Below are 266,253 nucleotides of genomic sequence, written 5' to 3'. Positions count from 1 at the left end.
CATTGGCGTGTGCATGTGTGCGCGCTGGGCCTGTGTCCACCCTGTGGAGGTCCCTGTGGGGTGCGTGCCCACTGAGCTCTGTGGACCACGCAGGAGAGGCCTGGAGGAGGGGAAGGGGCCCAGATGGTCAGTGCATGGCTATGTGGGGCGGTGGCCCTCAGCTTCCCTGGACCTGGTTTCAGAACCGCTCTCTTCTGACCCACAGGCAGCACGCAAATGGGAGACCCTTTGTGTTTAGAAGCAAAATGGGGAACCTCTGAGTTCTGCACGGGAAATTGAACGAGGACAGGCATCTCGTGTAAATCGCTGGACGGGCACCTGCGGCTGCTTTCTCTCTTACTTGCGCTTTGATTTTGCCATCGCAGGACTTGGTTGTTAGGGACGAGGACCCGGTACCAAGGAGATGAGCTGCCTGACGAGTAATGCCCAGTGTGCTGCCCCCACCACAGAGGCCTGGAGCCAAATTAAACACGGACTCGAGTCTGCAAGGAAGCAGTTCCCCGGACCACAGTGGATTCCGTTAGAGCACCGATTGGTATGTTTGCTAATAATGTCTCCCTGGAGGAAATTTTTATTGAAAGAGTTGTAGCTACAGTAACACAGCAATTTTAAGAAATAATACAGAGAAATCCCTGGTACCCTTTACCCAGCTTCCCCAAAGGCACAGTCTGCAAAGCTGTAGTGCCCTCTCCCAAGCTGGGTGCCCACACTGATCCAAACCACCAGCCTTACGCTGTTTTTCCCAGTTGCTTGTGCTCGTTTGCATGGGTGTGTACTTAGTCCCATGTAGTTTTATCCTCCACGCAGGACTGTGTATCCACCACCGTGGTCAAGATCCCTCACTGTGCCCTCTTATGGCTCCGTCTACCTCCCTCCCACCTCCCCCCACCTCCAACCCCCAGTAACCACTGCTTTCCATTTCTAAACTTCAGTCATTTCAAAATGTTATCTAAATGGAATCGCACAGTCCGCAGTCTTTTGGAATTAGCTGTTTCACTCAGCACACTTGCCTGGAGACTCACCCAGGCTGTCTCCAGCATCGGTATTTCATTTCTTGTTGCTGCAGACTAGGAAGTAAGTATCCAGGATGGTTTCTAGCCACTCATGGAGGGTCATTGGGTTTGTCCAGGTTCTGTTATGAATAGAGCTGGTCTGAGCGTTTGTGGACAGGTTTTGATGTGAACATAAACTTTCATTTCTCCGGGACAGATACCCAAGAATGCCACTGCTGGGTCATATGGTAAGTAGTTGCACGTTTGGTTTTTTGCAAGCAACTGCCAAATGGCTTTCCAGAGAGGCTGCGCTGTTTTCCATTCCCACCAGCAACGTGTGAGAGGTCCCGTTTCTCCGCATCCTCGCCCGCATTCGGTGTTACTGCTGTTGTTATTGTGGCCGTTCTGATGGGTGTGGGTGCTGGCTCGCTGTGGCTGTAATTTGCGTTTCCCTAAGGGCTCATGATGTTGGACACCTTTTCATGTGCTTGTTTGCTAATTTGTGGATCTTTTGGTGAAATGTGTCCTGTCTTTGGCCCATTTCCTAATTGGATTCCGTGTTGTTTTACTGTGGAGTGGACAGTTCTTCATAGGTTCCAGATACCAGTCCTCTGCAGGGTGTGTGCTTTGCGACATACCTGGTTTTACTACGGGAAAGATATACCCCTTATGAGCCCAAACTGGAGACCATAAAGATGTAAATACTTTCACGTCAATCCGTCTTTTTTTAAAATTGCAGAACGGGTGTTGTCAGATGATAGAAATACTGTGTTTCCAAAGGCCCTTTAAGCTTCAGGAGGGCCTCGTCCTGTTAGGCAGCCATGACAAGGTACAGGTGTGGCTGTCCACTATATGGGTGGATACAAAGTCTGTGTTTGAGGGGCTCTTTTTTATCTCCCTTTTTTATCTTGAGTCATTTTTCCTTTCTTTTTTTTAAAGTAATTGGGTTTTATCATAAGAAAATACTTTCTCATGGCGAAAATTTCAAACAGAAGAAAAGGGAATAAAACAGAAATACATGTCTCTTCCCAGCACCGTCCTCCTCGCACCGCGTCCTGGCTCCCCGCCAGTGCCCCGCTCTGCTCTCCAGAGGCACCTCCAGTGCCGTTTCCGGTGATCCTTCCAGACCTGTTCTGGTCACGTGAAAACACACGCACGTGCGTGATGGTGTGTTTTGCTCTGAGCGCGCTGGCCCCTCGCCTGCCGCCTGCCGCTGTCTCAGAGCTCTTTCCCTGCCAGCACCCGCAGCCCACCCCAGGCTGCCGCCTGCCTGCCTCCTCGGTGCATTGCTGGGTCGGGCTGCTCACTTTCTTCAGGTCCTCAGGAGTGTACCCTGGCCTTCCTAGGTCACAGATGATTGTCCCAGTTCCCCATGTGTCTTTTCTCCACGTCAGCATTTATAGATGCTCACCACGTGCCTCAGAGGTCCCAGAAGGGGAGGGGACACTGGTGCATTGAAAAGGGAAGCCCTGCCCTCAGGGGGCGTGCCTGCCAGCTCCTCCGGAGGCCTGAGGGTGCCCAGCCAGGTTCTCCACACCTGTGCAGTTGGCTCGCCCACCTGGCCACACTCCCCTGAGTGCGGAATGCCTGCGGGGCTGTGCCCCTCCACGGGCCCCGGAGCTGCTTGGGGTCCCTCGAGCCCGAGCCTGCAGCCCTCGCTTCTAGAGGCCTCACTTCTCCCTGTGCGTTCTCCCAGCCCCGGGGCCGGTCCCTGCTGCCTGCAGACATGGCCCCCTTTTTGCTCTTTGAGCCTCGAAACCTGTGCAGCAACCTTCCTGTGTCAGGTCCCTTTGCTTGAAATACCTAAGACGACTCTGATTTTCCAGACTGGCCGGTGGCCAGGGTTCTGTCTCAGGTGGTGACCTGTGCCACCAGCTGACCAGCCCTGGGAGGGGGCAGGAGCGATGGGGTGGGCACTGGGAGGCTGTACTCCTCCACAGGGTGGTCAGGAGAGGCCTCGCCCAAGGGGGTCACTCTAGCAGATGTCCAGGAGAACATTCCAGAAGGAGAGAGGATCTAGGGCAAAGGTCATGAGACAGGAGTATGTTCGGTGTTCGAGACACAGCAGCAAAGCCAGTGTAGCTGGGAGAGTGAGCAGAAGAGGAGGAGGCTGGGCTGTGGCAGAGACAGTGCCAGTCCCCAGACATCCACCCACTCCTGCCTGTGGCTCCCAGCCCCACTGCAGCCACGAGGACCGTGTGGTCAGCCAGGCCAGAAGGCTGTGAGTAGCAGGAATGTGTGTCACTTCTGAGTGGAAACATATCCAAGGAAGCCTGGATCCCTGTGTCACTGTGTGGAGTGGATGCCGCCTGCCTCTCACTGGACTTGGTGTGAGTGGGAGTAAATCTGTGCTGCGTGACATCTCTGTGATGTCAGGGTTTATTTGTCACCACTGCAGGAAGGAGCTCGTCCTGACAAATACAGGGATGAAAAGGCAGGGAGGAGGGTGGCTAGGTCCCAAAAGGCCATATAGGTCCTGTGAGGCCACCAGCTTTTTGGCTTAAGCTCTGAGTGAGGCGGGAGCAGCTGTCTTCTGTTTGTCATTTGGCCTTGACTTTTTTGTTTTGTTTACTTTTGAACAGAAAATTTTAATCTTATGAGGTCGAATCTGTTATCTTTTCCTTAATCACTTCCTGGGTTTGCATCTTGCAAAGGACTTCCCCACATTAAATTCTCCTACGTATCCTTCGGTACTTTCATGGTGTAATTTTGTTTACATTTAAATCTCTGAGACAGACTTCTGTGTCAAAGAGTAACGTAGTGACTTTTAATTCCTCCTAAATCGTTTTCTTGATCCTTGGCTGCAGGACCAAGCTTGTTTCCAGCTCCTTGAAACACTCAAGGGAAGTCCTTTAGGGGCTGGTTCTGGGTCGAGGGTGGGAAGGGTGTGGAGGGAGGCCGACAGAGGCCGGTCCCCAGGGAGGGCCAGGGCCAGCTGGGCAGCTGCCTGTGGACGATCAGACAGTTGTCAGTGTTGAAAAATCGCGGCACTGAGGCCAGTTGGCTCAGGTGTTCACCCCAACACGGTCCACGCCCGCCGGCCGCGGCGGGGAGCGCCCTCGCGTGGACACAGGGCCTCGGCCGCCCCAGGCCAGCGGCCGGGTGACCAACTGGCCGTCCAACCGGCCGTCCTCCCAGAACAAGTGATTTCTTCTATTGCCTCATTTTAAAACACTTCAGCGAGCCTCCCAGGAAGCTATTTGATTTGGAAAAATCCCACGAGAAAGCTGAAGAGACGGCTGGGGAAAGCTTTGTCCTGCTCTGCCCTGGTGCCCCAGCTCTGCTCTGCTGGGGGTGGGTTGAGGCCCCTGGAGTGGGTGGCCGTTTGCTGGGGGGGTCTGATCCCCAGTACAGATCTGAAAGAGGCACGTGGGTTTTTATTAAAGAACATTAAGACTATTGGCCTCTCTGCCTCTGGAAAGAGTCAGTGAACATTTATCAGGGTAAATGGGCTCCTGCCTGTCCCCGAAGCTATTAGGAAATGAACAAGCGAAGATAAGATGGAAGCTAGAGGGTGGGTCCGGGCCTCAGTCACCCCGCACTCGGGAGAGCCCCAAGTCCCCAGGGTTCACTGTGACGAGCTCCAGGCTCAGCTGCCAGCCCCTCATATCTTCTCTGCTGTTCCCAGAGCAGAAGGAAGCGTCTGAGGGAGTCCCATGGGAATGTCACTGGGTTCCCCGAAAAGCCTCCCGAACAGGGGAGAACTGGACAGTGGGTCCTCTCCTCCTCCCCATTCAAGGCCTACCCGGCCAGGGCCGGCTCCGGCTGCAGTCCGGTCCTGCCATCCGGACAGCCGGCATCAACTTTGGCCCCGCTGACACTCCGGGTGGGGTCATTCTTTGCGGTGGGGGTGGTCCGGTCTATCGTAGGATGTTTAGCATCATCCCTGGCCTCTGCCTTCCAGATACCTGTAGCCACCCCCAGATGCAGCAACTAACAGTGTCTCCAGACATTGTCCTCTGTCCCCTGTGGAGGAGGGGGGCAAAAATCATCCCCTGTTGAGAATCCCTGTTCTAACCGAACACTTTATGACTGGAGGGAAGAAACAGAGGTCCAGAGAGGTTAGGACATTTGCTTAGAGGTAATGGTGAGTCGTGGAGGCGGAGGTGGAGCTCAGCTCCTGGCTCTGGGCCCTCAAACTGGTACCCTGTCCATTGCACTCGCAGCAGCCGATGTGAGAAGCGTGATTTTAATGACGGGTATGGAACTCGAATTCCTCCAGGGCCCAGTTCTGCTCAGCTTCCTGGAGCGCCAGCATGGTCAGCGTCATCAGTAAACACACTCCGAGGACGCCAAGGGCATGACGTGGTGCTCTTGTGAAACACGCAGACTCCAGTCTGCCCAATAAACACCTTCCCAGTCGATCAGACCAGATTTTTTAAGATGTGTTCTGGGAAAAGGCTGTTGAAAGGAACCTGCAGCAATAATCCGTTCGTCATGCCAGACTCCCCTTGTGATTACTTCCTGATTTTTCTGTTTCATAAATGAAATTAGACATGGTGTGGAAATTCCTTAAATCACAAACACATTTGTTTGGGGGCAGCAATAGGAGTGTGTGTGTGTGTGTGTGGTGCGGGGGCTCAGACGGGCCCGAAGGACTGAGTTTGTCCGAGAACAGGGTGTGTGAACCTGCACTTGACTGCAATCCTAGGGTTCGCGGCTCCGGCAGACAGTGTGCACGTTGGAGGGAAGTTACACATGTGAGCAGAGCGTCGCTTCTGATTTCAGCCTGTTCGCCCGCCTCCCTTGGGATGGGCCTCCCTCCGACAGGGCCAGGTTGGGGTTTCTTATCTCTGTCCAAGCGCCTCCCACAGCCCTGAGGTCTGCGTGTGTCCTGTCTCATGACTGCAGGCTGGACACCTGCAGACCAAGGTGCAGGAGCCCCAGGTGTGGGCCAGCTCCCGCAGGGAGCCTGCAGGGGCCTGGGGCCTCTGGGGCTCTGCTCTGCCACAGGCTGCTTGCACTGCACTGGGGAAGCTCCCAGACCCTCTGACTCTCACGAGGGTCGTTCTCTGGATGGAATGAGCTCCTATGCACGCTGTGCCTAGCATCGAGCCTGGCACCTACACAGCAAGTGTTCTAGAAATATTAGCCCCTGGGATGAGGCAGAGAATGGCCATGATTCAAGGTGACTTGAGGCCGTGGCTGTCACACCCAGGGTTCCGTTCCTTCCTGGGATGAGATCACGACTGGTCTGAGACTTCCCGAGCTCTCGGCTGCAGCTTGGCCCTCGGAGCCATCTCGGGCTCCAGCCCAGACCAGTTGGGTGTTGTCACTGGCTGCCTGCACCACTGTCCCTTTTCCTCCAGCGTTCACAGCCAGCAGAGGCCTGTTTGGTCTCAGAGGAAAAACAGATGTCATCAACGTTGTGGGGGTGGGGGAGTCTGGAGGGAAGGAGAGAGGAAGGTTCAGAGCCTTAGGAAGGAACTGTAGGGGACCCCAGGCTGGAGGAGAGTCTGTGCAAGGAAAGATGGCAATTAAACTACAAAGTTCAGATGAAGGAGGAGGAGGCAGAGGCTCTGAGACAGCACACCCCGGGGAGAGCAAGGGCTTCCAGTCCGCCCATGCCAGGCCTTGATTTTCTAGCTGTGAGGCCCTGCAGGAATGAACTTCTATAGAAGCTCATGCTTCTTATCTGCAAAATGGAGAGAACGGTGTCCACTGCCCAGCAATGAGGCAGAAGACCATATTTGGCAATGCCTGGTCTGTCATATGAACCATCCCTGCCCATCAGCTCAGCCTCTCCTCTCCCCTGCCTCCCTTCCCTCCCAGAGCAAGTCTGGCTGGTCCCTGCCCCAGGGCCTTTGCACCTGCCATCTCTCCACCTGCAGTATTCTCCTCCAGGTCTAGGCATGGTGGCCCCTTATCTGCCTGCCCGATCTAAATGGCATCGCCTGCCCAGGCACTCGGCACTCTCCTCTGAAGTGACCCAGTGTCTCTCCCACAGACTCAGGCCCCATGAGAGCAGGGGAACCATGTGCTGTGGCCAGTGCTGTAGCTCCAGAGTCTGACAGGTGGGAGTGGCTGAATGGAGGTTGGATAGAGATAGATTGCCAAGGTCCTTCATACACGAGAAGGCTGCAGGGCAGGGAGCGGGGTCTCCAGGCCCTCCAGGGGTCTCGGAGCTGCAGACCGTGTGGTCAAGACGACCCGGCAGAGTCCGGGTCCTGCCCCTAGCCGCTGGCTCTGGGCCCTGCTGTGTTTCTCAGCCTCTCTGAGACCTGACCTTCTCACCTGCCCCATGAAGACCTGGAGGGAGGATCAGTCTGAAATGGAACCAAAACCAGTGGAAGGCACCTCAGCCCCGCAGGCCGGGAGAGGGGTGGGCATGTGCAAGTCAAGGAATGGCAGCCTGTTTGTTCCATCTGCGAGGTCTTGAGGCTCTTCTCAACTCCAAATGCCACGGTTCCACGATGATTAGAAGCAAAGCACTTGTAAATAGGGTTGAATTTTTAGCTCCCTCTTCTCTGGAATGGGGGACACTCTCCCCTCTTTACAGGCGGGAACTCGGACCGCCCCGGCCCCGCCCCCGCCCCCGGCCTCTGCTCCGCTCTCGGTCCCGCCCCGCCCTGGAGGGAGCCCGGCCTCGTTCCGAGGGGCGGCAGCGCCACCTGCTGGAGCGCAGACGGCGGGCACCAGGCCGACTCCCAGCCTCCCGCGTGGGTACCGGGGCCTTACCTGGCCCTTCCCATTGGTAGACGGTACTGGAAGGAAGGACCGAGGCCAGAAAACTGGGCGACGTGGGGAAGGGCTGACACCCAGCGCCGGGCCTTGGGACCTTCAGTGGACACTCTAAGGGTCAGGGGACCAGGCCTCCCTCCTCCTTCTCAGGGTCCGTCCTCCCTGAGCCTCATTCCACCAGGAGGGTGACGCTGCACTCCCTGCCCAGTTGCTTCTCCATCCTGAAGACTTGGAAACTGAGGCCCACAGAAGTCACAGCCTGTGGGTGGTCGGAGGACCCGAGATTCCGACCCAGGTTGGTTGGCTGGCTGCTCAGTCACCTGTGGCTCTCTCTGCCTGGAATATTCTCTCCCTCTGTCTAACCTGAGGAACTTTACTTAGATACACCTCCTCCAGGAAGCCTTCCCTGACCACTCCACATTAGGTCCGGGTACTCCTGCTCTGTGGTCACCTAGCAGCCAGTGTTCCCCGTCCTAGTTCTCTCCAGGTTTGATCACCATTGTTCACTTGTCCCAGATTCACCTGCCTCCAGTCTCTGAGCTCCTGAAGGTGTCATGTCTGTTGTGTTCATCTGTCCTCTGTAATGAACCGAACCTTTAAGTGCACAAATTTAAGTTAATTACAAGGGGATGGAGAGCTATGAAGAAGCAGCAAGTTCAGAGGACTCACCAGAAGCCCATCTCCTGCTGGGTTAGGCTGGGGGAACCTCTGGGTGTCCCTCCAAGGAAGATGCTGAGCTGGGCTCTGAGCAGCTCACAGGTGGGTACCAGGACCCTGGTCCACCAGCGAGATCCAGGACAGCCGCTGCAGCTGGTCACACTTCAGGCTCGACAGGAGCATCTTATGAGTGCTTCTCACCGGGGTGCTGACTTGTCACCCAGGGTCTCCTACCCTCCTTTGCCCTCCCCACCCTCTTTTCTAGCAGGTGGGTCCACCTGTACTGCTGGCCTGTCCCAGTCACCTGCAGACCTCCGAGGTGGTCAGCACTCTTGCCCCCAGGTGCTGGTCATCCCAGGGGCGGGTGGCACCCCAGCTCCCACACTGCTTCCAAGCCTGGTTCTCCCAGGGTCTCCCTGCTCATGCCAGGGTGACTGTGCCTCAGTGGGCGGTGTTCTCTTTCCCTTGGCGCTCTTCAATATCCAGCTCCCTGAGCCCAGAGCACCCTATCTCCATTTTGGGGGTCTCCCTCATCTGCCAAACTCAGCTCAGTGTCACCTCCTCTGAGAAGCCTTCCTTGGTTCCCCCAGCCTGGATTTGATGCGGTCTGCGCTCTCCTGGAAGTCTGCACTGCCCTCCATAGAAGCCGCTGACCACACTGCATGTGAACTCTTTCCTTTCTTGCTTCTCTTTCATTTGAGTTGTAACCCCCCTGGGTAGTAGTGAGCCCTGCGGTCACCTCAGCAGCATGACAGGACTCGCCTCCACGAGTAGGGGCCCCCGGTCCGTCCCCTGGCTGGTTCTGCCTTGGGGGGGCTGGTGCTTCCTTCTTTTTCATGGAAGCATCCAGCTGTGAATTCCACGTGCAGTGCCGCTGTGGCCGCATCCCACGCATTTTGGTGTGTGGTATCTTTAATTTTGCTCAGTTTTATGTATTTTAAGTTTCTGTAGAGACTTCCTCTCTGACCCGTGGATAACTTGGGAGTGTTTTGTTTAATTTCCAGCTGTTTAGAGGTTTTTCCACTGTCTTGCTCTTACTGACTTTGTTTGATACTGTTAGGGTCAGAGAACATGTTGTGGGTGATTTCACTTTTAAAAAATTTGTTGAGGTTTATTTTATGTCCTGGGATTTGGTCAATCTTGATGAACCTTCCCCGGGCACTGGGAGAAGGGGAGACGTTGACGGCAAAGGGCAATCCCACTGGGCTCTCTGCCCCAGGAAGCGGGAGTCCCGCCTCCTACGTAGAGGAGCCCCGGACGCACCTCCCAACCGCACTGCCAAGGCTCTGGAAACAAGGCTGTCCGTGGAATCCTGGCCGCAAAAGTGCTGAAATGAGAGAACGGGTGACTGTGAATTTTAAACCTGACAATACTGTCCTTCAGGAATGCAGGGCATTCTCTGATAAAGGGAAACGCAAAGGATTTTTTCTAGCTGACGTATCCTTCAAGAGTGGCTAAAGGAAGTCCATAAAACAGAGAGGAAATAATAAGAGGAGGCACCTTAGAGCATCAGGAACATAGAAAGACTAATGGAAAGAGCAGACGCGTGGGGCCAGACAGTGGACAGGCCTCCCTGCGAGGGTTTGAAGTCATATGTGATGGAAACAGCAATGGCAACACTGACCCCCGGCCACTTGATGTCGGCGGCCCCGGGTCCGGCCCCTGGCCGGCTCTGCCTGGCAGGGCGGCGTCTGTGAGGCCCTGCGTCACCCCGGGGGGGGGGGGGGGCGGCGGCGGCGGGCCTGCTCGGCTGCTTCCTGTTTTGAGGTCAGGGCTTGGGAACTGCACACCTGGGTCACCTGCTTCTACGGGGTGGGGTGGGGGGGGGGGGAGCGGGGGGCCATAGATGCCCTGCCGCTCATCCTCCCAGCTCAGCGCAGCCTTGGGGTCCCTGCCCAGCCCGCCTTCTCCTTCCACTCGTCAGGGCCCCCTTGGCGGCCTCCCGCGTCATTCCAGGGTTTATAGCCGTGCTTAGCAGAGAGGGGCAGGAGCAGTCTGGCTTGTACCGTCCTAGCCAGACTGAAGGTCTCTAACTATCTGACTGGGTGATGGAGCGTCTGTTCGTAGGACAGCGATGGATACTTGACCTTGGTCCAGGGCAGACCTTCCTCTGTGGAAAGCAGAGGAGCTGCCTCGCGCTGCAGCCGATGTCTCCTATGGTGTGAGCCTGGTGACCTCGCAGCAGACAGGGGTGGGGGCTGCACATGCCTCTAGAAAGTTCTGTGGGCCTAACCAAACTCAGAGCTTTCTCACAAGCTTTTATTCCAAGGAAATGGCTGTGTCTCAGAACCTGCCATCCTGCGGCTCCTTCACATCTGGACTCAGGGCCGCTGAGTCTGTGTGTCAGCGCGGCCGCTGGGTGGGGGCCCGCAGGGAGGCTGTGGAGGCAGGCGCCTGCCTGGGGGATTAGGCTGGGAAGAAAGGGAGACCCCAGAGGCCAGTCCTCTTCCGTTCCCTTCTATGAACGTAGGAAGTCCCTTTCTGTGCCCAACTCTGTGCTGGGAAACAAGGGGGGACGTGGGGAGTGGGAGGAGGGGCACACGGACCCGGCCCCACCTCTCCGTGCCCATTCACACATCCTTGGCCCACAGCACAGCCCTGGGGGGAGCTCAGCGCACTCAGGAATGCAGTAAAGCCAGAGCACCTCCCATTCCTGCCCTCGGGGGGAACCATTCAGAATGCTGGAAGGTTCCAGACGCCAGGGTTTGGACAGGGCCAATCTCTCTCTCCGTTGGCACCTGACCAGGCGAGGGGGGCTCTTCCTCCATCACAGAGAGGCAGCTGAGGCTGGGCCCAGCCCCTGGTCCCTGCCCCCAGCCTGTCCTGTGCTCCCTCCCCGCTCTTTCCTGCTGGGACCTGCCTTCTGGGTCCCCCGCCCCCGGGGCCTGTCTGTGTCCTCCCCACCTCCCTTTGCCGGGGCCTGTCTGTGACTCCCGGAAGGTGTGACCCAGGTCACCTCGGAGGAGGCCCTGCCCCCACCCAGCCTCTGCCAGCCTCTCCTTCCCCCAACCTGTATTTAGGGCCCTCATGGGCTGCTTCCTCCGACAGGCGCCCACCGGTCCTTGGAAACCTGTAATTTCCCGGGGCTGAGTCACCGCCGGCCGCCCAGAGCCGGGTCAGCGTGCTGCCTGGCACGGGCGCCGAACTGAGCTCCCGGGCCCTGTGCCTGCGGTTAGGAGCCCAGAGGCCCGCTCCCAAGAGGCCTTGCCTGCGACTAAGTCTTTAAATGCTAGGAGTCCAGGCGGAGAATAACCACTCCTTTATCCCCTCACCCCGCCCATGTCGGGAACCGCTGGGCTCCCTGCATCCAAGGGGCTTTCCCCGATGCCCCAGGCTTTGGCTGAAGCCCAGTAGCAGAGAGCAGACAGAGCCTGCACGTGTCAGATGGGGTGCTGGATGTTCCACGCAGGAATTGCCAAGAGATTGCAGAACGGTCCAGCGGAAGGACGGACAGGGCGGCAGGGTGGTGACGAGCACAGTAGTGCCAGGAGGTGTGCCGCCCGGGATGGAGTTTGGGCTGTGCCGCTGAGCAGCTGTGTGACCTTGAGCAGGTGGCTTAACCTCTCTGTGCTTCTGTTTCCTCACCTGTGAAATGGGACTGTGATGAAGTCTCAGGGAATTAGGAAAGCACTCAGACAGGGCGTGCTGGAGCCAAGGCCGCGTGAGCACAGAGGATGCTAGAATCTGACAGTGGGGTTGGCTGGAGGCAAGGTTTTAGGAAGAGAGGCGGGGAGTGGGGAAGGGGGCTGCTCCCTGCGCCCAGTGCAAGAGAGGGAGCCCTGAGGGAACCACTTGCAGGTCAGATCCTCAGCCAGTCCTCAGAACTGTGCCCCAGGATGTGAGAGGTGGTGCATCCTTGGGAGGCTTGGCCCTTGTCTGCTAGCACAGGAGGCCCTGTGTACAGAGAGGCAGAGCTGGGTGGCCGCACTCTGCATTTCTGCTGCTCCCCACGTGGCACCGTGGGGGGGTCAGGTGGGGAGTCTTTGGAGGGCTGGCTGCCAGAGTGCACTGAACCACCAGGCTAGGGGCTGGGAGGGGGCCTGGAGAGGTCCCTGTGGGAGTCCCCAAGACAGAGCCTATGCAGGCAGGAGGCAGCCGCTGATGGTAGCTGAGTGAGCCTCGACTTTGCCCCTTTTCCTTTCTCCCTCCCGCCCCACAGAGGAGTCAGAAGCCAGAGGGAGGGGAGAGGAGGTGTGGATGGCGTGGATGTGTAGATGGGAGGAGGGAGCTCTCCCAGCTTTGACTGGGGTGTGATGTTGGTATTTGCGTTGGCTCAGTCTGGATTGGATTGTTTGAATATGCAACAGCAAGTTTAGATGAGCAAAGATGGGGTGGTCCTTGGTGCTGAAGATGAAGGAAAATCTTCTCGAACTGCCAATATGTACTTTAACTAAACATTTTCATAACAAAGCTGAAAGTTATTCAGTATTTCTATACTCTTTGGAAAGCTCCAACTCCCCACTGAACAGTCTCTGTTACTGTTTTTAGAATTTCAGTCCTACTCTGTAACGCAGGAAATTAGATATTATTTTCATAATCAGTAGTAACCAAATCAACCAACATATTTCCACGTTCACCCTTGTTTCTTGCAGTCTTCTCTTTCCTCCTGGGTTCACTTTTCTTCCTGTTAAAGTTCACCCTTCGGTAAATCTTCCAGGGATGGTTTGTGGGAGGGGAACCCTTTCTTAGACTTTGCACGTCTGAAAATGTCTGTTTTTTATTCTCACACTTGAATGATAGTTTAGCTGGCTATAGAATTCTAGGATGACAGCTGCGTTCCTTTAGCCTTTGAAAATATTGCTCCAGACTACAAGAACTCTGCTGAATTCTATTCATTTCTTTGTGAATAATCTTTTTGTCTCCGATAGCTTTTCAGATTTTTTTCCTTTGTCCTTGGAAGGGCTACAGTTTCACTATTAAGTATCTGAGTATCAATTGATGTTTATTTATCCTCTCCTGCATTTTGTGTTTGGAGATTCATATCTTTTTATTTTGGGAAAGATTTTGGCTGCTATTTTCTAGAACATTCTTTTTGCATCTTTCCTTCTATTCTCTTCTTCTGAAGCAGTTGTTGGACACATTCTGAAGCTTCTTGACCCACCTTCTGTGTTTCTTACCTGTAACTTATTTTTATCTGTTTCGTTTGTTTATTTCAGAGCCACATTCTCGATAATACCTGCCAAGTAATTCTCTCTTCGGTGAGTCCAACCAAGTGTATTTCAGCTGTTGGGGTTTTAATCTCACTAATCACACTTTTCACCTCTGGGATTTCTAGTTGATTCTTTTTCATGACCACCTGTTTTTGTTTCATTGGAGCCAGTTTGGGGTTCACAATTTTAAAATGTTCTTACATTTCTATTTGAAAATCATTTTCAGATTCCTCTGTTATTTCCGCTTCATGTGCAGTGATTTCATATCTCCATGGTTGATCTTAATGTCTTTATTAGCATTAGTTATGCCCATGTTTTGGGGGTCAGGTTTGTAGGTTCATCTTGAGTAGATGTTTCTTTCTCTCAGTCCCCTCCCTCCCCGCCACCCCATCCTCCCCTGTTATCCAGCTGCCTCCGCTTAGCCTCCTGGTGGTCCCACTCCAGAGCAATGAAGTCACTTCCTGTTGGCTCAGAGTGCCCACCTCCTGGAGGTGGGGAGGGTGTATTGCGGACTCAGTTGCTAAGTCCCTGGGTGTCATGGCTTGGAAGCTATGGTTGCTTCCTCCTACTCCTCCAGGTACACAGCTGAGAGTCTTGCCTCGGCCCCTGTGCTGAGCGGGGACTGGAGCCCCGCTCAGATTAGTGTCTATTACATGGAGATGGGTATCTGATTTTTTATTATGGCAACGCCTTTGAAGTTTCCCTTTTTATAGTAGATGTGTCTGTCTTTTATGCCTATATGGGATGACTTGAAAAATGAGTTTAAAGTGCCATCAATTTCTTTTTAAGCTTTAAATATTTCCTTTCATTGCAAGCCCATTAAAAATGGAAAACCAGTGTAAATTTTTCATTTACTGGAATGTAATAGGTTGGAAGGTTAATTTTTTAAAATAAAACCTCATCAAACTGACCCAGATGTGCGCTCAGCTGAACATTTTTATCTCGTAGGGGTGGGCTCTGCCAGCTGCATGCAGGCAACAAATAGTAAATTATTCTTCCCATTTAAAAGTGGGAGGTAGTAATATTTCCGAGCAAGATAAATCATGTCAGTTTCTCTCTGTTGGAAGCCTCTTTGCTAGTTGAACTTGATTGTTTGTTCCTAATAAATGATTTTATTGGATTATAGCATTGACACTAGAAAACTGCACAGATTATAAGGTTATGGCACGAGGATGCACCCGTCCATCCTGAGCGACCCTGCGGCCTGGGTCACTGCCTCCATCTCATGGGCAAGAAGATGAAAGATCAGAGACGTCTAACACTTTTCCCAAGGTTCCCAGCGAGGAAGGGAGGGCACAGCCGGGCCTTGTGGTCCCACATTCAGGAACAGCCCTGAGAGGCTGGGGGTGGGTTGGGTGGAGGGCTGGGATGTGCCAGCTGGGAGCAGAGAATGAGGGGCTGAGCAAGAATCACCGAAGTCAGGTGGGAGCCAGGGAGGGGCTGCAGGCGGGAGCTGCAGGGCTGGAGCCTGGGGCGCTGGGTGCTGGTGCCCGTCTGCCCTAACGGTGATGTGGGAACGGTCATTTTCCCTCCCCTGGCTTTGGGATTTCGCAGTCCAGTTTTGGTTGTTTGTTTTTTTCATTGGAGATTTAAGATGGAGTGGCTAGGTCTTCATTTTGCCAAAAAGATACATGATATATATATATTTTTATTGAAGTATAGCCAGTTACAATGTGTCAGTTTCTGGTATACAGCATAATGTCCCAGTCATGCATATATACACACAGATTCATTTTCATATTCTTTTTCACTAAAGGTTATTACAAGATATTGAATATAGTTCCCTGTGCTATACAGAAGAAATTTGTTTTTTATCTATTTTTATGTAGAGTGATTATCATTTACAAATCTCAAACTCCCAAATTGATCCCTTCCCACCCCCTAAAAAGATACATTTTAAAAGATACACACTATTTCCTGTTACCATTGTTTCATTTCTTAAGGACTTCTTCTCACATAGGACGTTTATATGTGTAGGAGAGGAAAATTTCAGAATAAAGACTAGTCCTTTGAACATCTTAAGTTTTACCAAAAAAAAAAAAAAAAAAGCAAAAAAGACAAAACCAAACTCCAAAACCTCACCCCTTGGCATTGCCCTCACTTACCTCATTTTATCTCTGACGGGTCAGCACCTGTCACAGGCTGGCCCTGGTCCCCAGCCTGGGGTTTGATGTGGGGGATGCTCAAAGCTCCCTTCCAGGACTATACTAGGCTAGGTCTGGGGGCTGAGGCCACAGGGTTTCCTGCTTTAGCAAGTAAAATTCCAGGAGGCCCAGTTAAATTCTAATTTCAGATAAACAATTTTTCTTTTAAGTACAAGTATACCCCAAACACTACATGGGATATACTTATACTACGAAAAGTATATGTTGCTTATCTGAAGCTCAAATCTCCCCAGGCATACTGTGTTTTATCTGGCAACTGCACGAGGGACACTTGAGAACCCAGGAGGAGTCTAAGTGTGCCAGGAGAACCCGAGGGCACAAGTGTGTCTTCCTGACTCCTGCTCTGTGACCCTCAGCCCCCTGCAGCTGTCTGGCAGGCCCTGTGTTTATTTACATTTTTAGCGAAAGCAAATTAAGATTCCCTTACTCTGGAGAACTGCACCACAATTGCTCTGGTGCTAAGTGGAGACGCTTGGCCTTTCTTTCCACCTGGGTCCTTTGTGGGGTGCGTTCCCACGGGCTGCCCTTCACCCCACCATCAGATCTGTAATCTGCGCGTCCGCCTACGGCGCTGAGGGAGGCCGGCTCCTGCCCTCTCACCCACCGTCTGCGTTGGGACGCAGGAGCGCCACAGTGAGACCATAGCTAACTAAGCAGCACGCGTATTATCCCCCAACCCCACGACAGCCCAGGACAGGCGTCCCTATCCCCACGGAGCAGATGGGGAAACTGAGGCACGGAGGTTTAGGCTCGTGCAGAAAGGCACAGTGCTGAGAGCTAGCGGCGCTGGGATTTCAGCCCAGACCCCTGGTTTCCCTCCACCACACCCACGGGCTCAGCCAGGGAGCATTTCAACAGCTCTGCCCCAGAGATGCAGATTTAATGGGCCTGGGACTGGGGTCTGAGTGGGTGGCTGTAATGCTCCCTGAGAGATTCCAAAGGACAGAGATAACTCTGGCTTCTCCCTGCTACAGAGATAAGGTCAGAGGAAGCCGCCCAGTGGGAGGAGAAGTCCACAGAAGTGGAGGAGGAGGAACTCCAGCAGGTTCCAAAGGCTGGATTAGAGTCCCTGGCGAGGGTGTACCGGGTGGGGGGGATGGCAGGAGCAAAGGCAGGGCGGTGGGAGTGTGCCTGCGGTTGAGTGAACCGGAGAGGGCCGAGATGGAGACCAGAGCCAGGACGTGGGGTGCCTGCGCTTTCCTAATGATGCTTCTGGATTCCCAGCGTCCCTCTGAGCCAGAGGCACTGGGGAAATGCCAGTCCCTCCCCTTCCTCATTCCTAGGATCCAGTTTTCCCATCAGAAAGCTCATCCTGGCTCCTCCTCCTGCAGGACTGGAGAGAGACAGAGGAGGAGCCTGGCAAGGCCAGCAGGAGGGGACGAGGGCAAAGGAGAGTAGGCCAAAGCTCAGGGGAGGCTTCCAAGGTGCGTTTCCAGCCCTGGCTGTGGCTGGCGCTGCCTGCCCCCACGCGACTGTGCAGGCATCCTCCCCACAGGGTGTCGCGTGGACCTGCAAGGTGCCTGTGATGACAGAGTCCCGGAGTCCAATGAGTTCGGGAAAGGCTGCATGCTCCAACCCTGGCTGGAGACTTGCAGTGTCTACGAGCATGTTAAAGGCTCTGAGAAGTCCTGCAACCAAGGGAAGCTGCGTAGGTTTGTTGAATGTAAGTGTGGCCACTTAATGACCTCAGAGCCCTCTTTGCTGTGTGACAGTGAACCCATGAACATCGTGCACTGCACCCTGGAGAAAGGCAGGAGCGACAAGAGGGTCTTGGTTGCTCCTGGGAGCTCCCCTGAATGTTCCCAGAAGAAGTGTGGGCAGTGGAGGGGTCATCAGGGTCTGCGCTGCCCAGGCTGGTTTTCCAGAAGGGCCGCCCCTTCCTCAGAGGGCTGAATCTAGGGTGGATCTCTCTAGGGGAGGGTCAGCTGCTGTCTGAGGCCTGATCTGGGACCATGAGGGAGTCCGAGTCCCTGGGTCTGAAGGTTGGCTGTGGCTTTTGTAGTCCTGGAAGATGCTCAGACCTCCACGGGGCTCAGCTAATGACAGACCCAGAACCCTGCTTCGTGGGGACGGAAATCCTAGTGTGTGCGCGCTGGGTAACCTCCGACTCCTTGTCATTTATTCTATGTAATGTGGTCTTACATGGAAACTGCCCATCTGAAATGAATGGGTAAAGGTGCTTTGAAATTCAGCAGGCCAAACCGCCCAAATCTAGAAAAAAAAACTAGCTTTAGGTCCTAGTGACAATGAGCATAATTGTAAAAGATTTCAAGTAAAGAGAAAGAGGCTTTTAAAATACACCAACGTTGACCTCAAAAAAAGGTGTCCATGGGTAAAAATCTTACCCACTGATGTGTTCCTGTCCACACGTGTGTGTACAGTGTGGATGTCTATATTCTTCAGGTTGTGGAAGCAGTATGTGTTCATTATGGAAAACACAGAAAAACACAATAAAGGAAGAATCGCCCACAGCCCCACGACCACAGGCAGCTGGAAGCGCTCCATGTACTGCTTTCCTATATTTTTACGTTTTTCTTTTTATTATCATAAAATTACCTGTCTTTGTTTTTGTTTTCTATGCAAGATCATTATATGCCTGTAGCCCTTGTAGCCTTCTTTTCAAAAAATGATTTATTGAGGTGAAATTCATATAACATAAAATAACGATTAAAACACCCCATTTTGTTAAAGCGAGTAATTCAGTGGCATTCAGCACATGCGCAGCACTGGGCACCCAGACCCCCACCTAGTTCCAAAACAGTTCCTGAAGTCCTTGCTTTGCAGCCCCAGAGTTGTGTGTGCTTCTCCACATAGGCGACTGGGGAAGGTATAGCGCAGTGGTAGAGTGCACGCCTAGCATTTATGAGGTCCGGGGTTCAGTCCCCAGTACTTCCTTAAAAAAAATTAAATAAATAAACCTAATTAGCTCCCCCCCAACCCCAAATAAGAGGACTGCTGGTTATTTAACTCCTAGCCTGTCATCAAATACCAGCTTGTTTCACATTTCCCGGTATTGTCAGTAAGACTGCCACCAGCATCCTTGTAAGACTGCTGCCATCCTTGTGTCCACCTTGTCGGCAAGTCAGTCTACTTCTGAATGGCAGGATCTGAGCAGTCATGTCCCCTCGGGCAGCTTGGTTCCCACCTCTACCCAGCTGAGACCCCGCTTCTGACACCAAACCATACATGCCGCCACCCACCCACCAGCCCCCTTGGATGCTCCGAAGCCTCTCGTCCCCTCCTGTCGCTCCACCCTTCACCTAGGGCCAGGTTTTCAAAATACAGATCTGGTCATGTCAGCCCCTCCCCTCTCTGAACCTTTCCATGACTTCCCGTCTCTTTCAGGATAAAGATCTGAATCCTCCACGTGCCTGCCAGGCCTGGTTTCTCCACCATCCCTCCAGCTTCTCTGGAATCCAGCCTCCTGAGTCGTCTTCTAGTTCCTTATATGGACGAGATTTCCTCCCACCACAGGGCCTTTGCATAGGCTGTTCTCTGCCTGCAGTGTCTTTCCCCTTTGTTTTTCCGGGTTAATCCTTGTTCATCTTCCTGATCTCAGCCCAATTGCCCCTTCTGCAGGGAAGCCCTCTTTGACCCCAGACTAGATGTGAAACTTTTGGTGTGTACCCTCATTGTACCTTCTTCTATGGTTACTTGGTTAGTGTTTGTTTTCCCTACTAAAGTATAAGCTTCAGAGGGCAGGGGCCATATGGGTAACCCAGAAATATATGTTGGCTCAGCCAATGAGAAAGCAGTGTCCTTACTGGGACAAAGCATATGGGCATTTTCAAGCCATTTAAATTTTATTGCCAAAGTGCTTTCTGGAAAGGTGGGGGCAGTGTACACTCCCAGATTGTGCAGGAGAGTGTCAGTGCAGCCACACCTTTACCGTAAATTGCACACACGCAGCGAGGAATCAGTCATCTGACAAGTTCAAGCTTGGGGACGGCTGCAAGTCAGAGAACAGTCAGCAGAGAGATGCTGAGCCAAGCAGAGGAGAGAGCAGAGCCGCCGAGCCCAGCGGCAGGAGCAGAGGTAGCTGTCCCTCTGGTGTGACCGGGCCCCTCTTAGGCCAGAGGACAACAGCAATGCCCCAGTTCACCTGCCAAAGCCAAGCCTGCTCATTCAGGCCTGGAAACCTGGGGCAATCAGCTGGGGAAAGGACTAGAAAGAAATTGACAGAAGAGAGAGAAGGGAAGGTCAGTGGAGGCAGACGGCAGAGGCGGTGGCTGAGACAGGAAGCCCCAGACCTGCTGGCGACTTGAGACAGTGCAGTAAAGGGGACCGCGTGAAGGCTTTTTCGCACATTTCTGGTACCTGGGCTGGGAAGACCCAGAGGCCAGGACAGCTTGCCAGAGTGCACACTGGGGCCTCTCCGTAGCAGGTTGCTTCTGGGATGTTCCCAGTGGACCCTGTCCCTGAGTATCCACAGGCTGCCCCTTCCATCATGGGATCACGAGACTGTGATTCCCATTTTGCCAGCAGACCGTCTTTCTTACTGGCTTTGATGAACAAATTGCTATGTCGGGAGTCCCACGTGGCAAGGAACTCAGTCCTAGTTGGCTTAAAACTGTGGCCTTCAGTCCAAGAGCCTTCATGGAGCTGAGTGCCAACAACCATGTGAGCTTGGCTGTGGATCCTTCCCCAGGTGAGCCTTCAGATGAGACCCAGCCTCGGCCAGTGCTCTGAGGTTGAGAACCCAGTTCAGTCATGCCCAGATTCCTGATCACAGAAACTGTGAGATGATAAACGTGTGTCACTTTAAGCCACTACGTTTGGGATGATTTGTTATGCAGCAGGAGATAATACACCCCCACATGCTCTGGCTTCCTCGGAATATGAGGTCTCAGGGTGGTCAGACCCTCAGTGACTGGCACAAGGCTCTAAGTTCAAGGGTTACAACCAAACAACAATCCCTCCCAGATTCAAAGGAAAGGGACACAGGGAGAAATGCCAAGTTCACATTGTGGAAGAGCAGGAGGGATGGGAGCTGCCCTTGGGACCACAGTAACTCACATCCCTCCCACGCGCAAAATAGGCTCACCCGACCCCAAGACCCCAAAAGAAAGTCTCACCCACGGTGGCGTGGGCTCAGATTCTAGGTGCAGGATCAAGTCCTGTAAATCACATGGGTGCGGATGGGTCCCGGGAGGGGTTCTTCAAGTCCTGTCACCCTGGGGTGGTTCTCCTTGCCTTCTGGCTCTGTCCTCTGAGTCATACTTCCTTTTTCATAAGAAAACTGAGTTTGCAACTGAATAGCCTTCTCAGTCTGCTTCCTTCCTTGAAAGGTCGAGTCCAAAAGCCTCTTTTTCATTTTGTCTGGTTTTCATCCCACTTAGTCCAAGAACCAAATGAATTCCTTTAAAAACTTGGGGGCTGCCTATGTGTTAATTTGAAATCGTTTTACTAGGGAAAATTTCTGCAGGGCTACAGAGAATTCTTCTGTACGATTTTTGCTAGGGAACACACACTGTCTTCACTGCCTGGATCTACCCGGGTTTTAAAGATGCGTGTCCTTGTGTCTGCTCTTCTACTTTGAGGCCCTGAGCAAGGAGGGGGGGGCTCAATGTTTCTCAGCCAGAACTAACTTTATATATATATTATATATATATTCTTTTTCAGATTCTTTTCCGTTATAGGTTATTACAAGATACTGAATTTAGTTCCCTGTGCTCTACGGTAGGTCCTTGTTGTTTATCTATTTTATATACAGTAGTGTCTCTGTGTTAATCTCAAACTCCTAATTCATCCCTCCCTTTCTCCTTTGGTAATCCATAGTTTGTTTTCTATGTCTGCAAGTCTATTTCTGGTTTGTAAATAAGTTCATTTGTACCATTTTCTTTTAGATTCCACATATAAGTGATATCACATGATACTTGCCATTCTCTGTCTGTCTTACTTCACTTAGTATGATAATCTCTAGGGCCATCCATGTTGATGCAAATGGCATTATTTCGTTCTTTTTTATGGCTGAGTAGTATTCCATTGTGTGTGTGTATAGATACATATAATACACAAAATATATAATACAGTATATATATATATATATATATACACACACTCCATCTTTATCCATTCATCTGTCAATGAACATTTAGGTTGCTTCCTTGTCTTCACAACTGTAAATATTACTACTATGAACACAGGGGTGCATGTATCTTTTCAAATTAGGGTTTTCATCTTTTTGGGATATATGCCCAGGAGTGGGATTGCTGGGTCATATGGTAACTCTATTTTTAGTTTTTTAAGGAACCTCCATACTGTCTTCCATAGTGGTTGCGCCAATTTACATTCCCAGCAGCAGTGTAGGAGGGCTCCCTTTTCTACACACTCTCTCCAGCATTTACTATTTGTAGATTTGTGGATGATGGCCATTCTGGCCAGCGTGAGGTGATACCTCGTTGTGGTCCTGATTTGCATTTCTCTAATAATTAGCAATGTTAGCAACTTTTCACATGCCTGTTGGCCATCAGCTTGTGAGACAGATTCTTGAGAGGCAGCTGGGTGTCGGGAACCTCAGGCATCAGTATGTGGGAGGTATCATTATGCCTGGTGGCCAGAATCAAGACAGAGCCTAGCCTTTTGGTTTGGCCAGAGTGGAAATTCGCAGGAGCTGGTACAAGTGGCACTTTGGGTTGTGCATGGGATGTGTGTCCAGAATCCAAGGACAGCTGTTCACAATTCATCTACACTCCCCAGGCCGGTGGCTGCTCCCCTCCCTCAGTCTCCTCCCCAGGCCCCCAGATAAGAAGCTGGAGGTTGGCCCAGGTGGAGTCCATTGTCCACTCCAGTCCAATCAGCTCTAGCCAGGGTTTCGGGGTGGTTAGTGGCAAGGCTGCTCCCTCTGCAGGGCTGTGGCTGGACAGATTTCTTAAGAAGAGGAGCAGGTGGGACAGATAAACCGAGGGAACTACGAGTGCCTCAGTTCTTATTTATACAGGTTTCCCACTCTCTGGTAGGAAATGAAAATGCTTCCTGGACCCCCAAGGAAAGTAAGGGAGAGGGAAAAGGGAAGAGGGTGTTTTGGTGATGTTAATTCTACTTCCTGTCTCCTGGGTGCCATTTGGATTGTGGGGCCAAAGGCAGCATTGCGCTCTTGTTGAGAGTTTGCAGGCTTCCTGAATCGCCTCCCCAACTCTTCATCTGGGGGCCTCGTTGCCCGCGCGCATCTCTCTCCGCAGGTTCTGCTATCCAAGGTGCCTCCGGCTCCACCACGCCCTTCCCTCTGCCTGGAACAGCCCAGCCTGCCTCCTCATCACCTTGGCTGCCTGGCAGATTCCTCCTACTCATTCTTTAAGCCCTTGTTTTGGAATCACCTCAATAAACTCCGACAACACCCTCTAGATAAAATTCATCACTTTTTCCTCTGTACATTTAAAAAATCGTTTTATTAGAGAAAATTTCTTCAGGGTTACAAAAGCGAGAGAATTCTGTGAAATTTTCGCTGGGGAACGCACACTCTCCTCACTGCCCGTATTACCCAGGTGGTGAAGACTGCTGATCTGCGCTGAGGCCCCGAGCCGCGCATAGTAGCCGGCACAGGGCAGGTGCTCAATGTTTCTCAGATGGAACAGAAATTATCATCTGGTCCAACGCACCCATTTTACAGATGCAGTAACCGAAGCCCCCGGTCATCAGGGCATCAATGCCGTCTGCCCTCTTGATTACCAGGAAAGTAGCGGAACGGATACAGTACCTCGCCTGCCCTGCCCTGCTCTGCTCAGCCGTGCCCTGGTCCGCTAAGCCGGCATCCCGGCTCCGACCCCGCGGGCTGTGACGACCGCGCCACCACCGCCCGGCCCCGCAGCCGCTCCCTGCCCCCCTCCTCCCGCTGCCACCTGGCGCGGCCCAGCTCCGCCCGGACTCCGGACTGGAAAGTGGCGGCGACGCCCCGGAAGGAACCATTCGCGCCAAGGGTGGGGGGTGGCGCCTGGCAACGGTCACCACCTTGGCGACCCCCACCCTCGGTCAGCCTGTGTCGGGGCCACATCGTCGGGGCCGCGGGGGCGCGCCCGGGCTGAACGGGGGCGAGCGCAGGACCCGGCTCATGGTTGCCGCTCCCGGGCCGGCGTCGGGATGCGCCGCCCGTGGGGCTCGGCCAGGTGTGGGGCTGCGCGGGGCGGGGCGCGGCGCGCACCTCCACCGGGCGGGGCGGGGCCGGGGCCGGGGCGGGGCCTCTCCTCCTCCCCATCCCCTCCTCCCCGCCCCCATCCCTCCCACTCTCCGCCCGGGATTAGCGACCTGGGAGCCCGCGCCCCGCGGCCTCGCCGCCTCACTTCCCTGGGAACGGCGGCCACGGCGGCACCATGAAGAAGTCGTACTCAGGTGGGCGCCGCGCCCGGAGCGGGGAGGGGTTGGTGTCCCGGGGCCAGCACTTCTCACCTGAGCAGAAGCGCTCGCGGGTGGCCGAGCGGGTCCTCGAAGTGGGGGCGCCGCGGGGCACCAGCTTCCGGGCAGCTTCGATGCGTGGGGAGTTCGCGCCCGCCAGTTGACGCAGCTCCACCCAGATCTGGATCGTGGGGGCCTGGAGGCTCTGGGCTCCCCCGACGGAGATGGCTTTCTCTCCTTTGCTTCAAGTCGCCACCCTGAGGCCTGGGGCCCGCGCGCTGGTCCGAGACCACCGGTGCCCTGGGAGAGTCTGGGTGCTGAGCCCTCTGACCTCTGCACGGTTGGGCCTCGCCTCTGACCGTGGCCGAGGGTCTCCTGCCCCTGTCAGTCGGCCGCTGCTCGCTCGCGTTCTGAAGAGGCCACTGTGTGAGACACTGCCCTGGGCTGGCCGACCCTCCTGCTCGCCCTCTTCCCCTCTTGCACCTTCTCTGGAATTGCTCACTTTACAGGCGCCGCCGGTTGGGGTGTGTTGGGTCCCTCCTGTGTAAATGTGTGCGTGGGAGGGGGCTGGGGGAGGATTTCCTTGGGGTCAGCCTCCAGGGCTGGTGGTCCAGGCCGCAGCATCCTTTCTTTAGGTGACCCTGTTATTCTTGGAATAACTCTGTGGAACACAGGAAGTTTGCCAAATGGGACCAGTCAGCAGCACCCGGGCTTGGCAACTCGCGTTCATCTTTTGGGTGTCAGGTGTGCTGGCATCCTGACTCCACTCGCTGACCTCACACAGGTGGAGGGGGCCTGACCAGCTCTCATCATTTGCTCAGGAGCCTTTATAAGTGTTTTCCCTTCTGGTACACTGAAGTTCCATTTCATGGATGGGTAAACTGGGGCCACAAGTTTCGAAGGGCAGGTTAAGGGTAACCCAGATCTCCGTTCTTTTGTCTTCCTTGTCCTCAGCCATCAAATAATACATGACATCTTTTCTGCTCACTCCTCAAAATTTCTCCTCCTGTTCCTCCACTTAATCTATTTGGACATGAAGTTTTCTGCCAAGGACTCAGGAATTAATTTTTCTTGATAAGAGGACAGAATGATGGTGCTGAGTTGAAGCTGAAGAGGTCCTTAGTGCCATCCCCCTGCCTTGGGGCCATTTTCTGGTCTCCTCTTGCTTTCCACATTCAGAAATCAAAACAAGTAATACGGAATATCTCAAATACAGAATAGTCTCAAAGAGGGTTACTCAGAACTTCCCCTAAAAATAGCCTTCTGGGTAAGTGGCTTAGAATTTCAACTTTCACCCCCTGTTGCAAACAGCATGGCCCTCAGACACCCTGAACACAGCTCTATCCCAGGAGTGCAGGCTCATTGATGTAATGGTGGGGGAGGAGGGGGCTTCAGGTGGCATAGGCTGGGGTTTGGTATTTGGCCTGTCTCCCTCCCCAGCCTGCTCCAAATGCTTGAGATGGTTGTGGGCATCGCTGCTGCTGCCTGGTGCGGCCCTTTCCCCGGGGCTCCAGCCCAGTGCCGCCCAGGGGCACCAGCTGGCTCTTGCCCTTTGCTCTTCGCTCTTCCTTTCCTTCTGGTGGGTCTGGACATTTGGGGTGACCGAGGTCCCCCCAGCTAGCTGACATTTTCGTTGGAGACTTTGAGACCCTCCTACCCAGATGCCAGAGGGCCTCTGAGACAGCTTGCTGTCTGTCTCTTCTCCATTCCTGCCCCTCCCCTGCAAATTAAAAAAAAAGAAGGTTTTTGCAGTAAGTGGAAGTAGGGTTTATGGGTGAGTAGGAACCAGCTCTTGTAAAGGCAGCCTCTGTGGCTCTGGTGTTTACCTGGAGGGGCGGGGCCCTGGAGAATGGGCCTGGAAGGGCTTGGACCTCTTCCAGCCTGTTCTCCTGGCAGTGGTCCAAGGCGAGCCGGGTCACTTTGTTGCAGTTGTGTGGGGTCAGGCTGGGGAGGGACAGCCCAGTGGCAGGGTGGGCCTTTGGCCCCATTCTGAGGTTCTCCAGTTCTCTTGGTGACCCTCCCGCCCCGTTCTGAGTAGGGGCACTTGGCAGAAGTCACACTGGCCTTTAGCATCCATTCCCTGAAATTAAGGACAGCAGCAAAGTGTGAAAAGTCCCCCAGTGTCAAAACTCGAAGGACAATCAGGAGGGCTTTTATTTTTCGCCGAGGTTGAGTGGGATTATTGCTTCTGGATCCACTTATGGGCTCGTAAGTAGATTGAATGATTAGAATGTTCTCAGTGCATCTGGTTTGAGCACTCGTCAGTCTCTGAAAAGGGGGACATTTAAAAAACCTGTGTTGGGGGTGCCGAGTGCCTTGGGTCTGTGTACATTCGTTGAACGCATATTATGTGCTGGGCATGTACAGCCAGGGTCTTGAGGGCACGAAGATGATGAAAGATGGGGTCCTTGCTTTCATGGAAGCTGCTTTCTCACTGGGGAGGCAGGACACAGGTGGGGCCCCGGCTGGTAACAGCACCCCCCCCCCCCCAAATGCTTCTGAATGCCCTGGCGGGAGGCTTTAGCTGGAGATGAGGTTGAACTGGGCCTTGAGGAATGAGCAGCTTTTAGCAGGTGGAGAATTAAAAGGATCCTTCCAGGTGGGGAACAAAGCAAATGCTCACTGGGGCTGCAGGATGCCAGGTGGGTTCTTGGGGGGCAGGCTCTGTCTGACAGCTCCAGTTCTGCTCCTGGCTCCTCCCGGATCCACCTCACCGCTTGCTGGGGCACATCTGCACCGTGTGGTTAATAGCAAGGGCTCCTGGAATGAGATCCTGGGCTGGCACCTCCTCGATGCGGGGCAAAGCGCTTGATCTCGAGCGTCTCATCTGCCTCATTTGTTAAACTGGGACCATACTAATTTGTTGTGAAGATGAAATGAGTTGGTGCAGAACCGCTTGGAAACGCCTGCTCTGTCTCTAGCTTGCCGCTGTCATCTTCCTTATCCTCATCCATGGCCGGCACCCTCCGCATGCCTCTGCTGGTTTGGAGGCCAGGAGCATGGCCCAGGCTTCTCCCTGGCTCCCTGGCATCAGAGCTGGCTGCTGTCTGACCCTCCCAAGTCCTGAATTTGGGGCTGTCCATTTCATACCGGGTCACATGGGGCCTGCCTTTCAGTGGCCCGGGTGCTTAGCTGAGGCCTGAGAGCCATGGAAATAAGGACTCACATCAGTCCGGAGTGGACTTGGGAATTATGCTGAGATGTTTGGTGGCTTTTGGGACATCCCCGGAGGGGTACCTGGCCTATCAAAGGCTGAAAAGCTCTTGCATTGCGACTCATCCAGAGGCCTGTGCAGGGCGGGAGGCTGCATCCAGAAAGCAGGTTGGAGAGATTAGCCCGCCGAGCGGGCCTTCCCCACGCCCAGCGCTCCGGGAGCTGACTTCTGGGAAGGAGAGAGCCAGTCCCAGGGCACTAGCCTCCAGTGAGGGCAGGGCGCTAAGGCCGCTTCCTTCCCCTTCTCGCCCCACCCCTCTGCCCCCTCCTGCTCCTGTCCTCCCTGGCAGCCCCGTCTCTGCCTCCTCACGTCCAAGCCTGCCTGCTCTGGCTCCTGCAGGGGACCTCGGCCGAGAGAAACAGCCACCTTCTGCCATCTGTCTGGGGTCTGTTGGACTTGGGCCCAGGGTCATGGACCCCTGTGGACCCCGAAGCCCCCCAGCTGTGGGAGAACTAGCTGAGCCTGAGTCCTGGGGCTGGCCCCCTCCCAGGCTGCTGCAGTGGGGGGAGGCACAGGCGGGCTCCCCCCAGACTGCAGTCACCTGCCCATCAGCATCTCCCCAGCTGCCCAGAGGGGTTCAGGGAGCTGAGTGCCATACATGCACCTAGCAATGCACCTGAGTTTGAGGCAGCCTGCCTTCTTCCTGGAACTGCCAGGTGACCCGTTCCAGCCAGGACAGGGGAGAAGGGACATGAGCTCACTGCTTAGGGGCAGCAGTCTAGAGTTTATGACCAATTGGGGGGCGGCATGTGCCTGGAGCTCTCAGCTAGGTGTCAGCACAGGACACCTCACCTGAGGACCTAGGGACCCCCCTCAGCAGGAAAAAGGCACACCCCATCCTCCACCCGGCTCCGTGGGCCGTCCTTCTCTGAGACGCCCCGCCCATCCCTGGCCCCACGTGGACGGGACCTGGGGGTGGGACCTTGTTCCTACAGGCACCACTGTTTGTCTGTGAGCAGTGTTGCGTGGGCTCTGCAGTTTGCTTAAGATGTACTTGATAAGAAAGGTTCAGCACACATCAGCGCAGGGCCCAGCCTGGGGCTGATGAGTGCCAGTTCCTGGGCGGATCCAGCTGGTGGCCTTGGGGGAAGTGGGGCTGGAGAGAGAGGCCCAGGCCTAGAGGGGGATGATGAGCTTTTGGATGGGGAGGGAGGTGACATGCTGGGTTCCTATGCCTCTGTTGGAGCTGTTACCTTGGAACCCCTGGCTCTCCATGTTCCCCAGAGATTTATGGGTGATCGGTGGGCATGAATGGCTGAGTGAAGCCCCCTAGGGACCTGCACAGAGCACACAAGATCACAGCCCCCACTGTGCTCCAGGAGAGGCCTTGGCCTGAGAGTCCCAGTGGCAGCTGCCAGAGTTTGCCTGGGCCAAAGCACTGGCCAAAGGGAGTCTGTCCTGGTGGGCATGCAGACACTGCATTCAGACCTGGGGCTGCAGAGCACTGAGCTTTGGTGGGAGAACTGAATGGTCCCGGAGGCCGGTGGGCTGGTGGCCCCTGCCCCCTCCCTGTTGGGCCAGCTGTAACTGGGCCCAGGGACTCTGCCGAGAGGCCTAGAGCCTGTGGCTTTGCTGCAACAGCTGGGCTGAGCTGGGGGGTGCCAGTCTCCTCAATGTCCCTGGCCTGTTTCGAGTCTCCGTGTAGGTTGTCATTCATTCCAGAAGTATCTGCTGGGCACCACTGAGTGCCGGGCTCCGTGTGTCCTTCCCGCACCCTGGCGGCTCTGGGCACCACTCTGCTCCCCACTGTTTCCCTCAGTGTTATCTCCCTGGTCCCGCCCTGGGCCCGGGTCCGCTTGCAGCCCTGTGAAGAGGGGCATTGAGCCCCTGCCGGCCCAGAGGGGCGGGCAGCTCTGGGCGTCCTGCTGTCAGTGGCCTCTGGGAAACTGCAACAACTGAGCTTTGTTCCGGGCCTAATCTGACCTGGTTCTGTGAAGCATGACTGCTGGCAGCCTGTGAGCCTCCAGAACAGGCCAAGGGGCGGTGGCAGGGACAGTAAGATGATCCCAGGTCAAAGGGCGGCCCTTGGGCCCTCTCTGGCAGGAACACAAGTCCCAGTCATCCTCTGAGCGTTGCTGGCTTTGTGTCAGAGGAGAGGGACCCTGAAGGGCTGCTCTGGGCTGCCTGTGTGGGCCCCAGCCTCCCAGGGGCCCCTCGGAGTGCCAGGTGGGGGAGGAGGCCCAGATCACTCCCCCTGGGGAGTAGTGTCCTCCCTGGCCTGGGGTTTCAGAGGTGGGGCCAAGGCAGGGGCCTTCCTTTTCCCATGATGGACGAGGGGGCCTTGCCCTCCTTCTGGCTCCTGGAGAGGCCTGGCTCCTCCTGAGACTCTTAAGGGACATGCAGTGAAACCGAGGCTGTGGCTGGGCCCCCTTGGGCCCCCCAAGGCTGCACCTGGGAACAGGGGGGCTGGCCACAGCTGCTGTGGAAGTCCCTGAGAGCCACGCCTGGGCCCCTTGTCCCGGCCAGGCCAGGCATGTTGGGGCAGCAGCGGCGACTGTCTGCCCAAGCTGGGGATCACTCCCGGTGACTGTGGTTACCAGGCAGGGCTGGGCAGAGGCAAGCTGGCAGGCCGCCTCGGGCTTGTCCTGCGGATCAATCTGACCCGCGTCCTGGGGCTTTCACAACCTTCCCATGGCCTGGGCCTCCTGTTTGCAGCAGGATCGGGTCCCAGCAGGGGAATAATGTGCCTGTAACCCAAGCCACTTGGAAGTGGGTTAAATCCAACCCCTGCCATCTTCCAGCCTAAGGACTAGGTTAATCAACCTGGAGGGAGGTGGGGGGTGGTTTGCAAAACTCACTAATGAATACATGACTTTGACTCAGCAGCCACAGGACCCAACGTGTCGAGGGGGCAGGTGTTGGGTTTTGGTGCAGAGGTGACCCGCTGCAGACACCGTGGGGATGCCAGGCGGTGGGATAACAGCTAAGTGCATGCAGTGTTGGCATCATGGGATTAAAGAGGAGGAGGTAGATTTCTCATCGACACTGCCTCCAGTGTTAGGGGCAAACCCTCAGCTACGGGGAGGGGGAAACCCTGGGAAGGCAGCGCCTTCCGGGTAGAAGCAGATTGGAAGACACTTCAACGGCCAGATCTGAGCTCTATTTTTTAAAGGAAACCTTTCTAAAATACATTGTGTATCTGTTCTTTCTCTCTTGCCTTTTTTTTTTTTTGTGTGTGTGTGTGGTTCTTTTTATTCATTGCTTGTTACGAAACAATGTGAACAGGAAATTAAGGGAACAAATTCTCCAGTTGCAACATTGTGTTTCGTGTATCCCTTCGGTACTTGCTTGACTTTATCAAAGCTACATAGTGTTTCTCCGCAGAGTTGCGTATTCTCTGTAAAATCTTTGTAAACTCTGCTCTTTTCGCTTGAAGTCAGATCTCAGGCATGGATTCCACAATTACGATTTGAATGGCTCTGCAGAATGGCTGTCCCCGGATTTACCCAACCCCCCCCCCCCCCAGAGCTCTGCCAACCTGGGTGCTCTTCCTTGGTGATGTGCCCCGGTGACCCTGACTCCAGGGCGCTGTGCTGAGCCGAGGAGGTGGCAGTAGCCGTGCTTACAGCTGCGGGACCCGGGCTAGTTGGATCCTGGAAATTTTTGCAGGCAATTCATTTAATAAAATGTTGCCCACGATGACTCCCTATTCCAGCATTCTTGGGATTGCTCCCAAAACCCAACAAATGTTCCTAATGCAGCATTTTATTAAGAGGTTTAATGAGCAGCAAATGCCATTTGCCCTGATTATCAGCTTGCTTCTAGCCACTGAGAAGTCTACTTGTGGTCTAGAGGATTTGCCCTGTTGCCTGCAGCCTGTGGTCCCCCTCTCGGACTGGCGTGTGGTGTTGGGGCTCCACCCAGCTTCCTCTCTCTGTCTCTCCTTTGGCCTCTACAGGATGTGCCTGTACCCTAGGAGGCATCTCGTTGCTTCCTTGGCCCAGCTGAATGCCTTGGTCTTGGAGATGGGCCGGCTGCCCCAGGTGACCAGCCACCTCTCCTGGCGATCTTTCGTTCTGCTGTCTGGTTACGTGTGCGGTGGTTTCTTCTGGAACCTCCGGTCTCCTCCACAGGCCAGTCAACAGCGTGGCCCCCCTGGCCAGTCCTCTGTGGCTGCTGTTTTGTTTCCCCCACCTCACCATCTCCCTTGTCAATCCTCCCGGGGCCTCTGCCCATCACCCCTCACCCCACCTCCCTCTCTGTATATCTTCTCAGTAGAAACTTAGGACCATCTACAGGTGGATCTACAGGTCTACTTCTGTGGTGAACTTGGGTACCCATTCAGCAGAAAGTCTCGAAGACTGGCTCAGGCTTTCCCATATTCTGGGGTGCCCCCTCACTGCTCCTCATGTGGTCGTCAGCTGTTTCTGGCTGCTAGCCCCCCTCCACCTTACCCACTGTTTCCCCCTCAGTCCACTGGCCCTACTTTGTCAGCCTGCTCATATCCTCACATGTGCAGTTTGTTCATGGCGTGTGAACCCGGGTTTCACCCGGAAACCGGAACCACTTGAGGATTTAAAACAGAAGGACTCAAATAGTACAGATGGTGGGAAAGCCAAACTGGTACTCCTGAACCTGCACATTGGGATGACTAGCAGTCACCTAACTCTGCATGGAAATGACTGTGAACCATGGAAATGTCACCCAGCCAAATCCAAGCTCAATATATTTCCCGTTTAACGTCTCCTCAGCAGGAGCCCCCTGATACCCGCAGTCCCTCCACTGGTACACATGCAGGGGAAAGGGTGAGCGCCAGAAAACAGACAACAGTCTTAACTGATCGGAGTTAAAGTTTTTTCTGTTTTGCAAATTTTACAAAGACGCTTGACTGTGTGAACAGTCTGAGGCCCTTCTCGGTGCCTCAGAAGGGAGGCACGTGAGCCAATGGCCCTGGTGCTTGAGGTTCCTGAGCTTCACGGAGACCACTGGAGACCAGCCATGGGCAGTCACTGCCGCCCCATCAGAGGACCAGAGGGAGGCAGTGTTGTTGGAGTCCAGGGACCAGGGTCAGCGGGTGGGAGGCTGGATGAGGGTGGGCCTGCCTCCAGCAGACAGAAACTGCTGCTGGAGAAATCTCCCCAGGCCGCGAGAGGGGGACAGGTCTACCCGGGTTCTCCCTGGCTCCCGCCTTCCAGTCTCCTCCTATTGGTTGAATCCAGCCAAAGGCTAAAGACTTGGGGACCAGGAGACCCCAGGCTGCAGCGGTCAGCTCTTCTGCCACTCAAAGACCAGCTGGGAAGGGGCGAGGAATGGAGGGGTTCATTTATGCTTAAAATTATTGTTTATCTGACATTCAGACTTAACTAAAGGTTGTGTATTTTATATGGCAGTGTCTCTTGTGTGAGTGGGACCGAGTCCAGACACCCTTCGAGGGAAGGGCTCTGTGGGTCCCCGGGCAGCGCTGACGTCAGGGGATGGACTTGACCGTCTGGTGAGGCTGGTGAGGCTGCGGCCGTATGTGGGCGGAGCCGAGCCCGGCCCTCCTCTCACGTGAGCTGCTGGCGCTTCCCCGACCTGGGGATATACCAGTGTTGCCTCCCCACTGGCCTTGAGTGTCACCATGGGCACTGAAAGGCCAGCTCACTGTCGGTCACCATTGTACCTCCAGACAGTATCCTGCTGGTGTATGCTTGAAACAGCGCCTGGTGCAGAGAAGACATCCAGTAATATTTTCACGACTGTGAAACTGAGTGTGCCCCAAGATGCAGTGAGAGCTGGAGGTGCGCTCACACCCTGATCTCTGACTCTCACCCAGGCTGTGGCACGGCCCCGAGGCCTGCGGCTGGGCCCACCCCCCTCCCCGACCCTCAGCATCGGGCGCCAGGGCCCCCTTTTGCTTGGTGCTTTGTCACTGGGTGGGCTGTGGGCTGGGAACACCTTTGCCCCTGACAGAAGGAACGGCAGGGCAGAGCAGGATTCAGAGAAGGGACTAGAACGCCTGGCTTGGAGGCCCAGAACTTGGTTGAAAACAGAACTTTTTGCGGTATTTGGTCTTTTGCTGGAGGATGTCTCCGGGGCAAAAGGATACTGCACCCTGCGGATGAATACCTGAGGTTCCCTTGAATCGGTAGCCCCAGCTGCCGGCCCGGGGGAGGAGGAAGGCTGGCCTGCAGGTCTGGTCCATGCACACCTCGGCGGACACGGCCAAGGGCAGGGGCGGGAGAAGAGGGGGGAGGCTTATCGCCTTATCTCAGGTTCCTCTGAAGATAAGGCTGGAACGTGGCTCTTCTGAGCCTCAGAAGAAGCTGTGGGAGACTGTGTGTCCTGGGGGCAGGTGGAGAGTTGGGGGGCTCCTGGCCAAGGTCCCTGTGCCCCTGGCCTTCCTTGAAGGACTCTCAGGAGTTTTAGGAAAACATTGAGAATTGATTCTTTTCTGTAGCTAAGCTCTCTTCATTATTGCAGATGGATGTGAATGCCCGAGTGTTCACAGCGCCCCTTCCTGCAAAGCCCCCTTTTGAGAAGGTGGTGACTTTCTGGCTGGGAGGGGCTGTCCAGCCCTGTTCACTGTTGGCACGAGAGCAGGAGGGTGAGTGAGTGTGTGTGAGTGTGTGTGGGTGGGTGGCTGCGTCACCCTCCCTTGGGGACAGCCTGACTCCTGCTCTCCCCTTCCTTGGGTCAAGATGTCTGGGCTGTCCCAGGGGCACTGAGGACAGCCGTGCTGATCGTGGGCAGGGACAGTGTCTCTGCGACCCCAGTAGGAGAGCGGGATGGAGCCTGGTGTTCCCGCCATTCGTGTGATAATAGCAATCCACTAAGTCTATGGTCTGTGTAGGCCCGTAGTGCCTGGTTACCCATTTCAACCTTGCCTTTTACCAGGTTCCATCATAAAAACTTACTTGGAAGGGAAAAAAAGGAAAGGTCTTCACAGTGACCGTATCCTTCTCTCTTCTATCCAGGGTCCCCAAATTATATGCACAGGGGACCACCCGTGAGATCATATCTGGGCTCCTAGATGCGAGGGGGCCGGCACCGGTCTGCCAGCACCTGTGCCACGGGGGACTGCACCTGGCATATCTGTGGCCAAGGAGCAGGAAGGGCGCCAGGCAGTTTACCTGGAGGCAGACTCTGCCGTCACACTGCGATGGTGGCTCCCTGCCCCGAGATGGTCCCCTGAGCACCCCAGGTCTCCTCCCCCCGCCCAGGTTGGTCCTCTTTCTCTCGGGGACCCAGGGGCCCCATCTCCATGACTGGCCACCTTCTGTCCTGTTTGAAATGCTGCCCTTTCTTTCTCTCTGGGACACCGGCCAGCACTGAGTCCTCACTCACTGCCTTCTCCTGTCTCTGACCTCATCTCACCTGAAGCGTGTTTTATCTCGCGGCTCACCGGCTCACCGTGGGAAGCCTGACTGGTGTTTGCCACTGGCGTGTGATTCGTGAACATTTATGAAGTGGCCTTTGCCCCGGCCTCCGTGAGCACAGACAGTGGTTGTGGGTGTCTGGGGTGGCCAGGGCTGGGAAGGCCCCAGGATTCTGAGCCTCCCAAATCCTGGCTGTTTTTTCTGGATCGTGGAAACTGCCCCGCCTTCCTCTAATGTGCAGCCCATCCTGGAGGCTGGACAGTTTTAGGCTAACCTGAGTTGGGAAAGAGTAAAATATAACTTTTTTTTTTTAAGGTTCTTCTTCTTTTTTTATTATTGAAGTACAGTTGATTTACAATCTTGCGTTAGTTTCTGGTGCACAGCATAGTGATTCAGTTATATGTATACGTATATATATTCTTTTTCAGATTCTTTTCCATTATAGGTTATTACAAGATATTGAATGTAATTCCCTGCACTATACAGTAGGACCTTGTTGTTTATCTGTTTTATATTTGTAGTGTGTCTATGTTAATCCCAAACTACTAGTTTATCCCTCCCTTTCTCCTTTGGTAACCATAGCTTGTTTTCTATGTCTGCAAATCTATTTCTGGTTTGTAAATAGCTTCATTTGTATCATTTTTTAAGATTCCACATATAAGTGATACCATGTAATATTTGTCTTTCTCTGTCTGACTCAGCTCACTTAATATGGTAATCTCCAGGTCCTTTCATGTTGCAGCAAATGGTATTATTTCATTCGTTTTTATGGCAGAGTAGTATTCTATTGTGTGTGTGTGTGTGTGTGTGTGTGTGTGTACTGTGTGTGTGTGTACACATATACACACATACCTCATCTTCTTTATCCAGTCATCTTGAGACATTTAGGCTGCTTCCACATCTTGGCTATTGTAAATAGTGCTGCTATGAACATTGGAAACATTGGTATCTTTTCAAATTAGAGTTCCCTCTGGATATATGCCCGGAACTGGGCCTGCTGGATCATATGGCAACTCCATTTTCAGTTTTTTAAGGATCAAGTAGAACTCTTGGTAGCCTTTCTTGGGGTAGCAGTACCCTGGCTGTCACGTGCAAGGTGCCTTGGTTATAACTTACATTTTGTGTAAATGTGTCAGCACAGGGCAGCCAAGCTCTGTTACTGTGCAATTGTAGGTCCCTGGGCCCAGGCTGGTGCCTGTGTCTGGTGTATAGTAATAATAATAATATTTTATATTAGTCTATAATTAATATACTAATAATGGTAGTATCTATTGAACATTTATTTTGTGCCCGGTGCTGTGCCAAGTGCCTACAGTGTGTGACCTCATTTCATCTTTGTCACCTGTGCGTAATCATCGTCTCTGTCCCCTTTCTGCAGACAGGGGAGCTGAGACGTGGAAAGGGGAGGTCACTTCCTGGGGCCTGGTGAGGTCTGGATTCGAACCCTGTCTGACTCCAGGCCTTCCTGCCTCCCTGGCCTCCGAGAACTCAAACCATTTGGTCTGGGACAACGCCAGACAGCTGAATTTCCAACCATCTCCTCTCTTTCTGAGTATGCTTTATTTTAAAATCACATAAAAATAACTCAATTTGCAACTGGCAGGGCTGAGCCATAAGGTGCCTTGGAGGCTTTTCCGGCTGCTCAGGGGCTCAGGCCTCAGGAATCAGGCCCCGGGGGCTGAGTTTCAGCTGCTCTTGGCCTGGGCTTTGTCCCAGGGCTGCGGTGGAGGTGGCACCCAGCAGGGGTGCCAGGGGGCGCGCGGGACACTTCTCTATTAAGGGAGTGCTCCTTGCATCTTCTCGGTGCCAGGGGCTGCCTGGCACCAGTGGCGGGTTTTGGGAAGTCTGAAAAATAAACAGTGTAAATAAAGCAAAGCTCCACCCGAGGAATCTGAGACAGGCGCTGTCTTCCTCGTGGCTGTGTCTCCACCCCCCGCCTGTGTCTGGTTCTTGGGGATCAGATGCCTGGGGCTGGGGTTTCACCTGAGTGGACCCTCTTCGTTTTTATCTTTGTCCAGAAGCCAGAGGCGGGGGCGCGGGTGGCCGTCCAGCTGGCCTGGGGGGAGGCGCGGCCAGAAGTGACTCGATCCACAGGAATGTGGGGCCCGTGCCTTCTCCATCCCTCACCACACTGTTTCCATATCGGGGACCCACTGGACTTATGGGCTCAGCTGTTCCCACTGGTGCCGCTTTCAGCCCAGACAGCCGAGCTCTACGTAGCTCGTGTGTGGGGGGAGGACAAGGGGTGCGACTTCTCACGCGTCGCAGGCAGCGCAGCTCCGGCTTAGGTGTGTGGCAGCAGGACACAGCCGTCGTGGAGGTGAGGCCGGCTGGGCCGGACCTGGGGCCTGGGACGCGCACGCTCAAGCCTCTGCCCTCTCCCGGCCTGAGGGGCCTGTCAGTGCTGGGAGCCGCGTGCTGGCCCCGCCTGCCCCCCGCAGGCCTGAGGCCGTGGTCTGTCCAGCCTCTCTGTCTGGCAGGGCCGGCCTGCAATCGCCATTCTGGTTGGACTTCTGAGGAAGGACAGAGCTGTCACCACAAAGCAGTGAGCAGACACGTCTGGTGTCCAGTGGGCCCTGAGGGCAGGGCGCTGGGACCTCTGCCCTGGGGGGCCGCGGATCCATGGGGTGCATCGGTGCGCTGGAGCCACTAGGAGAGAGGGAGAGAGTTACTACGAGGAACTGGTTCACGCCGTCACGGAGACCGAGGACGCCCCCCACCTGCCGTCTGCAGGCGGGACACCCCAGGAAGTCTCGGGTGTGTTCAGTCCAAGTCCGCAGGCCTGAGAACCAGGGGAGCCGATGGTCCGTCCTCAGGCAGAAGAAGACCGGTGCTCCCTCCAGTTCATGTGGCCGGGCAGAGAGAAGATCCTCCTTCCTCTGCCTTGCCTTCTGTTCAGGCCCTCAGGGGAGGTGGTCTGCTTTACCCAACCCCCCAATCAAACGCTCATCTCACCTGCAATCACCCTTACAGACACAGCTGGAAATAGTGTTTAGCCAAATATCTGGGCACCCGGGCGTCCAGTTAAATTGACACATATGGTCAGCCATCATCGTGGCTGGGGTGGGGATGGGGGCATTGCAGGAGATTCGACAGCCTCACGGCTTCTGAGCCTCGCTTCCCTCATCTGTGAAATGCAGTTGGTGGCTCCTGCCTCGGGGGGTATCACGTTGAGTGAGGGGGAGAATGGACACAGAGCTCATGGTTGTCTCAGAGCCTTGGCAGTGGGCGTGGTTGTGACTGCACAGCGTCCACCTGGTCCTCCTTGGTCCCCCTTCCCTGCCCCATGTCTTCTTGAAGGCGTGTCGGGCCCCCGTGCTCACCCCACCCAGAACCACTCAAGTGTGTACCTCTTACAGTGTTGTTTACATGGTGGGTGAGTTCACCTAAAATTGGGGCCATGTTGGGGTCCTCCCAGCCCAGAAAGAGGCCAAGGCTTAGTGGCAGGTATCTTGCTCATTTTGGGCAGACCTGGCCCATGTTGTTGACCCATACCTAGTCATCCTGCAAACATGGAGAGTGTATGCGTCCGGGGGAGCTGGACATGAAGACCAGGTCTGCAGGACGCCCTGCTTAGGGCTCTGGAATCTTTAGAAAGAAAGTGACTGCATTCACTCCTGGTCGGTCGTAGTTTAGCAGCGAGTTTGTGGAATGAATGAATGAATGAATAAATGATACAAGAGCCTCTCTGGAGGACGGCAGGGGAGCAGCTGGCACCTCTGACCCCAGCGTTCTGGGTTCTGGGTGCATGTCAGATGGCAGAGGCTGCAGGTGGGTGTCTGGCTCCAGCCTGGGCCCCTGCTGCACTGCAGGCCCTTCTCCAGCTTGTCTCGCTGTCCGTGGGAAGGCCTCCGTCGGGCCAGCGTGGGTGTCCCTGCCACTGTCTGCAGGATGGCCTGGTTGCCCGGGTGGCAGACTCAAGCCCCGTGACCTGGCAGCGACAGGGCGGCCGCCTGCTGGGAGCCTCTGGGGTCTGGTCGGCTTAGCGCCTCAGCAAATCTGTTCGAGTTGGGACTCGCCTGTCCTGTGCCTCCCCAGGGATCGCGTGCCGGGCGGAGGGGTGTGTACAGGGAGGCACGAAGTGGAGGTCTGTTCTTGCTCCCTCCGGGGGTCCGGGGAGAGATCAGTGCGTCCTCCCTCCTCCTCGTCCGGCCCACTTCCCCCGTGTTATAGACCCTGGGGCAGGGAACCTCGCTTCCCGAGACGGGTAGATGCAGTTATGCTGGGACCTAGCCCCATCCCGACCTGTGCCCGTACATCTCCATCCCACAGGCAGTCCTGGCGACCAGGCACACTCGAGTCAAGCCCAGACTTTGGAGTCTGATGGACTTGGCTCCATTCTGGGCTCAATTCCTCACAGCCGAGTGGCCTCGGACAAGCAACTCGACCCCACTGAGACCAGGCTGTCTTATCTGCAAAACAGGGTAGTGAGAGTTAGGTGGGAAAATGCATGTAAAGGGTTTGGCTGGCCAGGGGCCAGCAGCCAGATGGTGGTGGCTGTTACTGCAGGTGGCGGCCGGGTCCCCGTGTTACCTGGGAGGACCAGGGCCTCTGGCCCCACAAGGGATGGGTTCCAGGTTCTGGAGCCCTCGGCAGAAGCCCAGGGGAGGGTATGCCCAGTGCTAACCAGCCCCCAGTGGCCTCAAGTGACCTTTGCCCTCTGCCCCGTCTTTAGGAGTCGCGCGGACCTCCAGTGGCCGTCTGCGGAAGCTTGGTGACCCGACTGGCCCGGGTAAGTGCCTCGTTCCGCCTTGGCCCCCCTCTGTGGGTCTGGGGCAGGAGTCACTGCTCACAGGCTTGGAAGAGACTTGACCACCACAGCCTGGTGTGGGCAGGGCGGAGGGGTGGGGGGCATGCGGGGGCTCCGCCTCTCAATCTCGGGGCCCCAGCCAGGTCTGTGCGGCTTCTCCCCACCGGGCACCTCTGCCTCCCAGATCTGCCCCCAGGGCAGCCATCCAGGAGGCTACCTTGCAGTTTTGTTGGCATGTCCAGCAGCCAGGCCCAGGGTCCGTGCTCCTTCTGTGGCCTCTTGTCAGAGGACATTGGGGCCCAGAGAGGGAGGGACTTGTCCCCCCAAGGAGATGGCAGAGATGTGTCAAGGACCTGTGGGGTGCCAGACCCCAGGCCGGATGGGCGGAGGGACATACTGGTGATGTGGCAGCTGTTCTGGAGGAGGGGATGTCCCCACCGGGGGCCCACACCCCACCTTCAAGGCCAGCCACATCCAGTACAACTCTCTGTGTCGGTGGATGTGCTCTGTACCCGCGCCATCTAGTACGGTAGCACCTGAAGGATACACTGTTAAGTTTATTTTATTTATTCATTCATTTGCATAGAATTATTTAATTTATTTTTAAAATTAATTTCCACTTAATGTGTCCATGTGGCTAGCGGTGCTGAAATTAGGTGGTTCCAGACCACGCTGGCTCTCTGGGACCCCAGAATTCTGCCCCCAGATGTTCCCGAGCCTACTTCCGGGGCCAGCCCAAACCTCTCCCCAAGTTTGTCCTCCAGAGGCGACCCCCAGCCGGTGGGCTGGGCACCCCCAGGGCCATGGGATGGCCGAGGGCGGCTCTTTCTGGGGAGCGGGGTAGGGGTGGGAGTCATGTCAGACGGTGCGTGATGTTCAGGCCGCATGTATGAAGCCCTTGCAGGGCAGGATGGGGCTAGGGGTGGGAAAGGAAGGGTGACGCAGGGCTGGAGGCCTCCAGCCTCCAGGGCGGTGAATGATTCACATCCGTGGTTAAGCAGGAGCCCCACCCCCTGCAGACATGTTAGGCCGCTAACCACTGGGCTGTCCAGCCGCCGCTGTGTTCCTGGGGAGCTTTTCTTGGCTCCCCCTGCCTCTGCAGCTGTCTGCCTCTCTCTGGTGGGCCTGATGGGGCCTGATGGGGCCTGATGGGATGGGGGAGGCCCCTGCACCCTGGGAGTGAGGGCTGGGGAGGCTGGTGTCCTGGGCTGTGTGGACACAGCCTCCTTCTGGCCGTGACTTCCCCTTGCTCAGACTGGCCAGTTCTGTGCCATCAGCACTTGGCAGCTGTGGCCACGGCTCCCCTTGGAAGCCTAAGGCATAATTTGCCCAAGCCCAAAGCGGCAAGCCATGATCTGGGTTTCACATGGGACCGCCTGCTGACACACGAAATCCTCTCTCTGGGGGCCCCTGCGGGCTCCGGCCCAGACACCCGTTCCTTGTCTTCCTGGTTCCTGTCTCAAATCCCTGCCTCCCAGTGGCTAGGACCTTGTTCCAGGTAGGGTTCTTTCCTGGACCCCCAGCCTCTCAGCCCCCTACTCCCTCTGACCCTCACAGAACCCTGCATTTGGAGCCGCCATCCACCCCTGCCCTCCTCCCAGCCTGACCTCTGTCCCACACTCTGCCTGAGCTGTGTCTGGCCCCTGCGCCCCGGCTCTTCCCCAGAAGGCAGAGGGCCCACATTGTGGTGCCTCCTTCTTTATTTCAGGATTTCACGAGGCTGTGTTTGGGACTGGGAGACCAAGGGATGGCTGTTTCTGGCATGAGCCACAGTCCCTCAGCCCAGACGACACCCACGGTTGACCTCTGACAGCTTACTCACTTCCTGTCTTTTTTCAAAAAAATGGAATTGTTAGGCATATAAAAAATGTAAAGAATAAAATAAAGCACCTGTGCACCCACTATCCCGCTTAAGAAATAAGGTGTTACAGGTGTAGCCCAAGCACCTGGGGACCCTGTTCTCGCTGGGGGGGAGGGGCGCCTGTCTGAATTTAGAACTGTTAGAACTGCTCCAGTGAGCGTGTCTGTACCACGGGTGGTGTGTCTGCACGACATGCCGCCTCCTCCTGGACGCCAGGAGCATCACATCACGTGTCCCAGGGAGCCAGCCTCTGCCCTGTGCTTTTTCATGAGATGGAACAACTTTGAGATTTGTCCACAGAGATCCATGTAGCTTAGTTCATTTATTTTGACTGTGGGCGGGGGTTCCTCCGTGTGGGGAGGTGGAGTTTTCTACCCCTCGGCCTGTTGCTGGAGGTCCAAGGAAGGGTTTCTCTGTTCCAAACACTGCTGGACAAGTGCTCGTGGGCAGACGGGCTGGGCTGGGGAGCTGCGCACCCCCTGCCCTCCCCAGTGGCCTTCTGGTTTGTTCCTACACTCACCCGATTTCTGTGCCGTGAGCAGCCGGTCTGGGCAGCTGCCTCCCAGACCAGTCTCCGGCCGACCTTTGCCCTGGTTCCCACGGCACATACATGGCGTTTCCGCCGTCTACTTCCTCACCTCGCTGCTGCCCAGCCAGCCCAGCCCGCCGGCCCCAGGCTGGGATCCCTGGGGCCTTCTTCTGCCCTGACTTCCGGTGCGTGGCTGGGTCCTGCCTCTCCTCCTTCAGATACCTCCGGGGTGGTGGCCTCGGCCCCAGTTGCACCTTTATTCCTCCGGGAGTGGGGTCAACAGTGCCCCCTCCTACATTCACGTTCACTCAGAACCTCGGAAAGCGACTGTATTTAGAAATAGGCCTTTGACAGGTTAGTGAAGGGTCTTGAGGGGAGGTCATACTGGAGTTAGGGTGGGTCCTAACTCCCTCCTAAGAAGAGGGCCACATGGAGACGGGGGCAGGGATTGGAGCTTTGCAGCCGCAAGTCATGGGATGCCTGGGGCCACCAGAAACTGGAAGAGGCACGGAAGGATTTTTCCCAGAGCCTCTGGAGGGACCACGGCCCTGCTGACACCTTGGTTTTGGACTTCTGCCTCTAGGACTGTGAGAAAATCAGTTCCTGTTATGTTAAGCTGCCGGTTTGTGTGATCTGTCCCAGCGGCCGCAGGGAACTAGCGCTCCTTTCCAGTGGTTATCGCGGGTGGTCAGTTCTCCCCCACGGAAGGATCTCCCCAAAACGCTGCTGTCTGGGCTGCGTCCCTGCCCTCTGGGGTCGGGGGAAGAATATGATCCTTGTGGCTTCCTCCCCACCCCCACCTTCCTGTGCTAGCTCACCCACCCCTACCCAGCGTGTCTCCAGCCCAATGTCATTGCGCTCAGCTGTACTCATTGTCCTACTGTCGTCGTCCCCCATGGACAGTAACTGTCCACTGTCTCTCCAGGGCAGCACAGGAGAACTGCTTGCCCTGCCACTGAGGGAGGGAGGGAGGGAGTAGGGAGGGAGTGTCCTCTGCTGGGGAGATGGTCCAGGAAGAGGCCCCCAGAGTCTTGGCCACTGTGCATCTGACTCCTGGGCTCCCGCAGGCACCCCCAGCTGTTACATCCCCTCCTACCCCCGACACCCACTCCTCCTCCATTTCTCTCCTGTCTCAGCCTCGCCACCCACCCAGGCACTCAAGCAAGAAGTCTCAGTGTCGTCCTTGACCTCTGTCCCCCCAGAACTCCCAAGTCAACACAAGATCTTGTCAGCTCGCCTCCCCCCACCATGGCCCTTGGTTGGGCCACCCGTGATCTTGATGTGTCTCCCCTCACCCCTACCCTTTCCTCCCAGCAGAGGCTCCTCCCTGTCCAGTCAGCATTCAGAGGGCTTTACTCAGTCCCTCCCGAGTGCCTGGGCCAGGCCAGTTGGCACCATTTACGAGCTCCTTACAACAGATGTGGTCAGTGTCCCCTGGCTCGAAGAACCTTTGGTTCCCTTCTCCCCACGGGATGACCTGTAAACTCACTGTGACGCCTCCCAGCCTGGCCCAGCCTCCCACTCTGCTCTGATGGGTCCCAGCCCTGGAAGTCATTCTCTTTCAGGGTAATTTGACCCAGCCTGACAACCCCGTTAGCAGGTGGGCGGTGGGGAGTTCTGCATCCTCCCCACCCTGGGGCTGGGCGCTTGCGGCAGGCGGCCAGTAAATATCATTGAACTGAACTTGATAGGAGAAGCTTGGGGGGATTGGCAAAAACAAAAAAACAAAAAAAAAACAAGTTTAAAACAGAAATATCAGTCTCTTTTTGCCTTGGCTGAAAAGTCGCTTTTCTGTTTGCCTTCTGGAGAAGAAATTTACGGAGGATGCCTTGTCTCCAGGGAGGAGGAGGAGGAGAGGTAGACCTGGTCCGGCAGGGCAGCTAGCAGGCACGGGTTTACATTTAAGTTATTTATTTAACACAAATGAAAAACTCAGTCCTCAGTAGCACTGGCCACGCTGGAAGCTCTCAGCCACACGTGGCTGCCACACTGACCTTGCAGATACAGACGTTTACATCAGCGCAGAAGGTTCTGTTGGGCAGGGCTGGGCTGGGTTAGTCTCCACACTGGATCTCACAGCCATTGTTCATTGAGTGGGCATTTATTACGTGCTTACTGAGCAGGCAGAATGTTGGGCTCCCAGCGGGAAGTGAGAGGCAACAGCCCTTTGGGGAGTTTTCAGTATTCTGCAGAGTTGAAGCACGGGGGGCCTTGGGGCAGACTGCCAAGGGCCCTGGTCTCCACGACGCTGGATTCCCCCTTACTCTGCACAGGCAGGTGGGGGCGGCCTTTAGGAGTGAAGTGCCAATCCCGGCTTCGGCAGGGCCGCAGTCAGGGAAGGATGGCTGAGAGTGGGGGCTGTTAACCGTGGAGTTTGGCCTCATCTGGGCTGCTCGTCTCCATTGTCCAGATTTCCTTCCACACCGATCTGGAAGAACTCCCAAAGCAACAGGCCAGCCCAGGCTGTTTGCACCAGTAAACCCTGTGGCTGTCCCCAGGGCCGAGAGTAGCGGGATTGTATTTATTTAGTTGCAGCTGAAACTTGAGGCACAATAAAGAGTGGAGCAAAGATTCCGGAGAGGAATGCAGCCGGCCCCGGGCCCGGACCCGGCTTGCTTGGGGAAGCTGCGGCAGCCAGACTGGGGCTGGCCCAGGAGGGCCTCGGCCGGCTGCCCGGCTGCTGGCAGGTACAGTAGCAGTGGCTGCAGGAGGGTCAGTGGGAGGGGCTTGGGGGATGGAGCGCCTTTATTTTTAACTCAGGGAAGCAATGGAATCTGGGGATGAGCAGGAAATGAATGGAAAAGTCAGTTTTTAAAGTGACAGGCTGGCGGCCCCTCTAGCTTGGAGCTGACTGTGGAGTGGTCCCATGTACCTGTATGAGGGGTGGGGAGGTGAGCAGGGCAGGAAATCTGAGCCCAGAGCCTCAGGAAGTGTCCTTTCAGTCTGATTGCTAGTCCTCCACCTCCTCACAGGCCCCTCCCCAGGATGAGCACCGGGAAGAAGATTGTGCCCTCCCGAGGCCCCTGATGCCCAGGTCAGGATCACCTACAGCTCTCGCTCCCTTTTCTCCTGGCCTGGGATCGCCTCTCACTTCTGTGTCCCCTCCCTGGTGGGTGCGGGGGCAAGCAGACGTGCTTCCTGGAAGAGGGCCTAGCTGTATCTTTAAAGATAAAGCAGTCCTTCCTCCTTCTTACACTGGGCCCCTTGCTGGCGACGGTGACATCGGAAAGGAGGTGTCTGGGAATATGCAGAGCGCAGGTGGAGGTCTCTGGAGTGAAGGACAGAGAGATACTGCTTTTAGAACGGTCTGGAAGGGGCTGTTGGACAGCTGTGCCCACCCCAGCAGGTGGGCAGGCTCGGGTGGCCGGGAACTGGGGCTGGCACAAGCAAAGTTGCCCCAGACTGTGGCCCGGAGGGGAGGGGGTTCTTGCCTCCCTAGGATAGCAGGCATTGGTCCAGTTTGGGAAGTGCTGGCTTAAAAAGCCAGCAGACACCCCACCCCCACCCCCCCCCACCCGCCCCGCTGGGACTACTCTCTGGTTTACTATGCTAGTGGGCCTGGTGAATTTAAGATTGGGACAAAGTTTTGCATAACCATAGAGCCACATCCATATCCTGCTGGATGGGGGAGCCATGTGGGGCTCCCGCTTTGGGGATGCAGGTCTGGCCTGACCTTGCCAGTTGTCCCCTGAGTGGCCAGTGCTGGGGTCGGGGCTGGGACTCCTCAGCAGTGGGGGCGAGGGGCTGCCCTCCCGCTCCCCCTGCCTGGCCTCACCCTATCTGCGCCCAGCCTCTGCGCCGGCTCATGACTAACACGGCCCCATTGGAGCCAATCAGTGCTGCCAGGTTTTTGGTTTCAGATTATCCCTAGCTTGGGCCAGAATGCTCAGATTTTTAGGCATGGTTGGGGAATGGACATTGAGCCAGACTGTGCTGGGAGGGGGGTGCCCAAGGGTCAAAGCCGTTCTCGGCAGCTGCACCAACCACAGCAGCAAAACCCACAGCGCGTGCCACCGGCGCCTGCAGGAGGAGGCGGCCGGGACGGCTGAGGCCATGGCGGGGCTTCTTGTCCCGGCCCACCCCGCGTTTCCCCAGCCGGCCTGGGTCTGCCGCCTTGCGGGGCCTTCCTGGGCCTCTTGACGTGGCTGGAATGGGTGCCGGAGGGTCCCCCATGGCATTCGAAGTGTTCTTTCTTTTCTGTAGTTTCTAAATTTATTATGATGAACACATAGTGCATTTATACTCAGTAAAAGCAATGAGGAAGAGTTCTCTCAAAATCAAAAAAGAGACTGAATGAACAAACCCCCAAACCTCCCTGACTCCCACCGTTCCAGCTCTGTGGCTGTCAGTGGTTGGTTTCATGTGGCGTCGTGGAATGAAGTGCAATCACGAGAAGACGTGGCCCGGGGAGCGCAGGCCCATGGGCTGTGGTGTCTGTACGAGTGCCCCTTGGCGGCTGTAACAGACGCCCACACACCACGGGGCTTACACCAACAGAAGTGCCTTCTCCCACAGCTCTGGAGTCCAGAAATCTGAAATCAAGGTGTCCACAGAGCCGTGTGCCCTCCTAAGGCTCCGAGGGAGAAACGTGTTTCCTTCCCTGCCTCTTCCAGCTTCTGGGGGCTGCTGGCTTTTCTTGGCTCATGGCCGCATCACTCCGGTCTCCAAGACCAGCATCTTCGCACCTCTCTCTGCTCATCCTCTTCTCTGTATGTCAGATCTCGCTCTGCCCCCTCTTAGAGTGGCGTTTAGGACCCACCCTGATGATCCAGGACATTCTCCCATCTCCAGATCCTTCACTGAATCCCACCCACAATGACTCTTTCTCCAAATAAGGTCCCCTGCACAGGTGCCAGGGATTGGGTTGTGAGATCTTAGGGGTCATCATTCAGCCCACCACAGTGCCCGGAAGTCTCCAGACCCACCTTCCGTCACTTGGAGCCACCCTTGGAGCTGTCCTCCAGGTTCTGCTGGGGGAGGGGGGTTGCAATTTGGTGTCTCCCAGCAGGTGTCACCCCACCCAAGAAGATGCCCTTACTACCTAGGAGACTGCATTTGGGGTCCTACCCTGGGCAGGAGGGGACAGGGACTTTGTGCCATCCAGTAGAGAACCGTGCATAGGCCTCTTGTGGGAACACAGCTCACGTGGCCGTGTGGGGCAGGGGCTGCAAACTCAGAGGCCGCTCTGGAGGAGGGGCTGGCATTTAATGAAAATGAGTGAGGGGGCTGGGGGTTGCGGGTGGACCACAGCAGACCAGAAAACGCGCTTTTATCTAAAGTGAATAGCACGCCTCAAACCAGCGCCGTGTGGCTGGGCCGGAAGGCTCGTTCAGTGCGGCCACGGGCCATGAACCCTCCCTTTTCCGACAGAAGCGGAAAATCTGGAGTTCTCAGTGCGATTGCCCAAGTATTCGACACTGGCACGAACACATGATTGCTTTAAACAGGGTCAGGCAGACAAAACCTGTTTCTTTGTCTTGGGCAGAGGGTTGCCAGTTTGAACCCTGGAGGTGAATAAAACTTAAAGAGCAGAGGGGATGCCCCCCAGTCAAAGCCCCCCAGCCCTCACCCTTAGCACGTGCTGCCGCCCTCCCTCTCCCCACAGAGCTGCCAGCTGAGCAGCCCGGGTACCCCAGTGAGCAGCAGGAAGCAGCACCGAGCCCCCAGCCCAGCCGGGCCCCCCGTCCCTGCCCAGAGAGGCGCTGAGTCTGGGGAAATCGGTGGCGAGGAGCCGCGCTCCCTCCCGGGGGACGGCGGGAGACTCACTGACTCATGAGTGTGTGGCAGGAGTCTTCCAGGAAGTCTCCATCCCGCGCTCTCCCTCTGGCTCAGGCGGGACGGCCAGCTGCCTCCGCCACCGCCACCGCAGGCTGCCGGGACACCCAGGCGTCTGCCGGGGTGACTTCTCTGGGCTCCTCCCCGGCAGGTGCTCCTGAGCCGGCCCTCCGCCGCCTGCCCGGGGCGCGACTGCCCCTCCTTCCGGCCGGGTCGGGGTTGGGGTGAAGGGCCGGCGGAGGTTGGAGGGCAGGCAGGCGGGAACCAGGCTTTCCAAACGCTGGAACCAAAGGAAATCGCAGCATCGCGGGCCGGGGTGGGGGAAATGAAGGACTTTGGAAGTCGCCAGGAATTCGACTCTGCGAGCTGGTTTCCAAGAGGCTAAGTTCAGCTTCTCCAAGTGGATATTAAAAAGGAGCAGCGAGGCTCGGGCGGAGGGGCCGGAGGGGGTGGAGAGAAGGCCGCCGGAAGCCGCACGCTGCACCTCTGGAGCCGCGCACACAAAGCCCGGCGGCCGGTCCTCGGCCCAGGAGGACCCAGGGGACCGCAGCAGCCTTTCAGGGTCCACGTCCGGCCCTCGCGCCCGCCTCTTCTTTTTTTTTTTCCACGTCTCTCCTTCACTCCTCTTCCCCTCCCGATTCAGAGACAATGCTACTTCGGTTTGGAGCTCTAACATATGATCAGCACATGGAAATGTGGTAATTTGGATGTATTCGTGATTGCAACAGATTGAAGAAATTAGACCAGACAAAGAGTGTTTCTGGAGGAGGAGGAGGAGGCAGAAAGAGGGAGGGAGACGGGGTGAGAAAGGGGAGGACGCCTCTGGAAAGGGGGACGCCGGGACTCCCGCCTGCTGCTAAATATATCCGTAGTGATGGAGAGAGACCGGATCACAGGTAGGCCAGCGGCCCTCCTCCCCGAGGCTGCCCCTTCCCCTTAACTCAGAGCTTTCTTTATGGTTCGGGAAGTAGGCACCCTGGGGTCACTTTGACTCATTTCTGTGGGCCTACTTCTTTCCCTTTGGGCTGTTCTGAGGTCTTGGATGTAACGTTCCGAAAGCCAAGCTTGGCGAAGTCTGGCTGTTACTGGATCTTGGCTCCCCTTCCCCGACTAGTTCTCTTTCTTTTCCCCACGTGCTGCTTTTGCATCTTAAGACGGCTGTGAATGTGGAGCCCGTGGGCCCCGGTCTCCGGGAAAGGGTGGGGGGACCCACTTCTGGCACTGGGGTCCCAGGCGGTGGCATCAGGACGCCGGTTGTGGTTTGTTTGTCCCCGATGCGGTTTGTTTGTTCGCTGCCAACCAAAGTCTGTCTTCAAGGCCGCCTTGGTCTCCTCCCTGAAATAGCATTTTGGTGCCTTCCCGGGAGTTGATTACAGGGGTGGGAGCTCCGGGTGCCCGGACAAGACGTGCAAATGCAAGAGGGAGCGTGTGTGTGTGTGCATGTGTGTGTGTGTGCGTGTGTGTGTGTGTGTGTGTGTGTGCATGCACACACGCACAGCACAGAGACCTTGTCCTGTTCTGTCGGAAGCTCAGGGGAGTTAGCCAAGATGACTCCCTCTTGGGGGTGCTGGTGTCACTGTACTCACCTGGGCACCCTGGACGAAGCGGGGTGGGGGGAGTGATGATCCACGGTTACCAAGGGATGTTTTAGGACAGAAAGATCAGAGTGGTGGGCCCTGCTCAGATTCTGGGGCAGAATCACTGTTTAAAACATCTGAGTGTCACATCAGGGCAAGGAGTGAGGGCAGACGACTGGTTCTTGGGCTGGAGGGACCCTCCAGGTGCCTGAATTGGTTCCCCGCACCCCATACGGGATGCAGGCCAAGTGGTTCACGTTGGCAGCCCCCAGGGAGCGGGCTCAGACCCACTGGGGCTGGGCAGGAACTGATGAATGGAAAGGAGGCCGCCCTCCTAAGTCACCCCGCAGAAGCCCCTCTTTTCCAGGGCAAGCCTCCTCAGATCTTCAGCCAGGCGTGGTGTACTGTGTCGGCATCTGACATAGTCACGAGTAATTCCAATTCATTTCAAGGCCTGCTGCTTAGGGCGCACCCCGCAAGCCAGGTGCTGGGGTACACTGTGCAGGCCTGAGACATCCTGGGGCATCAGCCTCTGGGCTTCAGGTGTTCTGAGCTGACCCTGGGTCAAAGTGAGGATAAGAATGTCACCCCACACATGTCATTGGCCTGGTCTCTTGTTTGCCACTGTGTGAATGTGTGGGGGGGCCTGGGGAATGAAGGTGCATCTTGGTGGCTCCTCTGAAGACGGCCCCTTGCCTGCTGCTCTAGGGGCTGATCGGATCCCAATGTGATGTCAGGGCTGCCTGGCGGCCCCTGGGAATGGAGCTGCTCACAGGGTGTGTGCGCGTGCCCTCCTCGCCAACCCCGTCCCATGCCGCAAATGGGACTGCGACTGACCGCGGGAGGTGGGGCAGCCACGGAGATCCTTGGAAGGCACGGCTGGTGAAACCGCGTCTCGTCTGTGTTTGAACTCAGTGACACTGGCCAGCTGAGGGTGGATGGGGCACAGAGCCAGGGCTCCCTGTTCTCAGCTGGCAGGGGCTGCAGGGCGGGGACACTGAGAGGACCCGTGCGGGGCCTGGGAGGATGGTCACTCCACTGGCTTGGCTGGCAGGGGCCTCTGGCCCAGCCTTCATTTCACAGATGACCAAGTCACAGCCCAGATGGGTGACCACCAGGGGACCAGGGAGCCGGGGTACAACGGCCAGAAGGGGTTCCCTGGGGAACCAGAAGTCATGGCAACATCTTAGAATGTGCTGGGCTGAGCAAACTCCAGGAGCTTTTCACAAACTCAACAAAACTGCCTTTGAAAACGGTTAGCTCTGTGCCTTTACATCTGTGCTGAGCACCTCGGCCGGTGACAGCATGGCAAAGATGAAGTGGGGACCTTCTCCAGGATGTGCCTGAGGAAAAGTTGGTACTTTCTATGAAATCCTCATTTGGATGCGTTTTCATTAAAAAATACCTATTTCTTTCAAAGCTCAGTAAGAAACTGGTTACAGATATGAATGAAAAGGAAAGTCCCCAGTTGTCGTCCCTTGTTCCTCAAACCTGGTCAGACCTTGTCTTTAAGTTGTAACTCGGAGCATAAGCAGTCTCTGGGGAAGCTCGGTCCACCCTCTCCCCGCTGGGACCTTGAGCACGTCCCTCTGCAGCCCTGGATTCAGTTTCTAAATCTGTGGCAGGCGGGTGTTGGGTCCGCCTGCCCGGGGCAGCATCCCCCACCGCCAGTGGGCTTCTGAGCCTGTTCTGGGGACCCCTGCTGCTGCGGGGGCTCCTTCTCACAGACGCTTCCCCTTTTACTCACCATAAGGCGTTGTGATGTCTGCCTCTGTCCTGTCCCCACCACCCACCAGGTAGGGGTGGGGCTGGGGGCCAGGATGCTGAGTGTGTCTGGCCGGGCGCCTGTTGGCCAGACACCCCACATGCCAATTTCCAGGAGTGGCTGTCCCTGCTCATGCCCCACTGGGCGTGTCTGGCTGGCTCTTGGCCACTGCCCAGCAGCTGTCCAGGAAGGGCTTGTGGGGAGGGGGCTGGGGGCAGGTGCGAGTGGCCACAGGAGACCTCAGATCTTCTCTCTCCTCCCTCTCTTGGGAGCACCCAGCTCCCCCCCCCCACCCCCGCTTGGTTTGTGACCCGAGGGCTGGGTCCTCTTCTGCTGTCAGGCACCCTCCAACCCCCTGGAGGCTGCGGCCTTGCCCTGGGAAGATGCTGGAGGGCTTGTCAGCAGGGCAGGGATGAGTCACGGAGCAGTGCCTGGCCGCTGAGACACAGGCTGCTCCTTCCAGCCAAGGGTCGGCGTTTTTCCCTTGTTCTGGACTGGCTTTGTGGCTTTTACAAATCAAGCAGTTTTATCTTGTTCCAAGTACTTGTGTTTCAGCAGGGAGAATCTCCAGGAAGGGAACTTTCCACTGAAGGGCTGCAACTGAGCTCAGCTGGGCCTTGGGGAGGGTGGAAATGGCCACGCGGGTGAGTTGTCAGCAGGGAATGTGGACGTTTCTCTGCTCGGTTGTGAAGGTTGGTGTGGGGGCCTCAGGGGGCCAGGCCACACTGTCACCGAACGTCTGTCCCTGGCTCACCCAGGAGGAGAGAGCTGGCACTCTGCTCTGCTCGGGGGACTCCTGTGTCATGGCTATGGGAGGAGGGGGCAGGCCGGGAGCTGGACAGCCCCCACCATGGGAACCGTGCCTTCGTCCTCACTCTGCTGCCCCCTCCTGTCTTTGGGTCCCTGGGCCTTTGATACCCTTGGCCTGGGCGGCCGCTGCAGTCATCAGCTTCCTGGACCCGCCTGGCCCTCTCTGGCTTTCCTTTCCTTGTCTCCAAGCTGAGAAGCTTAGCCTGAAGCCCTCCTGGCCTCTTCCTCTTCTAGCTCTGACTGGCGAGGGCCTGGGGTCCTAGAGATGCTGTCACCAAGTCCCACAGACCGGGGCGCTTACACCAACAGTGGCTGAATCTCTCCCAGGCCTGGAGGCCGGAAGTCCAGCGTCAAGGTGCCTGCGGGACTGGCTTCTTCGGGAGACCCTGAGGGAGGATGCTTTCCAGGCCTGTATCCTGGCTCCTGGTGGCGACCAGCACACCTTGGCATCCTTGGCTGGTGGCTGCCTCCCTCTGGTCTCTGCCTCTGTTGTCACACAGCCTTCCTCTGTGTTTCAAATCTCCCTCTGCTTCTAATTTTTTTTCTTTAACTTATTTTATTATTTTTTTAGGGAAAGGTTATTAGGTTTATTTATTTATATATTTATTTTTAATGGTGGTACCGGGGCTTGAACCCAGGGCCTTGTGCATGCTAAGCAGGCCCTCTACCACTGAGCTATATCCTCCCCTCGCTGCTTCTCTCTTGTAAGGACCCTCGTTCCTGGGTTTAGGGCCCACTCAGATAATCCAGGATGACTGAAACTCAAGGTCCTTATCCTGATGACGCTTGTAAGACCCTTTTTCCGAATAGGTTCCAGGTGAATGTGAATTTGGGGTGGGGGCACCATTCAGCCACTTCCAGTGCCCACGTGTCCTGGGACACACAGGATGACTCCGTGTCTCGAGATCCCCTGGAGTCCCACTCTGGCTGCTGGCCTTTCCTCTGGGCACCTGACCCCTGGCGAGGTGTGGGAAGCTTGGCCCCGTGTGGAATTCCAGGCGCCTGCTCGCTCCCCTTCCTGCCGGGAGCTGTCCTGTGCCCCCCGCTGGTGCACCGCCACCATGGGGTTGGAGGTGAGGCCAGGGGCAGACCCTGGGGACACAGCGGACCGAGGATGGAGAGGCGCGGCACCTGGGTCAGCCTGCCGGGTAAGGGCGCCTTTGCCTGGTGCCTCGTCATTCCTTTTTTTGAGCCCCACGTTGGTCTGTCCACCATCTTCCTGATTAGGGGGTTTGTTTCCATGTACAGTCCTGCTAAGGCATTGGCACTAAGATCATGTTGTTGTGCGGTAAAGAACTGCCTTAAGTAGTGACGTCACGTGAGACCGAGACTGCCCTGAGCCCCTCGTGGGCGGTCCCTGCCCCGCTCTGCACTGTGGGGACCTGGGGTGCCTGCGCCTCTGCCTGGACTCCGGACCCTTTTTAAAAAAATTGGGCTAAAATGTACATGACAAAGTTTACCTTTTTAATGACTTTTAGGTGTACAGCTCAGTGGCGTTAAGTGAGTCCACACCGTTGTGCAACCGTCCTTCCGTCTGCAGAGCTGCTTCAACTTCTCCAAGTGAAACTCCATCAGACACTGACGCCTCCTCCCCCGCCCCTGCCTGACCCTGGCAAACACCCTTCTGCTTTCTCTCTCTGCGAATCCGGCTGCTCCAGGCTCCTCACAGACATGGAGTCACACTGTCTTACTTCACTTAGCAGGATGACTTCAGGGTTCCTCCATGTGGTGGCAGGGGTCAGAGTTCCCCGCTGTTTAAGGCAGAATAACATTCCATTGTGTAGATAGACTGTATTTTGTTTGATCTGTGGAGAGACGTTTGGGTAGTTTCCACCTTTTGGCTGTTATGAGAAGTGCTGTCGTAAACATGGGTGTATAGATACTTGCTTTCAGGTCTTTTGGGTAGAGACCTCAAAGGAGAATTTGCTGGATCGTGTGGTAATTCCAGGCTTAGTCTTGGGGGAAGCTGCCTTATTGCTTTCCACCGCAGCTGCACCATTTTACATCCCCGGCAACAGTGCACATGTGTCCCAGTTTCTCCACATCCTCCCCCATACGTGTTATTTTCTGTTTTTTGTAAAAAAAGATTTTGTTATTTCAAAATAACAACCATTCTAATGAGTGTGAGGTGGTATCTCATTGTGGTTTTGTTGGTTGGTTTGTTCGGCGGAGGGGGAGGTAATTAAGGTTTGTTTTATTTTATAATTAGTATTTTTTAATGGAGGTCCCTGGGGTTGAACCCAGGACCTCGTGCATGCTAAGCACGCGCTCCACCCCTGAGCTGCACCCTCCCCCCTCACTGTGGGTTTGATTTGCGTTTCCCTGACGGTTAGCGACGTCGAGCATCTTCCCACGGACCCGGTGGCCATCTGTGCGTCTTTGGAGAAAGGTCTATTCAGGTCCTTTGTCAATTTTTAAATTGGGTTGTTTGTTTTTTGGGTTATTGAGTGGTAGAAGTTTTTAAACCTTTATTCTGGATATTAATTCCTTGCCAGATAAATGATTTGCAAACACTTCCTCCCGGTCGGTGTGTTGCCTTTTCCCTCTGTTGACAGTCTCCTTTGATGCACCAAAAGGTTTTAATTTTGGTGGAGCTCAATGTACCTGTTTTTCCTCTCGTTGCCTGCGCCTTTGGTGTCACACCCAGCACCACAGAGCTTTCCCTCTGTGTTTTTCCTCAGAGGCTTAGAGCTCTAGCTCTCGCGTTCAGGCCTTTGATCCAGTTGGAGTTACTGTGTGTATATGGTGTGAGATGAGGCTCCAAGTTCCTGGGCTCTGGACTCATTCCTTTGCTTTTCTCACACCCAGGCTGGCTCCACCGCGTGGCAGGAAGTGGGGAGATCCTGGGCTGGGCCTGGCCTTGTCCGTCCCCTCAGGCCGGCCTGGGAGGCTCAGCCGTGACCCAGGACACGGCTGGACTTGTGCTCTGCTTGCGGCAACGCAGGCCTGGGTCCTCCGGGACTGGTGATGCGGCCAGCCAGCCTAGACACGCCCCCTGTTCTCCGTGCTCTCACCACTCTGTGGACTGTGTGTGAGGCTGGCTGTGTGTCAGGGAGTGGAGTGGAGTGTCTGTCGGTCTGTCCCCCTGCTCCTTCTCAGGAAGCCACCCCCCTTCTCTACTTCTGCGATCCTGGCCTCCACCTGCCTCCTGCTCCGAGCTGGGCATCCCCACTGTCTCCTTTCCAGCCTGGGCGCAAACCTCTGTCCAGAACATCCCACCCGAAGCCCTGGGCCTGAGGTCCCTCCAACCACGGTCCCGCCTTCGTCACCCTCACGAGGACTCTGCAGACAGGCTCCGTGGTGGACTGGGCTCCCCTTGGGACAAGCATGGGGTCGAGGGGAGACTGATGGAGACACTGGGGAGAGGCCCTCGGGACAGGTAGCCCACGTTTGGAAACTGCTTTGGGCCACAGGCCTCACGTGAACTCAGGACAGATAGCAAGGCAGATTCCGGCTCCTGGGGACCCCTTTCTGCCTGTGGGCTTGGGACCTGCCTTAGACCTTCACATCCTCCCTCCTTTTTTTCTTTTCCTTTCTTTTTTTTCCCCCAAGTGGGGAAACTCTGACATGAGCAAAGCTGAGAAAACAAAGCAACACACCCCTTGGAAATTAGCAAAGAGGCACCAGCTCTGAAACTTGGCTATAAAACCTTTCAAATGCCTTTGAGCGGGGCCTGTCTGCTGGAGCAGGTGGGTGTGAGAGCCGCCTGGCTTCGCGGTCAGGAGCCCGCTGGCCAGCGCCCCGTTCCTCCTCACTTTCCCAGGGCTCCCTCCTGCCCGACAGTGTGAACAATCAAGGACCCCGTCTGTGTTCTCCGCTTTGAGTTCATGGCGGGTCGTGACATCCCCGTCCAAGTGTCAGGCCAATGTTTACTGAGGTCGTACTCTGTGCAGGCATCTCCTCGGTTCTGGGCCTCCAGTGAGAAGCGAGGGAGGTCCAGTCCCTGCTCCTCTGGGACTGGCAGTCTGAGCTGGATATCAGGCAGCTAATCAATACACACAGCGGTAGATGATTTTAAATGAAGCAAAGAGCCAGTGATGTGATTGTTAATAGGTGTGTGTGTGTGTGTGTGTGTGTGTGTCGGGGGATTAAGGGACACTGTCCCTGAAGGGGTGACATTGAGCTGAAACGTACATGGCCAGAGGGACCAGACCAGGCCGAAATCCAGAGGAAGGACATTCAGGCAAAGGGAACAGCAAGGGCCAAGGCCCTGCGGTTAGAACATCACGTGGGTGCCAGTGGCTGGGCTGTGTTCCTAGAGGAGAGGGGCAGGTGTGCGGCCAGCAAGATCTGGGAGGAGTGGGGGATGTCAGGTCATGCTGGGCTTTGGAGCCCCTGGGAAGGGTTTGTTTTTTCCTCGGTGAGATGGGTGCCACGTGGAGGAAGTGGCAGGACCCGAGCGCCCTGTGGTTGCTGAGAACGGCCTGTGGCAGGCTGGGAGGAGAGACGGGGTGAGGCGGGGCCTGGAGGGGAGGCCGTTGCTGTCACTCTGCAGTTGGAAGGGGAGGGCCTCTGATTGCTGGGTGGACCTTGGTGGTTGAAGAGGCCGCTGGACCCACTGACGTGGTAGCCAGCCCTGCCCCGCCCTGCCCGCCCTGCCCCGCGGGCTGCCGTCTTTGGGAGGGAGTGCTTGTGCAGTCCCATCGCAGAGGCTGCTGGCTGTGGTCTGGGCCCTGCTTGGCGGAGAGTAGGGCAGCCCGAGTCCTGGGAAGGCAACCCCAGGAGCGGGTGGCCTCAAGGAAGGCGCACAGGCGTTGGAGGGGGAGGCGTGACTCTGGGCCTCCTGCTCTGTACCTCCTGGGCCCTGAGTCTCTGGCAGGGACATCACGTGCCCCAGTATGACACATACGCCTGCCTGTGCCCCCGGGTGTGCTGGGTAGTGGCCGCATGTCCCCAGTGTGTCTGAGACACCATCCCATCCTACTGGCTCCTCCGAGCCTCAGGTTTCTCCCCAGCTCTGGGCCCCTGACCCTGGGGAAGGTGTGGAAATACAGAATGCTCCTCACTGGCCCTGGGGGTTGGGGGAAGGCAGCCTCCTGCCATGGTGGAGTGGCAGCCAAAGCCGGGGATGGGTGTTGGCCTGGTCCCCAGGGTGGCAGGCAGGAGAAATGAGGTGGCCAGTCCGGCGGGGCTGGGGGCTGAGGAGCCCGTGTGACCCTGGGCTGCAGGCCCTCCCCCTCCGTCCCAGCCTTAATCCTGCTGGGACTTGCTGCGTCCCTTCTCCACTCTCCGGCCTGGGTCTGCATCCCTTCTCTTCCCCACAAGGCCGATCCTCTCCCCAGCCGCAACAAGTCCTCCCAACTGCTCTCCCTGCCTCCTGCCCAGGAGAGGGTCCAGTATGTCCCCTCTGTGTCCTGTGCCACCCAGAGAGGCAGGTGCAGGGAACCTTTGTGTCCCATGTGTGCCGAGTATCTCTCCTGCTCCCTCCGCACAGAGCCCGGCTTCGTCCCACAATCAGAGCTGATGTGGCAGCAAAGAGCCGCCCAGGGACCCGAGAACCTGACCTGCTCTGCTGGCTGCAGCCCCCAGGGCTCGGTGTCAGGGAGGCGGTGGTTCCTGGGAGGTGTACTGTGATGGGGCTCACTGGTCAGGGGACCGACCCTCTCCTGCTGGTGTGGTCTGAACGCCTGTTTCAGGGGCATCTTGGAGTTGGCCCTCAGGCAGCCTGAGCTGGATTCCTCATCTGTCCTTTCCTGGCACTGTTTCTGCTCACCTGGAGAGGGCTGGGTGGGACTTGGGGACAAAGATTCAGGACTCTCTCTAGTAGGACAATGAGTGCCTGTGCACCCACCCCAGAGAGGGGACATTTTGGTCAAAGCCCCAGGAACCCCATTTGCTACTCAAAGAGCCTGATCCTCGACCCTCCGCAGGGCATCTGGAGGGGACTGTCACCGCAGGGCCCAAGCCCTCCCTCTCTGTGGCTTTGCTCAGGCTTGTGTCCCTCTCTGGCCCAGATGCCCCTGGTGTTCAGACTGGCCCCCACCCATCTGCTCAGCCCAGCCCTGGCTGGCTTGTCCCTCCAGCCCAGGTGCCTTCTCCACGTGGCACATTGCATCCAAGGATGCGGGGCCCTCAGCCATGCTCACCAAGTGAGATGTCACAGTGTTGTTGTCTGATAATAATTGAAGAACGCCAGCTTTAGAATGATTGATTTCCACATTTTTCCAAGTTCAAGGGTCTTCAGAGCATCCTGGTCCTGATGCCACAATGTCCAAGGGAGAGGGAAGGGGCTAGGGGGCTTGTCCACCACCTAGAGAGGGTGGTCTTGGGCTGTGCCTCAGTGACGAGTGTTTGAGGGTGGGGGGCGCACCCCCAGGAACACCCTGTGGCCCCTACCGCCCCCCCGCTGGCAGAGAGCAGCTATGAGGGGAAGGGGAGCAAGCATCCCTCTGAGGGGGGCTGGACAGAGGGGCCTGGCTTCTGGAGACAGGCATCCGCCGTGCCTCGCGCCCAGATTTATTGCAGTGAGGCCTGTCTGAGCCTTGGGAGATGGACCCCTGTGAAGTGGAACCCAAGCCCGGCCGGGAACTCGGGTGCAGAAAGCCTTCCCTCCAGGAGGTGGCGCTGCAGGCTCTCCAGAGCCCAGCCCCTACCGGGTTTTTATTTTCACTGAATTCGTGGAAAGTGGCTGTCCGGGTGTCATTTCCACCCACGGTGGCTGCTCGCAGCCAGCGAGGGAAGTGGCAGGTGGGGAGCCCGGGAACTACCGTGAGGACGGGAGGCACCTCCTGTGGCACGGGACCCGGAGTGCTGGAGACCGGCCCGAGGTGCTCCTAAACCTGGCCAAGCCCGCAAGATTTGAGAGCCCAGGGCTTTGGGGAAGGGGTCACCTACCACCTCTTTTTTCCTCCCTATTTTTGGCTGACATGTCTCAGTCTCCTTTAAAAATTTCCAACTTTTGACTACGAAAAATTTCAAGCCCACGGGAACGATGAAAGAATCACCGTGTGAGCACCCACCGGCCCACCGCCTGGGTCCCCGACTCGCGCCTTCCTTGTTCGCTTCCTCACACGCCCATCCCTCCACCCGCCAGCACCCCGTGTGGTTCCGGGGGATGCGTTTCAAAATAAGTTGCCGACAGCAGTCCCCATTACCCTGCAGACGGTTCGGCTTGCTTTTCACTAACTGGAGTCCAGCATTTGTGTACCGTTCTTTTCCTTTCTTTGGGGTAAAGTTTACGTACCATGAGGCACATCGATCTTAAGGGTACCATTCCCTGAATTTGGACATAGGCGTACACTGTATCCCAGCTCCTATCAGAAGATAGTACATCCGCGTCCCTTCCCGGTCAGTTTCTGCCTCCACGTCCCCAGGGGCAACCAGATTTCTGATTAATTTTGCCAGTCTGATATACATAGGTAAAATACATATTATGTATAATCTACATATTGCATATATAATGTATGTTCCTGCAGGTAACAGTAGTTGTTCCATGATTGCTGCACAGCCTTCATGTTCATTGCATAAATATTCTATGGGTGTTTTTTGTAGCCATTCTGTGCAGGGGCCCCTGGCCGTTTCCATATGGGGGCTCTTATGAATAAAGATTCTTGTACAAGTTTTTTGTGGACATATGCTTCTCTTGTGTAAATACCAAGGAGTAGAATTGTTGGGCCGGAGGGTAGATGTGTGTTTAGGTTTATAAGAAACTGCCAGATCCTTTCCCCACGTGGCTGGACCATTTTACTCAACCACCAGCAACATGGGAGCGTTCCGGATGCTCCGCATCCCCGCCAGCGCCTGCTGCTGTCGCTCTTTCGCGACGCAGCCGTCCTCGTGGGCGTGTGGCGCTGTCTCGCTCTGGCTTCAATTTGCGTTTGTCTGATGAGTAATGCTGTTGAGCACATTTTCATGTGCTTATTGGCTCTTCGTGTATTTTCCTTTGTGAACTGTCTTTTCAAATCTGTTGCCCACTTTAAAACTGGGTTGTTCGACTTGTTCTTCTTCTTTCCGGACACTGGTCTTTTGTCAGATAGATGAATGGCAAACATTTTTCCCCCAGTCTGTGGCTTTCCTACCCCTTTCTTAATGACATAGCTTTGGGTGAGCAAAAGTTTGTAATTTTAATTTTGATGGAGTTATTCAACAAAGTCCTTGCTTTGTGGTTACTGCTTTCTGTGTTCTTTGTGAGGAACTCTTGCCTACCCCCAGGTGGTGAAGATAATTTCAGTGCTTTCTTCTAGAAGCTTTATAGTTAGAGCTTTTATGTGAGATTTAGAAGCCATCTCGAATTAATTTTTGTGTGTGGTATGACATAGGGGGTTAAGGTCCATTGTGTTGTTTTTTCTGTATGGACATCCAGTTGTTCTAGAACCATTTGTTGAAAAGACGTCTTTACCCCATTGAATTACCTCGGCACCTTTGTGGAAGATCAGTTAATTGTGTATACATGGTTCTATTTCGGGACTCTGTGTTTTATTGGTATTTTTTTTCTTCTTTTGCCAGTACCACACTGTCTTGATTAATGTGGCTTTATGATTGGCCTTGGAATGAGGTCTCCCAATACATTCCAAGCATTGCTTTAGATAGTCCCGGTCCTTTGAATTTCCTTATAAATTTTAGAAGCAGGGTGTCAACTTCCACAAAAATGCTATGTGAATTTTGATTGAGGTTGCATTGAATCTGTAGGTCAGTTTAGGGAGAACTGACATTTTAATAACATTGAGTCTTCTAATCTTATAAGCATCATATGCCTCCGTTTTTAAAGTCCTATTTGCATTTTTCTAATTGCTACGGAATAACACTGTTCTGTCGTTTTCAACGAAAAGATCTTCCAGTCAACTGTTAAATTTATTTCTAACTTTTATTTTTTAGTGCTATTCGTAACTGACTATATATTCGATTATGTATTTTAAATTTCATTTTCAATTGTTTATTGCTGCTGTAAAGTTACATAAAAATACAGTGTCCGGTGACCTTGTCAAAGTCATTTATTATTCTAGTACTCGTTTTGTAGATATTTTATGACTTACTAAGTAAACAACCATGTTCTCTGAAAATAGGCAGTTTTATTTCTTTCTTTCTGATCTTGATGCCTTTAATTTCTTTTTCCTGTCTCATTGCACTAGCTAGAACTACCAGTACAATGTTGAATAGAAGTGGCGCAGGGACATCCCTGCCTTGTGCCGGAACTTATAATGTTCAATATAGATTTTGTCAGACTGGGGAGATTCCCTTCTATCCCTAATTTGCCAGAGTTTTTAACAAGCATGGATGTTGTCTTTGGTAAATACTTTCTCTGTGACTATTGCCAAATAATTTCTCTGTGACTATTGCCATCATCATTGTTTTCCTCCTTTGTTCTATTAATAAGGTGAATTACAGGGATTGACTTTTGAATAGTAAACCAAGCTTGCATTCCCAGAATAAGACCAATTTGGTTACGATACAGAATCCTTTTTATATATTGCTGGATTTGATTTGCCTAGTTTTTTGCTAAGGATTTTTTTGTGTAGATTCATGAGGGATATTGGTATGGTACTTTTTTTTTGTTGTTGTTAGTTTGTCTTGGTAATGTCTTGGTCAGGATTATTTTGGCCTCATGAAATGAATTTCTCTCTATTTGCTGTAAAAGTTGCACAAGATTGGTGTTATTTCTTCCTGAAATGTTTGGTGGAAGTCACTAAGGAAGCCATCCTTCCCTAGAGTTTTCTTCTTGAAAAGCTTTTTTTTTTAAATTACAAATTAAGTGTTTGTATTAAATGTATTAAATCAATTTAATATTTAATTAAATATAGATTAAGTATTACTTAAGTATAAATTTATTTAATATAGAGAGAGCTAATCAAGCTTTTTACTTCTTCTTGTATCAATTTTGGTAAGTTTTATTTTGAAGGAATTTGTCCATTTCATGTACATTGTTGAATTGATTCATATGAAGTTGTTCATAATATTCCTTCATCATCATTTTAACGACTATGAGGCCTTAGGCTTAACCCTTCATTCCTAACATTGGTAATTTATGTTCTCTATTTCTTTTTCTCTCTCCCGTATCAGTCTGGCTCTGAGTTTATTGATCTGTAGATCTTTTTGAAAGAACCAACTTTTGGCTTAATTTTGTTTCTATTCTCCATTTCCTTGATTTCTGCTCTTATCTTCATTACTTCCTTCCTTCTACTTGCTTGGTGTATCAGTTGGGGCCCAGGCAGGAAACAGAAACCACACCGGTAATTTAAACAGCAGAGTGTGATATGAAGAATTATTAACTGGTAAAAGGTGGTTAACTACTGCAAGGGTCAAAGAGGACTTTGAGGAACACAGAGACACCAAATACAAGAAGTAATTACCTTAGAAGAAAACACAGGGGAAAGCTTTGTGACATTGCATTTAGCAACGATTTCTTGGGTGGGACACTGAAAAGCACAGGCAACAAAAGGAAAAACTAGATAAACTGAGCTTCATGAAAATTAAAAATTGTTGTGCATCAAAGGAGACTATCAACAGAACGCAAAAGCAATGTACAGAATGGGATAGAGTATTTGCAAATCATATATCTGATAAGGAATTCATATCCAGAATATATTAAAAAAAAAAAAAAAACCCTCTACAACTCAGTAACAGAAAAAAAAAAAAATAAACAACCTCATTAAAAAATTGGCAAAGGACCTGAAAGGACATTTCTCCAACAGACACCTGGAAAGATGCTCAACATCACCAATCATCAGGGAGACGCAAATCAAAATTGCCGTGAGACACCGCCTCATGCTCATTAGAATGGCTGTTGTTTAAAAAAAAAAAAGAAAGAAAGAAAATAACACGTGCTGGGGAGGATGTGGAGAAATTGGAACCCTTGTGCGTTGCTGGTGGGAATATAAAGTGGTGCAGCCTCTATGGATAACAGTTTGGCGGCTCCTGGGAAAATTACACATAGGATGGCCACGTGACCTAGCAATCCCCTGTCTAGGTTTATGCCCAGAAGTGAGAGCAGGGTCTGGGGCACATTTACAGAAGACGGTGGTTACCAGGGGCTGGGGGGAGCGGGGAGTGGGGGTCGGTGATGAATGAGGACAGAGTTTTAGTCTGGAAGATGACAGAGTTCTGGTGCTGGGCGGTGGGGGTGGTTGGACAACACTGAGTGTACAAATGCCACTGCACTGTACCCCTGAAAACTGTTAAAATGGCACATTTCATGCTAGGGATGTTTTGCTGCACACACAGAAGAAGCCGCTGCTGCCTCCAGGGCTGGGGGAGAGTCCAGGAGAGGAGATGAGGAGGTCGGGGCACCGACCCCGCCCCGCTCCTCCTGGGGTTCAGGCCTGGATGGAGAGCATGCCTGCCCCGGACGCCTGCAGCCTTCAGAGCTGCTCTGCGGCAGCAGCTTACGGGGGCCCGAGAAACTTCTGGACGGTGTGGGCAGGTGGGAGCTGGGCCACAGGAGCGGGGCGGCGGGTGCTCACGCGGTGACAGCTGGGTCAGAGGAGGAACAGGACCCACGGAACCAGGAAGAGAAGCCCCTCGGGCCCCCCCCCCCCCCAGCGCCGTGAGTGCATGTGTGTGTGCGTGCGCCTGTGTGTGCGCGTGCGCCTGTCTGTGCGCACGCGCAGAGGAAGTGGTTCGCACCCAAGTGCGAGGGTGGGGGTGGGAGCAGGTGGCCCGGCAATTAAAGGAGCCCCGAGGAGGAAGCGAGGTGGCGGGGGACGGGAGCTGCAGTGGAAACAGGGAGGAACGCCTTCCACACCTAGAAGGACTGACGGAGACGGTGGGGAGTCTCCGGGCAGCTTCAGATCCCCAGCGTCCGGTCCTGTTTCCCGAAGCCCAGGGAGACTTCCCTCTGCAGGGGTGTGTGTGTGTGTGTGTGTGTGTGTGTGTGTGCGTGTGCGTGCGTGCGTGTGCCCAGCGCTCGTTTTCCATTTTTCTATCTTCCTGACACCAGAAAGAATTTCCGGGAGCCTCTCCACCCTTCCCCAGGTTGCTTATGGAGGGACTCATGTACACACATGCGCGCGCGCGCGCGCGCGCGCGCGCGCACACACACACCACACACAAACACACGGGGGGGGCACTCCCTATGGGTTGCACCTAGACCTGACAGGAAACTGAACCCTGGGAAAGTTCAGGCCCCACCTTTGGCACAAACCCATGTTTTTTGTTGCTATTCATTCAAAGGAATAGAAGGTGGGGGTGGCTGGGGACAGTTTATATTCAGAAGAGCAGATTTTGCCTACAGTGTCCGGTGCAGGTGAGAGCCTGTCCTGGTGACCAGTGTCCCGGGCTCTGGAGGGTCAGGAGACCCACCTGTGCCCCAGGGTGTCTCGAGGTCGGAGTGGCCACACTCAGGGTTGGCCCTTCTGGTGTCCTGGGCCAAGGTCAGAGAACCCAGGACACTGCCATGGGACTGAGCCTCGGCCGTCACTGGCTCAGAGCCCCCCAGGCTAAGTGCAGGCAGCTGGCTAAGTCACATGGTAAACCTGCTAAGATGCAGGTCCTGGGCCTGCCCTGGGACCCTGGGGCCAGATGAGGAGCAGGCAGGACACTAGGATGCCCAGAGTGAGCTGGGTTGGGGGCACCAGGACGGTGGGAGACACCCCGCAGCCACGGGTGATCCGTGGCGGCGGGGCTGCCCTGGCTGTGGACGTGGGACAATCCATGGATGCTTGCTGGCTGGAGCTCAGGGTGAACGGCTGCCTGACCTTGCCAATGGGACAGAATGGTGGATGCAGACTTTGGCTGCCATAGGGAGGGGACCTCACGCCCACTGGGCCACCCTTACTCAGAGCCTGGATCAGGTTCTGTGGCTGCCTTCACAAATGACCACAACCCAGGCGCCCAAACAACAGGAAATTGGAGGGAGCACCCTCTCCAGGCCCCTTCCTGGTTCCTGGGGCTGCCCGCACTCCTTGGCCTGTGGCTGTGTCACTTCGATCTCTACCTCGGTCACCACCCTTGTGTCTCTGAGTTTGAAACACCCACTCCTCTCTCTCATAAAGAGACCAGGTACTGGAGTTAGGGCCTGCCCTGAGTCAGGGTGCCCTCATCCTAACTCCACCACGTCTGCCAAGACCTGATTTCCAAATAAGGTCACATTCATCGGTTCTGCGCCTTAGGGCTCAGCGTATCTTTTGAGGGAGCACAGTTTAACCTACAACAGGCTCTGCCTGCAGAGGGGCCTCTCCAGGGCTCAGTCCTGAAGGAGGAGGTGGACGGACCAGTGAGGACCCTGGGAGAGGGCCTGCCTGGGGAGAAGGCTGGAGAAGGGTCAGAGGCAGGACTGGAATGGGGCTGGGCCACAGTCACTGTCTCTGAACAGAAGAGAAGAAGGCGAGGACTTATTCTGAGTTCCTCCTAAATGCAAAACCAGTAGCAGGTCCTTGGAAGGCAGCAGAAAGTGGAGTCTGACTCATTACACAAAAGGTGCTTCTCTCACGAGTTTCATTTTCTGACAGTGGAGCAGGCTATTTTGCAAAGTACTGAGTCCCCCATGAATAGAAGTATTCAAGCAGGGACTATGTGGAGGTTGTTCAGGAATGCTGTAGCAGGGACCTGTGAGGTTCTTGCCAAAACCAGGCGTCTCATTTGACGAGAACTTGAATTTTAAAGTATAATATTACTGGGAATGTGCCTCTGACAAGGCCCCCCCCCCGCACCGTCAGGCTCCACGCGCTCTGCTGTTTCTAAACAGGGGTCAGGCTGGGCTTGATCCTGCCACCCTTTCTCCCCTGCTCTTCCTCTTGGGCTGCCTGTGCCGACCCAAAGCTCAGTTTACCTGGTCCTTGTGGAAACGGCGCCTCGGCCCCGTGGTCCACGTGCCTGGCCCAGATGTCATCATTAAGAGCTGGGTCAGATGGCGCTGGGTAAGCCTGTGCAGAGACACGTGTCTGTGGGATCACAGGCCTGTGCCCTGCACGTGCGCACACCGCACGCACGCACTTGGGGACTTGACGCAGCTGCAGGCAGAGACACAGGCCCCTCTGGGCAGAGACCCTCCCACCCCGCAGGCTCCAGAGCAGGGCTCAGCGGCAGCCGCATCTCCTGGTTTTCACAGGAGGATTCAAAACGTTAGCTCTTGATGTTCACTACGTGCCAAGCTCGATTTTAAGTGTGTCAACATGTGCTTTAGTTTTACTTTCTTAGCAGACCTAGAGCAGTGGCGCGCCGGGCCTAAGCATGTTGCACATACTGTTGCGGTTTCATTTCATGATGACCCTGCAGAGTAGGTAGTGTTATCCCCATTTTATAGATGAGGAAACTGAGGCCAGGAGGGGTACAGGGACTTGCCAAGACCTGCCTCTCTCCCTTGCCCGCGTGCAGCCCATTCATACACGCTCACACTCACACTCACTCACTCGATGGCTACCCTTTCTCCTCTGATGTGAAGCACGTCTCCTACTGGCCAGGGCCCTGGTCACGGTCTGGGTCTCACCTTGGCCCTCTGCTGCTGCGGGCACTGAGGGACATTCCTGCAGCCTGTTCCTTCTGGTCTGGCCCAGCTCCTGGGAACTGGGTTTCCCCAAATGCCCCTGCCCAGCCCAGAGCCTCCTTTCCAGCTGGAGGGAGGAGGGCTGGATGACCCCTTACCCCCTGGAGGTCGCTGGTCAGGTTCACACCCACTCCCGCAAGCCCCTCCAGCCACCACGGGGCCGGCTGCTGGGCCAGTGGGCTTGCTCATGGATGGAGGTGCCGGCCGCTGTCAGGGAAGGAAGTGGCCCTTGAGCTGATCATGTCTCCTCTCGGGGAAGCTTTGGGAGAAGCATCTCAGGAGCCTGGCCGGCCTCCTGCTGCGGCTTCCCTGTGCCTTAGGATGGGGGTGGATAACTTATCGCTTGAGTATCTCCTCCAGGGGGCAGAGGGCAGCACAAGGCCTGGTGCCTGTGTGTCACACTGGTCACTGAGGAGTTGATCCCATGCTGTGAGCTGAGCCCTGACCCAGGCCGGTACCGGTGCCCGCGGACATCATCCCGCTGGGACTGGGTGCGGCAGGCACGGGTCCCGTGTTTAACCAGGAAACCAAGGCTCGGAGAGGTTGAGTGACTTGCCTGGACTCCACCAGCCAATAGTTCATCCAAGCCGGGATTTCTCCCTAGGTCTGTGTGATGCCAAAGGCCCCATTCTTCCTGTGACACCGGGCCCGAGAAAGGACTGAGCTGTTTCCCAAGAGCTGGGTCACCCGGATGCTCTGCACTGCTTGGCTTATTGTAGCTGTTCAAAAAAAACAAAATTGCCGAATGAAGGGGTCTGTGCGCCCCCATGGGCCTGTGTGACTGAGAGCTGATGGCTTTGGCCCGAATGCCTGTCCCCATTCTCTGGCCGGCATCTCACTTCGGGGTGTGTGACCTTGAAAACAGCGACCCTCTCTTTTCCACCTTGGACAGCGTCTCTGAGTGGCCGCAGGAGAGCAGCTGGGGTTACTAGCCAGCGCCCTGTTGTTGGCAGGCTGTGCGCCAGACCCCCAGGCACAGATGTGATGTGGGGTGATTGTCAGGCACATGTGTGCGAAGAGCTTGTGCAAACGCGCCCTCTCCCCCAACCCTCCGCCCCCAGCCCTGGTTGGGGGTGGCTGCCAGGATTCTGCTCTGGAACAATAGCCAATGCGGGGTGGGGGTGGGGGTCCCCACCTTCTGTCCCAGCTGCAGGGCCTGTTCGTTTGTGTCACACAGCTGTGTGCAAGGAGCCTGAATGTGGCTCGTGGGTCCAGGGTGCATCTGATGCTCCTTCTGCCTGGTGGGTGGAGACCTGAGTCCCACGCACAGCGGCTGCCAGATCTGAAAGGCCCCACAATGAGGGACGTGGAGACACCCGCACAAAACCCGAGGAGGCTTTAGAAACACACCGGGCTGCTTCCTCCCATGTCCGAGTTTCCATCCTCAGAAGCAAACCAGTATCTAAATGTTGGAACAGTGCAGGGTAAGTTCCTCCCTGCTGGGAGGGCATTCGCAGACCTAGACACACTGCCGCGGAACGAGCACTCCCATCCTGGGGGACCGAGCCCAGGCTGCCCACCGCGGGTCCTCTGGGGGGAGCTGTGCTGCCTCTGGGCCTGGTTATTCCTCCCTGGCACAGATGCTTGTGATCCCCCACCTCGCCCACTGCACCCGCGCAGCTTCTCCCAAAACTCGCACCTGGCGTGGCCTTCAGTCCGGTCTCCCTGGCCTTTGGAATCCCCGCAGGGGCTCAGAGCCATGGCCCCTGCTGCCTTGAGCCTTCTTTGGTCCATATGACGGACGTGGGGACCGGACTGGTTGAGCCCACGTCCCAGCAGCTCCACTGGTACCTGGTGGCCTCGGCGGGCCCTGGTCCTCCCGGCACCTCTGATTCCAGGAGGAAACAGGGGTGATGGAGAGCTAACTCCTGGGGGCTTTGTGAGGGTTAAAGGAGGTACTAGTACAGTTAAAGGAGATAATCAACGTAGACAAGGGTGGCCGCACAGCCAGCCGTCAGGAAAGCTCCTCCTCCTGTTTTGCTCCTTGTCCTTCGTCCCTGGTGCCTGCCGGCGGTGGAGGAGGGCAGCCTCAGGAGACACACTCCCCGGCGGGGCTCAAGGACCACGCGGTCAGGACGCAACACTGGGAGAGGGAGCTACTGACACCTTTGCTAGCGGCTTTATTTATGACTTAGGATGTTTTCGGGGCCACCAGGGCATAGCTGCAGAAGCTTTTGGCCAGACGTCTGCAAGTGTGAGTTGTGTGTACAGACCAGGCTGCTCAGGGCACCTCTCCCAGCCGGCAGACGAGGCGACGGGGGAGGGGCTGACTTCACTCAGCACCTGTTATATGCCAAGCACTGTGCCCAGCGGGGCGGGAGGGAGCGCTGGCACTGGCTGGCCTCCACCACCAGGCCGGGTAGGGAGAGGATGAGCAGGAGGGGGAAGCAGGGGGCTGTGAACTTCTAAGGCACACGTGCTCCGTAAGCACCATTCTTGCCACCTGAAGAAGGAGAGATGCACCCACATATGCCCGCTGTAATTCTGCACACGCTCTGTTTTGGGCTCTGCCTCTGATCCAACAGCTATAGCAGCTCCCTGTTACCCTCTCCTCCCTGCATTTATTGTGAAAATTGTTCAACAGGCAGCTAAGTTGGAAGCGTTTTACCGTGCACACCCATACACCTGTCACATAGGTGCTACCCTTAACTCCGAATCATGCTTGTTTATCACCTCTCTGTCCGCCTATCCGACCTTCCATCCATCCACGGGCCCGCCTTACTTTTCTTCTTGGTCTGTTTCAAAGTAAGCTGTGATCATCCTGATTACGTCCGGAATCACTGCCGGAGAGTCCAGCGTCACTTTCCAAATTTCTCACCCGTTTGTTACCCAGTCCTTATCCTCATCCAGGACAAATTTTTTTTTTTTTTAATTGAAGTACAGTTAGTCACAATGTGTCCATCTCTGGTGCACAGCAGTGTCCCAGTCACGCATATGCATATACACAGATTCGTTTTCATATTCTCTTTCATTAAAGGTTATTACAAGATATTGAATATAGTTCCCTGTGCTATAGAAAAAATTTATTTTTAATCTATTTTTATATATAGTGGTTAACATTTGCAAATCTCAAACTCCCAAATTTATCTCTTCCCACCCCCTTCGCCCCGGTAACCATAAGATTGTTTGCGATGCAGGACAATTTCTTAAGCAGCAAGGTCACTGCAGGGGGAGGGGGGGCCCTGGCTTCTAATCCTGGCTCTGTCATTAACAGCTGTGTGACCCTCGGCAAACCACTTTCTCTCTCTGGGTCCAGTTTGCATACCTATGAAACTAAGGGGTTAAACTGTATGCGACAGGTGATAAACACTCCATTTACCAAGCTCTTGTTTTATGCCAGACACGTGCCTCTCACTACCACTAAGATGAGGCAATGTTGTTCCTAACGTACCAGGTCGTCACTGGGAGCTCAGAGAGGTGAAGGAACCCGTCCCTGACCCAATGACCTGGTGAATTGTCTCACCCCAAGTCTGCCTGGAGCCCAGGCCTCAGCACCTTCCCCATTCTGGGCACGTGCTTGGTTCCTGACGTGGCCGATTCCTTTGTTCCTCAGCCACTCGGTTCTGTCTGGCATGCATCTATGTTTGTGTTGGTGACTCAAGATTTATCCAATATGTAACTCGCCGGAGCGGTCCCAGCCTACCCTGGGCATGTATTTTTTTGGAGTCCCCTCTGCTTTATGTTAGTCTTTGTCATCTGTTAAGCTCAGATCGTTGTTTTCCAGTTTCCAATATCAAACCAAGCAAACAAAACCAACCTTGGGTGAACTAGACTGTTCCTTTGGTTTTAAGTGCACTCACCGTATCATAAAGCTGAGAGCCCTGCACTGCCCTCAGGGAGCTCCCAGACTGGCGGGATGTTGGGCACAGTCAAGGGGCCGTCTGGCTGCGCAACAAAGACTAACACAACAGGGGCTTAAGCAAGAGAGAAGTTCACTTCTCTTCCGGATCCTGGTCCAAGTGTAAGTGGTCCTGGTGGCCCAGGGCGGCAGGGACCCAGTTTGCTCCTCCTTTGCTGCTCTACCATCCTCACCATGAACCTTCCATCTCATGAAATAGGATAGCTGCTCCAGCTCCTGCCATCACACCTGCACTCCAGCCAGGAGGAGGGGAAGGAAGGGGCAGAAGTGTTAGAAGTTAAACATTTCAGCTCCCTCCCTGCTGGCCAGAACCTAGTTACATGGCCACTCCTAGCAGCAAGGGGGCCTGGGAAATGTGTTCTTTAGCTGGACAGTCGTGTGCCCAGCTGAGACTTTTGTTACGACAGAAGAAAGGGAGGCCAGATATTGGGGGAGCCACTGGGGGTATGTGCCACACACACCGACAACTCCCTTTGTATGTCCAAAATAGTGGCGAATCCTGGGTCAGGGATCACTCAGGAAAGGTGGCATTGGGAAAGAGTTCGTCAGGGAGGTGACATTTTCCCCGAGCTTAAGAGCAAGAGAAATGTCTTCAGGTCAGGGAGTGGCAAATGCTTGGCACACGTGTGCACCGATCTCCGCCCTGAGGCTGGGGCAGGCATAATCCATCAGTGAGCCGTCTTTCCCCCTAAGCACTGAGGCAGCTGCAGAAACCTGCCCCGCATCATGATGGTGGGCAATCGACTGGGTTGGCCTGCCCGCTGAGCCTGTTTGCCATTGCAGTTCCCTGCAGCGACAGGCTTCCCAGACTTCTCACCCTCCCGAGAAGAATAAGCTGCAGTTACCTGAGTTCCAGCCAGTGGTGTGCACATGTCGTGCCAACGCTGTGCTCAGCGATGTCGTGTTGCTAGCTCGTACTCGGCCGTGGAGGGAGAATGTACGTCACGGCAATTGGCAAACGGTGTATAAATCAGGCTTTTCCTCCATCTGCCAGAGCAGGTTGTTAAACGCTTGGACAGCAGGCCACTATTTCAGCCTTCTTTCCTCCCTTCTTAACTAATATCATGCTGCAAGTTTTGAGTACTGATTTCTGTTTTTATAGGGGGTTCCTACTGCACAGAGCTCACCCTCCTTTGAAGATCTTGCTTTGTCTTGGGGTCACCGGTCTGAACGTCGGTTCCTGCTGAGAACAAAAGATGTAGTGATGCGTGGGGGAGATTCGGGAGACCTGTAGGATGAACAGGGTTGATGTTGGTTTGTGTTCTAGACAGCTGAAGCTTTCCTGGCAGATTGGATCGGAGGGTGGTGCTAGGAAGGTGACATGGTTCTTCAGAAAGGGGTCACGTGCTGAGGTTTTATAAGTCACTGATTGGACAATGCCGGATTTTTTTTTCCTGGATAAATGTCCTAGATTATTCACAATCCAATAGTCAGACTTCTCAACTGCCGGACCTTGCACACACACCCCGCTGGCCCAGAAGACCACATGCACCATGTGTAAGCCCCGACAATTCTGTCCTCTCCGATAGCAGGGGGATGGGCTGATAGCCTGTCGAGATGTGTAGACGTTTGGTGATTCACTGGCCTAGAATGTCCTCATTCACCTCCTTGAGAATGATGCCCCGGGTACAGCAATCTCCCCTTGGGTTTGTGAGCAGGTCTGTTCTCCATTTGTGTGGCGGCTTCAGCTCACCAGGCGGATTCCCAGACCCGCCCTGCCCTTGGGGCTGAGCAGCCCCAGATGTGTGCTCACTGGGGCAGAGGTGGCAAGCCCATGGCTAGGTCTGTGGCCATGTGGATGGGAGGAGCCAAGGAGACCCAGACTCCCTGGTCCCTGTGACCAGGGTAGACGTGGTCCCATCTGGAATGTCCCCACCCCATTCCCCAAGGTGAGAAATTTCTCTCTGCTGGAGAACAGCTGTGCTGAGAAGGTGGCCCAGCTGGCCCGCAGGACCTCTGGGGCAGGGGAGAGGGGTGACGCTTGCGGCGTCCTTCCTGCTCTGGCTAGGGGGCAGGAGGATACTGTCCCTCCCCCGTGTTGACACTTGGCTGCACGAAGCCCACCTCCTGATGCCCGCTGCCTGGCGTCCCCCTCCTGTGATGATCTGGGTTAGAGGCTGCCCCGGCCACTGGGAAAACCCATCGTAGGGCCCAGAAGGGAATCCCCCAACCCAGGGCTTCACCCAGGAGCTCCATGGAGGCTCCCGAGAAGTGCCGGGGAGGCTCCTGCAGAAGGATGGAGAGGGAGCCGGGCCAAGGAGAGAGGGCAGGGCCTGCCAGGCCGAGGGAGCAGAGGAGGATGGGCACAGATGTGTGACACCTGGCTTGCCGGGGAACCGGGAGCAGCTACCTGGGCATGACAGCCCAGGGAGGGGAGGCAGGAGTGGCTGGCAGGAGACCAGCTTGTGGACCCTGCTAGGGTGACAAGTCATATTTGCATTTTAGAAAGGTGGTTCCTCCAGCAGCTTCAGCTTGGGAGGAGCCAAGCCCCCCGACAGGGAGGCCTGCTGGGACCCAGAGCCTGGGGCTGAGTGGATGAAAGGACCTGAGTGTTTAGTGTTAATGAAAAACAAACAAGCAGCCACCCCCCCCCACAAACATGCTTCCCAGCGGGAAGGGTGGTACTTGGCCCTCAGTGGCCTTGGGCCACCTTTTTCCAATCTCTCTGGCTGTTTTCCACATAATTCACCCTCTCAGCTCCCTGCTGGCAGGAGTCTGCCGGGAGACTGTTCCCAGATGGGAAGCGGCATGGCTGCCCAGGGCCCTGGGGGTAGACAGCCCTGGGGACTCCGCGCGGGCCTGGGCCCCTGGCCTCCAGCTGGGCATCCTTTGTCCTCTGTGTTGGTCTCTTCCTGCACACAGCCCGGCCAGAGCTGGCAACCCCCTGGCCAGGGCCCTGCTGGGCCCAGTCATCTGGGCAAGTGACTCATGCTGGGGGCAGCGGGGGGAGGGCAGGAGGCGGGTGAGTTAATAGCAAACCCATTACATCCCCGAGGTCACTTCACACGAGGGACAAATGGCCCATTGAGGCTGATTTGGCTGCTGGCTGGCTCCAGCAGCACTTGGGGTGGGGAGATTTCATTATCCAGGAAAGCAATACCAGATTGTCGGGAGGGGGCCCCGCCAGCACACCCCGCTCTTCCTGCCTCCCTCCCACGCAGAGCATTCTGTTCCCAAGGCTGCGGGCCAAGCCCCGGAGGCTGCGTCTCAGGTGCAGCCCCACGGAGCAGCCACCCTCTCCCAGGGGGTTCAGGGCGGGCCAAGGGGCACATTCAGCAGCACAGAACATCCTCCCAAATTCACAGTGGGCGGGGAACAGGGTAGAAAGTTCCAGCTGCCCCCTACCATTTGGCTACTGACATTGGTCCCTTCCCACCAGATCTTGTGTTGGGGTGAACTGGGCAGAGCTGAGTGACTTCTCTTCTTTCTTCTCCATCCTTCCGTGGAGGTGTAGCAGGGGCCAGAGATACTCAGTGGAAGTGAGGAGGAGGAGGAGGGGGAGGGGGAGAGGGAGAGGCCAGGGGCTGGGGACCCGCCAGCTCAAAATTCCGTCCCTGAATCCATGTGTCTTCCTTGCTGAGACCACAGAGGCCCCATGCAGGGGATGGCAGCGCACCAGGCTTCTCTCCTCTCCCTGTGACCTGGACCTGCCCTCTGGGGAAGTTCTGGAGCACCTGAGGGTCCTGGGTCACCGGCTGAGGAGGGGAGCAGAGCCCAGCTGTGCCGGACCCTTGCTGCTTCCTCCGTCTCAGGCTTCTGGGAAGCCTGTCTGGCTGTGCAGGCCCAGACCTCCCAGGCTGGTCTCTGGGGTCGTTTCCTCAGAGCGACCATTTGATTGAAACCAATTTTCTTCTAGGGCCCCAGCGTAAGCCCACTTCTTTCCCTCGCAAGTTTCTAGAATCAGACTTCAGGTCTTTGCCGGGCAGGCATAGATGATGTCCACCCAGGACCGCCCCCCCCCCCGAACACTTCCTGGGGGCCAGTGTCTCCACCTCTTTCTCAGAATGGGGAAGGTGGATGTCCCAAGTTCCAGGCCCCCAGAAGGAGCTGCCAGTCATCTGTATAATCCATGCCTCAGCATGTTTTCACTTTTCTGCTCTGGAAAAGAGTGAAGCGGATGCCCTCTTCAAGCAGACTTTAATTCTCCCCCACCCCCCTATCACTGCCTCTTTTTTAAACAGCCCAACTGGTTAAAGCATTGATAGGTACTGAGTTCCCCGTCACGGGAGGTGTGCAAGGGTAGGGTGGCTGAGCATGTACTGGGCAGACGTTGAAGGGGATTTCAGCAGGTTTGCAGATATAGGACAAGCCTTGAAGACCCTTCTCAGAGGGTGCAGAAGAGGGAGGGAGGGTGCCTGCTTCCCCACCCTTCCTGTGTTGACCAGCCACCACTCCTGGCAGTGGGCAGGGGCATTGTCAGGGCAGGCGGCTGCAGAACAAGGGGCCAGGCTGGCTGGCAGCTCTCCAGGGACAACGTCACCTTGGTCACTGCGGTGACTTTAAAAATAAGCGTGGCCTTAGAGGCCCTGCTGCCCCCTCTTCTCTGCTCGATCCCGCTCAGATCCCGTTGTTCCCGCTGACGTGGAACTAGGGCAGGCGGGTGACTCAGCCTTGTCCCCACACTGCAGCCGCGGAGCCCTCGGAGCAGGGTGCCTGCTTGAGAAAAGTGGCGAGGAGGCTGGGACAGAGAGGGCCCCTGGGGACAGCCTGTCCACCCGGGGCTGAGGCCTCGCCAAGTCTCCTGGCAGCCCCCGGGGTGAGGCGTCTGCAGGCTGGCACAGCCACCCGCTGCTTCGAGGCTGGGTCGGCACCTGGCTGCTACTCCCCAAGGCCCCTTTTGCGACTCTGCAGAGCCGCTGGAAGGGCCTGAGGGAGTTTCCCATCAGTCACCGGGCTGTGGGGATGCTGAGTGTCCCCCACTGCATCTCTGTACCTCCAGCCTCAACTGGTTGCTCGGAAGTTGGGGATTTTAGCCCACTCCTAAGCCTCGCCTTGGGGGCTCGGAGTAGGAACAGAGGGCTGTGGGACCGTGTAAAGCGGCAGTACTCGGGAATAAAACGAGAGCCATCAAAAGCAGCAGCTTCTCCTCCCCCATCGTATCTGGGTGGTAAGTCACCAAGCCAGTGTCCCAGACAGTTGAATTTGCCAATCAAAAGCCCGTTGGACGTGCCAATAAACAAATGACTCCAGAGCCGCAGCCAGAGTTCAGCTGGTGCAGAGTCATCTCGCAGGGTCATAATTCCCGCCTGGTCCTTCTTCCCCCATCTTAGCAGCTGCCTTCCCCGCCCCTGGCTCCCAGAGTCCCCTTGGGTTTCATATCACTATAGTAAAATTTGCAGTGAAACTGAAAGATGGGAGGGGCTGTCCCTGGTCCAGTCATCAGAGCCGGGGTGCAGGGGAACTCCAAGCTGATTCAGCCCTGAGCATCTGTCAGCTGCAGTGGGGGGCTCCAGGCTGGGAGCGGGGGAGGCCTGTTTGCCTGGGCTCTGAAGGCCAGAGCTTCCTTTGGTGGCTCGAGAGCATGATTTAGAAGAGTCAGACTTTGTTTAAAAAGTCCCCTGCCTCCGAGATAAGGGCCAGTCTGCTGTGGTCAGAGTTTGCAGGCAGGAGCGATAACTGGGAAGTTGGGGGAACAGATTAATCATGTGCTAAGAAAACGGCATTCCCCTTTAAAGTGCAAACTTAGGGTGGCATTTAAGGAAGCAGGCAGGTGGCAGAGGATGTTCTGTAGCCTGCACACCAGCTAAGGGTCAGCTGCACGCACAGATGGGCTTCATGGGCGGATTCAAAATCGGACTGTAGTGGGCTGACGCTTGGTTGCTGCTGATGTCACGGGGTGATGAAGGGAGATGGGGTCCTGGAGGCTTGGCCTGGTGCAGACAGCATCCTGCCAGTCATTCTGAATGCTGGGACCGGGGCTGGTCTGCCTGGTGGCTGCCAGGAGTGCCAGGGAGTCCAGAGGAGTTGTCCTTCTGCCCCTTTGGGCCAATTCCCTGTCCGGCATCCCCGTGACCCTGCCATCCTACAAAGGAAACTGACCTTTGTCATTCTACAGGATCTCCCAGGGTCTTGGGACCCTCAGGGAGCTTCCGTTGCGTGCCTGGAGGCGAGGGAGAAACTGGCACAAGGGGTCTCCTGGGGGACCCTCGGTGGTCGCTCTGATTGCAACCGAAATGACAGACAGGGAAACCAGCGGGGGATGACCCGCGGGAGGCGGTCCAGGCAGAGCGGATAGCCAGCGTGGGTGTCCGGGTGTCCGGCAGCAGGAGGCAGCGTGGGGAAGAGGGGGGAGGCCAGGGGGGCCGAGTGAGCAGACAAGGCGTCAGAAGGGGCAGAGGCCAAGCACGAGGGTCCTTGGCAAGCCGAGGTGAGGAGTTTGCACTGGACCCTGAGAGGGAACGAAGCTGCGGGAGGTGAGTTAGTCATGAGCACACCTGTTCAAGCCTCACTGTGTGTTCTGGTTGGGGAGAACAGGAGCAGAAACAGCCAGTCAGTCGGAGGCCCTGCAGGAACGCAGGGCAGAGGCAATGGCCATGGGGCAAGAGCCAATTGTTGAATTTTGCAACATTTTGTGAGCTGGTGGTTAAACACAGCCATTATAAAAATTTTAATTAGATATTAAGTGGATATAGTCTAAAATATATGATTTCCACTTCATACCATGTATATATTCTGAAACACATAACATTAAAAATAAATTCTATGTAAATTATTTGAAATTAAATTATATAGAATTACCATACGATCGGGCAACTCTACTTCTGGGTATATACCCCCAAAAATTAAAAGCAGAGACTCAAAGAAATCTTTGTACACCCAGGTTCATCGCAGCATTATTCATAGTAGCCAAAAGGGGGAAGCAACCCAAGTGTCCATCGATGGATGAATGGATAAACAAAACTTGGTACGTACATACGATGGAGTATTATTCGGCCTATAAAAAGAAGGAAATTCTCACACGTGCTAAACTATGTGCACCTTGGATAATAAACCTTGAAGATATTATACTAAATGAAATAAGCCAGACACAAAAGGACAAACAGTGTGACTCCTCTTACTTGAGGTACCTTGAGCTGTCGGATTCGTAGAGACAGCAAGCAGCATGGTGTTTGCCAGGGACTGGGGTCGGGAAGGGGCGGACATGGGGAATTATTGTTTAATGAGGATAGAGTTTCAGTTTAGGATGATGAAAAAAGTTGTAAAGAAGGGTGATGGTGATGGTTGCACCGCAGTGTGAACATACTTAGCGCTACTGAACTGTATGCTTAAAGAGGGTTGCAACGGTGAATTTTATATCAGGCATATTTTACCACCATAAAAATGTGTTGCTCAGGAATTGAGTTTTGGACACAAGTCCGCCTTCTCCCCAGGCTGCCATCCTCCTGAATAAAGCAGCTTTTCCTTTCCCCCGCCCCTCAAAAAATGCATTGCTCTATTAGGTAAAAAGATAAATTACAAAATTAAATCATGGGTTTATATAGCATGAATTAAATCACTTACAAGTAATATATTGAGAAGAAAGGTGATACACACACAGAACTCACCCCTTCCTCTGTCTCTTACTGCGTTTAACTGTCACCTTTGAGCTTGAGTTCTTCACCTCTGTTGTGTCTGTGCGGTAGGAACACTGTATTGTAACGGCTTCTGCAAACTTGTCCCAGGTCTGCTTTCAGCGCTGTCTCACCGGGAGCCCCAAGGTGGCCAAGGTGCGAGTGTTGACACCACGGAAAATAAGCAAATGCTGCCTACCAGGTGCGGCTGCTTTGCTGGTTGTTAAACGTTAGGCAGGACACCTCTGGCGGAGGGGGCTTGGGCTCGAGTGGGGGCACTTGAGGTCACAAGAAGACTGGCCTGCAGATTTTCTGAGGTCGACACTTCCTGATGGCTTCGACGCTGGCGGGGTGGGGGGAGGGAGGGGGAGGACTCAAGGGTGACACCTTGATACTTGGCTTGAGCCGCAAGGTGGATGGCGGGCTGAGGAAGCTTGGGGGCTGTGGAAGCTCCAGCCGCTGGTGGATGGACCCGTGGGGCTGGGGCTTAGGGAGATCCTACTGTGTGCCAGGTGCATGCAGACCTGAGACCATACGGCCCCTGCCCTGGAGGAGCCCTGGCCTAGGAAGAGCCAGATGGCCCACTTAATAGGGTGTCCTGTCCAAAGGCCCGGTTCTGTGGGGCCAAGGGCCACCGTCCTCCCTCCAGTTCCCCACGCCCCACCTAGCGCGCGGGGTCAGGGATACTGACAAGCCAGCCAAACGGCTGTTTCCGACCCTCTGTTTCCTCCTCCCGCTCTTCCCATGCTTTGCAGGGGTCACTCCACCTGGGCTGGACCTACGAGGTTTCTCTTCAGACCTGCTCCTTCCAGTTCCGGAAAGACGTGACCTGACTTCATCTTACACTTTTCTCACCCATCCCTGGGCTCCAGCTTTTCTTATTAAAACGCGCAGTCTGAGTACCCCCGTGCCCTGGATTCCCTCAGGACTGCCACCTGCAGGGCAGCGTCTGCTACCTACGATGGGTTTTGTAGCTTATGCGACATCTTTGGGGGAGGCAGCTTTGGCCTAAAGGAATGATCCAGTTGGGAATTTAAGGTCTGTAGGCACGTCCTGGGGCCACCGTAACAAAAGCCTGCAAACTGGGGTGCTTACAACAACCAAAAATGATTCTCTCACAGTTGGAGACCAGAAGCCCGAAATCGAGGTGTCAGCAGAGTGAACAAACGCCCTCTGAAGGCTTTGGGGAAGAACCTTTCTTTGTCTCTTACTCTTCTGGGGTTCCCTAATGTTAATTGATTTGTGGCCACATCACCGCAAGCCCCACCTCTGACTTCACGTGGCCCTCTTCTCTGCACCATGTGTCTTCTTTTTGGTCTCTTATAAGGACACTTGCCACTAGATGTAGGGCCTGCTGTAATCCGGGAAGATCTGGTCTCAAGATCCTTACCTTAATTACAGCTGCAAATATCCTTACTCCAAATCGGGTCATATTCTGAGGTTCGGGGGGATATATCTTTGGGGGGCCTCTGTTCCCCCACCACAAGTGTCGTATTGGACTTGTGAGGTCGGTGGCCCCTGTGATGTCCCCCACTCACACCCTCCCCGGGAGTCTTGCCTTCCCCATTTCCCTGGGAGCGTTCAGGCCTTGCCATCCTTTTTTTCTGCCAAATTTAAGCTCATTTTCTTCTCTGCTGCTGCTGCTGCTCATTTCGTCTGCCCAGTGCCCCTACCAGGATCGTTTGTCCAGACCCCGGCCCTGAATTCTCATGCCCTGGGAGAGGGGGCCAGGCGGCGCTCCCCACTCTTCAGGGAATCAGTCCTTATGAAAGTCCCAGAGCCCCAGTTTGGACACAGTCATCAGAAGTGATCAAAGGCTGGGGGATGATTAAAGGACCGGGGACGGATGATTTAAGCTGAGAAAGAGAAGGCCAAGGAGCAACTGGGTTGTCCTCGAGTTTGGAGAAGGTAATTATTACTTGAAGGGTGGTGCCCAGCTGTTTCCCATCTCCTCAGAGGACAGGAAAAAAAGAGGAAATAAATGGTGTACAATTAGAGCAGTTGGTTAGATACAAGGGTGAACTTCCGGGCTGGGAGTGTGGCCAAGCGCTGGGTTGGGTTTCCTGAGGGGATGTGGGAATTGCCTTACCTGGAGGTGTCTAGGCCTGGCCATGGCAGCCCTGGTGGTTAAGTGAAGGGGGGCCGGAGGCAGGGGGATGGACTGGATGGGCTCTGGAGCACAGTTGTGCCAACAGGGGGCCCTTCTGGCCTCGGAGGTCCGCTCCTTCCTGCCATTGTCCTTTGGGGTCCCATTGGGGAGCATTCTGGGGAGGCGTGCACCCTTGGCTGGGCTCCCCGAGGAGATAAGCATGAGTATGTTTCGCTCCACCGTGAATGGAAATGAATAATGCACAGTGAGCTGACCCTCTGCTAACCGGGTAGGACTTTGTGCCAGCTCTCTGGGAGAACAATCGCACGGGTGTGACTACACTCACCGGGTGCTTTTTATAAAAACACTGGAGAATAACGCGATGGACCAGCGACCCAGCTGCACACCGCTCCATCCTGGCAACCCAGCATCTTCCCATGGGGGCTGTGGCGTTCGGGGCAGTGGACCACCAAAGTCCCAAATACGGGGTGGACAGGTGGCCCAGAGGGTTGGACTATCAGGCAGTCCAGGTGCTGGTTTGCAGACAAGAAACGCCCCGGGCTGCTGTGGAAGCCATCCGGGTGCTATTAATGACAGTGGTGACTCCATTTCTGAAACCCCGGCTCCCTTACAGAGGGCGTGTGCGCATCTGAAATGTCTGTGGTTTTGCAGTTCCATGTCCACAAACTCACTTGGTTGAAAATAGTTCAAAATATCCAAAGCATGAGGGAGGGAGTGACTGCTTTCCTTAAAAAGGAAGGACTCGATTTCATCAACTTAAAAAGCTCCCCAAACCCAGCGCCTTCTCTGCAAGCACCCCCCGCCCCCGCATTACCAGGATGGTGGTCAGACCGCAGCATCCCCTGTGCTTTTGGGATCTTTCAGAGCCGGGGTGTGAGGGCCCAGAGGGGAGTGGCAGTGACCAGTTTGAGACCCAGGGTGAGCTCTAGGCACTCGTGTGCCGCACCCAGGGCACCTTAGTGCAGTTGTCCATCTGCTCAGAGAGGGCCATTCCCTGCTGTGAATTCTGACATGGGCCCCTGACTTGGGGTGGAGGCCCTCGGTCTAAGGTAATGAGGGGCCTCACTGTTTCAGCCAGGGGGAGTGGGAGAGACCCTCCCTCCCCCATTGTTGGTGGCAGACCTGGAGGGCCCTTCCCTGCTGCTTCTCAAGTTCCAGGCCATCCTTCTGTACCCAGCCCCTGGGACCCGCCTGCCTTGAAAGTAACAGGGGTAAATGCCCTGGAGGCCAAGGCCAGGCCTGAGGTGTGGGCCAGATGGGGCAGGGCCTCACCGAAGGCCTCTTTCTCCCTGGTCCCCAACTCCTTACTTCAGATACTTTGAAGTATCTGCTCCGTATTCGGGAGAACCCAGTATCTAGCCCTTTGCAGTGGAGTGTGGGGGTGGCACGTGTCCCTGGCTGTTCTGACAAGGGTGCTCTGTCCTTGCCCCACGTCCCCGGTGGGCCGGCGCCTTTTCGGACACCCGCCCCCGAGGTTGCGGCAGCGACCTCGGGGGCGGAGGGCTGGGAGTAGGGAGTAGCGGGAGGGGTGCCCCGAGCCGGTGGGTTTCGGTGCCCCCTCCCCGCCCCGGGTCACGTGACTCTGGCGCGCGCCCCTCGCTCGTCGGCTCCTGGCCTACAGGCCAGGATCCTGCAGGCCGCCAGCTGGAGCGCTTAACCCTTGGAGGCGCTGAGCGCGGGAAGTCGGCGGCGGCGGCGAACTTTGTTTGGCTGCGTAAATAAAACCTCCCGCAGAAGGAACCCTGCGCCCCAGGGAAGGGGAGGAATCTCTTCCCCACCCTCGGCACCGCCCCCGTGCAGCCGCCCGGCCTCCACATCCGCCCACATCTGGCCGCAGCGGGGCGTCCGGCGGGGGGAGGAGGGCGCCGGGGCCGCGTCCGTCGCCGTCCCCTGGGCGCGGGCCAGGCGGGGAGAAGGGGGGCGCTCGGGTCGGGCGCCCAGGACTCTGCTTGTCCCTCCAGCGGCCGTTTTGGGCCCCAGCACCCCCAGGCCCTGCCTTGACAGGCGGGCGGAGCAGCCAGTGCGAGACGGGGAGGCCGGGCCGCGGGTGCGGGAACCTGATCCGCCTGGGAGGCGGGGGCGGGGCGGGGCGGGGGCGCGGGGAGCGGGGAGCGGGGAGCGCCGGCGCCCGCCCTCCTCCCCCATTCATTCAGCCGAGCCCGGGGGCCGAGGGGCTCCGGCGGCCAGCTCTGCACGGCGGGAGCGCGGGCGCGGCCCCCCAGCCAGCGCGCAGGGCCCGGGCGGGCCGGGGCGCTTCCTCGCCGCCGCCCTCCGCGCGTCGCGCTGCCCGTGAGCCACCATGTCGGACCCCGCGGTCAACGCGCAGTTGGATGGGATCATTTCGGACTTCGAAGGTGGGTGCCGGCTGGCCACCGCGCCGCGGCCGTGCTCGGGGGCCCCTTGGGGCGGGCCCGGCGCGGAACGGGGGCGCGGATGGGGAAGCGGGACCCCGATGGGGCGCCCTCCCACCACGCGACCCGCGCCCTGCGCCCGCGTCGCCTTCATGGGGAACCCCGTTCGGGGGACCGAGGGGACCGCGCTCCCTTGCCGTCCCCTACGCTCGCCCTGAGCGCTGCCGCCGAGTTTCCTTCCTTTTATTGTTGTTTGTGTTTGCCGAGCGACGACAGTCTCCTCGAGGGCTCGCGGGGCTTCCTCGAACAGCAGCGGCGCGCAGTTTCCCTCTAGGCTATCGCTCGGTCCTCTCCCTACGACACTCCGCCCCGCGGCGGGCTGGGGGAGCTAGTTACCCGCCCCCGCGTCCCTCCCGCAGGACAGCCCCCTCCCCCACACCAGTTTCGGGGCCCGGGCTGAGCCGAATTCAGGCTGGGGAGGGCCCCGAGTGGACACGGCCCAGGCTGTGGCGGGGTCTAGTGGGAGGCATACCATGGGCTCCCATCCGGGCCTGGGGACATCCTCATCGGCCTCCTGGAGTCTGGCAGTGGGGCGAAGGAGGGGCCTGCGTGCCGGTAGGGAGCGCTTTTTCGTCCCCTCCCCCCTTCGGGGTTTACAAAGTGTGGAGAGACTTGGGGGCTTCTCCCGCCGGACGCGGTAGGGCATCCCGGTCCTGGACTTGTGTGTGTGCGCGCTTTCCTGCGCCCTCGTGACTGCCTGTGGCTCTGTTCCTGCATCCTGCGTCCTGCGGTGGAAAGAGAAGCTCACACAATGGTCTCCAGCACTTCTGAGCCAGATTTCTGAGGGGCGGGCCTGCCTCTGTTCGGACCCGGAGCCCCCGCCCCTCGGAGGGGCTCCCAGGCAGCCGCGGGTAGAGCCCTCTGGTGGGCCCGGCCTCGGGGAGGCTGGTCTGAAAGGATTTAACAGACACAGACGTCCCGGTGCCAGGCCTAGCAGGGAGGTCCTCCTCCCTCCACGACAGGGTCAGGGCTGGGATCTGGGCGTTCTGAGCCCAGCTGTGCACATGGCCCGCCTGAGGACAGCCCCCATCTGCAGGGGCACTTCTGGGGACCAGAGCCTGGCTGGACCCCAGTCAGAGCCCCAGAGGCTGTAATTCTGGGCTAGGACTGGACGAGCTTGAGCAGCGGGTGGAGCCCGGAGTGGGTTGGGGTCCAGTGGCGGCATCCTGTGCAAGAGTTGGGTCTGTAGTGGGAGCGCTTCTCTGACTCCGGCGATGAGCACTGAACAAGGGGAGGCCTGGGTTTGCAGAGATGTGACGGCTTGTACTCTGCCACCTGGACCTCTTGGAGTGCACGCTTATACCAGAGTCTCCCTGGATCTCCTCCCTTCTGTTTCTCCTGCTTGTCCGGAGCAGCCCTCCCGCTGCTGCGATTTGGGGAGGCTCCTTAGGGGGCTTTCAACTCCTAAGTGTCCGAACTGGAGACTTAGCCGATCTGGAGATGGCTGCCCCCTTCAGGTCCTGCTCTGTGTACGTTTTCCTGTGGTCTTTGGGGGTATGATTGGCTCTTAGTCCCTGACCCAAAAGCAAGCTGGACGTAGGATTTCTGGGGAGGCAATGGGAGCCCTGAAGCAGAATAGGGAGGCGGAGAGCTGAGGGCTGTGTGGTCTTACAGCTGTCACAGCTCGTGCCACGTGGGTTGTCAGTGCCTCTGCCTCCGGGTACTAGTATGTAACTCCGTCCCTGTCCTGGGGTGCCCCATCTGGAGATGCTGGTGGCTTCTGCAGCTGCTTCCAGGCAGCTTCTCAACCCTCTCATTTGGTCAGAGACAATGGCCTCATTGAGACCATCCTGGTGTAACAGTTGGCAGCCCCCTGCCTTTAGGGGGAGGTTTCTTGCTCTAGGGAGCGGGGCCTCCGACCCTCTGGTCCTGTGTGCCTCAGTTTCCCTGTTGTGTGCCCTGAAGACTTGGGGTGCTCTGAAGGCAGGGGAGGCAGAGCCGCTGAGTGGACATGTGCATGAGTGTGTGTACGTGTATGAGAGTGTGTGTGTGTGTGTGTGTGTGTGTGTGTGAGAGAGAGGCTCAGGACAGTCAGCTTGGGGGCGAGAAAGGCGGCCTCCCTAAGGGCCTCAGGAACTGGGAGTAGAGTTGGGTGTTGGGTCTGACAGCCTTGGCAGACGGACGTGGGAAGGACGGATCTGAGAAGGAGGAGGGGTGTCTGACCTGGCACAGCAGCAGGTGATGGAGGCTGGCAGAGCCCGGGCAGAGGAAGGTCATTGTGGAGGAGGTGGAATTTGGTGGCAGGAGGGAGGGAGGGCGGAGCGCATTCAGGCTAGGGGCAGAGAGCAGGAGTGGGGGAGGCCGGAATGCACTGGTCTGGTCCGTTAGGGGCTGGGGCATAAGGCAGGACCAGCCTGTGACCGCAGAGGGCCAGGTGTGCCCAGCCCACCGGGAGCCTGGACTGTCGAGGGGAGGCAGCTGGAGTGGCCAAGATCGGGGCTGGAGCAGCACCCGTCTGTTTCTGTGGGGCCAGTGGGGGTCCTCTGCCTGGGCTGCCCGATTGGTGTCTCCGTTTTTGCAAGGTAGGGTCAAAGGAGTGGGAGGACACCCCAGCACCTCGGGGACCAGGGATCCTGATAGTTCCTGAGGCTGGGGGACGTGGCCCGTCTTGAAGCTCATGTCAGTGGCTGAAGGACAGAGGCCCCCTGGGCCACCTCCAAAGCCAGGCGAGTTCTGAGCCCTAGCGGCGTTGCAGGGGGTGATTTTTAATCCAAGCAGACTAGGACCCTGCAGTGGCCGAAGGGCCCTGAGGGGGGTGTTTCCCAGAGATTTGGAGCAATGACAGTATCCAAGCCGGCGCAGCACGCCTTGCGGTACAGAGGGGAGGCTGCCCCAAGTGTATGCGTGCAGGGTGTGGGGGAATGGGTACCTTGAGTTAAAATTCTGCTGATGCCCCGTATCCTGGGCACATCTGCCCTCTTCCCTGGGGAACAGCTTCTCTTTCCATCCTATTATTCCTGCCCATCTCCCTCCTCACCCTGGAGGATTGAGGGCGAGATCGTTAAGGTCTGTCACGTCACCGAGGTGGCACGGGGATTCGGCCCGGCTTCTATTTTGGATGCGTCTGTGGGTTCAGGTCTCCCCCAGGGACTGAGAGGGTGGCAGTGTCCTTCCTGGACACGAACCTCCCCACACCGGTCTCTGCTGTCCCTCTAAGGAGGATCTCAGGGCTCTGTGGAGACCCCCATGTAGGGGGAAGAGGAGTATTTTGTACTTCGGTGATGCGATTTTTCTAGAGAGTCTCACTTCCCACTTTTCCCTGTGCGAGGATGGGCCTCAGGTGGCCCGGGCACCTGGCGCTCCCCGCGTGGTGGGGCGGCGGAAGCAGTGACTCCTTCCCGGCTGGCTCCGGGACGCCGGAGGCACGGGGCTGTCGGCTGCCGTGTTCTCTAGTGAAAACAGGCCAAATCTGTTATCGCGAACGCGATTACAACTCGGGTCTTTGTGTAGCTAAAGCCCTTCCAAGTGCCAGCTGTTGGCCTACTTTCCCCAGCACTGTTTGCTGTAACCAGATTTGCATGCAGCGAAAGAATTCTAAAAGTCCTTGATGTTTGTTGAAACACAGTCTGGCTCAGGACCCAGGCACTCCGGTCCCGGAGCCGTGCTCTCCCGCCTAGAGGCTGTGTCTGCCCTTCTGAACCCTCTGCCGTCTGCTTGAGGACCGTCCCAGCGGTGTCCTGGAGGCCGGGCAGGCTCTGGGCCCAGAGCACGCGCGCGGGAGGAGGGCAAGGAGAGGGTCTCCTGGGGAGATGGGGTGGTGCAGATGGGCCTGCTTGTCTGGGAGCCCAGGTACCTCCTGGACAACGGCTCCCATGACGGCTGGATCCAGGTGCCCTTCTCCTCCCAGGAGGACGAGGCCCATAGCTTGGTAATGGGTACGGATCTGCCCCTAATTAATGCCAGAGGGCCTCTTGAGGGAGGAATCTGCTTTTCAGCAAGACTCAGGCCTCTGGTGAGTACAGCCTCCGTGCAGTTCTCCCTCTGTGGCCAGGGCAGGAGCCACAGTGGCGATGAGGTCACTCAGCTGGACTGGAGGAGCCAGCCTTGCCGGGATTCTGCTCGTGTCTGCTCGTAGCTACGAGGGGACGGCTCCTTTACGGGTCTGACTGCCACCTGCTGCGCTAGCCTGTTGCTCTTGTGTCCAGGGCCTGGGACCAGGCCCACGCACCATCCTGGTTGTGAGGGAGAGAGTGGACACCTGTGTGCCAGGTGGCAGAAGCCCCTCCGAGATCGGCTTCCCAGCTGGACCAGGGGTCAGATGTGGACCAGGGAGGTGGGGGTGAGCATGGACACCCCGTGCTGTGAGGCATCAGCCTGGAAAGGCTTTCTGGAGGACATGGGTCTCCGGAAAGGTTTTGAAAGGGACAAGTGGGCAGAGCTATCCAAAGGGAGAGGGCCTTTGGGGAAGGTGATGGGCATGGCAGCTGGGAGCCTGTGTGGTGTAATGCTTAGGAGGGCAAGCTCACTCTGCCATTTGACAGCTGGGTAGGGAAGGGTGTCGTGGCCCCTGAGCCTCAGTTTCCTCCTCTGTTAAGAGGGGTCTTAAACATCGCTGTCTGAGGGTTGTCCTGGGGGTATAGCCCACAGCACTGGGCCTGTTTCCTGCTCACGGGGGAGGGGGTAGTGGGTGCTGCTGCTGTTGGAGCTCGGGGTGTGGGACGGGTGGGTGTGGATGCCCGAATGCAGGAATCTGGTGATGGAAGCGAAGAGGCTCAGAGGCCACAGGCAAGGGTCTGTCTGGTTCCCGCAGGGGTGGAGGTGAGTGAGGCACCCACGAAACCTGCCTGGGGGTCCCTCTGAGTCCAGCAGATACCCGGGCTGCTGGCCAGCGTGGGAGCCCTTGCCTGGGCCTGGGGGACGCTCCATCTGCAGATGTCAAGCTCTCTCCCTGTCAGAGCGGAGGCTGGGGTCACGTGGGCTTCAGGGTTCCTTCACTGGGAAGGTCATCCCAGTCTCCCCTGCACCCTCCTGACCCCAGAGCGTCCCAGATGAGTGGACCACTGGCCTGGCCTGCAGACAGTGACACAGGCTTGCGCTGGACAACCTGACAGTAGGGTGAGGTCACCTGCCTGTAGCTCTGCTGGCCGCCAGCCTTGCTGAAAGGGAGTCAGGACCGGGAGCTGGTGTCAGGGACGGGCATGCTGGGCAGGGCATCCTCCTCCCCCAGCCGCCCTTCGCAACTCCTGATTGTGTTGCAGATCAGGAGCTAGCAGGACAGTCCCATCTGGGGCCAGTCGGGGTGAGCCAGGGCTCCGAGGCTAGAGCTGTGTGCCTCTAACTTGTCCTGGGGGCCAGTTAGTCTGCATCTTTGCCCTGCCGAGGGCGGGGGAAGCCTGGGCACCGGCTGGGGCCTCCATGCCTGGAGAAATGAACCCACCAGAGCACGAGCCCCCGGGGTCAGCGGCGGGCATGGCCAGCGCTGGGTGAGGCGGTCCTGCTGTGGGAGCAGTGGCCTGGCAGCCCATTCATGATGAGACATCACCAAGGGAAGTACCAACACGCAGATGGCATCTTTGCTCTGCAGGGGCCACGGACTTCTCATCCTGGCAACTGTGGCCTTGGCACACCCCTCAGGGGTGCTGCAGCCCTTATCCTGGCAATGGCTGAGCATAACAACCCCGCCCCCCCACCTCTTTCTCCTTAAATGTCCAGCAGGTCAGAGGAGACCACGTTCAGAGATCAAGGCCCTACCACGGTTCAGGCTCAGACACCACCATTATTGCAAACCGCCCCTGTCCCTGGGTTTACCGGCTGAGTGCCCTTCACTCACCATGCTGGGGGTGGGCTGACTGATGCTCAGAAGGGTCTCTTTGGGGGACTGACAGGAGCACAGGGCCAGCAGCAGGGACCTGGGGTCAGGTTCTAGGGATCCACGGTGGCCCCAAGACCCAGGATGGAATCCCACCTTCCTGCCAGGCCAGACCAGGTGCTCCCGCTGGGCTCGGAGCCCCCCGAGGGCAGGAACCCTGGGGGCATGCTGTAGACCCTCAGGGACCAGGTGGTGTGTGAATGGTGGGCGGGGTAGGGGCTAAGGGATGCTGGCAGCCAAGGGGCTCTGGGGGGACAGGTATCAGAGGTTGAGGCCCCAGGGGATTTCAGTTTTTTGATTCATCCCAGAAACCCAGCCAGGAAACGAGTTCCTTCACTTCCTCTTCACAAAGCCACCGAGGAACAAATGGTCAAACAGTGGCTATCTTTCCAGAGTCCTCTCGGCTTTTCCCAAATTTGGAGGCTGAGTTGCTTATGAGACCAAACGGTCTGGAACTCTCTGGAACATGGTCCCTGAAGGCTGAGGATTTGTTATCTCTCCATCCAAACAGACCCAGCGGTTGGTCCCTGGACACCCCTGGCGCCTGGGGCATTTCTGGGCCTGGGCTGTTTAATTTGGTCTGGACAGAGCCCGGTCGGAGGCTCCATTCAGCCTGGACCAGGGGACGGTCTAGAAACTTCAAGTTTGTTGTCATTTTTTTAAGTGCTGCCAGTGTCCAGAAATTTAAGAGGGTGGTGTCTGTTTCAGCGGTGGATATACACAGACAGCACACCCCCTAATCCCGAACAACGGAGCAGGGCTGCGGGGGAGGCGGGGAGCCTGGGAATGAGGCTCCAACCCGCCTCTTTCTTTCTTGTGTTTGGTGTTTTTCCCTGTCAACCCTCTTTGCCATGTTCCTGAGTCTCTGACAGCCCCTCCAGGGATGCTGAGACCCCCGCCCCATCTTCAGCCTTCTCTGTCCCCCATAATCTCTGGGCCACCTGGGGAAGCCCAGAGTTGCAAAATCCAGAAAATCAAGGGGTCTGGCCTTGAACGCATTAGTGTGCCCTCCCTGACGCACTTAGAGCTTCCTGTGTCCCTGTCCCCAAGGCCCAGAGCCTCTGTCTTCAAACACTTGGAATGGCCTCTAGGGAGAGCCAGATGAGATGGGGGAGGGAGGCAGGAGAGGTGGCCCCACCCTCACCTCCATCAGATGGTTGTTCCCTGGGTGCAGGTGGGGACCAGGGTGCCCTCAGGGCCTCAGGTGGGTCTTCCAGGGGGTGGGGTCGGGGTGAGGAGATGGGTTTGTCTTGCCGCCCAGGTCCTGGTAAGGCTGAGCTGGCAATTCCTGGGACTGGTTTTTCCCTCTCTCTTACAAGGAGGGGTTCGAGCTCGGAGCGCTTTGCAGCCAGTGTCAGGTCTTTTCCCTTAATTCTGTGTCTGGTTTTCTACCCCCTCAAGCCCACAGTCTTTCCCTGCCCTTGGAGGTGTGCTGGCTAATGGCTCTCTTGGCCAGTGGGCTTCTAACTGTCCCCTGGGGCAAGGCCTGGGGGTTTTCTAGCACCTCCTTGGCTGGGGGGAGGCTGAGCTGAGGGTCCCCCAGGAATGGTGACAGGAGCCACCTGGAACACAGACAGCACCCCCACCTCCTGCCTGCAGGAGGTTAACTCATGGAACAGTTTCATCTTCCTTTTCGGCGGGAAGAGAGAGGCATCCGGGGCAGCGGGGCTGGTCTAGATTCTGGCCACCTTGCCGTCTCACCAACTGCCACCCCTGCCCCCGCCCTGGACTCCCCTGTCTCCTGGAACATGGTTCTGACCTGTCAGTGGCCAGCAGACTGTGCCTCCCTAGGCAGGATCTCATCCTGCACTCCGGCCTGGCCCCTCCCTGGCGCAGGAAGCCGGCCCTGAGCAGGGCTCTCTGGCCCTCCTCTCCACGTGGGTGGGCAGCTTCCCTATGAGGGGCAGGCCAGGCCCCTGCCCCCGAGTCCCAGGAGACGGACAGTGTCTACAGTAAAAGCAGACAAGTTTTCCTGGCTCCACACGAGGCCTAGAGGGGCGGCCTTCTCTGCTGTCCCCTGCCTCCAGTCCCCCATTACAAGCCAGGGGAGGAGTGCTCTGTAAAGTAGCCGGGTTTTCGTGTTTTTCCCTTCAGTTCAAAATGAAGTCAGTGCTGGAATCCCGTCCTCTGGCGGGCCAGGAGGAGGCCAGAGTGGGAGAGGCGGTCAGCTCATCCATTTGTTTATTCAGCAGCTATCTGTGGGCGCCAGCTAAGTGCTAGCTCTGTTCTATGTTCTCGGGGTCCAGGCAAGAGTCCAGAAGGGTAGGTTCAGGAAGGCTTCCTGGAGGAAGGGACACCTAACCAGAGTCCTGGGTAGAAGTTTGCCAGGCAGGGTCTCCAGGCAGACGCAATTTGTTTGGAAGACACTGTTGTGCCCATACCTGGCACAGGTGCCCTTGGCACCAAGATGGAAGGTGATGGAAGGTTATGGGAGAGGACTGTGCTTGTAAGCAGAGTGGGGGCAGGAAGGGAATCCAGACTCCATCTTTCCTCCTGGTCAGAGAGCTGGGAGGGACTTGGGTGGTGAAGAATCCCGGTGGGAGAGGGGCATGAGGGTGGAGTAGGTTTGGAGTGGCAAGCTTTAGGCCCAGGGCCGCCATCAGAAAACCTCTGAAGGGGCTGCTTTGCTTTTTTGTTAAACTACAAAAGAAAGCCTTGGCAGGCCTGGAGCCCCCAGGGGCTGAGATGGGGAAGGCTCTCATTCATTCACACCTTTGCAGGCCCAGTGCAGAGAGGGCAGCGGAGTCGTGTTCCCTCCCTCCCTCCCTCACTGATTGCTGCCCCCACCCCACCTCCTGGCCCTGGGGAAACACTGAATTTTGGGGGCAGCTAGGGGAGGGCTGGGGACACTGGTGAAGGAGGGAGCCTTGTCCCCTTCCCCAGTGAGGCTGGGCTAGGGGAGGGGGCCCCCATTCAGATATTTACATCTCTCTTAGTATTTAAATGATGAGGCCAGGCTCCTGCAGACAGCTGTCTTGGAGCCAGCTGTTGGGCTGTGGCCTCCCTCCCGAATTTTTTGTCTCTGACCCAAGTCCCGGCCCTTCCAGCTGTTCCCCCTTCACTTGCGGCACTTCCTCTGATTCTGCTGGTCCTTGTTAGTCATAACCATCTTCCTGGGGGGCGGGGGTGGGGGTAATTAGGTTTATTTATTTGTCTATCCTAGTGGAGGTACTGGGGATTGAACCCAAGACCTTGTGCATGCTAAGCACGTGCTCTACCACTGAGCTACACCCTCCCCTCCATAACCATCTCCTGATTGAGCACTTACTACGTGCCAGGCCCTGGGCTGGATACTGTATCTGCAAAGTCTCTTGGTCCTCCTGGAGCCCAGCAAGGTGGACAGATCACGCAGGTCACGGCTGGCCTGAGACCACACTGGAAGGCAGCCCCCGGTGCTCCCAGCCCCACAGCTGCATCCGTCTACTGCTCCCTACCACCAAAACCTGCCCTGCCGCTCCTGCCCTCGCTGGTGCCACCTCACGGGGCTGCTCCTGCCTGGCTGGGGTGGAATTCAGCCTACCTGGCAGTGGTGGGCTGGCACAGGGGAGGTCCAGAGCCTGAGGCCTGGCAGGGGCTGCTTCTGCGCCTGTCCCAGCCTCACTGCTCTCCAGCTCGGTGACCACGTTTGTGGCCCAGGAATCACAGGGCCCACCTTGCAGGGTGTGTGGCCGGGGCTCAGCGCTGTGCGGGTGCAGTGCCAGTGGGCCCTGTGCGATTTTATAGGCTGGCCTTTGGAGGCCGGGCAAGGATTGCAGGCAGAGCGGGGCGATGGTTTAGCGCGCTGGCTCAGTTCGGCTTCACTCTCGCCCACACTGTGCTGCTGGGCCGGCTGCTTCCTCTCCGTGTCTTGGTTTCCCACCTGAAAACGGGGTGACAGTGAGACCACTCCTTCTGGCGGCGGTCGTGGGAAGTAAAAGAGCTCACGTAACGAGAGCCCTCAGGGTCGTGCCCGGTGTGTGGTGAGCACTCAGTCAATGGTGACTGTTAAACACTCAAGGCAACAGACACGTTTTAGAGACTTACAGGACACGCCGGGCACCGTCTGAAGCCCTAGTGGAAGGGGGGACTGTCTTCATCGGCAACAAAAAGCCCACAGTCTGGGGGGCTCACACAACTCACACTGATTCCTGTCAGTTCTGGAGGCCGAAAGTCCAAGACCAAGGCTCAGGCGGCTCGTGGTCCGGCGAGGGCGCTTCCGGTTCACAGGTGGCGTCTTCTCCCCGCAGCTGCGTGCGGCGGAAGGGGAGGGAGCTCTCAGGGGCCTCCTTTATAAAAGCGCTGATTCCATCAGAGGGGCGCCACCGTCACGTCCTGATCGCCTCCCAGAGACTCCCATCTCCTGATACCATCCCCTTGGGGGGTAGTATTCAACCCGAGAGCTGTGGGGGAGCACCTTCAGTCTGTAGCAGGGCCCAACATGGATGAGTCCGGCTCCTGCCCTGGGGGAGGGGTGTGACCCTCTGCTGGGAGGATGTGGTGGCCGTTCTAGAGGGGAGGGGGCCGGCTGGCTGGAGGCTGCCTGGGGCCCTGGGCGCCAGCGCTGGGCCTCTCCCCTGCCTGTTTGCTGGAGCAGGTGAGTTTTCCTGGAGGCCCTGGGCTGCTTGGACCTTCTCTAAGGTGAACACAGCACAGGCCTTGGTCAGGTTTGGGGGCCTTGTGACCGACACATTCTTCTTCGTCACATGGGCTTCGGCCCCAGCAGTGCCCAGTACGTCCTTTGGTTTGTGACCAATCTAGGGGCTGGGTGGTGGCCGCTGAGGCTGGACAAAGACCTTCTTGGGTGCCTTGTGGGGGGTGGGGGCGGGCAGGGCTGCTGACCAGGGCTGCCTCCAGGATGGTCGGTGCTTAGGGTTTCTCGTAGGGTTCTCAGGAGGGAGATGAAAGAAGGCTTGTGAATGACTTGGGACCGGAACTTTAGAACCACAAAGGAAATTTGGAGAACAGATGCAAGAATACAGAGATGTGAGCTACCTGATGCCACGTGGAGGAAAACCCAAAGCAGTGTCCCTCCATGATCCTGCTTTAAAATACATGCACACATACACAGTAAAAAGTCAGAAGGGCGTTTGCCAAAATACTGACGGTGGGTGTCTTGGTCGTGGATTTATAGATATTTTTCCCTTTATTTTCTCTGTGTTTTGCAAGTTTTCTGCATTGCACACAAATTTTCTGTATTGCTTTTAGAGGCAGGAAAAGAGCAATTGATATTATTAGATACTATTTTTTAAAGTTCACTGTGAAAAAGGAAAACAACTCACCACCTTGCACCCCAGTTTGAAAGACCAAGGGAAAGTGACTGGTCCCCGGACTGATGGCGGCCGGACCAGGGCCCCCCGGTCCCTCTGGCTGTTTCCAGCCCTGGTTGGGGTGCTGGGTGGAGTGCCGGCAGCGGGCAGTGCCAGCAGCTGCATGCTCAGCCGCAGTGGCCGAAATCTCAGTCCTGGACCCCAGCCCAGGCAGGGGTGTGGGCTGGCCTTCCCTGCCCAGCCCCGGCCGGGCCCCTCCAGCTCTGCCGAGTGTTGGGAATCGCTGGGCCTGTTGTTGTAGGAGTGAGGAGAGAAACTTGGAGCTGGTGGCAGACCCCAAAATGGCCCTCAGGGGGTCATTCACTGTCCTGGCTGGAAGGGCCCTTCCAGTCCATCACCAGGATGCTGACGCCAGAGGGGTCATCTGCCTGGCCGGGGTGGGGCGTAGACGGCGCTTGTGACAACCCTGTGCGTCACCTGGCAGCCCCCAGCTCTGGGCCATCTGCAGAGCTCCCCCGGCCCTCCCACACCTGGCAGTTCTGCTCAGGACAACTTGACTGAAATTCTCCATTTTTAGTTAAGAAAAGAATTACTCTTCCTGCAGGCGCTTTGTCTTTGCTGCCCCGGACACTCCCCCTGCCCTTCAGGGGCCCTCAGGCTGGGTGGGTGGGTTATGTAGGGGCCCCGGGCAGTCTCCAGGTACGTGTGTTGCGGGTGGAATGAGGGGGGCTTGGCCTTCTCCTTGCCCCACGTCCCCTGCAGCTGATGGCTGGAAGGGCCTAGCCATTGGGGGCTTCACAGGGTGGGAACTGGGGAGGTGGAGATTGGCAGTATGGGCCCCACATGGCTGGCTGGCAGGCAGGTCAGAGGTTATAGGGCAGAGTTGGCCATGCTGGGTGGTGGGGGTGGGGGTGGGTCTCTCAGAGCGCTCTCTGGCACGGAAGTTTTGGGGTTCCCTATGTACAACTCTCATTCTTTCCTTCTCCCGCAGGCAGAGGCAGAATTGAGAGCTTGTCTGTTTTGGGGGGTGCAGCCCTGGCAGGGGTAGTTGATCTGTCCACCTGCAGCCGAGCAGACCGGTGGCCAAAGGCTCCCGCACTCCCTGCCCCAGAGGCTCTTCCTCTCTTGGGAAGAAAGTGCAAGGGGAGGAAGGACACCTTACAGGGTCACATTTAAGGCTGGTCACCCCCCAGAGGGTGCTTGGGGCACACTGCCCGCCCCAAAGTTGGGTCTGTTCTGTTCTTACGAGGTTTCTCCCTAAACCTGTGCGGGGCACACACTCAGAGGCTCAAAGAAAAAAAGAGAAAAAAGAATAAGTTGGTCGCTGCCTGGAAGGTGGGGCTGGATGGCCACTGGAAGGTGTAACGGAGCAGGTGTGTGGCCAGTGCAGGGAGCTGGGGGCAGAGGTGGGAGGGAGCAGGCTCAGTGGCTGGGAGTCAGAGTGAGCGTGTGAATGTCCTGTGGCTGCAGGAGGACCACAGACTGGGTAGGGGCTTCAAGCACAGTTCTGATTCCAGAAAGTTCAAACTCAAGGTGTGGGCAGGGCTGGTTCCTTCCGCTCAGCCTCTCCCTAAGCTCCTGGGGGGCCCACAGTCCTTGGCACTCTTGGCTGGTAGACGCAGCCCTCCAGTCTCTGCTCCCTGCATCTCCCTGTCTCTGTGTCTGCTCTTATGAGGACACGCACTCTCAGATTTGGGATCCATCCTAAATCCAGTGTGATCTCATCCCAAGGCTCTTAACTACATCTATAAAGGCCCTGTTTCCAAATAAGGTCCTGGGTACAGGTTCTGGGGATCAGGGTGTGGGCCGATCTTCTGGGGGCCCCCAGGGACCCCTCTGCGGTGGCCCACCTTGGGGGCAGCAGAGTGTCTGGGGGGATTGGGAGACCAGGCTCGGACGGCTCTAATGTGTGACTTGGAGTGACCAATGGCCTTTGCGTCTGTATCACGGGGGCGTGGTGGCGTCCTGTCCCGATCCTCTGCTCCGTGATGCGCCCCAGCCTGAGGGCATGGCTGGCTTGTTTTAGGTTTCCAGGGGTCTCCCCAAGTTCCAGATGGGTGTGTGGAGCTGGCCCGGACAGCTTGCCGTCCCTGATGAGAGCCGGGTAAGGCCTCGAGAAAGGGGCCCTGGACGTGGCCTCACTCAGCCTTCAGGGCTGTTTGAAACAGCTGGGCGGCCCCCTGGAAACCCCTTCCAGAATCTTTTCAGTGTCCAGCTGTGGCCTGTCCTACACAACAGACCCACTTCCTCCCGTCAGTTCCCTGGACCCCTCCTTCTTTGCTACCCACCTCCCCACATCGTCCTGGAGGTTAGAGACCAAGATCTCCTGAAGCTGCGAGTCGGCCTGGTGCCTACGGGGCTTTGTGGCCTCCAAGACTCTGTCCTCTCGCCCAGCCCCGCTTGGCCAGCTTGGGGTTATGCACTGTGACCCACCCCATTCCTCAGGAGGCCCGAGGGGCAGCTGGACTCCTGGGTGCTGCTCTGACCGGGGCTTGAACTCTGCTCCCCCGGGTCACCGTCCCCTGTAATTAGGCCAGAGCTCACGTGGGCCGCGGCAGCACCGCCTGTCCCTCTGTGACCCTCCGTGCGGCCTGATTGATGGGAGGCTCCACCTGGGCCAAGGGGCCCCTGGTATCGGGCTGTTTTTAGTGCATTTTTTACGTGTTTTTTTACCATTCCCCCCAGTAGTCAGCAGGGCGGGAAAGGAGGGGTGGGCCCTCTGCCTGGTGGATGAAAAATGGTCACCACCCGTGTGCGTGGCCGCTGGGCTGAGAACAGAGGAGGGAGAGTAGCTCCACCGGGAGCTGGGCCGCCACGCTGACCCCCGCCCTGACCCCCAGTGCCATGGAGCCGAGACTGACCCGCGCGTTCCGAGGGTCTCCCGGTCCTGGTGTGCACCCGGCCCGGTTGCGTGGGGGAGAACCTGCATGGGGCCCGGATGACTGGGGGCAGGCTGGCTGATGTGCAGAGTCTTTTTGGGGAGCGAGTGTTGGGGTGATCCTTGCTTGGGGGCTGGGGGTGGGACTGAGGGAGCAACCCTGGGATAGTCCTCAGTGGGACCCTCTGGTCGGGGGAGGGGCTGCACCCCTGGACCTCGGGGTGCCTGGGGTGGCTGGAGAGTGGGGCTGCGAATTAAAGGGCTCTGTAACCTTTGAGGCCCCCAGAGCTGCAGCCTGTGGCTTCGGGTTTTGAAGTCAGTCCCCTCCCGGGGGCTCCCTCCTGCCCTCCTGGCCTGCCATTTATCAGGGGACCTTTGACCTGCAGAGGCCAGAAAGGTCCTCTGTCCCCTCCTCTCCCTCGAAGCAGGGCCCTCCTCCCCCTTGGCCTTTCAGGCAGCCTGGTCACCAACCCGCCCACCGGCCCGCCCGGTGTCCCCACCCAGGGTCAGGAAATGCTTCCCGTATCTGGCCCACATCTCTGCGTGTGCAGCGGCGGCCCCGGTCCCGCTGTGTCCCCTTGGCCGAGAGAGCCCGCAGCTGGCTCAAGAGAGGGGAGGACAGATCCTTCTAAATGCTCTCATGTTCCCATAACTGTAATTTTGTCAAGAAAAGAAGGAAGTCTGGTGTCTTAGAGCGACTTTTCAAGCCTGCCTGGGATGACCCCAGTGTCGCCAGAGCCGGGAGATGGCTGTAGCGAGAAGAGGCCCCAGGCCGGGAAGTGGCTTCCTCAGAGCGTTTGCTGTGGTTTTTCTCTGCACAGAGAGATTTCTTGAAATTGAAGTTGCTATGTGTCTGTCTGTCCCGTGATGCCTGCCAGGTTCTCCACTGTCGGATGGATCCCTGACCCCGAGAGCCGCCACCCCAGGACCCTTCTCTGGCGAGGGAAGGTGGGGACTGGTAATGAACCAGCCTTAGGTGGGTCGACCAGATAATTCATTGCCCCAATGGGGACACTGCTGGGAGTACACAGGGTGCCCTGACTGATGACAGTGCTACAACAGGTGGGAACCGGGACGTGCCAGGTTGACACATGGGTCCCTGGCCCCAGGAAGACGTGGGGGAGGCTCTGAGGCCAGGGGGCAGCGGGCAGCAGGAAGGGGCTGCTGGGCCAAGGCATTGGCATCCGTGCAGGACTGGACTGAGCTGGTGGCTGACGCAGGCGGAGAGGGGTGAGACTCCATCCCACCAGGCTGGCCCCATTCCAGGGCACCCTTGTGCCCTTCCAGAGCTGGCGAATCACCGTAGGAAGTGGCCTCGGCATCAGTGGAGGCTGAAGAGGGTGAGCGGAACAGCCAGGGCAGTCAGAAGGTGCGTCCTGTGTTCTGTTGGTGCACTCGTTTCCTGCAGCCCCTGTAACAAAATGCCACACACCGGGGGGCTTCAAACCATGGAAAGGTGGCCTCTCCCAGTTCTAAGCCCGGAAGTCGGAAGTCAGCTCAGGGCAGGGTTGGCTCCATCTGGAGGCCCAGAGTCCTTGGGTCCTTGGCTCTTAGATGCATCACTGCATCTTCACACGGTCTGCTCTGTGTCTTCTCCTTTTCTGGCTCTGTCATGGGGTTTAGGGCCCACCCCAGTCCGGCATGGTCTCACCCTGGGATCCGACCTTAATTACATCGGCAGAGACCCTTTACCCACATCACTCTCATAGGTTCTGGGAGTTAGGACCTGTGTTTGACACGTGTCCTCTGCACACAGCAGATTCTGGAAGCCCTTGTAAGGGAATCGGACAGGACCGATTCTGAATGGATCAGACCGCGTAGCCAGGCTGTGAGGAGGGCTGGTGGGCCGCTCGGGCCTGTTCTGCCCGTGTCCTCGCTTGCCAGAGGGCTGGAGAGCTTCTTTCCAGGGAGAAGTTAACACAGTGAATTTGGGGATTAAGAGAACCGCTGCAGTCCCGGGGGCCGGCTGTTGACCACAGCTGCCACTGGGACCCCTGCCCGGTGCGGGGGGCTTGTTCGTGTCCTGACTTGAGTGGCCCTTGCACTCTTTTTGTGCCTGGAAATGTCATGAGCGGGAGGGGCTGTGTGGAGAGGGTCCCCCTGCAGTGAGTGGCGGCCTAGGAAGGGAGAAGGGGGCCTGTTTCTCTCTGCCAACCTGGGAACCCAGCTGGTGGGCAGGGAAGACCTCCTTCAAGCACTGCGGTTCCAGGGCAGATGCCCAGGCCAGGCCCCCCGGGGGGAGGCTGTGAGGAGCAGGAAGGCCCCGGAGTGCCCGTGTCCTAACAGCCAAACTAAAGACAATCATCAAAATAGATGGGGTGGTGGCGGGTTGGGTGGAGGGGTTGACCTCACTTTTTTTTTTACCTGCGGCTGAGTGGTCTCCCCTGGGTGTCGAGACCCGCCGGTGAATCTGAGGTTCTCAGGGACTCTGTGGGCCCTCCCTGCACAGCTCCTCGGGTGAGTGGAAGTGGCCTAGCTGGGTTCTCCTTGTCCAGAGGGCGCAGGTCGTCCATCTGTGGGACTGTGCAGGGCGTTGAGATGCAGGCCTGCCTCTGGCCAGAGGGCCAGGGGGCAGGGGCTGTGTACGGCCTTCAGCCAGCCACGTGTGCGGGTAAGCCCAGGCCGGCCAGCGCCCACAGCCACCATGCTGGCCCCCGGGATCCTGCGCTGGAGGCAGAATGGGGCTGGCACTGCGCTGCGGCTGGCCCTGTGGCCCGACCAGGCCTGCCTCCGGGAAGGCAGAGGCAGAGGCCCAAGGGGAGGATTTCGAGCTGTGGGTGCCAGGCTCTGCCTTCGCTCTCTCTTTATTTGGACTTTGTCTTTGGTGGCGCCGTCCTTAAACCGACGTGTTTCTCTGTGGGAACCCCATGGCCGCCCGCTGACGGTGCTGTTTTCTGATGTCCCCGTCCAGGCTGGGCTCTGCCACCGTGTCTATTTCAAGCTCTTCCTTTTGGACTGTTTTGCTTCCTGAGGACACCCCCCCCCCAACCACTTTCCCCCCTGCACCCTCCTCCCGGCCCTGAGCCTCCCTCCCGCCCCGAACTCCCAGAGGCAGCTCCTCAGACGGACTCAAGGGGGAGGTGATCCCAGGTGGTCCCCGCGCATAGGTGTGAGACAGATCGGAGGGAGGGGCTGTAAGATGCATCGCCACTGGGGTGCTGGGGACTCTGCACCACGCTCCCTAGCTGTGTCCCACCCAGCAGGGGAGCTGGGTATTCACCCTCCAGTTACTGCCTAAAGGCTGTGGGCGTGGGGAACAGTATTAACCCCTCCCTGCCTTCTGGGCTTGGGCGCCGCGCCGCTGCCTTGCACACGCACACCTGCGATGGACACAGGTAAGGCACGTGCAGCCTCGGCCACCGGTGGAATGACCACACCCGCCCGCGGCTGCGCATGTGCAGGTGGTAGTTACACCAGCACGCGCCCTGAGTGCTGCCGAGCACCGCTGCGTCAGCACCTGCAGCACGACAGTCGAGGAAGCGGAAGAGGATGTGGAGGCCTCGGGGGGGGGGGGGGGCTGTGGTCGTGCCACCCACTGTTTGGCCCCAAAAGCAGGAGCCCAGTCTGCATCCAGGCTGGAAAGCCCCCCACGGTACGGCCAGCTCTCAGCTCCTCCGAGGGAGGCACGCAGGGCCTTTGTCCCCTGCCTTTCCCTCTGCCTGGAAGGGTCCCCCTGGCCCCGTTACTTTCCTTTGGAGGAGTTGTTATTTCTGGGGCCGGCCCATTGGCCCACTGACTCCTCTTCTGTCTTCCCTGCCGCACGAGAGGAAGCTGGTCCGCCCCAGCTGCAGCCCCAGCTCCCTGCCCTACAGGAGGGTGAGAAGAGGGGGGCTGCGTCCAGCCCACCCTAGTGATCACGCACGCCCTAGACTTGCTCTGTGAGCCCTGGTGGCCGTGCACTGACCTTTAGGCTGGGGTTTTCCTGTGACCCTTCCCTGCAGCTCAGGCGTCTGAGAGGTGCCTTCCTCCTGGCACCATCCTTTTGGGTTCCCTGGCTCCCAGGTGGCCCGACCCTGGCTCCCAGTTGGCCAGTTTCTTCAGGACAGAACCTGGAAGGGACTCACTCAACCAGGGCCAGTGCTCCTGCGACCTGAGCCTAAAGTTGGACCCCTAAGCTGGGCAGCGGCCACTCTGCTCCCCTGGGGAGCTGCACATGGGTGTGTTTTGACTTGGACTCTGGCTTTCCTTGCCTGACGTTTGCCCTAGGCTGGGCTCTGTGGCTCATCTGTCCTTGCAGGGCTCTGTGGCTCGTCCCAGGGTCCCCTCCCCAGACCCAGGCTTGCCGGGTGCATCAGGAAGCATCTCGGGAGCAGGGAGAGATTTGCAGCGGCCCCACGGTCAGCGCGGGGGGCCTTCACAATGGGCTCTTGTGTGCGGCGCATTCCTCCCTAAACGGGCCCAGATCCCGGCTGCTCCTGCTCCGCCCCCCGGGCACGGCCGCCGGGGGGGTCTGCATCTGGCTGTTGAGGCTGTAGGTGCTTGCTGCACCGGGAGAGCTGGGCTGGAGGCTGCTTCACCTTCTCCCCCTCTGAGCAAGGTTTGCTTCTTGAGAACAGCGTTGATGATAAGTTTTATCCCCTGAAAATATGAAGTGGCCCACATTAGCGCAGGCACACGGGGGAAGGCAGGAGAGTGTCGTGAATGACACAGCCCCTAATTCCCTCCAGAGCCGGCCGTGCTCGCGTGTGCGTGCCCCTGCACATGTGTGTGGGAGATGAAGTCAGGCCCTTGCCTGCTTCTTGGACCCTGCTATTTTTACTTTGTCTTCCCAGCATGTCTCATCTTCAGAACCGTGATTTTGATGACTTTGCAGGACTTCAGCATATGGGTTTCAAAAATCTACGTAAACCCAAATTGTTTCCAGCATTTGCTGTTTGAACACTGATGCAAACGTCCCGTGCATAAATCTTTCTGTGTGTCTGATTACTTCCTGGGGGTAAAGCCCCAGCTGTGGGCCGAAGGGCACGAACAGTCTTGAAGTCCTTGGTGCATGTGGCAGAGGGCAGACTGGGGCTGAGGAGGGCTTTTGGGAGCAAATGAGGTTCAAGCCTGGCTTTGGGAGGGCTTGAGTTCATGAGCCGGAGAGCAGGGGCGTTCTTGTTTGGAGGATGGTGTAAGCAGGGGTGGGCCCCTCGTGCGCTCTGGGGGATGACAGTCATTTTCCCTCCCAGTGGCAGTGTGGTGACCCTCCCCAGTGCAGCCTGGTCCTGTGTTCGCCTGGCGCCCCGCAGCAGTTCGTCACATCCTGTGTGCCCTCTGAGTGCATTAACATCCTGCAGGCGAAAGAGGAAGCAGCCCTAAGGCCGCTCCCCGCTGCCCTGGTCCAGCCAAAAGCCACTTTTCTGCCCAGTCGGTTCCCCACACAGCCAGTCATCGGATCTGCTGTTGTGGTCATGTAGGGGATGTCCAGTCTGCAGAGTGACAGGTTCATGACCACTCTTGCTGGCTCCTGCGGCCGCACATGGACACCCTGGGAGGTGGGAGATGAAGACAGTTTAAAAAAAAACAAAAACCACCGGTTCTCCACGGAGGAAGTGGAGGGCGTTTCCAGGGCGGGACCTGGAGCGTGTTTTTAGTCCTCCGATGGGGGACAGGATGCGGGGGGACTCTGTCCTGGCAGCTTTGGGACAAACTATCAGCTAATTTTTCCCACCTGGGTGCTACTCTCATCACCACGTCGTCTGTACAGAGGCAGCCGCTCGTGGGACATCAGAGCTGGCCTTAAAAAACGATCTTTGGTTTCATCACCAAATATTCTGGTTATTCCCGTGATGACGCCTCCTACCGTCCAGGGTTTTATATGATTCCAGCACAGGGAAAAGGAGGCAGCGTTTCCTCCTCCGGGTCCCCCATGCAGCACCTCGGGTGCTGAGCCATGCTTCCGTGGGTCCACCCGTGGGACGTTTGTTGAGTGTGGTTGGGGCTGGATTAGGGCTGGGGTGCAGAGTAGGAGGGCAGGGGCTCCAACAGCCTCATAGCCTAGAGGTCTCATCCTTCAAACCTGGGGACCATGTGAGGACACAGTTACGGGCATTCAGCCATGGATGCCCTGGACTTTCGGAGGATTTGACAGGCACTTGACCTCTCCCCGGGCACTTCAGTCTTCTTTGGACGGGAGTTTGCACCCTCTGGTTATCTGGCCGGATAGCCCCTGGTGGAGGCGAGGCTGCAGCAGGCTGGGGTCCCTGCATGGCCACACCCCTGCCGCCCTCGGCGGGGGGGGGGGGGGGTTGGGGGGTAGGGCGCGAGCACATCATCAACCCAAGGTCATGGGCGGGGCCCACTCGCCTAACGCAGCCTGTGAATGTGACTTTGTTTGACAGCATGGTGTTTTTAAAGGGATTGTTTTGCTCTGTGCCATTATTTTAAAAAGTCAGGAGACAGCAGCACTGTTTACAGTAGCCAAGACACAGATAGATGCAACCTAAATGTCCATTGATGATTGTTTGAAGAAATTGTGGTGTGTATGTACATATACACGCACACAATGGAATTCTACTCAGCCATAAAAAATACAGTAATGCCATTTGCAGCAACATGGGTGAACCTGGAGATTGTCATACTAAGTAAAGTAAGGCAGAAAGAGAAAGAAAAATGCCATATAAGACCACTTATTTGTGGGGTATTAAAAAAAGGGACACAAACGAACTTGTTTACCAAATAGAGACAGACTCACAAAGAAAACAAACTTACGGTCACCAGGAGGGAAAGGGGATGGGGAGGGATAAGTTAGGAGTTCAGGATTAGCAGATACACACTACTTTATATAAAATAGATGAACAGCAAGGTCCTACTGTACAGCACAGGGACCTGTGTTGAGTATCTGTGATAGCCTATGATGAAAAAGTATGGAAAGGAGTATGTGTGTGTATCCACATGAGTGAATCACTATGCTGTACACCGGAAATTAACACAACGCTGTGACTCATCTATGCATCACTTAAATAAAAAAATAAAAATCAGAGATAACCATATATGAAAAAATCCAGATTTTCTTGACTCCAGAGTTCTGGCCATGTGGGGCCCACATGACAGCAGTGATGGAGAACGGCAGGTGTGTCCCTGAGACAGGGTGCGCCTTGGCTAGCCTGCTCCTGAAATCTGCATGGCTCCCTCCCTCTGAGGACGCTTCCTGTCCCCGCAGGGCCTCTGGGACGCTTGGGCCTTGCAACTCAGGATTTTGTGCCCTCAGTCCACAGAGAAGGAGGTGCGCCCAGGGCTTAGCGAGGGTCCTCCAGGAGGGCCACGTTTGGGGAACTGGTAGTTCACGCAGCCAGGAATCAGGGACTGGGGCACCCTTTGCTTCCTCCCACAGCCAGCGCTTAAGAGCGCATACTCCCCTGGCCACCCACCCACTCAGCCACCCACCACGCCCTGGTCTTCTGAAGGAGGTGTTGTCCACGGGGAAGAGGGCTGTGCTGGGATTTAGAGGAAGGAAGACTGGACAGAGGGGCTGCTCAGAATGAGCCGGTGTTGGGGGCTGGGGACCAGCTGTGGGCTGGGGGAGGAAATGGGGCGGGGTCTGGTGTAATTGCTGGCTCCTGGGGCTGTGAGACGAGGTGGGGAGAGGGGTGGGAGAGACACTGTGGGTCTCTGAGGGCCAGCCATGGGCCCAGCCTGGAAGGAGCTGGTTGAATGTTCCTGCCACGTGGGCCCCTTCCTGCTCTGGTCTTTATAACCAGGAGCAGCTGGTTCTCGTTTGCCGCAAGGCTGCAGGGACTGTGGGGATGGTGGCTTCCTAGGCACTGTCCCCACCGCCTTGGAGACAGCAGATCCTGGCAGAGATGGCGGGTGGCCGGGCAGAAGTGCTGGGAGTTGGGTGGTCAGCATCCCGCGGGGGCCCAGGCCCGGCCCGGGCAAGTAGTAAAGGATGGAGGCAGGTGCAGCCGAGGGCGGGAGCTAAGGAAGTCGGTGGTGCGGACTGTGCCAGGGCTCTTCGTTGTCCCACCAGGAGGGGGACAGCCAGGTGGTTAGAGCCTGGGGCCTTGGCGTTAGACACATGCACCTTCTGGCCCTGCCACTCCCTCCACGCCGCCGGGCACATTGCTTAAACACCCGGCCTCGGTTTTCCCGCCTGCACCAGGGGATTATAGCCTCAGTTACACCGTGGGGTTATGGTGAGGAGTAAACAGGACTGCGCGCAGTCAGCGCGTGCCTTGCCTTTGTTAGGACTTCTGGTGTTGGCTGTGCGTGCTGCTGTCGATGTGATGATGTCATTACCATCGTGATTCTGATTGGTTATGGTTGTGGCTGTTACTATGGGGGTGTCCCCCCCACTGCTGCTGATGGTGTGTTTGCTGATGGTGTCTGTGTTGGGTGGAGGTGAGGAGCGATGAAGGAGGCCGTGACAAAGAAGTCAAAGGCCCCTCTTGAGCCAGAACGTCCTTCTAGAAAACGTAGCTGGCGGGGCCATGGCCACAGCAGGACAGAGAGGACACAGGATGCATCCTGCAAGCTTCAGCCTTTTCTCTCTCTCCCAGAGCACTTGATTGCTGGTCCTCGTCCCCTAAGAGCCTGGGGCTGTCCCCTTTTCTTCCTGAATGGTGAAGGGTGCAAGAGTCTCCCCGGGGGTCCTCGCTGTAGCATCCCGGCCAGCTACCTTCCAGTGCTCACCGTTAGCAGGATGTTCCAGGAGTTCTCGAGCTCTCTGCTCATCACATTCTCCTCTCTCTCTCTTTCAGCCTTGAAAAGATCTTTTGAGGTCGAGGAGGTCGAGACGCCCAACTCCACCCCACCCCGGAGGGTCCAGACTCCCCTGCTCCGGGCCACTGTGGCCAGCTCCACGCAGAAGTTCCAGGACCTGGGTGTGAAGAATTCAGAGCCCGCAGCCCGCCATGTAGACTCCCTAAGCCAGCGATCCCCCAAGGCTGCCCTGCGGAGGGTCGAGCTCTCGGGGCCCAAGGCCGAGCCTGTGTCTCGGCGCACCGAGATCTCCATCGACATCTCGTCCAAGCAGGTAGAGAACGCCGGCACTGCCGGGCCGTCCCGGTTCGGGCTCAAGAGGGCCGAGGCGCTGGGCCACAAGACGCCAGAGCCCGCCCCTCGGAGGACGGAGATCACCATAGTCAAGCCCCAGGAGTCAGCCCACCGGAGGGTGGAGACCCCTGCCTCCAAGATCCCTGAGGTGCCCGCCGCCCCCGCCGCTGACGCAGCCCCCAAGAGGGTCGAGATCCAGGTGCCCAAGCCAGCCGAGGCGCCCGCCTCCCCCATCCCACCCCTGACCCTGGAGAATTCAGAACCCACCCCGATGTCTCAGCTGCAGAGCAGGCTGGAGCCCAAGCCCCAGCCCCCCATGGCCGAGGCCCCACCCAAGAGCCAGGAGGGTGAGTAGCAAGGCGCTGGTCCTCCGTCTGCGGTGATGAGGGTGGGGAGCTGGCTTCGCCCTAAGTCTTGGAGGAAGACGCCAGCTATTAAGTGGGGGACTTGTGCTTCTGAAGGCTCAGGGGAGGAGACTGGCGATTCTTTCTGTCCATGGGGGATGGACCAAGATGCAGCAAGTTGGATCTGAGTTAGACTTTGCAAAGAACCTCTAGGTTGTGAAGGGCCCCATTTGTGGGTCAACAGGGGCCGTGGTGTCACCTCATACTGTCTCCGTGAACATAACTACTCTGGGCACCTCATGTTGGAGTCATAAGTATCTGTCCTTTAGTGTCTGCCTTATTTCATGAGCATCATGTCCTCAGGTTCATCCGTGTTGTAGCGAGTGTCAGAATTCCTTTCCTTTTTAAGGCTGAATAATCCCTTGTACGGATGGACCATACTTTGCTTATTCATCCATCGCTGATGGACACCCGGGTCCTTCTGCTGCTTGACTGTTGTGAATAAAGCTGCGATGAACATGGGTGGGCAAATATCTTGAGACCCTAGTTTCAGTTCTTTCTGGTTTTCTGTTTGAATGAGAATTTTCCAGTTGTCAGTGGACTCGGGGACCTGTGAGGGGGTGGGAACAGGAGGTGCTGGGTGAGACCTTTGCCTCTCGCACTTCGGTGGGAGCAGCCACGTCCTGCTCAAGTGCACATTTGACTGAGCCGGTCAGGTTGGGGGTGAGGGGCTGACTCTGAATTTCCTATGGTGCTGGGCACGGGGACAGAGGACATTTGGAGGTCCCTTCCAGTCCTGGCGTGAGTCCGCGTCCCCCTCCCCAGGACCCTGCAGAGCCATCCCACCCCCCAGGCACAGTGGTGTTGGTGTCAGGACCTAGGCTGATGTTTGGGGAGTGGCTGGGAGGCTGTTTCCTCAGGGTGTTCCGCTGGTCTAGGGCCTTTGTTGCTGGATATGTTCCCCCCACCGGGGGTGAGGTGCGTGCACTCAGCTCAGTCAAACAGGATGTGGCTGGGGAGATGGTTATCACCGGGCCCGTCCAGATCTGGATGACAGTTGGCGCTGGATGCCCGGGGAGGTGGTCCTGGCTCTGGGGGACAGGCAGGCGGGGTGTCTGCTCAGGTCGGCACTGTCCTTGGTCATCAGGGTGGGCGGGGCAGAGCCTCAGGCATGGACCAGAACTGCTCCCTCCAGCAGCAGACACTGCTGACCCTGTTCACACGGGGGCATGGGTGGCTCAGGCCCGCTCTGCCTCGGGAGCAGGACGTGAGCAGCCGTCGAGGAACAGAACGGGGTTGGGGTTGCTGTGGGAGGCCCCCCGGGAGCCGAGGCTTCATCAGCAGCGTTTAAACAGGGTAGCATTTAATCAGCAAAGAGGCGGAGAGAAAAGCATCCGCGGTGGAGGCAGCAGTGCAGAGGGGTCGGGGAGCCTGGGACTCGGACGGGACTGTGTGGTTTCCCCCGGGGGAGATGGTTTCAACGTCTGCGCTGGCCGTGAGAGGAGCGCCGCCGGCACCCCAGACCCGCTGTCCCCTCCAGGCAGGCGGGAGTCCAGCTCTTCGTGGAGAGGTCCGTGGGCCAGGGAGGCTGTCCTCCCGCCCCTGGAGCTCGAGCTAGCGGTTGGCGCGTGTACCAGTGTGTACACGTGTGTGAACTTACACGTGTGCTGAGCCCTGTCCCTCCATGTCTTACTGGCTGGCTGGGGAAGGGGCTCCCTGACACCAGAACTCACAGGTTAAGACCCTTAGGTGCGTTTGAATCAGGCAGCGGGATGGGCAGAAGCGGCAGAGAGGACAGATACGTGGGTTTGGAGGAGGTGGGGGCTTGGATGACTGCCTGGGATGATTCTTTTCATTTAAAATGGCACTCCAGAGGTCACTGCAGCGTGAGCCTGGCAGTAACGCAGGGCGAGAATTGGGCTGGGAGGAGGAGGAGGCAAGGCCCAACGGCTGGGGAATTTGACCTTCACCGGCTCGGCCTTGAACATCCAGTCCTGAGGTCTTGGGCAAGTCCAGGTTGGGGGCAGGGTGTTCCCGGAATCTACTGCAGTGGCTTCTAGGGACCCCAGATCTGAGCTCCCGCCCAGCCCCTGCTCTGGGGCTCTGTCTGCTTCTCCCTCCTTCCCCTCATCTGGTCTCGGCCTGTCCAGTCCCTCCCGGCACAGACCCGGTTCTTATTTCCTGTCCATCTTTCCTGCAGACCAGGTGCTGGGTTGGGTGCCCTTGGAAGCCCCCAGCCAGCAGTCCCTGCTCTGGCTGCCCTCTGTGGGCTCACTACCCCTTATACCTGAGGGCCAGCTGGCACTGCAGGGGCAAAGGACCAGGGAGGTGGGGAGCTCTGTGCCCTCGGGTCAGACCCAGCCCTCTGCCTCTGCCGCCGGGAAGCCTTCCAGTCTGTGACCGTGGGTGCAGGACAGGGTCTCCTGGGGTCTCAGCTGAGTTGCTTCCTAGATGGACCTCCCTGAAACCATGGGATTCTAGTTTACTTGAGGGTGGGGCTGTTGTTTTTTTAAAGCATCTCGTAAGATGTTGAGTGACTTAGACATAGTAGATGCTCAATAAAACGATGTTGGAGGAGTGACATGGGGACAGCATCTTTGTGACTTACAGGCAGGTGCAGGGACCTCAGGGACCCCACGAGAGCCCCCCAGGGACTGAGCAGATACTTCCCTGGTCCACCAAGAACCCGCAGATCTGATCCACTCACTCCGGTGTGTTGAGTTCTTGGTTTACAAGGCTGCTGGCCCCAGTCCATGAACCAGACATGCTCCTTCTTGTCCTGTGGGATCATCCTTGCTTCCTCTCCCAGGTCCCTGCTCTCCCTCTGCCCCTGCCTGGGTGGCTCTGGGTGGGGCTGGCTGCAGGACCCAGAACCATGTCTGCAAGGCGTGCTCCTGGCTCTTCCTCCCCCGGGAGCCACCCTCCTGGCTCCACCGGCCAAGTTTCCCCGAGGCTGCCTTATAAGGCGGGCGCTGGCTGCTCACTCCTGGGTCTGGTTCTGTGCTGTCTCTGGATGCTCATTGGAGGCGTGGGGGAGGCCAGGGTGACCGGCAGCGTGGAGTGGGGTGTCCTGAGGCTGGCGCCCGGCAGAGCTCTTGGGCGTGTCCAGCCTCCGTCCCATGGCCCAGCTGGTTCTGAGCCATCGCTTCGCAGCCCCTCCTCTCCAGGACTCCCCAGCTCAGTTTCTCGATCTGTCAAACGCGGGAGGGGTTGGGCCTGCTGGCCCGAGGCAGGGGCAGAGGAGGGGTGGGGGGTGGTCTGAGATCTCCAGGTGCAGCTGCCTGTGCCCAGCCACCCAGCGACCGAGACAGGTGTCCAGTCCATGGTGGTGCTGGGGCCTCCTGTGATGTGGTGTGACATTGGGGAGGGGTGGGGTGGATGCAGCGAGTGTCTCGGTAGGGTTTTCCTCTGACTGAAAACATCTAGAAATATCCTCGGTCGTGGGTAGAGCCTTAAGGAAGGGGGTGTCAGGTCCCCTACGCCTCTGCTGGTAGGTGTGGCTTTTTGGCAGGCGAGGTGAGCCTGCCCCCTCCAGGTGTCCCTGGGTGTCTGCTGCACCAGGTCCCCATCAGGGGCTGGGACAGAGCAGGGAAGGTCCCACTTCCCGGAGGGCTACAAACACAGGGCTTCCTTGGGCCCCCAGCAGGGACATGAGGCTGAAGGAGGCTGGGCAGAGAAGGCTCTGGGGACAGTGTCGAGGGGCAGGCAGGGAAGTGGGAGGCCGTGATGCACCCCAGAAGTGTCTGGGTGGGGATGGGAGTCTGTGAAGTGGGGGGGAACCACCATTTGATGAGGGAGGAAGGGCCCAGCTCTGCGAAGGCTCCCTAGACACCCCCCATGTTTACAGGACACCTCACTAACTGGGGTCCACATCTTGTCCATCCTTTCACCCAGCACCTGGCCTACGGCAGGAGCTTGGGAAATGCGGAGGGGCTTGGCGTCTGATAAAGCAGTGGCCTTGAGTCTTGCTGTGCCTTGGGCCCTTAGCCCGCAGGAGTTTCTTCTGTGGGGGTCTAAGTGTTTCCATCCTGGTGGGACAAAGGCCGTGCCTCCAGCAGGAACAGCCCCACCTGGCTGTCTTACCCGGAAGACTTCTCTGCTCTGGGCTCCTCCCCTGTTCCTGCCGTGGCCCCAGAGAGCGTCCAGGCACCCTCTTTCCTTGGGGGACTGGGTCTCTTTCTCTTTCCCACTTTTAAGAACTAGCTCCCTCCTCTGATCTGTCCCTGAGGCTGTGCACAGCTCGGTCTGATGCAGGAAGACCCCACGCACGGGGGGCCAGGAGGACATGGTGGAGGAGCAGCCGGGTCCAGGTGTGTCTCCTTCAAGGTGGGGCAGAGCTGGGGGCAGGGAGGACAGAGCTGGGCTGCAGGGCCCAGGAAAAAGACCCCACCTCCCTCGCTGGCCCCCCCAGCTGTCTGCCAAGCCCAGCCCAGAGGTGAGGAGGAAGGAACGAGGGCGCATCCAGGGAATGCAGCCGAGCAGCTGCGGAATGCCTTAAATAGAGCCGGGCACAGCTGCGGGAGAGGGCCAGGCGGGGAGGCAGGCGCTGCCGGTGGGTCCCCGCTCTGCCTCCCTGCAGCTTGGGGGCTGCGGCCTGACACCCACCCCGGCCCCGGGACACGTGGTGCTGGGCGAGGCCTCCCGGGTGCCCGTCCTAGGAAGCCAGGCAGCTGCCAGGAGAGGGGTTGTGTCTGCACCCGCAGCCTCTCAGGCCCCGCGACAGCTGCTGGGAGCCAGGGTCTGCACAATGGGGCTGCTGTCCGGGGACGCGCCCGCTCCAGACAGCCACGCTCTGTGCACAGAGGACACATTCAGCGCTGGAGGAGCAGCTCAGACCCCCACCCGGGGCCCTGGAGTGTGGGCAGATCCCGGTTCTGACAGGCAGCCTGAAGGATGCCATGTGGTTCCCACTGGCCTGATGAGGCCAAGTGTGGACCCAAGTCCAGGAGCAGTGGGGTTGGGAGAGGGGCCCCTTCTCTGGCCGGGCATGGCTTCCTTCCCTTGTGTGATCTGATTTGGCTTTCCCTGACCTGGGCTTTTCTGTGGGTGTCACATGTGCCCCCCTGGAATCCCAGGGGCTCCCAGAGCTACCGGTTGTAACTAATGAGCAAAGGCAGCCCGTGCCCGGGCCGAGCGTCCGGCTCTCCGAGCAGGGGAGGCCCCCCTCCCCATCCCCACCGCTGCCCCTCGGCTCTAGGGAGCCCGGTTTGGAAATTCGTGGTCTGTCCAGTGCAGCTTAGAGAGACCAGCGCTGGTCCCCGCAAGGCACTGGGAGCCGGAAGCGGCCTTGGAGGTCGCCTCTTCTGTCCCCCTCCTTCTAAAGCGTGCAGAGGGTGCAGCTCAGACACACAGGACATTCCAGCCAGGAGCCACCTGGAAGGCCTTGCCTACTTGTTTGTGGGGGGCAGGGGCGTCCCTCAGATCACCTGGCTCCCGTTTCTGCCCTGCCCTGGTGACCTGTGCTCTCTGAGTCCATTGTCTCGTCGTCCCAACGGGCATGATCCCTCCTGCCCTGCCCGGCGTTGTTAGAGTGGAAGTGCTGACAGGCGAGGACCCCCAGCGCGGGCCCAGCGCCCAGGCGGTGGGGTGGGGGGTTGTTGAACGAGCTCATCAGCGGAAACCAGTGCAGACTGATGGAACGAACGGGCGTGGCTCGTCCCCGCACTGTGCCGCTCCGTCCCCGGGCTGGTGGTGGGCGCTCCGCTCTGTATCCTGGGCTCCCTCTGCTCGTTGCCTGCCACCCCCGCCACCCCACCATTACCTTTCTCTCTTCTAATTCTTAAAAGCAAAGCATGGCCATTGTTAGGAGAGAAAAAAGTAAACAGCACATGAAATGTGAAAAGGAACTCTGTCTCCTCCGATCCCCCACCCTCTCCCCGGGGTAGCCTGTGTTAACGACGGGGCGCGCTCTGTGTCCTCCTGGATGTCACATGTGCATGTTCTTCTTGTTTGATGACACCGTGCATGGAGATTTGGCACCTTTCTCTTAACAGCTGCGTCCGTGGCCCTTGCACGGCCCTCCCATTCTGGTCCAGCTGCCCCTGTGAGGGACGAGGCTTCCGTGAACAGCCTCACAGTTGTGTCTGTGCGCGTGGGACCGCTGGATAGACCTTGAGGAGTGGAATTTCTGCGCCAAAGGATGTGTCCACTTAAAATTTTGATCCGTCTTGCCAAAGTAGCCTCCAAAGCGTTTACACCAGTTTTCTGCTGTGACAGCAGAGCAGTCCCAGCCCCTGGTCCTGGGCTGAGAGGGACAGCGCTCTGTGACGGGGGTTTTATTTTGTGCGTCTCTGATTAAGTGAGGGGGGCAGTGTCTTTTCCTGTGTTGACAGCCCAGGGCCCTCAGCTCCCTGTGAACTGCTCATTCCTGTCCTTGGTTCATTTTTTTCCAGTTTTGTGCTTAAGCCTTTTCTTCTTGAGTTTTTTCTTTCTTAGAGCTCTTCGTACACCTTTGCTGTAGCTCTTACAAGTGCGTTTCCCCAGTTGTTGACTTTTAATTTTCTTTACAGTGTATTCTAAACAGATTTTTTTTTTTTAGCCCTTAGGGTGTCAAGTTTATTCTTTTTCTTTTCTCTTTTGGGATTTACGTCCGACTAGAGTCCTCTTGCGTTGCAAAATCATAGAAAAAAAATCCACTCAGGTTTTCTTCTGGTACTTTTATGGTTTCATTTTTATGCCCTGAAATCATTAATCCATTGGAATTTATCTGGGTTTGGACAGCGAGGGGGGGCCGTGCGGTGCCCGCGCGGACGCACACAAGCAAGCGTGGCCTGGAGCGTGGGGGGCACGTGTGTGCTGCTTTTTTTGTCGAGCTTGGTGTCAGTGTTGTGCTGGCTTAGCAAAAATAATTTGGATGCGTTTCTCCCCACTCCCCTCCCCAACCCCGTGTTCTGGAACATTTTAAGCAGGAACACAATCATCTCTGTGTTAAAGCTTTTAAAGAATTCACTAGTGAAACCATCTGGGCCTGATACTTTTGTGGGAGCCTTGTACTTTTAAAAAGGCTTTTCCATGGGTTTGTTTGAGTTTGGGGTTTCTTTCTTCTCTGATTTTACACCCTCTCCCCTACTGCCCAGAAAATCATCCTTTAAGCGGTTTGAAATCCCTCGGATCATTCAGAAGTAGGAGTTAATGTAGCAGGGATGGTGAGGGGCCAGCCCCCAACAGTGGTCACCATTGATCCGTGCACCCCAGCCGCCACCCTGGGCCCGGCAGTGTCCCCAGAGCGGAACAGGCAGAGCTGGCCCTAGGATGGCCTGTGTCCTGGGAATGCCGTCTCTGAAACACGCGTGCAATGCAGTGTGATGTGCTCCGAGAGGGAACAGTCCCGAGGGCCATGGCACCCCCAGGAGGGAGCCCCCAACCCTGCCAGCAGAGCCTTCTTGGAGGTGTTGGTGGGTAGAGGCGACCATAATCTTGAAGAGGGCAGAGCGGTCCAGACACGTGAAGGGCTTTTGGGTTTCTGGAACCGTGAGTTTGATGTTACCCAGAAAGTGGCTTTCAAACTTATTTTGGACTGCAGCCCCCAGTAAGAAGTACGTTTTACACCACGACCCGAGACACACACGTGTGTGTGTGCGCGCGTGTGCGGTGGGTACACGATTCAAACAGTGCTTCCGTGGAGAAGCGCTTACCTGGCCTGTGCCCGCTGCGCCCCGCTCCTCGCTGTGCCTTTTCTTTGGATGGGGGGGGGGTTTCTTATTTTCAAAAAACAGCTCCACTGAGATGCAGTTCATGTACCACTCGGTTCATTCAGTGGACATGCACGATCCGCTGGTTTTCGGTCATTCACAGGGTTGTGCAATGGTCAGCACATCTGGTTTTAGGCCGTTCCCATCACCTCACAAAGAATCTCAGTCCCCTTCTGTTCCCCGTTTCCCCTTGTCCTGAGCCATGACTGGTCTTTCTGTCAGTAGGTTGGCCTGCTGTGAACATTTCTCAGAAATGGGATCACACGATATGTGGTCTTTTGTGCCTGGCATCGCTCCCTTTGCATGATGTTGTAAGGTTCCTCTGTGCTGTAACCCAGATCAGGGCAGCGTCCCTTTTCCTAGCTGAGTAACACTCCATTTATGAACCAAGCACATTGTATTTATTTATTGAGAGACATTTGGATTGTTTCCACCTTTTGCCTAGTATGAGTGTATTCCTTTTAAATGTAAAAAAGAATTCTGGTTATGACTCATCAAATAGTGTTCAGGACCCACAGCTTGGGACATGCTGGTGGAGACTGGTGGGATGGAGGCGGGCCAGGGCAGAGGGGGCTGGATGCTCAGTTATGGGGCCCACCCACCGGAGGTGTTTCGGGAGGGCCCTATCAGATTTCCTGGAGATTATCCTGCCAGGAGTGTTTATTCCAGAAATGTTGAGAGCTGATGTATACCAGGCACCATGCTTGGAATCCAGAGGTGGTGAACAGGCAGATACCAGTCCTGTTCTCCTGGGGCGTATGTGCTGATGGGAGGAGGCAAAGGGCGGACAAGGCAAACGGTAAAACATGAGGCTTGTTAGCTGTGGGGAGGGTTAAAGAGGACAGTGAAGCAGCTGAGGTGGCCCGGCTTTGATGAGCTCCCGGAACGGGGACCTTGGCCCCCAGGACACATCTGCCAGCGGGGCCACCAGCCCTCCACCCTGGGTTCTGGGGCGCTATGTGCCATGTGATGCAGAGCACCTAGATTTGGAGTCCAGAGGACACTTAGCTGGTCTGACACCCACAGTCACCCCGTCTCTAAGACCAGGATCCGAGGGGGCCCCAGCCTTGGGCTCCCCTGGGCTGCGTCCCCGTGCTCTCCTAACCACCGGGCCCATGTCCCCACCCCGGGGCTGACGGGCTGCCAGGCCCCCGACCTCCCTTTCTGTTAAAGGAGGGCAGGGATGGCCTGCTCCTTCCCCAGGTATTCCAGGTGACTGGTGTTAACTGCTGGGATTTGGAGCCAGACTGCCTGGACTCGAATTCAGGTCCTGCCACTCCTGATCTGTGTGTGGCCTTGGGCTGGTCTCGCCTCTCTGTGCCTCGGTTTCCCCATTTATAGGACAATTCCTTTGAGTTGTTAGAAGGACTGAAAGTAAGGCAGTATGTGGCGCACCACGACTGGGTCCTGAATGCAGCTGTTTTTATTTAGTAGTAGTGTTATTGAGCTGGGCACACAGTAGGTGCCTGACAAATGCTAGGTGTCATTATTGCTGACTTCCGTGTCCCTTGCACAGCCCCAGAAGCCACATTCTCCAGGTAGAAAGGCCTTGGACGATTTGCAGGAGGTGATTAGAAAAAGCAGCGGGGCCTGAAGCTCCAGCTGGGAGGAGGGAGGCGGCGGCGGGGGAGGGGGCTCAGGACCAAGAGGGGGCGGGAAGGCCCAGGTGGGCTCCCAGTACTGGGCCCTGGGGCAGGGCGGGGGCCTCTGACGGACAGATCCATTTCCTGCAAGTTCACAGAGGAGGGCGGGGACCTGCAAACTCCAAATCATGAGATCAGAAAGGCATGGAACCTTAGTGTGGAGTAAGGTATGGAAACTTAGTGTATCTCAGGTGTATAGAATTTCCCACAGAGCCAGAAAAAGGTACATATTTCTTCTTGAGGCTGTCAGGGGAACTCCTGATGGCTTTCTACCAGGCAGTGGGTGGTGAATGGAAACAGAAGCCATTAGTTTTATTCACAAATTTTACTACGGTGAAAATAAAATATACATACATACATATATGCATTCATGTTCATTTAGGGACTTTCTTAGATACGCCCCCAGGCTTTGTTCCCTATCCCCACATATCTGAAAGTTCCTTGGTCCCAAATCCTACTCTGGGACCCCTGGAACCCAGCCTTCCGGGTGGGGTTGGGGCGGGCCTCCTGTGGGAGCACCTCCTGCACAGGGAAGTTTCGGGTGTTGGCTGTGAAGGTTGGAGAAGGTAGTGGCTGTGTCTGTCCACTGTGGTTTAGCCAGGTGGGTTTGACCTCGCACCGGTGCGACCCCGCAGCTGGGGGCTACGGTTCACTCCTCACTCCTGTTTCTTGCTGGTGGACGTGGCGCCCCGAGATCACACATGTTGGAGCCCCCAGCTCACAGGTTGGGCTGCCCCCATGGCACCCCGACGGCCTCTTGTTTGGCCCGAAAGACAGGCCAAACTGAGTCCCCGGGGAGGGTGGCCTTGCCCAGGTATGGACATGGGCGGTGACGGAGCAGCCCTGCTCCGCTGGGAGGCCCGCTGCAGCTCAGCCTCTCATGGGTCCAGAGAGGGGCGGCCCTGCCCACCCGGGCCTGCTGACCCGGCTTCCGTTGCCTGGCCGGCCTCCGGCTCTGCTGGCTCTGCGCTCCCAGGCCCCGAGGATGCAGCCAGGCCTCCTCCTTTCCTGCCTGCCCCAGGGAGGTCTCCAGATGCTCTGCCAAAAGCACCCTCCTCCTGGGGGCTCCCTGACTGGCAAAACAGCACGGCCGTTCCAGGCGGCCTCAGCTCAGCCTGGCTCTGCCAGGAGCACAGCCCTGGCTGTCATTTGAGACCTGCGGGTCCTCCTTCCCGTGCTGAGCCTTGGGACCGGGTGCACGGGCGCGTCTGGCCTGAGGTGAGGCCCCTGTGGCTTGGGAGGAGCTAGAAAGTTAACAGTGGAGACCACAGCTAGGAGATGGGGCGGGCTGGCTGTCCTGTCCCACGGAGCCGCCCCGCCCCTCCCCGCCTCAGAGCCCCCCAGTTGCCTGGACCCTGGGCTGCAGGGTCCAGCTCGGAAGCCCACTCTCCTGAGTCACTGTCTCCAGGCCCACATCCTCTCTGTCTCCACTTCGTACCTCGTCTTACCCTCTGGCAGGGCAGAAACAGGGCTTTGTGGGGGACCCCCGAGGGGTGCGGGGAGGGTGCTATGTGAACAGAGGGGCTGAGGCCCAGGCGGTTTTCCCTCTGTCCCTCCCCCTGGGGGGCCCATTTGCAGGCGCAGCCTCCTGCTCTGGCAGAACTTGATGTGTCTGATCCCCTCTGTGCTCGGGGGTGGGGGCCCAGCTAGCGGGGGGGGGTAACACCCGCGGTCGCCATTGTCACCGGTGACCCAGCACAAGGGGGAGTCATGATGTGACCCCTGCCCGCTCCCCTGCACAGGCCGGCAGCCCAGCCTGGGAAGGGGCTCTGCCTTCACCCCCAGGCTTAGTCCTGGCCCAGCAGCAGGCCTGCCTGAGGTCTGGGGCTCCTGCCCCTCACCTGCTGACTAATGCGCATCTGGTGCCTGATCGGAAGAGCTGGCTGCTGAGCCACCCAGGGCTCAGGTTACAGAGGGTTGAGGCATCTCCTGAAAGGCAGCCGCAGTCCTGGCCCTTCACCGCCCATGCTGGCTTTCAGGCACCCCAGCCCCGAGCCCCCATCAGGTGAGTTCAGGCTGGGCGCCCCTGGACTTGGGTGCCGTGGTTTTCCGGCGTGGAGCGTGGCGGGGAGGTCACAGGGGCAGAGGGTGAGTGGGGTGGCATTAGCCCACCTCTTCCTGTGGCAGCAAGGTTAGGGGGTGGCCTGGCCCCTGGGGAGGGTGACAGGCGGGCTGGCAGGCTGTGTGGATGAGCTGGTGCAGGAGCAGGGGCAGACCTCGAATTCCAAACCCAGCTTCGCAGGGAGGTGGGGGCGGTTATTTGGTGGCTCTGTAAATGGACTTTCTGTTCAGGGGAGACAGCCCGGCTCAGCGAGCTGGAATCCAAATTTCTTGGTATTTAATTTAGCAGCAAGTCTGCCTCCGCCCAAGAAGTCCTTGCTTATGGTGCGCGCTCGTTCTGGGCAGGGATTGGCTCTCTGTTCTTCATGGGTGGCGTGGGTCTCCTGCCCTCCCCAACTGTGGCCGTGGTACCTGCCCCCTGGGACAGTCCCCGCCTGAGCTCTCAAGCCAGAGAGACTTTTGGTTCTAGTGGTGGGTGATTCTGTTTGGACCCAAAAGGTCTGAGAATGTTCAGCCCTGGTACCCCGGTGAGGCTTGGTGGGGCTGGGGGAGTGTTCTGAGCCGCCTTCCTGGTGTGTGCTTGGTGGGGTCCTGGATGCTCCGTCTCCTCCCCTGGCGGTCTCCTTCCCTCTCCCCTGCGGCAGCCCGGCTGGCACAAGCCCCTTCCTTTCTGGATGGACTTGGGATTGGAAGCCTTCCCAGGTCCATCCAGGCCCAGGTCCCTGTGGCAACAGTTAGGGGAATCCTCATCTCAGTCAGTGGAGGAGACTGAGGGCTTGGTAATAATACCAGCCTAACGGCTCCGGCAGGGCAGGGCTGGCTTCCGGGCACTCTCATCCCATGCCCCAGATTAGGAAACCAAGGTACAGGGAGCTCCAGCCGCTTGACTAAGGCCCTGCAGTTATTAACAGTCTGGATTTGAACCCTGGGGGAGCCTGGCTGCAGAGCTGCCTGACAGGCGGGCAGCCACGGTGGGGGTGGAGCTCTCTGCCAGCGCTGGCCACCCAGGGCCTGGGGACCAGGGCTGAGATGCATGGCGCTGGGTCCCTGCCCCGAAGCTTTGGCTGAGATTCAGAGGAGTGCAGGCCAGCACCTTCCTCCAGCCTCTTTCTTACAAAAGGCGCCATGGGATGATGAAATGGAAGAGAACTGCAGCTAGAAAAGAGGCACTCCGGTATCCCCCTCTTCCTCCAGCCCCCCAGCTGTCCTGGAGTTTGGAATAAGATGCTCTTTGTCAGGGGGGTGAGTGGGAACAGACTGGGAGCCCTGTTTCTCTCCCCTGATCACAGCTGCAGGGGGCCTGCTGTGGCCAGCCCAGCCCAGCCTGTCTGTCTCTTCCTTTCTCCTCTTTCCTTCTCCCCATCCCATCCTGCTTACAATACCAGCCTGAGTGCTGCTGGGAAAACCAATGGGAGGTTCTGGCTGGGCTGGAAGTTGGGGTCGGGGGGGGGCGGGAGAGGTGTGTCTTCTTGTCTGGGAAGGGGCTGAGTTACAACCTCCGACCTCCCCCTGACCTCCCCAGTCGTGGGCTTCTAGTTGGCCCTGGGAAGCGGGGGAGACCCTGAGCGGTCCTCCCGCCTGTCAGATTTGCTCCCTGGCCCTGAAGCCGGTCCCTGCGGGTCCCAGAGCACGTTGTCCTTGTGTGCAGTGGTGGCTTCTGTGGGCTGGCCCCGGGCTATTGATCTTTTCCTCTGGAGCTTGGAGTGGCATCTCCGCCTGCCTGACTGGCCTGAGCGAGGTGCTGAGATGGGCGGAGGCGGGGTTGCTTCTCTTCCCGGGGGCCTCCTCCAGCTGACCGCACTCGGTGCAGGTCGGAAGTAGACGAGTCTTACTCCCAGGGATTGGCTCAGCTTTTGATGGCTGTTACCCTGCACAGCCCAGGCCCTGTCCCTGCTCTCTGGACACCATGAGCAGGGCTCTCGGGACATGAGAGAGAGAGAGAGAGAGAGGCAGGTGGAGAAGCAGTTGGAAACACAACATCTTCACTCTTGTCAGCGCTGCCTCGGGGCCGGGCAGGGCGGCCAGGACAGTAGCGGCCACTGCTTAGCTTTCTGGGAGGTCAGCCCATCAGCACAGTGGCCCAGGGGACGGGGAGGCGAGCTCCTGCCTGGGGGTCCAAGGCGGAGGCAGCAGGAGTAGGAGCAGGAGCCAGGAGGGGCCAGGGGACCCTGGAAAACCATCTGCCCGCCCCACGACCCCTGTGGCCCTTCCTTCCAAGGAATGCTTGGGGCTGGTCCCAGAGAGCCAGGCTCCTGGCCACGTGGGGGATGCGGAAGCTGATGCCCGTGGGGCGAGACTCTGTGCCCTCGTCAGAGCCGCGCCCTCATTACCTCCTGGGTCTGACTTTTGCGGTCCAGGCTTGTGTTTCTAGAGTACAGCTCGGGTACCTCCAAATCTGAATGCAGCTTCCTGGGCCCAAACCTAGCCCTCTGGGACCAGGGTCTGTGAGGGAGGCATGGGGGCACCTCTGCAAAGAACGTTACTAACATGGCTTTGACCCCGTCCCCAAGCCTTCAAAGGCTTTTCCCTCCTCCCTCTGGGACTGTGGTCAGGACTCAGCTCCAAGGTCGTCACTGGGGAGACCTGTGGGCTCTGAGGTCACATCTGCGTCTTGGCCACACTGTGGGTAGAAGATGAGAAACCTCGGCGCCCTCTGAGAGTTTTGTCTGATTGCTCAGGAACCCGCTAGGTGACTCCCCCACCCCTGCCCCCGAAGTGGTGGGCTTGGTGCTGCATTTGTGACCGTGTCCGTCCACAGTCTTGCCAAGGAGACTATAGAGATGTGCCCCTAAGGAGGTCCTGTTGGGGGGGTGGGGGCCAGGCTGGCCCAGATCATTGCCCGGTGACCCCCCCATGTGCACCCCCCGCCCCCAGACCTCGGCTCTGCGGTGAGGGATCCTCCCAGCACTGCAGCTCCGCGGTGTAACTGCCGCTCGGTCAGTCAGGCTGTGGAGAAACTTTTCCAGGGAACCAGCTGTCCCATTTGGCCTCGATTCTTTGTTTTTGAACAGGAATGAAGGGAGAGAGTGAGTAAGAAAGTGTCGGGGGTGGGGTGAGTGAGGAGGGGAAGGTCAGAGAGAGGGGAGGAAAGATCTGGAAAGTCCAACCATGTGCTTGCAAAACAGGTGCCAGCTATGAGATAATCCGGAGGGTGGCGGCCCGCCCTGGGCCTTGCCTGTGAGCTGGGGGGGTGCTCTGCGAGGGAATCGCCCGGAGAGCTGGAAGCCAGGCCTGGGAGCCTGCCCTTGGCTGGCGTGCTGCCGCTTCAAGAGCTGAGCGAATTTGTTTCCATTTTAGGGACACTGCGGGGAGGCTGTCACTCCCTTCCTAGCCTTTATTAATATTTCATTAATCATGGGGACCGCTCACTGCGTACTTACGCGCTCCAGGGCCGGGCTGGAGGCAGTGTTACGTGCTGGGAGGGATGTGCCTGGAGAGCAGCCTTAGAAACCGTTACCGTTACTGTTGGTAGAGAAGGCACCAAGGCACAGAGAGGCGTCTCTTGCCCCTGGTCACACTGCTGGAAGGGGCCAATCCAGCTTTGAATTCGGACACAGGGCTGTGTGACTGCAGAGCCGCGGCTGGTTTGTGACAAGGCGCGTGGTTTCTGGGCCACTGTGGTCGGCCAGCCCGGCTGGGGTGCCTTCCTCGTACAGGCAGCCTCAGGACAGCATCCCCACGGGTGAAACGGGGCCAGGAGAGGCGGGGGCTCAGCCAGCGTCGCACTCCAGGTGGGCAGCCACCCTGGGGATGTTGCCACATCCCCCCTTCTGGATCTCTGGAACCCACAGGTGTGAGTCTAGGGCTGTTGGCTGCAGGCCGGAGAGGGCCCTGCAGCCACAGACCCTGGGAGCCCGGCCTGTGAAGCCTGGAGGCTTCCGGAGGCCTCTGGCCTGGTTTCCTGTGCAGCTGGGTCCTCCGGCACCCTCAGTCCCCAGTCGGCGTGACCTCCCACAGCTGGGTCCATCTTCCCAAGCCCGGGTCACGTGGTGCAGGGCAGCACTGCTCTGGGGGAGGGCAGGTCGCCAGGAACAGCCAGGGTGGGGGCGAGGTCACACTTCCCAGGAGCAGAGGGAGAGCCCCCGCGGGGCAGAGCGTGCACTTTACATGCTGGACTTCCCTGCGTGGTCAGGCATCCTCCCCCAGCTCTGCTCAGGGTCCATCAGTTACTCCCAGGTCTACCCGCCCGCCCGTCCACCAGTCTATTCCCCGACCCCCACCCATCCAGCACGGAGCTCAGGGTGCACAGCCATCTGGGTAGCTTGGAGCCTGAATTTGCAGGGTTAGCGCAGCTCTGCCAGACCCTGGCCATCTGACCGGGACAGACCCGGCCTCCTGCCCGGGTCCTAATTTGAAGGAGGAGGAGTGACAGGAGGGGAGGTGTTCCCTCTGAGAAGTTAGGGTCTGTGTTCACCCAGGTGGGCGTGGCCCGGAACAGTGATTCCGGATGAGCCAGGGCTCTGCTGGGGAGGGCGGAGTGGGGCGGGGAGAGAGGAGGCTTGGATTCACCTCCTCCTCCTCCAGACGGCTCCTCCCTGAGCTGCTCTGGGCTGGGTGCTTCCCACACCTCTCCGCCCAGCCCAGCTCAGCCATTTCCTCCTGAGTCCACACCCCAGGCCTCCTGCTCAGGAAACAGCACTGTATTCACCCAAGTTGTCTGGGCCTGAGAACTCTGAAATCGTCTGCCACACACTGCTGTCTCCAAGAGATCCAAGTCCCCAGGCTCCTTGTCTCCCTGCACCAGCCCCAGGTCTTGCCTGGGCAGACCGCCCACCTCAAGCTGCCCACTACAGTCTGCCCTTCACCATGGCCCACAAGCCCTCCCCCCATCTTCCCTAGGAGCACCTGCCGTGTGTGTGAAGGGTGCCCCCTGGAGGTGTGCAGTGGCTGGACATGGTGAATCTGGCAATCTCAGTGATTTTCTGAATGGAGAATCAATCACGCCCCAGTTTAACCCTGCCAGTGGTGTCTCCTGCATGTCCCCACTTCCTGCTCATGGGTATCACAGCCCCCTGGCCTGGCTGCTCCTGGGGACACAGAGGTTCGTCCCCACCAAGGGCCATTGCCCAGCCTGTTCCTTCCTGGGACATCATTCCCTGGATCTTTTCCTGGCTGCCTCATGTGGGTCCCTGCTTATGTGCTTATATGGATTCCCAAGACTTATCCCTGATCTGTTCACACGAGGACAGGGGACACTGGCTGTGTCCCCAGGGCCTAGCATGTCGGAGGAGCCCAGTCCACGCCTGTCCGTGCACTGACTGAGCACTGGAGGAGCACAGAAGTGCGGGCTCCGACCAGCCGGAACCATCAGGGAGGACTTCCTGGAAGAAGTGGCAACTGGTGGGCCTTGGAAAGTGGGAGGTTTATCTGGCGCCCAATTAGGGCAGAGGGCAAAGGGGTATTGTCGCAAATCAGCAGGCAGCCATGAGCAGCAGAGGCTGCTGGTAAGTGGATTGCCAGTGGCTGGCACAAGTTGGATCAGAGAGACAAGGGCCTGTGCCCAAGTCCCCAGCGAGACTGAGCTCCCGGCCGAGCAAAGGCCGGAGGTGGTAACGACACCCCTGGGTGCAGCTCAGTGTAGGGTGGGCCTGTCTGCCTGTCGCTGGGACCCGATCAGGTGCTGGGCAGCCTGAAGACCACCAGCCAGCTGAGATGCCCGCGAGTGACGAGTGGAAGGGGACGGGTGGGACGGAAAGGAAGGGACAGGAGACACCCCGGCCTGAAGCTCTGGGAGGCCGAGTGGGAGGAGAACTGTGGAAAGCGAGAGAGTAGGAATTCCAGAATCCCCCGGAGGGAGAGATGGCCGGGGCAGATTTCTTACTCGTGGTGGGAGTTGCCCTCTCTCCCCTCTCCAAGCCCGGCCTGGCTCTTGCTCTTGGCCAAGCTTGGTGGATGCGTTTCAGGTGCGGGGCTGGCCGCTATCCCTTGGTCATGGCTGCCTGAAGCACTGTGTTGAGAAGGATTCCGAGGCCGAGAGGAAAAACTTCTGCTCTGGTTTGGTAACGTCTGCCTTGGGTGAGGAAAAGACCATGGGCACCCAGAGCCATCCCATTTGCTGGGAACAGGACACCAGACGGGTAGGGGGCAGGGAGAGGGGACCCTGGACAGCACCCCAGGGCCTTGTCACCCCTGGCCCTGCCTCGGGTGCTGTTTGGAGCTCTGCGGGTCATGGCAGAGCGTCCTGCTCAGCTCGGGCTTGTTTAATCAGTACCCCTTCCCCCAGGCTCATTTGGCTCTTTGGTTTGATCCATCCCCACAGCTGTCATGTGTCCAGCCTTTGCAGCGTGCCAGCCCCTGGGCTCGGTGCTCTCTGTGCATCTCCTGGAGCCCTCATAGCAACTCAGGAAAGGCACAGAGAGTTTGAGTCGCTGGCCCATTGTCACACAGAAGGCATTGGGATGCAAGGGGGACCTCTGGCCTCAGGGCCTTTGCGGGGCCGCAAGGGGGCGCTGGCTAGGAAGCAAGATGTGAGGACTGGACCCACCTCTGAGCGCGGGCAGGGTGGCCCAGTAGGGTGACCGAGCTGATACACTGATACAGGTCGGCCCGCTGACAAACAGGAGTGTGGGCTCTGAGCTACGTGCACCCGCTTGCAAAGTCGGTGACCTTGGGTGCCTTCCAGAACCTTTCAGCTTGCTTATCTAGGAAAAGGGGAACTAACGGTCTCTGTCCCCAGGGCGGGTGGGGGATAGCCCACACAAGGTTTAGGGAAGGCTGTGCCCCCAAAGTGACCTTTTGAAGTAGCCTGGTGTTGCTGTGTCCTCATCCTCAAGTTGCAGCCCAGAGAGGTCAGGGCACTGACCCTTGGTCACACAGCCAGAGTCCAGGGCTACAGATCGCAGTGCTGGGAGGGAGGATGCGGGAAGCCTGGGAGCGTGAGCGTGGGGTGGGGTGTCAGTGAAGGGACGGAGTGCTTCCCAGCTGGTGGAGGTCAGCGGTTCACGAGCATTTATTAAGTGCCTACTTTGGCCGGCGCCTGGTAGACTCAAGGAAGCAGAGGGGGGCCGGCTGGAGCCCAGCCTGAGTTCCGATGCTGCTTCTCCACTTCCTCTTCCAGGCAGGTTGTTTCCTCTGCGTTCATCTCATTTATCAACTGGGGACAGACATTGGGGATTTGATGGGATAACGTAAGAGATGGATATGGCACAGACCTGGGTATACAGTCAGTGTATAATAAGTGCTAAGTGCTGCTGCTGTGGACAGCACCCACCACGCTTCACGGGGGCGGCCAGGCGGGGAGTGGCAGCATCTCAGCAGGCCAGCCCACTCCATGCGCGGAGGCTGCGCGTGTGGGTTGGTGGCTCTTAGCCGTGTCCACCCCGGGCGCTGTGTGCGGAGCAGAGGCTTGCCGTCCCTGTCGCTGCCCCTGGCACTCACAGGCCCCCTGCCCTGGCCGCCCATGGCACCAGCACAGGCTGCATGATGTGGGAGCTGCCAGACTCCTGGCTGCAGTTGCTCGGTTGGTGGAGGGGCTGTGGGATGACTGCATCGTGGGAGTGGGGGGCAGAGAATCAGAGGGGACCTCAGAAAAGACCGCAGCATCTTGACATGGACCAGCTTCTCCAAGTGCTGGGCAGCCAGGTGACGTCTGTCCTCTTGGAGGGTCCAGGGAAGCTGTGTTTTAGTTTTCTGTGATCAGGAAGGGGAGGCCCTTTAAGGGACAGTCTCCTGCCTGGAGGAGGAAGAGTCTGAGGATGCCCGGTGTGGAACAGGAGCCAGGAGCCAGGGATGAAGGACTGGAGATGGGAGCTGGCGAGGGATGGAGCTGGTGGGGGTTGGAGCTGGTGAAGGAGGTGTCGGCCGAGTTTGGTTTTCCAGTCGGCATTCTAAGCAGTCAGGGCCGCAGAGACACAGAGACCCTGAGAGCTCGATGGAACTCAGGTCCAGAGTCGGGAGGGGCGTGCAATGTGCCACACAGCAGGCGGGGGCGGACCGTGGGGTGTGAGGCTTCTGGTAACCACTCTGTGCTGCCATTTTGGGGTTCTCCTCTGGAGTTGCGGGTGGTCTTGGTGTCCCGGCCTCCAGTGGAACCAGGACCACTCACCTGTGAGCTGAGCTTCACCCTGAGACACGAGTTCCGTTCCCCTATTCTGCAGAGGGGAGAGACCGAAGCTCTGACATCACGGTGCTGCCCAGAGCCACCTCGGCGCCTGACTATCCCCGCGCAGCGCGAGTGGAGGGTGTGAGCGTGCTGGTCAGCAGCCCGCCCTCCTTCCCACTGTGGCTCGCAGCTTGTGTGTACCTTGTGGGGACCTGGCCCAACAGGGGTTGTCCCAGGCCAGCCTTGAGCTGTGAGGGTCACCGGGACAGTGGACGAGAGTGCCCCTGGCCTGCTTTCTCTCCTGCTGCAGGACTGTGACCACCTCCCCAACGCACTCACTGTTGTCACCTCCTTTCCTGCCACATCCTGGGAATGGGCCTGAGAGCGGGCGCTTCTGGGTTCTGTCGGTGTCCCACACTCTATTCTGCACGGAACAGCAGACCCCGGGAGCCTGCTCTGGTGGGACTGGCTGTGGGGTGCACTGCCCTGGGCTTTATCACCTGGGAGGGAGGTGTGCAATCCCAACAGCCTCATTTTGTGGCTGGAGGAAGAGGGACAGGGTTTTTTTTGGAGACAGGAGCTGGCGCAGGTAAGAGTCTGCCCTCCGGGCCTCGGCCTCACCGGCCACTCCATCCTCATCTTCCTCTCCGAGCCTCGGCTGGTCAGTAGGGGGCAGTGGAGGCCTCAAGTCCTCTAAGAGGACTGGACACAGCAGCGTTTTTTACAAATCTGTCGCTGGAAAGTCTCTCCCATCACATCCCCAGTGGCTTCGCTCCCTGCTAACTTTTGTCCCAGAGTTGTCATGCTGGGAGTGGGGTCCGGGCGGGGGGTGGAGTGCCCCCTCCAGGCTACGGGTAAAGCAGAGCTGTGTTGACACAAACTCTGGCTGAACCCACACCCTGCCCGCAGCCCACCAGGAAGTGACCTCATGGCAGGACCCGGGTAGCACCCGCCACACGTCCCACTGGTGGGTCTAGGACCCTGCTCTGCGCAGGGAGAAGGGTCCTGGCTTCCCACCCAGGGAAGCCCAGCCCAGTGCCCAGCTGACGGCTCCTCGGAACGTTCCACCCGCTTGGCTAGGTGATGCCAGGGGGCACGTGTCAGGACTGAGGAAAAGCCAGAAGCATCTGTCTTACTGATTGAAAAAGCAATTTTATTGTGATTTATGAAAGTATGCCTACTCATGACCAAAAAATTTACTTAGGAAACTATAAGGAAAGCGATCCTACGGAGATAAGCACTGTTCACATTTTGGTGTTTTCTTCCAGTCTGTTTCTCCTATGCATGCACTTAACGGGAATGATTTTATGTTTTAAACAAAAATGGGGTCTGATGCTTTGCTCTGCCACTGACAGGAGGGCCCCTCTCACTGGGGTCTTCCTCACTCTCAGCCTGAGCCTTGCTTCATGAAGGGATTGGGCTAAATGGCCCTCGGAGGGTACAGGCAGTTAAAGAACCATCTCGTGGCCGGTGGGACATGGAAACAGCTGGCGAGCTTCAGCCGAGGGTAGACCCGAGCCTGGGGCGGTGGGCAGGGAGCGCGCCCCTTGGATGCTTGCTGTTTCTCCCATGGGGTCATCTGTGAGGCTATGTGAGCAAGAATGTGGCCGTGGTGCTTGGCCTCTGACCTTAGGCTGTGGGCCTTCCTGGCACATACCTTGTCCAAGGTACTTAGTTCCCTCTGTAAAATGGGCTGACGGAGAGGTATGTTCAAGAGACAGCTCACACAGGCAAAGGGCTGAGGGCAGGTCTGGCTTCACCACTGCCATCGTGCATAAATGGTCCTTTCAGCATCCCGGTTGCCCTCCTCTGTTGTCAGACTCTCATTCACTTGTTCATTCATTCGTTCGCCTGTCATGGCCTCCTCTGGCCCAGGCTTGGGGCTGAGAGCGCCGCCCTGCTCCCTGGCTCCAGGGTTTCTGAGTAGAAAGGGAGGATTTGGAGACTGGCCCACCAGACCGCCCCACTGCCCCCTCCTCAGGGGGGGACGCTGGAAGGCCAGCCGGGCAGAGGGCTGGCTCTGGAGGGAGCCCCCTCCCACACTTCATGCTGTGTGACCTGGGGTAAGGTGCTTAGCCCTTCTGTGCCTGTTTCTGAGTCTCTTAAAGGAGGAGAGCCACGGGGAGGTTGGAATGGGGTTGGCGCGAGGCCCTGGGAACAGTGCCTGCGCTTTCTGAGCCCTCACTCAGTGCGAGCTTTGGTTCTAGTTGCCGTTCTGAGGGCATTCTTGGATCTCAGGACACTGACGACCGTAGATGGAATGCTGCTTCTGGACGCCATCAAGAGGGGACTCAGCAGCTGCAGGAAGAGTCACTGACTTAGAAGCCACTGCCCAGAGCGCAGTCCCTGTTCTCAAGAGGGAGGCCGGCTCCCCTGGCGTCAGTCCCCTCTCCCAGAAGCATCTGGCCTCCTTGGCTTGAGAAGGGGGCAGTAGGGGCTGGTGGGGGTGTGTCTGGATGGCCCTTTGCAGGAGCTTGGCGATCTCCTGCTCTGAGGCCCGGGGCCTTTCCTCCCTCGCCGCGCTGGCCTGCTGTGCTCTCGGCCGCCGTAACAGGATGCTTTGGCTTCAGGTAACAGAAACCCCAACTCAAAATGGCCTGAGCACCAAGGAGAATTTACTGTTGCACAAAGTGAGAAGTCCGGAGCCTGGACAGCTCAAGGATGCTGTGGAGGATCCTGCGTTCGGTCATCCTCGGGGGTGGCCTTGCTCCTGGTGGTGCCCGCGGTCACAGGTGGTGTAGCATTCACTGACACAGCCGCATTCGGAGGAAGGAGAGCCTCTTAGCCTGGAAACCTTTTCCTCCAAGCCGCTTGGTGCCCTCTCTCTGGTCACCCTGGCCATAGTCTGAGCCCCTAACCTGATGGCTCCTACCCCGAAGCACAAGGTGTTACCGAGCAGTGCAGGGAGGAGCGTGAACACTTGAACCAATCCGGATCAGCTGGGAGTGATGGGGCCGGAGGAGGGAGGGACCGCGTGTCTGCTAGGGCTCCCTCCTTCCATAGAGGGAGCAGGGACGAGGCCCCTAGGCTCAGCCAGTCCTTACCGACAAGGTGTGTGGGAGCCGCTGCACGCACGTCGATGAGCCAGGCCCCATCTGCTGAAACTGGGGCCGGGCCGGCCCATCCACGCTGGAAGCAGCAGCTGCGGCCCACGTCGCCGACCGCTGGCTTTCCGGGGGGCGGGGAGAGGGTTGGCTCAGGCTGGAGCCTGACCTCTGAGCGGAATCCAGCTGTCCCAGGGATGGCTGTAGATAATGAAATGCTGGGACAAATCTGCAGAGGAAGTTGGGGGGGCCGCCCCTCTGCACCCCCTTCCCTGTGGGTTGGCCGGGAGGGCACCCCACTCTTTCCTGGCCCCCACCCTGCCCCGGCCCTCCGTGTGCCTGTCCATTTCCTCCCCTGGCCCCTCCTCCTGTCTCCGCACCAGCACGAGCCGAATGGCACCAGTTAAGGCCTTCCGCCCCCTGCTCAGCGGCCGGGGGAGGGGGGTGCTTGTGTGGGGCCTCCCCCGCCCAGCGGGGTGGGGGTTCCCCAGCTCAGAGCCCATGTCTTCTGGGTTTAAAAACCAGAAAACCAGATTTGTGTGTGTGTGTGTTGGTGCGGAAGAAACACTACGCCGCCTCTGTTCTGTTTCTCACGTTCCCCACGTGTCGAGGGTCCCTTGGCTTGGTGTTTGTGGGCTGAGCTCCCTGTGCCCCAGGAGAGGCAGGTCCCTTCCCCCTCAATCGGGGCAGCTTTCTATGGAAGCTTCTACAACAGGGCCGTGCAGCGTGTTGGCGAGACCAGCTTGGGCTCTGGGCTCCAGCCCTGGTTAGCTGTGTGGCCTGGGCCACACTCACTACATCCTCCTGACAGGGCTGCTGGGAGCATCGCTGGAGTGGGGCACAGAAGAGGACAGGGAACGTGCGACCTGAAGGGAGCGGTGTGGCGGGCGGGGGTGGTGGGGCCCCATCGGGGAGACCCTCCACGGCTGCAGGCAGCCCCGGGCCGTCCTGGGTGGTGACTCCGGCAGCACCTGAAACATAGTCCCTTGCCATCAGACCCTGGGTCCGAAGCATCCTTGGATCCCTCCCGCCATGCCCCCTTCCCCCCAAGCAAAGTCTTGTTGAGGGGAGGGAGCGAAAGGCATGGTTTGATGCAGATGAGGAGGGATGGTTCACTCTCTCGCATCTGGACTCACGGCAGGCCTGGGGCCTCTGTCATGGCTAATTCAGGAGGGTGACCGGTCACTGAGAACCACGGCTGGGCTCCAGCTGTGGCCGCCGTCAGCAGAGGGACTTGACTGAATGGCAGCCGAGGACCTGGGATGCCCACCCTCCGCCGATGACTGTGACGGCAGTGTTGGTGTCCCCACCCAGTAACCAGGGCTTCCTGAGGAATCTGCAGGTCGCAGGGCCCTTTCCCTGGACTCAGTACCTCATTTAATCCTCCCAACAGCTCTGTGAAGCTGATCCTGGCATTATTCCCACTTCACAGGTGAGGCACCAGGGCACAGACAGACTGAACCACCTGCCCAAGGCCACACAGCTAGTGGGCACGGCAGAGGGAGCGCCTGGATTCAGGAAGCCCGACTCCAGAGCCCCTAAACCTCCTTAGACCTCTGGTTTAGCTCCTTCTTGTCTCAGAGGCCCAGAGAAGGCTGGCGACTTGGCCAGGGTCACACAGCAGGTTAGTGGCAGAGGTGGAATTAGGTCTCCCAGGCCCTGGTTTTGTGGCCTTTCCTCGAGTGGGTGCCTGTTCGGAGGTGGAGTGGCCACCCATCCATGGGGTGGGGCTGGGGGTGCCAGTGGTCCCTGGTCTGCAGAGCCCAATCCCCCACACGTTGTTCCAGAAAGACGTTGGCGCCGGATGGAGCAGCTGGGGCTGATGGCCAGCGGCCTCGCGCTGGGGCCATCTGCAGTTCTGTGGGTGTCTTTCCGTCTCACAGCTCTTCACCTCGGCTGGGGAGGTGGTGAGAGTGTCGTGTCTGTTCCGAAGGGCAGCGCGAATTTGCAAGCGGTGCTATGGGAGTCTGAACATGCCTACTTCTGAGCCCTGCCTTTGTGTGATCGGTGAGGCACGGACCTCTCGCGGCTTCTTTTCTTCCTCCCGCAGAATCCGTGCGCTGTCTCCCTCATGCAGGGCAAGGGCTGGAAATCGGTGCAGAAAAGTGCTTTACCAACAACGCATGTTCTCTTAGCCTTGACTGTGTGTTTTCATGCGTGAGGGCTCCAGGGAGGGTGGCCGGCCTCTGCTGTCCACGCTTGGCTCCACAGCTTGGTGGCGAAGTCGCCCTGGCCCGGCTGCCTTCCCACCCTGGCGGCCTCGCGGGGAGGATGCCTGCAGGAAGTTGACGGGCCTGAAAGAGTTAACGGTGGGTCCCCCGTTTCCCTGGCTCCTTCCCCAGCTTTCCCAGGGAATGGGCCTGACGGGGAGGCCTCCTCTTCAGAGGAAGGGGTGGGCGGGGAAGGCGAGGAGAGCTGGCTTTTCTGCACAGGCACCTCCAGTCACCCCGCATATTCAATTCCACCGACTTCTGCAGACCAGCTGTTCAGAGCAAACCCAGAAGGTGGAGGGAGGTTTTCCAAAAAGCAAGGAGGACAGAATGAATGTGGGATTCATTACTGGGACTTGGCAACGCCAAGAGCCTCACTTTCTCCCCTGAGATAGGATGGGGGCAGGGTCCTGCTGGAGCCGGAGGCCCTGGGTGGGAGCCACCGGCTGGGATGGGAGGCCAGAGCCCCTGCCCTTCCCCCACAGCTGAGCTCCCGGGGCCCCTGCTTCCCTTTGCCCGGGACTCGCCCTTCCCCCGAGAACCACAGGCTGGAATCACGTGCTGCTTTCCTCCACCGGCCTCATGCCCCTTCTGGAGAGAACGGCCTGGCCCCTCTGGCCCCTGCCACCTACGGCCTCCTGTTTGGCTGCGCTGGCCTCTCTGTGGGGAGGCTGGGGTTGGCGTGGGTAAAAGCTGCTTCCTGGCAGCCAGCCCGGGTCCTGGGAGCGACTGATGGCAGGCAACACCCCTGCAGGGAGGGCTGACCATCCTGGCGTGGGGTGGACACCAGGGGAAAGGCCAAGGTGCCGCTACGTGGACACGACATAAAAGACTGTCCCTGAGCATTTCTTAGGCCAGGGGTGCTTCTGGGCTCTGGGAGCTTCGTCGGGGCTGGTGAGCTGTTGTTCCCTGTTCTGTGCGGGTGCAGGAGGCAGCGTGTCCCGGTACGATCCATCAGTCCCCTGGCCCCGAGCTCTCCGTTTTGGAGGAGGAAATGAGAGGCCCGGAGAGTGACTTCCCAGGACACCCCCTGCCCCTTACCTCCCCATGTGGAGCTACTGTGATACTGTGATTTGGGGCAACTCAGCCTGTTCGGCTCTGGTTTGTTCAGAACCAGCCGGGCCGTGATGAGGAAAGTGTGGACACCTGGTCAGCAGTGGTTGGAAAGCAAAACCCCTGGGAGAGAAGTGTGGCCTGTGGTTTGGGCTGATTTGGGGACCGGAGCACTGACCCCTACCTTGGCCCACGTCCCCCACCCCACACCCCCGGGACCTCTCCGCTGGAATGACCTGGGCTCAAGGGTCCTGCATTCGTCTCACTGGATGCGTGGCTGCCTCAATGTGACAGATTCTCTGTCAGTGGAGGAAGGGGGCTCTCTGTGCTAGAGAAGGTCGCTTTCTGTTGACGGGGGAGGAGCTTGGCATCCAGGGAGCTGGTGATGGGTGGCTGACTGCGCTAGCCTCCTGGGGTTCTGATGAGGGAGGAGGCCACAGACCGGCTGGCTGCCACCATCTCAAGTGGCTCTGGCCTGTCATCCTTCTAGGGTGGCCAGGCACCACTCCTGTAGAGCCCAGGTGAGCCCCTGTTGTCCTGGGAGACTCATCCGTCAAGGACGGAGTTTCTCGGGGAGGACCTTCTGCTGCACGCCCCCTGGTGCCTTTCAGATGCCTTACCCCATCTTACAGATGTGGGTAACCTGGTCCCTCAGCTATTAAGTGGTGGAGCCAGGATTTGAACCTAAGCAGGCAGCCTCTGGGCCTGTGATCCAACCCTTCATCCTCCTTCAGGACCTGGGTTAGTGGGGTGGGCAGAATAATGACTCCCAAAGATGCCTGTGCCCCAAACCCCAGAACCTGGTGATTACATTAGGTCACAAGGCAAAGGGGAACCAAGGCTGCTGATCAGCTGGCCTTAAAGTAGGGAGATCATCTGAGATAATCCAGAGAGATTATCCTGGATAATCCACACGACCCAGCGTAATCTCAAGGGTCCTTAGAAATGGAGGAGAGAGAGGCTGGCGAGTGTGCAGAAGTGATGGGATATGAGGGACACCCCACCAGCCGTCGCCGGCCTTGAGGATGCTGGAAGGGCGAGGAACAAGGAACACAGTGGCCTCTGGAAGCCGGAACAGGCAGGGAAACAGAGTCTCCCCTGGAGCCTCCAAAAGGAACCAGCCTTTGATTTTAGCTCAGCGAACCCATACTGGACTTCTGACTCCCAGGACTAGAGGACAAACTTGGGCCTGTTTGAAGTTACTAAGTTTCTGGTGCTTTGCTACATCAGCAGCAGGAAGCCGATACAGTGAGGAAGGGTGAGCCTCTTCTGGGAGAATTCGGGAGGAGTTCCCTCTGTATCCTGAGCCCTGGCAGACTCTGGGGTCCCCTAGATGCTCCCAGCTCTGGAGTCCAGAGGAGGCCACTGCCCTCCCCCCAATGAAGTGCAGAAAAGGAACCAGTTGAGAAGCTGTTTCTGCTTTTCTCAACTGAAGGCAAGAGTGTGGGCCGGTGCCTCCACCTCCTTTTTGTGGCTGTTTTTCCTTCCCCCTTAGACTTAGGCTTCTGTAGCTGAAAGAGACTCCCTGATTTGCAGATGAGGAAGCAGGTCCAGAGACGTAAGCCTGCGCGGCCAGGGCGCGCCTGGTGGTGGCGGAAGGTTAGCGGGTGTGGACTGCCAGGGAGCAAAGCGGATTGTCCCGGGGGCTGGGGGGGTTGGAGGAGCAGCTGCTGCAGCATCTTAGGTGCCCCTGCCTTGCAGCCCTGGGAGCCCCGGGGACCACAGGATGCCCTGGCTTAGACAGGAGGTGGGGAGGAACCAGGCGCCCTGCGGGTGGCGGGGGGAAGCCTCCTCGGTAAACTGTGGCCAGCAGGTGCCCGCCTGCTGCCCAGGGCTCCCGGAGACCTCGGAGGGTGGCCTTGCAGCCCCTGCCTGTCCCCATCGTTGGCACCTGTGGCCAGGGGCTTGAGAGAGTTAGGCTCCTACCTGTGGCCGTGAAACAGTCAGCTTCTGAGCTGACTGGGGACCAGGTGGGCATTTTCCCGCCCCGTGACCTCTGTGCTCATCCTATCCTGGAGTCTGGAGAACCAGTCCGGCTGACACTGGGGGGCAGCTTCCCAGCCTCATCGCTTGCCCCCCACAGCTCGCCCCCCTGTGCTGAGAGCCCTGAGCTTTGCCTCGCCTCCCTGAGGCCAGGGCCCCTGTCCGCGCAGCCCGGCCCCCGTTCCTGCACCTGACATGATGCCCGCACTGAGGACATGTGCACGGGCCGCAGGAATGAAGGGACGGATGACTTGTGACATCATCCAGTTCCCGTTTCTGACTGTTCCGTTGTGGTAAAGCATTCGTGGCATCTCACGTTTTGAATGGGTTCTTTTGTGCGTAGGAGACCCAGCTGGCTTTATTACGAGATTTGTGAATCAGGCTGCAGCCCACCTGTAGCAACTCAGCAAGGAGCGCCCTTGAGTGTGCTTTTGAAGAGCTTGGTATTTTGAAATAACCCTAGACCCAGCAGCGAGTACACTAGTGGCAGCAGAGAGCTCCTGTGTGCTCCTTACCCAGCTTCTCCCTAGCGACACATCGCGGGACGTTATCGAAACCAGGAAGCTGACAGGGACAAGGACGTTAACCTAGCTCCAGACCTTACTCAGCTTTCTCCGCTTTTCTGCGTGTATAGGTCTTTGAAATTTTATCACGTTCATAGATGCATGCAGTCACCACCACCATCAGGAGACAGAAATGTTCCATCACTGGTGAGGGTTTTGCCCGCTTTTGAACTTCAAATGGTACCACACAGTATACTGTTATTTTTGTCTTCTTTCGCTGAATATTATGTTTGCAGGATGTATTCCTTTTTTTTTTTTTAATATGCTTTTAAAAGACAAACTTCTCAGAAGACCTTTTGGATCTACCATTAAGGTTTTAAAAGCACAGATACTTGTGGGGCGGGGGATGGGTGTTGGGATAAACTGGGAGTTTGGGATTTGCAGACGCTAACTACCATATATAACACAAATAAATAGCGAAGTCCTACTGTATAGCACAGGGAACTAAATTCAGTTTCTTGTAATAACATATAATGAAAAACAATATGAAAAGGAGATATATATGTGTGTGTGTGTGTGTGTGTGTGTGTGTGTGTGTGTGTATATGACTGAACTGCTACGCTGTACACCAGAATGTTACCACAACATTGTAAACTGACTACACTTCAATTAGAAAAATTAAAATAAAAAATAAAATAATAGCACAGATACGTGAACTCATCGGTAATTAAGCTTCATGTCCATCACCAGTTTCTGCTCGTTCCTCCTTGCACCTGGGACTCGGGGCTGGCAGGTGCCGCCTCCCCCTCACACGCCCATGCAAGGACCGAGGAGGGGCAGGGAGACAGCGTTAGGGAGCGTCTGCTCGGGGGCCAGGCTCAGCGCCAGTCTGCACATATGCCATTTCTTTCCTCTTCATTCTCCTTGAATTCCGGCAAGGAAGGCACCCCTTCCCCCTTTCAACAGGTGGGAACTTCAAAGAGATTAAGAAATTGACCCATAGCCACTCAGCTGACAGGTGGTGGAGTGACATTCGAACTCCTGTCCTTCTGACCTCCAAGCCCGAGTTTCCCGGATGAAATGTGAAGTTGGGTGGCTGGGGTGAGACCAGCCCTGGGTGGCTGGTTGGTGGGATCACCGGCCCCTGGGTGGGGAGGGTCTGGCACAAAGGGACACCCAGGTTTGTGGAGCGGGCCAAGAAGGGTCAGTGTCCCCATCTGAGTAAACAGCCAGAGGTGATGTTCCGGCTGCTTCACAACCTTGAATTTCCTGAGCTCCCGGTTCTGGGAGGAGAGACAGGAGAAGCGGAAAGAGCCGGGCTGGGCTGGTTTGGGCCCCATTCCCAATTAAACAACTTCCTAGTTTCCCATGCATGGTGGTTTTACCTGCCCCAGGGCCTTTGCTGAAGGGAAGAGGGGTGTCAGATACCCCCACTCAAAGTGGGTCTGGCGCTGCCCTGGGCAGCTGCAAAAAGCCCTCAGCCCTCATGCCTGAGACCGAGGCCCTGGGGGAGAAAACCAAGGCTTCTCTGGCTGGGCTGTTTTCTGCCAGGTCATGAAAACAGGCCCAGAGTCCCAGCTCCCCCTGGTTAGAAGCTTCATACGGTTTTCAAAGCCCCTTGACACGGTTAGCTCAAACCACCCTCCCCAAACCCTGCAAGGGAGGGCAGGAAGTTTGAGCCACCTCCCCATAAGCAGCCGTGTCACAGGTGGGTTCGATGCCCTTGGACTACAGGTGGGTAAACGGAGGCTCAGGGAGGTAACGACTCGTCTCCCGGGCCACCTAGCCAGGTAGCCACGGACAAGCTCGCGTGATGCTTCGATTCCCCTGTGCCTGTGAAGATGGCTTTCGTTTTTAAAAACAAACCAGGCACTGGCTCAGACAACCGACACCTGGGTGCCTCTGTCTGCTTGAGAAGCAAATATTTGCAGTCCCCCTCCCTCCCTCTCACCAGGTGAGACGCGCGTGCCGCATCCGCTTCTCCGTGTTTATCTGTCTGTCTGTGTACCTTAGCACTCTGGCTGCACAGCCGTGTGCCCCTCCGTAACGTGCTGCTGTTTTACACGTTGCGGAACAGTGTGAGTCGGAACACGTGCCGTGCCAGTGGCCTCCTGCAGCTTCTTCTCCTTGAGAGTTGGGGTTATTTGCATCAGGGTCTGTCGTCCTGGGCTGTGTGTTTTCACTGCCGAATGAATGGGATGACCAGAGCTGTCTAGTCTCCCCTTCATGGACATTTGGGCCGTTTTAGGATTTTGTTTTTGGTTTTCGTGGGGGTTTTCGGTCTTCATAAACAATGCTGCCCTGACCATTCTTGTGTCCTCTGATAATTTAGGAATTTGGACTTAAAAATATTATCCCAAGACCTGTGGCTGCCCCCAGGTAAGCTGCCCTTTCTGTGGGACTCCTACGTTCCACTCCCACCCCACCCTCACCCCTGTCCAGAGAGGCTAGACTGATCTGATGTCTGGCCTAGAGCAGCAGCAGAGAGACAGTGCACTGGGAAGTCTGGACCAGTGTTTCCCAAACTGTTCTCTGTTGGGATCATCAACAGGCATGAGAGAGGCAAAGGGGTTCCACAGTCCAATAAATCTGAGATATAGTTAAAGACTTTGAACTTAAAAAAAAAACAACTCACGTTGTAGGATTTAATACAAAAATATGCTGACAGATATTTGTAAATATCCAAAAGAAGGACCGGAGAGGGTGGACACTGCCGAGTTGATTTGACTGCGAAACCTTTTGGAGTGGGAGTATCCTGCAGGGCAGGCGGTCCTGCTTTAACAGGCTTTGAGAGACGGGATCAAAGTTGCTGGCCGTGGGTGGGGAAGGAACAGGTCTGCAGTGAAGAGGTTTTGGCGGGGGATCAGTGTTGGGGAGGGAAATTTTTTCTTCTACCCTCTTAGGTTCAGTCTTAGGGGGTCTGCAGATTAAACTGACAAGCGCCGTGTTGGCCAGAGGAAAGACAAGCTTAATCACATACACGTGGGAGTCCACAGAAAGATGGACTCAAAGAGGGGTTAGCATTTGGGGCTGATACACCTTCTTAGTAGGGGAGGAGGTGGGTAGAGCACTTTCTGGGAAACAAAGGAGTTTCTGGAAAGATAAAGATAAAAGATAAACAGCTCTGAAGTGTTATCAGGATCTCCCAGATCTCAGGGGTGTGTGTGTATCTGTCAGTCCTAATCAGCAGTTCTCAGGCCAAGCTCCACAATGGAGTTCCCTGAAATTTTGCAAAATGACCAACCCCTGGGTTAGTTAAATCAGAATCGCTGAGGTGGGGCCCAGGCACCTGTATTTCCCAGAAGCTCCCCCTTAGAACAGTAGTACGCCACCCGGATGGAAGACCCTCTTTGGAGAAGCCGAACAAATAGCCTGCCCCTTCTGCTTAATGCCCTACCTCCAACCTCAGAGCCTCAGTCCCCTCTCTATACTTAGAACTTAGCCAAACTGTATTGTTTGACTCAGAATGTCCCATCTTAGCTGCTGATAAGCTTTTGTTTTGGTTCTTAATTCAGTGAAGGGTAAGGAGATTGGGAGCCTTGCACCTAACGCCGACCTGGAGCGCCCCCACCTGGCGGTCCTCCCTGCTGACACCCCGGAGAGAGCTCACGGGGCCAGACGCCGCTGGTGCTGTGGACACACTGGGTTTCTTTTGTCCTTGAAATCCCCGCAGGGTCTGACTGTTTTGTTGCTGAGTGTTCAGGATTCTGGTTGTGTGTCAGCAGAAAAGAGTTTGCAGCCCTGGGAAACACAGGCTGCCCAAGGAGGGTGGGGTGGGTGGGGCTGGAAGTGTGCCGGGGGCTACTGCTTGTCTACAGCGTGACCATCACACGGGATAATAGAGTTGGCTGCAGGTGAGAGTTCAGATATCATCAGATAATTTCTGAGACACATTGTTGATTTAATGATAGCTTTTCAAGAGGAAAAAATAAATGTGTATTAAAGGTGCCTGGGAGGGAAAGATGCCACCTGACAGTGGGGGTGGGAGGAGCACTTCTTAGAAAGGAGGAAATGGGGCCTTCCTGTCGCCGAGTTCCACAAACATTTGCACGGCGCGCCACCTAGGAGACCAGGAGGAGGTGAGTAAGCCAGTCCGGCCAGTGCTCCAGGTCAGGATGTCAGGTGGGAAACACGAAAAGGGGGGTGGTGGTCACATCTGATGGGGGAACATCCAGAGGGCTTCCTGGAGGCGGCGACTTTTAACAGGGGATTTTAGCTGGGGTTTGGGAGACAATGGGGACTGGATGAAGAGCATAAGGTCCTTACAACACAGCCTGCCTGTAATGCGCCTGAGTGGGGAGGCGGTCAGGGCCAGAGGCGTCCGTCTGGGGGTCATGGCTGAAGCTGGTGGTGGAGGTGAGGCCAGTCTCTCCTCTCCCCACAGGAGACTGGGATGAGGGAAGAGGAGTTCCCTGTGTGCTGTCTAATCCCCTGCCTTGGTGGACGAGGAGAGAAAGTAGCCTGGAGAAGCACCCCTTTAGGAGGGGAGCTTAGTGCGTGCCACGTGCTGCCCCTGAGGTCAGATGGGGGAGGAACTGAAGGTTGGCCGTGAGGATCTTTTTAGGAGGTTGGTTTTAGTGGTGAAATGGGCAGAATCCAGATGGCAAAGGTTGAGAAGTGAGTGGGTTGTGGTGGGGAGTGAGTGATAAGAGGCTGGATTGTTCAGAGAGGGAGAAAGCCTACATTTGGAGGAGGGCGCTGGGCCAGAGGAAGTGGGGATGGCCATGTTTTTGAGATGCCCCAGCCTGAACTTCTCCCAGGTCAGGTTGAAAAGGAACCGGAAGAAAGAAAGAAGTCAATTCCATGTGACAAACAGCCAGCCCCCTGCAAGCAGTGGTCTGCTGCAGAGAGAAATCGTGCGGGCAGGTGCATGCCGGGGCCTTCACTCTGGGGCTTTGGGGGGCCTCCTGGGGATGGTGGGGACTTGTGCGTGTGCCGGCACCTTTCTGAGTTCTGCTTGCCTCTAAGCACGTGGGCTTCCCGGTGGGGGGGGGGGCGTGTGGCTGCATATGCCCCGCGGCCCACGTCAGCCCCCAGACCCATGCTTCCCCTGTCCCTCGAGCGGGGGAGCCCGGCGACCTGCCCACAGAGGAGCGGGAAGGATAGCTTCCTTGGCAGTTGACGGGAAGCCTCTGCTGCATCCCCTGGGGGTTCGCCCGGGGTGGGCTGGTAGAAGAGTTGGCAGGAGGGCTGAGCTGGGTGCTCGCAACCAGGCTTTGGGTCGGGGCTTGGCAGGAGAAAAGTTGGGGACCTGGGAACCTGGGGTGGGGCGGTGTGTGCGCGCGCATGTGCGTGTGTGAGAGTGTGCGTGAGAGAGGCGAGGGGGAGGGAGGGAGGACACTGTGTAACCACTTCCTTCTCTGCTGCTGCGGCGTGCTGGATCCACCGACCTGGGCATCACGTGGGTGTCCCAGCATTGCAGGGCAGGTGACTCCCTCAGGGAGGTGGGAGCCCCAGCTGTCCCTCTGTGGCTTCTGGAGTGGGACCCTGCGGCAGGACAGCTGACCGGTGCTGCCTCCCGCTCCGTGACCGTTCTCTTGGGGGTTCCCAAGGGAGGATGGTGGGTGCTGCCCATGGGCAGGTGGAAATGGCCCACAGCATCCTCGTCAAGGACACCATGGGGCCCCTTCCTCACTGCACGTCAGCAGGTGCCCAGCGAGGGGGGCTTCCACAGCTTTGTGGGGGTGAATTGAGATCAGAGTATCCCAGGAGTGACAGCCTTGGAAAACCCAACTTTGAGACCTCATGGGGTGGGGGAGTTTCCCACGGAGGGTTGCAGGCTGGGAGCAAGCTCCCTTCCAGGTCTGAGTGTGCGAGAAGCTCCTGACTTAGACGTGCTGAGCTCGGGACTGCGGGGCTGTACCGAAGGCAAGCTGGCTCAAGGGGAAAAAGGACACATTGAATTCTTTTTTCTTTAGTCTGCTGTTAACACATTCACCTCGTGCAAGCGTCACCGCTCTCTGCCTAGTTCCAGAACATCTTCACCACCTTGAAAGGAAACCCCATGCCCCTTAAGCAGCCCCTCCCCACCCCCCGCTGCCTTGGCAACCACCACCCTCTGTCTCCATAGACTGGTTTTTAATCGGTGCAATTCTGTGTGACTTTGAAGGAAAGAAACAGAAGCATGTGGAGGTACTTACCGGATGCAGGGGCGGCCGGTGCCTGGCTGTCCCTGTGCAGGAGAGGCAGGAGCTGCAGTAGCTTGGATCCTGGCCACCCTCTCCTCATCCTTTCTCCTTTCCTGGGGTCTCCACCTGTGTTCCCGCCACTCCCTCCTCTCTCCCTTTGCAAACGGCCCCCAGTAGATAGCTTTCCAGCCCGCAAGTCTGCGCAGCCTGACCTCCGAGCTGCTGGGCCGTCCAGCAGGAGGGTTCCTGCCTCCTTGCCACCAGGGGAATTCCAACAGCCCAGCCCACTCTGGAGCTGCTGCATTTACGTCAGGTTCCTCCTGGCCCGAGCACCTGCGAGCCAGGTAGGATAGGGAACGCCCCAGAAAGGGATGGGTTGAAAGTCGCAGGAACTGACATCTTTGGAACCATCTGAGCGATGCTTAGCACGCCTCTGGCAAAGAGATTTCCTAGGAGAAGCTCTGCTCTTTCTGATGGTGGAATCTGAGAGAAATGGCCCCAGTCCTCCCCCAGAGAGGGGGCACTGTGATGGAGGAGTCAGCCGTCTCAACATTACCTTACAGTAGACACTGCTGTGTGTTCCTCTGAGCCACGTCCTAAAAATGTTCCAAATAAAAGGCTCTCTCTCCAAGGATCTGGTGTAATCTCAGGATGAAACTGAGAGCGCTGAGAGCCGTGCTGTCCAGGACAGCAGCCCCTGGCTGCGTGTGGCTCTTGGTTACTTGAAATGTGGCCAGTCCACACTGAGGCGCAGGAAGGCCAGAATGCACACTGGATGCTGAAGACTTTGCACGGAAAGAAAAAGACTATAAAACATCTCAAAGATTTTATTATTGATTACATGTTGAATTAATAATATTTTAGCTCTCGGGTTAAGTAAAAGGCATTACAATTAAAGTCACCTGTTTCTTACTTTTTTTTTTTTTTTTTACGGTGGCTACTAGAAACTTGAAAACTCCGTCTGTGGCCAGCCTGTCTTGGGAGGCTGGAGGACTGGATGGGCAGCTGCGCAGTCCAGGCTGTTCTCTTTGGATGTCGAGTGTGTCCAGAGGGCAGGTGTTCTGTGTTGAAAAAGCCCCTGGACTGGGGGCTTGTCGGGTGCAGGGATTCCCTCTTCTGTGCTCTGGGGGCCCCCATCCGTGCCGAGTGAGAGAATGTCACAAGAGGAGTGTGTTCTGTGTATAAAGCACCCAGGTCGCCTCCTGGGCCCAGAGATCTGGGGGTGGGGGGAGAGGGCGGGCAGGGTGAGGGCTGGGCTTGGAGAGCAGTTGGTTTGCCCATGTGGCGCCCAGGAAGGAGGGTAGGCCCTGGGAGTGGACTCTGGGGCCAGAAGGCTGGAGGGACAGAGGCTAGAAGGAGGTTCTAAGGAGAGTGCTCAGGGCCGAGGAGGCTGCCAGGGCAGGCGTGGAGGGGAGGTGGCATCTCTGAGTTAACTCTGACGCCGCCTGGCCTCCTCTGCTGCTGATTCCTGGAGCTGCCTTTTAGGGCCCAGTGACGAGGTCCCAGCTAAGTGCGCAGGGGAGTTGGAAGGGCCTGGACCCTCCCTACTCTCTGCCCCAGGAAACCACCTTCTTAGAGGAAAAGAGTATGTTTTTTGAGTGGCTGCCCTTCCTGGTTCTGGACGCACATGTCTTGCTGTAGTTCTTGTGGCTGGAGTTGATTATGCCCATTTTACAGATGGGGAAGTTCCTGGCCAGCAGACGTTGAGTAATGGGCCAAAGCTGGTGCGAGCGCAGGGGCCTCCATCCGGTTCTGACTTTGAAGCCCGTGTCTCCGATCCACCACGGCCTCCCTCCCACTGAGATGCGCACAGGGGCTCTAGATGTCCAGTGCCTCCCCGGGATGCTCCCCCAGCTCTGGCAGGGCGCCTGGAAACCAAAGGCAGCGGTGACTGCGTGGCCACTCCGCGTGGGCGTGGGCAGGGGCGTGGGACTCAGCCCCCTGAGGCCTTTGTGGCAAAGCCACAGACCTCGGAGGCCATCGGGGGCCAAGCTGGCTGTCAGGAGTGGGCGCGGCCGCTGCTGGGGAGAGCGGGCCGCTGAGGAACGTGGTCTTGGACGTGGTCAGCCTGCTGTGTGGCCGGTGGGATGGGTGCCTGGGCCTTGCCCACCACCCACGTGAGGGGACTGGAAATGGGAAACCTTGGGTGCGGCCTGGCCCTTGGGGGCTGGGCTGGAATTCTTCCTCCTGGAGGCAGGAGGTTGGCCATGGACTGGCAGGTGTCCCTGGCTCCCAGACAGCCTTCCCAGGTGTCACTCAGGCTCTCTTGCACTTGAACTCACCACTCCCTGCCCCAGGAAGACTGTCAGTCCGGCCCCCAGGCTCTCTCTCCTCCTGTGGGAGTTGGCCTGAGCCCAGTGGGCCCCGCCTGTGCCTGGGAGTGACTCACTCCCTCGGGGTCAGAGGTCGTGGCACAGGATGGGTCAGGCCTATTCCAGTGTCCAGGCCCAGCTCCCTCCTCTGGGGCACCCCTGGCTCACCCCCTGAGGGTCTCAGCTCTTCCCAGGGGCCTGCAGGGAGGGGGGAGAGGAGGAGACTCCGGAACTCTTTACCCAGACCCTAAGGGCTGGAGAGGCAGGGGCTGGATCTGATTGGGATTGGAGTTCAGAGGCTCCAGGAAGAAGAAAGCTCAGGGTGAGCTGACTAGCCCCTCCGCCTCCCCAGCCCCCGCCCCAGACCTCTCCTCTCCCTTCCGGGGTCACTTCCACCCCCGCACACAGCAAACGGGGCTGGCTGTGCTCTGGCCCCCAGCTGCCCGGAAACCCCGACATCTCTGTGGAGGTGGGGCTGCCTGATGGCCTAGGTGTGTCATCTGAGCTGCTAGGGGTCAGGGCCAGGTGGGGGGTGCACCTGGCAGAGACAGAGCAGGTGGGGCAGCAGGGAAGGAGGGTGCCCATGGGCAGCGGGCAGTGGCAGGTTCTTGGCATCACCCAGGCAGGAGGATGGGCTGGGAGGAGGGAGCCGGTGACTTGCAGGCACAGGGACTTCAGGGGTGGAGGGCAGCCTGGCTGGATGTCCAGCTCTCTTTCCTGGATCTCTTCCTTGGAAACCATGTCACTTTCCTTTTGGGAGTGACTCAGGCTGGCCCGGGAACTCCTTGGTGTTCCTTAGGCATGGATAACGCACCCGGGGTGGGGGGTGGGTGCCAGGCTGCAGCCGGACGCCCCTTCTCGCCGCCCACCCCACCCACTACCTCTGTGCCCCTCACCCTGCCCCCTCGGAGCCACTTCGCTCCCTCCCTACCTCTGCCCGCGCTCTGGGAGGCTCCTTGTTCCTCGGCCACAAAGCCCCTTTGATCCTCTGCTCGGCTCCCAGCCATGTGACCCGGTGGGCGGGCCGCGCTCTCAGGCGGCCAGCGCAGCCCGACTCAGCTGCTGGGGTGAGTCCTCGCTCCCTTTGTTCCTTCCAGCCTCCACCGCTTGCAGGGGGGCCTTAGGTGGCATGGCTGCCCGGCAGCCCCCCAATGGCTGGGCTGGGAGCGGCGCCTCCCTGGGACCCCCAGGCCCGGCCCCCCCAGCTGGCGGAACAACCCCCCTGGGCCCCAGGAGAGGGGCGGCGGGAGCTCGGTCTCCACGCGGGGCCCAGATTTTCGGCCGCGGAGCAGAAGAGAAGGGCTTTGTGAGCCACAGCCGTGTCTTTGTAAATATTTGGCCAGCTACCCGAGTGGTGAAGCCCTCCTCTGGCCTGGAGTTTCTTGGAGCCCTATTTCCCTTTTGCAAGGGGCTTCCCTGACTTCCAGGAGGACGGGGAGGAAATGTGGACTGGCCACCGCTGCCTCTTAAAATCTTCCCGGACAGATCGCAGATGGTCAGGACAGATTGCAGATGGTCAGCCGTTAGGGGTAGGTGGCAAGAGGACTGGCTGGAGATTAGTTTCAACAGACGCTAGAAATGCCGGAATCAGAAGTGTCCGCGGCCGGCATTGTGATCCGGGGAGTTTCTGCTGCAGCCTGTCTGGATTCCTGGGAGGTGTTTGGGATGGGCTTGTGTTCCTGGGAGCCGGCAGGGGAGGGAGGTGGTGGTGGGTGGGCCGGGCGCGGGGCTGGAAGGCCTTGCTGTGCTAAAGCACGGGCCCGGGAGGGCATCTGCCATGCCACGCCAAGGAGCAGAGGTGAGGAAGCGGCTCCTTGGGGACATGCCTCCCCCTGGGCTTTTGGGCCAAGCCGGCCGAGAAGTTGGGAGAACCCCCTAGACTCAAATCCCACAGCCAGCGCAGCGAGTCAGCCCAGGCACCCGAGCTGGGAGGGCCGAGGTGCTCCCCGGGTGAGCCATCTGCTCTGAAACTTCATCCCAAATGTCCCTGGGGCTTGACTCAGCTCCCAGGCTGCTGCCCGTCGTCCTTGTCCCCCTCCCTTTCCTCTGCCGTGAAATCTGCTGGCATTTTTGTTGGAGGTTTGGAGAAGCATCTCTGCTCACCCAAGAGAAGTTTGACATTCCTTTCCTGCAGAAAAATGTGCTGCCCGGCAGCGGTCCATACAGCGGGTTCCTGAGTTGGAATTCAGTTTGGCTCCCGCATAGAGAAACCTGTTAGGGGAGGAGGGTGAAAAAGGCCCCCCCAATCCCTCAGAGTTGTGTGTGCTCACCTCCTTCATTCATTGTCGCTTTACCTTAAAACTTAGGACCTCTGTGGGGGTTTACGTCAATGTCATTGCTGTTTGGCAACCCGTGGGGGCAGGGGGTGGATTCGTGCCTCTCCCCCCTTGGGTCTCTTCTGGGCTAAGACGTGGCTGGGGAAGGAGGCCTCTTCTTAACACCTGTCTTGGGGGGACCTGTGTGGTCGCTGACACCCGCTCCCCGGGCTTCCCCGATGCCCCCACCATTTCCACGTGGTGGCACCTGCAATACGTCAGGTCTGCTGGTCTGTGTCTGTATGTCCACCAGGCTCTGTTCCCTGGGGCCTGTGTTCTTTTGGGGTGATGGCCAGTTCAGCTGGTCTGTGGGGAGGACCTACTGTGCTTGGGGGCACCAGGCATCCTGAGATGGGGAGACAGAACCTCGTTCTGATGGGGAGGATGCAGCCACGAGGTGAACACAGCCAGTGCTGTCGTGGGCCCCACCAACCCCCAGCCTGGCGGGGCCCGGAGGGGCCTTCCCCGAGTACCAGGTCTGCTGCCCCAGGCCTCCAGGACGGGGCTCACAAGGACTTTCACCCCAGAAGCCCTGACCCGTTAGGGCAACCAGAGCCGCTGGGTTGGCTTGCCTCCCCACCCCCTCCCACTTCCCCAGCTCCCCCACCCATGCCCTCCCCACTTCCTGTCATGTCATCTCCAGCCTGAGCTGCTCTTGTCAGAGAGGGCAGGCGGCTTTGCAGGAAAGAGGCTCGCTTCCTAGGGGCTGAGACGCCTTCGGGAGAAGGGGAAACCCTGTCCTTAGCAGAGCCCCGCCACCAGCCCGAGCAGTGCCCGGCTTCCTGCAGTGTCAAAGATCTGTAGGCTTTTTCTGGAAGCCGGGCCCCCCCTGCACATTTCAGTCTTGGGCCAGGTTCCCCACACCACCGGCGTCCCCCATTGGTTGCGTGTGTGCAAAGGAGGGCTTTATTTTAGTGCTGAGGGTGCGGACAGATGCTTGCTGTCCACGCCTTGTCCCTGGCCGGGGTCTTCCACAGTGACCCGTGGTCAGCCTTCCACACCTGCTGTCCCTGCCCATCTCTGTCCTTGCACTGCCCCCCACCCCCAACCTTGGGTTAGGCCACCGATGCCCCTGAACTTCAGAAAGACATGGAGTTGGAGCTGGATATACCCTGGTGCTGAGGACCTGGAGGAGGGGCCTGGCTTCCTGCAGCCTGGGTCTTGGGGAAGATGCTGCCAGCAGAAGGCATAGCCCTTGGCTGGGACTCCGTTCCCAGACTTCTGCCTCCCAGCACCGAGCTTTGATTTGTTTATTGGGTGCCAGCCTGGTTCCTGGGACAGGCAGGGACGTGTTCTCAGCTCAGTGGAGCCTGGTGACGCCTTCCCAGGGTCGCTCCCGAGGTGGCGGGCCTTGCACAGTCAGCTCCGGGGCTCGGAGCCCCACGGAGATGCAGGTCTGCTTACACGGGGATGGCGTCTTGCCCCACCTGGCAAGCCCGCCAGCTGGCCCACCGCCCAGTGAGCTCACCAGGCGCCTCGTTCTGGGGCTGGAGAGCAGAGGCGAAGCAGCCCGCCCTGGGGTGTGGGTGGCGGGCCAAGTTCAAACCTGCTAGTCTTTCTCTTTCATCACCGCTGAAATCCCCAGAGAGCTCCGGTTCTGCCTTTCTGCTGGTGCCTGGGCCGCCTTGCCCTCACCTGGGCTCCTCGTTCATAATCGGCTTGGGGGAACTGCTCCACCCCAGAGGCGTCTGGGGTGCCGGGCTGGGCCTTGGTTTTCGGGGCAGGGGGCAGCTCAGCACATGGGGCTCTCAGGATGAGGATGGACCCATCTGCTGGCTGGCTCCTCACTTCCTGGCTGTTCCAGCCCTGACATGATTTTTAAACGCTTTCATAGTAGCTGGATCAGAGCAGAAGCCCCAGATTTCTTGTCACTCTGCTGAAGCTGGGGGTGGGGGACCCCCATCTGTGATATGTCAACGTCTGAACATCCAGGACTGCCCTTGGAACCCCACCTCGGGATTGGGGTTCAGTCACCGACACCCACATGGCCTTTGAGAAGGAGGTCTACCCCTTGCTCTGTTCCCCTGCCCCTGGCCCGAGCCCCCCAGAGGGGACGCCAGCCCCTGTCCTGCTTCACCGGTGCCAGGCACCCAGTGCCCGGTGTGTTCTCGCTGCTGCCCCTCCTCCCGCCTCCCAGATCCTTATCTCTTATCTCCCAGGCCTGCTCCAGGTGCCTGTCACCAGACAGGGACAGCAGATAAGGTTTCCTTGCCCCGGAGCAGGAAAGTGAGTCCCCCTCCTGCATGGAGAGCACCCCTTGCCAGGTGGGGACGCCTGTGTCCCGTCTGTGTGTCTTCACTGGACTGTGCACTGGTGTTGGGGTGTGTTCTCCCTGTCCGGGCCCTGGACGCCCCGAGTGCTCGCTTGGTTACCGCTGGAAAGGATGCTCGGCAGCACCGTGTGACCGCAGCTTCTCATCTTTTATCCAAGTGCTCTGTGGTTTCTGTAAGACATGCTCAAGACAGCCTGCGAGGAATGCTGTTTGCCTGCTCTCGGCACAGGAGCGCTCCTTGGAGCATTTTAATTTTTAAAGGAAAAGGGCCAAAGAGAGGCATTTCTTTGGTGATTTGAATACATTCTCCTGGGGCAGGGGACTGGACCAGATGACCTGGGCCTGCCCCCACACCCTGGTGCTTGGGGAGTCGAAGGGGACAGAGGACGGGATCCAAGTCTTTTGTTCCTTGTCTGCTGAGGACAGAGGAAGAGCTGCCTGTTGCTGGGTGTCAGGGCTGGCCCTCTAAAGTCTGCAGGGGGCTGGACTGTGGCCCTGATGAGCCGGAGGGAGAATGGTGGTTGACTGTAGCCAGGGGACGGGTGGCGGGCACAGGGTGCGGAGAGCGGTGATGGGGGTGTCACAGCCACTCTGGGGGGGGGGGACGGGCGGGTGATGCATCACCTTTTGTCCCCATTCACCTGCCCCCAGCGGCCGATCTGATGATGGAGACCACAGAGCAGAGGCATTGTGGCCACTTTGCCAACCTCATGCTCTGCTGGTGGGTTGCTGCTGCCTGTCACTCTGGTCACCCCAGTAGCTTTGCCATCAGCCTGCCAGGGCCAGATCCCCACGACCGGCACTTCTGACCACAGTTTACTCAGTGCCTGGGGTCCTTCAGTCTTCATGTTGGGGATTTTCATTTAAGGGACCTTTGCTGCCAGCTGGTGGGGCTGCTTCCCTCCCCACAGGACAGGTGGGGACCAGGGCAGAGGGGAGCAATGGGTCGGGACATTTCCATGACAAAATGTCCTCCTCCTGTGGGAAAAAGAGCAAGTTCTAAAAGGTTTTTGTTTTCCATTGGTTCAAGTGTAGTTGTTTAAAAAGTGGGAAAACAGAAGGCTCTCCCTGGTGTCACCCGCTGCCTGTGAGGTCCTGAGAACGGGTGGGAAGGGGCCTTTCCCATCTCTGGGCTGTGGCCGCTCGCCACCCACCACCTCCACGACCACCCTCTCCCTGGACTCCCCAGAGCTTCCTTTTAAAACACACCAGGTCAGCTCTTGCCCCCATTTGGCAGATGTGAAAACTGAGGCAAAGCAGTGCGGTCACACAGCAGCACTGAGGTTGGTGAGAAAGTTATCTCCTGTAGCTCTCGACTCTTCTTGGAGAAGAAAGGAGGTTTATTTGTTAGAAATAAATTAGTTTTTTAGGGAAAAATTGAGCCATTTCTACTCCAGGCTACCTTACCCCAAGGCGACCCTAATTACAGCCACTGCTCCCTGGATCCCCCGGGGCCAACCCAGAGAGGCTGCTTTGTGCTCCCAGCAGGGCATTGTCACTGAGATGGCCTGGTCCCAGGCTCCCCAAATCAAGCGAGGTCGATAGATGTTCTAGGGGAGCAGTTTCCCAGCTGGGGCAAATGGACTGCCTGGGTCCTTGTGCACCTCTCCGTGGCCACATGGCCCCAGACATGGGGGTTGCCTCCTCGGAGCCATGGTCTTCTGTCCAGAGACCGTGTGACAGTGTCCCATTTCCTGTGTCCTGGAGGACGAAGGGAGACAGACTGAAATGTTTAGTCCAGACCCTGGAAGGGAGAAGTGCTAAGTGTACGTTGCCCGGGTGGTTAAGTGCAGACCACATGGCAGCCCTGGGCTGAGCTGGGTGGCGGGGAGACACACAAGGCAGGTCTTCCAGAAGCTTCCGGCCCAGTTAGGTGATAAGTCTACGCCAGCTCTGGGAGCTAAGATAAGGTAGCTCATTTGCAGTGGGACTCAGCAAAGGCTTTGACATGCAGCTTTGAGGCTCTTTGGATGCGGGAGCTGGATGAGGGGGAAGAAAGGGGTTTTGAGTTCAGGAAATTGAAGTGGGGCTGGAGTGTGGGCAAGGAACGTGGTGGGCAGGGGCAGAGGAAGGGGCCTGGGAGGCGTGGGGCTGCGTGTCCCAGTGGCAGTGGTGAGGGGAGGGCAGTTGTCGCAGCTGCTCCTCAAATGGCTCCCGTCTGTGAGTGCCACCCCCACACAGCACCCCCTCAGCAGATGCCTGCTTCCTGCTTCCTGCTTGCCTGGCACAAAGCTCCTCAGCTGTCCTTTCCCATCTTTCCAACGTCTTGGCTGCCTCCCCAGCCTCCTCCAGGGCTCACTGGAGAACTGGACGGCCCGGTCCCATCTCCCCGAGGCTCCTGAGGCCCTGCCTGTGTGCCCACAGCCACCTCCATCGCCGTTCACTCATCCACTCCCTTGTGCATTCATCCAGCGATGCTTTTAGGGGGCACCTGCTCGGCAGCCCTGAGCCGCCGAGCTGCCACGGTGCTTGAGGGCCTGGCCCACGGGGCCCCGGAGGCGTGGGCCAGTGACCTCTGTGCGCGCCTCAGTTTCTGCCTTGTCTGCGGCCAGTTCCAGGGCTGTGGGGCAGACGGGTGAGTCAGGGATGAGGGGTTGGTCCCCCGAGAGCTTGGGCGTTCGTGGGGTGGATGGAGGTGAGGGAAATCCTGCTCCGTGGGTGCCCCCGAGCGGGCTCCCTGCCGGCTCACCATGGGGGTCTCCAAGGATGGCTGAGAAGTACGGAGCCAGTTAACCCCACGGGACACCCAGAGACCCGACTGCTACAGTTATAATGAAAACTTGGGCCACTCAGAGGCCCCTCTCCCTCTGGGGCCTGTGCTGCCCTGTGAGCGGGGCTTTCCTGGGTTCCTCTCATTGTGGCTTGTTTTCACCGAGGCTCCTCCGGTGTCCTTCGGGTTTGGGGTCGGGGGAAAGAGGACTCGGGCCTCTAACAGACTGGTGGAGGGCGGGGGGAGGGGTCCTACCAAGATGGCCCAGGAAATCCAGTGGCTGCCCTGTGGCCATCATTTCCTGCCACCTGCGCTGAAGACTGACCAGACTCAGCCCCTGAATGGTGAGGGGTCCGGGGCTGGGTCCTGCTTCGGCGGCGGTGGCTCAGTCGATTCAGGTCCGTGGAAAGGGGCTGAGTGGGTGTCTTGGGGAGCAAAGGTTTTCCCCTCTTGTCCCTCCTGCCTGGAGACCTGGCGTGAGTCGAGTTCAACCTTCCTGGCTGCTGATGGGCTGTGTTTCTATTGCCACCTCCCCTCCTTTCAGGGTGAGGTTTACGGCTGGCTTCCTTCTGTATTTGCAAGGGGTCTGCTCCCCACCTATTCTGCGACTTAACAGGTTCCAGCCCGTGGCACCGAAGCCCTTTTTAAAAAATTCACCTGGAGTCCTTCCAAACCCAAGTGGCGTGAGGAGCAGGTGGGGCAAGTAGAGAAGTCACCGGGCTGAGGAGCCCCCCTCCCCTACGGGGTTGCAGAATTGAAGTTGTGGGGGGCACGTGTAGGCTGGATGCTGGCCCTGCGCTGGGGGCCGGCCGTGGACCAGAAAGACCGTCTCAGATTCACTCCGGAGCTCACAGTTTCTTGAAAACAACTTTACTGCAACGTAATTCGTATTCCATAAAATTCACTCTTTTAAAGTGTACAATTCAGTGGTTTTCAGGATAGCCACAAAGTTAGGCAACCATCACCGTTAATTCCAGATCATTTTTATCCCCCTACCGCCACCCCGTCCCCCACTGGCGCTCACTTCCCATTCCCAGCTCCCTGCTCCCAGCGCCCGCCCAGCACCAGTCTACTTTCTCTCTCCAGGAATTTGCCTGTTCTAGGTGCCTTCTGTAAGTGCAGTCATGTAGTAGGCGGCCTTTTGTGCCTGCCTTCTTTTCACTTTGCGTGATGTTTTCAAGCTTCAGCCGCGTGTGACGTGTCCGTGCTTCCTCCAGCTCCTGGCTGAGTGCTATTCCACTGTGCGCTGCACCGCGCCTGCTTTCCACTCATCGGGTGATGGGCGTTAGGGCTGTGTCCACTTTGTAGCTCTCGTCAGTCACGCTGCAGGGAACACTGGTGTCCAGGTTTGGACATGTGTTTTCACTTCTCTTGGGGCGGTGCCGGGTCACGTGGGAGAGTTTGGCTCACCCACACGGCCCTGGGTGGGGGTGGGCTGTTGGTCCCTTGGGCCCGGAACCCGGTGCTGTGAGCATCTTTGTATCCTGTCTCAAATCTGTGTCTCTGTGCGGTTTGCTGTGGGTCCTTTGGTTTCACTCTGGGTCCAGGGTCAAGCTCCCGGGAACAGGAGGAATCAGTGTGGAATCCACGTGTGGATGAGATGCGGGTGGAGGTCGGGAGCAGAGGAGCCATTTGGGTCTGCAGCTGGGTCCTGCCGCTGACTTCCAGTTTCCTTGGGCCCAGAACAAGGCAGAAAGGGGAAATGGGAGGTTTGCGGAGGCAGGGAAGCGCGTGGCAGTGAGCTAGCCGCTTCGGTGTGAGAGAGGAAGTGGGTGAACAGACTGGGTGGGCTTGGCGTACCCCAGCCCCATGGGAAGGTGGGGGAGAGGATGGCCGCCTTCCCTTGCAGCCTTGGCCTTGGGGTAGGGGGTTGGGGGCAGGCGTTTCCTTTCTGGGAGGGTGGAAATGCTGGGGGCTGCGCTGAGATCCAGGGAGGGGGTGAGGGCAGCTGCAGCTGTCCCATTCTCACAGGAGCAACATGCTAGGGTGTTTCTGGACTCTTCTGTGCCTCACTCACAGAAAAGTTAAGCTGTGGAGGGAATGCATCCTGGCTGTCATTTTTAAAAATATTTTTTGAGAGTTTTTTTGGGAGTTTTTTGCAGGGGAGTAGGTTTATTTATTTATTTGTTTGTTTGTTTTAATAGAGGTCCTGGGGATTGAACCCAGGACCTCTGCGCTCTGCTGCTGAGCTGTTCCCTCCCCATGTTGGTTGTCATTTTAGACCACAACATCAGTGCACCCAGCAAAGGCCCAGCCCTGCAACACACCTGGGCGCCCGCTCCCCCCCAGCAGCCCGAGTTTGGCCTCACAGGCTGTCCCACGATGTCTACTCTCGGCGTCGCAGCCTGTGAGCATGCCAGGCCCAGCGGCCAGGCCGTCAGGCCCCCTCCGTCCTCCTCCCGGCCCTCCCCACCCTCCCCGCCTGCAGCTGGAGGGGCCTCTGCTCCTCGCCAGTTCCCAGTTCGCAGGCAGAAATTACCATATGAATGTGAGTCCTTCCCGGAGCGGCTGGCTGGGAGACCTGGGAGGGTACAGGCTCCCACCCTCGGGGCCTCCAGGTTGTGTGCTGATTGTGGCACAGATGAGCGGGTGGGAGACGCTGGGCATTTTCCATCCACGGTAGGTCCCCCCCGGGTGCGGAGGGTGCACGGGTGGGTCGGGGTCTGCCTGTGGGCAGGGGAGGGCATGCTGGAGCCTGGCAAGTGTGGGGGGCCCCGGGGACAAGTGTGCCCCCTCCCTTAACTGTCTTGCGTCTCAACTTGTATAAGGACGTGTTGTTAGTGCAGTTCTTGTTATTCTGGTCCGATTTCAAAAGTCTCAGCTAATTACCGCAGGAAATGCAGACTCTAAGGAAGGACGTGAAGGCGAGGATGCGATAAAGAAATCTGGGTGCTTAGTAAACTGTAAAGTGCGGCGCACCCGGCGGTCAGCACTCCTCTGATGGCCCTGTCCCGCCTCTTGTGTTCCTGGCTGAGCTCTTGGGGGCCAGGACTGGGTACATTTTGGGACTTCTACAGAGCCTGTGAGTGTGTCTTGACTAATAAATTCTCTCTGCCAGCTGACCAAATCACTCTTAAGTTTGGGCTGGTGATATGTCACATTTAACTGCTGGACAGCAAATTAATGGATGCCTAGGGATGGGTGGCCTGGTCCTTCCACGCAGGGGACCCACTCCTTGGTGTGGCACTGCCAGGCCAGCTGCAGCAGGGGTAGTGGCGTGGCTGGCGCTTCACAGTTGGCACAGAGCCCAGGGTGAGCCCTGTTCTGACCTGAACGCCCTGCCCACCTACCCTGCCTGCCTCAAACTACATCTGTGCTTCTGGGAGAGAAGCCACGGGCCCCCCGTTTGGGGTGGGTGAGGATGGGGATACAGATTAGGGGCCGTCTAGCCTCCCCGCCCTGTTAGGCACCTCTACCCCCGCCCCCAATTTCCTGAGCAAAATTTCCTGAACGGGCAGGCGCTGTCCCAGGAAGTCCATCCATCCTTCCGCCGCTTTGTGCCTCCAGGAGGAGGATGGAAACCGGAAATTGTTCACATCTCATTCACATGCTGCCACGAACTGAAAGCCAGGGGAAGCCCGTGGGAAAGGATGCAGGCCAGCACGGCAGGAACGTCACAGAGGGGCCGGGGCTGGAGAGGCACCACCTGGATTGACCTGGAGAGCAGTAGCCGCCCCGTGACACTCTGGGAAGAGAGGAGGGCAGGAGGGAAGGACAGGGAGCTCACTTTTCATTCATTCATTTGTTCATTCAACCAAAGTCTTACTTTCTGAGTGCTTCAATGTGTAAGGTTTTGTGAGCAGTGATGGAGACAGACCCGAGCGTTCAGCAGAGGAAGACAAAATCTGCAAATACTAGTTGTGAGCAGGGCCATGTGGGAAGGGAACTGAGAGACCCAAGGGGTGTCCCCCGGAGCCGCACCGAGGGAGAACCTCTCTGAAGAGCCTTGTTTGTTTGTTCGACAAACGGCAAGGAGACAGGGAGATGGTACGCAGATCACGGCTGGAGAACCGGGCGTGGGCTTGTATCTTATTAACAAAAACTTAGAGCATCTACCGTGCCGGGCACTGTACTCTGTGCTCTGTAAGTATCTCGTTTGGGCCTTATTGCACTCTTAGGAGACAAGTATTAGTGTCTCATTTTACACATAAGAAAACTGAGGTACAGAGAGGTTAAGTTACTTGCTCAGGGTCACACAGCGAGTCTGGGTTGGAACAGAATCCTAGCCCCAGGATTCTGAAGCCTCTGGCTCCTGCGTTACCTCAGGTGCAGGGAGAACTAGGCAGGGTTTCAAGCAGGGGAATGACATGATCAATTTGTTTTAAACAGGCTTCTTGGGAGGGTGGGGGACGGCAGTTATGGTGATGGCTTGGATTTGGGGAGCTGTGGAGGTGGGAGGCAAAGCGACTGCCTGCAGGTGTATTGGATTCGAATTGATAGGACTTTGGGATGGATGATTGGATTTGGGGTGATGGGAAGGGCGGGACCAAGGCTGGGCCTGGGATGTCTAGCTATAAGAACCGGATGCCTGGAGATGCCATTAGGATGGGGAGATGGGCTTGGAGGGTGGGTTCAGTTTGGGGGTGTTCAGTGTGAGGCATCCAGACCTCACTGGGGCGGGGGCCACAGATACCTTTGGGCAGGGGGCCTGGCACCGTGGGACGTCTCTGCTGAGTCACGATGGACTCAAGGGGAAGGTCAGGTTGGCACTGGTATGTGAATCTGGACAGAGGCTGGCACTTGATGCCCAGGGGATGGACAGAGTCACTGGGGAGTGTGTCCAGCTGGGGACCGGGCCTGATTCTGTAGGTGGAAGAACCAGCGAGGTGGCCGAAAACCGCTCACCAGAGCCAGAGAAGGGAAACCACCAGAGGCCTTGCAGAAGCCGAGGGAAAAGGACATTTGGGGAAAGGAAAAGCTGGGTGGTTGGAGGCTCCATCCCTGCAAGTTGGGGTGGCCCCTGTGTGCTCTTCTCTGCAGCGGACCAGCTGCTCCGTCTGATTGGAACCCCGAGTCCAGAGAGGCACCCCGGCTTCACGCCGCAGTGTGGGCGCTGTGGGGAGATGGGCCCTGCCCGCTTCTCAGGGACGTGTGTGCCCCTGCCCCTGGCCAGCCTCTCCCCTGGGGCTGCGTTTCAGGGATGATGGATGTGTGTCCCGAGGGTGGCCGGGCAGCTGCCCACACACGCTGCTTTTTTCTGGGGGTGAGCCTGAGGGAGACGGGTGCGTGTGTGTCTGGAGACTGCTTGGATAGGCCGGCCATCCGTCTCCATCTTCACTTCAGAGAGCGTTTGAAGTCGTGGGTGGTGCCCTCGGAAGCCTCAGGGTGTGTCGGAAGGTTTCACAGGCCTGCTTTGGCTCATCCGCTCGGCCAAGTGCTCCCTCGGCCAAGTGCTCCCTCGGCCAAGTGCTCCCTCGGCCAAGTCCTCCCGGGGGAGAGCGGGGCGGGGCGGGGCGGGGGCTGGAGGTTGCGTGGGGCGGGGACCAGTGGGGTCTTTCTGGCGACTTGCAGGGTTCTGAGCAGCCCTGCAGGCAGGTAGGCAAAGTCCAGGTGGGCTGTCTGCAGAGCCAACCGGGAGGGAGCCATGAGAGGGGTCTTGCAGGCTCCCACTGCATCCTGACCCCCGCCCTCCTGAGCAGGAGGAAGCTGAGGTGGCGAGAGAATATGATGCAGCGCCAGCTCTCCCACCTCGCATCGGCCCAGAGCCGGAGCTGCCAGTGGATGGGCGACGTGATTCAAAATGGTCCAGAGCTGCTGGCCCTTCCCTCCCCACCACCCTCAACCTTTCCGGACCCTCCAGCCAGTCATATGAGGTGTCCTCCCTCCTTAAGGGGTCATGGGTCAGGCTTCCAGTCCTGGTCCAGGATTCACCCCTCCCTGCTTGGCCCCCTCCCTGGCCCTGCCTTCAGCCGCTGCCCCTCTGCCTGCCTGAAGCCACCTGGGGCCAAGGGAGGTCTTAGCCTCGCGGAGCCCGAGCAGATCTGCACAGGAGAAGGGAATTGCTTGGTATCTTTGGGGGAAAGGCTCGCTTCCTACATAGCTCCTGGCAGGGGGACGCCCAGTTGCACCCCAGAGACCCCGTCTCATTTTTTTGTTATTTTAAATGATTTCATCAGTTGTGGGAGGTGGAGCCCCCATCACACCCAGCCTCTGTCCGGGTTTTACCAGCGAGCTCTGGTGTGCATCTGCTGACAGTCCCGCTGATAGAGAGGGGGCTGGGGGCGAGGAGGCTCTGCCCACCCTCCCCCCTTAGGGGGACATCCCTGATAAGAGGAAATTCCACCCTATGACAAATGGCCAGTTTCCACTCATCCTCGGGGGAGGATCTTTTCTTTCTCTTTTTAAACTTTGCAAACATTTGCCAAGAGCTAACGGAATCTCTGTGGCCGTCCACTTCGGACTTGGTGGGCGGGCTGGCCTGGCCGGGGGCTGGATTCTGGGTTTGCCTTGGGGTAGGGACCCATCGTGATGCTGGAAGGTTCCCTGGAGTGGGAGGTGGCTTCAGGGCACATTCCCTGCTCCTGCTCCTGCAAGGCGAGTGGGCAGTGGAACATGGAATAAAAGCTACATCCCTTGACACAGGAAGTCAGAGGCCTTGTCCCTGGCCTTCCCTGAGGCGTCCGTTCTGCCTGCAGCTTTTTAGGAAGTGAATAGCACGGCGTGCAGGTTAGAGCCTGCTCCGACCCAACCGACCCAAGATTGATGTCTCAGTAGGCCGCCGAGCCCGGGTGAGGAACTGGGCTGGAGGAGGAGGAGGAGAAGGAGGAGGAGGAGGCGGGCTGGAAAAGAAAGAACAGAAGGGGGCCTCTTCCAGGAGGGGAGGGGCGGCGGGCTGCGAGCTGGACGCCGTCCAGATTTGCCTCTGCCGACTGGGGCCGATTGGAACTGTGTTGGCAGAAATGGAGGGCTTCTTGAGATTCCTTCCCGGACAATAGAGGAGAGGTTTGCTTTAAAGGGTTTGGCGAGAGGAAAGGACAGGCAGGAGAAGTGGGGAACCTCCTCTCCCCCGACTTTGGGGCGCCTCGGGCCCCTGAGAGAATAGAGTCGGGCCTGGACGGGCGCCGCTCCTGCTGCGTCCCCTCCTGGGCCCTGCAAGGGGCGTGGGGTCGTGGGAACTCTTCCGCCCAGCCCTCTCCTTGCACAGAAACTGTAAAACTGCAACTTCGTTTTGGGTCTCCTCTTGGGAAAGGGCCAGAGCTCCAGCAGGGGGTGAGGGGGAGAAAGATTCAGCCCCTCGCATTTGCGAGGCCCGCGCCTTTGTGCTGGATGTGTAAGCCGGCTTTCAGGCCAGAGGGCAGAGGCTCAGATTTCTGGCCTCCTGGTTCCTGATCAGGCCAGGGGAGACGCTTCCTGCCCTGTACAAAGTGTGAAGTGTAATTCGATTTGGAATTACTTATCGAATTAGGCGAACCCTGTGCGCTTTTAAAATTCATGACTCGATCCCTGCGCCCGCACACATTTGCAAAATTCAGTCGTTTATATTCAGTGTTTCCATCTTTAGAAGGGAACAGGAAGTTCCCCCATGACATTTATGGGGAGTTTGTAGTGGCTTGAGCAGGTCAGCGGGGACACAAGGAAAAGCGGAATCTGGTAAACGGGAAAAGATGCCAAAAGATGCTTCAAAGCCCTGCATCGAAGGAGGCCCCTTATCTCCCCGCCCACCCCTGCCCCCTCGCAGCTTTCCTGCAGCTTTCCCCTCAGGCTCAGGGATGGAGACCAGCTGCTCAGAACCTTTGCTCTTTTTCTTTTCCCGCCCTTGATCTTTTTTTTTTTTTAAACTTCCTCCCTGGGTTCCTTGCCTATAAGGGGTGACTGAATCTGCCTGGAAGTTTTGGCTGATAAACATTTGAATAAATGAACTTCATGTTCTTGTGTGCCACCACTGTTTTCATTCAGACTGATCTCAAGCCTATAGTGTCTTCTGTTTGTTAATTACTACGTAGTAGGCGCTCAATAAATATTTGTTGAATAAATCGTTATAGTCCTGGTCCACTAGGACCCCAGGATCTTTTTCTACTGTTATTGTTTGTAGCCATTTTAAAAAATTGAAATATAGTTGATGTACAATGTTATATAAGTTACAGGTGTATAATATATAGTGATTCACAATTGTTAAAGGTTATACTCCATTTATAGTTATTACAAAACATTGGCTATATTCCCTGTGTTGTACAATATATCCTTGTACTTATTTTATTTTATTTTTTGGGAGGGGATGATTAGGTTTATATATTTATTCGTTTGTTTTTAATGGAGGTACTGGGGATGGAACCCAGGGCCTTGTGCATGCTAAGCACGCGCTCTCCCACTGAGCTACACCCTCCCCGCCGTCTTGTAGCTTGCTTTATGCGTCATAGTTTGTACCTCTTAATCCCCTACTCCTACAGTGCCCCTGTCCCCACTGGTAACCACTAGTTTGTTCTCTAGATCTGTGGGTCTGCTTCTTGTTGTTACATTCACTACTTTGTTGTGTTCTTTATATTCCACATATGAGTGATACAGTACAGTCTTTGTCTTTGTCTGACTTACTTCACTTAGCATAATACCCTCCAAATCCATCCGTGTTGCTGCAAATGGCAAAATTTCGTTCTTTTTATTGTTGAGTAATATTCCACTGTGCGTGTAATCACATCTTCTTTATTCATTCACCTGTTGGTGGATACTTAGGTTGTTTCCGTATCTTGGTTGTTATAACTAACGCTGCTCTGAGCATTGGGGTGCATGTATCTTTTTGAATTAGTGTTCTTATTTTTTTCGGATATATACCCAGGAGTGGAATTGCTGGGTCATATTAGTTCCATTTTTAGCTTTTTGAGAAACCTCCACACTGTTTTCCACAGCGGCTGCGCCAATTTACATTCCCACCAACAGGGCACAAGGGTGCCTTCTCTCCACATCCTCGCCAACGCTGGTTATTTCTGTTCTTTTTGATGATGACCATTCTGACAAGTGCGAGGTGATGTCTCACTGTGGTTTTGATTTGTGTTTCCCTGATGGTTGGCGATGCTGAGCATCTTTTCATGTGCCTGTTGGCCATCTGCATTTCCTCTTTGGAAAAATGTCTATTTGGGTCTTCTGCCCATTTTTTAATCAAGTTTTTTTTTTAATGTTGAGTTGTATGAGCTGTTTATATCTGTTAGACATTAGTTCCTTATCTGTCATATTATTTGCAAATATTTTCTCCTATTCAGTAGATGATATTTTTGTTTTGCCAGTGGTTTCCTTGGTCCTTTGGTGCAAAAGCTTTTAGGTTTAATTAGGTCTCATTTGTTTATTTTTGCTTTTACTTCCCTTGCTTTAGGAGATGGATCCAAAAAATACTGCTACCATTTATGTCAAACAGTGTTCTGCCTATGTTTTCCTCTAGGAGTTTTATGGTTTCCGGTCTTACATTTAGGCCTTTAATCCATTTTGTGTTTATTTTTGCATATGGTGTGAGAGAATGTTCTAATTTCATTCTTTTACATGTAGCTGTCCAGTTTTCCCAGCATTATTTATGTAAGAGACTGTCTTTACTCCATTATATATTCTTAACTTAATTGACCATAAACATGTAGGTTTATTTCTGAGCTGTCTCTCCTCTGTTGCATTGATCCATGTGTCTGTTTTTGTGCTAGTACCATACCATTTTGATCACTGTAGCTTTGTAGTATAGTCTGAAGTGATACCTCCAGCTCTGTTCTTCTTTCTCAAGATCGTTCTTAGAGCCATTTCTTTAACATCTTTCTCCAGAGCAGTTTCTTCTCCGAGGCCTGCCTGCCTCTGTACGCGTCTGGCGTCCAGGTCCACTGCTGCCCTGTTCTGTCCTTGGCCCGCCTTTCCTGAGCTGGTCAACAGCAGCGCCTCCCTGTGCTGGACCTCTTCTACCAGCATGGGGAGTCATCTTTGAGGCCCCTGTGGATTCTGTCGATCCTTCCTGGGGCCTTGTGGAGGGGGGGTTTTAGAGTGAGGATGGGCATTTTGATATCTGCTTGGCATTGATGCGTCTAGGAGCTTTGACTGGGCCACCAGGTGTACGGGGCCTCTGGGGTGCCAGGGTTTGCCTTCCTCAGCACCAGTATCCTGGGGGACCTGTAAACAATCCTGAGAGAGCCCTGGAATCTGGACTCCTCAGCTTGTGGCCCAGCTTGGCCTATAGACTCCTTTTCTCAGGACTTGATGGAGATTAAGATGCTAATGCAGTCAGCAGGCCTTTCCAGCTGGCTGGGTGGCATTGCCTCCTGGCAGTTCCCAGGGAGGGGCTGGAGCCCCAGCATCTGGCACTTCCTGGGTCTTTGCTGTAGGAAACCTACGTTTCTTTCCCCTTTTCTTTGGTCCTGAAGGACCTGGCTTGCAAAGTCTGCCTTCCTGCCATTCACGAGCTCTGTGACCACAGTAAGTGACAAAAGCACCGTAGGCCTCAATTTCCTCATCTGTGAAACGGGGATGCTGGCAGTACCTGCCGTATACGGTGGCTGTGATGTTCCCTGAGTTGGTGCACGGAAGGCGCTTGCAGTGGCGCCTGGTGCAGAGTGAGTCCCGGCAAACACTGGCTGTTGTGACTTGTGTTTTTCGTTGGTCCATTTGTTCGTACGGCACACATTTAGCCATGGACTTGCCATGTGCCAAGCACTCCAAATGTGGCGGCACAGGAGTGAGCTTGGTGGCCGAGGTAGCTGGCTTCGTGACTCTTACGTGGTGGGCGGACAACGTGGTGAAGGAGAACCACGTGTTGGGCACGTCGCTGGCGGGTTATCACTGTGGGGGCTGATCGCAAGCAGAGCACAGGCCCAGCGAGAGAGTGGTGAGGCCGGAGGGTCTGGCCGCCAGGCTGGGCCCTGCAGGCCCGGGCAGCCCCCTCGGAGGCAGAAGGGAAGGAAGAGGCAGCTCTGGTCACTCTGTCCCCCCAGCATTACCTGCACCGGGGACTTGCCTGTCTTTAAGAAGCCCCTTTGCAGGGGACCAGAAGCATTCACTGTGTCCTGGCCATGGGCCCAGGCGCTTGGGTGTTGGGGGTCTGGGTGGGTGGATGTCCCCTTGGCCTGCTGTGCAGCCTTCCCCTTGGTCCCTGGGTTTGGGGGCCCCTCTGCCGTGTGCGCAGTTTCTGGGTGAAGTGAGGAGACTGTCTGACTGTGACGACCACCTGGGCGAGGCTGGGATGGGGAAGAAGGAAGGCTTCACCGAGGGGGAGGGCACTGGTGGGAGATGTGGTGGCATCCGTGTCCCCAGGCTTTAAAAGCCGGGTCTGGGGAGGATCAGGGTGACAATAGGGGCATTGCGTTGGCTTTACCCTCAGAGCTTTGTCCTGGGATGTGTCCCTGGCTGTGCCCTGGCTGCCATGTGGCCGCTCCCTCTGGCTGGCAGCAGCGTCAGGCAGGAACCCGGGGCCATTGCCCCACAGAGCCGCCTCTGCATCTGGCAGACCAGGCTGATGCTCGGGGATGATGGAACTCGTGGGGACATTTCTGGGCAGCAGCGCAGGCAGCAGGACAAACAGGGAGGGGGCGGGCAGAGAAGGGTGGCCCCTGGGTTGCAAGCCTGCTGTGCCAAGCCCCCCGCTTGGCTGCGCTGGGGCTGCAGGGAAGTGCGAGCCCCCCCGCGAGGCCAGCATGCGCCTGTAGGGAAGCGGGGGCAGAGATAGGGCCACCACACCAGGCTGTGGGGACCAGGGCTCTCCCACCAGGGAGATGGCCCGGGCTCCAAGTGGGGCTCGCCGAGAGAACCTGCCACGGGTTCCTCCGGCTGGTCTGCCAGTCCCAGACGTCCCAGACGCCGGCCGGGACTGCTGGTGTGGCCTGACAGCACGGGGCGGGCACAGAGACCCCAGGCCTGCGCGCGGGCACCTGGGCCCCGGCTGTCCTCGCGCTGTAAGGCCGGCTGGCGGCCACTTATGGCACAGTGGGCTCCTTTCAGTCCATCCCTACCAGCAGGGTCTTCCTTTCTTTCTTGACATAAGAGCTGATTGAGACGAAATTCCTGTACTGCGCCAGTCGTCCATTTCGAGTGTGTGTCGGTGACACTTACTCACAACGTTCTGCAGCCGTCATCTTTATCCAGTTCCGGAACGTTTTGACCCAGAAGGAAATCCCATACGCATGACGGCCCAGCCCCTGGCAGCCACCGATGTGCCGTCTCTGTGGACTGCCAATTCTGGACGTTTCATTTAAATGGCTCATGCCATACGTGGCCTTTCACATCTGGCTTATTTTGTTGAGTGTGATGTTTTCAGGGTTCGTCTGTGTTGTAGTGTGGGTGTCAGGGCTTCACTGCTTTCCTCTGTTGGTGGACCTTTTGAGATATTTCTTGAGCGGCTACTTTGTGCGGAGAGTTGAGGGTAGCGCTGAGCAAGCCGCAGCCTCCCATTCGAGGAGCTTTCAGGGTAGGGGTGGGGAGTGCAGGGCAGGACGGAGGATCCAGGACCAGAACCCACCAGGGGGTCCCCACCCGTGAAGCCTGCGGTGGGGCGCTGCATGTGAGCTTTGACAGGGTGGCCGTGTCACCTGTTGTCCAGCCTTTCCGAGAATCAGCTGGGTTCTATTAATAATTGGGCTGGATACCCAGAAAAATTGAAAGCAGGGACTCAGACAGACATGTTTACACCCGTGTTCAGAGCAGCATTATTCATAATAGTCAAAAGGTGGAAACCACTTATGTGTCCATTGATAGATGGATAAACAAGGAAATATTTTTCAGACATAAAAAGGACTAAAGTTGTTACACAGACTGCAACAAGGATGGACCTGGAGGACGCGCTGCTCAGTGAAAGAAGCCGGACACAAGACCCCACGTGCGTGAGGTCCCTAGGGGCAGCACGCTCACGGAGGCGGCAGGCAGAGCAGAGGCTTTGGGGACGGGGGGGGGGGGTGGATTCGTGCTTAATGCGCACGGAGCTTCTGTTTAGGACGATGAGAACGTCTGGAGACGGACAGTGGTGATGGTTCCATACCGTTGTGACTGTTCTTAATGACACTGAATCGATCACTTAACATGATCAGAATGGTCAAGATTGTGTGTCGTGTCCCCAGTAAAGAAAATGACTAGGCTGGAAGGAAGGCAGAAACCAGTGTGTGAGATCACCCCCAGCCTGTGTGGTCACCTGGGCTGTCCTTCCCCAGAGGAGGGTGGTGGGGTGCTGGGCAGCAATGTCGCCCGGGCCTGGGAGCCTGAGGAGAGAGTGGCTGACCAGGTAGAGGAGGGGTGAGGCTGCCCCAGGGGTCACACCCCCACCTAGCACTCTCTCCTCAGGGTGTGGCTCTGGAAAGGAAGGGGTGTGGCACCCCCTCCTTGTATCCCCTTTTCCCAAGGGATTCGCAAATAGGAGCAGTGAAAAGTAGCAGCAGGGGCTGCTGTGTGACCTTGGATAAGTTACTTAACTTCTCTGAGCCACGTTTTTCGCTTCTAAAGAGTGGGGCTCCCTCTTGCTCTGTTTGCCTGACAAGGAGGTAGTGAGAGTCATCTTGGACGTAAATGTGAAACCTCTTAATTTTTCTGTTAAGAACATCCCTTTCCTATTAATAGCATTCGATCGTGTTCATTTTTGGGGATGGAGGTGACGGATGGGAAAGAGAGGGAGGCCCCAGCCTCAGGCAAAGGTCACTAGGGAAGATGGATTGGACCCCCTATCCAAGGGGAGCCCCCCAAGACCCCAAGCCTTCACTACTATTTGTTGCGTGTCCCTGGTGGGCTCTGGGGGCCCAGTGGGATCCATACATGTCCTTGCCATCCTCACTGGAGCTCACGGTCTCTGGGGAGGGGCACATGGATATTAATCAAGTATCACAGATGTCAATGTGAACTCACAGGGTTGATTACATTTGGTGACGGTCTCTTGTTGGCCAGACCGCTTCCAGTGCATTTCTGAAACAAATCAGTCTCACCGTTTGTAAAACAAGTCGGCTGGACCAGGATTCTCTGCTGTCCAGTCTCATTGACATTTGCCATGTGTAGCTCTTTAAACTGAAATTCAATAAAGGAAAAAATTCAGTTCCTTAGTGGGACTAACTACATTTCAAGTGCTCAAAAGTCACATGGGAAAACAGCTGATGGTTCCTCAAAAATTAAAAATACCACTACCATTCGAGCCAGCAGTCCCACTTCTGGGTTTGTACCCAAAGGAGTTGAAAGCAGGGTCTGAAGGAGGTATTTGCACACCCATACTCACAGCAGCACTGTTCACAAGAGTTAAAACACAGAACAACCCAAGTGTCCATCGACGGGTAAATGGATAAGCAAAATGTGGTCCCGCCACACGCTGGAATATTACTCAGCCTTGAAAAAGAAGGGAACGCTGACACAGGCTACATGGCTGAACCTTGACGGCATGATGCTCAGTGAAACAAGCCAGTCACAAAAGGACAAATACTGATGATCCCACTCATACTGGGTGCCCAGGGTAGTTAAATTCGTAGAGACAGAAAGTGGAATGGGGGAGGGGGAGTTAGTGCTTGCTGGGGACAGTTGCGGGTTTGCGAGATGAGCTGTGGAGACTGATTACACAACAGCATGAATGTACTTAATGCAACAGAACTGTATGCTTAAAAGTGGATTAAGATGGTACATTTTGTGTTATGTAATGTGTAATATTAAAATTAATACTGGACCACATTTTTTTAAGTCACACGTGGCTGCTGTATTGAACAGTGCTGGAGTTGCTGGTCTCCACCGTCCCTTCCATCTGTCCGGGACCCCCGGGGGTCCTGCAGGGGTTCACAGAAAATGTCTTCGGGCCAGTTTGCCTGTGGGCCATCTGGGTGGGCGGAGTTGAGGCTGCTGACCAGGGGGCCCCCCCAGAGGGGGTCCTTGCAGGAATGGACCCTCACCCGTGCAGAAAGCCAGGCTCTTCCCTCAGCAGGAGGGAAGGCGCTTGTCAGGTTTTTATGATTATTTCTCAAGCGGGGCCCTGGTGGGCAGGATGTTTGCTTTGGTTCCAGTTTCTGCGGTGGATGTTGGTGCCTGTGGAGGGGCCGGCCGGGGCCTCCCTCGACCCACTGCTCCCAGGGCCCGTGGAGGGAAATGAGGGGGTTCAGGGGGCGGCCACCCACCCCCACCCCAGGCTGCTCCAGGAGTGGGGGAGGGGTGGAGGGAGATGTGGGGGTGGGGCAGGGGCTGGCCCAGTCCTGGGCAGAATGGCTCCCAGACCCGCAGACAGATGGAAGCAATTTTCGGTCACGTGGGGCAGGGCTGAACTGCTTGCCCCGAAAGACAAGGCCCCTTGTCTGTCTCCAGGAAGCAGCCTTGAAGCCACACGTTCAGGCCAGATGCAGCTCTGGTCTTTGTTTATTTAAAGATGCTGGAGCCCCAGGGAGAGTGTTTCTGAAAAGGGATGGGGAGGAGCCCCCATACGTTGGTTGAATGGGGGTCCCTGCCTCTTGGGCCCTTTGTCTCTTCCCGGCCTGGGGTGGGGGTGGGGAGGTACGGTGGACCCGAGGCCCCAAGTATCAGCCTGTTTTTCTTAGGAGCGATGTGGGGACCCCTGGCAACCCCTGGCGTTTTCATATGCATTATCTTCCTTGCTCGATGCCTCACTCTCTCAAGTGGGAATGGCTGTGCTTTGTGAAGGCTGAGGAGATGGGGAAGTTAGTGGCCGACTTGAGAATAAACCACTGCCCCCAAGTTTCTGGGATATGTGAGCTCATGGTCCCTGCCATCTGTGCTCTGGTCCTGGCCTGAGCCTGGGCGTGGGAGGGGAGGGTGCTGGTCCTGATCCCAGCTTCCCTGAAGACAGACGTGGCTGTAGAGGTGTCACCTGGGGCCCAGGTAGAGTCGTGTTACTTCCCCAGGACCACAGCTGATCTGACAGCCCCGCGGTGACCTTCGTGCCCGGCGACCTGTGCCCTGCTGCTTCCTGGGGCAGGGGCAGGAGGGGCTGGGCAGGCTGCTTGCCCACCCTGGCCTCCCGGGCCCTAACGCGGAGCACGGTGCCCAGGGAGCTACCAGCCCCTCCCCGAGGGCTGGTGTGAGGGGCTGGCAGGAGGGGCTGAGGGGCCGAGGAGGGGGGAGGCGTCAGGACGTGCTGTGTGGTCCCTTCCCTTGAGCTCAGGATGCTCCAGGAGGAGAGACTGTGATCCTCCCTGGGAGGTAGGATGGAGCCGAAATCGAAATCCTTCTTAGTGGATGGAGGGGGTGGGGAGACCCTGGACCCGCAGGGGCAGGAAAGGGGAGCTGGGAGGCCAGCGGAGGGAAGGCGCGGTCTGGGTGGGTGTCACGTCTGGGGCTCCCTGGGACGTGGCCGATGTGCTCCAGACGGACCCCTGTAGGGAACCCGCACCATCCTGAGCGCCCTGACCGGCCCTGCTGGGCCGGTGCACCTCAGGTCCCCGCTGTCCGCCTTCTGGGTGTTCCCCACCCCCCAGGCATCCGACGGGGGCATGTGGACTCTTGAGGGCAGCGGGGGAGGAAAGGAGGAAGGTTCCGAGCAGACGGAAAGCTTGAGTTATTTTGAGCAGCTCAACCCCATCTGCCCCTCCGCAGACCTGAAAGCAAAACCTCCTCCCGGCCTGTGGGCGTGGGGCCCGCAGGTGCTGGGTCCCCAGAGAGAAGACGGCCCCCTAGATCTGGTCCATCGTGGGAGGCAGAGGCAGTGCTGCCCAGGGGCCCGCTCCTTCCTGCCATCTCCCAGGAAAAACTGGGCCCAGAGGAGTGTGGAACGCCCCCGCCTCCCAGCCCTCCTGCCGCCCCAGGGCTATGGGCAGGTCCCTGGGACTGAGCCCGGGGACGCGGGCTCCTTCTGTCCTTCCTTCAGAAGGCTGTCCTCCTCTGTCCTGGCTTGTGGGACAACACTGGCTGTTTGACCCCAAGGGCCTGGTGGTGGCAGGGCTGGTGATCTGAGTCTGGAGTGAGGCTCTGTCCCAGCAGGACAGCCCGGGACCCGGGGCTGGGATGTCTTGGGGAACCGAGCTGCAGTTTCCCTACCTGAAGACGTGGGGGCTTAGCAGACGCCCGCATTGGACGCCCGGCACCCCCTGATGCTCCTGCTCCCCTGTCTGCAGCCACCGAGGCAGCTCCCGGCAGCATTGGCGACATGGCCGACACCCCCAGAGATGTGGGGCTCAAGCAGGCGCCCGCGCCGCGGACCGAGAAGGCCCCGGTGGACTTCGGCTATGTGGGGATCGACTCCATCCTGGAGCAGATGCGCAGGAAGGCCATGAAGCAGGGCTTCGAGTTCAACATCATGGTGGTCGGTGAGTCCCCCGCCCCCACCATGCAGGGAGCCGTGCAGGGCCGGCCACACACGCTCCGGGCCCGGATTTGTCTTAAAAAGTGAAGGGGACAGACCTGGCCTGCAGGACAGATTGCAAGTGGCGTTGTGTGTGCACATGCGTGCCCGCCGGGGGGTTCTGCCCTCCATCAGCTCCTCCCAGGGGCCTCTGCCCGTCACATTAAGATCCCCTGAGACAGCCTGGGGAGGCTCAGCCCTGGGCCGGGCAGGGGCGCTCTGCCCAGAGGCCTCCACCTTCTTCTTTAGCTTCTGCTGAAGCGTCCCCCTCACTACGGCTCGAGCGCTGAGGGGCTGATCCCCCCACCCAGCAGGCCTGGCTGGAGGCCTCCTGGAGGTCCTTGGAGGCCAGGGGGGAGGTCACTGATTAGCCCAGCCCAGGGGTGGGGGCCGGCTGGGGGCACAGTGGGCAGCCCTTGTTCTCAGAGATCCTCAGGTCCTGTTCAGTCCTCGCAGGAACCTCGTGAAGGGGGCACCCCATTTTACCGACAGAAATGAGGTTCAGAGAGGGCACGATGGGGTCAGTCGGTTCTGTGCCCCCTCCCTCCCTCCCTCCCACAGCAGTGTCCCCACTGCAGATGCGGCTGGGATGGAAGGGCGCCTGTTTGGGGCTCCACAGACCAGGGTGGGATCCCCACGTTGCCCCCACTAAACTGTGTGACTTCCCTGGGACTTCTGTCAGCCTCAGTTTCCTCATCCGTAAGATGGGGTAATCTGACCCCAAGGGGCCAGGAGGGGCCAGTGGGAGAGCAGGTTCGGCCCCTGGATGGTCCCAGGGTGGGGGTCTCTGTAGGGCTTTCCCTTCAAACCTCACATGGATCTCAGTGTGTCTGCCAGCCAAGAGCAGATCTGCACAGGGGTCCAGCCCCCCATTCTGCCTCCCCCACATTGTTCTGCATCTTGACCCCTCCCCGGCACCCCAGGACCCTGTCTGGAGCAGTTTGACAACCCCTGTGGCCAGCAGACGAGGGATCCGTGTCCTCTACCACGACACACCACGAGAGCTCGGCCACCGCCCGGCCTCCCGGCATCCCCCCGACCCTGACCCCGACCCCGAGCCCCTCGGAGGCATCGCTGCATTGCGGGCCCGTGAACTGCCCTCTCTGGACGGCCCGGCTGACCGACCCCGTTCTCTCCCCAGGGCAGAGCGGCTTGGGAAAGTCCACCTTGATCAATACCCTCTTCAAATCTAAGATCAGCCGGAAGTCGGTGCAGCCCACCTCGGAGGAGCGCATCCCTAAGACTATTGAGATCAAGTCCATCACACACGGTGAGCGCCGGGTGGGGGTGGGGGGGTCCATCACACACAGTGAGTGCTGGGTGGGGGTGGGGGCGGGGGGCTGGGCACCAAGTCAGGTAACCTAGGTCCCCTGAGCTGGGGGACTTGTGGGAGACCTTTGGGCATGTTGAGACTCGGGGTGAGGGCTCAGGGATGCTCGCCAGGACCCCTGTAGGCCCTGGTCAGACTGAGCTCCCTGGAGACAGCTGACTTTTCCACCAAAAGTCATGGGCAGGGGGCACCCAGGACAAGTGTCATCAGGCCTACCCGACTTCACTGCTGCAGGCTGTCATCTCCCTGACATCATTGCTGGGCGCCCCGGTGCCCCAGCGGGGCCTCTCTGGGGCCGGGTGGGGCCGGCAGCCTGGCCCGGGTGTGTGTGAGGGCCCTGAGTCTCCCGCTGAGCTCGGCGGGGGCTGTGATTCTGTGCAGATATCGAGGAGAAGGGCGTCCGCATGAAGCTGACGGTCATCGATACGCCGGGGTTCGGGGACCACATCAACAACGAGAACTGGTGAGGGGCTCGGGGGCCCCGCCTCCGGGCGGAGGACACGTGCGTCGGGCTGGGATTCGGGGATCGGGGGCCCGCGGGCGAGGACAGGCCGGCGGGGGCCCCGCGTGCCGGCTGACCCGGGCCCGCCCCGCAGCTGGCAGCCTATCATGAAGTTCATCAACGACCAGTACGAGAAGTACCTGCAGGAGGAGGTCAACATCAACCGGAAGAAGCGCATCCCGGACACGCGCGTGCACTGCTGCCTGTACTTCATCCCCGCCACCGGCCACTCGTACGTCCCCGCGCGCGCGCGGCCACATGTGTGCCCCCCCCCCCCGCCTCTGCGCCATGCAGCTGTCCCCAAGCCAGCGGGCAAGGGGCCGGGGACGCCCCGGGGAGCAGCCCCCAGCCCCACCCGGGAGGCTCGGCCGAGTGAGCCCAAGGGTGCAGGTGTGCGTTCCTCCTTCCTCTCCGCCCACCTCGAGGCCCACAGTGTGACGGCCATCTGAGCCAGCAGCCGGCGACAGCCCTTCTCCGGGTGGACCTTCTGGGGACTCGGGGAGCTCATGGACGGGAGTGCTTGGAGCTGGCCTCGTCCCCTGCGCCCTCCTGCCCAGGCTCTGTGTGTCCCAGGAGCCCTTTTCCTTTCTCTGTCCCTGGCTCGTGGCGTGGCCGGCACTCAGCCCATAGCCTTGACCTTGTCAGTGTGGACCCAGCTGGGAGCCCCTGCAGGCACCCCGCGGGCCTCCCTCAGCTCCATCCAGACTGGAGTGGGCCACCCTCCCTCGTTCCTGTCCCCATTCCCGTGTCCCTGCGGCCACACTCTCATCCGTGTCCTTCTGCTCCAGCCTCAGGCCCTTGGACATCGAGTTCATGAAGCGCCTGAGCAAAGTGGTCAACATTGTCCCAGTCATTGCCAAGGCCGACACGCTGACCCTGGAGGAGAGGGTCTACTTCAAACAGCGGGTGAGGCTCCACCTCACCCGGCCCCCCAGCCCCCAGCCCCACAATGGGAACAAGTCTGGTGGGGCTAGTCAGACACGACATGCCAGGTTTTTATTAGATGGGAGAGATGGTTCAGAAGGAATGGTCTTCACCAGGGGACAGCTGGCCACTTCCTTCTCCACTGCTGTCCCACTTTGGGCCGCTGTCTGAGCAGGAGGGGAACCCTAGGCCCCCATAGGACCTCTGCCTCGGTGGGCGTGACTGAGGAGGGCCCTCAGTCTAATCTCTAAAGCTCCGCCCTCCCCACGCAGGCCTCTGCCCACAGCCTCTGCCCACAAACCCACACCAGGGAGTTTCCCAGCATGCTTAGGGGAGGGTGGTCCCCTGGCAATGGGAGTGTCTGGAGGGAAGAGGAATGAGAGAGCGCCCAAAATTGCACACGGGTGTGAGTCTGTGTTCAGGGCAAAAATGACAGCTGCCCACTAGGACATTGTCAACTGAACGCCATCCGTGTCGGGTAATGCAAGGGGCAGGGACAGTTTAGCACAAGCAGGTGCACCTGTGCAGGTCTGGGAGCTGCAGGGAGAGGGTTTCCAGGCAGAGCTCAGGACGGGGAGGACTCGGCAAGCCTGAGGTATTTTCCTAGGGGGTGTGATGTGCTGGAAGGGGAGTACAGGGAGATTCCTGGGACAGTGACCTGGGCCCTTGGGCAGCTGCAGGGCTCTCCCGGCAGGCAGGTCTGCGGCTGCCCCTCCTCCGTTCGGGAGGCAGAAGCACTGCAGAGTATCCGGGCAAGAGCCCACCCTTAACCCCAAGCCTGGGGCCACTCACTTTATGGAGGCCCTGGCATGGGCACATCCTCATGGGCCAGTGCAGCTTGCTGTGTGGATGGTGCCCACATCTCTCCCCTCCGGACCCCCAGATCACTGCGGACCTGCTGTCCAATGGCATCGACGTGTACCCCCAGAAGGAGTTTGATGAGGACTCGGAGGACCGGATGGTGAATGAGAAATTCCGAGTAAGTGAACCAGCCAAGATGCTATTCCCGGAGGCCCCTAGGTCCCTGCTCAAGGATGTGGGTGGGGATCTTCCTGTCCTATCTGGGGGTTCTGGGGAAACGGGTGGGATGGCCTTGAGCCATGAGAATGTACTCTCTGGGCTGGGAGGGGTCAGAGCCAGAGTGTCTGTAGGTGGCCCTCAGGGCTGGGGCCCCAGACTCCTCCCAGGGGACCAGGGAGTGGGCTGGCCTTTGCACACACGCGTGACCCATGCCACCTGCCCCTCTCCCAGGAGATGATCCCATTCGCCGTGGTGGGCAGTGACCACGAGTACCAAGTGAATGGGAAGAGGATCCTGGGAAGGAAAACCAAATGGGGCACCATCGAAGGTAATCACCGAGCTGGAGCCTGGGGCTCCCAGACAGGCCAGGAAAATAGCCGCTCTTGCTGACTGAGAGCCACGTGCCGAGGCCTGAGCTGGCGCTCTCGGGACCTCCTCCGGTGCATTGCCCACCCAGCCACGGGGAGGGGTCCCAGGGTTCCCACTCCACGGGGGTGAAATGAGGGGCCAAGTGACTTGTCCGGGACCTTCAGCCATTAGCCGGCGGAGCTGTGCCTCCACCCCGATCTCCTGTGGGCAGGGAAATATCCCGTGGCGGAGAGAATAGGATGGGCACTGCCGGGTTCTAGGTTCCAGTGATGGGGTTTCACAGCTGTGCAGTGTGACCCTGGACAAGTCACCCCACCTCTCTGAGCCTAGGAAAGGACTGGGCTGTAGCTCTGTCCAGCTGAGAACCGGATACCCTCAACAGAAGTTCCCAGGACCCCCGCATCTGAGGGTCACAAGACTGCTGTAACAAACCAGCACGGACTGGGTGGCTTATAACAATTTATTCTCCTAGTTCTGGGGGTCCTGCGGGAGACTGTTCCCTGCTGCCCTCCTGGTGGCTGCCTGTGTCCTTGGTGCCCCTTGGCTTGTAGACACACTGCTCTGTCTTCACTCCATGTGCCTGTGCCTTTCCCTATTAGAACACTTGTCCTGGGCCTTCGGGCCCTCTCCCAACCCAGGATGGTCCCCTCTTGAGATCTTACCTTAACTCCACCTTCAAAGACTTTCCAAACAAGGCCCCATTCGCAAGGACCCAGGGTTAGAAGTTGGATTAGTCTGGGGGACACCGTCCAACCCTCTGCAGGTGGCCGCGACCCCCTGGGCGGGTGGACCTGGCCGTTTCCGTATCCGCCCGTCTGTCCCTCCCTCCCTCTGTGGAACAGAGGGGAATGGGCCCCTTGGCTGAAAGGCCCAGCATAGAGAAGGAGGCAGGAAATCCAGCAGTCCCTGTCAACTCCAGCTGCTGCCACCCCGTCCCACACCCAGGTCGTCGTGACCTTGGGCATGTCCCTGTGACCTTGAGCATGCCCCTTAATCCCCCCAGGGCCTCCGTTTTCACCATCCATAAAGTGGTTACTGTGGCCAAGAGTTTAGTAAAATGAGAGAATTTGTCTCAAAGGCCACTGGAGCTTTTGGGGCGGCAGATCCTCTAAGAAACCGATACAGTGAAAACTGCCAGGCACCAAGCACCCAGGGCGGCTCATTGTAGGGGGGCTCCTGTTACTTCTCTGTCCCACCCCGGTGACCTGTTCTGGATCTTCTGTATCGGGCTTCACCCCTGGGCTCGTCCGCCTTGGCCCCGCCTCGTCCGCCTTGGCCCCGCCTCCTCCATTTCCTGTCTTCCTAAAATCTTGCTTTTGAGGAACCTTTTTATGAAGGCGTGTTTTGGAGGGCTGGAGAACTTTGGGTTAAGAAAGGGCTCAGTGGGGACCTGGGAGGGGTGGGGGAGGGTAGCCAGGCAGCTGACACGCCTCTGCTGCCCCCTGGTGGCTAACTCAGGCTCTGGAGACAGTCCGTAAAGGAAATGGTTGAGAAACGAAAAGAGGCTGTTTTCCTGTCTCTCCTCTCATCTTGTGGCCCAGATCCTGTTCACTGAATGACAGGCTGTCTTGGCTGGGTTACTGTGCCACCTCCCTGCTAGAACAGAACCCTCTGGGCAGGAGGGCAGGAGCTGTGGTGCCCCGTGCTTCCCTTTGGGCAGTGACTCCCCCCTTTCCCTGCCCAGCATTGGCAGGGGAAGGGGAGGATCTGCACGACATTAAAGCCTCTCCTGTCTCCCCTCCTCAGTTGAGAACACCACACACTGTGAGTTTGCTTACCTGCGGGACCTCCTCATCAGGTGAGATACCAGCTGGGGCTTGGTGGGGGGCTGACGGCTTGGGGGGGATCTCCATCAGGGTGAGTGGACGGAGGTCCTGGGCAGCGGCCTGCCTGCCCTGCCTATCTGCCATCCTCCCCAGGAGGACTCGGAGGCCTGTTTTCTAAAACACTTTCTTGGAAATGAAGCAAGAATTGAAAATCCTTTTTACTTCTCCTTGGGGAGGGTTGAGTTCTCATCACAGCAGCCCAAGCCCATGAGACTCAGGGCCCCAGGAGGTCTCGTGTGCTGGGCGTGTGTCGGGGGCAAGGGGGATGTTCCCCGGCTCCCATCCCAGCGGCCTCTGGCGTCCTCAGTTTTCTTGAGCCCAGGCAAGGAGTGGCCCATCCTCAGCCCATTGGAGAGGGTGCCGGGGTAGGGGGCAGGGCAGGTGGACGGAGGAGGGGGATCCCAGCTTCTCAGCCTGCAGGATGGATGCTAGGGACGAAGTCAGCAGGAGGGACTGGGCCATTTCTCACGGCCTCCACGCTGGGGGGGTGTGGCTTCCAAGAGCATCCCCACTATGCTGAGAGGCTGGCTGAGGAAGGACACCCACCATGGGCCCTTCCGGCACCCGCTTCCAAACCTCACCCTGGTGGGCTGTGGGGAAGGGAGGCTTGGACACAGGGCTGGCAGGGGTTCCCAGCACCCTCCCCCAGGCCGCCTGCCTGCTGCAAGCCACTGCCCCTTACCTGCCAGCGCACCTGGCCGTCGGCCTGGCATTTCTAGAACAGAGCAAGGACAGCCCAGCCCTGCCATGCCAGGGGCCTCGGCTCTACCCGCTCTTGAGTCTGCACACAGCCCCTGTCCCCGGACTGGCCGCTGGGTTGACACAGAGGAAGGGGACAAGTTAGAACACATGATCCTGAGAGCACCTGGGGTTGCTATGGAGATCCCTAGTCACACCCCTGCCCAGGCCTGGTCCATCTTTGTGGGGCTAAAGTGCCCCACTGGGGGACCCCCTGGGGGTGGGGGGCAGGCGGAGCAAGCAGGGCCAGCCTCCCGCCCCCAGCCCGGCCCTCCTCGCGACTCCCCGTGCCTCCCCAGGACGCACATGCAGAACATCAAGGACATCACCAGCAGCATCCACTTCGAGGCCTACCGCGTGAAGCGCCTGCACGAGGGCAGTGGCGCCGTGGCCAACGGCGTCCAGGACAAGGCTCCCGAAGCCCAGGAGGGGTAGGCGCCGCCTGGCCTGGGACCCTGCCCCCGGGACCCTGCCCCGAGCCTGTCCGTCCCTCACCGCCCCACTCGCCCCATTTTATTTTATATAATTTTCTCCATGTGGCATCGATCTCTGCCCCTTTACACATGCCAAGTAACAAGATGACGGGTGCCCTCTGAGTATGTTCGCGATTAGCCCGCAGACTACAGGGGCCCGGGCTGGGAGCACCTCGGAGTGGAGGCCGGCTCTCTGGCCGTTCCTGAGGTCCAGGAGAGGCTGGACCGGGGCCAGGAGGGGCGGGGAGGACCATTGACTCAGTCCCGACCCTGCCTCCATCTCGGGGTGGTGCCCGCGGTGGGTGGAACCATCCTGGTGGACCTGGAGCCCCTTCCTGCCCCCGCCTCCCCACCCGGCGCTGGCCGTGACTCAGAGCCCCCTACCCGGCCCCCAAGGGGAGAGCAGTTCCTTCCACGAGACCCAAGTTGCCAACTGCTTAGATGCAGCAAGGCCCGTTGGCTGCTGCCCACCCGCAAGCCTGTCCCGGAGCAGAAAGTGCCTTTATCTCAGCCGTCCATGAGAGCCGGCAGACTCTCCCCAGCTGTCCCCTTGGACGGGAAGTTGGGACAAGTTGGAGAGAGGAAGGTGTGTCTTCATCTTCCCCTCATGTCCCGTGTCCCCGCCGCCCCCCCTCCTCCCCCTGCTGGGATTTGATTGAGGATCCAAAGGAAGGAAACAGATGCACCCCACCCCACCCCACCCTGATTTGGGGAGGGTCCAAGCAAGCGAATCTGGCGGAGGAGCTGAGGGAGGAAGTGACGGCAGGTGCAGGAAGGAAGCGGGGGGCCCCTGTGAACCGTGGCTGGGAATGCTCAGAGTGGCCCTCGTGGCCTTGGTGCCTGCCCTGCCCCACCCCGTGTGACTGGGAAAGTGTGTGTGTGTGTCTGTCTGTCTGTTTAGACATCCATTTGGCCCAAGACGCTCTGGTTAAATGAATGCCCAGTTAGCCACTCCAGATGTACACTCAGCCCTCCTGACCCAGGCCTTGCTGATGCCGCCACCCAGGGAGGTGGGGGCCAGGCAGGCCTGACTTTTTGTTACCCACCTGCCTCACCCACCCCCTCAGCCCACCATGAAGACCCCAGAGGGGGAGAGGTCAGAGGTCAGGTGTGCACGGCCCACAGCCGGGCTGCAGAGCTGGCTTTCACGTCCGCACAGCCCAGTCCGTCTCCTGCTCCCTCACCCCTGTCTCCGTGGGGGACAGCAGGGACCATCTGTGCCAGGCACAGCAGACCGCAGGTGCTTCCTCCTGCCCCCTGGAGAGACTGAGGGGCTGGCTCCGGCCGGGGAGATGAGATTGGAGCCCACGGGGAGGTGCCTGCCAGCCCAGGAGGAGAGCAGAGAGGAGGGATGGCTGCAGACAGACCTGGTGTGTGCGCGTGCGTGGATGCCATTGCTTTGCGTGTTTACTCCCTCCCCACCCGAGAGAGGAAGGGCCCCTTAGTGAAACAGTTTACTTGCCGACTTGCCATTTTTGCCAAAACCAAGATTTTGAAGGATGCGTCTGTCTCCAGCATCGGGGCCTGGGCCAGGGGGCAGCCTCCCGGGCGGGGGTGCTCTGCCGGGCCCCTCGCCCCGGGGTCTGGCAGCTCCCATCCTGGGACGCCTTTGCTTTCCTTCTCTGTAGCCAGATTTTGAAAACTTGTTAGTCTCACTGGGCTCTGTTCCACAGTGGCCCTTCGCTATGTGCCTCCTGAGAAATTCGTCTCTTTTTGTATAAATGACAAAGTGTTGAAAATGTATTTCCTGAAATAAATGTTCCAAATGCAGACCTGGAAGGCTCTGGAGTGGGGATTTTTTTCTTTTTTCTGACCTCGAAAGTGCTCCTTTGATGAGAGGAAAGAGGGCATGAAAGCGGCTGCTGGGAAACTGTTTAACCTCCTTCCGGAGGGAGGGGGGAGGTTTCGGGGACTCAGAAGCACTCATTTAAAGGGATGATTGAAAAGCGGACAGAGAATCTTAATTTATTCATTAAAAGGAGACTTTGAAGGGTTTCCACAGGGTGGTGCTGTGAGCTGCTTCTATTAGTGTGTCCCTGGAAATAAGTTTTTCTTCTTAAAATTGAAATCTATTGCTATGAACCCTATGAGCTGTTCTGTTTTTGACAATAATTTCATACCAATTTATTATTCCAAGAGAACTTGGTCCCCCAAAGACTAGGATTTAAGAGGCTGCCATGTGAGGTTTTATCTGCACGCTAAGTGCCGGGGAGTAAGGCCGGGGGTGTGGCTGCAGAGGCCCCTGTGCACAGACGTCAGCAGCCCCGTTCTCCCTCCGTGGCAGAGTGGCCCAGGGCTGCCGTCACAAATCACCACAAACTGGGCGGCTTAAAGCAGCAGAAATGGGTTTTCTTCCAGTCTGGAGGCTAGATGTTCAAGGTCACGGTGTCGGCGGGCCAGGCTCCCTCTGAAGGTCTGGAGAGGAGACTTCCTGCCTCTTGCCATTTTGGTTTCCGCATCGCTCCAGTCACTGCCTCCGTCTTCATGTGGCTTCTGTGTCTCTGGTTCTCGAGCCCACCCTACTCCAGGAGGACCTCATCCCGGTCCTTAACATTGTCAGGGACCCTGTCTCCACATAAGGCCACGGTGTGAGGTGAATTTTGGGGGTCAGGGGACGTGGTTCAACCTACGACACCCACCTCTCCCCACCCCCCGCCGCCCCCCGTCTCAGACTCTGGGACGAGGCAGGTAGCCGAGATGGGCAGGGGAAAGCCCTGAATTAGGACTTGGGTGACCTGGGCTCGAGGCTCTGCCACCAATGAGCCAGGTGGCCTCAGGATTGCCACAGCCCCTCTGGGCCTCCCTGGCCCTTCTGTCGGACAGGTTGGCTTGTTTGGGGGGAAGCAGATGGACTAAGTCTCCAAATGAATCGATGGGAAGTAGCCACACAGGCCCTCGACTTCCAGGATCTGAGGCGTGTTATCAGCGCCCGAACCTGCCATGGGCACGGGAGGGTCGGGTTGGGTCGGCCCTCACGCGGGGCTGCAGTCCTGGGGGTGGTCATCTCAAGGCCCTCCCGGCTGACCCATCCCCCATCTGTAGCTCTTAGCGGTTCCTGCACTTGTACCCCCTTCCATCCTCCAGACTAAAACCGTCCCATTGCCACCCCTGCCGGCCATCCCTGCCAGCAGCTTTCCCTCTGGCCTGACCCTCTGGGACCGACACCATCTCCAAGCTGTGGTCTCAGCCCAAGAATCCCACTCCCCGTCCCAGGGACCCACTTCCCATGTCCAGCCAGCTCGCTGACCCCTACACTGCTGTCAATCTATTGGCCTGACTCTGGGACCAGGGAGCGTCTGGCCATCACCTCTGCCCAGCCCGCCCGCACCTCCATCCAGTGAAGGGGCTCTCCCTCCTCCCACCCAATGAAGCAAATCCCCTGCTGCAGATCCAGGTGACAATGTCCCAGTTCGCCTGGAAATGAGGGGTTTGCAGGGCTGCAGGACTTCCGGTGCTAGAACTAGGGAGGTCCTGGGAAACCTGGACCACTTGGTCCCCGCAGTGACCCACACCACCCTGACCCTCTCCCAGCCGTCTCAGAGCCCTGGCCTCTGGCTGGTCTGTCGCCAACACATCCTGAGGGGGTGAGCGGGAGGCCCCGAGGACGGGCCACAGCCTGGCTTCTGGGGACACGCCTGATGCAGAAAGTCCTCCACACTGTGGGGGCCCCCTGGCTGGCCCTCCGCGGGCCCCACGGACAGCCCGGTCCAGCTGCTCTGCGGCAGAGATTCCCCTGGGCCTTAGAGAAGTTACAGCTGCATGAATGCCGAGACCCCAGTGGAGAAAACAGCTTCCTTCCTGTTCACAGAGGACGGCTGTAAATAATGAGAAGAAAAAGGGGCCGTAAATAATTAAAGCTGCCCAGAGTGAGTGGGTCTTGAACCGTCTGCCTGATTTAAAAACTAATTACTTGGAGAGTTGGCGCTGCCAGGGAGCTGCTGCAGGCTGCCCACAATGCCTCCTCCCCCTCTGCCCCCACCGCCTCCTCTTCCTCCCCCTCCCACTTGGTTAGCAGGAGCACCTGCATCAGGCTCAGCGGTCAGTCCCGGCACACGGAGAACTGCCGTGGCCTCTCCATCCGCCTGATCCATCACCTCATCAGAGTCCATCCCACGAAGAAATACAAATCCTCTGAAGGAAACAGCCTTGCGGAGTGGCCATGTGGGAGGGGTGCGGAGGACACCGCCCAGGTGGAGCTGAGTCGGGCGGGGATCCTCAGGAAGCCCCAGGGGCAGCTTTGCTGGTCCCTCCAGGGTGGGTACCATTCAGAATCAGGATTCAGCCCAGCATCTACATCCCACCAGGGGCCCCACGAAGGGGCCTGGGGATGCAGACGCCAAGTGGCATCCTTGGCCTTGTCCTGACTGCCCTCCTGGCCGGGCATCTCAGCTTCTTACCCTCAGGATGTCCTTGCCCAGAACGGTGGTTGCCAGGGGCTAGGGGAGCGGGCTAGGGAGAGTGAGCATTTAACGGGGACAGAACTTCAGTTTGGGAAGAGAAAGAGTTCAGGAGCTGGATGGTGGTGATGAATACACAACAGTGCAAACGTAATTAATGCCACTGAACTGTAGGTATTAAGATGGCTAAAATGGGTAGTTTGCCACAATTTAAAAAAACGTCTCAGGAAAGTCGGTGTCTCAGCCCTGCCGGGCCTGGAACAGGCCTGGCTCACAGCGGCTGGTGTGGCTCCAGGTGTGCGCCTCCGAGCTGCGGCGGCGGGGGGGGGGGGGGGGGGGGGAGCCCAGCCAGGCTGCCAGACGCAGCAAACAGAAAGGCAAGATGGCCAGTTAAACCTGAATCTCAGACAAGTCACAAACGATTTTTTTTTTAGTTTAAGTATGTCCCAAATACTGCCCAGGGCTTACTAATACGAAAATATTATTCATTGTGAATGTGAAGTTCAACGTTAGCTGAGGGTCCGTGTCTTATCCGGCAAGCCAAGCTTCGGCGTTAGTTCTGGGGAAGCCGAGCGTTCTGGCCGGGGGCAGAGGAGGCCTGGGGCGTGATGTGACCCGGGGTTCCTTCCGGGACGCTGGGCAGCTGACTTGGCCTCTTGTGACTAAAGTCACAGATGTGCAGGAAGCACATTGTGTGTGGGGGGGTAAGGTAGGGGGGGTAAGGTGGGGGGGGCGGTCAGTCTTGTCCTAAGCTGTATCTAATGTTGGTTTTTTTTTCCTTTTTCAGTTTTATTAGGTAGAATTATTACAGTTTGACAGCACACACACATTATATTGCGTGTAAATACATATATACAGCGTACTGCACATTTTTTTAGTTTACATGTATGTACTGATCATTGCTTCTAAGAACAATGTAGAGCTTTAGCTTTTTAAACTTACATGGTTAGCAAAGGAATAAAGCCAACCACAAAATAAGAATCAACAGAATGCGGCAAACCAGTCATAAAGGACAGTCAGGTGCGCTCACACACAGTCAAGAAATCAGTCATCCAAGTTATAAATAGTAAGTGGTTCATTTGCATCCTTATTACTATTATTTGTTAGATTCCTCATATAAATGATGTCCTATGGCATTTTTCTTTCTCTTTCTTGCCTGCTTCACTTAGAATGACAAGCCTCAGGTCCATCCATGTTGCTGCAAATGGCATTATTTTATTCTTTTTTATGGCTGAGTAGCATTCTGTTGTATAAATACACCACAACTTCTTTATTCAGTTGTCTGTTGATGGACTTTTGGGTTGTTTCCATGTCATGGCCCTTGTAAATAGTGCTGTTATGAACACTGGGGTGCATGTGTCTTCTTGAATTTTATTTTTCTTTGGATATATGCCCAGGAATATGATTCCTAGATCACATGGTAAGTCTATTTTCACTTTTGACGGAACCTCCATACTGTCCTCCATAGTGGCTGCACCAATCTACACTCCCACCAGCAGTGTAGGAGGGCTCCCTTTTCTCCACACCCTCTCCAGCATCTATCATTTGTAGACTTTTGAATGATGGCCATTCTGGCTGGTGTGAGTGATGCCTCATTGTAGTTTTGATCTACATTTCTCTGACAATTAGCGATGCTGAGCATTTTTTCACGTGCCTATTGACCATTTGTATGTCTTCATTGGAGAATTGCTTGTTTAGGTCTTCTGCCCATTTTTGGATTGGGTTGCTTGTTTATTTGATATTAAGGTATACGAGCTGTTTGTGTATTTTGGAAATTAGTCCCTTATCAGTCACATCATTTGCAAATATTTTCTCCCATTCTGTAGGTTGCCTTTTCGTTTTGTTGATGGTGTCCTTAGCTGTGCAAAAGCTTTTAAGTTTAATTAGATCCTATTTGTTTATTTTTGCTTTTATTTCCATTACTTAATGTTGGGCTTTAACATAAAATGTAACCCCCAAATCCGATTATAAAACACAAGAGAACTGGAAAACAGTATGAAGTTTCCTTAAAAAAACTGAAAATAGAGTTATCATATGATCTAGCAATCCCACTCCTGGGCATATATACAGAAAAGACAAAAGCTCTCGTTCAAAAAGATACATGCACCCCAGTGTTCATAGCAGCACTATTTACAATAGCCATGACATGGGAACAACCCCAATGTCCATCAACAGATGACTGGATAAAGAAGATGTGGTATGTTCATACAATGGAATACTATTCAGCCATAAAAAGAATGAAATAATGCCATTTGCAGCAACGTGGATGGACTTAGAGACGATCATACTAAGTGACGTAAGTCAGACAGAGAAAGGCAAATATATGACATCACTTATATGTGGAATCTAAAAAATAGTACAAATAAACCTATTTACAAAACAGAAACAGACTTCACAGACATAGAAAACAAACTTCTGGTTACCAGCGGGGAAAGGAGCGGGCCAGGAGGGATAAATTGGGAGTATGGGATTACCAGATGCACAATCTATATATAAAATAGATAAACAATCAGGATTTTCTGTGCAGCACAGGGAACTATATCCAACATCTTATAACAAACTATAATGGAGAAGAACAGGAAAAAAGAATATAGATATTTACATATATATGTATAACGGAATCGCTTTGTTGTACATGAGACTAAAGTATAAAGCAACATACTTCAATCAAAAAAAAAAAGAGAGAGAACCGAGCTGCCCAGTGGGAGAAGGGGACAAGGGCCCAGCCCCAACCTGCCTGGCACTCCCCCACTCCCGGCACTCCTCCTCACCCCCCGCACTCCCTCCCCAGCACTCCCCCCTCCCTGGCACTCCCCCATCCCTCCCCACCTTGAAAGCTCTAGGAGAGGAGCCTTGCTTCTCCGGCTTCTGGTGGCTTCTTGTGTGGGTTGTGGCTGCCTCACTTCGTTCTCCGCATCTGTCTTCACACAGCTGTCTTCCCAGTGTGTCCCTCCGCTTCTCATAAGAACACCTGCCATCGCATTTAGGGCCCCCTAATCCAGTGTGACCTCCTCTTGACTCAGCTAAGTGCAGCTGCCATGACTCTATTTCCAGATAAGGTCACGTCTGGAGATTCGGTGGATGTGAATCTGGGGGACACTAGCCAACTACACTCACTGTTGGCCCCAAGACTCCTGCACCAGAACAGAAGGCCCACGAGGACACAAACCTGTTGGACCCATGAAAATGTCATAGGATTTAAGGTCGTCAAGAAGGCCACTCCCTTAGGACCTAGGATGGCCTGGAGGGGCCAACCTTCAGGTGCTGGTCTCGAGAAGCAGGCGTGGGCCCAGGGGGCGGGTCTGGGCTCCACTCAGCAGCCCCTCATGGAAACCCGTGACCTGAACCTCTTTCCTGGCCACCTCCGGCACGTGACCTGCTTCCTTGCATGTAATTTTTTATTTACGCCAGATGTCGTGTTACAAAAAAACAGCAGTACAAGGGGGGAGGGTATAGTTCAATGGTAGAGTGTGTACCTAGCAGGCATGAGGTCCTGGGTTCAATCCCCAGTACCTCTGTTAAAAAAAAAAACAAAACATAAATCAACCTAATTATCTCCTGCACCAAACAAAACAAAAACCCAGCAGCATGTAGAATAAATCTATCCCAAGCCGCTCCTGGAAAAGAACGCGCTCTCACGTGCAGCTGAGCTGCGTCTGGGCTGGACTAAACTTTAGTCAGGTGCCCTTCCCCACTCACCTCAGTGTTTCCGCAGGCGGGATCAGGTCTTTCCTGTAAGTGCTGGGAGGCAGGCTACTGAGGTCTCAGTGAACGCTGTAGGCAGATGGTACACGCCTGTGTGGGCCTGGTGTGTCCGGGGCCCCGAGGACGGGAACACAGCGTGTGGAGGGTGAGTGCTAACGACTGGGGGACCATCAACGTGCAGAGATGCGTGGAAGTTCTCAGGGGAGGCGAGACCTGCTCCTTGAAATGAGATGTTACACCTGGGAACAGTAAAGACAATGAGGGAAAGCTGGTCTGATACAGGGCCTTTTCTGCCTGAATCCAGGACCTTCAAAGACCCTGGAAAAACGCTCAGCGTTTCCAAATCAATTGGCTACAGGCCACGTAGTTTAAAAACCCTAACACCCCAGTTCTGTCTGCAAACCCCAGCTCGGGCTGGGCAGTTCCCCCCTCCCCGCCCCCCAGGAATTCGTCATCAGAGAACAGAAGCATCGCAGGTCCTGGTCCATTCCTGCATCCCAGCCTCGCCTGTAGCAGGGTTGCCATTAGCTCCTCTCGGCTCCCTGCCAGACTTCCCACTGAGCTTTTTGGCTTTTGTCAGCTCGAGGCAGCCCTTGAAAACTGTGGAAGCCGAGAGGGGGTGTGTGTCTAATAAAGTTGGAGCGCTGTAATTTAGCAATTACTGTAACCCACACTTGTAATTTAGGGAGTTTTCTCGTAATTCTTCTTTGTGCTCTCTCTTTGAAAAAGTACTGGCTTTCATCATTTTCCCTTTCATGCTCCGATGTCTGGTATCTGCCACCCCCGCCCGCCCCCCGTCAGCGACAGAGCTCACAAAAGGGTGCCAGTCGGGATTTGTGCCGCTTTCGGCGGGGTCACAAAGGTTAATTGAATGTTCGGCAGCTCCCAAAGGAAACTGAGCTTGCTCCTGGCAGCCATGGGCGCCTCCAAAGCCCTGAATTCACCTGGTTTGATCATCGGTGTGGACCGAAGCCTGCCGAAAGGTAGTTAATCTACACACCTTCTCGGTTCTGTTATTAAGCCGATCTCTCTACTGCTCCCACAAGTGTGTCTCTGTCTTCATTTATGCAATTAGCTGTTTGTTTATTTAAGAAATATTTTGGGGGGGAACTCCATGCACTGTGCTCCCTAAAGTCATAGTAGACGAGAGTTTTTAATTTTCTTCTAGAGAAACATCTATTTGAATTTAAGTCATTGAGAACTCGGAGACAGACTTCTTCATCACTCAAGCATCATTTTGTTTTGTTTTAATTTTTAGGGGGGAGATAACTAGGTTTACTTATTTATTTATTTTTGGAGGAGGTACTGGGGACTGAAGCCAGGACCTTGTGTGTGCTAAGCCTGCTCTCTACCACCTGAGCTACATCCTCCCCCACAGTAGATGGGAGCTTGGTGTCTGGTGAAGAAGACGGATGAGTGTTTATAAGTTCCGGATGGAGCTGGCACCCCAGGAGGGCTGGGCAGCAGAGAGGCCGTGGCACTGAAATCAGATGTTTGTGGATGGAAAGGGGGTGGAGGGATAAAGCAGGGGAGGGGGCAGCCCTCAGTTGAGGGGTGGGGAGCCTTAGGACCTGGAGGCATGGAGCAGCACAGATTGGTCAAAGACAGGTAAGGAATTCCACGGAGGTGGATTGGAGAGCTGGGAGCTGGCAGGTGAGGGGGTAGAAGATGGGCAGGGACCATACTGTGGACAGCCTCGAGGGCTCGTGACACTTCTGGGAAGAACCTGTGTTGTGTGCTGTGTACTTCTTGGTTCTGCAGCAATCAACTTAGAAAACATTTTTAAAAAATAGTAAAATAGTCTATCTAGTCTCAGTGAGGAGGGCTGCCCTTTCCCTGGGAACGCGCACAAGGGAAGCGCTGGGGAGCCACCAGGGGAGGTTTGCAGGTGGGTGACAGACGTCCTGCTTGGAACCAGACTGCAAAACTTTTGCCACTTGCATTGCCGCAAGCCATGTCACCTTCAGAAGCATTCTTGACCACAGGGATTTGCACTGGTGTGCAAATGTTTCAGGAGCATAAGTTCCAGATAGTGAGCTAACTGCGCCAAAGGGCACGCATGTTTAATTCGGATATACATTGCCAAGTTATCTTCCAAAACGTTGCACCGATTTATATGCCAAAGATGGAGAGGACAGTTCATCTTCCTGTATTCCTACTGTCCTGCGAGTCCTCATTTAAAGAATGACTTGCCAGACTGAAGGGTAGACAGTGGCATTTTGACACTGGGATTTACTCTACAGCGCGATGTAAACAGCCCTTGGGCCCCAAATGTCAGTAACGCTGAGGCTGAGACGCTGTTTAGTCTGAAGGCCTTCCTTTAGCGTTTCTTATAGGGAAGATCTGTTATCAATGAAGTTTTGCAGTTTTGTTTCTTTGGAAATGTGTTTATGTGGCCTTCTGTTTTGAAGTGGAGTTTTCCTTGGATGTATAATTATTGGTTGACAGATTTATTTTTTTCTTTCTTTCAGCACTTTGAACATAACAATCCTCTGCCTCTGGCCTTCATTGTTTCTGAAGAGAAGTCAGTTGTAAACACACTGTTTGTTATTCCCCTGAAGGCAGCAAGTTAACTTTGCTGTGTTTCTTTTGCTGCTTGCAAGATTTTCCCCTTGGCGTCTGTTCCGCTCTGATGCTGTCTGGTGTAGGTTCCTCTGTATTTGTCCTACTGGCACTTTGTTGAGCAACTTGCATGTGGAGGTTCATACAGACTTAAAAAATCAAATTTGGGAATATAATTTCTCCAGGTAAGTTTCTCCTGCCCCTGTGTTTCTCTTCTCTTCCTCCTGGGGATCCCGTCCCATGTGCATCGCTTTCCTTGATGTCATCTTGGAAGTTGCGGAAGCCCTGTTCGCTTTCCTCCCATACTTTTTTCTTTCCGGTCTCCAGGTGGAGCCACTGTTGAGTTATTGGGTTCTTCTACTACCTCAAGTCTGCTGTTAAGCCCATTGCGTGGATTTTTCATTTCGGTTATTTTATCTTAAACATTTTTTTATTTAATTGAAGCACAGTCAGTCTACAAGGTTGTGTCAGTTCCTGGTGCCCAGCATCATGTTTCAGTCACACATGGACACACATATATTCGTTTCCATATTCTTCATTACACGTTACTCCAAGATATTGAATGTAGTTCCCTGAGCTCTACAGTAGAAACTTGCTGTTTATCTATTTTATATGTATTTTATCTTCAGTGGCTAGAACAATAGTTCCCATTTCTCTATTAAACTCTATCTGTTGAGTCATCATCGTGTTTCCCTTAATTCTTTGAACACAATTTCCTTTAGTTTTTTTTCCCTTCTTGCATTCAGTTTAAAAAGAGTGATAAAATATACATAACATACAATTTGTCATTTTAACAGTTTCTAAATCCTTTAGATCTTTGAACAGATCGATAATTGCTGCCTGGAAGCTAAATCCAACACCAGGGCACAGAGCTCATCCCCATCGACTGCTTTATTTCCCTGAGCATGGCTCACACGTCCCTGTTTATTTGCATAATTTTGGGCCCAAACTGGACACTTACATTAATATATTGCAGTGACTCTGGATTCTGTTTGTTTTTCCGAGATGTTTTTGTTTGTTTGCTTGCTCGTTTTTCACTTGCCTGCAGGTGTCTGTTCCCCCTGTGGTGTGTGGTTGCTGATGTCTGTGCACAAATTTTTGACGTTTCAGCCCGCCTTTCTCAGGGTCACCCCCGAGTCTGCCCTGCTTACTGGGCAGCCAATGATTTTGACAGTTTGTACTCAAACACCTGGAGCCCTAAGCCTCTTCCCTCTTGAGTGGACTCCAAGCCCAGTCTTCCTTGGCTCATCCTTTATGCTGGCCTCCCTCAGGTCTCCCTCATGCACCTGGTTCCCCGTTCAGCCAGGTATTTTGGAAAACTGATTTCAGAGCTACCAAGCTCTCTCATTTCCAGGCTCTCCCTAGTAAATTTCCGACTGGTTTGCTGCTTGTCCCAGCTCAGAAAGCAGCCTTGAGCTTGCAAAACTCTGGGCTTCCGCCTTGTCCCTAGTCAGTCCCCCCCCCCCCCACCAGATACCACTGGACTGCCAACCTCACCGGGGAGGGCGGGAGCACCCCCAGCTGAGATGACCACGGACCTTGCTTTTCTCACCTGAAGTTCTAGCAATTTTCCAAGAACCAGCGCCTCTCAGCTGGGTATTTCAAGTCAGAAGGCATGGAACGTGGGAGGCAGGTGCTTGTAGGATTAGTGGAAGGCGGAAGCAGTTGAGATGAAAGGGCACCGTTAGTTAGCTTCAAGGTTGTGCACCGCAGCTGTGGTCCAGAGGTCATGACATCACCTCTGCTTCCCACTGTGTGGCGCTGGAGACCAGGCAGGGAAAGGTGGGCTCGGGAGCCTGGAGACTCACCCATAAACCTCCACCACCGCAGAAAAGAGTTAGAACCAAATATTGCACAAGAGCATCTGTTGGCAGATCCTAAATCATATCTGGTATCCTATAAAATCAAGACGGCATGGGACACGTGCCTTTGAACATTCCAGCTCCCCCGACACAAAGCGGTGGAAACATGCTGAGTGAGAACACCCAGCACCAACGTGGAGAAACATCCTCCCCCGGTCTTGGGAGAGATTAACAGGATCTCTGTCAGCTCCAGACCCGTCTTGAACTTCCCCAGGTCTGCAGCCCAGGCGAAGTAAGGGAGATAGCTTGGAAATAGTCACTCAGTATCTGACGTTTCACCGTCTGGGCTTCAGAACCTTGGTTAAATCTGGCAGAAAGAATCTGTCTTCATCTGTTTGGGTTGCTTTGATAAAAATACCATAGACCAGGTGGCTTTTAAACAACAGGTGTTTATTTCTCCCAGTTCTGGAGGCTGCAAGTCCACGACCAAGAAGCCTGTAGATTTGGTGCCTGGTGAGAGCCTGCTGCCTGGTGCGCAGAAGGCACTCTCGCTGGGCAGAAGGGGCCGGGGAGTTCTCAGGGTCCCTTCTATAAGAACATTCATCCCATTTGTGAAGGCTCCACCCTCATGACTTGGCGCCCTCCCAAGACCCCACCTCCCAACCCCACCACACTGGGCATTGGAATTTAACAAATGAATCTGGGGCACACAGACGCTCCATCTATAGCAGATCCCTAATTAATAAAGGGAAGACCTCGCGGCTGAGCATGTTAGACTAAAATCTGACCAATGTTCACACTGAGGAGAGGAAAATCCAAGGGCGCTTCCTGGCGGAGGTGAGGGGAGGATGTCTCCCTCCCATGTGCCCTGCCCCCACTCTTTCCTCCTTGGCTCCGCGTGGTAACAGGGGTTTCTGGCTGCAGCCGCAGGCCTGTTCCAGTGCATGCTGCATTAGGACGAGGGTCCCGGCCAGCTGGGAGCCTCCCCTGCACGTCAAAGCCGGACTTGCTGCAGGCTTTCCCCTCCCCTGAACTCGTCCTGCTGCCTCCTTGCTGCCTCACCTTTCAGGTGGACCTAATTCAGACGGACCTAACCCCATGACTTTGGAGAGGGTGGTCTCTAGGCCTGACCCCTGGCTCCTTCTCTGCACCTGCCGCGTCTCTCTCCATCTGGCCCAGATCCCTCCGGCGGGACCCCTGAGGGTCTGCTCAGCTCCCTGGGGCAAGTCCCCTGAAGGTGGAGGTGCTGAGCACCCCGGGACTGTCCCATTCAAGTTGGAAGCACTGGCGGGGTTGGCAGGGGTGGCGGGGGGCTGCCAGTATCCCAGAAACACCTGGGAAGTGGCCGCTGACATCTGAGCTGTTTGAGGCTCGGGCTACAGGGTCCCCAACCTGATTTTCAAGTTCAATCTTACATTTCTCCTTATAAGTGCCATTTGTGTGTGTGTGTGGGGGCAGTTTCTATGTCCCCCACCCCTGGGGGGTCTTCGAGTTGGAGAGGGAAGTTAAAGAGGCCCTGCAAAATGTTCTGGGGCCCAGCCGGCCTCTAGCCAGATTGTTCTAAGTCGCTTTAGAGGAGCAAGGAAGACTCTCCTTGCTTGAGCCTGGCGGGGCCCAGGGCTGGGAGCAGCCGCTTTAGAACATATAAAATGGATCTCAACCCGGTGCTTGCGGTGAGGGAAGATGGCGCCCCTTCCTCCACGTAGGTGCCACACCCGGTGCCCCCGCCTTGCTCAGCTGCGACGTTGCCAGAAGCTTTAAACCCTGCGGAGCTGCGTCTGCTGCTGGCAGACGAGCCTCCACGTTGTGGAGGGAGAAACAAGGAGACCTTGGTTCACACTGCACCCCCCTCCCCCAGGCTGCGGGGCGTCACCGCCCCCCGCCCCCTCCCGTCTCCCCCGTGCAGGTTCATGTAATTAATTAATATCGCGTTCATCAGAGCTTAATTCGTGTTCTTGTAATATACGAGGATTAAGAACAAATCCTACCAAGAGAGCAGGAGGGGCTCCGGCTTTCTGTCGGAGTGACGTTAATGAGCCCCCTCGATAATCCGGCCTCCCTTCCGGACCGTTTACCGCCGCCAGCGCGCCCACCCCCTGCCCCGGAGCGCCACAGCCTGCCTCCGGGCCGGTGGCCACGCGGGGACCCTCCCCGGGGACGCCGGCAGCCATCGTGGTTCCCCGGGAGGGGCGCGCGGCGCCCGGCGTGGCGGGGGCGCAGCTGCCTCTGGCGGCGCTGACCCGAGGCTGGGGCCGCCCTGCAGAACACCCGGAGCAGGCTTGGCGCCTTGCTCCCCACCTCCCTGTGCCAAGTATTTTTTTAACCACCGTTTTTACCTTCCCTTGCAGCCTGAGGGCGCCTCCTTGCCAACCACCCTGTAGAATACTGGAAAAGGAGAGGTGGCCCCGTCAGGGTGCAGATTCTGCTCTTTGAGAGGAGGCAAATGAGACCAGCAGACCAGCGTGGTGGGGGCTGGGCTGCCAAGGGTGTTTCTGGACAGGGAGTCCCACCTGTGTGCCCAGGGGGCAGCATCTGGGCACCGGAGCGTCACCGCTCGCGATCCATCTTTGCTCCGAGCCTGGACCATGCACGTGGGTGTGTGCACGGTCTTGGGGGCAACCCGAGGGGCCAGTTAAGTAAGAGCTCTTGTTTCGACCAAGCCTTTCCCTGATATCCTCCAAGCAGAAGCCTCTCTGTCCTGTGAGTGGTCCCTTGGGCCCTTGCCCCCATTTTAGAACAAAGCATGGCTATTCTGGGAAGAGAACAAAAATTGGGGTGGGGAGCACCCTGAGTGACAGTGGCCAGGCAGCATATCCCGCGGTCACCGAAGAGGCAGGTGGGCTGGGCTGTGGCAAATTGCCCTGGGGGTCAGGGACGGGGGAAGGCAACTCCAGGGCCCCGTGGTTTCCCGCCTCTGCTCCTCTCTGGGGTCCACTACGGCCAGAGAGGATTTTCTCTTCTTCCCCTACTTTCCACCCCCCGGCCCCTCTCACTTCCCGCCCCTCTGCTTTTTAACTTCTTCCTTCCTGCAGAACTTCTTGCATTAATGCCCTGGCCTCCGGGTTGCCTGCTAGCCAAGGCACTGAGTTCAGCCACCACTGTCACCTGGAGGTGCCATCTTCTGTGTGTGTCCTTCCAGGCAAGGTGGGAGGGACCTGAAACCTTCCCGGGTATTCGGGGCTGGCACCTCTCCTTCCTCGTCCACTGTGCACGCAGCCACACTCAGTGCCTGTGAGCTCTTGTTTCTCCCCTCCCTCTGCCCCTTCATCTCACTGCCCTCTTTCCCCACAACTTCCCAGGGGGTGGGAGCACTGAGAGAGAGAGGGGACAGGGGCAGAGTGACCATTGCTGGGAAGGGAGCCCTCCCACCCTGCAGTAGCAGCTGCCAGGAGGCCGAGAACCTGGGCCTCTGTGGGGGGTCAGGGACAGTGGTCAGCTGAGAAGCCCTCTGGAATGCCAGCCTGCACAACAGCTGAGGGCACTTGGGAGTGGCCACGGGGCTCGCAGAGGCTGGAGGGCGCATCTCTGCCTTGGTGCAGTGTCTGAAACGCACACGTGGCAGCGATGACAGTAACAATGAAATAAATTCAGTGACAAAGATATAGAAAATGGGGACGTGGGCTGCACACACCAGTGTGGGCCCCTGTGGACCGGGGGCTCGGAGGTGCTGCAGTGACGCAGTTTCCTGCGCAGCTGGTCCCTCCTTTTCTGTCTGCAGCCTGGAAGGGATGGGCCGGCCAGGAAACGAGGGTCCTCCCCCCTCCCAGCCACACCACCCCACTTGCCCTGATTTTAGTCATGTTTTGTTCTAAAGTGGGGGTGGGGCCCCCAGGGACCGTGCCCTTCACGGCAACTGTCCCGCTGGCCTTTGGAGAGCCAGGAGGAGCGTGCTGCAGGGGCCGCCTGCCGGGCATCATTAGGGGGCTGTCTGTCTCTCTGTCCACCATGGGCGCGGGGTTGCTGGAGGCGAGGGTGACAGACGAGGAAGATGTTTTCAGGAGAGCTGGTGATTTGACCTGACACATGTCAGAGGGGCACTGGCCTCCTGCCTGCGTCCCCCCGGGGAAAAGCCTCCGCTGCTCCCGGAGCGGGAGGATGGCTGCTAACGAGGAGTGCTCCCGGCCATCTCGTGGGGCGTCTGCGGTTGACCCTGGAAACCACCTGCTTGCCTCTCTTACCAGGACAGTCCTCAAGTCTGGGACTTTCTGGAATGTTCCCTTCTGCCTTTGAGGCATTTATTGTATTTATTATTATTTAAAAATCACCCCTGACTTATTTATCCTTAAAGAATCAGGTGTCTTTCCAGCAGAGCTCTCGGAACTGTGCTGGACACCGTCCCCAGAAACCCTTCCTCCCTGGGCAACATGTGTTTGCAGAAGGAATCTGTGACCAGCTGAGTTCTGTTCCCCCCAAATTTGTGTATTAAAGTTGTAACCCCCCAGGACCTCAGATGTAGCTGTATTTGGAGAGAGAGTCTTTAAAGAGGTGATTTGGTTAAATGAGGTCATTAGGTTAAATCCCAAATCAGTAGGACTGGTGTCCTGATAAAAAGGGAGAGATTGGGACCCAGACACACACAGGGGGATGACCACGTAGAGACACTAGGAGAAAAGGTGGCCTTCAGCAAGCCCTGGAGAAGCGACCCCGAGGGCACCTTGACCTCGGACGTCCAGGCTCCAGATTGTGAGACCATGAATTTCTGCTGTTTGAACCACTCATGGCAGCTGAACTGACTTGTACAAAAATCTGTTGGGAAAAATGAATCCAAAATGTATTTCTGAAAGTGCATCCCAGGTCCCAAAAGCCTCCACTCTGACAGGAGGGGAAGCACTTCCCGAATGTGGCCAGGGGGCGCCCTGATGCTCAGGCGTGGCTTCCACGGCTTCCACGCTCCGCGTCCCTGACCAACCCGCTCCTCCTAAACAACACCTCCTTAACATGTGCTCTTTTGCAAAGGTATTTACCCAATGATCAACATTTAAATACATGTTTAAAAAGCAATTATGACTCTGCCCACCTGTCGGGGGTGGTGGTGGTTTTGCTCACGTGTTTCCAGTTGGTTGGATAAATAATCAGCTCTTCAGCCAGCCCCCTGCTCTAATCATCGTATGCACCGTTAGGATCGTGTCACGTGGCTCTCAGTTTTCCCTCCTAGTGGGGAGGAAGTTATTCCAAGAAAAGACAGAGGGATGCACTTGATAGAGGAACGACCTGTTTCCCGCCCGCCCCTCCCCCACTGCGCGGTGTGATTTTCTGAAATCCCAGGGGGTAGGTGTAAGTGTCAGGAATCCATAGATGCCCCTCGTCCTGCAGCTTTTCGTGTCTGCGACCCACTTCCAGACGGGGCCTCCCAGTGTGGGGACTGGAGGGTGTGGTCCTGCCATCTCACTGGAGAGGGAACGAACGGGGCCTGCGTGGGCCCTGGGCAGCCGGTGCTGAGTTCTGCCCCCAGGGTTTTCAGAATCTCGTGATCTCGGTGGGTCCTCAACCTCCACCTCCCTCCTTTGCTCACGGAGGAGTCTGTGACGGTGCCACATCCTGAGATGCCCTTACTTTCCTTCCAATTTCCAAAGCCCTTGGAATCCTGTGCCCTGACCTCTTACCCTAGACTCCAGAGCTCCTGAGAGCTGGGGGAGCGGGTCCCACGATCTCCTCCGTCAGTGTGCACTGTAGGCAATGAAAGAGGCTTTATTTTGCCCATTTTACAGATGGGGAAGGAGAGGCAGAGAAGTTCAGTAACGTGGCCTCGGTCAGGTGCTGGGGATTTTTCTATCTCATATATTGCCTAGTGTTCTTCCCCAAAATTCCACACTGGAAATTTTGGGACACAAAGCCATTTAACAATGGGGTCATATGTCTAGGGAGGTACAAGGGCTGTAGCTGTAAGGAAATGTTCGGTCCAATTCTACCCACCAAGTAAGTCAGAGACGGTGGTTTTCGCTAAGTAAGCGTATCTCTAAGGCATCTTGGAAGGATGAAGTCCTTGACGTGCTTTAGGTGACTAAGGTCGCACACACAGCCCCCCGGAGGGAGTGCCCTCCTACTTTGCAGCTTGCTTGCTGAGCTGGGGGGAGGGGGCACAGGTGAGATGCTGTCAGTCCTTGTTACCTGGGCTTTCTCAGGCAGAGTGAGTGTGGTATGAACCAGGAATGCTAAAGTCAAAGGAAATAGAGGGGAAAAAAATTCCCTAATAGCGAAAGCTGGCAGGAAGAATACTCCAAACCTTTACGTCTTAATGAGACTTTTTCAGGTAAAAGAGAAAAACTCTCAAATTGGAATCTTAAATTCAAACCAGCTTGGGGCCTGGGGGAATCTGACTGAAGTCTTCCTGAGACAGTCTGGAAAGTCTAATGAGGTGAGTGTGTCCAGGTGTCTGGCCCAGACCCAAGGGGGTCAGGAGAGGTGGCCGGGAGTACACTGGGCTGGGAGCGGCCCACCCAGCACCCACGGGCGGGCTTTGCCGACAGCGTCTCGGAGGCCTGGGGGCGAGTCCCTCACTGACCCTCACAGCGGCCAGGTGTCTCCGAGGACCTCCGAGGACTTTCTCAAACATTCCCAAAGTCACTCAACACCGCTAGTCACTAGGGAAGTACAAATTAAAACGCAAGTGTGATCTCATTTCTCACCTGCTAGGATGGCTTGTTATTTACAAAACGGAGAATGACAAGTGCGGGGAGGGACATGGAGAGGCCGGAAGGCTCGTGCGCGGCTGGTGGGAAGGCAAAACGCGCGGCCGCTGTGGGAAACCGTCTGGTGGTTTCTCAAAAGGTCAAGCCTAGAATTACCATGTGCTCCAGCAACTCCACTCCTGGGTACAGACCCCAAAGAATTAAAAGCAGAGACTCGAATAGATATTCGTACACCCACGTTCACAACAGCACCGTTCACAACAGCCAGCGGGGAGAAGCAACCCCGGTGTCCGCCGGCAGATGACTGGGAGGCGAAACGCGGCCCGTCCGCACGAGGGAACACTGCTCACACACAAAAGCCTGTACAACCAGGATGGACCTTGAAAGCAGTAGGCTAAGCGAAAAAAGCGAGACATGGAGGACAAATATTGTATGATTTCACTCACACGAGGTGCCTAGAGGAGCCAAATTCACAGAGAGAGAAAGGAGCCTAGGGGTTCCCCGGGGCCGGTGGGGGAGGGGGGAGTTTTGTTGAGCAGGGACGGAGCTTCATTTGGGATAAGGAGCATTTTAGGTAGTGGTGATGGCTACACAGCATTGTGAGTGTATTTAATGCCTACAAATTGCATTTTATGAATGGTTAAAATGATAAACATTGTTATTTATATCTTACCACATCTTCAAAAAAAAAAGGCGAGGAAACCCAGGTCAGTTGCTGCCGCCCTGCCCCTCTCCCCAGCTCTGCGCCAGGCAGCCAGGAAGGCAGCACCCAGAGGGCCGAGGTCCGCAAGGTGCCCTTGGTCTCAGTGGGAAGGAAGGAGATGTCCTCGCTGAGGGGTGCTGCTCACCTGTCCCGCGGAGTGCGAGACGATGAGGCTGAGTGGGGGGCATGTGGCGTTTGGGGTGTGCAGTCCGGGGGTGGGGGTGGCAGCCTCTCAGACGCCCACCTTCGGTTTCCCGCACAGCCTGCGGTGGGGGGGGGGGTCTGAACAAGGAGTCCTTTCTGCTGTGTCTTTCCATTAGCCACTTGAGGGGAACATGTAATTTGTAATAAATCTGTATTACGGTGGAAGTTCAACTGCTCCAGTGGCTATAAAAATTAATTCCTTATCCTAAACATTATTATATGGCTTTTAAAATGAATTGACTTGTGGTTGGGTTCCTGGTTCGAGCCATTATGAGTAATTAGTGTAATCAAACAGCATTCCTGTTCTGCCTCCCCTCTGACCTCCAGCCCCGCGCTGGCCTCGCCGCCCGGGCTTGTCGAGAACCAGATTCCATTCAGCGTGCGGACCTGGGGACGGGATAGGACGGGTCGGCACTGCCCGCTGACTTCAACGGCTAAGAAAGAGGTTTGCTTTCTAGTCCCGAAGGGTCCATTTTGCTCACTGTTTTTTCCTTTTTCTTTCAAAGTACTGTGTGTTCTTCTGGCTAGCAGGATAAGTTTCCTCTGGAGGGAAGCAGAGAGATTTCAAGAAATGCAGGAAACTTGGATGAGGCAAATTTACATCTTTAGTTCCAGGAAACTTCCGAAATTGAGCATTTCCTTCAAGTATAAATGGAATCAGCACACTCCCGCGGTGTTCAGAGCCACTTCTTCACTATATTGAAATTGTTGCAAGTGTCTCAAAATATTCTTAACACTCGTCAGTGCTGAGAAATTGTGGTTTTAAACCAGCCACTGGGCTTTACTGAATGCATCAGTAAAGTAGCACGTCCCAGTGATCACTGTTATGATTCAATGCATTTTATTTTGTGCATCTAAATGGACCCCTAGGTTCCACTAGCTGTCAGAGGGGTCTATGAGACAGCCATGATTAAGAACCACCAGTGTACGCTGGAGCCCGTGGGCACATCTGAGGTCATGTCGCGTCGGGGCTGGAACCCCACTCTCCCGCGGCACGGCTGCCTGAGCTGTGCTCTGATCACGCATTTTGAAATGGGAATGATAGCTGTCACTCGGGGTGACTGGAGTGATTGAAAGCACTGGTGAGGACCGTAACACAGCCCCAGGCACTCCATCACCCTCTTTAGATAGTCATCTCACCTAATCCTCCTGCAACCCACTGCATTTAGCCCTAGAATTACTCCCATCTTATGGATGGGGAAATTGAGGTCTATTTTAGCTTGGAAATGGCAGAACAGGGATGGAAAGCCAGACCATTGGACAGCTGGTCCCTCGCGCTGCACTATACTGCCTTCCGAAAAAGTCAAGCATCCTGGGTCAGTGGAGGTGATCATCGTCTGCAGAAGGCCAGGCTCCAGTTTCTGGGCTCCTGGAGCCCTTATCTGACCTTGGGTCCTACCTAGGTGCTCACAAGCATGTGCTAATGATCCCTTACAATGACACACGATTGTGTATGTCTGTGGTTGGGTGACGAGTGGCTGGCCTCGTCCCAGGCCACTGCGCTGTATTTTCTGCCCTCTCACTGTCCTGGTTTCTCAGTAGTTCTCGGCCAAGCTGTAGGATTTGAATTCTTGTCTCTTTCTCCATGGACTTGCCTGTCAAGGGGCATTAGTTTGAGAGGAAAGGGAAATAAAGGCTCGATGTGAATTTAAGGTAAAAATCTCCAGGCTCTGAAGAGAGTGGTTGTGACAGCCACTGTGGGCCTCAGGGACCCCGATGGATATGTTCCCATAGGTCCTGCTCTGTGGTGCTGACCACAGGCCATGGAAGTACCTGCTGGGACCAATTAGAATCCCTCCTTCTGGACTGGGTTCATCTGCATAAACTCTGGGCCCCCAGGAAAAATTTCCAGAAGGCCTCCTCTTCTTTGCGAAATGAAAAAGGTTCTTTTTCCTTCTTCAGCTGTCAGTCCACGCAAGTTTTGCTGCCTCCTCGGACCCGGTCCTGTCACTTGGCTGCACTCCCGCGGGCTCTGTCCTCTCCCCGACACACCTCAACTCATAATTATTTACGTTTCCTCCCAGACTCCAGCACCAAGGACAGGGACTTTGCATTAGGTTGTCGCCATTGTCCAGTCAATGCCTAGTGCATAGTAGGTGTTATTTGTTTAAGGAAAAAATGAATTTCCTTACGGGACACCCATCTGCCCCTTTGTGAGCCAGAGAGCTCTGCAAGGGCCACTCTTGAGCCACTCAGTAGAAGGCCGTTTGGTAGTTTCTTTATCTCTTACCGTGGTTTAGTTTCTCTGCTAGTTTCTGGGCCTGCCCCTTAAGGAGCTTACAGCTGGGCTGGGGAGATAAGATGTAAGTCCATGGAAAGATTATTTTTATTTTTGGAAAGTTGAACATTTTAAGCCAGCATCCCATGAGGCTGTGGGGTTAGGCTGGAGGCAGAACATGCTTATCCAATTTGGAATCGCTGAAGAGTTCCAGAAAAGGCCTACTTCTCCATCCTTTTTTTTTTTTTTTCCTTTCTTTTTAATATTCTGCAGAGATTCTGTGATGCTGAGGTTAGGCTTGGGAGAAAAGCAAGTGTCGAAATGTCAAGTGATGTGTCGGAGAGAGCGAGTGGGAAGTCTCAAGATAACGCCAGAGTGGCTGGGGCTGCCTGGGGGTCTGGCTAAGCTTTTGGTAGCACACAACTTGTGATAAGCTGTGTGCGCATCCTGTCTCTGAGCTGACGGTGCATCCTGCTGCTGGAATTCGTGGTATAAAAGGGCACACAGATACATGTTCTCAGGGGCTACTGTTGTCCTGTAGCTTGGCAGAAGGTGCTGGAATTTCTAACAAGGAGCAGACAGCTCCCAAAGCTGGAGGAGCATGAAGACAGCGCCCCCATGGTGAAGAGAAGGCAGGTTGCCGGTGTGGGAACTTAACGCCAGCTTATGCGTGTGTTCCCAGCACTTTTCCCTGGGAATCTGAAGCAGCAGGAGCCGGGGCAATTGCGCCGAGTGGCCATGGGGTGGCAGTGTGGAACTAAATCCCTGATCGTGTTCAGGAGATAAATGGCTGTCTTGAGTTAGATGCTCCTGGAAGTCAGGCAAGCTGAGAGCTGGGGCAGGAGCTGGGAGGGTTCTCCCTTAATTTAATCGACCCGTGCACTGAGCGGAGACCGTGACTGGCATCCTCTCAGGCTGGGTAGCTTCCCTTGTACAGAGGCTCTGGGGCGCTTATTCTGGGCTGGGAACACGCTGATAAAAAGTTAATTTCTATTTGCTGTTGCTCAGTAATTGGATGAACATGAAAGCAATTAAATATTAAAACATACAAACAAATAACTAAGTCACTGTAATTAGCCAAAGTTTGATCACTGTCATATTTATTTAAGAAGAGGTGATATGTCTCAGCAGGTGACATTTTAAATACCCCGGGCCTCTCTGGTGTTGTCTTTGGAGAATGCTGAATAATGTACAGAGAATTTAATTAAACCCTGTTGTAAATCAGCTATGATGACAGGGAAATGACAGCCACATGTTGAAACGAGAATTAGTCCACAGCAAGAGATATTAATTAACTCCTTTTCTGAAGGCCTTTGGCACAGAGTGGTGTTAAAAAAAAAAAAAATGAGGCGGCAGCCAGTGCTGTGACACAGGGAGGGGGCTGTGCCTGCTATTTCTGCAATCATCATTATTATTTATGGCTGGAATTTCTTCAGTGACCAAAGTGCAGCTAATAATCACCGTGCCATACAATGAAATTAAACCATTCTTTCCCCAGGAGCCGCGAGATACAGGTGGAGGCTAGCGGCAGGAAAGGGTGCCGGGGAGTGAGAGCCCTTTTGGAAAGCAGGAGCACGTGTATAATTCTGTTCCAGTTTGGACTCAGGGAGAGCATACTGAGAGGTGTTGGATGTGGATGCACAGATTGCCGAGCTGGGAGAAATCCATGGAAACCCACTAACTTTACCCTGCTCCCCTCACCAAAGAGGCTCAGGGAGATGCAAAGATTTGCCCAAGTTCACGGGCTTATGGGGCAGAGCCAGGGTGCGCTGTGACCCCACGTCCCAGTTCCCAGTTGTGGATTTTCCGTAAACTGCCTCCCCCGAGTTTTTAAATGCAAACTGCAGAGGCCGGGGATGTGGTGCGATGGGAGGGATGCTGCTGTGAAGGGCGGGGCAACAGCAATGCCGCGTTCATTCCCGAGGCTGAGGCTATCTGTGCGATTGGGAGCCAATGTCTCCACACCCGAGAGGCCGGCGTGAGTTCTCTCACCCGGTCTCTGCTGGCCTTGGACCTGGTAACGAGGTTGGGTTTGAGGAGTGGCTTCAGTCATTCTTCGCCCAACTGTGAATACAAACACGTGGCAAATAGGATGCGTCTTGCCCGGTCCCTCTGTGGGGAAGGAGACCCCAACCATCAGGAAAGAACTGGAATCTTTACTGAGGGCAGGGTCCAGTGAGACCACCTGTGCGCTCATCCCAAGGCCAGGCAACTATTATCATCTTACGGAAGCCACCTCACTCACTCCCGTGGTGAATGGGAACAGGGTCAGGGAAGGTGCACTTTCCTTCCACCAGGAATTACAGTCACAACAACGTGTATCTAGGTGTGTGGACACTATGTCTGTGCACGGAGTCCTGGGCACTTGCTCCAAGAGCCATCAGCCAAAGCAGCCACACATGGACCACACAGACTGCCACCCTATTGGCTCCCTGGTTTGGTGACAGACAACTGTATCAGCCAGTCAAGAGCTCCGAAGGGTGGGGCATCAGTTTCAGTGGAGACAGTCGCAGGTGGTCCTGCCTGACCTCCTCTACAGGTGGATGTATGACTTCTTGAACGTCCTAGAACATCTCCCCGAGGGTCCCGCAGGATGAGACTCCGGCCACGGAGAGGCTGTCAGACAGTCTCCATAAGCCTTACCAGGGTCGGAAGCGGTTGCCTGGTGTTTCAGAGACGCGGCTGTCCCGGCTTCCGGGTTGCAGGTGTGTCTGTGCCTGAGTGTGTCCCCACCGGTCCTCAGGGGAAGAGAGGCTTGGGAGCAGACGGGGAGGTTATGCTGAGAGCTTTCTTGGCGGAGGCTGAGAGCGTCCGTGTGAGAGGAGGAGCACTCGCGCCCCGTTGGTGTAGCGGGATGATGCTATCAGGAAGGTCAGGGACTTAACAGAAGCTTAGCTTAATCCCCAGGGCCCCCACAGGCCTGTGTCAGAGTCACCGACCCAGGGGCCGGGGCCTTTGGCTCGCGGTGGGGAGCCTCTCTCATCCGAGGCCCTCCAGGGCCTTAGACATAAGGCAGTAACATTTTTGCCGCTTCCACACCGAGTCTGATTGGCAGGCGGAATGAGAGGTTCGCGTTACTGTCTTCACCCTAAGCCGTGTTTCCCGGTCCAGAGCTCGGCGGCTCTGCGACCTTGGGTGAAGCCTTGCTGGGCCTGGGCAGGCTGTGGGGAGGGGAGCAGGGAAAGGACCAGAAGCTGAGGAGAGGGTCCAGCTCGGTGTTCCTACCTGGTGACCCGCAGAGCTCTGTCATGGAGTGCCAACAGTTATGCCGACAGAAGGGATTCTGGGGTCACAGGTGTGTAGCCACAGATCTGCACAATGCCACATACTATAAGCCTTTCTTAGGAAATTCCCCATGCTCATTAGCCGAGTAAAGGCTCTGAGCAGTCCTGCAGCGTGGAGTGCTGCGAACTTGACTGCAGTGAGTCACATTTAAATGGTCGCCGAAGCAGCGCCACCGGTTTTGCTATTGTTCACGGTACCTTGTGATGAGCAGGATGACGGTCTTCTGAAGGTGTCCGCATCCTAGTCCCCAGAACCTGTGAATGTGTCCCTTCACACGGCCAAAGGGACTTTGCAGACGTGAAGTTAAGGACCCAGAAATGGGGAGATCATTTGGATTTTCCTGCCACCCTAATCAATCTTTTTTTTTTTTTAACTTTTTTTGGGGGGAGAGAGGTAATTATATTTATTTATTTAATTTTTTAGAGAAGGCCCTGGGGATTGAACCCGGGGCCTCGTGCATACTAGGCAGGCATGCGCTCTATCACTGAGCTACACCCTCCCCCTTGCCACCCAGTCAAACCATGAGTCCTTCAAAGCAGAGACCTTGTCCTGTCTGTGTTGAGAGAGATGCGATGACAGTAGAGGGGTCAGAGATTTGCGTCATTTGCCAACTCTGAAGACGGAGGAGGGCCAGGAGCCAAGGAACGCAGCGGCCTCTAAAAGCTGGAAAAGGCTGGGGAAAGGGAATAGCTCAGAGGTACAGCGTGTGCCTAGCATGTAACAGGGTCCTGGGTTCAATCCCCAGTGCTTCCATCAAAGATAAATAAACTAAAAAACCCAATTACCCCTCCCCACCAAATTAATCAATAAAAAAAGAAAAGCTGGAACAGGCAAGGAGGCAGAGTCTCCCCAGAGCCTCCAGAGGGAACGCAGCCCTGCCCACACCTTGATTTTAGTCCCGTGAGGCCCACATCAGACTTTGAACCCAAAGAATTTGTAAGAGAATGAAGTCGTGCTATTGTAAACCACTGAAGGTTGGGCCATTTTCTCTTTTTCATGGCAATGACAGAAAGTGGAGACACGCCCGCAACATGCTACTACTCGCCGACATCATTCTGGGAAGGATGCCCGGCCAGGAATCCAGCCAGGCAATCAAGAATGGTTGGCCGCTCATCGCCTGGGTACCTGGCACTGTGGACCAAACCAAGTTGCACCAGAAGCGCTCCCTGCCCCTGCAGGGTTTGCGTTTCACTCGGGAAGGCAGGACACACACCTACGGAAGGGAAGTTCTGCCGTTCGAGGGCCAGCTGACTTAATTACAGACGAGGGGCAGCTGGGCAGGGAGCAGACCGCACCCACCTGGGGTGATGGGGGAGGCTCCCCGGAGGAAGGCGGTTGGACACTGAATGCTGGGTTCCCTGGCTGGAAGCCTGGAGGCGACCTGGGATTTGAGGAGGGGTCGGGGAGGGCTTTGAGCTTGTGCAGGGGGAGGGGTGGGCGTGGAGGCCTCAGGAGGGAAAGGGCTGGGGTGGTCAGAGCATTCAAGCGGGAGGAGCCCGCTGGCCCCTGCCGGCCGCCCCCTGGAGGCTATCTGTCCGGAGAGAGGTGAGGACTTCTGCTCAGCGTCTGGGGCACTCGCCAGGAGGAGGGGGACTAATATCCCGGCAGTTTCCTTCCTATGGCAGCGGGTAAGGCTCCAGCTAGTAGAGAGGCATGGGGCCTGGGGTGAGGCCTCCACCAGGCCAGGCGAGACCCGCCTCCATCTATCTTCCGGTCCCTGTTAGCAGCCTCCTTCCCGAGCTCACGGCCCATCTGGAATGCATCCTTGCATTCTCGGACTTGTGCGATGCCCAGTTCCCCCTCCTCGGTCGTCCTGTCCCCTTCCTGCCCTTTCCTCAGCCTGGCGTCGGGTTTTGAGTCCCAGCTGGCCAGTTCCAAGGCTGGAGCCAGTGGGTGTGTCCAGTGGCTCCCAGGACTGACTGGGGTCCTCCTCTTGGCTGTGGTTCTGCAGGGATCGGATCCGGGCGCCTGCCTTTTGCAAAGCCCTGAAGTTGATTCTGCCAGGCAGCCAGGGCTGAGAAGCCCAGGGAAGTCTCTGGAAAGAGCTGGTTAGCTCAGCAGCAGGGAGATTTCTCTGGGAAATGCCTTGCCAGGACCACTGTTTTGGGAGCACAGATTTCAGATTCAAAACTGTCTGGGCTTGGGTCGTGGCTTTCCCCTCACTGACCACGTCGCTTCGGTCCAGCGACATCACCTCCCAGAGCCTCAGAATCTTATCAGTAAAATAGAAACAGTTCTTCGAGTAGCAGAGCCATCCTGGGCCAGCGCAACGAAGCAAGAAGGGTATTGACTGTAACGATGGGCGGTGTCCCTGGAGTCCCGGGGTGGTCGCTGACCTCTGGTCTCCTCGTGTCCCCGCTGGCCCCCTTCCTCTGTCTCTCTGAGTAAAAGCACGGACCAGCCGCCCAGAGAACGGAACCTCTGTGCATGTCAGCCCCAAACTCCCCCAGGGGTGGGGCTCCTGCCTCTCCACTTGGCATTCTGTCCGTTGCCTCCTGGAGCCTCACCTGTTTCCAGGGTTGCTGTGGGCTGGGCAGTCCCCCTGGGCACAGGAGACATCCTAGGAGCCGGAACACATCCTCCCCAGGAGACAGTGCATCCACTTAATAAAAGCGAGACGTCTGTGTCTGGAGATTAGATGGGACCACAGGCCCCAAGTGCGGTCAAGAGATCTGAGCCCGGCCCGGCCCGCCCTCCCAGCGCCTGCTCCCCCGCAGGGCTCCATGGCTGCAGGGGAGCCTGCTAGTCTGTGGGGAAGGAAGGAGGGCTCTCCCAGGGCTCTGGGCTTTGCAGACCTTTCCTTAAACAAACAGGAGAGTTTATTTATCTCCGGTCAAGCTACCGGAGGTCAGAGGGCTGGTGACTGCTATTAGTTAGGAGGGACAGGGTCACAAGGTTGTTTGCTCCTGGGCTGAGACGACCCCCGGGGGGTAGACAGACCTTGGCTCTTTCCCTCTCTGCTCAGGAAGTCCTGATGGAGCAGACAGCCTGGGCCGCGATGCTGAGGGGCCCCCCTCAGATGGCCTCTGCCGGGTCCCTCCCAACACGCCTCTCAGCCACGTTCTCTCTTGTTAAAAGCGCCCCCTCACCCTCGGCTTGGTCCCCCCCAGTCCCGCCCCTGCCCCCCCACCTTTTCACCTAGTCTCTCCCTAGTCCTGGGCCCTGGGTGAGCATCTCTGGGCCCGATGGATGACTCACGGGATGTGGGCACTTGAAGATGCCCCCTCCTCCCCGGCTGGCTCCCATCTCAGTGGATGGCACAAACCTCCCCGGCCGGGCACTTCAGACCCCCGCCCCACTCCTAGTCTTCAGTGCAAAGCTTCAGCCTACCTTCAACATCAGTCAGGTTAGAAAGAAGAAAGGCTGCGAGGTGCAGAGACCAGCCCGCACAACCGTAGGGTAAACGAACTGTTGTGAATATAACTTGAGCATCATGAAGATTAGTTACTCAGCTTGCCATTAGCATCCTGACTTGATCACATGCCACATTTACTAATAACAAACTTGTAATAGTCCTGTTACAGATTTCTGTCTTAATGAGGACAATCTGATCGACTGTATTCTGTTTTGTTTTGTTTTTTTTTTATCTGTCAGGGTTATTGGGGTATAATTTGCATACAGTAAAATGCAGCCTTTTTAGGAGATGGCCCTGCGAGTTTCGGTGAACTGTGCAGTGTTGGAACCGGCACCACGACTACGATGTGTAACCGGTAGTTTCCTTGGCCCTGAACATTCCCTCGTGTACTTTCGTAGTCAAGAGCTCCCCTCTCCTGGGTCTCTGGAAACTAATAATCTGTTATCTTCCCCTATGTACCTTCTCCAGAATGTCCTATGAATGGAATGATACCATATGTAGCCTTTTGAGTCTGGCTTCCTTCACTTAAAATAATGCATTTAAAAGTCAGTCATCTGTTTCGTGTGCATTTAGGGGTTGTCCCTTTTCACTGCCACGTAGTATTCCATCGTGTGGCTGAACCAGTTCCTTATATCCGTTATCAGTTGATGTTTGGGATGTTTCCAGTTTTGGTGATGATGAACAAGGCTGCTATAAACACTCACACACACGTTTTTGTGGGAGCACATGCTTCCAGTGTGGGTTGTGTAAGAAGTATATGTTCCACTTTGTAGGAACCTTCCACTCTGGCGTCCAGCACGGCTGTGCCATTCTGTCTCCCCCCAGCGATGTGCGGGAGTTCCACATCCTCACCAGTGCTTTGCTGCTGTCAGATGATGAAAACAATTCCAGCCATGCTAATATCCATGTTGTGGTATCTCATTGTGGTTTTAATGTATATTTCCCTAATAATTAATAATGTTGAATGTCTTTTCGTGGGTTTATTTGCCATCCACTTATCTTCTTTAGTGACGTGTCTTTTCAAAACTTTTGGCTTTCTCTCTTTTTTTTTTTTTTTTGAATGGGTTGTTTCTGTTTGTATTGTTAAAATTATGAGAGTTCTTTAAATATCCTGGATACGAGTCCTTGAACAGATACGCGCTTGGTGACTATTTGCTCCCAGGCTGAGGCTTGTCTTTTTGTTTTCTTAATAATGGCTCTCAAAGAGTAGATGTTCTTAGTTCTGAAGAAGTCCCAATTCATCACTTCTTTTCTTTAATGAATTATGTGTTTTGTTTTGCATCTAAGAAATCTTCCCCTAATCCAAAAAAGAAATAAGATTTTCTCCTGTGTTCTCTTCTAGCAGTTTGGGTCTGTGTTCCACTGCGAGTCAGTTTTTACCTGTGGTATAAGGGACGGGTGGAGAGCCATCCTTTTTGCACACAGGTACCCAGTGGTTCCAGCACCACTTCTTGAAAAGACTGTCCTGTCCCCGTTGGAATGCCTTTGTACCTTTGTGGACAATAAATAGACCATACTTCATTTATTTTGAAAAATTTGGCTTAATGCTTAATGTGATTTGAAGGTCTACTTCTAAATTACTTATCTGAACACTTTTCTCGTGGTGATCACAGGTGAAAATGATGCCTCACAAAGCCGGGGAGATGCAACCGGAAGAAGCGCGCTGGTGGCTGCAGCTAACAAACCAAGATACTTGTTTTTTAATCCCATCTGATAATTGTGTAAAGTTATTTACAACTGAAATTTGGTGCTTCCGTTTCTGTTTTTCCTTATGTCAATCAGGTGTTCCTGCAATCTTGGAAAGTGTTATGCATTGCAGCCAACCCACTGTAGCAGGCGGCTCTCTGCTCTGGCCCCTGCAGGTGCCTCCTGCCGTTCTTGAGTGGAGAGAACAGACCTTGGAGCCGCCCAGCTTTTGAGGAACAGACTGAACTGGGGCCATCTGCTGGCCACTTTCCCCAAGGGAGCCGCTGTGTACAGCAGCCAGGACCTTCTGATGCCCCCAAATCTGATGTGTGTGTATATGCACATGAGTGTGTTTTCATTTCCAAGTTCTGCCTTCAGCTGGTCCCAGATGGCTGCTGGCAGCTCCTCGGGGCTCCATGTATCTTGGTCACACCCAGTGAGAGACAGAGAGCCTCTGTTCCAACACTCCCAGCAGAGGTTCTGAGCTTGCGTGAATTAGGCTGAAGTGCTTAATGTACCCCCCTTTGGACCACCTACTCATGGGCTTAGCCTGCTTCATGTGCTTTATCCCTGGGCCCAGAAATGGGAGTCGGGTTCCTGGGGCCCACATAGATCCCAAACTTGAGAGATGGAGGCTGTTGGGAAGAGGGTATATGAATGCTAGGGAGGCAAGCAAGAGCTGTCTGTCTCACTCAGGTAGGAAGACCAAAGGTTGCAAGTCAGGTGACCACAGGGCTCGGGGTAGGGTCACCTTGAAAGAGTGGACGTTGGTGAGTCTGTGGTGTGCGGGCAGTGGGGTGGGGGGTGGTACCCTGGCCCACTGGCCGTTGGCACCTCATCCATTCAATACCAGCATAAAGATGGCCTTGGTCCAGTGACCATGTTGGGGTGAGATGAGGGACACTGCATAGATGGAGGCCAGGCCTGCCCCGAGGGAGCTCATCCAAGGTACCCTGAGGAGAGAGGAGACTTTCTTTTCCTGGGATGTTCTGCCTGTGAACAATGTGGCGTCTGGCAGTCCCCTCCCTCCAAGCTGGGAGGATGTCTCTTAGTCAAAGCAGTGCTTGTGCGTAAGAGCAAACCCCAGCTGAGGGGCACCCGTGATGTGAGCAACAGCCCCCTGCCCCTCTCCCCTCTCTCCGTGCCCCCTTGGAGAAGTATTTGTTTCTTCAGTGTTCCCTCCATGGTTCTAAATCAGATGCTGAGCTTTGGACCTCTGAGGCTTGGCTGTTCAAGATGAGTTTTAACCCACTTCCCTGCCCATTTCGGTCCACACTTCTTTATGGTTATCCTGCCACTCCTCTCCGGTCTGTCTTTGCAATGAAAATATTCTGCCTATTGAAATTCCTCTGCTTCTTACTTCATCATCGTCAGGTCGTGATCCTGGGATAGATAATGTGGACGTCTGCTGGGCGTGAGGTCATGTTCTCTGATTTCAGATCTAAAGGCCTCAGTGTTCTCCTATGTGAAATGGAACTATCAATCCATCCCACCTCCTGGGGATGTTTGGAGGATTCCGTGGGCACATCATCTCAGTGTGTTCAGGCGGCTGCAACAGAGTGCTGTAGGCTGGGGGACTGAAGCCATGGAATTTTATCTCTCACGGTTCTGGAGGCTGGAAGTCCAAGACCAAGGTGCCGGCAGATTCAGTGTCTGGTGAGGGCTCGCTTCCTGTTTCACAGCTGCCTTCTTGCTGTGTCTTCTGACAGTGGAAGGGACAAGGGAGCTCTTGGGGGGCTCTTTCGTAAGGGCACTAATTCCACTCAAGAGGACCCCACCCTCGTGACCTACTCACCTCCTGATACCATCACACTGAGGGCTACGATTCAAACTAAGAATCTGGGGGGACATAAATAGTGAGTCTACAGCACACATCAAGGGCTGAGCATGGGATGGGGGACCATGGTTTGAGCACAGGAAGTGGAGGCACTCCTCTGGCTGCCACCAGTCCACAGGGCCGGAGCCCAGAGGAGCAGGACGAGGAGGACTGGGGAGAGAGGCTGGGAGCCTGCGCACACACAGCCCATCCTCCTGTGTCCCCGGTGCAGCTCCTCTTAAAAATAGAATCGTACTTTGCTGAGAGATTCTCAAATGACACCCACCAAGTGCCCATTAACTCATCAAAGTGGTGATTCCAAATTGATTGTTTCAAGTGTAAGACATAATAACATGTTCATCATGGAAAATAATTAGCGGTGGAGCGGGGCCTGGGACGGCCCGCCGCCGGCCTGCCTGGCTCCCCCACCCGGCAGGGGAGAGGGTGGGCACACGGCACTGCTGGGGTTCCCTGGGGGATCTGGTGGCTTAGGATTAATCCCTACCCCGCGACCCAGCCCTCTTTCGGCCTCGCTGGCCCAGCCAGGCCCTCTCCCGGGGCGGTGTGGCGCTCCCGGGCCCCTGGCCCGTCTCCAGCCCCGCCGCAGGCCAGCCCCTCAGTGTTCCGCCTCGCTCGCCACGTGGGCAGCGATTGGCTGGGCTCCAGCTGGGAGCCGGGCTGCAGTGACACGCGCTTCTCCCTCGCTGAGCGCGGGCAGCAGGCTGTGCACACTGTTTCCTTGGAAACCAAATTGCTCTGGCAGCATGCCGCAGTGACACACGCAGGCAAACACACACGCACACGCACGCACATACACCCCCCCATTGAAGAATCAAGTGCCATGGGGAGCTGTCAACAACCCCCCCACCCCATGACGCTGTCCCCACAACCCCCCGTGCCCCCCAGGCTCAGACCCCACAAGGCGGTGGTCGGAAATGCCCACCCCGTGGGGAAGGGATGAGCCCTCTCTGCGCAGGGCTGGCATCTGCTGAGGTAGCAGATTGAGGAGGATGTTTATGGGCACTTGGATGGGAAGATGGCTCCTGCCGGCTTGGAGATGAAACGAGGCGGGCTCTGGAAGCATCCCCAATCCTCTGGGGGCTTTGATCCAGAGCTGCATCCTCTGTGGGGAGGGGCGGGCAGTGAAACCTGAATGGAGGGACCTCTGCAGCATCCTGCCTCCTCCCCACCTCCACCATCCCTTCCCCGGTCACTGGGTCCCTCGCTGGCTTGCATGCCTGAGGCAGAAAGCATCTACAGCAGGAAACGTTTGGGAAGAGGCTGTCCTCCCCCCATGGCGGTGAGAACCCCGTGGGAGGCGGGGTTCTGTAGTAGGTGCTGTGGTCCAGGCCTAGGGGGATGCTTCCTCCCCTTAGCTCTCAGCTGAGTCCCTCCCCTGGACGTGCCTTCAGCTGGAGACAGCGGTCTCTGCAAAGGCCTCAGCTTTCCTGGGGCAGCCTGCACCTGGCGATGGGCCAGCACGGGGGGACAGGGCCCCTGACTTCTCGGGGTGGCCCAGCAGCTCAGGTGTCCCAGACCCAGCACACCAAACTCCATTTCCCAGTCAGCTTCCCGGACCCTGACCGTGACCCTAACCTTGACCCTGACTGGCGTCACATGTGGGTGTGTGATTTCTGAGCGCCTTCTTTCCTTCCATCCCCCCATCTGAACTCTGTTGAACACCTACTATATGCCAAGCACGGTCATTCAGACAGGCAAGGTTTCTGCTCTCAGGGAACGTCTGTGCTGATTGGCGGAGACAGAAAAGAATACACAGTACGAAATATCCGACCCCAGTGTTCACAGCAGCACTATTTACAACAGCCAAGACATGGAAGCAGCCTAAGTGTCCATCGACAGAAGACTGGATAAAGAAGATGTGGTCTATATATATACACACAAATATACACAATGGAATACAACTCAGCCATAAAAAAGAATGAAATAATGCCATTTGCAGCAACATGGATGGATCTAGAGATGATCATACTAAGTGAAGTAAGCCAGAAAGAGAAAGAAAAATACCATATGATATCACTCATATGTGGAATCTAAAAAATACAACAAACTAGTGAATATAACAAAACAGAAACAGACTCACAGATACAGAGAACAAACTAGCGGTACCAGGGGAGAGAGGGAAAGGGGGAGGGGCAAGAAAAGGGTTGAGGATGAAGAGGTACAAACTATTATGTATAAAATAAGCTATCAGGGGATATCATACAGTGCAGGGAATATAGCTGATATTTTATAATAACTAGAAATAGAGTATAATCTTTAAACATTGTGAATCACAATGAAACTTATATAATATTGTAAATCAACTATACCTCAATAAAAAATTAATTAAAAAAAGAAAAATATTTGATAGAGTCACTCTGTGCAGAGTTAAAATCGGGTGATGTGTTGGATGTACAGGGGCGGGGCTACTGTATAGAGGGTAGTCAAGGAGGGCTTCTCTGAGGAGGTGACATTTAAATTGACATTTGACTAACAAGGAACCAGCCCTGTGAAGAACTGTCCAGGCAGAGGGAGCAGCAATTTCAAAGACCCCCAAGGTGGGGACAAGCTTGGCACATTCAAGGGACAGAAAGAAGTCTGTGGGATGGAACAGGTAGGGGAAGGGAGAGAGGTCAGAGAGGAGATGGGTGGGGGTGGGGCTGGTTCTCGAGGTTTTGTCCTTCAGCAGGAGTTTGGGTTTCCTTCCAAGTGTCACAGGATGGGGCTAAGTGATGTTAAGTGATTTAGAGTTTGTGTTATTTAATTTTTTACTGTGGTAAATACACATAATGTAAAATTTACCATTCTAACCATTCTAAAATGTGCAGTTCAGTGGCATTAAGTGCATTTACATTGTTGGACGACCATCACCCTCTTCTATCTCCAGAACTTTTCATCTCCCAAAATGAAGCTCTCTCCTCATTAAACACTGACTTCCCCTCCCCATCCCCGGGCCCCTGGGAACCCCTGTTCCACTTTCTCTCTCTGTGAATTTGATTATTCTGGGTACTTCCTATAAATGAATCATTAAGTGTTTCTCCCTTTGGGATTGGCTTATTTTGCTTAGAGAAAGGTCTTCGTTTTTGCTTCTTTTAGAATTTCCTACAAATAGCCCCACACAGTGTGTACCCTGTGGTTTCTAGCTTCTGTCACCCTACATCGTGTTGCCCATTGTTGCAGACCGTTCATTCTCACTGCTGTGAACCTCTCCATGGTGTGAAGGTACCACGATGTATTTATCCCTCCTGTTATCACTGGAGTTTGGTTGTGCCCAGTTTGGGTTATTCTGAATAGTGCTGCAATGAATATTCTTGTCATATACCTTTGGCAAACATGAAGACACATTCTGAAGGATGTATGCTGGGAGTGGATCTGGTTGGACCCCTTTATGCTCTATCAGCACGCAGGAGCCCCGGTGGTCCATGTCCTCTCGGGCGCTGTTGTCAGCATCTTCCCCTGTGGCTCTTCTCGTGGCTGTGGTGGTCGTACCTTTGGTGGTACGACCCACCTTTGGTGGGTCTAACTGGTGTATCCCTGAAGACAGCTGAAACTGGCCAAATGTTTTTCAAACGTTACTTTCAAGTGTTTATTGCCATTGTCACTTCTGTGAGGTGTTTAATCAAGGTTTTGCCCTTTATTTTTTTGACTTGGTGTCTTTTTAAAAATTGAAATATAGTTATTTACAACATTGTGTTAGTTTCTGGTGTAGCACTTAGTAATTCAGCTATGCACACATATATATTCTTTTTAATTACAGGTTTTTACAAAATATTGAATACAGTTCCCTGTGCTATACAGTAGGACCTTGTTTATCTATTTTGTATATAATAGTTTGCATCTGCTAATCCCAAACTCCCAGTTTATCCCTCCCCACCCCCTTTTGCCTTGGGTCACCATAAGTTTGTTTTCTATGTCTATGGGTCCATTTCTGTTTTGAAATAAGTTCATTTTTGTCATTTCCTTAGATTCCACATCTAAGTGATATCATGATATTTGTCTTTCTCTGTCTGACTTACTTCACTTAGTATGATCGTCTCTAGGTCCATCCATGTTGCTGCAAGTGACGTTATTTTATTCTTTTTATGGCTGAGTAGTATTCCATTGTATAAATATACCACAACTTCTTTATCCAGTCATCTGTCGCTGGACATTTGGGTTGCTTCCATGTCTTGACTATTGTAAACAGTACTGCTATGAACACTGGGGTGCATGTGTCTTTTTGAATTAAGTTTCCCTCTGGATATACGCCCAGGAGTGGGATTGCTGGATCATATGGTAACTCTATTTTTAGTTTTTTTAAGGGGCCTCCAGACTGTTTTCCACAGGGGCTGCACCAGTTTACATTCCCACCAGCAGTGTAGGAGGGTCCCCCTTTCTCCACACCCTCACCAGCATTTATTATTTGTAGGCTTTTTGATGATGGCCATTCTGATCGGTGTCAGGTGATACGTCATTGTGGTTTAATTTCCATCTCTCTAATAGTTAGTGACGCTGAGCATATTTCCGTGTGCCTGTTGGCCATCTGGAAGTCTTCTCTGGAGAGTGTCTATCGAGGCCCTCTGCCCACATCTGCCCATTTCTTAAGGCCATTGAACCACAGTCTATATCCACGTGGAAATGGGAGTGAACTTGGCTGGGGGAGGACTGTGTCTCTTGACTTCCATTTACAGAAAACAGAATGGCTCCTGGACCGTTGTCTCCAGTGGCAGTGCCTGGGCCAGCCCTGCATGAGCCGCCGCGGGGTCCGTGACTGCAGAGGGCCCTGGCGGACAGAGATAACCCTTGATGAACAGGGACAGCGGGCCGTGCCCCCGCCCCTCTTTAAGATGTCCCGCATAGCCGGCATTCTTTACAGCTTTGCTCAGGTAGATCATTCGTTGCCATAAATTTCCTTATCTTCAGTGCTTTTCCAATTACGGATAACAACAGAAAAGCAGTCATTGGTTTCTAAAAGGTCATCAAGATATAGCGCCCGCCCGGGAAGGGAATGATTACGCAGTTGGCTGTGTAAATCTGGAGAAGTTTTATGCACAAGTCGGACAAGAAATGTGAGATTCATAAAACATATGAAGATTTATGGCATCTCGGCTGATGAAAATGCCCTCTCTTTTTGCTCTTTGTGTGGGAATTATTTGTTCCTTCCAAGTGTTTTACATACGGCACGTGAGCCAACAAGTCTTCATGGAGCCCCCGTGAGGGGCTAGTGGCACCCTAAGGGCGTGGTGACAGTGCGTCGTGGCCTCTTGGAACAGCTAGCTTCGGGGGGTGGTCTCAGAAGCCGTGGTTCCTTCTGAATGTCAAAGATGCGCCGATCCCACCAAGCAGCGGTTGGGCACCTCTGGACAGAGAACGCAAACCCTGGTGTGGATGTCTGTCTGGTGGGTCGTGTCATCACTCCCTTGAGATCTAGGTGGGGAGAGACGTGGGCCTGGCTGCCTGGTGTTTCTCAAAGTGGTTTTGACAGCCCCTGTGTTGGACTCCAGGCAGAGTCCCAGCCTCACCTCCCGAGAACTGGATTTCATTAGTCGAGGTTGGGTCTGGGAATCTGTACTTGTCACAAGTCTCCCAGGCATTCAACACGCATGCTAAGCTTTGAGAATGCTTGTGGACCACCCTGTCTTCCCTTCTGTGGAACAAGGGGGAGAAGGTCCAGGGAAATACAGTGGCAGGTTGGGACCTTCTGCCTTCCAGGGACTCAGAATATAATAGAGGAAAGAATGACCAGAAGCTGCAAAGCTCTTCCTTGAAGAAGATGCAGGCTGATTAGGAAATGTCATTTCCCCGGGAAGACCCTCTCCCCGAGCCCGAGGGTCTCTCCCTCGCTCTGCCACGTCAGCAGCTCCGCCCACCCTGAGCACGGCTCGGTGGGAGGCCCATTAGCACCCCATGTGGGTAGTGAGGGGCGGCTAAGTCTCCTGACCACTGCCTCTGGGGGGGGGGGGGGACACTCGATGTTTGGTGATTCCTCTGGTGGAAATACTCCCACCACGGCCAGTTCCAAGCTTAGTGACAGGACTTCACTGATGGCAGAGGTGGGAAGAGATGTGACAGACTTGGCTCTCACAGGCTGGCCTGAGCCGATTGCAGCAACCACCACATCATCGTGTCCTGGGAAAGGAGCTGGATACGGCAGAAATAGATCACGCCAGAGATGGAGGAGAGCAGGGAGACGAAGGGTCATGTCTGGGAGGCCAGCTGAGGGGCTACACCTACGCCTGGGAGGTAGCCAGGCCCAGGATCCAGGGGCGCTGAGGAAACCTGCCTGGCACCAGGGCTTGGGGGTCAGCACTCCCCCAGGGCACAGGGGGGTGATGGCCCTGCTGCCTAGCCTCAGCCACAGGGCTGTTGGTCACTGGGTCACAACCAGGGGCCTCGTGTGCTTCCGGCCCCAAGAGGCAGGAGAGGCCAGGGATTTCCTTCCTGGCCAGGCCGATGCCTCCCGCTTGGCTCGGGGCAGAGGTCTGAACAAAGCGCTAGCCCTTCAGCCTTGCATTTGAGGCTGTCCCTTCCAAGAACTGGCCCCACTCCCTGTTCTGTCGGGGGCCCCTGCCCTCCTCCACCCCTGCCCCCTTCCCTGCTGAGTTGCTGGGACCCAGCCAGCCCCCCACACAGCAGGTGAAGGGGCTCATTTTAGTAGAAACGGGAGCTATGACTGTCTTGGTCCGATTGCCCACCCGTTTTAATAACCAGCTCGCGGCCAGGAGGTGGCCGGGCAGCCCACCCACTCAACTCAGCCATTTCACTTCCATCCGACAGCCCCTGCCCCCATCCGGCACTGGGCTGCCTGAGGGCCCAGGAGGAACCTCGGGTCCTCAGTGGGGGCTGGGCGGGTCCAGGAGGCAGACGTCATCTGAACAGCTGGTATCTGCAGACCTTGAGTCACCCCGGATGCCCAACTGTCATCATCACCCGCCTCGTGACCACCTGTCCCCTATTACAGCCTCTCAGGTGGCTCCTGGTGCCTGGGGACCCCCTCCTTTCTCCACTACCTCCCTCCCTGGGGGGAAAGGGAGAGGCAGGTCCCCAGCTCCCAGGCCTCCAAGAAGCCTCTCAGAACAGAAGTGGCTCTCGAGGGTCGTGCTAAGAGCCCACTCTCCTTGCATTAGCCCTCTGAGAGAGAGATGCCACCGTGGCTGCCGCTGCCGCGCAAGCTGAAGGATCCAGGTACGGAGGAGGCGAAGCTACTTGATTTTCATCTGCTGCAGTCCCTGCCCCACCCCCACTGCCCCTGGCATCGGAGCTTGAGTAATCTGTGGCGAGAGAGGATAATTAATTCAAAAAAGGCCCACATCCCAGGGCCTTGGCCCTTTGACAGAGAGAGGAGGGGAGGCGAGGGAGAGGGGCTGAGGAGTCTGTTGGAATAATCCATGTCTCGGGGCAAGACTGTTCCAGCCCTAATGAGACCCCCGGGCATTAGCCCAGCATGTATTGTCTATCTTGGCCAGGAAAAGGGTGAGACCAACTTTATTTCTGAATTTGGACTGACTTAAAGAAGTGGCATCGCATTTGAAGGGCACCCAATCAATCTGTTACCCTCGCTGCATGAAATTGTATTTGCTTGCCACTTCCTATCTTGCCGGGCGCAGCTGGGCTGTAAGTCACTGTTGATAACATTCTTTATTATGCCGTCCTGTTTATGAACTGTGCCTGGAAAGAATGATAGAAATATGCAGCGATATGCAAAGGGATGGGGCGGCGGGGGGACGAGAAGGGGGAGCAAATGCTAGTTGCCAGGGCAACAATGGGGCTATTTTGGGCATCGGGTTTTGCAGATGATGAAAACCATTTTCCTGCGATGGTTGGACTCTCCCTTCGCCCCTCCTGGAGGCGATAAATACAGAACTGAATATTTAGGAAGGGGATGGCTTAATTTTTTAATTAAAAATTGTTACACTTTTTTTTTTCTACCTCCTTTAAAAACGGATGGGAAAAATCTAAGGGCGTTGATAAGCATTCTCGAGTGGAAGGCAAGCTTTCGTCCTGGGAGAAAGAGATGTGTGAATAATTTACTAATCTTCACTGATCCCCGCCGCCTCCCCCACCACACACAACCACCTCTTTTTACCTACACCGACTTAACTCTGATAAACTCCCCCAGCGAAATCCCCTAGCTCTGGACCTCAGCAGAATCTCCAGACCTGCAGGTGTTTACGAGCAGCCTGAATTCCAATGAGTCTCAGGCAACTTGCCTGCCAAGGAGATGGCTGGGGCTGGGCAGTCGCCATCTCTGGCAACGTCCCCCAGAAACAAAGGCTTGGGAGTAAGCCCTGCTCCTGCCCCCTCCGTCCCAGATGGAGACTTCCTGGAGGAGGGACCCTGTGGCGCTGAGCTGTTGACAGAGCCCGGTCAGCCCCGCACCCAGAGAGCCCTCAGATCTGTGCCGGTGTGGGCCCTCCCCCGTGCCATGTCCGCTTTCATAGGGACGAAGAGCTGATGGGTTTCAATCTTGCTGCCTCCCTGCTGTTTCTTCAGTGGTTTTCCAAGTGGGGTTCCCCGCCGAGCAGCCCATTAACTGGGGACTTGTCACAAATGCAAATATGGGGGTCCCCCGCCACACTTGCCGAGTGGGAAGCTAATAATACAGCTACCTGTGTTCTGACAAGCCCCCCGGGTGATGCTGGGGCTGGTCCTGGGTGAGAAGCCCTGGGTTAAAGAAACGCAGTGACCGACCAGGGGCTCTGCATCCTGCCCCAGCATCTAGCATGTGCCTGCCGCACCCTGCAGGTTCCCAGGAAGTGGGGGCCGAGTGAATGCAGCTGGGGAAGCAGCCTTGGAATTCGCCCTCCTGCCCTCCTGTCTGGCCTCAGCTATCATCTGCCCCCTTGCCTGGTCCCCTGTGTGTGTGCAAAGTGGCAGCAGGTGGATTTCCGGAGCTTGCAGTCCAAGATCTGGGACTGGAGAGAGGTGGATCAGGCAGCCTCCTTCTTTCTGATCTGGGCAATCTTGGCTGCTCAGATCTCCATGACTAGGTCCTGTCCCCCCGAGTCCTGCCCCGGGGCAGGGCACTCATCTCTCAAAGGGACCCCATCAACTGGGACCCCCAGTTCCGTTCCCCCTGCCAGCTGAGCTCTGGTATCAGGTCTAAGACATGCTCCTAGGTCCGGGGAGCATCTTTCAGGGCCAGCTGCATTCTGGAAGATTCTATAGGTGTCAAAGTTGGTGGGACCAGAAGCTCATTCTGTGGTTAAAATGGGTTTGTGCCATCAAAGTACTTCTTTTGTGCCTCTGGCTTTGTGACAATGAGCTGTGTTCTCCCAAGTGGCCCCTTCTGCGGGCGGAAAGGAGCCCCCTGAAGATGTCCTTTGTGGGCTGGTTTTGGGAAACCTGTTTGTGATAAACTGGGGGAGAAGGTGGCTGGGCTCTTCGAGTGGGGATACACCTGATCATCATCACCCGGAGCCTGAGGGATGAGCAAGTTTCAGCTTTTTTTTAAATTGATCTTTTAACTACAGATTATCCAAGTACGACATACTCATGTGGAAAAATTGGAAAATACAGAACGGTGCCAAGAAGTAAACAAATGATCTATACTCTTTCTGTCTGGAGATAAAAGATAATATATTTCTGCTTTTTGGTTCTACTTTTCTTCTCTCTCTCTCTCTCTCTCCCTGTTTATTTTTACAAACTTGAGATCATATCATGTTTTGCCTTTTTTTCCCAGCGAACGTCACAGTGTGAGCATTTTTCCACTTCCTTAAATAGTCTTCAATGCTTTTTTTTCCAGTGGCTGCATACTATTTTATAATGTGGATGTATCATAGTTAAGCTTTTCCTGTGAATACATTATTTTCCACATCTCTTTCAGGATATGGAAGTGGCAGCTTGTGATTTTAATACTAAAGGAAGCTGAGGGCGCGGGGAGGCAGAGGTGAGTCCCTCTGTCTCTGATGCCTGGCATTCGAGTTAGGGTTGAAGGAGGAAAAACCAGCCAGTCAGTGCGGTTTGAAGTGAGTTTCTGCATGACATTCGGGGTAAGAGAGGAAATTATTTCCCCCAGGGCAAGTGGCAGCGTTTGGCATTTTGAAGGTTGGCAATGAGATAAATGTAGTAAAACCGAAGCTCAGGCAAAGCTTCCCTGTAAAGCACTGGAATGGGGCTGTCATGGGGGGAAATGGGAGAGATGCTGGTGGGGCAGGGGGCGTGCTCCGTGGAGCGGGCTCGTGGACCACCTACCCCTCAGGGATGGGGAAGCCCTTGGCCGGGGTCTTAACTGGACTCTCTGGACCATCCCTGCTCCTGTGGAGAGAGCAGAGACCAGCCTGGAGTCCCCTGTGGCCGTACATCTGCTCCACATTTCCCCTCTGTGGTCACATTTTAGGTGAATAAGGGTGGGAGAAAGGAAATCCCTTTAATAAACAAAAAAGTGGGTATCAACCTGCAGTCAAATCTCCTGCCTGCTGGCACACCTTCTGCCCCCTAACGCACCTCTCGCTTTTCATGACCCTTTTACAGATCTGCTCTGTAAGAGTCTGGACTCGGCATTGGTTTCCAAAGCCCTGTCAGGCCGACTCCCTGTCTGTCCCTCCGCCCAGCGCAGCCACCTCTGCTAAAACAGCACCCCCGAAGCCGGATGGTGTGGACAAACCATGGGGACTCTCTCATATAAGCAGTTATGTTATCAGAATTTATTGCAGCCGAAGGTCAAACACTCCCTTGATTCTCAAGGGCAGGGTTCTCAACTGTGGCAATGTTGACACTCAGGACCAGACCGCTCTGTGTTGTGGGGATTGTCCTGCCCGTTGCAGGGTGTCGGCAGCATCCCTGGTCCCCACCAGCTTTGTACCACGGCGCTCCCTCAGTCATGACAACCAACAACATCTTCAGGCGTTTCCAGGGGACAGCGCCCTCCCTGGTTGAGAACGGCTGATCTAGAACGGCATTTCCCAAGTGCATTCTGGGGAACCCACCTCAATGGGATGCCGAAGGTACTTCCTGAAAAACGAGCTTCCAAGATGGGCCAACCCCCGGCAGCCACTGAGCTTTTCGCAGTCTCCACAGAGACAGCTCTGCCTTTTCCAGAACGAGTCGCAGCAGGAGGCTTCTCAGGTGGCTTCTTCCACTTCGCCACAGGCACGTGAGTTTCCTCCTTATCTTTTCGTGGCTTGACAGCGCATTTCCTTTTAGTGCTAAGTAACACTCCATTGTCTGGATGGACCAGTTGAGCCATTCAGCTACGGAAGGACATCTTAACTGCTTCTAAGTTTTGGCAATGACGAACAAAGCTGTTACAGACATCCGTGGGCGGTTTTTCACATGGACGTTAACGTTTTCCATTCTTTTGAGCAAATACCGAAAAGCACGATCGCTGCATGGTAAGAGCATGCTTAGTTGGAAAGAAATCACCGGTCTTCCAAAGGGGCCATGCCGTTCTGCATCCCACCAGCAGTGAATGCGAGTTCCAGCTGCTCCACATCCTCGCCAGCATTCGATGTTGTCAGCGTTTTGGATTTTGGCCATTCTGTTAGGTGTGCAGGCTTCTTGTTATTTTTGCACTTCTCTGATGAACTATGATCATCTTTTCACACATTTATTTTCCATCTATATGTCTCCTTTAATGAGGTGTCCATGAAGATCTTTGGCCCATTTTTTAAAATTAGCTTGTTTGTTTTCTTGTTGTGGAATTGTGAGTGTTCCTTTTATACTTTGGATTACAGTTCGATCAGATGTGTCTTTTGCAAAGATTTTTCTCCCAATCTGTAGCTCGTCTTCTCATTCTCTTGACACTGGCTTTCACAGAGCAGAAGTTTTTAATTTTAATGAAACCCAGCTTATTAGTGATTTCTTCCATGGATTATGTGCACCTCTGGTGTTCCGATATTAACTTCTTATTTGGAAGTAACTTTAGATTTATGGAACAGTGCAAAGATAGCACAGAGAGTTCCTGCTGACCAGTGATTCTCAACCAGGATTTCCCCCCAACCCCTGCTCGCCCTGGGGACACTTGGCAGGGCAAGGAGACATTCTTGGTTGTCACACTGGGCGGTGGGGGTGCTTCTGGCATCCAGTGGGTAGAGGCCAGGGGTGCTGCTAAGCACCCTGCATTCACAGGGCGGCCCCCACAGCAAAGAATGATCTAGTTCAAAACGTCAGCAGTGCCAGTGCTGAGCAGCCCCGTCACGTGACCTTCACCAGCCTCCTTCCGGTTAACATTTTACCACAACACGGCGCTGAAGCTAAGCAACACGGCTGCAATACCGTTATCAGCTGGCTTTTTTCTTTCACCCTCTCAACACATTTTTAAGTGTGCAGTATATTCTTGTGAACTAGAAGCACAACGTTGTACAGCAGACGTCTAGAACTTTCTCATCTTGCACAATAGAAACATCAGACTCTTTGGACAGCAACTTTCCATTTTCCTCCCTCCTCTCGGCCCCTGGGAGCCACCACTCTGCTTCCTTCTGCTTCTGTGAGCTTTAGACTCTTTGGGCCCCTCATATAAGTGCGATCATACAGTATTTATTCTTCTGAAGCTGACTTACTTCACTCCCCGTAGCGTCCTCAAGGTCCCCCCATGTGGTCGCATGTACTGTAATTTCCCTTCTTCTGAAGGCTGAATAAATAATATTTCTTGTATGGACAGCCCACATCTTTGTCCACCCATCCACCGATGGACACAGGTTGCTTCCACACCTTGGCTATTGTAAATAACGCCACCATGAACCCAGGAGCGCAACTATCTCATCAAGGTCCCGATTTCAATGCTTCTGGATAAATTCCCGTAAGTAGGACTGTTGGTAGTTCTAGTTTTACTTTTTTGAGGAACCTCCACACTGTTTGCCACAGCGGGTGCAACAGTGCATAGGGATTCCAGTTTCCCCACATCCTCACTCTATTTTTTTTTCTTAGTAGCGGCCATCCCAAAGGGTGTGAGGAGGTGTCTCACTGTGGTTGGATGTGCACTGGGGAATGATGGAAGATGACGGAGGAGTGATGCTGGGCACTTTTCCATGCACCTGTTGGTTGTATGTCTTTGGAGAAAAGTCTGTTCAGGTCATTTGCCCATTTTTAAATTGGGTTATTTGGTTGTTTTTGTTTTGTTTTTGTTTTTGTTTTTGTTTTTGCTCTTGAGTTGTGGAGTTTCTTGTACATTGTAGATATTAGCCCCTTACCAGATCTGTGGTTTGCAACTATCCTCTCCTGTTCTTAGGTGACTTTCTCTCTGTTGATTGTTTCCTTTGCTGTCAGTTGGCTTTTTAACACTATTGTTTTATTTCTTTATGCCTTGTTGCCTGAAATAAAATGCGCAACCTAAAAGTTGAGAGTTACATTTAAATTAGGTGGACAGTTCTGGGATGACAGCCTCTCAGGTCGCTCTGAGGGACTGCTCCGAAGAGGTGGGGATATATAGCAGTTTTACAACAAAGACCAGGTAGTCGGAACATTAAAAGATTACTGTTAACTAAAGAAAACCATCATTTTCTCTGGCTTTTCCTGGTGCCACCACAGATCCCAGAGAGGCAGAGCCCTGAGCCCTGGCGCCAGGGAGCTGATGCCAGGTAGGTCAGAGAGAAGGAAACAGGATGGCAGAGACCCCCGTGGACCAGGGGTCGAACCAGAATCTGCACGTGGTCCCCTGGGGCTCTTGTTAAAGGCAGATTCTGATTCGGTGGGGCAGGGCCGGCCTGAGAGTCTGCATTTCTAACACGCCCGGCGGCCAGCGCTGCTGGTGGTCCTGAGCCTCACTTTAAGAAGCCGGGGAAAGCCAATGACGGAGGAAGGAGAGTGCACGGTGAGCCTTGTGATCTTGAGATGCTGCCCCGGGCCTTGAAGGGTGGACAGGATGGAGGGCGTACTGGTTGCTGGGGCGGCCGTCCATGTTCCTCATTGAAGCAGAGGTCTGCCTTGTGTTGGCCGAGAAGGTGCAAACCAGAGGAAGCTGGGATGGGCAAACTTGAGACACGCGGACTCGTCAGAGATCCTTGAGTTCAGCAGGAAGCCGACTGAGAGGCGATGGCCACTTAGGGACTTTGCGGGGCTGAGAAGGGCTTTTCAGCCAGGCAATTCCTGACAGCTGGAGGGTGACGCTCCAGCAGTGGGCAGCCAGACCTGTCCTTGCCACTGCCTTTGGGCAACCCGTGGGGCCGCGTGCCATCCAAGGGCAGAGTTTCTGCTTTTAGAAATTTCTTTCCACGGAAGCGATTAGCCAGCCAGACCTGTTGTCCTTTTGCAAGCAGCAAATTACCCAGGAAAATGTAATTACCCATTCGCTTTGTTATTAGCGCACAGCTAAGAAGATTGAAGCAATCGCCCCTTTCATGGTATTTCAAAGCTCACTCACATGATGCATTCCTGACACTAAACACAATGAGACTTTTTTGAATTCAATTAAGTATTTGCCTACTGTGACTCTTTATTCATTGCAAATTGTCTCAGTAAATAATCTTCATCAAAAGTCAGAACCAATCCCCATTAGTTGTTTAGATTAATTAATGGGTCCCCCCGGGAGCCACCCAAATGAATTCAATTTGAACGTCAACAACTTGACGATGGAGTTTCCCAGGTTGGCATTAAGACAATATTAAACCTGCAATAAGTCACATTTAAAATGTTAATTCAGAGAAGCTCTCCATTTAGAGCATTTAATTAAATCCTTAAATAAACTGCATGGGCTCAGTACCAGATGGTTCTGCCTTTGCACTGCAGCACCGAGCAGGCTCGGTGAAGATAACCAGGATATATAGAGTAATAAAATCTAATCTCGTTTCCAGCGGGGAGACTCAGTGTATGTACACAGCCCGGGCTCAAATTGTAAGTTAATTACATTAACCCCGGCGTACTCCGGGATCTGAGCAGTCAGAGATGAAATTAGTCTTTTTCCTATCATAAGATTCTTTTCAACTTCACTATATTAATTTTTAGCCAAATACTAACTCATAAGGAAAATTGAAGTTAATGTAACCAAAGATAAAGTAATGCGGCCTTAATATTCTGAAGGGATTATGGAGACCCGTGAAAATGCACTCTGCAAATGTCATCGACGCGGGATGGATTTGTGGAGAGTGGAGGGGAAGAAATGAAGATGCCAGGGAGCCTCTTGTCCCCACCCATTTCCCCCTCCCGACCTGGGGTTAATAAAGGACCTAATCTAGAAAATCCAGTTCTTGGAATCAAAGAGTCTCACAAGGGTAGCAGGCTGTCTTCTGGGGGAAGGGACACACAGCCGCCGGGAAAAGTCACTCCTTCTTCTGAGATGTGGGCGATGGGGCCCAGGCGTCCCCCTGCAGCAGGATTACCTCCGCCTGCCCGCCCTCAGCTCAATATATTTCCATGGCTCAGCCTCCTTTTTCTCTCTCTCTCTTTTTGAAACACCTTTATTGTGGTGTGGTTCCTATACAGTAAGCTATATATACTTCAGATGCACAATTCGATGAGTTTTGATAGATGTATACACCCATGAAACCACCGCCACAATCAAGATAGCTCACATTTCCATCACTCCCCAAGAGGTGCAAATTTTGAACTCCCGATTTAGCCCTTCCCAATCCCTTTTAACCCCTCGTAACCATAAATTTGTTCTCTGTGAGTCTGTTTCTGTTTTGTAAATAAGTTCATTTGTGTCCTTTTTTTTTATTAGGTTCCACATATAAGTGATATCATATGGTATTTTTCTTTCTCTTTCTGCCTTACTTCACTTAGAATGACGATCTCCAGGTCCATCCATGTTGCTGCAAATGGCATCATTTCATTCTTTTTTATGGCTGAGTAGTATTCCTTTGTGTGTGTATGTATGTGTGTGTATATATATATGATGTCTTCTTTATCCAGTCCTCTGTTGACGGACATTTGGGTTGTTTCCATGTCTTGGCTATTTTAAGTAGTGCTGCTGTGAACATTGGGGTGCAGGTGTCTTTTTGAATTACATCTTTCTCTGGATATATGCCCAGGAGTGGGATTGCTGGATCATACGGTAAGTCTATTTTTAATTCCTGACTCAGTCTCTTAATCTCCCTGTCCGGAGAGCATCAGTCCTCAGTGAGGAGGGAGGAGGCAAATCCCTCTTCCCAGCCTCCTTCCGGGGATGCCCAGAGGGACCACTGGTCCTCCATTTGTCAGCCCTTGGGCAGCACCCTGAGATGTCACAGCCATGCTTGGTCATGTGGTGACTGGAGAGCTGGGGCAAACCTACTTTTGAAGGAGTTTCCCCCAAAGTCTATCAATTCTCAAACAACAAAGAAAAGCTCTCTGCATCATCCATTCGGCCCAGGAGCCTGGCGATCTCAAGTAACTATATCTTGCAGAACACTCTGTCCCCTGCAGGAGTGGGGGAACAAGGAAAACCCAAAACTTCTTAAATTTGTTGTCTCAAAAGCACAACTTTCTGCTCCTACAGCCCCGAGCAATGCGGCGGGAAATGCACTTAATTTCCAATAGCCTCATCCTCATCCTAGCACACTTCTGGGCCCTGCTGGGATGTCTTAACCCTGCACTCACCTTCACTTGACCGCCTTTGATTTGAACTACTCAACTTCTATTTAGCTTCCTTCTGCATCTTGACCTTGACTCTCATCTTTATTGCTGAAGGAGCTCATACTGAGATGGCTATTAGATTCCATCTGCATGCCAACTGGCATTGATGGTGGCTGTTAAGGGGGCTGTGTTAAGAAGGATCCTGCGCCTGACTGTGATCTTCAAGAGGAAAAGAAGGCTGTGGACTGTTAGCAATATCTGCCATGTATGTGGGTGTGTCTGTGTGTATTTATATTATGAGTAATTCCCAATGTTTAAAAATATCATTGAAAACATGTTAGTGGCTATGTCATAATTTATTTTGGTTATATCCATTTCAGGGGTTATTTTTGTCTTTTTATTTTGCTAGTAACGATACGCGGCTCATCTTTGTATATGAGTCTTTGACTCCATGCCTCACCCTTTCTTCAGACTCTTCGAAGTGGAATAACTAGATCAAAGACAATGAAAAGAGGACAAATTGTTTAAAAGTTGAGCTTTTTTTTTTTATTATTGAAATTTTTTTTTTATTATTGAAGTAGAGTTGATTTACAATGTTGCATTAGTTTCTGGTGTACAGCATAGAGATTCAGTTATACATATACATTCTTTTTATATTCTTTTTCATTATGGGTTATTGTAAGATATTAAATATAGTTTCCTGTGCTGTACAGTAGGACCTTGTTGTTTATCTATTTTATATGTAGTAGTTTGTATCTGCTAATCCCAAACTCCTAATTTATCCCTCCTCCCTTTTTCCCCTTTGGTAACCATAAATTTATTTTCTATGTCTGTGAGTCTGTTTCTGTTTTGTAAATAAGTTCATTTGTATTATTTTTTAGATTCCACATCTAAGTGATATCATATAGTATTTGTCTTTCTCTGTCTGACTTACTTCACTTAGTATGGTCATCTCTAGGTCCATCCATGTTGCTGCAAATGGCAGTCTTTCGTTCTTTTTTATGGCTGAGTAGTATTCCATTATATATATATATATATATATATATATATATATATATATATTCCATCACATATATATATACCATATATATATACACCACATCTTCTTTATCCAGTCATCTGTCGATTAGGGGCTTCCATGTCTTGGCTGTTGTAAGCAGTGCTGCTGTGACCATTGGTGTGCAGGTGTCTTTTTGGATTTGAGTTTTCTTCTTTTCCAGATATATGCCCAGGAGTAGGATTGCTGGATCATATAATAATCATATAATAACTCTAATTTTAGTTTTTTAAAGGAACCTCTATACTTTTCTCCATAGTGGCTGCACCAAATTACATTTCCACCAACAGTGTAGGATAAAAGTTGATTTCTTTATTCTGACCTGCGTAATAACTTAAATAGACATCCCTAATTAATTGAATTAAGAGATCACATGGGGAGAGCAAGATTTAAAGAAATAAGCAGGTGGCCACCATGTGTCCTTCCTAATAATCCTTATTTTCCATCTATTCTTAGGCATTGAATTGGTCTTTGGAGCTGGAAAGAAAATAGGAGGTTAAGTCCAGTGCCAAGTCCAGTCCAAGTCCTCTCGTTGGACAGAGGAAAATGAAGCCCCGAGAAGTCACATGGCTTAATAAAGTCGCACGGACAAGCCACGGCAGGCTGAGTCCTACTTCGATGCCTTGCCGTTGGAGCTTGCTTCCAACAGTGCATATTGGTTCTACTGCTCAGTGTCCAAAGCACCTGCTTCTCCCTACACCTCCAGCCAGGGACACCTCACTGCCTGTTCTGAATCTTAGTCGAGTATTCCTGTGACTTCTTTCTCCCGCAGTTCATGGCTAATGCAACTGTCCCCACCTTTCTCTTGCTCTGCTCCTCTGTCCAGTTCTGCAAGGCAAACGTGGGAGGAAATAAATGCTGGTCGTGCTGTGTCTCTATGTTGGCAGTGCATGCCCACTGCAATTTTTAAGGTAAAAGAAAAATAAAACAAGCTTGACTTGTGTTTGGTTTGGATTGGCTCTGCCCAATCCCCACTCCCCACCACAGGAGCCACAGACCTACTGTCTGGCCAGAGCCGTGGTAACAAAGATGGCCTTTTCCTCCAGAAACACTTTTCTGAGCAGTGGGGGCAGCAAAGGGGCTGAGCAAGAAGAAGGCTGGCAAAACATGTTCAAGTCTGGAAGCCAAGCCTGTCTCAGGTGGGGAGGATGGGGGCAGCTGGAGGGAGACTCACAGAATCCACCGCAAACTCTGGTGTCCTGCATCCTGGGGTGGGTTGGAGCAGGGACTCTTCCTGATGGGATTCAGCACAGAGACGGGCCTTGCCGTCCACCCAACCCAGGGTGGCTCTAGGGGATGCTGGTGGCTGCAGGGCCCCTCACCCCAGCCCCGCACAGGTCTGTGCCCTGGGAGGTTAGGCACAGGAAGAGCTAAAGCTGCAGAACTACCGTCACTAACGACACTGCAAGTCGGTGCTCTGAGCAGCTAGAGATAAGGTGTTACATCCACGCCCCAACGCAAGGAATTCGTTATCCCATCTCAGACCACAGTAACCCAGCACCGCTGGGACCCCGGAAGGGGACCAGCAAACAGGGCCACCACTGCTGTTTCAGGACGAACCCAGAAAGCGTTCCTCCGACTCCACTGGGCTGAGGTTTCACCAGGTCCCTGGTGGAGGAAGCCTGGAATGGCAGCGGAAACAGGCTGTCTATTTATTAATTAACCTACTGTTTTTATTAGCATCTGCAAGACCCTGTGAGGGGAAGCCGAGACCACAAATAAGGCTTCCCAAACCCTGTTTTGTTTGTCTGATTGGTTGATTGCTTTTTAATGGAGGCACTGGGGACTGAGCCCAGGACCTCACGCGTGCTAAGCGTGGCTCTGCCACTGAGCCACCCCCGCCGCCCTCTGCCCGTCTAGCGCTTATACTTTGGGCTGCCCTGATTTTTCCTTGAAATGAGCAGCTTCGCACACCGCAGCCCGCCCTCCGTGGTGCTCGAGCATTTATTTCGGAAGCAGCTGCCCCGGCTCTGTCTCTGATTAAAAATGACGATTGTTACCCTGTCACCTTTTCTTCTCTAGGGAGACTGATTCCCTCCATGAAGTATTCTCGCCCTCGGCAGCCTGTTACCTGCGTCTGTCGCAGGAGGAGAAGCAGAAGGCCCTCCTCGGTCACATCACTGCCTCGGCCTGCAGCCGCGCTGCGTCTGCAACAACCGAAGCGGGTACCAGCAAATCAGACTCTTCCCCAGGGGCCGTGTGGGCGACCGTGATGGAGGAGGGAAGGGAGGGGATGCGGCAGTGACCGCAGTGAGCCCAGGCGCCAGGCCTGCGGCAGGGACAGAGAGGCTCGTGGTCCCTTTTCCCACTCTCTGGGGGTGGTCCCTGTGACTTCGTCTCCCTGCCTGATACACCAGCTGGCTCTAGATTAGCCGGGACAGAGAGAGAGCAAAGGCATCGGCGGTTTGTTTTGTTTTGCTTCGGAAGTGTAGAAGTGGCAGGGGACTTGGAACTTCTTCCTTCCTCTGGTTTCTCCGAAGAGAACGCACAGTAAATGCGTCCCTCTGCGGCCGGTTCAGGCCTGAGCTTGAGAGATGATCGAGGCCTGTGGTCCCGTGCGGCTGCCGCTCCCCAGGACGTGTCCCCAGGTCTAGGGGGTCGGGGGAGGTGAGGAGGGCGGTCAGGTAGGCCCCGTGTCCCTTGGCACCGTCCTGCCTGCTCCTCCCTGGGCTGGGGACGCCCGCAGCCAGCAGATCTGGCCTCTGGGTAACAGGCAGTGGAGGCACGGGTGAGCAGTTGGTGGAAACGATGAAATACAGAGCTGCATAGTTTTTATGAATCTAGCCTAGAAGTAGGCTGCTCAGGAGGGCAGGGCCAGTGATCCCCTCTGGAAGAAAAATGGGGGTGATGGGCACACTGTGTAGACAGCCGTGGGCTGAGCAGCCTTCGGGAAGCGCCTGACGGAGGCTTCCTGGCAGGACTCTGTGCTGGGGTAAGCACTACTTTGAAGCACGGTGAGCCTTGCTTCCCTCTCAGACTGCACCTGCTGCGAGCAAACTTCCCCAGAGTCACTGGGAAGAGCGCCCTACCTGCCTGGGGCTCTGCCTGCGCCCTCTGCTCTGTGTTATCCTGGGCCAGGTGAGTCTCAGTTCTGGGCAACACCGTGAGGCTCTCATTCCCCAGCAGAGAATGATTCTCTCGGTGATGGGACCACAGCTCTGTCAGGATGCACCGCGATTAGGACCTCTCTCCTCCTGTGTCCTTGAGTGGAGAGAGGCTACTTTCCCCCCACAAGGGTGGGCGCTGCAGCTTGGCTCCCCAGCCTGGAGCAGCCTCTGAGATCCGAGCCAGTGTTCGCTGAGCGCCTCTGGGATCCCCTCCTGGTGATGGAGTAAACACATGATCTGGCTGCCACCCTCCAGGGCCGCGGGCACGGGTCAGTTTGCTGCCTGGAGTAAGAACTCCAGCTCCGACCGTCGCCGTGGAGGCCTCTCTGCGCAGCTGCGGCCCCCGTGTCATCAGTCAGGCAAACGAGTCTCGTCGGGGCTTTAGGACCGGAAGGGGCTGCGGAGAGTGCGCGGTCCAGGGACAGGCCGGCCTGAGGCAGATCTCAGATGCAGGAGAGAGTCACGCTGTACTGAGGGCAGACCTTACCAAAGACATGCGTCCTCCTCCAGGGGAGTTGAGCGCCCGAGGAGGAGGGTGCCGAGACCGGCAGGGGCTGGAGCTGGGCTGGGTTCTCTGTCCCTCCGGTGGCTTCTTGCTGCAGCCACCTTTGCTGGTGCAGATAGTCATGGGAGGAGTCAACCCAGGATGTTTTAAAGGGCTGTGTCCCTAACATGGCTTTCCCTCTTGGAATGCACCTGCTGGGAGCAAACTTCCCTCCTTTCTCCCCACAGGGTGCACCCACACTGCCCACCAAGCAAGCTAGGATTCCTTTATTTGGGTACATGGGTCTTAGACAGGTTGGCAAGGACTGTGCCTGACACAAGGTTGATGCCACCCACCTGGTCCCCAGAGGCCAACTCTGTTGGGATCCCGGACCTCATCCCCGAGCATGCAGTGGTGCCAGTTAGAAACCCAGAGGTCGGGTTCTCCACCAGCAAGGAAGGCTACCTCAAGACAGATTGTGCTCTTGGCTTTTTAATAAGGATTGTGCTTCATTAAAATAAAAGATGTTGAAAAAGCAGTAATTACCTCCAGTCACTTGTTGCTAGTGGGAAAAAGCTAAGATTTTTAGGATTGTCCCTCTTAGGCTGAGAGCAAGGCTGGTGCTGCCTCTCTTATCTGCTGTTTTCTTAGCTTAGCTCAGACTGGAGAGCAAAAAAAAAAAAAAAAAAAAAAAATGGTCATGAGCTTCTGAATTAGACCATGCCTGAGCTCTGACCCCAGCTCCTCCCCTCCCCACCTCTGCCGAGGGGGGTAAGCGACATGACTCACGGGAAGCTCCTGGCGCTCAGCAGGCGCTTGTATGAATCAGGAGTCTTTGGTTGCAAGGAACCTCAATCACAAACTCAAACAAGAAACAGGGAAAAAAAAAAAAAAAAACCATTGGCTCCAACAGCTTTAGGTAAGGCTGGACCCTGATGCTCCAGCAAGCTGGTCAGGACCAGGTGCTGCCTGTCTCTCTCTGATCTCTCCGTGTGGCAGCTTCGTTCCCAGGTGGGCTCTTTTCCCATGATGACCATAAGTTATTTCCATGTCTTGGCTATTGTAGATATATAGCACATGTAATTTTATTTTATTTATTTTGTGGTTTTTTTTTTAAAGTTAAAGGTTGGAGGAGCAAGTTGCAATTTTATTTTATTTTATTTTTTAACTTTTTTTTATTGAGTTATAGTCATTTTACAATGTTGTGTCAAATTCCAGTGTAGAGCACAGTTTTTCAGTTATACATGAACACACATATATTCATTCACATTTTTTTTTTTGCTGTGAGCTACCACAAGATCTTGTATATATTTCCCTGTGCTATACAGTATAATCCTGTTTATCTATTCTGCATTTTGAAAGCCCAGTCTGTCCCTTTCCACCCCCTGCCCTCTTGGCAACCACAAGTTTGTATTCTATGTCTATGAGTCTGTTTCTGTTTTGTATTTATGTTCTTCTTTTTTGTTTGTTTGTTTGTTTTTTAGATTCCACATATGAGTGATCTCATATGGTATTTTTCTTTCTCTTTCTGGCTTACTTCGCTTAGAATGACATTCTCCAGGGACATCCATGTTGCTGCAAATGGCGTTATGTTGTCGGTTTTTATGGCTGAGTAGTATTCCATTGTATAAATATACCACCTCTTCTTTATCCAGTCACCTGTTGATGGACATTTAGGCTGTTTCCATGTCCTGGCTATTGTAAATAGTGCTGCTATGAACACTGGGGTGCAGGTGTCTTTTTGAAGTAGGGTTCCTTCTGGATATATGCCAAGGAGTGGGATTCCTGGGTCATATGGTAAGTCTATTCCTAGTCTTTTGAGGAACCTCCATACTGTTTTCCACAGCGGCTGCACCAAACTGCATTCCCACCAGCAGTGTAGGAGGGTTCCCCTTTCTCCACAGCCTCTCCGGCATTTGTCATTTGTGGAGTTTTGAATGATGGCCATTCTGACTGGTGTGAGGTGATACCTCACTGTAGTTTTGATTTGCATTTCTCTGATAGTGCTATTGAGCATATAATTTTAAATGTCACTAAATGTGAAGCCCCAGACAGTGCATGGACCCCACCCCGGATGTAAATAAGGCGGACTGGTCCAGCATTATCGAGCACCTGCTATGCGCCAGGCTCACTCACTCTTCACAAGGATCCTGTGGGGAAAGGAGCTTCATCCCATTTTCTAGATGCAGAAACGGAGGCCAGAATTGTAAAGTCACATAGGTGGTAAACGGTAGAGCGGGGACTGAGGTCCCGGGCCTCTAAGTGCGAGCGTGGACTCTTGTTCTGCATCTGCTGAGCCTGCCTGAGCTCCCTCGTGCACTGGACCCACGTGAAGCGTTCCTCGGTCTCCTCCAGTCCAGACGGGACCTTCTATCCAGCACCAAGTCACTTCCCTTCCTCTGAACTTCCCAGCATCAGGCTGGGCTGTTCTCTTTCTATGAGACCTCCGAACAGCAGGCAGCCCCCTGTGGAGGCACAGGCTCCCCCCATCCTGAAGTCCCTGCTGGCATGGGGCTCTCTCAGTGACAAGTGGGTTCCCAGCCCCTCCCCCTGCCCTGCTCGCCGCCCCCTCAGACCTGCATATGGAGCCTCCAGCCCTCTCACAGCTCTGTCCCCATGTCACCACTCTAAATGACAGCGCTAACCCTTTCCTTTCCCCTTAAACCCCAAGCACCACCTTCTAGGGCAGCCCCTGCCCACCCAGGTCACGCCCCCTGCCGGGAACATGGAAGCATTAAATTCTCCATCCTCATCAAAGATCATGGGCCAGGAGCAAGCTATGAGTCAATTTTCTTTTACGCAGGGACCTCAGGCTGCCGTCGGGGAGGGTGGGTTCCTTCTCTAACCACCCCCCACCATTGCCTCTTTGCCCTTCCTTCTGGCTGCCTCATGGTTCTCACAATGTGATGCTCTGTGCAGTCCGGGGTCAGAAAACAGGCTGGCCTTGTGCTCTCAGGGAGGGAGGGGAGGGTGGGGGTCTGGGGGATCTGGGGGGGGGGTCCTGGGGGGTGCAGAGTGAAGCAGAGCTGCATGTGCCCCTCCCCTCCCTCTGGGCCCTGCACCGAGCCTTTGAGAGGTGTCTCTCATTCTTGTAATGTCCTCTTCCCAGAAGTCACCCATGAAATATGTTTTCTCCAGGATCTTTTCTGTCGTTAACAAACCTGTCAAACTGAGTGCCCTCAGATTGTTTTAAATTCTCCTTCTGGCACTTGTGCTGGAGATGCTGGGGCCTAAGCTCGCCCTTCTAAAATGTGGCCCAGCCCAGTCCCCAGCCAGGCCAGTGCCAGCTTTCTGAGCAGTCTGAGGTCTGGCCCGGCCTGGAATTTCCTCCCGGAGAACGAGGGCCGCACACAGGCGCTCTGTGCCCTGAGCCACGGAGAGCCAGAGGCAAGTAAGACCAAGTCAGACACTCTGCTCTGCCAGGCGGCCCTGGCCCTGGGTTTCGGAGCCCGTGTGCCAGATAAACTTTTGTTGAGCTGTCACATGTTCCCTCTGTGCAGATTCCATGGTGGTTGCAAGGAGACCTGTGGGGAGGGCCCCAGGCTCTTCCAAGCCGCCTCTATAAATAGCCACCTTCAGGAATGAACTAGGAGTATGGACTGTTTTTACAGGTCCGCGTCTTCGTTTTTCCAGTAACCCAGCTGTGCGCTCCCGGGCCGCAGCCGGGTGGGGACGACCCCACACCCGCCGCAGGCGGAGAACTTGGCGGGGCAGGGAAGCTTTTTCGGCCCTTAAGGAGGGACAATTAGGGGCCAGGGGTGCCAGCCTGCTTGGCTCACGAGTCCTAGACTGTCTTTGGTGCTGTGACCAGCACATGACCGCGGTTATCTGGGACAAGCCTTGGTCCCCAAGTCCACACGTGGCTTCCCCTGGGCCTGTCTGTCACCAGCACATGTGGTAAGCACTGAAAGGAGACAGAACACTGTGCAACAGGAAGCAACACTGGGCGGTTTCAGGCATCCCTTATGAGAAAACCCTTTTTTAAAAATTCTTATTTTTTATTGAAGTGTAGTCAGCTTGTAATGTTAGTTTTAGAGGTATAGCCAAGCGATTCAGTTGTACATACACATACGTGTATGTGTATATTTTCAGAGTCTTGTCCATTGCAGCTCATTGCAAGAAACTGAAGACAGTTCCCTGTGCTCTACAGTAGGTCCTAGCTGTTTATCTGGTTTCTGTATAGTTGTGTGTGTCTATTAAGTTCAAACTCCAATTCTATCCCTGACCCACCTCCTTTCCCCCTGGTCACCACAGTTTGTTTTCTATGTCGTTAGTCTATTTCTGTTTTGTAAATAAAATTTGTATCATTTTTTTTAGATTCCACATATAAGCAACATCATATTTGTCTTTCTCTGACACTTCACTTAATATGACGATCTCTAGGTCCATCCATGTTGCCGCAAAAGACATTATTTCATTTCTTTTTAATGGCTGAGTAGTATTCCATGATATATATACACACCACATCTTCTTTATGCAATCATCTGTCTATGGACATTTAGGTTGCTTCCATGTCTTGGCTGTTGTCAACAGTGCTGCTGTGAACATTGGGGTGCGTGTGTCTTTTTGAGTTATAGTTGGGAAAACTCTTTCTACCAAGTCAGAATTCTGCTTGTAAGTAAACCATACATTTCTTCTAAGCAAGCGGTGACCAGCCAGCCTCGGGAGCTGGGCAAATCCAGTGACCTGCCGGGTTTCATTTCCTCTGCCGTGAAACAGGGATCCCCTCCAGGCGGTCTCCAGCCCCATTTGGATTCGACTCGGCAGCCTTACTTGCGCACGGATGCTCCAGGCACCCAGCCAGTCAGGAGAGGAGGCTGCTGCTGGGGAGGGGGGACTGGGAGTGGGGTCCTCTGGCCCTGCAGGCGGGAGGTCAGGGGTGGAGAGGGGCCTCTCTGCTCTAAACCAGTTCTGATCGCCCAGCTCCTGTCCCCTTGCTTCATTCATCCACTCATTCGTTCACGCACTCGGGGCGTATCTCCCCGGTGCCTCCCACCCCCTGTTCATACGGGACACAGACCCCGCTCCTCTGGTGTGGACCCCGGCACCCCCCCCCCAGCCCCACTTCCTTTGCTCTTGGATGCCACCACTTCCTGCCGTCCTGGGAGCACCCTGAGTGCCAAGCAGGCCCTGCAGATGGGAACGCCGGCTGCCAACAGGACGGTGACCTTCCCTGTCCCTCCCTCCAGAACCAGAGGGAAGCATCGTTTTGGGGGTGATCTGGGCTCTTTAACGGAGCAGCAAGCACTATTCAAGGGGAAGAAGAAATAAACGCAGACGCAGACAGCTAGAGGCAGAGATTAGCCATGTTTTGACTCCAAAGAAAGATTAAGGGGACGAGAAATCTTCCCCTGTGGGTGACCTGTCCCCAGGTCCCCACGCGACGGCGCTGCAGGGTCTTGGCCAGGCTCTAGGTGAGGCTCCCTCTCCTCTGGCTTGACGCTCGGCCGTTGAAGTGATTTGTGACAGCTGTTGATTTAATGGTTAAATCCTGCGAAACAAGGACGGTCCCCTAGACCACATTCGTTCACCTTGGCACCGCAGCATCCTCTCAAAGGGAGCCCAGGGGACTCTAGTCCCTGTTAGACTGTGGAAGCATCTAGAAAGTAGCTAACAGTGTCCCCATGGGGGGCTGAAAGCCCGTTCTGCCACCGGCCAGCTGTGTGACCGTAACCCCTCACCTGATTAATGGTGACAGAGTTGGCCACCGTGGAGGGCTCAGACGGACCCAATGAGACGAAAGATGAAAACTGTTCAGCACAGGCCGGGCAAGTGCCAGCGTCCAGCAGGTGACATTTGCCAGCTTAGTGCAATCGCTCTCATGGGAGCCTGGCCCCCCCCAGCACCCACAGACAAGAGGTGGGAGTCCGGGTGGGGCAGGGGCACAGGACGCCAGCCCACAGGACGCCTTGCAGGTCCCTGAAATCACAGGTGGTCCATGGAGGCTGATGGAGAGCAGGTGTGGCTCCAAGCTCTGCGGGAGCCTGTGCCCCCGGCCAGCGGGGAAGTGGGGTGTCACCTGCTTTGGGGAGTGACATCACCGCATCTGTGACACACTGTGAGGCGGGCGCCCTTGACACATGGGCGGCCCTCACTTCTGGTTGCCTCTCCCGCCTTTGACTAATGGCTGACCTGACATCTTTCAGCGAGTGACCTTGTTGCAGCGGGTAATTCAAATATCTTCCAGTGTCAGAAATAATAAGCACCACCGTGAACAAGCAGAGCTTAAGCTGAGCGCAGATTAATGGGGTTTTAATATTCCTAATTTAATCACTCCTTTCTGTCGCACTGTGGGCAACATGATGTAGCAGCTAATTATTTTTTTTTAACCATGATGGGGATCTTTCCTAATCAATTTTCTATTTAACATGAATGAAGGGAGGGCAGTGATTAATGAGAGAATAAATCTCACCAAACAGGCACAGGCAAGCGATCAGTTAAAAACATGGCGAGGTGACTTCTTTTCCTTCTTCTTCTTACATAGCAGGTTCTTCGGGGATGGGATGGGGCACAACTTTGAGTCCATTTCCTTGTGTAAAGGGGAAATACATCCACATTTTAAAAAATGTGTTAGTGGGAAAGGAAGAGGCACACCTGGGTTTGTAATCTGAAGTAACACCTTCCGATACGTGGAGTGGCTTTTCACAGCTGCTTCTCTTTGTGGGCGCGTCAGACAGGGTGGTAAAAGGCACCTGCAGGGAAAACACATATATTTAAGCACTGGTGCCGCCCCTTGCCGTGGGACCTTGGGCCTCAGTTTTCTCATCTTTTAAATGGGTGTAATGGTGTCCCTTCCTTGGAACACGGTAAGGACCCTGGAGGTGAAGGCACACAGCATAGTGCCCAATGTGACTGTGCATACCCCTGATCTAACTTGAATTCTCACGACCCTGCATCTTAGGCTGTGGCTTCCCTGTGGGAGAGTGGGTGGCCACTGGAGGGTAAGTGATGGGGTCTTTTTTGTATGTGTTAAAAGGGGCTGCGTGGCTGGAGAACAGGGGTGGGGTGAGGAGACCCGCAGGAGACCTCTGACACAATCCTGGCGGCGGGGTGGTGGCTTACACCAGGGAGGGGACGGTGGGCAGGGCTGGATTCTGGTGGGAACTGGCAAACTGGATGTGGGGTGTGAGGAACAGAGGGATCAAGGAGAGGTTCACACCTTTGGAATGGAGCAAGCGGGGGGCTGGAGCGGCAGATCATCCAGATGGAAAGACCCAGGCAGAGGGGGCTGGCGGCAGGGTAGGAGCCACGTCTAAAACTGCCATCGGGCATCCAAGTGCGGATGCGGAGGACAGAGCTGGAAGGGGCGTCTGAAGTGCAGGGGAGAGAAGAGCTGCAGGCATGCAGCTGGGGGGCTATTCCCGGTGGGTGCATTCTGGGGAAAGCGGGGCTGCAGCTTTGGAGTCAGACCTGCCTTGGACCCTGGCTCCTGCCATTCCCGGCGGTAAAGTTGGAGCATCTCAAGGAAACACTCTGAGCTGGTTTCCTCTACAGAAGGGAAAGAAGTTGGAGTGGGGAGAGGGAGGAAGAGATGAAACATAAATCATGGGCTGTCATCACCGGGGGTTGTCAGAGCTCGTGGACCACACACCGCCTCTCCCCGCCCCTGGAAGCTAACAATAACCAAACATGTATAAGGTGCTTAGTCTTTTAAAAATATATGTATAACGTTTTCCTATACACTTAGCTTTCTAAACGCAGTATTATTTCACCTTCTCTTCCCTAACCTTCCAGATGGGAGCAGAGTGGTTTGTCTGAGAAGAGGCCCATGAGTGGCCGAGCCTGGCGGGCGCCCAGCTCCCCCCGCCCCCAATCCTCTCACCAGAACGTGGGACCGGGCGGAGGGCAGCCGCCAACTTCTTGTTTCCTCCTGCACTTGGAGCTGATGGCATGTCTCCCATTGGCCCTCAGAAGATTTATATAAACATCGCCTTGTGTTTAATTTCCTTTGTGTGAGAAGGTCAATTAAAGGTCTCAACATAATGCTATTAAAACTCTTGCCTCCTGAGTGAATAGTTGAGGCCAAGTCATAAAACTTTGCAAGGGGGAAGCGAACATTTGCTTTGAAATCCCTTCCTTCGCCTCGAGGAAAACCAGAAGAAGAAAGCGTTCTGCAGACAAGCAGCCCGGGATGCGGTGGGCTTGTTTGATTCCTTTCCTTGTTTGTGCCCTTTTTGCCCAAAGATGGTCCACATGAAAGCAGGGAGGAGGGGGGCCCCCGTCCCTGGCCGCCCCCCCCAGGAAATGAACTCTTCTCTTCTCAGGCTTGGCGCAGGACAGCCGGTGAGCATGCGATCACCCCAGGGCCCCGCTCCCTCGGCGGACAGGGATCACGAAGCTCAGAGGCGATTTTTCTGTGAGCATTTTTCTCCCTTGCTTTTGAAGCCATTTCGGATTCAAGGAAATTGAACCCATGTGTGTTTGGATTAATTGCTTAACTCCTAAAAATGTTGTTTTGTAAGAGCGACTCGAAGTCCAAAAAGCTTTTAAGTTACTTTCCACATGGCGCCGATCTTGGGACCTAAGCGAGCCCTTTCGGGCCAAGCTGGATTTGGGCTCACGAGGAATCAGCAGCCCCAGGGGGTGTTCAGGTCACCCCTAAATCAGGTGGGCTCCCAAGGGAGCATCCTGGGTCCTGCTGGGTTCGGGGCTTTGGAGAACGTGGCCACCTTCTGTGGCCTCAAGTGTCGTTTGAAGTTTCCTTTTCCCCCTTGCTGCGTCTGATTTCCAGAACTCGGCTGCTTCTCTGGCAGTTTGCATGGCCGTGGAAGAGATTTCAGGGAACTGAATGGTGAACTTCTTAACCTAGGAGGTGCCGCTTCGGAATGTCATGTCTCCTGCTCTAGAAATTGAGCTGACATTCAGGCTTTGAGACTGATGTAGGTCGAAGAGAAAGACCTTGTCTTCTTGAGTGGTCAAATCCATCAGGAGCCCGGGACATTAATGCCAAGCTGAGGAGTCTTCCTCTAGCATCCCTAGGCCTCAGTTTCCCAGTCTGTTAAATGGGAACAAGTCCTGACCCCACGTAGCTCTGGCAGCCAGTGTAAGAGCCCTGATTCCTGGTGCTTCCAGCCCTCAGGCCAGGGGTGCTTTGCTAAAGTCCACCCCTCCCTCCCAGGCTGTCCACAACCCCCTTTTCTGTCTGACCTCCTCACCCACCTGCAGCCTCCGACACCTTCCCTGGTGACTTCACTAGAGCAGCGTTCTGTTCCGAGCTAACCACGAAGCTCAGTGCCTGAGTGTTTGCTAATAGCTCCCCGCACTCCCTGTTGTCTTTCTGGCACCCACTCTCACACCCCCTGACACACACACACTCAGGAGAGGACCAGGACCACAGCACCTGCTCATCAAATTCCCCTCACTGCTCAGCTGCTGGGGGGAGGCATGTGGCGACACTGGTTCGCCCTGAGATTCTGCGTTCTCACCTAAGGAGGTGAATGTGTTCAGTTTCTCCTAATGACTCAGCCCAAGTTTGAAGACTTTGATGTCCATCTTTTTCTCAATTTCCTGCTCAGCCCTAACCAGGAGTTTGCTTTTTAGCCAGCGAGGAAGGATTTCTCAGAGGGGCCAACGGGCGTGAAGAACGAGTATGTTTACCCGCACAACCACCCAAAAACATGAGGCCAAGTGAACGAGGCCAGACGCTGAAGACTACATTGTATGACTGTCTTTGTGTGAGGTGTCCAGAACCGGCAAACCCATAGAAGCAGAAGGCAGATGGGTGGCTGCCTGGGAAGCGAAAAATGGGAAGTACTTGCTAATGGGTACAGGGTTCCCATATGGGAACGTTTTGGAACTGAATGGTGGTGATGTTTGCACAACGTTGTGAATGGACTTAATGCCACTGACGGTACATGTTAAAATGGTTCATTGTATGTTACATGCATTTCATCTCAATTGAAAAAAAAAAAAAAAAAAGAAGGTGGAGTGAAGACGTGGAAGTTTTCCGAAGAGGAGGGATGGCCACAGTTGACTTCGAGGAAGTTTGCTCAAGGGGTCAGTATGGGCGGCAAGCTCTAGGGGCGGGGGAGCAGCAGGGAGCACTGGATTGCTAATCTAAGACACGGTGAGGTCGGCACTAGGAGAGGGTTTCAGGGAAAGGATGGTGTTAAGAATATTTAGTATTTAGGGGCTTCAGTGGGTATGCGTTGATGCTTGATTGAGGAATCCAGTGTTTCTTCTGAGAGGCTGACTGGGAATGCATTGTTTTCCAAATGGGGTGTGAATTGGAACTGTCCTAGGGAAACGCCTTGCCTGATAGAGCTTGCCCTTTGCTCCGGTCAAGCCTTCGTCATGTGTGCCCCAGGGGTTCGTGCCCCCACCTGTGTGTGACAGGGCCAGCTGCCCTGCTGTGCTCTGGCCTGGGGCGGAGCTAGGGACTCTTACACCCTTTCTTTTTTTTTTTTTTTTTTTACATTTTTTTACTGAGTTGTAGTCATTTTACAATGTTGTGTCAAATTCCAGTGTAGAGCACAGTTTTTCAGTTATACATGAACACACATATATTCATTGTCACATTTTCTTTTGCTGTGAGCTACCACAAGACCTTGTATGTATTTCCCTGTGCTATACAGTATAATCTTGTTTATCTATTCTACATTTTGAAATCCCACTCTGCCCCTTCTCACCCCTTGCCCCCTTGGCAACCACAAGTTTGTGTTCTATGTCTATGAGCTTGTTTCTGTTTTGTATTTATGTTTTTTTTTTTTTAGATTCCACATATGAGTGATCTCACATGGTATTTTTCTTTCTCTTTCTGGCTTACTTCGCTTAGAATGACAATCTCCAGGGACATCCATGTTGCTGCAAATGGTGTTATGTAGTTGGTTTTTATGGCTGAGTAGTATTCCATTGTATAAATATACCACCTCTTCTTTATCCAGTCATCTGTTGATGGACATTTAGGCTGTTTCCATGACTTGGCTATTGTAAATAGTGCTGCTATGAGCATTGGGGTGCAGGTGTCTTTTTGAAGTAGGGTTCCTTCTGGATATATGCCAAGGAGCGGGATTCCTGGGTCATATGGTAAGTCTATTCCTAGTCTTTTGAGGAACCTCCATACTGTTTTCCACAGCGGCTGCACCAAACTGCATCCCCACCAGCAGTGGTGGAGGGTTCCTCTTTCTCCACAGCCTCTCCGGCATTTGTCATTTGCTTTTACACCCTTTCTAAGAGTGCTCACTGCTTTCAAGGAGTATGACATTGAGAACAATCCTGGGGAGGGTTAGGTCCTTAGCATCGAACACAGACACCCATGTAACTTCTGAGTCTCTCTTAGCTCGGCCTCCAGAGTCAGAGCTGGCAGCATTCTGGCGCACAGGCAAGCACCTGGGGCGAGGTAATGACCCCTTCCTCCACCTCCCTCTGAAAGGCCGTCTGCTGTGCAGGCTGGAACCCCGTGCCTCTCCTGACGAGTGCTTTGTGCGCGCTCTGTGTGCCAGGAATTTGGACATGGCATTTAGCCCAAGGCAGGAAGGTTCTGGCATCATCTTAGCAAAATTATTTTTTCAAGTAGGGAGGCACTTAATTATGCACAAGAGACTCTAATTTGAATATCGGGTCTGATAAGAATGTGATTAAGGACTACAGAAAACCTGATCATGCGTTCCCAAGTCAACGAAGCCACCATTTGCTCAGTCTGGCCCTGCGTTCGGCTCTCCTTGGGGTCTCTGAAGACCTAAGAGGTAGAGTCCTCGACTCTAAGATGGAAACTTGTCACCTGTCACAGGTGCAGGGGGGCTGACGACCGCCCTCAGGCCCACACCTGCTCTAGGGCTGGTCACCTGACCCAGGCCTGGCCAATCAGTGAAGCCCCCCCCCCCACGATGTGTTCGAGGTGGGGAAGTCCATCTAACATGGGTCCGTCCTGGGACCCCTGCAGAAGCAGACAGGAAAGGCCCGGCCCCTCTCCCGGGCCTGCTGGATTGATGGGATGGGAGCCTGGCGCTGCTGTTTCTGCTGCTGACTGGGTAGGGTCTGCCTGGAAGCGAGGCTGGGGCAGAGGAAAGCAGAGCTGAGAAGCAGACAGGGGCTCCTGAAGACATGGTTTGCACATTTGGGTTCGGCCGTGTGGAACATTCTGGACTTCTCAGTTTTACAAGCCCAAACATCCCCCTCCTTTTTTTTTTTTTTTTTTTGTAAACTTCAACCAATTAAGCTGGTCCTCAGCCCTTCATCATCGGGAGTCCCCTCCAGCACCCGCAGCCGGTGACCGCCGTCTCCCAGGGAGACAGCGCAGGGGCCACAGCTGCACGTACGTGCACTGACTGACCCACCATCAGGTCCCTGCGCCCGGCGTCAGAAGTCTCCCTCCGCTGTGGCCTCCTTCTGCATCCTAATTCCTTCTAGGAAACAGCTCCCAACATGCTGGGTCAGACCCCTTCGTCTTCCAAGCTTTGGAACAACTTGCCTCAAACCACCTTCCCTCCGAACTTCCTGGGGGCCTGGTGGGGGGACGGGAGGGAGCAGCTTCTGTGTCCCGCTCGCTCGCTCTGTCCTGCCTTTGCCGGAGGGGCCCTGGGCACCACCGCCTCGGCGCCCCCACATACAGTCCCCGTGACCCAGAAAGATGAGCTGTTTCCTCCACATGCTATTCACAGGAGCATCTGTCTGCAAAGAACGGTGGAGGGAGGGTCACACCCCCCGTCACTAGGCAGTCAAGCCGGATTCAGCCTTACACAGCCAGTTCCTAATCTTCCCGAGGCCTCCCAGCCCACAGGGACCCCCCACCCCCTCCACAGCCCCCACCTCGGTGGCCCAGCCACCTGCATCCCCTTCCTGTGCTCCATCCCTGCCTCAGGTGGGATTTATTTTCCTGCTGACAGGATTTACGCCACCCTCCCCCGGACGCAGGGCCAAGCCACTGTCGCTTCGGGTTTTCAATAACCATTTGTTTTCTCTCTGCAGCCCTTGATATATTCACAGCCTGTGATGAGGTCCCCTCCTTGGCCATCTCTCCTCCCCGTTCAGCTGCCATCGTCTCTTCATCATCTCTCGTGCTTCCAGGCCCTTTACCTTCCACGTCCTCTCCCCTGAATACACTCATCTTAAACGAGGCAGTCTGGAACTGAACGCCCGGTTCCAGCTGCAGCCTGCCCGGTGCAGGGAGCTCCTCGGAGCCAGCTCCACGTGTCATCAGGGCAACCCGGGCTGTGCTGGCTTCTCTTCCCGTCGGTGTCTCCAGCGGCTCCTGTGAAGATGGCCCCTTCTCTACATGGTCAGCAACTTCCTTCTGCCAGGCCAGGCCTCCCCGGCTTGTAATGATGCAATAAGACATGACCTCAGCCATGTGTGACCCGCTGGCTTTGGTGCAGAGTGGCATGTTGAATCTTGACTCCACTGTCGTTCATTTTAAGCCTCCAGCCCAGGTTTAAGCCTTTTGCAGGTCTGAAGAGCACACCCCTTGCTTCCATCCAAGGTGCTGCAGGAGCGCTGACCGGCTCCAGGACGGAGCAGAGCCCTGTGGCCCTCCGCTACGGCCTCCTTCCAGGCTGCCTCGTTCTGTGCAGTGTGCAATGAGCTATGAATTTCCCTACGGCTCTACCATCTAGTCCTTGTTTGACCACCTACTTGACACACATTTATGCAAATCAGTGTATTGCCTGAGACAGTCTTTGGCTCCATCAATCCGGTAACTCATTGAAAACGGAAATGAGGTTCATGTGGTGGGTTTGGTTTTCGAGCCTCCCCAGTTCCGTGTTGTCTCTCGTTTTGCATTCACAGACTGACTGCATGATCGTTTTATCTTCTTCCACAGATTTGCATTCCTTGCACTGGTCTATTTGTTCTAGAATTTCCTTTTCTTCCTTTCGTTTTGAAAATCAGGTCAGGAGTGGTTCATGGCCAGTTTTTCCACACCTCCTTTGCCCTCCATAATTTCTCGAAATTACCAGTGGCAGCTCTGAGACGATGGCTGCTGGTTGCTGAAACGGGCTGGGAGGCGATTCCTCAGACTCGGGGGAAGGACTCGTTCACAGCCGCCCAGGTAGCCGCCCCTCTCTCTGCACTTCTGTCTCTTGCAATCCCTTCTTTGCATTTAATTCGACAAGCAGTTCCCCGGTGCCTGTAAGATGCCTAGCATTGCGCTTTGTTTTAACCTTTCCAGGGTGAAGGCCGTTCTCTGTCCTGGAGCAGGCAGGGACAAGGTGAGAAGTCAGCCAGTCTCCTTCCTCTCTCTTCTTCAGGGGGCGCCTTGTTCCCTTTGATCTGACAGTTGCTTTAGAGGGTGTGTGTGTGTGTGTGTGTGTTTGCACTTCGAAGCTTCCAGGTTGTTCTCGGCTCTCTGGTCCTTGTCATCAAGCTCATATTCCTTTCTCTTCCCTCTGGCTCTTTGGGTTTATTTAAAAAAAACAGTTTACCTTACGATTGACTTACAAAAATCTGTACATATTTAACGCACACAACTCGAGCTTGGAGGTAAGTGTACAGTGTGAAACCATCACCGCAATCTAGGCCATAAAACATATCCATCCTCGCCAAAGTTTCCTCTCCACTTCTTTAGTTATTATTATTATTAATTATTAGAACACTTAAGATCTACCATCTTAGCAAATTAAGTCTATTATTATAATAATAACAACAGCATAGTTAACTCTTATTAATTCTAAGTGTTAACAACTTATCATAATAATAACAATATTATTAACTCTATTAATTATAAGTGTTATTAACTATGATTATAATAATAACAGCAGTATTAACTCTGTGCTGTATAGTAGCTCTTAGGACTTCCTCGTCTTGCATAACCAAAACTTTATGCCATTTTCTTTTCTTTTGTACTGACGTATAGTCAGTGCACGATGTTGTGTCAATCTCTGGTGTACAGCGTCATGTTTCAGTCACACAGATACATGCATATATGTGTTCCTTTTTATATTTTTTTCAGTATAGGTTGCTATAAGATAATTGAATATAGTTCTCTGTGCTGTACAGTAGAAACTTGTTTATCTATTTTATATATAGTAGTTAGTACCTGCAAATCTCGAACTCACAATTTATCCCTTCCCACTCCCTTTACCAAACCCTGGTAACCATAAGTTTGTTTTCTATGTCCATGAGTCTGTTTCTGTTTTGTCAAGTTCATTTATGTCATTTTTTTAGATTCTACATAGAAGTGACATCATATGGTACTTTTCTTTCTCTTTCTGGCTTGTTTCACTTAGTGTGAAAATCACCAGGTCCATCCACGTTGCTGCAAGGGGCATTATTTCATTCTTTTTGGCTGAGTAGTATCCCATTGTGTATATATGTGTGTGTGTGTGTGTGTGTGTGTGTGTATGTATGTATGCTTCCATGTCTTGGCTATTGTAAATAATGCTGCTGTGAACATTGGGGTGCATGTGTCTTTTTGAATTAGAGCTCCCTCTGGGTGTATGCCCAGGAGTGTGATTGCTGGATCATATAGTAAGTCTGTTTTTAGTTTTTAAAGGAATCTCCATGCGGTTTTCCATAATGGCTCAAACTTTGTGCCCTTTGACCAATACCTCCCTGTGTCCCCTCCCCCCGCCCCTGAGCACCTCCCTTTTGCTTTCTGCTTCTATGAATTTGACGATTTTAGGCTCCTCAGTAGGTGGCTTCATGCAGTACTTGTCTTCATATGTTTGGCTTATCTCACTGAGCGTAACGTCCTCCAGATTCACACACGGTGTCATGAGTGGCAGGGTTTTCTTCTTGTTTAAGGCTGAGTAGTATTCCATGGTATGATCATGCCACATCTGCTTTACTCATTTGTCTGGCCTCACCTTTCAGAGGTGGGAGCCCCGGGAGGGCCCCCGATGCAGCATGGTCAGCTTCCACTGCAGGCGCTCCCATCTGTCCCAGAGGAGGCTCTGCAGTCTCTAAGTCCGATGACATTTCCAGAAACAGTCTGTGAGTCACACATCCCGGGAGAGCCCCAGGCTGCCGGCCTCTGTCTCTCTTTAGAATCTGTTTTCCTTCAGTTGAGAGGACGCGGCGGTCGACGCGGCAGTCTATGCTGGTCCCTTGGCTTGCCATTTTGAAGTCAAGAGGCTGGAGTAATTTTCTCAAGGTTTTGGCCACATCTTGTGGCCAACTAGCTCTTATTACACAAGTCATGGAACCACCCATGAATCTTGTTTATGAAAAACTCCACAAAGTTTGTGCATATGTGTGTAAGTAAATACAGAGAAAAATATGGAAGGATTTACACAGAAGATGTTAATTCAAGTGGCCTTTGGTGAGGGGTGGAGTTGGGGATCAGCAGAATGGGAGAGGGCTGTTTGCTTTTCCCATATATATATTTTTTAATCAAACTTTTAACTTTGAGATAATCGTAGATTCAAGGTTGTAAAAAAAAAACAAAAAACCAATACAGAGAGATCTTGTGTACTCTGTGGCTAGGTTTCCCTAGTACTAACATCTTGCAAAACTCTAGCACAATGTCACATTTGATACAGTCAAGATATAGAACGTCCCATCAGCACAAGGAGCTGTTACGTTTTAATAGCCACACCCACCGCCCTCTAGGCTGACCCTCCCCTTAACACTGGCATCACTATTCTGTTCCCCATTTCTGTAACTTTGTTACTTTGTGAATGCTGTATAAATGGAATCATACAGTATGTAACTGTGTGAATCCTGTTTTTTTTTTTAATTTTTCTGTGTTTTATGATGCTTTGGCATCTCGGGGCTTAGCAGACTGCAGAAGGGACTGCCTCTCCCAGGGTTAGCTCATTCCTAGAGACAGCGCACGTGCCTTTGATACGCAAACCACCCAGTCCTGAAGCCAGACCCTCCTCAGCCTCCTCTGGTCAGAATCCTGCATCCTGGGACACTCTCTGCCTGCCCTAAACCACCAGGGTCGGGTACCAGATGATGAGGAGCCATCCCTACAGCCCAGAGCCCACCCAAATCATTCAAACTAGCCAGCCCTGAGGCTGCTTCCGGTGCCTGCCTCTCCTGCCCCGTGGAAACTGCTCTAAAGGCTCTCCCCCCGCACCCCGCCTCCTGACCGGCCCAGGGCTTCCCTGTGTAGCTGCGTGGTCTGCAGCCCTCCTGCTCCCAGGGCTCTGCGAGTGTAAACCTCTTCCCACGTGACAAGCATTTGCACGTCCGCGTGTCTCACTATACCGGTTAAAACGAATCCTAGGTACATCTTAAATCAGTAAGTACTTGGGATCGGCTTCTTTCCCCACTGACTGTAATTCCTTGGACATTCACCCAGGTTCCTGTGTGCATGAAAAGTATGTTCCATTTTATTGTGAGTACATCCCACAGCATGGGTGTCCTAGTGTGTTTAGCCATTTACTCATTGACATAATCTGAGTTGTTTCCAGATGTTCCACTATTGTGAATATTTCTGCCGTCACCGTTCACGTACAGGTTTTTGCATGAACAGGAGCCTTCATTTCCTGGGGACGAACGGCCAGGGGTGCAATTGCTGGGATGCGTGCTTGCTGCGTGTTTAGGGTTTTTCTTTTCATCGTTTTTGAAAGGAACTACCAACTGCTTTCCAGAGTGTTTGTACCATTTTACGTTCCCACCAGCAAATGTATGAGTGATCTAGACTCGCTGCATCGTTTACCTGCACTTGGTGTTCTAATCATCTGCTTTTAGCCACTCTTGGAGGTAACCAGCGATATCTGGGTATGGTTTTAATTGGTGTTTCCTGAAGGCCTGATGGTTCTGAGCATCTTTTCATGTGCTTTCTTGCCATCTGTGTAGCCTGTTGAGCGAAATGTCTCTTTATGCCTTTTGCCCACTTTCTAATTGGGTTTTGAGTTGTCTTTTGTTTTTTTTTTTACGGTTGGGTTTTGAGAGTTCTTTATACAGCCTAATGACTGGTCTTGTGTTTGATATGTAGCTTGCAAATATTTTCTCCCAGTCTGCAGCTTTTCATCCTCTCGACAGGATCTTCCATGAAGCAAAAGGATTTAATTCTAATGATGTTCAAATGACTGCTTTTCCTTTCCATGGGTTGTGCTTTCGGTGCCAAGCATAAGAACTCATTAGCGAGCCCCAGGCTTCTAAGGCTGGCTGGACCTTACGTCTTTCTTTTATTTATTTTTTCTAAAAATGCTCTAGTTTTACGCTTTACATCGAAGTCCATGATGCTGTTTTGAGTTAATTTTTTTTGTAAAATGTGAGAATTAAGCGGAGGTATTTTGTTTTTATGGGTGTTCTATTGCTCCAACGACATTTGTTGAAAAGACTGTCTTTCCTCCGTAAGTTGCTTTGGCAGCTTTGTCAAAAACCAGCTGGGAAAAAAATAAAATCAGCCGGGCACATTTGTTTTGGTCTGTTTCTCGGTACTTTGTTCTGTTCCTCGGTACTCTGATTAGATCTATGTACCCAGTCCTCTGCCAGTCCCACACGGTCTTGATTACTGCGCATAGATTAAAAAGTCTCAAAATAGGGTAGAGGGAGTCCTCTCATTTTATTGTTTTTTCAAAATTGCTTTAGCTGTTTTAATTTCTTTACTTTTCCATTTAAATTTTAGAGTCATCTTGTCTATAGCGACAAAAAGCCTTGCTGGGGTTTTAATAGGAAATTGCATTGCCTGTGTATCAACTTGGAAAGAATGGACGTCTTCACTATGTCGAGCCTTCCGATTCATGAATGTGATATATCTCTCTGTTTATCGAGGTTTGCTTCTATTTTTTTGATCAGCATTGTGTAGTTTTCAACATACAAATCCTATGCCAAGTTTTGTTAAATTTATACCCAAGCATTCATCGCTCTCTTTTTTTTTTTTTTTTGAGTGGTTATTAATGGTGTTGCCTTTAGATTTTGGTGTCCATATGTTTATTGTTAGTATATAAAACTATGATAAATTTTTGTGGTTTTTGTATTGTGTTACTTTGCTAAACTCACTTATTAGTTCCAGGAGATTTTTTGTTTTTAATTCCTTGGGGCTTCCTAGGTAGACAGTCATATCATTTGCAAACAGGCACAGCTTTATTTCTTCCTTTCAGATTTGTACGCCGTTGATTTCCCTTTCCTGCTTATGCCATTGGCTGGAACTTCCAGTATTATATTCAGTGAGTAGCAAGAGCAGATATCCTCACCTTGTCCCCAATCTTAGCAGGAAAGCATTTGATCTTTCACTATAATGTAATCTACAAAGACCTTTTCCCCAAACAAGGTCACAGTCACAGGCTCCAGGTGGACATGACTTCTGGGGGCCTCCACTGGCAGCTGGTGACTTGCCTTGGGTGTGCTTGCCCGTGCTTTGCCGTGCCGACCATGGTGGCCTAGGAGCTCAGCAAACAGAAGAGATGGGCTTGTCTCTGAAGACATGTCCTGCTGGCACCTGCAGTGGAAGGTGAGCCCCAGCTGTGCAGCGGGGCACGTCCTGCAGGCAGGAGGGACGGGCAGGCTGCTGACCCAGGGGCCGCTCCACCTGAAGGACAGCAACGGAGAAGCAGGGGCCTCCCGCCTCCCTCCCTGGGTACAGTCGTCCAGGGCCCGCCCAGGAGGGCTGTGGGCTGGGCCAGGAGCAGGCTGGATTTGAGTGGCTGGGCAGGTTTCCCAAATCAAGGTATTTTTAACCAAGACTTAAGTCCTGAGCTGGACACCAAGAAAGACTCTGTCTCCTCACCATCTGAAACTGCTGTGACCTTGTAAGCCCCCTCCTCTCCGTGGGGTCATGTCTGTCTCATTTCTGTTAGCTGGCTGGAGGCTCCTTCATCCCCTCTAGGGGCTGGGGTCTCCCTGGGACATGGCGGGTGAGCCAAGCCTGTCCCTGCTTGCCTGCCTGGCCTACCTCCAGAGGACACTGAATCCCACCTCCCACCTGCTCCACCCTCCCCACCCCTGGTGCCCAGGCCCCCAGACTCCTAAGGAGAGCGCCAGCAAGAACTGGGGCCAAGAGAGGAAAAATGAAAGGAGAAGTACAGGGGCGGGGGCTGTTGACTGGAAATGGTGTGACCCCCACCTTGCCACACAGAGCAGGCACCTGCCATGCGGGGGGCAGTCAGGCTGGACAGCAGCGCTCCGGTGGGGAAGTGGTGCGAGCGGGCTCGGCGGCAGAAGCATCTCAGTCTTGTGGGCCCTCCTATCTGAGCTGCGAGGCAGGCGAGGAGCTACCAGAAATGTCAGGGTGGAGACTTTCTTCCTGGATCTTGGATGTCAGGTCAAGCAGCCTGTCTCCGGCCTCTCTGCACCCGTCTTGCCTCCCTGGGGACTGGGCTGTTCCAGAACCTGGAACAGGAATCCCTTTTCCTCTTGGGGGACTCAAGTTGTCTTAGAAACCATGTTCCCTCCTGCTAGCTGATCACAGCCTTGAGAGGTCTTGCCATTCACATCCTGCCTGAGGGTGGGACCACACAGACCCAGGCTGAGCCAGGCTGGCAAGGCAGCCCCTCCTCTGGTCCCCCCCAAGGAGAAGTTCCTGGGGAGTCATTGTCAGCAACCCACCGCACAGCGCTGAGAACACAGACCCAGTGCAGACCACCCCACCCCCAACCGCCTGCTCTGCCTCCCTGCTCAGCCAAGCAGGTTGCCACGGTGACAAGTCCATGTTAGCATCTCCATCATAATGCCAGAGTCTTCCCAGGCTCTGCCCAGCCTGGCCCCCCAAACAGCCCCGGGGTGAGAAAGAAACCCTGGGGTCCCCATGCAGAGGCGATTAAATAGCCAGGAGAGGAAGTGGGAGTGGCGAGGGCAGGGACAGGGTCAGAGACCATCGCAGCAGGTGGCTGTGTCTCTGCCAGTCAGATCCTGATACTGCTCTGAGTTATTTCCTTGGTGGGAAGCGGCTGACGATGTCCCAGGGCCCAGACTGTGGTGCTTGCCAGATCCATTCCCTCACCCTGGCCATGCTTTGTGGACCCTCCAGTTCTCCGGGGTACAGAGTCTCCAACTTACTGATGCAGTGGTTAGTCTTGTGTCGACTGGGCTTGTGTGTCGACTGGGCTTGTGTGGCTAGGCTGTGGCACTCAGTTTACTTAACAAACATGCATCAAGGTGTTGCTGTGAAGATTTGCAGTTAACATGTACAATCAGACGACTTTAAGAAAAAGAGACCACTTTTGACGAGGTGGGTGGGCCTCACCCAATCAGTTGAAGACCTTAAGAGCAAAAATTGAGATTTCCTGGGAAAGAAGAAATTCTGCCTCCAGACAGCAGCAGCCCCTCCTGCCTGAGACCAGTCAGGCCTGCCCTATTGATTTTAGACTTGGCCAGCCCCACAGTCACCTGAGGCATTTCCTTAAAATAAATCTCTCTCTGGAGAACCCTGGCTGATACTCCAGTCTCTCTGAAGCCTGTCCCAGCACCCAGCCATCAGTTCTTTCCCCGCTTTCACTGTACCCGGGGCTCAGCATCGACATGGGGTGGCCGGAGAAAAGACCAGGATGGGGGGCCATGTTTGGACGGCCTTATAATCCGGGTGGCTGAGTTTGGGCTTAGTTTGGTAGGCGGTGGGGAAGTGAAGGGTTTGAAGCATGAGAGTGAGATCCATGAGCTGGGACACAATGGGGACGGCTCAGAGCCAGGAGGATGCTGGGAGGGGGACCCGGGGCAGAAGGAAGATGTATCTTCGAACTGGAGCTGTTCAGCCGGGGGGACCCAGGAGGAGAACTACAGCTGGGGGAGTTGCTCTCAAAGAGGTGGGACTGTACCAGGAGCGAGAGATTCTGAGATAGATACAAATGAATTGATGCTTGAAATGGACAAAGCGGTCTTCCACTTAGAAGCATCTTTTTTTAAAGAATCACCTTATGATGAGACTAATCATGACCAACCTGTATCCTTGTAAGTCTGGATTCCATCTTTAGAATTTTTAAAAGATCAGAGCCTGCCTGTATTCATCCCCAAGGTCATTGGCCACCGCTACCCCCACCGCCCGCCCAGGTCTGAGCCCACTTGATGGAATGGGGGTCCCCCTCCACTGCGCCCCCTCCACCACCCTGCCGAGCCAAGGAGCACCCTTCCTCCCCGCAGACTGGGTGGTCAGCGCTCCCAAGCACAGGTGTTGAATCCAATTGCAGAGGAAGGGGACTGGCAGGGTCTGGCATAGCGGGGGGGCGGGGGCAGGCCCCCGGCAGCATCCTCCCATGACCCTGTCCCAGACTGGGAGCAGGTGACTTCCTTTGGCACTATCGGAAGGGCCTGCGGCTGCTGTAACAAATTGCCACAAACTGGGGGTTGGGGGTGCTTAAAGCAACGGGAGAGTCTTCCCTCAGTTCTGGAGGCCGGAAGCCTGGAGTCAGTGTCCGCAGGGTCACACTCCCCCCGGAGGCTCTGGGGCGATTCCGTTCCTCGCCTCGTCCAGCTTCTGGTAGCCAGTGGCATTCCTGGGCTGTGGCTGCAGCACCCCAATCTCTGCCTCTGTCTGATATATGACCTTCATCTCGTCTCTGTTTCTCTCCTCTTCTGTTTGACTAGGACACTTGTCATTGGATTTAGAACCCACTCAGAGAGTCCAAGATGATCTCATCTGAGATCCTTAACTTCATTACAGCTGCAAAGACCTTTTTTCCAAGTAAGATAAATTCACTGTTTCCAGGAATTGGGATGCAGACGTACATTTCTGGGGGGGACACCATTCAGCCTGCTGTGGGCTTGGAGAGGAGGGGGCTCCTGGCAGCTTCCTAGAGAGTTAGGAGCAGGCGTGTCTCGCCCTGCGCCCCCGGCTCACGCCCTCCTGGGCTGTTCAGTGGCCCCTTCTCCCCTGGGAAGACATCCCCACATGGGTCTCCCTTTCTAAACAGCACCCTTCCCTCACATCCTTTGCTCCAATAAAATTAACATATTTTGCATCTTATCTAATCACTTTGTTCCCATATCAGAAAGAGGAAACCTGTTTGGTCTATTCCAGACCAAACAGGTTTGGATAAATCTAGGAAATAAACAGATGCTGGCTTGAATCCCAGCTCAGAAATGTTATCAAGTGTGGTTTCAATGAAAAAAATAGTTTCTGGAACGTATTTCCTCCCACCCCTATCCTGGCAATCTCTCTCCACTAATAATAGACTTAATTATTTAAATTTCATTTGTTAGAGAGTTGATGTTTAATTTGAAAATCCTCATGAATTATTAATATTTAATAAATAATAAAATTCAATATCTATTAACTTGGGTTTAAATATATAAACTATTTAATTTCTTAATTCGATGTCTATTTAAAAAAATAAAACAGCCAAGAATTACTCCTCAGAGCCATCAGAGCCTGAGGACGCCCCTGTGGAAATCAGCCCCTGTTCTCCGTCGGTGGAAACAGCATGAGTGGGCGCCCCGTGTCCTCAGGACGGTTGCACATAGTGGAGGAAAAATCAAGAGGAGACTGGGGGAGTCACCCCCTTGCCTCACCCAGACCCAGGCCTATTCTAAGTGGCCCCGTCGCCAGCTGCGACCCTCTCTCACTATTTCTGTCGTGGTAGCTGCCTGCAAGGTGTGCAACCTTCGAGGGGAGGAAGGAGGCGGTCTCTAGAAGGATGATTCAGACCTAAGTAGACATATTGTGCTTTTTATTAGAATATTAATTTGGGGTCTCTTTTGGGGGAGGGAGGTAATTAGGTTTATTTTTCTAAGGGAAGTATGGGGGATTGAACCCAGAACCTCGTGCATGCTAACCACGCGCACTGCCACTGGGCTACACCCTCCCCGCACTTGAATATTAACTGGCATTGACAGACAGCGTGTATCTAGTTATACCGGCAATTAGTTACCGATGAGGTTCCGGGACGGTTCCTGTGAAGCAGGCTGAAGCGCTCCCTGAGTCCTTGGGCGAAGGGGATCTTCTGTGTCTCCCCAGATGTAATCCGTTTGCCTTTCACAAGGACAAGGAGCTGAGTGACCACCCACAGGACTGGTCTAACCATGTCACACACTTAGGAGGGAACCTCTTGGGGCAGGTGAGTCCTGTGGTCCCCTGGGGCTCTCTACCTATTCCTTGGTTCAGGGGTTTCCTTGCCCTTTAAGGATGCATGGGGTTTTTCCCAGTCATTCGGTCCTCAGAGGAAGAGTGAGGCAGCTGGACACGGGCACCCGGAACCCCGGGCAGGCCGCCTGGCCAGGGCACGCCTGCAGTGCTGGGCCAGCTGCGGACGAGCGGAACGCAGCTGCCCCAGGACCCCCTGTCGTCCGGCGTGGGTTGCACTGTTGTCTTAGCTCCTGCTCTGACGGGAAGTCCCCGGAGGGCACCTACCTCGCCTTGCCCACCTGTGCGTGCTCAGCCCTGTAGCACAATGCCTGGCACACAGTAGGCGCTCAGTCTGTGGGTGGGGGGAGAGGGAGGGTGGCAGAGAAGAGAGACTCAGGAGCAAGAGCCAGGAGCCTCCAACCTCTCCAACAGGTAGGAATTCCCTCGCAGTGGAACATAAAAGATGGATGGGGGGATGCCTGATCCCAGCTTCCCCGGGAGAGGCAGCGCCCCTACCGAGCGTCTCCTTCAGTCCCCGTCCTCCCTCCCCGCACCCTCACCCCACCTGTCTGGGGCAGGACGGGCTGAGGCAGGTGGAGGCGGAGCCCCTGGTAGCCTGCTGCAGGGGACCATCTGGGGCACGAAGCCGATTAAAAGCCACCTCGCCGCCTCGCCGGGCGCTCACTCTCCCACCTCCTCGCTTCCTGCGGCCGCGTCTCAGGCTGAAGGATGGCGTGGAGCTTTAAATGGGAGAGAAGGAGCATTTCTGATCTCATTTTCCAGTATTTCAGCTGTGCCATAATCTATTTACCACACAATTTGTGTCACTTTGATAAGCGGCTGCTTCAAGACTGCATTTATTAAAATCAAGAGCGGCGACAGCTTTCAAGTCTCTCAAGAATTGTAATAAATGTTTGAAATTAGTCATTATGGTGTTTGCCATGGTTCACGTCAGAGCCTCCATCTCGGTGACAAACAATCACATTCTGCACACGTTCTTTTTGGGGACGGTGGTGGGAGCCTCATTCTGATGCTCTGACTCACTGGGGGGGGGTGGCGGGATGGGGCTGGGGGGTGCGAGACCCTCAGCCCCAAGCAGCCCCGGCCCCGGCCCGCGGCTCAGCCCAGTGGAATGTTCTTCTAGCCCAAGCTTTCACACCTGAAGAGGAGCAAGGTGGTCTGGGAGCAACTCTGCCCCCCTTCATCCCCGTCCTCCTCCACCGAGATCTTTGACTGCTCTCTGGGCTCCAGGGCCTCCCCCAACTCCCCACCCCCCCTGCCCGGCCGTGCTATCTGAGGACACTGTAATTTCTGGGCTGGTTTACCGTTTCCTTTGGGGTTTGGGGGAAGTAACCCTGACCTCGAGTTCTGCGGGGACTTTGAGCCCAGGAAGGGGAGAGGAGGGTCATGGAGGCCGTCAGGGGGATGGGATGCGACTGGGGAAGAGCCGTGTTCCTGCCTCCATGGGGTCTTGGGGTGCGTGGCCTCGAAGTGACACCCCCAAGGTGCTGGTGAGAGCACGGAAACCATGCTGGTTAGAGGTGCCAAGAGTGGGCCCAGGACGGTGGTGGCTTGGTGCTGGGTGGGCTGAGGTGGGAAGGCCCCGGGGACGTAGGTTCTCTGGTTGATTAGGGACTTCCTTCTGAAGGGGTCCTCAGAGCTGGTGGCACCCACCGGTCCACCCCGCCCCCCTTGGAGCTCCCTGCTGCGGGGCCTAGGTCTGTCCACAGAGGAAAAGCAGAGGGGCAGGTACCCCAGGAGACACGAGGACACAGGGGCTCCTGGTGGACAAGGGGGGGTGGTGTCCCTCTGGGCGACAGGCTCTATTCTCCAGGGAAATGCATCTGAATTCCGTCTGCGTTCAAGGGCTGGTGAAGGAAGTCCTTTATGTTCTACTAAAAGTTTCAGAAATAGTCATTCTCCTCCTTCGAGCAAGGGGTTTCCGCAGGGCAGCGACCAAAGCGCGCGTGTTTAGTTGACCTTGTGGCGGGGGGTGTGGCTGGACAGACAGACAGACACCTGGTACTGAAACCTCCCGGACCATCCACTTCCAGGCCTGTTTCCCAGCCGAAGCCCCTCCCTGCAGAAGTGAACAGTACAGGTGGCTTTTTCTTTACTGTGGTTTTTATACATAAAAAGGGAAAACAAAGGAAACCTTTTGGGGAGAGGGCTCTGATTTTAAAGGAGACAGAGCTTCATGGAGACAATTTTGAAAAATATAGAAAAGAATGTACACAAATGCATTTTTCCAAAAAGAGCCGATTCAGTGGCTCAGAGGCAGCCGTGCTGACATTTTGCTGTATTTTCTGTGTATCTTTCTGCCTTACGTTCAGCTTGGATCCTGGGCTTTGACTCCACGATGGGGGCAGACCCTCCCCTGCAACCCCCCACTCCCATGGTGACAGCCCTTCTAGACCTGAGTGCTCCAATCACGCTGCGTCTCGCGGCCTCTCCTTGGCCACCCTCTCCCTTCACGAGGCCTGGACACGAGTTCACATCCACTTTATGAACTTGGGGTGACGTGACGTGTCCGTGTAGGGTCATCGCGTGGAACACGTGCAACCACTCAGTGGGGGGTCGATAGTGGAGGGGGCTGTGCATGTCGGGGGGCATGGGGGGTATAGATGAGCAATCTCTGTAGCTTCCTCTCAGTTTTGGTAAAACTGCTCTAAAAAAATGTCTTTAAAATTTTTTTGTAATGTGTATACCTGTGTAACCATCACTACAGCTACAACAGACACAGAATGTTTACATCAGCCTTCAAGAGCCCCCTCGTGCCCCTCTGGGGAAATTTCCTCTCTCCCCACAGGCGATGCTGACCTGGTTGCTGTCCCTATAATTTTGTCTTCCCCGGAATTTTCATGTAAACTGCATCATAGATTATGCTATATTTTGTATATTAAGCTATCTTTGGCTTTTCTCATTTAGCCTAATGTTTTCGTAATACATCCGTATGGTTATGGATCAGTAGTACCTTCGTTTTTGACCGTGGAACAATCTTCTGGTGCGTGGCTGTACCTGGCTCTGTGGATCTATTCATGAGATAATAGACGTTTGCCTGTTTCTAGTTCAGGGCTGGTATAAATAAAGCGATCGTTAGCCTTCTAGCTGAGACCTTTGCATGGTCACATGTTTTCATTTCTCTTGAGCAAATACGTACGACTGAGGTCATAAGTGTCTGTTTAGTTTTTTAAGAAACTTATAATGGGCCAACTGGCTTTCTCAGTCCCTCCCACCCCTCTCCAATTTTTTTTTAATTGAAGTATAGTCAGTTTACAATGTTGTGTTAGTTTCTGGTGCACAGCATAGCGATGCAGTTATACATATATATTCCTTTTCATATTCTTTTTCATTATAGGCTATTACAAGATATTAAATTCCCTGTGCTGTACAATAGGACCTTGTTGTTTATCTATTTTACATACAATAGCTAGTATCTGCAAACCTCAAACTCACAATTTATCCCTTCCCACCCCCTTCCCGCCCTGGTAACCATAAGTTTGTTTTCTATAACTGTGAGTCTGTTTCTGTTTTGTAAACAAGTTCATTTGTCTCATTTTTTTAGATTCCACATATAAGTGATATCATATGATATTTTTCTTTCTCTTTCTGGCTTACTTCACTTAGTATGATGATCTCCAGTTCCATCTGTGTTGCTGCAAATGGCATTATTTGCTTATTTTTTATGGCTGAGTAGTATTCCCTTGTATAAATACACCACAACATCTTTATCCAGTCATCTGCTGATGGATACTGAGGTTGTTTCCATGTCCTGGCTGTTGTAAATAGTGCTGCTGTGAACATTGCGGTGCATGTGTCTTTCTGAATTAGAGTTTTCTCCAGATACATGCCCAGGAGTGGGATTGCTGGATCATAGGGTAAGTCTGTTTTTAGTTTTTCAAGGAGTCTCCATACTGTTCTCCATAGTGGCTGCACCAAATTCCATTTCCGCCCGCACTGTAGGAGGGCTCCCTCTCCACACCCTCTCCAGCACTCACTGCTTGTGGGCTTCTGAACGGCGGCCATTCTGACCAGTGTGAGGTGATGCCTCACTGCAGTTTTGATTTGCATTTCTCTGATAGCGAGATTGAGCATCTTTTCATTTTTAATTCTCACCCTTGGCTTTTACCCATTCAGATGCTCAGGCTTCTGTGTGGAAAGCCCACTTTGCAGCCTTTGTTTGGGGAGCAGGGGCACCCGAGGTTTTCCGGCTGAGCGTGCCCCTGTGAGGACGGCTGAAACCACACCTTCTGTCCTCCCTTCGAGCCTCCTTTCCCTCTGGGGGCTTCTGCTTTCTCCCCTTTCTTGCCTCCTTTTTCTTTCTCGTCTCCTGGCTTTCAAAGCGGTCTTTCAGTTCTTCCTGCTGCTGTATTGAGACGTGCACATCTTGGCTCTTGTTTTGCACAAATGTTTGACCTTGGGTAGAGCTACCGCCGCTGGATGGATGTGTTGTGGCTGCATTTAATCACTGGGAGCAGCCCGAGCCTTGAGAAACCACAGGGACCCAATACCCCGTCCCCTGCCTCGAGACGGCAATGAACTTCTGAGAAACAGCTAATCAATAAATTGAACAAACAATTCGGGCAACAAACTCTCTCTGTCAGGACCTTTATCAGAATTGCAGAAATCAATCGGGGAGTGGGGGTAGAGGGGTGAGGAGCAATACCTGGGAGATGGGTGGGGAGCTTACATTAACCCCTGATGTCTTCGTTGGGGGTGCTGGGATGGGCGGGGGTGAAGCCCTCCCCTCTGGGGATCTGATTTCTAAGAAGGGACAAAAGACAGGACTTGGCCCAGCCATCCATCTGGCTCTTCCTACCTACACTGAGCTAGAAGCACACATGACTTTCTCAGCCGCTCCATGAAATTATTTTGAAAACTGTAAGGTGCCTCTCAGCTGTACGAGGTGGTGGCTGCAGGAACCGTCCCCTCGGCCAAGAGCCCACCAGGTCCCCTTCCCTTGTCCCGTTGGAACCCCGAGGTCTGCCACCTTCCCGCCTAAGACGGGAGTGTGATTCTGGACGGGTCAACCGGAGTGGGGGGCGTCTCAGCCCTCCCGGACTCCCTTTATCTTGGGGTGAGTCTATTGCCTTTAAAGAAATATTTTATTTAAAAAATGAAAATGTCTGTGAGAACTATTTGACTATGGCAGACAAAATGAAATTCAGTGGAACCAAAAGAAAAATAAATTAAATGGAAATCATTCCAAAAGTCACCTCCCAGAAAGGACGGATAAGACGGTGGTGTGTATTTTAGCGTAATTTTCTCAGGGGCTTTCTTGCTCCCAGCTTTATAATCACAGGAGTGAGTGTGAGTGAGTGAGTGAGTGAGTGAGTGAGTGAGTGAGTGTGTGTGTGTGTGTGTGTGTGTGTGTGTGTGTGTGTGTGTGTGTAAAAGAGAACAGGCAGCAAGGCGCCGAGATGCTGGGTCGTGGCAAGCTGCCTGCCTTGGGGTGGAATTTTCCACTGCAGTAAATAAATCCCCTCTGAGAGGCGGCGGGCGCGGACAGCACGTGAGCGCGCTGCCGCATCAGCTCGGTGTTTCCTGCACAGATAGAATATTTACAGCTCCGTCTTTGGTGTGAAATGTGGCTCTCCCAGACCCCGCGAAGGTCACTGGAATGTCAGGGGAATTTATGGGTGTTTGCAGCACGCTGGTGCCGGCGAGCAAGGCTGAGGACGGGCTTCTGCTCCTCGGCGCCCAGAGCCCAGGCACCCGAGGGCCGAGGGGCCGCGGGCGGCGGTCGGCGCCGCCCCCGCCGCGCGCACTGCCGCAGGCGTGACTCTGTCCGTGCGCGCGCGGAACCCGTGCTACTCCAAGGCTGGGGAGGGGCGGTTAAAACGCGCAGAAGGGAGGAACAACGAGGGGATTCACGAATCACGGTTCTGCTTCTGCTTCTACTGTCCGGGCTAATTATTTCTCGGTTTTACGGAAGAGATTCTGCATTCGTTAAAGCCAGGAAGGGTCCCGAGTAGGCTACGGTTTCAGATCCCAGAATCCGAGCGCTGGGGCAGGGACCTCCGAGATAATAAAACCCATTGCTGTCATTTTCAGTCGCGGCAACCAAAGCCTAAGGACTTTCTGCTTAATGAGCTTGCGTGTTGTTAGAATCATGGGGGGAGGACTGTCGGGAGTGGCCGAGCTGGACTCGCGTCTCCAGAGGTGGTTCCTGATAAGCCAGGTGCTCGCACGCTTCTTAGAGTCTCGCCGGCTGGTTCTTAGGTGCAGGTGCTGGTTCGGTGCCTCTTGAATTTAGCCCTGTGTTTATTCGTTGATGGGCCCCGCACACCCCATGCAGGAGGGCATCCTAGGTTGAGGGTCTACTACGTGCACTGAAGCCACAGGAAGCCCCTGCCCAGGACCCTGCATCTCCGGAGGCCCGGGAACCATGTCGCTAAGACAAGACCAGCGCGCTCAGCGGCAGCTCGTAGCTCTGCCCCTGGTGGGGCTTCTTTATTTTTTCTTTTTAATTTTTCAAATTGAAGTGGAGTTGATTTACGATGCTGTGTTAGTTTCACGTGCACAGCATAGTGATTGTTATATGTATACATATATATTCTTTTTCAGATTTTTTTCCATTATAGAGTATTACAAGATACTGAATACAGTTCCCTGTGCTCTACAGTAGGACCTTGTTGTTTATCTGTTTTATATATAGTATTTTGTATCTGCGAATCCCAACTCCTAATTTATCCCTCGCCACCCCCTCTTTCCCCTCTGGTAACCATAAGTTTGTCTTCTATGTATGTGAGTCTCTGTTTTGTAAATATGTTCATTTGTATCATTTTTTCAGATTCCACTTATAAGTGATACCATATGATATTTGTCTTTCTCTCTCTGACGTAACTTCACTTAGTATGATCATCTCTAGGTCCATCCATGTCGCTGCAAATGGCATTATGTTGTCGGTTTTTATGGCTGAGTAGTATTCCATTGTATAAATATACCACATCCTCTTTATCCAGTCACCTGTCGATGGACATTTAGGCTGCTTCCATGTCGGGAAAGCTTTTCTTTACAGCAGATGTCAATCAACAAACATAGAAGGGATGATGGAGTGATGCAGTTAGAAAAATCACCCATGGATGCTAAAACCAGTGGGTGAAAGTATGGCTAAGGTCAGGGTATTTGTACAGTCTCCAAGTATCTGCCCATAAGTTACAAATCACATACAAAGAGACCAGGTGACTCCAGAGCGGGAAGGCCTGGCAGACACTTCCTGGACTGAGGGGCCAAGGCTAATGCCGCCAACATGAGGACAAATGGATAAAAAGTGTGCCACCTGGTATGAGGCGCCGAGGAGGACTCACACCACGTCTGTGGTCTTCCCATCAAAAATGCACAACCTGAAACTGATCATGAAGAAACATGAGAAAAACACCAGCTGAGGGACCATCTATAAAATAGCTGGCCTGTATTCTTCAAAAACATCATGGGAGAAGAAAGACAAAGAAAGACCGAGATGCTGTTTCCAATTGAAGGAAGCAATAAAGACGTGACAGCCGAATGCAGCTTGTGATCCTGGGTGAGCCTCTGGACCAGGCAGCAAATGGCAGCCAAGGCCTTACTTGGATAATGGATGAAATTTGAATAAGTATGAGTCTGCTCAGGCTGCTGTAACAAAGATACCATAGACTGGACACCTTAAGCAACAGAGGTTTATTTTCTCACAGTGCCAGAGCCTGGAAGTCTGAGGTTTGGGGGCTGGCATGACCAGGTCCTGGTGAGAGCTCTCTTCCTGGCTTGTAGACGGACAGCCACATGTGTGTCCTCACATGGGAGGGAGGGGGAGAGAGAAAGTGAGAGAGAGAGAGAGCGATCTCACGTCTTTTTTTCATTAGGGCACTAATCCATCATGGGGGCCCCACCCTCATGACGTCAGTTAAACCCAATCATTTCCCAAAGGCCCCATCTCCAACTACCATCACATTGTGGGGTAAGAGCTTCAATATATGAATTTGGGGGGACACAAACATTCGGTCCATAACAAATATGGACTATGGATTAGATAATAATATTTTATCAATGATAAATTTCCTGATTTTGATCAATGTCCTGTGGTTGTATAACAGAATGGGAAATGCCCACTGAATCATCTAGAAGTTGGGGGCCATGATGTCTCCAACTTACTTTCAGAAAGTGCAGGAAAGAAATACTGCATGCAGAAGAGGGGCGAGTCTGTGGTAAAGCATACGATGTACATAAGCAGTGACTGGTGAAGGGTACTGGGAGTTCCTGATGCTTATTCCCACAACTTTTCTTCACTGGAAACGATTTCAACAGAAAAACTTACCGAAAAATAAAAAATCAAAGCTCAGTAAATTGTGTAGCTAAAGTTATTAGTCTTGAATCAAAACCGACCTGATCTGGCATCTGAGTTTCCTGGTCATCTAGAGTTCATCAGTTTGTGCACGACCTTTCAACGCAAGCATTAAAAGTGTCGTTCCAAAGGAGCTGCAGTTAGCCGGGTCACCGAGGTCACTTTGCCCATTGGTTCTTTCTCCTGAAAGTACTCAGGTAGCAGAAGAAACAATGATTAGGTGCTTTTACCTGGCCAGCCAAAAAGTTGCCCCAGGCACACCTTGAACCAATCATGTTTCTCTCTCCTTCTTTCCTTCCTTCCTTCCTCTTAGCGTCCAAGTCAGTAATTACTCTGATGTGTGAGAACGACTTCTTCCTTCTCGTCTTCCTGGGCTCCAATTTTTCCGGATAAAAGTGGAAGAAACAATCTTGAAAGTGTTCCGTGGGAAAAAAAAAAAAAAGATTGCAGAGTTGAAATTAAATATTGTGATGATATAAAACAGTGAGCGGCTCTGCCTGACAGCTCTGACAGCTCCTTGTTCGAGAAAACAGCATTTATGATGTCAGCGCTATAAGGGAGAATGTTTGAATGAAAATAATTACAGCTGATAGCACAACAAAGGTTCCTCGTCGTCCATCATTCTTCGCAAATACCATGGGTAGAACTTTCCCAGTGGTGGGAAAAGTCTCTGTCAAGGGGAAGGAGGTCCGCGCTTACTGTCGGTTCCTCCTGGAAACCCAGATGGCCTCCAGAAGCCTGAGCACCTCGCCTCCGGAAGGAGCTCACGTGTGCGGGGCTCTGTTGTCTGCTGGACTCAGTGGACGGTCACTGCCGCTCCTGGGACGCAGTTCGTCCTCCTCTGGTCAACTGTCTTGACTGAATTGATCTCTTCTTTTTTTTTTTTTTAAATTGAAGTACAATCAGTTGCAATATGTCAATTTCTGGTGTAAGGCACAATGTCCCAGTCATGCAGATATATGCATATATTCGTTTTCATATTCTTTTTCATTAAAGATTGTTACAATCATCTGTTCTTTGGATGACAGTACGTTGACACTCAAAACTAACTCCTTTATCTGCCTTCTTTTTTGGAATTCTGAATCTGAAATTACAAGATAGCTCCATTTCAGTTTCTGGGCGGTTTAGAGATGATTAAGGACTTGGCTGAGATGGCTTGATGCCCAGAGAAACTTCTCGGCCCACAGGTAGACCCCTTCCTGCTTACTCCAGTTCTTTACATCTGAATTCTTCCCAGAATAAAATGCCCCTGCGAGGGTCACCCCTTGGGACCCATTTTGGCATAAGGGAGGTTGCTGGGATAGGGGTATTGAAATCTGCTGGAGCCTGAAAGGTGAGGATGGAGGGGAAGGCAGGCTAGAAGGGGTCCAGGAGATGAGGCAGAGGAGGGGAGGGCTTCCTAAGCCTGAAGCTGGGCCCTGGCTGACAGGAGCCCCTCCCCTCTGCTCACTCAGCTCCATGCCCCTGGACAGCACAGAGCTTCCAGACTGCAGCCTGGGTCAGAGCCCCCATGATGCCTGCCCCCTCCACACTACTTCTTCTGCCTCCCCGTGAGCTGCCTTCTACACCTGCTCACCCCAGCACGGGCCTCGAAGTTCAGCTCAGGATGGTCAGTCCCTCTGCGAGATCTCCCACTGGCTGCGGGTACCTTCCCGGGCATGATCATCCGTCTCCCTCTGCACCGGGTTGTCACATGTCCCCCAGACGCACATCCACCCGGAACCTCGGAATCGGACCTTGTTTGGAAAAAGATAGTTGCAGATGAACTAAAGATTCAAGGTGAGGTCTTCCTGGATTGGGGGGTGGGGGCTCCCAACCTGGCGACTGGTGTCCTTGCTCCAGCAGCCGCGGGGAACGTCTTTGTCACGGCTATTTATCAAGCCCCTGACTGTGCCAGGAGCCCTAGAGGGCGAAATCAGGACCAGACTGTCTGGGCCACGCCGTCACTTGACGCGGAGGGGCAGGGCTAGAGGGGCCGGAACTGTAGACCCTCGAAGCCTTCAAACGCGCCTTCTCCAGACCTGGGCTGGGTCTGCCGTGAGCAGGCGAGGGCACTGCTTGCTGGCCCGAGGGCGCGAAACAGACCGTAGCATCATACTTGTTCCAACACCATGGCGCTCATTCTTTGCCTGGTCATAAACTCTCCTCCTGGTGCTTTGGCAATGCCCAGCTCTCAGCTCTTAAAATTAAATGCTGTTCTTTTACAGAGCCAAGGAATTTGCCCGGGGAAGACCAATAAAATAGAATAAAAATGAAAACTTCAAAAGATGTTTAGAGAGCTATCTAGGAACGATGTCAGATGGTGATAATTGTGCAGGACACCACTGTTGGGGACCACTCCATGAGGGGGCATAAGCACTTTGACTGTAGAATGAACGGTGAAACAGGAATGGGGGAGAAGGAGTGGAGAGACTCCAAACCCAACAGTCTGTGTGCAGGAACAGCCCCAGGTGAGCCTGGGTGGTGACTGAGCAAGGAGCGGGTAAATCAGGGGAAAGGGCCACGCCTGGGAATGATCTTGGACCTTCAGCAGGCATTGCCCTGCTGGGGCGAGGCAGCCGGGGAGAAGGACGCTCAGTGAGAGCGGGGAGGGGAGGGCCCCGAGGCCTCCTGCCTGTGCTTCCGTGCTCACATGCTGGCTGGCGGGACAGTGGAAACGCGCATTTCATGGCTCCTCCGGCTCCTGGATGTCAGCGGCTTCATGCTGTTTGCATCGGTCGCTTGTCACTGGGCGTTCGTGCACTGGGGGCTGTGTCACTTTCTTAGGGCTGTCATAAAAAAGTACCCCAAACCGAGCGGCTCACACAACAGAAACGTACTCTCTGCCAGTTCTGGAGGCCAGAAGTCCGCGATCGGGGTGTCTGCAGGGCTGGTTCCTTCCAGAGCCCCGAGGGAGAGTTTGTTCTGGGCCTCTCTCCAGCTTCGGCTGTTTGCTGGCAATGCTGGGCATCTCCCGCCTGTAGGTCCCTCACCCAGCCTCGGCCTTCATCTTCACACAGCTTTTCCCTCAGCGGTGTCTCCGTGCCCAGATGTCCCCTTTTTATAAGGACACTGGTCGTGTTAGACTAGGACCCCCTGGAGTGACCTCCTTTCATCCTGACTCCCTCTGTAAAAACCCTCTTTCCAAATAAGGTCACATTCTGAGATTCTGAGGGTGGGGCCTCATCGTGTGAGTCCAGGGGGACAGAATCCAACCTGGCCTCTCAAAGAGTGTTAGGGAGTTCCTGGTCACTCTCGCTGTGTAAGAAACGACTCCCAAACTTCACGGCTTAGAACGTAGCTGCATTACGCTCTCAGATGCTTCGGGGCTCGGACAGGACACAACACAAATGGCTTTTCTCTGCTCCTGCGGTGTCTGGGAATCTGCTGGGAAGGTTTGCTGGGGGATAGGATCAACATAGGGGTGTCTCCATCACACACATGTCTCACACACATGTCTGGCCGTGGATGCTGGCTGCCAGCCGGGCCTCCGCGTCCCTGCGGGGCCCCCTCAGGTTGCCTGCCCTTCCTCACAGCGTGGCGGCCTCAGGGCTGTCAGCCTGTCTTTGCGGCTGCTCAGGGCTGCCACAGTGAGTCTCCCGGCGACCCAGGAGGAAGCTGGGTGGCATTCTCTGACCCAGCCTCAGAGGCTGCCGCACGCTGTCAGTCCAAGTGCGTCACAAGCATGCTCCCAACTTCACGAACATTGAGAGAGAGTTTCGATCCCACACCCCGCTCCGAGGAGTCTGGGTTGGCTTCCTTCTCCCTCACCGCCTCCCCAAGCCCCAGACTGTGCGCACAGCAGCAAAGTGGAGAGAGGAAGTGTGCTCTGAGTTTCCCCAAGTCCAGACTCGCGCGGCTTGCCGCCCGACAGACCAATACATCGAGGGACGAGTTGTTGGGGCAAGGAACAGCGACATTATTCAGAAAGCCAGCAGACCGAGAAGATGGACAAGTGTCCCAAAGAACCATTTTGTCTGAGTTAGAATTCATGCTTCTTTTATATTAAAAGGGGAGGGAGTCAAATCCCACACTTCCTGGTGCAGGTCAGTCTCCGGAGGGGATGTGTTCATTCTTCCTTCCTTCTGTCACTCACAGGGGGGCCTGGTCAGGTTGTTTCCTGTGAGCTAAATAAAGGTACTTCAGCTTAATGCTCATTGCCTGGGAGGCAGGGTTCCCAGAGATGCGCCCTTATGTGTAATTTAAGCTTATAGCCAGCACCTCTTTGGTGATTAACTTGTAGCAAAAGCAATAGAATACAAAGTTTAAAGTAAAGAAACAGACCCCATATGGAGCCAGACTGGCTCTTCCCCATGACATAGTCACTCAGAAGCCAGTCAAGTCCCGCTGATGCCCTGGACCTGAGGACTCACCTGCCAGGAAGGTCTTTCACTCATTCATTCATTCAGACATGTTCTCTGAGCCCCACTACACACCAGGTGCTGTCCTCAGCTTGGAGATTTGGGGAGATGGGACAGCTGGCTTCCTGCTCTCGTGGTGCTGAAATTCCAGCAGGAGCGAGCAGATAAGAAGCAAATAAACCAATAAGTAACCAAGGCGATTTTAAGCAGGAATAGCGCATGAGAGAAATAAAATTAGATGAAGTGAGGGGCGCAGTCAGGGTCCTTCAGGTCGAGTGGTCAGGGCAGATCTGTCTCTAAGGGACGGCGCCTGCTTGGGGGGGCCAGCATCGGTCCGGGAGGAGCCCCAGGCCCTGGGGGAGGGTTTGGGTTTTATTCTAAAGGGGATGATAAGTCACCGAGGGTTTTAAGTCAGGAGCACAACCCCTGCTGGGGGTGCTGGGGCTGCGGGGTGGGCACACCCAGCCCAGGACCCGGCTGAGAGGGTCCACGCGTGGGCACATGGGGGCGTTTGGGGAGTAACTGGTTTAATTATCGCGGTACTCTGTCTCGGCTCCCATTAATAATGCGGTGAGTTTCAGCAGCAGATTAAACTCTACAAAGGAGTGAGTTGCCCGGGAAAGGGCAGCTACGCCTTTTGGAGGACAGCCAGTGCATCGCAGGTCCCTATTAGACAGACGCCCATAGCAGCCGGGCGCGGACACCCGCAGGTGAGACGTGCAGGAGCGCCGTCAGTCCGCTGCTCAGGGCCCCCCGAAAGCGCCGGGCGACCGCGGCTCGCCGCCTGTCCACGTTCCGCCGGATACGCCTTTTAAAACTTCACTTTCACAGCCGCGTTACAAGAGCACCATAAAGCAACGTCAGGGGGAAGAGCTGGCTGATGCTTGAGCCGTGTGGCCCCCGACGCCGGAGGCGCGCTGCGAGAGGGGGGCCCCGCGCCAGGCCTTCCCGGTCTCACCGTGTTCCCCGCAGGAGGCGTGGGAGAAAGGGGAGGGGGCCCTGCCCGGGGCCGGCCCTGCTCTCGGCCGAGGGCCGGAGACCCGGTCCAAGCAGCGCTTGGCAGTTCCCTGTGGGTCTTGGACTCCGACTTGGAGGGGATCATAGCAAGGTGCTGGAGGTGAGAAGCCGGCGACGGCTTGGAGGCAGGGAGCTGGCAGGCGCAAAAGGATGCTGGAATGAGCCCTTGAGGGCGGCAAGGTCTGTTTTTCTCACGGATGTCCCCACTCCAGGAAGCACTCCTGGCATAGAGTAGGCACCGGGCAAATATTTGTTGAATGAATAAATAAATGAACCAACTCCCAGCAGCTGAAGACGGAGAGACAGAGGAAGGGCTAAGGGACTCAGGAAAGCACTCGAGGGTCTGGTCCTTTCTCTCCTTCTGGCCCTTTGCATCCTGGGTCTGGGTGACGCGCCCTTGTCCTGAAGTCCCCGAGGACCCAGCCTGCAGAGGCGCCACTTCCACTGTTTATGAAATACCAACCCAGTCGCTGAATTGGCGGCTGCGTTTTTCTAATCTGCTGTCTTAAATTGAGAGCCCTTCCTGTCTGTGTGCCTTGTCGCCCTGGATTTTAAGCTCCTGAGGGCAGAAGATGGCCTTATACCCCTCCGTGTCCCCAGGACAGTGGTCTTAGAGAGGGGACACGCAAAGTCATCCACTGTGGTGCAGGAAAGGAAAGTTAAAACTACAGGTTATATTTATTTTTTAGTATCATGTTAAAATTTTCTGTTTTCTGTGTGTACTTTATGATGTGTATCCTACCAGTGGTTCTCACATGGGGATGATTTTGCTCCCAGGAGACGCTGGGCAGCGCCTGGAGACATTTTTGGTGGTCACAACTGGGGAGGGGGGAGGGGTGCCACCAGGATCTAGCGAGGACAGACCAAGGATGCTGACAAACACCCTGCAGTGCAGCGGGCGGCCCCACGACAGAGACTGGTCTGGCCCTGAATGTCAGCAGTGCTGAGGCTGCTCCAGCTGGCCATTGAAATCTCTCTGTCCCTCAAGGTTCACATCTGCAAAAATAGAATAAGGCTGGTGCCAGTCTTCCAGGTTCTTAGGAAGTCAGTGAGCTGACACAGGCGAGGCACTTAGAGCCAACAGGACCTCTTACAGTTCTGCATGTATCAATTTATAAGTAATTGTACATATGCTGCTGGTTGGGTTTAAGATTTTTATCCTGATGGGAATACATCAAAACAAAATTGGAAGGACTGGAATTGATAGATAAATAGATAGACAGACAGATAGATAGATAGATAGATAGATAGATAGATAGATAGATAGATAGATAAAAAGAGATAGATAGTTAGTGAATTAAGTAGTGACACCAGGCAGCACTTTCTGAGTTGCAGGCATGTGCTCATTGTGCTTTAAATGTTTGAGCTCATCAGCCCTCTCACAGCCCTGTGGGGCTGGTATTAGGTGCTCAGTAAATTTCTGGCTGAATGATTACTATCACGTTGAACACAAATGCCTTAATTCTGGCACAGACAGCACTTGCTGTGCAGATCTGGAAGGGGAGATTAATTTCATTTGAAACCCTACATGAAGAGGTAGGATTCGAGAAATCAATATGAATTACGTAGGCATGGGGAAGTTTGTGGTCATATGGAGCCTCAGATGCCAGGCTAAGAGGTTTGGATTATGACTGCAGACGGTGTGGAGCTTCAGAGGGTTTTTGTGGGTTTTTTTTTGCACAGGATTTGTGACCCATGAAGAGGTGATGTGATTGGAGGTAACTCTAACATAGCATACGGCTCCATGTGCCCGAGTCTCTTCCTGGAGTCACAGAACAGTAGTTTGGTAACCAAGAGGAATCAAAAATCTCTACCTGCAGTCACCCCCATTTTCCAAAGAAG

The 266,253-nt window shown here is 55.3% G+C and overlaps 1 protein-coding gene and 4 long non-coding RNA genes across 12 annotated transcripts; 4 read left to right on the top strand and 1 right to left on the bottom strand.

The window, feature by feature from the left end:
- The first annotated feature begins 23,848 nt into the window (after nucleotides 1-23,848).
- On the top strand, nucleotides 23,849-175,272 carry SEPTIN9 (septin 9). 8 transcript variants are annotated; one of them, XM_032456737.1, is made up of 12 exons: nucleotides 23,849-23,970; nucleotides 39,161-39,217; nucleotides 104,513-105,154; nucleotides 166,085-166,276; nucleotides 167,453-167,581; nucleotides 168,023-168,104; nucleotides 168,238-168,375; nucleotides 168,932-169,049; nucleotides 169,951-170,046; nucleotides 170,319-170,415; nucleotides 172,203-172,254; nucleotides 173,320-175,272. In XM_032456737.1, exons 1-12 carry the CDS (start codon nucleotides 23,952-23,954, stop codon nucleotides 173,453-173,455), a joined length of 1,758 nt encoding a protein of 585 aa, XP_032312628.1. In that variant the 5' UTR covers nucleotides 23,849-23,951; the 3' UTR covers nucleotides 173,456-175,272. The 8 variants fall into 8 exon arrangements, with proteins under 8 accessions (XP_032312628.1, XP_032312630.1, XP_032312629.1 ...); XM_032456739.1 differs by lacking the exons at nucleotides 23,849-23,970; nucleotides 39,161-39,217 and adding an exon at nucleotides 47,558-48,296; XM_032456738.1 differs by lacking the exons at nucleotides 23,849-23,970; nucleotides 39,161-39,217 and adding an exon at nucleotides 81,581-81,841.
- Nucleotides 39,230-43,355, top strand: LOC116656720. The gene is made up of 2 exons (XR_004311618.1): nucleotides 39,230-40,733; nucleotides 40,944-43,355. It is a non-coding gene; the product is annotated as an uncharacterized LOC116656720 (long non-coding RNA).
- LOC116656719 lies at nucleotides 43,366-47,558 on the bottom strand. Its single transcript, XR_004311617.1, has 2 exons — nucleotides 47,392-47,558; nucleotides 43,366-44,893 (listed from the first exon to the last, which is right to left on the bottom strand). It is a non-coding gene; the product is annotated as an uncharacterized LOC116656719 (long non-coding RNA).
- Nucleotides 175,273-215,589: 40,317 nt separating the features above from the next.
- Nucleotides 215,590-227,918, top strand: LOC116656718. The gene is made up of 3 exons (XR_004311616.1): nucleotides 215,590-215,723; nucleotides 216,308-218,573; nucleotides 225,342-227,918. It is a non-coding gene; the product is annotated as an uncharacterized LOC116656718 (long non-coding RNA).
- Nucleotides 227,919-246,158: 18,240 nt separating this feature from the next.
- On the top strand, nucleotides 246,159-250,657 carry LOC116669210. Its single transcript, XR_004326555.1, has 3 exons — nucleotides 246,159-246,192; nucleotides 249,258-249,354; nucleotides 250,627-250,657. It is a non-coding gene; the product is annotated as an uncharacterized LOC116669210 (long non-coding RNA).
- Nucleotides 250,658-266,253: the final 15,596 nt, after the last annotated feature.

Source organism: Camelus ferus, chromosome 16, assembly GCF_009834535.1.
Source record: "Camelus ferus isolate YT-003-E chromosome 16, BCGSAC_Cfer_1.0, whole genome shotgun sequence".
Lineage (NCBI taxonomy): Eukaryota > Metazoa > Chordata > Mammalia > Artiodactyla > Camelidae > Camelus > Camelus ferus.
The sequence above is the reverse complement of the archived record's forward strand: the minus strand, read 5'-3'. Positions and strand labels throughout refer to the sequence as shown.

Coding starts and splice junctions, on each gene's coding strand:
- SEPTIN9 (XM_032456735.1), top strand. CDS start 96,699: ATGCCTGCCAGGTTCTCCACTGTCGGATGGATCCCTGACCCCGAGAGC. Junction 96,808..104,512: donor TGGTAATGAACCAGCCTTAG/GTGGGTCGACCA, acceptor TCTCTCTTTCAG/CCTTGAAAAGATCTTTTGAG. Junction 169,050..169,950: donor GGGTCTACTTCAAACAGCGG/GTGAGGCTCCAC, acceptor CCGGACCCCCAG/ATCACTGCGGACCTGCTGTC.